Source organism: Sus scrofa, chromosome 15, assembly GCF_000003025.6.
Source record: "Sus scrofa isolate TJ Tabasco breed Duroc chromosome 15, Sscrofa11.1, whole genome shotgun sequence".
Taxonomy (NCBI): Eukaryota; Metazoa; Chordata; class Mammalia; order Artiodactyla; family Suidae; genus Sus; species Sus scrofa.
The window spans coordinates 131,081,243-131,298,358 of record NC_010457.5 but is presented as its reverse complement, the minus strand read 5'-3'; the positions used below and the strand labels follow the sequence as shown (position 1 = coordinate 131,298,358).

At 44.0% G+C, this 217,116-nt stretch overlaps 3 protein-coding genes, 2 long non-coding RNA genes and 1 pseudogene across 28 annotated transcripts; 1 reads left to right on the top strand and 5 right to left on the bottom strand.

The window, feature by feature from the left end:
• Positions 6,187-73,054, bottom strand: SP140 (SP140 nuclear body protein). 9 transcript variants are annotated; one of them, XM_021075645.1, is made up of 26 exons: positions 71,737-72,037; positions 69,706-69,837; positions 67,604-67,743; positions 61,364-61,541; positions 60,081-60,249; positions 57,422-57,505; positions 53,136-53,219; positions 44,618-44,698; positions 42,281-42,364; positions 40,316-40,399; positions 39,538-39,618; positions 36,838-36,924; positions 36,523-36,630; positions 35,398-35,451; positions 26,329-26,406; positions 24,120-24,206; positions 21,029-21,103; positions 19,383-19,487; positions 17,467-17,609; positions 15,946-15,993; positions 13,460-13,501; positions 9,326-9,441; positions 8,311-8,419; positions 7,965-8,042; positions 7,606-7,749; positions 6,459-6,644 (listed from the first exon to the last, which is right to left on the bottom strand). In XM_021075645.1, exons 3-26 carry the CDS (start codon positions 67,633-67,635, stop codon positions 6,537-6,539), a joined length of 2,259 nt encoding a protein of 752 aa, XP_020931304.1. In that variant the 5' UTR covers positions 67,636-67,743; positions 69,706-69,837; positions 71,737-72,037; the 3' UTR covers positions 6,459-6,536. The 9 variants fall into 9 exon arrangements, with proteins under 9 accessions (XP_003133754.1, XP_005657634.1, XP_005657635.1 ...); XM_021075643.1 differs by having other exon boundaries at positions 69,710-69,837; positions 71,737-71,768; XM_021075642.1 differs by having other exon boundaries at positions 69,710-69,837; positions 71,699-71,739.
• LOC110257073 lies at positions 56,357-57,392 on the bottom strand. The gene is made up of 2 exons (XR_002339248.1): positions 56,851-57,392; positions 56,357-56,579 (listed from the first exon to the last, which is right to left on the bottom strand). It is a non-coding gene; the product is annotated as an uncharacterized LOC110257073 (long non-coding RNA).
• SP110 (SP110 nuclear body protein) lies at positions 71,816-128,448 on the top strand. Of its 10 annotated transcripts, none has more exons than XM_021075647.1 (18): positions 71,816-71,945; positions 74,893-75,040; positions 86,474-86,642; positions 87,288-87,554; positions 89,383-89,466; positions 91,012-91,089; positions 93,356-93,424; positions 95,904-96,053; positions 100,406-100,489; positions 103,629-103,694; positions 116,546-116,644; positions 117,077-117,219; positions 118,032-118,076; positions 123,999-124,114; positions 125,032-125,140; positions 125,437-125,508; positions 126,348-126,488; positions 128,116-128,443. In XM_021075647.1, the coding sequence occupies exons 1-18, from the start codon at positions 71,926-71,928 to the stop codon at positions 128,203-128,205; spliced, it is 1,950 nt and encodes a 649-aa protein (XP_020931306.1). In that variant the 5' UTR covers positions 71,816-71,925; the 3' UTR covers positions 128,206-128,443. The 10 variants fall into 10 exon arrangements, with proteins under 10 accessions (XP_020931306.1, XP_020931305.1, XP_020931308.1 ...); XM_021075646.1 differs by having other exon boundaries at positions 125,032-125,149; XM_021075650.1 differs by lacking the exon at positions 71,816-71,945 and adding an exon at positions 74,056-74,756 and having other exon boundaries at positions 125,032-125,149; positions 128,116-128,448.
• LOC106508139 lies at positions 97,276-98,802 on the bottom strand (annotated as a pseudogene).
• On the bottom strand, positions 146,038-181,013 carry LOC110257072 (probable G-protein coupled receptor 148). Of its 6 annotated transcripts, none has more exons than XM_021075660.1 (4): positions 180,889-181,013; positions 177,515-177,683; positions 155,156-155,240; positions 146,038-148,091 (listed from the first exon to the last, which is right to left on the bottom strand). In XM_021075660.1, the coding sequence occupies exon 4, from the start codon at positions 148,067-148,069 to the stop codon at positions 147,155-147,157; it is 915 nt and encodes a 304-aa protein (XP_020931319.1). In that variant the 5' UTR covers positions 148,070-148,091; positions 155,156-155,240; positions 177,515-177,683; positions 180,889-181,013; the 3' UTR covers positions 146,038-147,154. The 6 variants fall into 6 exon arrangements, with proteins under 6 accessions (XP_020931319.1, XP_020931315.1, XP_020931317.1 ...); XM_021075656.1 differs by lacking the exons at positions 177,515-177,683; positions 180,889-181,013 and adding exons at positions 164,900-165,070; positions 169,713-170,011; XM_021075658.1 differs by lacking the exons at positions 177,515-177,683; positions 180,889-181,013 and adding exons at positions 165,071-165,233; positions 169,713-170,008.
• On the bottom strand, positions 199,391-206,859 carry LOC106508137. 2 transcript variants are annotated; one of them, XR_002339075.1, is made up of 3 exons: positions 206,193-206,859; positions 199,960-200,152; positions 199,391-199,585 (listed from the first exon to the last, which is right to left on the bottom strand). It is a non-coding gene; the product is annotated as an uncharacterized LOC106508137 (long non-coding RNA). The 2 variants fall into 2 exon arrangements; XR_002339074.1 differs by having other exon boundaries at positions 199,990-200,152.

Below are 217,116 nucleotides of genomic sequence, written 5' to 3'. Positions count from 1 at the left end.
ACCTCCATATGCCGCAGGTGCGGCCCTAAAAAGACCAAAAAAAAAGCAGTTTCTTTGGTCCAGGAAACATTGTCAGTCCCACTCAGATTTGGAAAAGAACAGGACCAACCAAAGAAGCAGGATGAACTTCGAAAACCCCTGCTGGAGTGACTGAAGGAAATCAGGGGGTGCCTGGGGTATTTTCTGGGGCGGCAAGAAGCTCTGACAACAGGGAGCATTTCTGCTGTGGCTGAAGGTGCCAGATGCTGGGCTGGAAACCTGCAGGGCAGGAGGGGCGGTGATGGAGGAGGGAGCTGGGGCAGGGGACCCATCAAGGCAATGGGCTTGGCAAGCTTCCTCAGGAGCTGCTTCTGTCCAGTCTTCACCAGTGGGGCTGAGTCTCCAAGCTGAGAGACGCCTGTGGGGCCATAGGTTTGTCCCTGAGTCAGAAGGGTCTGGGATCCAAGACTGAAGGACAGGAGGGAGCAGCAGTAGCTGCAATGGTGGCCACTGGGGCCAGAGGATCAAGATCCTCAGCACCTCCGCAGGTGTACAAATGGAGAGGGAGCAGGTGCCCAGAACCTGACACTCAGGCCCTGCTCCAACGATACCTTCCAGGGGGCACCACATCGCTAGACCTGGACCCCTGCCCCCACCCTCCCTGGGGAGACTCTCCCATCAAGGGTTGGGTGGAGGAGGTGAGTCTGCTCCTGGTTGGGTCTCCCTGGGCTCCTCCTGCCTGCAGAGGCCAGGGCTCTCTCCTCCAAGGTTAAGTGCAGAGGGACAGGGGCCTGGGGGCCTGTGATGGATGGGAGCTGTGTGAGACTATGGATAAGCCCAGTTCTGAGGTTCAGCTTTAGGGATCTTTTTTTGGCACACACTAGGCCATAAAACAAAGCCCAATCCTGCTTATAGTGTTTTGATTTCCATCTGTCTCACCTTTTTGCCTGTCGGTTGGTTTGGAACTCAAGATGTGGAGAGCCGAGGAGGGTTTCTACACAGAATTTAAGGATTCTCTCTGTGTCTTTCTCCCTCTTAGGATCTTTTCCTCTCTCCCCAGAAAGTCTGGTTGTCCTGGGCTTCTTCCCTGGCTCTCCTATCAACATTGAGCTCTCCCATGCCCAGCACCACTGGGGATGCTCTTGGAGCTAGGTAATAATAAACAGGAAACATTTTGTTCTAGCTGCTTCCTCCGAACTTTGACTTCCTGCTACTGTCAGTCTCCTTTTGTTCACTTTCTGGAAGACTTAGGCCACTGTTTTTTGAATATTGCCCTTCAGGATGTCTTCCCACTTGGGTTAAACAGAGACAGCTGGAGATCCCAGTTCTTTCCACCCAGATAGCAGGTGTATGCTGGGATCTGCATGGGAGGTGCTGGCTGAGGCCATTACTAAGTGACCCACGACCCCAGGAACACCCAGTCCTCCTGCAGCTCCCGGAGACATAGTCATGTTTTCCCCAGGTAAGACCACAGACAGGCTCCTTTGCAGCCCACAGCCCACATCTGCATCCAGGTCAGTGGAACTGACAAGGGTGAAAGTCTTAGTGGCCATGCTTGCCCTTGGCTGTCCAGGGCGGTGGACACTCTCCCTTCTAACATGATGACCAACTCGGCCTTCATCTCCACAGCACAGGCAATGGAACCACAGTCGACCTGTTCCATGTGATGCCAGGAAATTGCCCTCCTCCCCCCAGGCTCTGCAACCCCTTTGACTGGCATGAGACTGCCCCATCTTCCCCTTGGACATCTGGGTGCACCTCAGGGGGTCTCCGGGGTGGATTCCGCCAGCCAGCTATGTTTTCCTTGGCTGTCCAGCCTCTTCCACCCTTTTTCCAACAGACCTGAATTCCTTTGAGTGGGGACTTCTCCCCTTTGTGTGGGCAGTAGAAGGACTGTTAATCAAGACCCTGGCCCTTGAGCAAGCCAGGCCTGGGGGATTCTCTTTGAGGAGTTGGACTCTTGAGCGAAGCTTGTTAAGGAGTTAAAATACAGATGGACGGGGAGTCTGGGGTTAGCAGATGCAAACTATTACATTTAGCATGGCTAAGAAATGAGCTCCTGGAGTTCCCGTCATGGCTCAGTGATTAATGAATCCAACTAGGAACCATGAGGTTGTGGGTTCGATCCTTGGCCCTGCTCAGTGGGTTAAGGATCTGGTGTTGCTGTGGCTGTGGTGTAGGCCGGCAGCTGTAGCTCTGACTGGATTCCTAGCCTGGGAACCTCCATATGCCAAAGGTGTGGCCCTAAAAAGACAAAAAAAAAAAAAAAAAAGAAAAAAAGAAAAAGAAAAAGAAAAAAAGAAATGAGCTCCTGCTGCATAGCACAGGGAAACTATATCCAGTCTCGTGATAGAACAGGATGGAAGATAAGAAAGGGAATGTGTGTGTGTGTGTGTGTTTGACTGGGGTGTCACTTTGCTGTACAGCAGAAATTGACATAACATTGTAAATCAACTATAGCAATAATAAAAAAAACAATGGAATTGAAAAAAAAGTACAGTTGGATAATGTTCATTCCACGGCAGCTCCTTAACAAGATGGCAGATATTCCTGGGGCTCAATTCCTGGAGATGCTCTGCTTCCCATGTGCTTCTGGGGAGGTTTGCTGGCTCTGAGCCCAGCCTCCTGCCCTTCCACTGTGCATTTCATCAGTGAAGTCCCTTCCTGCGTAACCTAGGTAAACTTGGCCTTGCTGGCAAAGAGCCCTAATATGCATGCCATGGAGGCTTGTGTATAAATTTTCTTAGTTGACCATAAACTATAATGGAAACAATAAAAATCATTAACAAATAAAAATATAAAAAATAAATTTTCTTAGTTTATTTGCTTATTGCTTTCAGGGTCAGGTACTTTCTAAGTGCATAACAAATATGAACTCATTGATCCCCACAATGATCCAGCGAGCTATGTACTACTAGCATCTCCATTTTACAGGTGAAACTATGTATAGGGAGGGTAAGAGACTTGCCCACGAAGAGCTGGGTTTCCACCTACATGGTCAAACTGCAAGGTCTGCTCTTGTAGATTAGGCTCTGCTGCCTCTCAGTTCAGATTAGCACTGTTCATAATACTGAAACGAATGAATAAGGGCCACGGCAGTCAAGGCGTGACGGAAAATGAAAGCATGATAGGGATGACATGTAACTGTATTTAGTATCACGCCACAATGCCCACTGTGTGCTCTTCGGTGGAAAACATTGACCAGAACACATTTTATTATTCAGATGGTATAACTACTACACTACCTCTCCATCCTCCATCCCTGCCCACCCCCCCAACACACGCACATTACAAAGCCTAGAATCATTTTCATCAGATTGTCAACCACAGTTATTCTCCTTACCTGGACAACTCTACCAAGCATCGTGCTTCTTAGTGGTAGGACACGCAGGTGTGATAGCTTGGAGCTTTAGAGAGAATATGTTGTTATGCTGCAGACCATTGAACCGCTCAAAAACGACCTATACTTCATGTCTCAGAATCTTACAGGGTTTATTTCTCATCCTCCAGAGTGCCTGGGACTCAACCAGGCTTTCAGAACACTCAACACTTCTTCTTCTTTTTTTTGTCTTTTTTGCCATTTCTTGGGCCACTCCTGTGGCATGTGGCGTTCGCAGGTTAGGGGTCCAATCCGAGCTGTAGTCGCCGGCCTACACCACAGTCACAGCAACACGGGATCCGAGCTGTGTCTGCAACCTACACCACAGCTCATGGCAACGCCGGAGCCTTAACCCACTGAGCAAGGCCAGGGATCGAACCTGCACCCTCATGGTTCCTAGTCAGATTCGTTAACCACTGAGCCATGACGGGAACTCCAAGAACACTCAACACTTCTTGCTCATCAGGTCCAATTAACATACCCTCATGGGGATAGTTAATTTTCTGTGTCAGCCTGACTGGACAGTGGAGTTCCCAGATTATTTGAGTGTCATTCTCTCATTCCCCAGGAATATGATTTTCTTTCCACTTCCAATTTTCACCAAGGGAAACTGCAGTTTCAGGGCCTTCTGCTTGGCTTTTCCTAAGACATTCATTGCTATTTCATGGGTTAAGAAACCAGGTCAGCCAATACCATGTATGTTCTTCTTATGGTTACATTCAGAAACTGTGGTAACAACTGCTGGGTGGCTCTGTGGACTGAGTGGACTCAATGTCAGATGGACATTATCATAGTTCCATACCCTCTAACAGGAGCTATGATGTGGCTTTGGGTTCCCGGGTACTAGCATCAACTCAGATGCTGTATCAACAGTTGTTAAAAGATCTATTTTTCTTGGTCTGGCATACGGTTACTTGAATAAGTGGCCATAGGTCCTTCTGGGAAAGAACTCAGGGAATCCCTCCCTGTACACTTTCTATGAGACCTGCCCTCATGTCCACAACCTGGTCCAAGATTTGGCTCAGGTCTGGAAGTTGGGCAAGGGATCTTGACTGTTTTTTTTTTTTTAATATATATTTTTTTCTTTTTAGGGCCACACCTGCGACAGCATGTGGAAGTTCCCAGGCAAGGGGTTGAATTGGAGCTGCAGCTGCCGGCCTACACCTCAGCCACAGCAACATTGGATCTGAGCTGCATCTGCAACCTACCCCATAGCTTGCAGCAAAGCTGGATCCTTAATCCACTGAGCAAGGCCAGGGACGGAACCCACATCCTCACAGACACTATGTCAGGTTCGTAACCCACTGAGCCATGACAGGAACTCTAGGATCTTGGCTTTTTACTGGGGTAACTGATTTCAGCCATCGGTTCACCTATTTTTAATCTCTTTTGTTGATATATATGAAGCAATATCCTTGCTGGCTGCTCATCTGTCTTCCTGTAAGAGCACCATGTCCTATTATCTGTCTCCACAGACATCTATGGACCAGGGCCCCCGCTGTCATTCTAACCTTGCTGCACGATACGGAAATTACTTCGTCTTGTCTGACAGTTAAGTGCTGCCACATGGCTTCTCTGATTCTGGAATCCTATCATTTCCATTGCTGCCAGGGAATCCAGTCCTGTAAAATATTCCTCCCCTGTGGTGGCCTACAGAAGACAGCCCCTCTGAGCATCTCAAGGATGCTGGTGCCCCTCAGCAGTGAGCTCCTTATCACCTTGTTAAATTAGTGTCTCTGAGGCCCCCTGAGGAGCAAGGACACCTGGTGGCTGGGTTTTCCAGGTGTAGAGAGTAGAGCCATGCTGACCTCCCTAGGCTTTTTGATCCCCCTTTTCCACAGTCTGCCTGTGGAACTCTGCTTCCACTTCATCTAGGGTTACACTGTGGTTAATACCAAGCCTTTAAGAGCCACCTGGAGCATACTAGAATTGTCCACTTTGGCCCTTGCCAGTCTAGTTAAATATCCTGGCACAGGGAAGTGCTTCTGTATTGACAATTTTTCCTTTTCCAGTTTCATAATCCCTTTCTTGGTCCAGGATCCACCCCCAGACATAACTTCCTGGTACCTGCTGGTACATATTGGCCAATCCTACAGCTCCATTAGAGTAAATGCGCTCTTCAGCTGGCAGGACAAATGGGGACTTTCCCAGTGAGAGCATGCCGGGAGGACTTCATTCAAGCAAGATGGAAGGAGAAGGTTGGGGAGGGGGCTCTCTCTCCCAGTGAAGGGCAGGGGACTCTTTGGTAGACCCAGTGGGTTGAGGGAGACCTTGAGTTCCAGGTCCTCCTTTGTATCTACCTGGGAAGCCCAATTCTGATTCACGGTCCCTTCTTTATTGGAGCACTGACTTTGGCATAGAAGACCATCCTGAGTTTAGACTTCAGTCTTCTCTGAATTTCAGCCATTTTTAAAGTGAGAGCCTGTGTCAGGTCTCCCTTACAGTCTGCCTTCCAGCTGCAGATGTAAGGGTCTCTTGGCTTTAAGTGGTGATGAACAGATTTAAACCTGCCATGTTACTCTTTTCAATGCATTAGTGGCCCTTAGCAAAAGCCACCAAAATCTACAGTTCTTATAGTTACTATTTCTGTAAAGGCCAAATAATTTCACCCGCTGATATACCTTTTCCCCTTTATCTCATCCAGTTTCCTATAGATGAAAGTTCAGTGACAGTGCTATTACGGCACACAAGGGACCATCAATATTCCACCTGTCTGACAGATGATGATCCAGCTCTAGAGCCCATCCACCTGTCTGAGAGATGATGATCCAGCTCTAGAGCCCATCCTTAGAGCCTGGCTGATAGGGTTATAATCTTAGAGACTGAGATGAAGGCTCTTAAGTCATTTATTGTGAGTTTCTTTGGGAGAAAGGGGTGAGGGAAGAGGGACAGTGTTGTGGGAAGAGCAAAGCAAGATGTGGTCATAGCTGCAGACTAGCTCCAGCCTGATCCCTTGGGAAGCACAGAATTGCAGTACAGAGGTGGGTCCACCTTGGGACTGGAGGTCTGCCCCCAGGCCAAGGAAACATACCACCCCCCCAACCCCCTGTGAAGGTGGCTCCATGCATAGTGAATACAATGCTCTGGGGAGGGGTGGTGTCAGCAGCCAATGATCATAGCAGCTTGGGGTGAGAAATGTGCTTAAAAAGAGGTTTTTCCAGGATGCCAACACCGTCCATCATGCCGGTGAACTGCTCTCATTTGTTTCTTGGATAGCAAACACTTCCTTGATATTCTTTTCAAATTCTGCCTCCAGTCTAAGTCCCATTAGACCAAAGTCTCTGAACTGGAAAACATAAAATAAAATGAACACAAAAATTATGATCTTCATTATCAGTGTCATTGGACACCTTGCAACTGAGGATGATCAGGACTCTTGTCTTCAACACCCTAAGTTACATTAACCAGGTTATGCTTGAAAACTCATGCAGCCAAGAGTAACTTATGTTTCCTAAGAGCACGAATATTTCTTATTAACAAGACAGAAATGGGACATCATGACCACCCTTGGAGACTCTTACTTACCTGGTTAGGTTATTTATTTTTGTGAGAGTTAGAAAAGTGATCTATGTCTGCTGTACAGCACAGGGAACTGTATCTAGTCACTTGTGATGGAACATGATGGAGGATAATGTGAGAAAAAGAATATATATATGACCGGGTCACTTTGCTGTACAGCAGAAATTGACAGGACAATATTAATCATCTACAACAGAAAAAATTAAAACCTTTAAAAAACAGAAAAAAAAAGAATCTATGTTCTTTGTAATAATGCAAGTAGTACAGGATGTTTAAGTTAGGTCAGTGATTTTCCTTTTTCCTCATCACTTCTGTTCCCCTTCTGGTGGTTCCTGTTAAACTATAGGACCCAGTTATATGCAATGAAATCTGGAGTTTGGAGATTTCTGGGAGGGCAAGGAGCACGACGTGACTTTAAGACGCAAGTCTCTTCTCCCCTGGTTTGGAGCAGGCAGGGCTCTACTGTTTTCAGCGGCACCTGCTGCCTGTGGGAGGGACTGAGCTCTCAGGGGCCTGGGGTTCTGGCTGCAGGGACACTTCCTGACACACGGTTACTACACCTTGGTGAGCTTCAGTCCTGAACAGAAAAGTCACAGACTTCCAGAACCCCTTGATTGCAGGCTTTGTTGCAGGATGAGGGGAACTGTACAATTTCCCAGGCACCAGAAAATGAGGGCAGAGCGACCCGATGGGCAGAAAATGAAATGGAAGCAGGGAGAACCACTTACCTTGTAAGACGCCCTGTGGTTCTGAAAGATGAGGCGCATGTCCTGCACGAACCCCTCCACGCGACGGTACCTCCGCTCATACAGCCTCTTTTTGATTCTGTCCAACCACATGGGTTCCTTTAGGTTTTCAGAAAGCTCTTTAATCTGTGAAAAAAAAAATCAATGGGAGCATCACTGGCAGAGTTCAATGGATGCCTCCTGGGGATTCCCACCAAACCCCGTAGAAATATACTAGGCAACATTAAGAGCAGCTCCTGCTCCTGCCCCCAAGGGATTCTGATCACAAATCCCACGGGTGCCCATTTCAAGGTTGGGTAACATATGGCAGCCTGTAATCATGGTTTGTTGGTGTTACTTACATAATAATAATACGGAATCTTCGCAAAAAAGGAGCTCTCCGAATGGCAATAGACCTTCAAGAGGAGGAACTCACATTTCTGCAAAAGAAAAAATGAAAAGCAGCTTGGAGACCGTGAATTCACACCGATGTCCAGGCAGAGGCATGGCTCAAACGTCTACCTGGATGTTCCCCCAGATGTGGGCGGCTCCTGGAAACAGATGTGCAAGGGCTGCCCACGAGTTCTGGTGTGATTTCAACGTGATGGAGAGATGGCTCACCCTCTGGTTGTCCTTCTCCTGACTCCGCTCATTTGACCTCTCACGTGTGAAGGGAAGGGGAAGGCGTGGGGTTCCCACCACACTCACCAGCTGCTCCTCAGGCCACATCTGCCTGGCCAGGACCTCCGATTCTCTGAGACAGGGCTGGCTTTCTGAAATCTCCTTCATGCTGCAGAAGGTGCAACTCCACGGGGTCCTGAGAGGTCAGGCATAAGTGAGTGAGGACATGGCCCCGGGCAGCAGCCAGTCTGCCACTGTCCTCCTTTCAGGAATGTCGATGGACACAGCCAGGTGAGGAAGGGGGCACTTCCAGAGTCTCCAAGAGCCCCACCCCACTGAAGGAGGTCAGTTCATGGAGGGTGAGGAGTGGGCTCACCTTTCTCTCTTTGCTTCTGGGAGCACAAGGAATCCTGCCCACCAGGCCTGAGTGTCAAAACCCGGTCTTGGGAGTTCCCATTGTGGCTCAGCAGAGACGAATCCGACTAGGAACCATGAGGTTGCAGGTTCAATCCCTGGCCTCGCCCAGTGAGTTAAAGATCCGGCATTGCTGTGAGCTGTGGTGTAGGTCGCAAATGCGGCTTTGATTTGGCATTGCTGTGGCTGTGGTGGAGGCTGGCAGCTGTAGCTCTGATTAGACCCCTGGCCTTGGAACCTCCATATGCCGCATGTGCGGCCCTAAGAAGACAAACAAAACAAAACAAAACACAGTCTTAGCTCCTAGCAGCCTCGGGCTTCACTCAGCCCATTCAGAATGTGGCAAAATGCCGCTTCTGAATAAGCGCAGAATACAAACAAGCAGCTTCCCCCGCCTACCTCCATGAACTGAAGTCCATGTTGGAAACTCCTGGGAAAGGACAGTAGCTGTATGTGGGCAAAGACCTAGCTACTGGCCTCGGCATCCCAGAGGAGAGCAGAAAGCACAAATCTGCTGCTGCAGCATCTTTCAGCAGCTCTCTGGATCATACTACTGGACCCTGTACCTAAGGACCTGCCCTTTCCCCATCTAGATGTAGTAAGAACTCTGTAGGGACAGTGTATGGCAGAAGGAAGGGTCCCTAATAAGATCGAGGATTGGGTGGAGTGTGTGTTGCATCTCACTAACCTCTCAGTTTCCACAGGTGGGATGTGGCAGTCCTCATGGAAAGATCTCGAACAAGTATCACAGCAAAACAGCTTTCCTTCACGTCGGCATACCTCACACACATCTGAGTTTCCCAGCTAGAAGGTAAAACAACAACTCTGTCTCTGGTGAGACCCCAGAAGGCCAGCACTACGGGATCTAGAACTCCCTGCCTTTGTGTGAATCTGCATGGACACTTCCATGTTTCTCCCTGAGATATTAAAGAACAGCATGGAGTGGAGGTTTCTGAAGAAGAAATTGTGGTCTGGGAGTTCCTGCTGTGGCTCAGCAGGTGAAGAACCTGACATAGTGTCCTTGAGGATGTGGTTCAATCCTTAGTCTCACTCAGTGGGTTAAGGACCCAGCATTGCTGTGGCTGTGGCATAGGCCTGCCGCTGCAGCTCCTGGCCAAGGAACTTCCACATGCCTCAGGTGCAGCCATAAAAGGAAAAAAGAAAGAAAGAAAGGGAGAAAGAAAGAAGCAAGGAAGGGAGGAAAGAAAGAAACAGAAAGAAAAGAAAGAAAAGAAAAAGAAAGAAAGAGAGAGAGAAAGAAAGAAGCAAGGAAGGAAGGAAGGAAGGAAGGGAGGGAGGGAGGGCGGGTGGGAGGGCGGGAGGGAGAGATAGAGAGAGAGAGAGAGAGAAAGAAAGAAAGAAAGAAAGAAAGAAAGAAAGAAAGAAAGAAAGAAAGAAAGAAAAGAAGGAAGGAAGAGAGAGAGAAAGAAAGAAAAGAGAGAAAGAAAGAGAGAAAGAAAGAAAGAAAGAAAGAAAGAAAGAAAGAAAGAAAGAAAGAAAGAAAGAAAGAAAGAAAGAAAGAAAGAAAGGAAGGAAGAAAGAAAGAAAGAGAAAGAGAGAAAGAAATTATGGTCTGCAATGAAATTCAGGAGGAAAAGCCTGTGTGTCAGACATTAAAATTTTCCCCTAAAAAACCAGATATTCTAACACAGAAAGACTAGCAACAAACCAAGAAGATAATTTTACAGAAATCTGAGTGACTTCAATACCTTGCAGGTAAAACAAGATCCTGAAAAAAGTGTTAAATGCATTTGTCTACACCACAACGACTTAATGAAAGGGTGCTATATTGAGAATTTAATAAGGTGGATTAAACTTCTTAAAAGTGGAAAGTAATAAAAGATTGTTTTAACAATTACTTTGAGTCTTGTTCTGACTTTGGGGTAAAACTGCTTGCGTTGGTGAATTAGGATTCTGTCCATTTCTTTTGTTTTTGAAAATGGTCATATAGGAGGAAGTTCTAGCCCCAGGACCATCTTGCCAAGGGCTCCTATTCAATGTTCTGGAGGCTCTCAAGGGCACCCCGAACCTGAAGACTGAGACTGCTTCCGGCACGGAGTCGTGGGGCCATGTTTCTTCTCATCAGTGTAGACACTTGCAGACTACCCTCATAATTCTCCAGATGGTGAAGAACCCTCTCCCCAGAAAAACAAGGGATAACAGACATAATCAATGTGTAAGAACCTCACATTCCTATTCTTTTTGGTAGATTTTTATCTGACTCTTTGTTTCTTAGCCCAGCTGTACATTAGAATCTTTAGGGCAGAGTAGATTCTGAATCAATTTGTCCGGGTAGGGGAGAGCCGTTGGTATCCTTCTTTAAATCACAGACTGGATAATTCTGGGTCTCAGAATCATCTAGAGACTTTTAAACAATCCTAATGTCCCAGTCATAGCCTACACTGATAAATCATAATTTCCTCTAGGGTAGGAGCCAGGCAACGCTATTTTCTAAAGGTCTTAGTTGCAAACTAAGTTGAAACTTAGATCGAAGATTTTTATTAAGGCATGGGGATTTTTTTTTTTTTTTTCTTTTTAGGGCCACACCCAAGGCATATGGAAGTTCCCAGGCTAGGCGTCAAATCGGAGCTGTAGTTCCCAGGCTGGGGGTCGAATTGGAGCTGTGGGTGCCTACACTACAGCCACAGCAACACAGGATCTGAGCCATGTCTGTGACCCACACTGCAGCTCACGGTAATGCTGGATCCTTAACCCACTGAGCGAGGCCAGGGATCGGACCGCATCCTCGTGGATCCTTGTTGGATTCATTTCTGCTGGGCCACAACATGAACTCCAGGCATGGGAATTTTATAGGAAAATGTTGAATTGACCTATAAGATCAGTCCTAGGAAAGATTACTAACAGGAATGAGGACACTCTTGCTGGAACAATTGCCTTCTCCTCCCCACACACTCTTGGCTGTGGGCTGTGGGACCTGACTCTCTGTGTTTACAACCATCCCAAACAAACCACACAAACACTGGACTCCAGCCTGTTTACCTGATTGAGGACCCCTCAGTTGGCCAAGGATCAAAAACAGTGTGGATGAGATCTAAATCTTTTGGAGGGATTGCTTTGAAAGTAAAATATACGTAAAACTATTTAACTACCCTTCTTAAATTGAACATCAAGTATCAGTGTCACTGCGTAATACCCGTAATATGCAAAAGTGACTCTACTTAAAATGTCCGTCGTGTACAACATTATAAATCAACTACACTCCAGGAGTTCAGTTGTGGCTCAGTGGAAATGAATCTGACAAGCATCCATGAGGACCTACGTAGGTTTGATCCCTGGCCTCACTCAGCGGATTAAGGATCTGGTGATGCCATGAGCTGTGGTGTAGGTCGCAGACACGGCTTGGATCCCACGTTGCTGTGTCTCTGGCATAGGCCGGCAGCTACAGCTCCGATTTGACCCATAGCCTAGGAACTTCCATGTGCTGCAGGTGTGGTCCTAAAAAGACAAAAGTCAGTCAGTCAGTCAATCAATCAGTCATTCAACTATACTCCAATATAAAATAAACATTAATTTTAAAAATAAAGTGATTGAAAACTGTTCTAAAATATAAAATAAAATAAAATAAAATGAAATGAAACAAAATGCAGAATTCCAGACCTACTCACACACACACACAAAGAAAGAAACAGTAACTGTCACTTCTGGACTGGGACATCTTTTCTGGAAACATCTGAGATGATGGCTGATTTGCCAGCCTTATTCCACAAGTGAATACTATGAGCAGAGATTTCGTCTTTGCCAGCCCCTGATGCTGACTGTGAAGTATGAATGAGAAATAAACCTTTCCTATTTATAAAAGAAGTCCACCTTTTTGCATTGAAAGGAATCGAAATATAAGTTAGCTGAGAGAGTAGAGTCATCCATAATTTTCGCAGACCTCAAAGAGCCAGCCATATGGTTCCAGTTTGAGTAAAAATTGCCCTCTGGGGAGTTCCTGTCGTGCCACAGTGGAAATGAATCTGACTAGTATCCATGAGGATGCGAGTTCGATCCCTGGCCTTGCTCAGTGGGTTGGGGATCTGGCTTTGCTGTGAGTGGTGGTGTAGGTCACAGACGTGGCTTGGATCCCGTGTTGCTGTGGCTGTGGTGTAGGCCAGCAGCTATCACTCTAATTCAACCCCTAGCCTGGGAATTTCCATATGCTGTGGGTGTGGCCCTAAAAAGAAGAAAAAATGCCCTGTGATTTGCTATGTAGTGACCAGCTCAGCATCATGAAGGCTCCCTCAGGACTGGACACAGGGCTTCCATAAAGAATCCACTAGCGCTGAGTGCATGTCTCTGCTGCACTCACAACAGGCACCACACCTTGAACTTCCTAGCTTGGTCAGGGCTATTCCTCTAGCTGGTGCTTAAAACTGTCTGGCTCGACCTGCACCTTGCTATAGAGGTTTCGGATTTTCCTTTCCTTCCATATTGCCTGCTTTAAAATGCTACTATCCCCTCAAATTTGCTCCTTATCTTTCATCTGCAGGTCAGCCACACCCATTACCACTTTACTCCAGGCTCTAGAGCCCTTGTGGTCTCCAGCTTGGCCTCCCACATTCACTTTCAAGGGGAAATGAGGAAATAGGAAAATTTCCATGGAACAAATGGAGAGGATGCTTTCATGCTGAGACACCGAAGCCCGGAGCCATGTACCTGATGTGGGTAATGGGTTTGCTGTTCCCTGCTCGGCACACACAGCAACGTGCTCCACCAGCGTGTGGAGTGTGCTTCAGGGAAATGAAGGGACAACACAGAGAGTGCATTGAGGGAAAAGGCTGACATTATTCTGGGGCTACAGGTGGGAGTTAGTACTTACATAAGGGTCAACTAAGGTATTATCATGAGACTTTGGGATCATCTGCAGAAAAGAAAGAAAGATTAAATGGCAATACTGAATGTGATGCATGCAGCCATTACTTACTGAAACGTTACTCTGTTGAGGGATTTAAGGCATGGTTTACCCATTATTTCATATGGGTTTTTATGGACACATACATCTACTTGGAAAGTAAAAAGCACCACTAATACCACTGTTTGGCCCAAAGAAAGTTCCATTCCCTGGCTCTCAGATCCAAGGTGGGCTTTCATGAAGCCACACAGGAAGTTTGGTCCTGGTTTCCACAGATGGAGTTGGAGAAACTCTGCTGGTTCTCCTACTTCAAGAGGCCCATGGGCATTTCCTTCTACAATGGAAAGTGTCACCCCACCCAGAGGAGCTGCAGGGAAATTGTCAGGCTGAGGACTCAGCAGCAACAGCCCCCCAAAGTGACCACGAGGCACAGAGTCCTGGACTCCATGCAAGTGTCCCACCTTTCACAGGCCTCCTAGGGCACAGTCCTAAAGATAAAATGGTAACCGATTACCACCCACTAGCGTTACATGGCTTTTTTAAAATATTCAATAGAATGATTAGAATCCTTCTGGGATACAGGCAGCTCCAGCCTTTATCTCCAGCACATGGCCCACTGGTCATGGACAAGTATGATTCATGGGCCAGTGGCCTGAGAGGGGGAAAAAACAGATCCACAGAGAAAGGAGAGCCCACCACTCACTGCTCACCTTTCTGCGTGTCCTAAAATCCACCCCTCCTTTCCATTAGTTAGTCTTCTATGTTAAGACAATGAACTTGGAACAATCCCTGAGTTCAGGGATATTTTTTTCAATTTTCTAATGGCCATTGGGCATTTAGTATGCACTCAGTAATTACATGTTGAATGAGTTAATAGATGAGTATCATTTCACTTAGGAAAATAGATTACTTGCTATCTCTTAAGCAAATACTAGCCTACAATAAAAAATTGATCTAGAGGAATATGTTGGATTATTTTACAACACAGCAGCTGTCATCAAAAGGTGTTAGTGAGCTTTGTCAGGAGGCAGGAAGCTGTCATGGGTGGTACTGAGAGTGACACTGAAGATTCCAAAAGCCAAGGGACAAGAGATATTCTGAGTGGCACAGAGGACCCATGGAGGTAGTAATGGGTCCTGAGATCTGCTGCTCAGAGGAGCTTCTATTCTTGCTCATAGGGAGACACAAAATACAGAGGCAACTTGAGCTTGTTGCTGAAAATTGCTGCACCCATGAACAAGGGTAGATTCTGTCAGTAGGAAGTTGTCAGCTTACTTGGGTGATTTGAGTACCTCTTGGCACCCAGGGAATAGTATAGATGCTGGTCTTTAGTATACTCACTAAAGAGGGCAAATAATAGATTCCCTTCAGAAAATTCAGTGGGTGCAACATCCCAAGGACTTAGAGTTCAGAGTGTCCAGACCATCAGATAATGTAAAGGCTTGGACCTCACATTCCCAGTAGAAGATAAAGTCCCCTTGGCCAGCTATGTGTGACCTATCTTGGAAGTCTATGAATGTCTTGAATGGCCATTTCTACCTGAGATATATAAGAATGGCACTTCTCACCTTCTTCTCATTCTCAGGTTCTCATTTATAGCCAATATTGAAAAAATCATCGCTTTATCCTAAATCTACATTGCATCTTACGTATTTGTTTGTTGCCTCCATAGAGGAAGGAATCACTTTCATGGATAGAAGGGAAGTCTGCACAGCCCCTCTGGTGGAGCCAAAGGGGCAACATCAAAGTAAACAATATTCCAGGTCGGCCCCTCCTATGCAATTCATCCGTCTCCCAAGGGCTTCCTCCCTAAGAACACCACTGTCATGAAGGGCAAATGACGGCCCCTGAAAAAAGATTTCTATATGTCTGTGTACATTTTATTGGAATATGGAAGGGGATGCAAAGGATCAGGAGAGAAATATGCTTTCTGTTGTCCATATCATGAAATGATTGATGGACCAAGATTGACTCTCTTAGATTGGGAGCATCTCAATGACTGGGAACAAACTTTTGCCCCATCAGATTTCATTTAAGTTAAAAAAAATAGTAACATTGATTTAAAAAATCTGGGTTTGAGTTGGAGGTGACCACATCACCTTATCATGACATATTTGTGTGCATTCCAGAATCATGTTCGCTTTTACAACTTTGACTCATTTATGATGTCTGCATCTTTAGCTAAAGCACATCCACAAGTCTGTTCTGGGGGCTCCTTATCACCTCCATCTCAAATAATTTACAATTCAAAGAAGATCTTGCTGAAAATACAGTGTAATATTCAAAGTAGCAACACTGAATATTTTGCATGCCAAAAACATTTTAAAGGTGGGAATGGGGTATTGGAGGAAATTTAATGATAATTACCCAATTGAGAAACCCAAAAATAATACACTATGCATGTAAAAATCAGTTATATGATGAGAACTTGTAGAAAGTTATGTAACAATCACCTTTCTTTTCCTGGGATATTTCCTTGGAGGCTTGAGCAGATATCCTTTCTGAAAGACAAAAAGATCCAAGTATATGGGGGGGCCTGTGGGTTTGGCATTTCCAACCTCCTCCCACATATTTCTACCTGGATGTCCCACTGGCAGCCCAAAGTGAGAAACCATCTCCCTCTTCTCATCTCTACTTCTTCTAGAGTTCAGTCAATAGTAGCTGAAAAATTATCTTTGGAACGTTCATATTTTCCTCTTGTGCTTTTCTCCTAAGTTTTAAGAGATTTCCTTCATAATCTCTTTACTGTCTCTCACTCCTTTCTATTCCCACCAGTGTCACTCAAGCTTGAGTCCACACACTAGGGCTGGTCAATCAACACATGTTTATGCCGTGCCTACTGGACGTCAGATATTCTGGACAATCGTGGGCACGTAAGGATGGACAAACCCTAGAGGGCTCTAGTGAGAAAAACAGAGTGCACAGAAGGATAAAAATAAAACAGTATAAGAAGGGCCTTATTAGTGGACTTGGGGAGCCCAGGGAAGGGAGGACCAGGGCCAGGTCAGTCAGGGGATATTCAGAGAAGAATGATATATGAGCTGAGCCTTGCAAGTGGAGTATGGATTTCTTGGGCTGAAAGACACTGAAGTCATCTAAAGTACTATTTTAAATATGTCCTTTCACAAATATTTATGCAAAATAAGTAAGATGTGGGTATCGGAGGAAGTAGTTACATGTGAGGAGCCAACTTTTAATTGCTTTATGCTCTCAGAAATAGCTGCTCTTTATAAATAACCCATCTCAAATTATTCACATTAAACCTTGTGAAACTGCCAGTTTTGCAGGTAGAAAATCAAAGAGTAACGATTTTGAACTGTTCACCTATAGAGACTATCATCTAGACATCCATAAAATGTCATCCAATTTGAAAAAAAAATATCATTTCACATGTCAGAAGACCTCATTGATTCTTCACGGCCTGTGTTGAGTTTAAACACCTTAGCCTGGCATTCAACCCCTTCACAGACTCCCCAATACATTTTTTTTCTACTGTTCAGCATGGTGACCCAGTTACACATACAAGTATACATTCTTTTTTCTCACATTATCATGTTCCATCATGGATGGATTATGCTTAATCACACATGATACGTCCACCTCAATCCAAAGAGCCCCTTTAGTCGTGGTGCTGGCTTTCACACCATTCTTTCTCTAGAGTACATTCCTCCAACCTGTTTGATCATAAACTGTCTTCTTCTCTCAGTTCATAAAGCTTCTGCATGTGACCGAGTCAGAGTGACCTTTCCCTCCTCCCAGCTCCTGCATCCATCCTGACAGAGCCCCTTCTGCAACACTGATGTACTCTGTATACTGAGCTTAGGATGGAACACCTCTCCCCGGGTGAGGGGATAAACTCAGAAGGCATCAGGCTTTTCGCTACAGCTCAATAGATATTTGGTGAGCAAACGGTGCTCTCACTCTTAGGGTGCAACAAGAAAAGTCAAATCCCAGATCCCCTGCCATTGGAATACCTCTATCAGCCATCGTAGGTTTCTCCCACCACAGCGGATACTCAGCTTCCAGTTCTTTGCTCTAGTGTAGCCTCCGTGGACTTCAAATTCCCTGGGGGTGAACCACTCTCCATTCTTACCCTTTATACACTTCATCGAGACTCCTGTAAAATCGGGATAAGTTAATCCTCAGCCCTCTTTGTCTTCAGACTCTGGGCTCCCACCACCCTGGATCTGGACTCACCCAATTTGGGCTCAAGATTTATAACAGGAGAGTCTGGCCTCCCCTTTTAGGCTTCAGAATCCCCAAACCTAGCTTGTAAATCCCTCTAAGGGGATTTACTGCTTTGTGGCAACAGTTCTTTAACCTTTGCGCAACAACAAAAAAAGAGTGAAAATTACCATCAAAAAATCAAGAATTTGCCTTTGGGATGGATTAGCAATGAGACCCTGCTGTGTAGCACTGGGAACTCTGTCTAGTCAATTATGATGGAGCATGTAATGTGAGAAAAAAGAAAGTATACATGTATGTGTAACTGGGTCACCATGCTGTGCAGTAGAAAACAAAATATATATATAAAGAAATAAAAAAAGAAATAAAATAAATCAACCTTTTAAAAGTATTTCAAAATCACCTACAAAGGAAAAGCAAGTGATTTTTTTTTTCTTTTTATGGCTGCACTTGAAGCGTATGGAAGTTCCCAGGCTAGGGGTCGAATCAGAGCTGCAGATGCCAGATGGCAGCCTATACTGCCGCCATGGCAACACTAGAACCCAGCCACATCTGTGATGAACACTGCAGCTTGCAGCAATGATCCCTAACCCACTGAGTGAGGCCAGGGATCAAACCCACATCCTCATGGAAACTACGTCCGGTTCTTAACCTGCTGAGCCACCACTTGACTTATCCCCATGAATATTCAAAGCAGCACTTTTCATAATAGCCGAAGAGTGGAAACAATCCAAACTGATGAATGGATAAACAAAATATGGTGCATCCATACAATGGAATATTATGTTGTTCAACAATAAGAAGGAAGGAAGTTCTAATACACACTATTCCATTGGATGAACCTTGAAAACAACAACCTACATGAGAGAGCAAGTCACAAAAGGGAACATATTCTATGAGCCCATTTATGTGAAATATATAGAAGAGGTCAATTCATGGGAATAAGCCAATGCATGGAGCAGAAAATAGATTCACCCAGTTTAGGGCTGGGCAGTGGCATGAGGTGAGACCAGGCATCGACCGCTAATAGATACAGGGTTTCCTTTAGGATGGACTGACGAAAATATTCTCAAATTAGATTGTGTTGATGGCTGTACATCTTGTGACCATACAAACAAAACTCAACATTGAATTGTACACTCTGAGTGGTGAATTGCATGATATGTGAATATTATCTCAGCTAAGCTGTCTAAATATTTCATCTCAAGGTAAGTTAATTCCTCACAGCTATCCCAAGAGGCAGGTTTTTAATTATCTCTTTTGTAGACGAAAATTTTCAGGCTGAGAAAGCTCCCATTCTCTACTCATGGATCTGTCCCTCTCGGCATGGCTGAGGCTGGGACTCAGGTGGTCTGATTCTAAATGCTGTGCTGTATCCACTGCCTTGAGCACCTGCCCTGGGGATGATCACGCAGAGGGAGAGATGATATGAAGGTGGAGGCCGAGGGCCTCTTTCCTTTAATTTCTGCTTTCCTTCTCTTTGGTTTATTGAGTGTCCCCGTGGACACTTCCTTATGGGAGTGAACACCTAAGATGTATTATGATCTCTTAAAGTGTGAACGTGTCATCTTAGGAATCTCTTCCTCCCTCTCTCGAGCCAAACTTCTGCCCCAATTCCTTCAACCATGTGTAAATTGCAGGGGTCATTCCGTTACTTCCTGTGTTTCCTTCAGAGAAGAGTTGCAAAGTAGAACATAAAATCCACCTTTTTTCAGTTTCTTCTTATGTAACCTCCCCTTCACCTCACCACAGGTCACAGGAAGTATTTGAGCTTGAAAATCCACATTATTACCTCTGTACTTTCTGGACCCTGAAAGAGAAGATTCCTTCACTGTTTTGTTTCCACTTGCACACGCACCCCTTCTCCCATGCCAAGTTTGTCCCTGCGAAGGTTTGGAGGAACCTAGAAAGCTTCATTCCACAAATCTCTAGTCCAGGCTTTCTTCCAAGGGGCATTTTTGTTACATAACTACAGAATGTCTATCTCCATCTCATCCTTCAAATCTCACACAAAACAGAAGGCATTAGCAGAGAAAGCAGGCTTCAATAAAACTATCTTAACTGCGAAGCCAGTCAGCTCCATTGATTATTTCTGGTATACATATTACAAGGTGTATCACCTTCTTTTTTCATTTTTAAAAAATTCAAGTGCAGTTGATTGACAATATTGTGCCTTACAGGACAATGAAACATACAGCCACGTTATGTTATGAAGGGAGATCTGTAGCTGTACTATTTCACTGCAGTCAGGTAGCTGGAGCAAAGTGAGAGACTGTACTTGTACCTCCCTCTCTGGGCCCTGACTGAGTGAGCAGAGAGAGGATAATGATGGGGGAACCTAATGGAAGTGGTGTTTGCCTTCTTCTCTGCTTTGCTGCACTTCTCCCTCAGCTATTCTCTTTAGCTGAGAGAGGAGTTAAGGAGGCTCTAAAATAATCTTCAAGTTGCATGGGGGTGGGAAGGGATGCTGGAGACCTATTCCACAGAAGCAGGGGTGAGAGGTCTTCAAATGACCTAACTCAAGGAGGATGTGAAACTGATGCTGCTCCTCCAGCCAACATTGCAGACTTATGATGGGAAGAGAGGAGCTGTCCGTGGTCCAGTTTCTGAGAAAGGTAGATTAGTAGAACTGGGGTGGACTGAGCAGGAGTGTTGGCCTAATTCACTCTCTTGCTTTACAAATGGAGAAACAAACAAAAGTGGTCAAGTGACAGGTTGGAGCCTACACAGGAAAAGAGGATGACACAGAGTTCTGACCACCACTCCACTGCCCCTCTGGTGTAGAACCTCTGACTCTCTGTGTACCAAGAGAAGGGTCAGCTATAAATCTGTGGATTATATATGTGCCCTTATATGGCAACAGACAATTTCCAGCTTGAGAGTTATCAGTTCAGTGAAGACAGCATCACTGTAGGGTTGGGTTTAGAGCCGTCACCAAGTTACTTGTTTGTGGAATTATCTTCTTTTCCAACAGTTAGTGAAGCTACGTTAAGCAATTAGGGAAATGGGTTTATCACTAAAAACATGGAGAAAGGCAAATTTCTGCTGCGTCATTATTGAAAGTATATTCTCCTTTTTTTCTTCACACACCTCCCCCCCCTTTGTTGTTTTTAGAGCCGCAGGTACAGCATAAGGAAGTTCCCAGGCTAGGGGTTGAATTGGAGCTACAGCTGCTGGCCTACACCCACAGCCACCGCAACACCAGATCCAAGCTGAGTCTGCGACCTACACCACAGCACACAGCAGTGCCGGATCATTAACCCCCTGAGTGAGGCCAGGGATCCAACCTGCATCTGCATCATGCTACTTGGATTTGTTTCCATTGAGCCACATGAGAACTCTCTTCTTTACCTCTTTTCTTAACTCTTTTCTGTGTGGCTCTGTCACTCTGAGTAAAGTAGAGTTTAGGTCTGGCTCTTTTTTTCCCTGGGAAAATTAGAAAAACATAATCACAGTCACAGACACACAAGTTGCATTACATATAGTAGTGCTTTTCAGAATGCCCACTGAAATGTAACTCCCCAAAAAGCCTGTCGAATGCACAAGGAAAAATACATAAGCTACAAAGAATTAGATGGCTAATCTTAGATTCATATTTTACTTTTCATAGTCCCACATTAGTAAAACAAATAATTGAAATCAGTATTTTATTTATATCTCAAGCAACCATGTGTTAAGAGATGCCAATGGCACATCTACTAATTTTGGTCTTTCCCACATAAATATGAGGTCGAGGTAATGATTATGCCTATTATAGAAACCAAAATATTCAGGAGAAGTTGAGACAAAAACTGCAAAATCAAGTGAAGACATTTCAGGTTTCCTTTTGTGGCAGGACGGGGATATTTAGGAATTTCTGTGATAACCTACGGTGGGCTTCACAGGGAGACACCTGGCATCTACATAACCTGGAATGAAGTAACGTGTACATTTGTGCTGAAGATGTTAGTTAATGTGACCAAGGGTTTTGTTCATTGGGGTTTAGGCAACTATCTTGGGATCTAAGAAACTAACAAGAAGGCTGGACAGAGGAAGGGTTGGGATTGAGTCCCTCAAAATCTTGATTTCAAATAGTAATGAAAGATGACTTGGCAGCTGTTGCAGCAGAGAATGTTCTTCCATTTACAAGTTAATTGACTGTGGATACGCATCCCAACGTCTGCTCTCTTTCACATGTGCTTTGTTTTCTAAGGCAGAGAAAAATTCACTTCCTTTTTTCTGTGTTCAGTGACTCCCCATCCAGTGACCACCATCTGGTGGTGCTGGGTAGGGTCATACAGACTTCACGAAGAACTATTTTCCAGACAGCTCCTTCCTAAGTGCTGTAAACTCTAAGCAGATGGTGAGCATGTATCAGAATGCAAAGTAAAAAGGCTCTTTCCTTCAGTCAAACCCACAGTGGACTCATTCTTTGCAACATAATCTTACTTTCCGGTCATTAGACTAAACTGTTAACTGAGAAGGTTTTCATCTCTTCAAGATCGAAATGGCCCCATGGGAAAATGTTGATAATCAGACCTTATCAGAAGATCAGAAAAGTCACAGCCTTGCAAAGTATCACCCTATTATTATTTACAAGATAATGGGAGCTCAAACAAGAGGTCTGCAGAGATTTATAAACTTGTAAGAAAGTAGAGGATGCGGATGTTAATAGCCATGGGCTAAGGAGCCATATCTACCCACATATGGCTCTCTGAGGCACCCCTCACCTCTGCTCTCACCCAAGGTGCCAAAGTGGTGGAATACTCTGGAAGACAAGGATATTTCTGTCTCTTTTTCCTGTCTCCTTCCTCTTCTAAAGATGCATGCTCACAGCTCAATGAGAAGAGATCCAGGCATCTTATTCTTGCCTTTCATAGATTCCAGCTCAGCTTGGCACTAAAGCCCTAATCGCAATCTTAGATGGTCTAGCAAATACAGAGTTCTTTCTTGCTTTCTATCTGTCGCTCTCTGCTTATATCTTTCCTGGCTAGCAGGTATGTTGGATTTACCCTTCATCAAACCTGTTAGGTCTAAATATTTGTAAAGAGAAAAAGGAAATACATTGAAGTCCATTCTTGTCTTTGGAGCTTCTGATATAATGATATTTGAAGCTTGAAGCCTGTTAATTCATAATACAGCACTATTATATTTACTTTCAAAACTGATTGGCAGAACAAGGCAGGCTTTAATGATTTCTGTGTCCCTAGGCTGTCATACCCATTTAATAACACTGAAACCTCATAACAAACCCTAATCAATACTGTGGCAGTCAGATTATAATTTAAGGTTCTCTTTTTTAAAAAATTGTTGTGGTTGGTATTAACATCTAGAAGTAAATGTCACAGAATTTTAAATTTCATACTGTTTTATCAAGATCTCAGTAGTACTAAGTCCCAACAGTTGAGAACAATTCATTTAGTGCCAAGAAGGGTGACCAACTGCCCCAGTGAGTTCAGGACTAAAGAGTACCCAGGATGAAGGACTCTCAGTGGCAGAACTTGGAAAGTCTCAGGCAAACTGAGTTGAGTTGGTTGCCCTACTGCCAGACACCCCCCATCCAAAGGCAAAGCACTGAACCCATATGAACCATACAAAGTAATGGTGGAATAGGTTATGGTGGCCCTGGATCTTCACTCATAACCAGCCTATATTTCCTTCCCCCAAAAGTCAGGCTGGTTCTTCACTCTACGTCTTCCCTCACCATGGAGGTGATGAAAGCAGTGCATGGAGAAAAGAGCTAGGGATCCTGCACTGTCCTTATCCAATGTCACCTCATGGCTATGCCTGTCAGGTTAGATACCTCTACAAGCCATCTCTCCTCTTCATTCACTTCCCCAATCCCAAATGGGGTCAAACCAGCAGCTCATGAGTAGGAGTAGCGCAAAGAGAGAATAAGAGAAGAGCTGATCATGTCACCTCCCCACTGCAGGTCTTCCAGACCAAAGTTGCTCAGGTCTGCTCTGAAGGAGGGGAGCTGCTCTAAGTCAGAGAAAATACCAAAGTTTTAATGCCAGGCTGGAAAGGACTCTCAATGGAAGAAGACTCTTATTCCTGTGAAAAGGGAATAGGAAAGCTCTATCACCTGCCCAAGACAGGAAAAACCCATCTAGAAAGTAGATTTGAAAGGCAATGAGAGAATTAACTTGCTTTCTGCTTATAATTTATAAAGTCTAGCCATTTAAAAAAAAAACCAATATTGTAAGGTAAAGGAATTTTCATGAAAAACAAATAAAACTCATAGGGGAAAAAATTAGGTCCTGAGCAAATAAGAGCTATGATATAAATGCAGTTTATCATCCTGGCTCCAGATGGATTTGCTTCCAGATTTCATGGCTCTCACATTCATGGTTATGCCTGACCAGTAAAAACTTAAGGAGGATCTGTGTTCCTCAAAACATTAGTAAAATTTCTATCGACTCCCAGGGCAAAGTAAAAAACAGTGGCACAAACTTCCTCTCACCCTTAATCTTGGCAGGGTCCTCCAGATGCATTTTCACCCTCTTTCTTTTCACGACCAGCTGGCCAGCAGCAGTGCTGTTGTCGGGGTCTAGGCAGAAGGAAATAAAGAGTTTAGCAATGAGCGGCTGACATGTGAGACCAAAAGCAAGGGAGGAATTTTATGAGAGTACAATACAGTGGACAAAACACCATCTAGGAGCCAGAGCCCCAGGAAAAGCACTCTGTCCCTGTCTCTTCTTCCATAAAATAGACCTACTATTGCTCCAGCTCATCATAGGGTTGTTGTGAAGATCAAGTGCTAAAGTTTTTCAAAAATGCTTTATAAACCGTACATTACAATGTACAATACTGTACCTTATGGCTAATTGTAAAAATGCATAAAATGTATTGATATTCCAGTGAATATGCGTTGAAAATATAGAAGTCAGTTCAGAAGTATCCCCCCCAAAAGCAAGTAAAGGAATACTTGTTTGAATTCTGAATGCCGTTGCACTATATGCTCAGACAAGAAGGGAAGTTATAGCCAGGGATGTCAAGCAGGTGATCAGAGCATTCTCTACTCATGAGGGATGATGAAAATCATTTGAAAAAATTTTAAAAAATTACATACAAGATTTCATTATACTTTGGGGAAAAATGGTTTAGAACTTATCTATGGACACACAGACCTGAATAAAAATGTTACGATGGGAGTTCCTGCTTTGGCAAGGTGGGTTAAGAATCCAACTGCAGTGGCTTGGGTCTCTGCAGAGGCATGAGTTCAATCTCTGGCCCAACACAGTGGGTTAAAGTATCCAGTGTGGCATAGGTCACACAGGAACTCTTGGCCCGGGAACTTCCATATGCCATGGGTGAGGTCATAAAAAAATTTTTTTTAATTAAAAAGAAGTGTTATAATGATTAAATCCAAATGTTTGGTGTTTAGAAAAATAACCATTTTAAAATGGATGCAACCACTTTTTTTCCTTTTATAAATAAAACTGTCAACATTCACTAATAGGGCAGCAATGTAAATTGGCAAGAACATGAAATGTACAGATTGGTGAAATTAATTTTTAATTGGATTATAAAATATTATTATATAGATTTATTAATTCAAAAATGGAAGTCATGCGAAAAATGAAGTCAAGCCCTCATTGTCTAAAGGAAAAGAGTTCCTTAAACCACTACTGAAATAAACAGGACTCAGGGGTCTAATTAGAAGTAATATATGCACTTTGCTGGAAACTCAGAAAATATGCATGAAACATCACCATCTGGAGATAGCCACAATTAACTTGTTCCAAAATACCCTCCTAGGCTTTTCTTTTTGCATATTTTACTACTTTTTTTTTTTTTTTTTTTTTAGTGCCGCTTCCAAGGCATATGGAAGTCTCAAGAATAGGGGTCAAATTCGAGCTGTAACTGCAAGTTTACGCCACAGCCATAGCAATGCCAGATCCAAGCTGTGTATGCAATCTACACCACACATCACAGCAACGCCGGATCCTTAACCCACTAAGTGAGACCAGGGATCGAGCCCAAGTCCTCCTAGGTAGTAGTTGGGTTCGTTACCACTGAGCCACAATGGGAACTCTGCATATTTTACAATTTAAATAACATTTTTTCATTACAATAGTTGAACATGTTTAGTATTTGGAATATACACACATACCTTTAAAAAAACACAAGTAAAAATATAAACATCAGCTATATTCCAAAGACCAAGTACAAATTTTTTATGGCTATACTGACATTGATTTTTCTTTATTTCTATGTCTCCCTTTATATAGATCAATAAATAGGCACAAATAGAAATCCAAAGAGATACAAAACCATATCTGCACAAATATATATATGCTTATATGTATATTTTCTTTACCACATGTGTATACACACATGCACACACACAGTCTGCTTTATTCATTTAGCTTTTTTTGGAGCAACTCTTCAAATTAATAATAGTCTTTTGACCTAGGAAAGAAGCCATGTTCTGAGGATGGCTGTGTCTTCCTATCAGCCCCGTGGCATTTGGTTCTAGACTTTTACACACCTGAGATATAAACTATTCTGTGGAAGCCACTGTATTTGGGGGCCTCTTTGTTACAGTGTCTTGACCTATATCCTAACTGACATAGTAGCTAGGAAACTTTCACCGTCTTCAAGAGACTGCAAGCTGCAAGAATCCAGAAAGCAGTGCCTTATAAACACAACAGCAGGGAATGCTTCACCTCGCTGCTTCTGTTTTTGATAGCTGTTTCTCCACTTTCCCCCTTTTATTTTTGTCCAGGAATGCCTTTTCTTTTTTCCTAAAAAAAAAAAAGAGATAATAAAGTTAATTATTCAGAGTGGTAAATGTAATTCCAAAACCCTTATATACCAGTAGTTTTCAAGTATTTTTTTCAGACTTAAGTTCAGAAGAATGGGGCAAATGTCTTAACTACCAGTGTAGCAGTACAAGGTTGATTTTGAGTTATATTTTATTCTGCATAGACTTGGGAGACTATAGGAGATGACCTTCCCTTGAAAAGCAAAAAGAAAATAAACTCCCACTGGCATCCTAGACTGAATGCTAATTGTTGTGGTTATATGTCAATGTGTTCCTTTTTTGCTTTTAAGTAAATTTAAGTGTGCACATGGATGATATGCTGCGCTGACGTCGAGAGGCATTCTCTCAACTTTGATGTAGAGAGTTGCCATTAAATAATCTCTGTACTCTTACCGTTATAACACAAATCCTATTACTTATGTTTAATATAGGACCTGGAATCCCCAGAGGACTTAAAGAGTCACAGTCGGTTTTGTGTTGTGTTTCGCTTTTGCGTGAATGATACGAAAACATGTGACAGTAGGAAGACCACTGGCACTGGGCTGGTAACTCAGTCCTGACTTACAAGTCAAGAAGGGCCAAAAGGCCTTGCTCTTCAAGTGGAAATTGTATATTGAAGACTGCAGGAGCTACCAGATGATCCGGCAACCCCACTCCTGGGCATATATCCGGAAAGGATGAAAGCTCTAATTCCAAAAGACACATGGACCCCAGTGTGCACAGCAGCACTACTTATAACAGCCAAGACACGAAAGCAATCAAGAGATGAGTGGATAATGATGCGGTGTGTGTATATATATATATAACACTCCATTGTGTACACACACACACACACACACCATGGAATGTTACTCATCTATAAAAAAGAATGAAATAATGGTATTTGCAGCAACATGGATGGACCTAGAGATTATTATATCAAGTGAAGTGAAACAGACAAAGACAAACATCATCTGATGTGACCTGCATGTGGAATCTAAAAAAGTGATACAAATGAAATCAGTTTACAAAACAGAAAGAGACCTATAGACATAGAAAATAAACTTATGGTGACCAGAGGGAAAAAAGTGGGGAGGGATAAACTTGGAGTGTGGGATTAACAGATACTCACTACTGTATATGAAGTAAACAACAAGGATTTACTAGACAGCACAGGGAACAATACTTGGTATCTTGTAACAACCTTGTGATTCAGATATATGTACATATATAACTGAATCACCTTATTGTACACCCGAAACTAAAACAATATTGCAAATCACTATACTTTCATTTTATTGATTTATTTATTTTTTGTCTTTTTGCCATTTCTTGGGCCGCTCCAGCGGCATATGGAGGTTCCCAGGCTAGGGGTCTAATCGGAGCTGTAGCTGCCAGCCTACGCCAGAGCCACAGCAATGCAGGATCCGAGCTGCGTCTGTAACCTACACCACAGCTCACGGCAACGCCGGATCGTTAACCCACTGAGCAAGGGCAGGGATCAAACTGGCAACCTCATGGTTTCTAGTCCGATTCGTTAACCACTGCACCACGATGGGAACTCCTATACTTTAATTTTAAAAAGAAAAGAGAGACTTGGACCCAATGGCACTTGGCTTTCTATTCTACTTCACAGCCTAAAGCAAATATTGGCCTTGCTGGGGTCTTCAGTTCACCAAAATTCCCCCACAGACCTGCACCCCATGTCCTGATGCTTAGCTGAGACGGTCAAAGTCCACTGGGCTGCTGTGGCTGCAACTCAGAGCCTGCTTGGCAGAACCAAAAGTGGATGTGATCATGCCTCTAGTTAGCAGAAGTCAGATGACTGGGTTCTTGCACACAACTGCATGCTTGGTTTGCCACATGGAAAACCACAGACTGGCAGAGTAGGGACACCTAGCTCTGGGGCAGTGGTTGGGGAAACTATGGTGCTGATTGACCAGTCTGGGCTCCTCATGGAAATGCCCGGTCTCTACTGATGGAAGCTGACATTATGATTCTGATGCAGGGGTTATGGCTGATTGCTAGGTTCGTGACTTCTGCTAGAATCTGACCCATTTGTCCTATGTGGGGGGAGTCACATCACAAAGGGCTTTGCCTCTGCCTGGCCCTGGCACACTGACCAGGCCTTAAGCCCCTCTTGGATCTATGGGTAGTGCCTCAACGTGGTCTACTCTTCAGCTTATAGACCAGCTGACTCTGACCACACCACTGTGACCCTAGAAACTCATGGGCAGCTTGAGCCTGGCTGCCTGGACCACTGCAGTCTGACAAGGATGTATCCTTTATCAAAAAAACTCTTCACAATGCACTGACTGTCTAGCCTACATCCCTCACGTCTCCTGTCCACACACTTTTGTAAGTTTCTTTGGTCACTGAAGGCAGGTGTCCCCAGAAAGGGATCAGCTCCTTCCTGGATAATGAGCAGGACAAAAGTGGTAGGAGATTAATGGTAGTATATAGGGCAGTTCTGAAATTTCAGGATTCTGTTAGAACATTCCTGGGGATTATGCACCATCCTTTCCCCAACCTGCCTGGAGGGCACAGGCTTGGAGTCCCTAGGGGATTCAGATTTAATTCTGGCTATATCTTATGAAAATGCCTTTGCTCCCCTGGTATCTGACCCTTCTGAATGAAAAGTTTGATTGCAGCTTTTTCACATTAGCCAAAAACGAAACACTTGGGGGTATCCATCAATAGAAGAAAATATACACAAAATGTGGTACTGTCATACCTTGTACCCTCCTTAGTAAACCACATTTATTTAAAGTTTTAAAGCAAGTCAGTTAAGTTATCATGAAAAAAATAAGAATAATGGCTGCCACTGATGAGTGAAGGGTAAAGAGGTACCAGAAAGGGCATAAGGATTGTTTCCAGGGTGATGGTCACATTCTGTATCCTGATAAGAATTTGGAGAATGCATTTATTAGAACTCACCAACCATACACTTATTTGGGGAGAAGTGTACTGATATCTGCAACTTTGAAATGTTTCAAACTTGAAGATGGGTTAGTGGATATATAGAGAAATGGATAGGTGGAATGCAATAAAGCAAGTACAGGAAAATATTAATTGTGAATCTTTGTTGGACTTTATTGTAAACTTCACTCAGCTTTTCTATAAGTGTAAACTTTCCGTGACTCAGTGTTGGGAAAGAGTTTTTGGAGAGAAAGGACAGATTAATTACTGAGAAATGACAATCACAATAAAAGAGGATTTTTTTTCATCAGTCACTAAACAAATTCTAGAGGACGATGTAGTAAACACATCACTGTGCAGATAAAAAAAAAAATGTCAACCTAGAATTCTAAGCTTGCTGAAAAATTCTGTCAAAATAAAGAAAAATTTGCACATACAACACTTAAAAAGATTATCTGAGAGACCACTCACTAAAAGAACCAAAGGATTTAATTCAGCCAGATAAAAAAGCAAACTCGAAGAAACAGTGATGAGTACATAAAATTATTTTTAAATTTTTAGGTAAATATCAACTGCAAAAATCATAGTATTTTCAAACTTTGTGGTACATCTGGTCACTTGTGATGGAACATGATGGAGGATAATGTGAGAAAAAGAATGTATGTATGTGTGTGGGTGTGACTGGGTCATTCTGTTATGCAGTAGAAATTTGATAGAACACTGTAAACCAACTATAATGTAAAAAATAAAATCATAAATAAATAAATAAATGAAAATTTAAAATAAATATGAAACAACAAGGCTAAATGGTAGAGATGGATGGTCAGTATGTAGTGAATCCATGCTAAGATCTTTGTCATCTTTGGGGATTGGCAAAAGAGATTATGGAAATTTTATCTCTAATCTCCAAACCAGCAGAAAAAATAAATAGAATTGTATTTCAATCCATTCAAAAGTAGGAAAGAGACATAAAAACACAGAAAAATAAAGGCGATTAGTGATACAGAAGTTATAAGTCCACATATATCAGGAATAACAATAAATGTAAACAAATGAAATTTAACTATTACAAGATTAAGATTATCAGAGAAGATTAGAAAAAGCTAGGTGTTGTTACAAGAGGCATAAACCAGGAGTTCCTGCTGTGGCTCAATGGAATCAGCGGCATCTCTGCAGAGCCAGGATGCAGGCACAGTGGGGTAAAAGGATCCAGTGCTGCTGTAGCTGCAGTGTGGGTCACAATCCTGGCTCAGATCCAACCCCTTGGCCTGGGAACCCCAGATGCTGGAAGTGGGGGAGGAAGGGGAGGCAGCCAAGAAAGAAAAAAAAAAAGAGGCATAAAATACAGCTGCAAAAAAGGGCTTAATGTAAAGTGAGTAAAAATATCAAAAATGTAGAAGTTCACCTAACACTATCAGCACCCTGAATAAAGAGACCTTAAGGTCAAAAGCATTAATAAGGATAAAGAGGAACATTGTATTATAATAACAAAAGGAAAAAATCCACTAGGTTATGCAGTCATGGATAGCCTCAGAGTATTTACAGTAAAACAACAGAGTGAGGAATTGTGGAGGAATAGTGAGAAATTGGCAAAGACACAGTCAAGTGGGAGAACTCACCATATCTAAACCTGGTGGAAGAAATATAGCTTAATTTAAAAGACTTCAACAAGAAAGTTGTGCTTGATAAAGAATATGTATATGGGAAGAAACCAGATCCCAACAAATAGTTCAATGCATACTATCTTAAAGCAGCATAGACCACTGAAAAATATTGACCATAAATTAGGATGCAAAGAAACTTTCAAGAAATTTTAAAGAATTGATGAGGTCAATTCTTCATATTATGTTGCAGATATTCATCTTCCACTCCTAGCAGAATATCTGCACTGTTGGAGATGTCAGTGTGTCCAGACAAAATACATAGTCTATAACCCCCCTTTCAGCTGCATGGCCACCAGTTTAAGATCTGACCAGGAAGATCAAAGCAGAATATTTTTGTGCGAGGAGGGGGAGCCCTTGGAAAGCTTCTCCACAAAAAAGGATAGACCTCCAGGGAAAATATCTTTTACTCTTCACTCTTTTTCCTTCAGGTGGCCTAGAACATGGACTCATGGCTAGAGCTGAGTAGGCATTTTGGACAAAGGCATGATCTTGACAGTGGCTGAACTCAAACGTCGAAGAAGCTTCAAAGTGTAAAGCCTTAAATAGCCAAAACTATTTTTAAAAGGAAAGCAAAATTGGAAGTCTTGCACTAGCTGATTTCAGAACTTATCATAAAGCTATAGTGATTGAGATGGTGTGGTGTTGGCATAAAAATATATAGATAAAAAGAACAGAAAAGAAAGTCCAGAAACATGACTAAACTCATATGAGCAACTAACTTTAAACAAGGGTGTCAAGGACTTCCCGTGTGGCTCACGACTAAACAAGGGTGTCAAAGTAATTGATTTAATGTATAAATGATGCTGGAACAATTGGCTATCCACATGCAAAAAGAAGAAGAACCAATCCTTACCTCACACCACATGTAGAATTAACTCAAACTGATCACAGATCTAAATGTGAAAACTGAAACCGTAAAATTTCTTGAAGAAAATATAAGACCTGAATCAAAATTTCTTATATAGGATGGAAAAATTACAGATTATAAAAGAAAAACACTGATAGACTTCAAAAAACATTTAAAAAATTTTTCTTTTTGATGCTGCTAGGAAAATGAAAAGGGAAGCCACAGACTGTATGGCATATAACCAAAAAAGGAGTTGTATCCAGAATACATAAATAAATTTTACAACTAAAAAATAGACAACCCAGTTAAATAAGGACAAAAGTTTTGAACAGATACTGCATCAAATGAAATTTATGGACAGCAAATAAGTAAGGAAAGATGCTCACACCATTATCATTAGGGAAATGCAAATTAAAACTACAATGAGATACTATTATGCACCCATGAAAATGGCTAACATTAGGGAGATTAGCAATACCAAGTGTTAGTGAGTATGTAGAATAATTGGAAATTTCATGCATTGCTGGTGCAAATGTAAAAAGGTACAATTACTTAGAAAAATACTTAGGCAGATCCTTAAAATGCTGAACATGCACGTACATTCAAGTTACTCAGTAGTACCGCTCCTAGGTATTTACCTAAGAAATGTACAAGCAGCCTTATCTGAAATAGCCAAAAGCTGGAAACAGCTCAACATCTATTGGCAGGTGAGTAAATAAACAATCTGTGGTATGTCCGTATAACGGGATACTTCTCAGCAACAAAAATGGAATAACTACTGACACACACACACCAACGTGGATGTGCCTCAAAAGCATCATCCTAAATCAAAGGGGCCAGACACTACAAAACTATGGACTGTATAAATTCCTTTATATGAAATTTTATTTTTAAAAAACCTAAACTGATAAAAACCAATCCGCTGTTGTCAAGGGCTAGAAGGAGAAGAAAGGGACATAAATGGACTCTTGGGAATGACAGACATGTTCTAAGTGATGATTGTGGTGGCATTTACACGACCACAGACATTTGTTAAAACTTATCCAGTCATACCTCAATAGTGATGGATGCCATTATATGAAATTATAGCTCAATAAAGACAAGAAAAGTAAAAATGGGCAGGATCTATTTAAAAACCCTAAAACAGGAGTTCCCGTCGTGGCGCAGTGGTTAACGAATCCGACTAGGAACCATGAGGTTGCGGGTTCGGTCCCTGCCCTTGCTCAGTGGGTTAACGATCTGGCGTTGCCGTGAGCTGTGGTGTAGGTTGCAGACGTGGCTCGGATCCCGCATTGCTGTGGCTCTGGCGTAGGCCGGTGGCTACAGCTCCGATTCAACCCGTGGCCTGGGAACCTCCATATGCCGCTGGAGCGGCCCAAAGAAATAGCAAAAAGACAAAATAAATAAATAAAATTAAAAAATAAAAAAATAAATAAAAACCCTAAAACATTGCTGAAGAACATAAAAGGTGATCTGAATAAATGAGTAACTCATTCTTGTAAAGACCTCAATTCTACCCAAATTAATCTCCAAATTCAATGTATTTTCAAAGTTCCAATGGAATTAGGGACATATTGGAGGAAATTTTGATTGATTCTAAAATTCACGCACAGTGAGTAGGCTAGAATTACTGAACTTCTGGGATCTACTTTTCTGTTGCTTCTCAATATATTTTTTACTTTTTCTTGGCTAAAATATACTTATATAATGAGTAGGAATAGAAATTTTCACTTTAAAGTATGATTAAACCAGCTTGGTACCACATTAAAAATAAACAGACCAGCAGTCAGACACAGATCTGTGCATACAGAAAAAGGCACAAAAGAACTTTCAAATCATGAAGAAAAAAGTGTTGGTGCTCTACTTCAGAGTTGTGTCGGACACAGATCTGTGAATACAGAAAAAGACACAAAAGACATTCAAATCATGAAGAAAAAAAGTGCTGGCATTCACGGGCACACGAAAAGATGTTCAACACCGCTAATCATCTGAGAAATGCAAATCAAAACCCAGTGAGACATCACCTCACACCTTTGAGAATGGCTCTCATGGAGAAGAACACAAATAGCAAATTTGTGCAATATTGTGCAGAAAAGGGAACCTCACTCACTGTTGGTGTAAATGAAAGTTGGTGCAGCCACTGTGGAAAACCGTTTTGGGGGGTGGTTCTCGAAAAGCTAAAAATAGAACTACCAAATGACCCAGCAATGGCACTCCTGGGCATATATCCAAACACAAAAACACTAATTCGAAAAGACACAGGTTCCCCAATGTTCACAGCAGCAGAATTTACATGTGCAACATGAAACCAGCTGCACCTTTATCATAGTGCTTAGAAATCGCCTTAGCTATTGATCCAGAAAGTTCTGTTTCCCACATAACCGCAGGACAGAATTTCACTGAGCTTTCTGCCATTATATAATAAGGATGCTGTTTCCTTTAACTTCCAAAAACGTGTTCCTTCCTTTCTTCAGTGACACCTTTAACCTTCCTGTTTCTGCAAACACTCTTTCCACGATGCTGCCCGAATCACAAGCAGAGCCTTTAGCACCACATTTCTACTAACAAACTGCTCAAGGCAATCTAGACATTTCTACCATTCTACTTACAATTCTTGTTATTACCCAATTTTCCTTTGCCCAATTCCAAAGCCACTTCCACATTTTTAGGAATGTGCCATGGCTGCACTCCAGTTCAAATAACAGAAAATCTGGAGTCCTTGTCGTGGCGCGGCAGAAACGAATCCGACTAGGAACCATGAGGTTGCAGGTTCAATCTCTGCCCTCACTCAGGGGGTTAAGGATCTGGCGTGGCTGTGGCTGTGGTGTAGGCCAGCAGCTGCGTAGCTCCAATTAGACCCCCAGCCTGGGAACCTTCATATGCCATGGGTGCAGCCCTAAAAATACAAAACAAACAAACAAGCAAACAAACAAACAAAAAACCCAAAAACAAAAGCAAAAACAAACCCTGCAAATAACTGAAAATCTGTTTTACTCTCTTATGGCTATCATAACAAATGACCACAAGTTCAGTGGCTTAAAACAGTTCAAATTTCTCATCTTACAGTTATGCCAGAAGGCTGACAAGAGCCTCTCTGGGCTAAAATCAAGGTTTCAGTAAGGCCTTCATTCCTTCCTGGAGGTTGTGGAGGAAAATCTATTTCCTTTACTTTTCCATCTTCTACGAGTCACCCATATTCCTTGTTCCTCCTCTCCATTTCCAAAGCCAGGAGTATCGCATCTCTCTGTGACGACCTTCTACAATCATTTCTTCTTCCCTTCACAGCCAGGAAGAGTTCTCTACTTTTTAAAGCTCATTTGAATATATTAAGTGCACCAGATAATCCAGGATACTCTCCCCTTTCAAGGTCTCTGTCTTAATTGTATCTGTAAAATCCCTTTTGCATGTAAAATAACAGATTCTAGGTTCCAGAGAATAAGGTACAGGCATCTTTGTAGGGCCTTTAAATTAGTAAAACTTAATATTATAAATAATAATGATGAAACTGGAATTAAAGACTCATTTTAATATCAAAAGCAAATAAAATTGTCTGAACTCTTACTTCTTTTCCTCTTGAGTTTTCCCAAAGTGGAGGTGTTTCTACTATCCACAAGAGCTAGACAAAATAGGAGGTGAAGAAACAAAAATGAATAAATAAAAATACAAATCTTAGGATGATTCATACTGCAGAAAGCGTGAATTTATGAAGATGTTTGGATTATCACTTCTCTCTTCCTTCTGAAGGAAATAAACCCACTAAATTTGAGAAATGGGAGTTCAGGATGGGCCCTGGGTCTTCCTTCATTTCTCAGTAAGACTTTGAAAAATACTCTTAAATACCTATATACTTCAGTTTACTCAGATACTTGTCTAGTTCTGAAGAACTTTGTTAGGATTAAATCAGGTCTTATGTGCAAAGGTTTATTGGAAATCATTATATAAACATGCTGCAGAATATCTATCAAAAATATGTGCTGGAGGAGTTTCCGCTGTGGCTCAGTAATAATGAACCTGGCTAGCATCCATAAGGATGAGGGTTCAATCCCTGGCCTCCAACAGTGAGTTAAGGATCCGGTGTTGCTGTGAACTGTGGTGTAGGTCGCAGACTCAGCTTGGATCCCATGTTGCTGGGGCTGTGGTAAAGGCTGGCAGTTGCAGCTCCAACTTGACCCCTAGACTGGGAACTTCCATCTGCTACAGGGGCAGCCCTGAAAAGACCAAAAAAAAAAAAGCACTGGATTAAGAATAGTTGATCTGAAGTCCTTCCACATGACAATTAAGTGCCAGGACTAGTTATCTTCAGAGACTTTTCTAAGGTTATGACAAAATGACACTAATATCTACCAGCAGATGTCTTCTCGACTTGGGTTCCACTGAAGACTGGGTGTGGCAGGGTCAGAAAATACTGTAGATCACAAGGCTTTGTTATTAATATATGGATGTAATAAATAATATATGGCGGCCATCTTTATGAGTGTGTTTCTACTGTATCAGCCACATATAATCAACGTGGTGCACCCTGTTGAACACAATTTTATAGTGATCACTTGTTTCCCTGTTATTCTCAAAGGGTCTGGCAAATGCAGAGCTCAAGACACTAGGATGGAGTGGACCCCCTCCCACCACCTACCTGGGGCCGTGATACTAGTAGACACATCCCCGCCCCACGACCCTCAGGCAACCTTACCCATCACGCCACTAGCTTGGTTCCTTGCTTCTGGATCTACTGGCACATCTTTTGAAAAGCACATAACACAGGAACACTTCTCACTTCCATTTGCTGGTAGCTCTGCTCCTGGGCCAAAATCGTGACTTATGAAGACCTTGCATTTCCCCATCCATCCTCTTTTCTGAACCCGTGTTGATTCCCTCTTTTCTACGTCTTCCTTTTAAATCTTCCCGTGATCCTCCTACAACTGTCTCTTCCTTTCAGTCTCCAGTCTTTTCCTTTATCATCTTTTTTATCAGACCTTCATTTCATTTTTTAAAAATTTATAATTACCTTGTCCTTTAGAGGAGAGTGGGCTAGAAGCAAACTCTTCTAAATCTCCTTCTGTATTCATTTGGAAATCTTCTGGCTTGTCAGATACTAAAGAGAAACAAGAAAATTACTGTCCAGAGATCCTGAGACAGTGATTAGGGAAGAGTTCCTAGCACTCTCATACTGCACACTGATTATCTGAGCTAAGAGGAAATGCTTTCTGGAAAAAAAGCATATCTGCTCCAAAAATCACACCTGAGATCAGACAGAGCCATGTTTTCCCATCTTTTGCACCTCATTCTGCTTTTTCTACTTTTATTTTTCTACGTTTAGCCCTAAGAATAAAGTTAAAAGATCTTATCCCTTCAGGAAAAAACTACCCTCCAGAAATTGCAAAAGGTAATTAGCATAACTGATTTTAGATTCATCCCAATTGGCCAATGAGTGTTTACATCACTAACCACGTTTAAAGCTAGCTAATCTGGAGTTCCCTTTGTGGCTCAGTGTGGTAAGAACCCAACATAGCATCTTTGAGGATGTAGGTTCCATCCCTGGCCTCGCTCAGTGGGTTAAAGGTCCAGCATTGCCACAAGCTGTAGCTGATTAACAGATGGGGGTCCATTACACAGTAACCAATTTGTGCAAATATATGTGGTCACATTTTGTCCTGGGTCTTTCATCAAAACCTTCATGAGGACACTTTGCCATCTAATCAATTTGTGAAAGATAATCATTTTGCTTAATACATGACCTGTGTTCAACTGTTTTCATGTCATTGACCATAAATCTTTTTTTTTTTTTCAGTCTCTGCTTGGCAGATGAGCACAGCACTCCACTTACGTGTAAGACGCTATTCATACTCAGGACTGGATGTAGTGGCCTCTTTGCTGTTTGTCATGGGCTTATCCTGACAAAGTTGTCAAGGCTTGTCCAAAGTCACAGTTTCCCACTGGCAGAACTTCCATTTCCTCTTTGTACTCTCAGTGTGATACTAACTTTTGTACTTAGAAAGTGGCAACTTTCTACAAGAGATGTCTTTTCCCTTTTTTTTTTTTTCTTTTGTCTTTTTAGGGCTGACCTGGCAGCATATGGAGGTTCCCAGGTCAGGGGCTGAATCAGAGCAGTAACTGCTGGCCTACAACCATAGCAATGTCAGATCCAAGCAGCGTCTGAAACCTACATTGCAGCTCATGGCAACACTGGATCCTTAACCCACTGAATGAGGTCAGGATCCAACCTAGGTCCTCATGGATGCTAGTCAGATTCGCTCCCACTGAGCCACAACAGGAACTCCGTCTTCGGGTTTCAGTGGGACATCTGCTCCAAGGACCACACCTGAGAACACCTGAACCCTGTTTCTGCCTGTTTCCACCTCATTCACCTCATTCTTCTGCTCTCTGCTTTTCAGTTTCCTATTTATAGACCTGCCTGTAAACACTTCTGCTTCTGCACTAGGAGAATAATTGTGCACCTTTGATTTTGTCAGCTTTACTCCCTTGATGTTTCTTATCTTTACATTTCTTCCTCCATAAGGATCTTGATGTCTTCTTTTCTGCTACTTCTCTCCAGCTCTATTTGTCCAGGTCTCTCCAATCTCTATAGTAGGATCCATCCATTCCTTCCCTCACTGTCTCTCTGGACCTCTTTCCCTCCCTGCTGACATCCTTTATTTGAGAAGTAGAAGGCTCTCTGGTTTAGTCAGGCTCTGTTCTATTGTTCCCGGGAAACTGCAGGTCCCCTTTGGACTCCCACCATGTGGCCACACTGACCCCCCTACAAGCCTCACACAGCCACCACCTGCAATGAGATTCTCAGGACATGGGTCTCTGCCCTTCCTTCTACTTTGATTTCGGGGAAGAATGAGCATCCTTCTTGAGCACTTCCATTCCTTATCTGTAAGAAGGGATAATAACTGTTTTCTTGGCCAAGTCCTAAAGTGCTGAGAGGAAATCTAATTTGCCAAAGTATTTCAAAAAGAATAAAGCACCAGAAGAACAGAAACGGACTCACAGACTTTGAAAAAATTATGGTGACCAAAGGGTGCAGGAGGGGGGAGGGATGGGCTGGGGTTTGAGATTGGCATATGCACCCCCTGAAAACTGCAAAAGGTAATTAGCATAACTGATTTTAGATTCATTTGGCCAACAGGGACCTGCTATATAGCACAGAGAACTCTACCCAATATTCTGTGAAAATCTGTGTGGGAAAAGAATCTGAAAGACAACAGATGTGTGTACATGTATAACTGAATCACTTTGTGGTGCAGCAGAGATGACCACAACCTTGTGAATCAACTCTACTTCAATACACCTTAAAAACAGTGAAGTATAATCCACAACCTGATGAAGAATATGCAGCCAAAACTATAACGTGGGCTTTAGAGTCCACTGCTCTTTCTTTCTGACAAGGAGATCTCAAGGACCATGTTTCTTTTGAAGCCTCTCTAAGGTTATGACAGGATAAGATTATTATCAATGAACAGTAAAATAAATATTTATTTCTTTACAGAAAATAAGGGGTGTCAGAGGGCGAAAATCACAATATTGAGCCTTTGGTGTAAAGAAGCATAAAAAGTGTGAAGGAAAAACCTCTGCCTTTCTTTAGTTCTGATCGACTGCAACATGAAGTAACACATCTCTCCTCACAAGGGTCATGCTGTTCAGCTCTGAGTTCAGACACCTGACACCCTGCAGCCCAGGGCTGACAATCCTTCTTCCTTACCTGGGCCATGTCTTGGTGGGGAGTTTGAGGCCTCCTGGGGCTCTTCTTCGTTGCAGGTCTCCCAACAGGTACTGCTGTCCTCTGCAGAAAGGAACAAAATCCCTCAGAGCTCTCAGTATACAAATCATGGGGAAATCATGACAAAAGAACTCAGGAGACACAGGAAGCTCAAGTATCTCCTAGGTGGGGGGCTGTCCCTGCCCCAGACCACCTTGGTCGGCTCTTGACATCCAAATGGAGAAGGTTCTGGGATAAATCTCTTTGGGTACATATATGAATGAATTCGATGAAGGCATGCACTTGAGGTGCATTCTGTTACCTGAGAGTAGCTGAGGCTGCCAGGGAGAGCATCACCACTCTGAGTATGTTATGGGTACCACTCTCCACATGGAGCGACTTTAACTTGGACACTCACCACTGGGATGGAAGATGCTCCTGTCTGATACGCATTCCTGTGTTTCAGGGTCCCAACCGGATTTTCGCATGCTTTTAATAAAATCACTTAGGCACTTCTGCTTTGGGGCCCCAGCCTACCTTTGGCTCATCCTGTCTCCTTACGTTCTTCGTGTGGGGGGGGAGGGGTTCGCCCTACTTAACTCGGCTCATTTCTATCCTTAGTCTCTCACAGTTTTGAAAAAACAAACAAACAAACAAACAAGCAGAAAATGGACACAACTTTATTTGGATGTATGCGATTATGAAGAAGAGAATGGCAAGATGAGAGAAGGAGATTTTTCCCCCATTTATTGAGGCAAATGGAAATTTAGATCATAATTACCTACTCCCTTTGCTGGTGATAGGCTGAGCCCCTCCTTGGATTCTCCCTGGTGAGTTATTTGAGGAGCTTTGGAATCACAGGTCACTGCAGAGAAACAAGGACATGATGGACCATGGAGGGAGATCAGAAACCAACCTCAGTGCATGTGTGCCAAGCTTGACGGGAAAGTGATATGTCTGCACCAAGTGGGGCTCCCCAGGGCCACACAGTCCCCTTCTGCTTCTTTGCCATCTGCTCGCACCTCTTCCCCTTCTCTCTCCTTCCCAGTGTCTTGCCCACAGTGCCACCTCCACATAGCTCGGTTTCGCAGCTGTTCATCGCTTTGATTTTCTGGGCTTCTCTCCTCATCTCTTGTTTTCAGGTCTTGGGGGGGGTTTTGTTTGTCTGATTTTCAGGAATGATGTATCTCTTTTCTCCTATTACCCTTTCTAGCTTTCTTATTCTAGAGTGGACCCAAGCGGTTGGGTTCATTCCTATGCGCACTGTCTCTCCGTGGTTTCCCATCTCTCCCCATCAACACTAATCTTTCCCTAATTAAAGTCTTCTCTTGGGTGAGGAGAAAATGGAACCCTCCTCCACTGTTGGTGGGAACATAAGCTGGTGCAATCGCCACGAAGAACAGTATGGAGGTTCCTTAAAAAAACTAAAAAAAACCAAAAAAAAACAAATATAGAACTACTAAATGATCCAGCAATCCCACTCCTGGGCATCTATCCAGAGAAAACCACAATTCAAAAAGATACATACACCCCAATGTTCACTGCAGCACTACTTACAATAGCTAAGACATGGAAGCATCCCAAATGTCCATCAGCAGAAGATTGGATAAAGAAGATGTGAGATATATATATATATTGGAAATATTACTCAGCCATTTTATATATATGTATATATATGTATATATATATATGAAATATTACTCAGCCATAAAAAGCATAAAATAACACCATTTGCAGCAACATGGATAAACCTAGAAATTATCACACTAAGTGAAGTGACTCATACAGAGAAAGACAAATACCATATGAGATCACCAATAGGTGGAATCTAATGGAAACGATACAATGGAACTTACAAAACCAAGGCAGACTCAAAGATTTCGAAATCGAAGTTATGTTTACGCAAAAGGGAAATGTGGCAGGGGGGGATAAATTAGGGAGTTGGGATTGATATATACACACTACTGTATATAAAATACATGAGTAACACGGGCTTATTGTACAGCAGAGAGAAGTTCACTCAATACTGTGTAATAACCTACCTAGGAAAAGAATCTGAAAAGGAACGGATATATTCATGTGTTTAACTGAGCTACTTTGCTGTTTAATTAACACAGATTTGTAAGTCGATTCTATGCCAATAAAATTTTTAAATGAAAGAAAGAAAGAAAGAAAAACACTCTTCTCCGTGACCCTGCTCCCTCCCTCGGAAACCTGCAGAACTCCTTGAGCTTCCTCTTCCTTTTCCAACCACATGGCCCCACCCTGACTGCCACCTGGCTTCACACAAGAGTCACCTTCAGGGACACACCCAGGATGCTGGTGCCCACCCTTCCTTTTCTGCCTTTCTCTGCCTCATTTCCCCAACCATAAAATAGAGGTTACAACAGTGTGAACTCTTGTGTCTTGAGGTTTTGTGACGGTAAGAAGGGGGCTTGCGCCATCCGGTAGTCTGATGGAGACAATGAGAAACCGCTCACCTTGTCCCCCCCTCCTTCTTCTCTTTCTCATTCTCACCCTTTCCACACCCCTCTGCTTCTTCTTTACCTCAGTATCTCGCTGTTGGAATCTGCGAGAAAAGGTCTGTTTCTTTTCCCCTGTCTGTTTTCTCCCTCTTCCTTCCCCGACACTGAGCTTTGTCTTTTCTCTTTGTCTCTCATCCTGTTGCTTTCTAGAACTGGGGACCTCTATGTTGACAGGAAAATCGAGCTTTAACTGGATAATAGGTCATTTAAATTCTAATTACCTTCTTTATTATAAGGGAGCCACCCGAGCGTTTCTTCTGATTTTCCTCTTTTACCACGTGGTAGAGCTGCGGGGTTGCAGGACACTAAAGAGAGAAACAGGAACGTAAGACAGAGACTTGAGCTCTGTTTCCACACGACTGCACCTGCACCGTGAAGATGTGGATCTCTTTGCTCTCCCCGACGTGCACCATTTCTGTCTTTTTTCTCCTCTGCGATGTTCTTTATCCCTTTGCTCCACTATCTCCCTATTTATTCTTTTACCTCACTTCCTCCTCATCTCTCCGGTACATAGTATTTCACTAATTGTATGCAATCCTGGGAAGTAAGTTCAAAATGATCACTCTCCTTCCAAACGCCAACCCAATAGTATTTAGATTCCACATACTTTTAGATAAAATTTGGCATACTTAGGCAACTCCACTTGGTGCCGGTCTGCAGCATTTTCATTATTCTGTGTCTTTAAATTCTCTGCCCAGAAGCCCTCAGCCCCTCTTTCCCCTTGCCTCCCACACACCTGAAAAAAGTAACCAGAGGCTGAGTAGAAATATTTGTTTGGGCTTGGAGGAAGGAAAGAAAGTGTCCCTTGTCTACAGACACACAAATTTAATGAGATAATTGGTCACAAATCATAATTAGCTCCCCCATTATCTGGATGCAGTTTGAGCATCTCTTCAGAATTGTCTTTGTTCATCCTTCGAAGAGTGCTGTGCTCACCGAAAACTGAAGGGAAGCACAGAAATGACCAGACATGATGATAAGGGAACAGACCTAGGGGTGCTTGTGCTGAATTCTGGAGATCAGAGCTCAGGTGAGCTTCTTTTTGAGAAAAAGAGGCTGTGGCTCCCTGGACCTCACCTACGACCCATGGGTCTTGCTCTGCCTCTTCTCCTTCTTGTTATCCCTCCATCACTTTTATCCTCATTTTTCTGCCCCCGCACACTGTCCTCTCTGTGCGGTGGCGTGGCGGACACACGTCTCCTTGGTTCTCTGGGCTTCCCCCCCATCTTTTCTATCTTCATTGCCCTTCGGTGCACCTTATCGCTCCTGTTAGTGGCTTGGTTTTTCTTTCTAGGTCTCTTCATCTCTCATGGCATGCCCCGGTCCTGTCATCTCTTTCTCCTTTCCCCTGCTCTCACCACTGAAATATATTTGTTGGATGAGAATCTTCTTGCACAGGCTCTGATCCACTCCCCTGATGATACCTAAGGGCCTCCTGGGGTCTCCCGTTTCAACTCTGCCCAACTGACAGCCCCACAGTCACCACATGAGTCATCAAGGATGCTGGTTCTGGTGGGAGGGAGGGACTGCGGGTTTGGGACTGGCATATGCTCACTAAGGTAGGTGTAACAATTGGCCAAAGGGGATCTTCTGTGTAGCAGAGACCTCCACCCAGTATTCTGTGATAATCTATGTGGGAAAAGAATATGGGAGAGAATGGATACATATATATGTATGACTTTGGGTCACTTTGTTGTACGTCAAAGATTATGACAGCCTTGTAAATGAAATATACTTCAATAAAACTTTCAAAAAAAAAAAAAAAAAGGATGCTTCTGTCCTCAATTGTTTCACTGCTTTGACCTGGTAAAAGACCTTACATACTTCAGTGCTTCTGTTTCTTTATCTATAACATAGGAATGCATAACAGTTTTATGCTTTATACCCATAACTTCATGGAGATAAATATGACATCTTGTTTACCAAAATTCTTTGAAAATCATAGTAACATAATAAATAATAGTTGATGAAAATTGAAATTTATATTTGAGAGCAATTGATATGAAGGACCATGTTTCTTTTCAGGATTTTCCAAAGTTGGGCACAAAATAACGGCATGATAAACAAACAATAATAGGAGTTCCTGCCATGGTGCAGTGGGTTAAGAATCCAGCTGCAGTGGCTTAGGTCGCTGCAGAGATGCAGGTTTGATGTCTGCTGTGGCATAGGTCACAGCTATGGTTTGGATTCATTCCCTGGCCTGGAGACTTCTATATGCTGCCGGTGCAGCCTTAAAAAAATAAAATTAAAAAAAAGTCTTAAAAATAAAAAATAATAATACTTTTCTTCTCTAGAGAAGAAAAAGGATGGGTGGGTGTAAACTCAAGTCTGTACTATTAACAGGTGTGAAAGTTCACCTTTCTCCAGCACGTGGCTGCTAGAACGCACTTAGGAACATTTATGTTATTATTATGTTATTTACATCATTATGGACTTGGGATTCCAGGACACACCGGATCTTTTGACTGTGGAGCATGCTCAGAGGAAAAGGCATCAAGAACACCAGCTGTGAGTTCAGCTACCTGACACCCTCAGCTGGCAATTCCTCACTTCCGTACCTGGCCAATATCTTTGTGGGGATCTCAAGGTTTCCAGGGTCTGTTCTCCAGCACTGGTCTCCAACAGGGCATTGCTGACCCCTGCAGAAAAGAATGCAATCTCATAGACATCTCGGTTTATGACCAAGAAGGAATCACAGCAAGAAAACTCCAAGAAAACCAAGAAATCCTGAGAAACTGGAATGGTCCTGAGCACCCCCCAAAACCTGACTTAATGCTTAGCTTTGCTTCAGCACCTCTCACTAGAGGCTGAGAAATGCACCCATCACAGGAATATCTTCCTTTGCTTATACCACATTGTCTACTTCCTTTCCCATTTGAGTCCGCTTATTTTATTCATCTCTGCCTCTGTTTCCTTCTGCTGATGCCTCTTGGAGTTTCTTTTTCTCTTGGTGTGTTTCTCTTCTGTTCCTGCAACTTTTCCCCTTGTTTCTCTGATGCTGCTCCTTCTCTTCTAGCCTTTGTCTCTCAACTTGTTCTTTCTAGATTTCTCTAAAGAAAGCCACCCACCCCCACCCTGAGGGAGTATAGCTGACCCAGAAAGTTGTGTTAGCTGCAGGTGTGTGGCAAAGTAAATCTGTTATACATATACATATATCGCTTCCTTTTCAGATTCTTTGCCCATATAGGTTATTACACAGTATCGAGCAAATCACCCTGTGCTAAACCATAGGTCCTTATTATCTATCTATTTTGGAGCTTGACATACACACTGCTATATATAACATAGTGAGATACTACATTTTAAATAGGATTTGACTAGAGTGAGGAGGTAAAGTGGAGGGGAGTGGAATGTGAAAACCACACTGAACGAGGCAGAAAGTATATGAAAAGTTCAGATCTGAAACAGATTTGGAGAAAGACGGATCAAGAAGGAGGAGGAGTAAGACGTCACGCTTACCTTCTCCCACAAACTCATCAAAAAACCACATCTACATGTAAAACAACTCACACAGAACATCTATTGAATACTGGAGGAAGAACTTAAACCTCCAAAGAGGGCAGGAAACTCTTTTTTTTTTTTTTTTTTTTGTCTTTTTAGGGCCACACCCATGGCATATGGAGGTTTCCAGGCTAGGGGACCAATTGGAGTTACAGCCACCAGCCTACGCCACAGCTACAGCAACGCAGGATCTGAGCTGTGTCTGTGACCTACACTACTGCTCATGGCAACACCAGATCCTTAACCCACTGAGCAAGGCCAGGGATTGAACTCACATCTTCATGTATACTGGTCGGGTTCATTTACCTCTGAGCCATGACGGGAACTCTAGGCAAGAAACTCCTGACATAACTGGGTAGGACAAAAGAAAAAGAGAGAAAGAGAGAAAAGGAATCAGGACAGGACTAGCATTCCTGAGAGGGAGCTGTGAAGAGGAAAAGAAACCCATAACCCTGGGAAGCCACCTAACCAACGGGGAGATCAGCGGAGAAGGAGGGACCTCAAAGTTGCCAAGAAAAGCACAGCAGCTGGACCGAGGAGGGCAGAGTAGAGTGAGAGCCACACAGATCATCTCAGCCACTGGCCCAGACAGCACAGCCTGAGATGCTCAGGTGGGGGCTGGGGGCTGAGACTCAGGTTCTGGAGGTCAGTCCCAGGGAGAGGACTGGGGTTGGCTGTGTGGGGACAGCCTAAGGGGCTAAGGAGCACTGTGCCATGGGTGGGGGAGCAGTGTGCTATGGACTGGGGAATGGAACACCACAGTGGAGGGAACCAAGGAGAAGGTCTGGGCCTGCAGGAGAGTCAAGGCACCATTGTTGGGGAGGGCAAGAGGAGGAGGGGGCAGACCGCCATAGGAATCTCCCTGTGCACACACACGCGGGCTCTCAGAGGGCTGGGTGTCTCTGGCGCAGGCTACAGGTGGTAAGAAGCCACTTGCTCTGGCTACGGGAGACTGGGTGCTTCTTGTGCAGGCTACAGGTGGCCAGGAACCTCTTGTGTAGGCTAAGGGCAGCAGGGGGCTAAGTGTGATGTGGTGCCTCTTGTGTGATCTATAGGCAGCAGGGTTGGACCTCGGTGGTCGTCTCGGAGGCCAGAGGGAGGTGTGGCCTGCCACCACTGGGGGCCTGTGAGTGGGCTCCACCTGTGGCCCCAGTCATCTCAGGAGTTGGCTTAAAAAAAAAAAAAAAAAAAAAAAAAAAAAAAAAAAAAAAAAGGCACGGCAACCAAACACCACACGTTGTTGATCTCACCACCCTGGGAACACACCCTTCCTGCAGCTGCGACTGCCTGATGCTCTGGGCAGCGCCTAGGTGCTTGATCACTGTCCCTTCCCCAAACCCTACAATTAGGAGCAGCTGGTGTGGCACCTCCTTCATGGGCTAAGTGGGACAGGGTGCTTTTTGCGTGGTCTGCAAGTGGCGGGGGCAAACCACTGCAGTTATCTCTGACTCCAGAGGTGGGTGTGGCCCACCACCACTGGGGATACCGGAACAAAAGCCACTTGCAGCCCCAACCACCTCAGAGGGCACCACAAAGGAGGGCATTGTGACAGAACACCACCTGTTGTTGCTGTCACACCCCTGGGAGCATACCGGCCCTGTTGCTGCCAGTGCCAAACCCTCTGGGCAGTGCCCACAGGCTTGATCTCTGTCACTTCCCAGGATCCTGCAACTAGGAGCAGACTGTGCAGCACCTCCTATGTGGACTAAGTGAGACATGGTGCTTCTTGCATGGTCTGCAGGTGGAGGGGGCAAACCACTGTAATTATCGCTGACTCCAGAGGTGGGCGTGGCCTGCTACCACTAGGAGTCCCTGAACAGGCACCACTTGTGGCTCCAATCACCTCAGAGGAGAGCATCGCAATCGAACACTACCCTGGGAACTCACACATCATGCTGCTGCCAAATGCTCTGGGCACCTTGTAAATCTGCCGAGGCTCATTACCAGTTCCCAGGGCCCTGCAACTAGAAGTAGCCTGCACCACATTCCTGCAGGTCCTGTTGCAGGAATGAGCCCAGAAACCAGGTACTGACTACTAGCCATACCTGTTGCCTCCTTCTCCCTGGAAATACACTCAGCACCCTAGATATAACAGCCTGCTCACACCAAAGACAAAGACAGCAAATATTCAAACTCCCATGCCAAAAATAAGTAATAATCCCCACAAAACACAAAGGGGTGCTCTTGCTTAGAAATAGCCCTCCAAGACTATAGTTTGGCTTCCCTAAACTCACAGAAAAAGAAAAACACAAGTAAGATGCAGAAGCTCAGGAACGATCCCCAGTTAAAAGAACAGGAGAATTCACCCAAAGCAGCAAACAATGAAACAGACCTCTGCAGTCTGATAGACACTGAGTTCAAAAGGGAGGTAGTGAAAATACTAAAGGAATTAAAGCTGAATATCAAGGAATTAAGAGCAGATATGAACAATAATGCAGATTCCCTTAGAAAGGAAATAGAAAATATAAGGAGGAACATAGAAAAAATAGAAAATTCATTTGTAGAGACACAAACTGAGCTAAAGGCACTAAAGAGCAGAATGAATAATGCAGAGGAACAAATTAGTGACTTGGAAGAGAGAATAATGGAAATCACTCAATCAGGACAGTAGACAGAAAACCAAATGAAAACCATGAAAGCAATATAAGAGATCTATGGGATAATATAAAGCGGGCCAATAGGAACTGCAGAAAGAGAAGACAAACAAAAAGGGTTTGAAAATATATTTGAAGAAATTATGTCTGAAAATTTTCCAAATCTACAGGAAGCATTGCTGAATAGACTTTCTTTTTCCCATTTTATGGTCTTGCCTCCCTTGTCAAAGATTAAGTGACCATAGGTGTCAGGGTTTATTTCCGGGTTCTCTACTCTGTTCCATTGGTCTGTCTGTCTGTTTTGATATCAGTACCACACTGTTTTGATGACTGTGGCTTTGTAATATTTCTTGAAGTCTGGGAGAGTTATGCCCCTTGCTTGGTTTTTGTTTCTCAGGATTGGTCTTTTGTGGTTCCATATAAATTTTGGGATTGTTTGTTCTAGTTCTGTGAAAAATGTCATGGGTAATTTGATAGGGATTGCATTGAATCTGTAGATTGCTTTGGGTAACATGGCCATTTTTACAATATTGATTTTTCCAATCCATGAACATGGAATATCTTTCCATTTCTTTACATCTTCTTTAATTTCTTCAATTAAAGTTTTAGTTCTTAGCATATAAGTCCTTTACCTCCTTGGTCAGGTGTATTCCGAGGTATTTGATTTTTTGAGGTGCAATTTTAAAGGGATTATATTTTTGTATTCCTTTTCTAACATTTCATTGTTGGTATACAGAAATGCTACTGACTTCTGAATGTTAACCTTATATCCTGCTACTTTGCTGAATTTATTAATCAGTTCAAGGAGTTTTTGGGTTGAGTCCTTAGGGTTTTCTATGTATACTATCATGTCGTCTGCATACAGTGACAGTTTTATCTCTTCTCTTCCTATATGAGTGCCTTTTATTTCTTTTGTTTGCCTAATTGCTGTGGCTAGGACTTCTAAAACTATGTTGAATAGCTGTGGTGAGAGTGGGCATCCGTCCCCGTCTTGTTCTAGATTTGAGTGAGAAGGCTTTCAGTTTTTCCCCATTGAGTATTATATTTGCTGTGGGTTTGTCATAAATGGCTTTGATGATGTTTAGGAATGTTCCCTCTATACCCACTTTGGTGAGAGTTTTGATCATGAATGGATGTTGGACTTTGTCAAATGCCTTTTCTGCATCTATTGAGACAATCATATGGTTTTTGACTTTTCTTTTGTTAATGTGGTGTATGACATTAATTGATTTGCATATGTTGAACCATCCTTGTGAACCTGGGATGAACCCTACCTGGTCATGATGTATGATCTTTTTTATATGTTGTTGGATTCGGTTGGCTAAGATTTTGTTGAGGAATTTTGCATCTATATTCATCAAAGATATTGGCCGATAGTTTTCTTTTTTGGTGGTATCTTTGTCTGGTTTTGGAATTAGTGTGATGGTGGCCTCATAGCAAAAGTCTATTCAGCAAGCATTGCTGGGAAACCTGGACAGCTGCATCCAAAGCAATGAAATTAGAACACACCCTCACACCATGCACAATAATAAACTCAAAATGGCTCAAAAAACTTAAATGTAAGACAAGACACCATCAAACTCCTAGAAGAGAACATAGGCAAAACACTCTCTGACATCAACCTTCTGAATATTTTCTCAGGTCAGTCTCCCAAAGCAACAGAAATAAGAGCAAAAATAAACCAATGGGACCTAATCAAACAAAAAGCTTTTGCACAACAGAGGAAACCAAAAAGAACACAAAAAGACAACTTACAGAATGGGAGAAAATAGTTTCAAATGATGCAACCGACAAGGGCTTCATCTCTGGAATATATAAGCAACTTATACAACTCAACAGCAAAAAAGCCAATCACCCAATGGAAAAAATGGGCAAAAGACCTGAATAGACATTTCTGCAAGGAAGATACACAGATGGCCAGCAAACACATGAAAAAATGCTCAACATCCCTTATTATTAGAGAGATGCAAATCAAAACTACCATGAGATACCACCTCACACCAGTCAGAATGGCCATCATTAATAAGTCCACAAATAACAAGTGCTGGAGGGGGTGTAGAGAAAAGGGAACCCTCCTGCACTGCTGGTGGGAATGTAAACTGGTATAACCACTGTGGAGAACAGTTTGGAGGTACCTTAGAAATCTATACATAGAACTACCATATGACCCAGCAATCCCACTCTTGGGCATATATCTGGACAAAACTCTACTTAAAAGAGACACATGCACCCGCATGTTCATTGCAGCACTTTTCACAATAGCCAAGACATGGAAACAACCCAAATGTCCATCGACAGGCGACTGGATTAGGAAGATGTGGTATATATACACAATGGAATACTACTCAGCCATAAAAAAAGAACAGAATAATACCACTTGCAGCAACATGGATGGAACTAGAGATTCTCATACTAAGTCAGAAAGACAAAGACAAATACCATATGATATCACTCATATCTGGAATCTGATATATGGCACAAATGAATCTTTCCACAGAAAAGAAAATCATGGACATGGGGAACAGACTTGTGGTTGCCAAGGGGGAGGCAGAGGGAGTGGGATGGACTGGGAGCTTGGGGTTAATAGATGCAATCTATTGCCTTTGGAATGGATAAGCAATGAGATCCTGCTGTGTAGCACTGGGACTATATATAGTTACTTGTGATGGAGCATGATAATGTGAGAAAAAAGAATTGTATACATGTATGTGTAACTGGGTCACTTTGCTGTACAGTAGAAAATTGACAGAACACTGTAAACCAGCTACAATGGAAAAAATAAAAATCATTATAAAATTAAAAAAAACACACAAGGATTGAGAACCCAGAATAGATTCACATTAAAAAAAAAAAAAAAAGACAAGAAAAAGAAAAAGAGGAGTTCCTGTCATGGCTCAGTGGTTAACAAACCCGACTAGCATCTATGAGGACTTGGATTCAATCCCTGGCCTCATTCAGTGGGTTAAGGATATGGCGTTGCCATGAGCTCTGGTGTAGGTCACAGACACGGCTCAGATCCCGCGCTGCTGTGGCTCTGGCGTAGGCCGGCGGCTACAGCTCCGATTCAACCCCTAGCCTGGGAACCTCCATATGCCGCAGAAGCGGCCCTAGAAAAGGCAAAAAGACGACAACAACAAAACAAATTAAATTAAATTATTGCGGGGAAAACTTTATCCTGTCTTGAATTAATATTGTAGGAGGCAGGTGATAAGGCTGGGAAAACAGGCCAGGGTTCATCACATGTGACCTTAGGTGGCACTCAGAGATATATTTATTTAATCTTTAGTGTATTCAGAAGGTATAAAGGAACATAACACAATTTCATTTTCATTTTCAAATGTCCCATCCAGCTGAAATGCAAATAACACATTTGATTGGAGCAAGGTTAGAGGAGGGTCATGAACAGAACTGTTGCTTTGAGAACCGTAACAGAGACCTGGATTAGTGATCTGGATTGGAGATGTGCCAGAAGGATATTCTGGAAGAGAAATGATTATGTTGGATATAGCAGGCATGCGTTTGGGGGTAAGAGGGGTCCTGATGACTCCTAGGGCTCCAACTTTCAAAACAATGAGACAATAGTGATCCATCACTGAGACATGAGTGCAGAAGAGAAGTTAGATCTAGCTTGAGCAATGAAGATGCTACTTTCAGTTCTGAAGTGCCAAGGACAGGTATCTCATAGATCGTGGTCTTCAGGTCCATGGGTAAGTGTACTCTGAAGATAGTAGAGAGTGGAGATTTGATCTTAAGAACCACTGGAGGAGTTCCCATCATGGCGCAGCAGAAACGAATCCAGCTAGGAACCATGAGGTTGCTGGTTTGATCTCTGGCCTTGCTCAGTGGGTTAAGGATCCAGCATTGCCATGAGCTGTGGTGTAGGTTGCAGACATGGCTTGGATCCAGCGTTGCTGTGGCTGTGGTGTAGGCTGGCAGCTGTAGCTTTGATTAGACCTCTAGCCAGGGTACCTCCATGTGCCGTGAGTGCAGCCCTAAAAAAAGCAAAAAAAAAAAAAAAAAAAAAAAACCATTGAAATATTCAGGGAGAGGGTTATTGCAATCTGAGTACTATACAAGTGCCACTCTGACAGTTAAGGACAATTTAATCTGAAAACTCACAGCTAATGTGGTGGCACAAGCCAACACTTGTGCCCAAAGTTGCTTATATCCAGTGTTCTTACCACAAACCAACAATGTCCTGATGTGCTCCTTCCTCCCTTTCATCCTCTTTTTACTCTCCATCTATTTTCTATCCATTCTCCTTCAATTCTTTCGCTACATAGTTGCCTCTGTACCTCTCCCTGACTTTTCCCATCTCTTAGTATGTATTTTCCTCTCATTCTTTCTCTTTCCATTATTTTTCCCTCTCAATTTTGAGCTTTGATTCTTAGAAGATTTTTTTGTCTCTTCTCTGCTGTGTCTTACATTTGCTTCATTTCCATTTCTGTTTCTCTCCCTTTACGTTGACCTCCATGTACCAATACTATTCAACTTTTGTCTCTCTGTGTGATTTCATTCTCTGAGTTCCCCTCTCCCATCATCTCCAAACCTCTCCTCTTGGATTCTGACTATAGTACCAGGGACTTCCAACTGGCCAGCTCTCCCACAGGAACCTGACATGGCGTCATGTTCCAAATTCCTCTTAATTGCTCTGTGAAATTATTTGAAAATTATCCCCTATCCCAACCTGGAAGTGTGGGCTTTTACATTTTTTGGGAAAAGTGGATCCATCCACATACTTTGTCATATATTACACCCTATCTACCTTCTCCAATTTCTCTTTTTATATTCTCCATCAGTGATATTTTATCTACTCAGGAACTCAGATTCCTTTTCTCATTGTCTCTTTTGCATCTTTGAGAAGGTAGGAGAAGCAAGGACTAGCAGAGCCCTAGGACAGGAGACAGGAGGTAGGCTTTGCTTCCATGAAGACAAGAAAACAAAGATTTAATATGAAGTTGATAAATTAAAGGATAGTTACCTTGTCTGTCACGTGGCTGTAATCTGGGTGTATCTTCTAACCCTCTTATATTATTCATTTGGAGAGATGCACGTTCCAGGGGCACTGAAGAGAGCCAACAAGAAAATGACAGAACTAAGACAGTATCCCAAGAAGGGACCTCGGTGTACTCAAGCTGAACCCTGAGGTTCAAGTTCCAAGAACCCCACCTGAGGCCCAACAGAGACTTGCTTCCCTCTTTCTCATTTCAATGCATATGTGTAAGACAGCTGCGTGGCCACCATCACAGTCAAGAATGGGAACCTCCACCCAATGTAAGCAACCCCTGTTTTGATTTTTGTCACCATTGATGGGTCCTTCCTTCCTGGTACTCTGCTTGTCTGTAATGATGCTCATATCAGTGGGATCATACAGCACGCCCTCCTGTGACTGGCTTCTTTTGCTCAACATAAGGTTTCTGAGATTCATCCATGTTGTTACAAATACCAGTAGTTCATCCTTTTATACTGCCGAATAGTATTCCACTCTATAAATATATCACTGTTTACTTACTCTCTTATTGGTGAGAATTTGAATTGGTTTCAGGTTTTAGCTATTAGGAATAAACTTCCTTGTACAAATCTTTGTGTAAACATATGTTTTCTAGGAGTGGGGCTGGTGGGCCATGGCTTATATTTAACTTTGTAAAAGACTGCCAGACAGCTTTCCAAAGCAGTCATATCACTTTATATTCCTACCAGCAATACACATGAAGGAGTTCTAATTAATCTATAGTCTCACCAACATTTAGTGTCAGTATTTTTAATTTTAGCAATTTTAATATTTGAATGGTGGCTCATCGTGGCTTTGATTTGCACTTTCCCAGTGACTAATGAGATTATATAGTTTGCATATGTTCTTATTGGGCATTTTATATCTGTTCAAGTCTTTTGTCCATTTTTTAATTGGTGGTATTTCCTTTTATTATTCATTCCTAGGAGTCCCTTATACACTCTAGGTACAAGCCTTTATCAGATATGTGTACGGCAATATTTTCTCCCAGTCTAATACCTCACTTTTCCTTTTTGTAATAATGTCTTTGGATTAGTAGTTTTTAATTTTGATGAAGTCCAGGTTACCAAGTTGTTGTTTTTTTTATGGTCCCTGCTTTCTGTGTCCTATATAACAAATTTTTGCCAACTCTAAATTTGCAAAGATACTCTCCTGTGTTTTCTTTTAGAAGTTTTTCTTTAACTTTTAGATTTGTGATCCAGCTTGAACTATGTGTGTGGATAGTGTAAAGTAGGAGAGGAGATAAACTTTTTCCATGTCTGCTCTGCCTCTTTCTCAGTCTTTTAACAACTCACTCTGCTTCTCTCCATTTCTCACATTTCTCCTTACTGTCCTGTTCCCATCGCTGCCTCTCCTGGAGGAATGATTGCGGATCCTTAATTCTGAAGGTGTTGCTCCCCTTGGCCACTCCCATCACCTTGTGTTTCTGCCTCTTTCTTTCCCAGTGAGGCTTCTGGCTCTTGTTCCTTTGTCCCCCTAGTTTTCCCTTCTAATTATTTATACCTATGCTATTCCAGTGTCCTACCCTCTCTGTCTCTTTGTGGTGTGTGTGTGTGTGTGTGTGTGTGTGTGTGTGTGTGTGTCTTTTTTCATTATATGGCTGCACCTGCAGCATATGGAAGTTCCAAGGCCAGGGGTCAAATCTGAGCTGCAGCTGCAGCCAGCGCTACAGCCATGGCAATACTGGATCCGAGCAGCATCTGCAAACCATACTGCAGCTTGCTGCAATGCCAGATCCTTAACTCGCTGAGAGAGACCAGGGAGTGAACCCACATCCTTATGGACACTCTCTCAGGTTCTTAGCCACTGAGAAACAATAGGAACTCCAGAGCCTCTTTTCTGAATTATGAACTCATGATACCCCCCCTTACTCCCTCCCTGTATATGCTATGTCACTCAGAGTCAGTCATCCAGGCAAACGTTGCACTGTCAGTCAACCTTACTGCTTGTTCAGATTCTTGGGCATGTTCATGGGTCATTTCCTGTTTTTACTGCACCATTTGGGTCACTAGATGAATCGTCTTCCTTTATGCTCCATCACCAACATGCTCTGCGATTCTAGCTCTAGGTAGGTGTCATCTACATCCCATTAGGAAGATTAAAGAATTTGTTTCCCCTTCCCTTCCTGATGAAACTTTTGCTCTGTACTGATAACTATCATGAATCCTTCCACCACCCCATTCTCATTGTAGTAGTTAATTAATCTCTAAATATATTTTTATTTACCTTGTACTTTTTAATGGACATTTTATACCTTTAGAAATTTGTCTTTATTCAAAAGAATAAGTATGATTATTAAATATATGTTACATAAATGTGTAATACCCAAGGTATAATCCAAATCAAAGGATACAAATTAATGGCATGCTACAAAGCCATTTATATTCTTACATTGGTCATTTCCAAGGAAAAAGTCAACACTTGAAAAAATAACTAAACTTAGGAGTTCCCGTTATGGCTCAGCAGTAACAAACTCACCTAGTATCCATGAGGATGCGGGTTGGGTCCCCAGCCTCACTCAATGGGTAAAGGATCTGGCATTGCCGTGAGCTGTGGTGTAGGTTGCAGATGTGGCTCAGATCCCATGTTGCTGTGGCTGTGGTGTAGGCTGGCAGCTGCAGCTCTGATTCAACCCCTAGCCTGGGAACCTCCATATGCCATGGGTGTGGCCCTAAAAAGTAAAAACAAAAACAAAAACAAAAAAATACTGAATTTATTGTAGACCATTTGGCTTAAGAATGAAGATGTCACTTGGACTTGAAGGCTGTTTTACTCACTGAATCAGTAACTATTCCTCACATTTCAGTTTATTCTCCTGAAAAATGGAATAACAGGGAGCCCCCGACTGTGGCTCCACAGTAACGAACTCGAATAGTATCCACGAGGATTCAGGTTTGATCCTTGGCTTTGCTCAGTGCGTTAAGGATTCAGCATTGCCGTGAGCTGTGGTGCAGGTTGCAGACAAAGCTAGCTCTGGCATTGCTGTGGCTGCGGTGGAGGCTGGCAGCTGCAGTTCCCCTTTATGATCATTATGAGAATTAAGTTAGATGCCACATGTAAAGGGACATCTGGGTTATAGCAACTTAGTGAGAAATCATAATTCTCAATGTATGTCTTACATGTTAGAATTAATGATTAGTTCATTAGTAACACTATGAATGGAAGGATGATTAAAAAGCTGGAAACGGTGCTTTGGTTACAAAAGTACATCGTATTGTATTTTGCATCTCTTCTTGTTTAAGTTTTACATCTTGTATCTCTTTGGTCAGTGTTTCCTGTAAGTTATCCATCTTTGCCTCCAGTTTATTTCCAATGTCTTGTATCTTCTTCAGCATCCCTAGAAACTATCCTGCTAAGTGAAGTCAGCCATACAATGAGACACCAACATCAAATGCTTTCACTGACATGTGGAATCTGAAAAAAGGACAGACGGAACTTCTTTGCAGAACAGATGCTGACTCACAGATATTGAAAAACTTATGGTCTCCAGAGGAGACAGTTTGGGGGGTGGGGGGATGTGCTTGGGCTGTGGGATGGAAATCCTGTGAAATCAGATTGTTATGATCATTATACAACTACAGATGTGATCAATTCATTTGAGTAATAGAAAAAAAAGAAAAAAACCCCACAAAAGTACATGGTGCACATGCGAGCATTAAACAGATTGACCATGCGAAGCACTGACCTTGTGTCTGGTGGTCCGTGCAAGTCGGGTGTGGTGACTATTGCCATAAAGTCATCACTTCCTTTGTTCTCTCCTCCCCTGTTTACTCCTTCCCTTTTCCATTCTTTCTTTTCTACACAATGCCATTTCTTCCACATTCTCTTCTGCACCCAAGTACTGCTCATTCTCTTCCTTTCTGTTCCTTTATTGAGCAATATGTACAGACATGCCTTCTTTCGACACCCAAAAGGCTTCCTCTTGGATGCTGTCGCATAGGACCAAACCTCCCTCCTTCCCAGAGCCACTGAACTCCTCACTCACATTTACTGATGTCAATTCTCCCCCTTAATTCTGCCTCATGGTTGCAGTGAGAGCGTCTCTCTTGGGTTCCTGGGGCATCTTTTTAGTTGGCACAACTGCTGGAAATATTCTCGGATTCCAGATCTGATTGGCTAATTGAGCTTCACCATCTCTGGCCACCTTCCCTCCCCAGGGGACACTCTTCCCCCCCCACCCCGAGCTCAGTCCCCAATCTCTGTTCTCCTTTCCTCTTTGTGGATGAGAAAACGAGCTTCCATGGGGTCAGAGTTACCTTGTTCACGGCCCAACTGTAAGTTGATCATGTCCTTTGTCTCTCCTTCATTCGTGATTTGGTAGTTGAAGTTTTCAAGAATCACTGAGAAGAGAAAGGAAAGGCAGTCAGAGATTCCGAGGCTGCATCTCACAGTTACACGTCCAGGCACATTCTTGGCTCCCATAGTTCGGGGGGAAGCTTCCAGCCCTCAGGGGACCCTGGGCTTCAGTGTCTCACATGATCTGTGACTTGATGGTGCTCCTGGAATTTTATAGTGGTTCCACATGGAATGCCCCTCTCAAGCCATGGAAAAGAGTGGGTGGTGGAAAAGTTGTGAACAGTGGTTAACCCCCTTCACACTGATCAGAAAACAGTGAAAGTCGATTTAAAATAAACACTATACAGGGACTGTGTTTTATAAATTCTACACACATTGATCAGAAAATAGGGAAAGCCAATTTAAAATAAATAGTATACATGGAAGGTGTTTTGCAACTGGGACTGGGGAAGAAGCAGAGGGATTGCTTCAGGAAGAAGGTATAAATGTTTACAGAGAAATGGACCTCCACTGTAAAAGAAAAGCCCCAACTTTCAAAGATGGAGATTTTTAAAAGAAGGAAAAGAGGTAGCAGGAAGGAAAAAAAGATCTCAGGTGAGGGAAGATAAACTTGTTACAAGAGACGTAGCAGTGAAGAGGAACTTGTACTTCCTCGGGTGGGACGGGGGGTGGGGTAGGGAGAGACGCAGAAAACAAAGGAAAGACACTTTCTGAACGACAGATGGGAGGTGAATATTACCATAGCTGTACCAGTGACCCGGAAGGTGATAACAAGAGGCAGGAAACAAGCCCAGGGCAAGATATGAGAGAAAAACACCCAGGGAATAGAGAAAGATGTTGGCCAAGAAGGACAGGGGGCAGGAGTGCTCCTCCTGGGGGGCAATACCCACTGAGTGGTCGGGGCATTGGGGAGAAGCTTCTTCCACCCCAGAACACACTGACTTCATGCCCAGGCCAACTCTGCAGGAGTACATGGCGGGGGGGGGGGGGTGTATAACGCTGTGTGGGCAAGAGGGTTAGAGAACATAAGGAGGCCCCAAGGGCAGGTGTTTCAATGATGGGGGCAGGGAGCCTCTCAGAACCTTCTTCCTGCTTCTTGGCTCTGGGTGGCTGTCCCTCTACTCCTGTGGACAGCAGGATCTGGGAGGCGCCAGCAGCTACCTCTCCTGGGGCAGGTGGGCAGGGGCGCTGGGCAGGGCAGTGGGCAGTGCAGCCCCCCTGGGGCAGCGGTGAATCTCCGGTATAGGACAACACAGCACAGGGAGCCCTGGAAACTAACACGTGTGATGTGAGTGCTGGGTTCTTGGGAGGGAGATCTCTACAGAATAGAGAAAGGATCAGAGCCCCTGAGATGTGGGCAGTGGAAATAACCTCCATTCTCTCCCTACCTGTGGCCTGGGGACATTCTGATTCCAAATATAATATTGATCTGAAATTTGTGGCTAAGAATTTGATTGCCTTTCTTCCTTCTTCTGACTTAGACATATCGCATTGTGGAAATGAGATCGCTCGTATTATTTTACGAGATAGGGTTTTCACAATAAATACATCCCACTCTGTATACCGACTTCTTTGACTTTTTCTCTGCTTAAAAATTCTTTCCTATCTCTTTATTTTCCACAAAATAGACTTCAAATTCCTTGGTACAGGAAACTCCCCTCCAAGTCTCCTGGCCAGAACAAGCTTCCAAGAGGAGTCTACCCACCCTCTGTTTTTCAACTATGTGGTTCTGCAAGTCCACCTACAAAGTGGACTTTCCCACCTTGTAGCTTTCACATGCTTCCCACTCCCCAGTGCATGGGTATGTGATGCCTGTGACTTCTCTACTCTTTGGAGAAGTAAGTTGGCATAGGACTGTACTGAATGACCAATATTTTAGTACAAAGAACATATTTTCACCTTTGAACTTGTCTGTAGGTATCAGAAAGAGCTTCCTCCTTTCCTATAAATGAATATAATCCATGCCTTCTCTGAAAAAGTAGCGACTCAAACCCTGTGTTTCTCAGCACCAAATTCAGGCCCTGGCTGAGTGATCACTTGCGAAATTACGTGGTTAAAAGTGTGTCACCCCTGCCATGTGTAAGCTCCATGAGGACACAGGCCATATGTGTTTTCCTCACCATTGTATTCTCTTTCTGCCTGACCCATGATTGGGTCACTTTGCTGCATTGCAAAAAAATTGGCACAACACTGTAAATCAACCGTACTTTAATAAAAAATTTTTTTTTCTTTTTTTTTTTTTTTGTATTTTTAGGACTGCACCCGTGGCATACGGAGGTTCCCAGGCTAGGGGTCTAATCAGAGCTGTAGCCGCCAGCCTACACCACAGCCATAGCAATGCCAGATCCGCGCTGCGCCTGAGACCTACATCACAGCTCACGGCAACACCAGATCCTTAACCCACTGAGCGAGGCGCCAGGGATCGAACCCGCAACCTCATGACTCCTAGTTGGATTCATTTCCGCTGTGCCACAATGGGAACGCAAAAAAAAAAAATGTTTAAATAAAATAAAATAACTCTCAAATATAATGAAGAGTAAATGAATGAATCAGTGAATGAATGAATCAAGGAAAAAAGTGGACCTGCACCCCCTGAAAGCTGTTGGAAGCTCTACTTACTTTTTTTGAAGTCTCTGAAAATCTGATGTAAGTCAGGATAGGCCTTCAGGTTAATGCTGCTGAATAGAGCTTCCAGAACTGTCCGGTCAAATTTCTTCTCCAGTTCACTGAGAACATCATACATCACTCTCTCCACCGGGACTAGATTTCTGCATGCTTCCAGAAAGTGCTTAAAAATATTGAATGGAGAATGATGTAGTATGGATTATAGGAGACCCAAATTATAAATAGTCTAATTGTTCTCTTGGGAAATGTTAGAATGTTACACATATTTGGATGATTTCTTAAGTATCCTCCATCATAAAAACAGACTATTATTTTGTGAACCTGCTTCTCTGACATTGATGTCCACCTAAGAGAGCAATTTTATTTATTGGAATATAGTTGATGTACAGTGTTGTGTCAATTTCTGCTGGATAATATACTGACCTCATTATATATTGACCCATATATATATATATATATGCATTCTTTTTCTTGGGGTTGGTAAATGCAAACTATTACATTGAGAATGGATAAACAATGGGGTCCTACTGTACGGCATAAAAGAGCAATTCTGAAGAATAAAAGTGAGTTCAAGGTTGAATGTCATGCGGGGGTTTTAAAAGTATGGCCAGGATGCTTCAGGTGTGACCCAGACTGGTGTTGAGAGGCCACTTTTTTGACTGGACAGTGACCACGGCCCTCCCCCAGGACTGACCTTGCCTGAAAAGGTCCAGGAAACCAGGCAACCACTCTCCCCTGCTGTGAATATGGCCAAAGGGCAAAGAAAATCAAAAGCAAAAGGAAGATTTGTCCTCACTATTCCCAGAAAGACCCATTGCTCACCGTCACCTGCCTTCCGCATCCAGTAATGTCTAAAGAACAAGAAATGATTTGGAGAGCAGCAAGGATCTCCTTCCAAATTTACCCCAATGGGACACAACTTCTCTGACTTCAATAACCTCATGTTCAAGTGTATAAAGGAAGAGGACTTTGTGATGACATGTTGCATCTGCTTTAATTTTGTTACTGTTATTATACTGTGCAGATGCACCTAAGATGCTCTGTGTCTAAGTCCCCCTTGCATTACCAACGCTGCCACAGCCCCAGTGCCATGCCCCTCCCTCGTTTACCGCAGAGGAAGGAAGGCTGTCTGGGATTCTGCTTCTCCTGTGACCTCCTAACTTACAGGATGGGGAAGGTCCCATTCACAGGAGGCCCTTTACCCTGCTCATTGCATCCTGAAGTCTGGCGGAATGCAGCGCACAGCTGGTACTGAACAGGGAATTCCCATCACTTACTTCATACATCTGCTCAGGGATGAAGCTCCGGTCCCGGAGGCCCATAAGGAAAGGAAAGGGCTGTGTTATTACACTTGAAATGTCCACCTTATTTTCTCTGAAGAACCTGAAAATCAGCTCATTAAAAAACTGCTCATCTGAGCTCTGTTCCTCTGGGTTCTGGTAGCCTGTGAAAGTTCTGAAAAAACAAAGACACAATATCACATTCAACACGGAGTTTCCAGGAGGCCCATGGAGGCCAAAAGATTTTTATTTTATTTTACTGTATTTGCTTTTTAGACCTGAACCCTTGGTATATGGAGGTTCCCAGGCTAGGGTCGAGTCAGAGCTACAGCTGCCAGACTACACCACAGCCACAGATCTGAACCGCATCTGTGAGCTATGCCACAGTTCACGGCAACACTGGATCCTTAACCCACTGAGTGAGGCCAAGGATCAAACCCACAACTTCATGGTTACTAGTTGGATTTGTTTCTGCTGAGCCATGACAGAAACTCCAAGGCTGGAATTTTTTTTTTTTTCTTTTTGCTCTTTTTGGCCGCACCCACAGCATATGGAATTTCCCAGGCTAGGGGCCCAGTTGGAGCTGTGCCACAGCCTCAGCAATGCCAGATCCAGGCCTCTTCTGCAACCTACACCACAGCTCACAGCCACACCAGATCCTTAACCAAGGAAGCAAGGCCAGGGATCGAACCCGCAACCTCATGGTTCCTAGTTGGATTCGTTTCTGCTGCACCACGACAGGAAATCCAAGGCTGGAAGATTTTAAACATAAAAGATACTCAACAGAGAGCAATGTGTATAAAATAGTGTCTTGTGGAAGGACTGGGATGGATGGACTATTTTACTCAGGGAATAATCAGGGGTGCAAGAGAAGAATACACTGAGCTTAAAGCAGACTTGTGCATCGGAGCGAAAGAATCCATCCTATGCTAATCAAAATGGTTGTAAAAAGACTTTTACCCAAACTCTCTAGGGAAAATGTTGAATTTAAAAATGGCGAAATCTTTACAGGAATTTATATAATACTGTGACAATTAATTTTATGTGTCAATCCGGAAGGAGTTTGAGGATAAGATGAACATTTTAATTTTATTCTTTTAATTTTTATTTACTTTTTTTATGGCTGCACCTGTGGCATTTGGATGTTCCCAGGCTAGGGGTCAGATGGGGGCTGCAGACGCTGGCCTATGCCACAACCACAGCAATGCCAGATCCGAGCTGCCTCTGTGACTAATGCGGCAGCTTGTGGCAACATCAGGTTCTGACCCCACTGAGCAAGGCCAAGGATTGAACCCACATCCTCACAGAGACAACGTCAGATAGTCTTAACCTGTTGAACACCAAGGGAACTCCTTAACATTTTATTTTAAGTTGGAGAATTTGAGACAAGCAGTTTCCCCTCCATAATGTGGGTGAGCCTCATACATTCAGGTGAAGGTCTGACAAAAAAAAAAAAAAAAAAGACTGGCCTCCCTGAGTTAAGAAAGGATTCTCCAATTGACTGCTTTTAGACTGGAGCTGTACCACCAGCTCTACTGGGTCTCTAGCCTGCTGGCCCACACTGCAGATTTTGGCCTTGCCAGCCTTGATTATTGTGTGAGCCAATTCCTTATAATAAATCTAACTCCGTCTCTCCCTATATGTATAAAAATACACCGCACGCACACACACACACACACACACACACACACACACACAGCCTATTGGTTCTGTTTCTCTGAAGAAACCTGATGACAATACATTTATCAAAAAAAAAGTTACAAAGAATAAAAAACAACCAAGTCTTCTTAGTTAATAACAAAGGAAGAGGACCTGAGAAGGAATAAATTTAAGTACAATAATTTAAAATTCTTTGTGGGGGATGTCCTGTCGTGACTCAGTGGTAACGAACCCGTCTAGGAATCCATGAGGATGCAGGATCCATGAGGATGCGGGTTCACCCCCTGGTCCCACTCAGTGGGTTGAGGCTCTGGCATTGCTGTGAGCTGTGGGGGAGGTCGAAGATGCAGCTCGGATCTGGCATTACTGGGGCTGTGGTGTAGGCTGGCAGCTACAGCTCCAATACAGCTCCTACCCTGGGAACTTTATATACCTCAGGTGTGGCACTAAAATAAAATAAAAAATAATTTTTTTCTACTCTATGTTAATCTAAGAAATAGCCATTTTTTCAAAGTAATAATAGCAACTATGTGATTTACAGAAAGTGGAGAAGTGGAATGACCAACAGTAGCATTAAAAAGGACTGAAGGGAGGAATCAGTGAGATTCTGTGATACGATGTATGAACTAACCCTGAAGCATGATGTGATTTAGAATGGATGTGACTTGTTGTAACTATATAGTAAATTCAAGAGAAACCAATAAAGTATTTTAAAAGAAGTATAATTGATATACTAAGAGATATGAGAAAATGGAATCACAAAATGCTCAGTTAAAACCAAAAAGGCAGGGAGTTCCCATTGTGGCTCAGATTACAAATCTGACTAGTATCCACGAGGATGCAGGTTCAATCCCCAGCCTCACTCATTAGGTTAAAGATCCAGCGTTGCTGTGAGCTGTGGTGTAGGTTGCAGGTGCAACTTGGATCTGGTGTTGCTGTGACTGTGGTGTAGGCTGGCAGCTGTAGCTCCGATTTGACCCCTAGCCTGGAAAATTCCATATGCTGCAAGTGCGACCCTAAAAAGCCAAAAAAAAATAAAAAGAAAAGAAAAAAAAAAGAAAAGGCAGAAAAAGAAGGGAAGAAAAAATGGACAGAAAGACAAATACAATGAATAGAAAACAGTTATAAGCATTCAAACTACTTGAATAATCATTTTAAATGTGACAGGTCCAAATATGCCAATTAAAGTACAGAGATGGGAGATGTCGCAGGTGCCCCTAAAAACCAAAATAAATAAATAAATAAATACATAAAAATAAAAATAAAAGAAGGAAAATCAACTATAATAAAATTTTTTTTTAAAAAGAATGAACTAGGAGTTCCCGTAGTGGCTCAGCAGAATCGAATCTGACTAGCATCCATGAGGACACAGGTTCAATCCTTGGCCTTGCTCAGTGGGTTAAGGATCTGGCGTTGCTGTGAGCTATGGTGGAGGTCGCAGACTTGGCTTGGATCCTGCGTTGCTATGGCTGTGGTATAGGCCAGCATGCACAGCTCCGATGCTACCCCTAGCTTGGAAACCTCCATATGCCGCAGGTGCAGCCCTAAAAAGCATAAATAAATAAATAAATAAATAAATAAAATAATGAACTATAGTCAAACTGTTTTAAACATGAAAGAACTCAAAAAATAAAAATAAAAGACGGAGATGGAGAGAGTGAAAAAATAACACCTATTTAATGGAGACATACGAGGCCAACATTAATGAAAAGAAAAAAAGCCATATTAATTTAAGACAAAGCAAATTTTAGAGTGAGGAAAATTGTTAGAGACACAGAGGGGCATTATATCAAAATAAAGGGGTCCAAATTCTCTAAGAAGACTCAGCAATCCTTAATGAATACACAACTACCAAAGTAGCATCAAAGTACATGAGACAAAAATTGACAGAAATACAAGAAGAAATCGACAAATCAACTCGTGGGAGAATTCGATACCCCTCTTCTAGTAATTGATAGAACAAACAGGCAGAAATTCAGTAAGAGTACAGTTAACCTGAACAGTACCATCAATCAATCTGATTTAACTGACACTTATAGAGTGTTCCATTCTACAGCAGCAAAATATACAAATCACTCAAGTTTACATGGAATGTTATCAAAACACACCACATTCTCAGCTCTAAAACTTGTCTTAACAAATTAAAAAGAAAAGAAATTGAAAAATTATGTTCTCAGACCACAATGGAATTAGAGCAGAAATACAAAGGAAAATTCCAAAATACTTAGAAATTGAACAGTACACTTCTAGGATCAAAGAAGTCTCCAGGAAAAATCTAAAAATATCTAAGTTATGGAAGGCAGCACAAACAGTGCATAGAGAGACAAGCGCAGGATTAAAATGCATATATTAGAAGAGCAATCTAAATCAATAATTTAAGCCTCCATCTGAAAAAAACTAGAGAAAAAAGAGAAATTTAAGGTTAATTCAAGTAGAAGAAATCATAAAAATTAGAGTAATTATCAATAAAATTGAAAACAGGAAAACATTAAGAAAAAAAATCAATGAAACCAAAAGATGATTTTTTTTTAAATCAATAAAATTGATAAACCTATAGCCAGGCTAACAAAGGAAAAAGAGAGAAGACAGAAATTATCAATATCAAAAACAAAAGAGGGGTTATCTTTATCAATCCAATAGATGTTAAAAGGATTATAAGAAATAATACTGGGAATGCCCGTTGTGGTGCAGCAAAAATGAATTCAAATAGTATCCATGAGGATTTGGATTTGATCCCTGGCCTCACTCAGTGGGTCAGGGATCTGGCAATGCTGTGAACGGTGGTGCAGCTCACAGACAAGGCCAGCAGCTACAGCTCCAATTCGACCCCTAGCCTGGAAAATTCCATATGCTTTGAGTACAGCCCTAAAAAGCAAAAAAATAAAAATAAAAATACATATATATATACACACACAAGCACACACACACTATGGACTATGGACTGTGGATTACCCCATAAGTTTGAAAAAAGATAAAGTAGACAAATTCCTTAAAAGACACACTGCCCAAACTCAGAGAGAGAGATCATTTGAGTAGGCCTATAATTATTAAAGGGACTGAATCTATAATTTTTTTTGCTTTTTTTTAATTTTTTAATTTTTTTTTATTTTCCCACTGTACAGCAAGGGGGTCAGGTTATCCTTACATGTATACATTACAATTACATTTTTTCCCCCACCCTTTCTTCTGTTGCAATATGAGTATCTAGACAAAGTTCTCAATGCTATTCAGCAGGATCTCCTTGTAAATCTATTCTAAGTTGTGTCTGATAAGCCCAAGCTCCCGATCCCTCCCATAGTCCTCCCAAAAGGAAAGTACCAGGCCCAGGTGGTATCACTAGTAAATTCTATCAAACCATTCAATTACAATGTCTTCCAGAAAATAGAAGCAGAGGCAATACCCAACTCATTGTATGAGGTCAGAATTACTCTACCCTCACTTCTCAGTGCCTTTGTTTTCCTGCCTAGAGGTCAAAGGTTGGCTGGACTTTGGGTACCACTGGCTCATCTTTCCATCTCTCAGGAGCAGGTGGGGAATGGAGGCAGGATGCACTGTCAGCCTCCAGGAGAAAGGATGCTGGGCACTAGGTAGCAATGCTACTAGCTCAGAATCTTGGGTTAGAGGAGGGTTTTTTTTTTTTTTTTTTTTTTTTTTTTTGCCACACCTATAGCATACGATGGTTCCCAGGCCAGGGGGAATCAGAGCTGCCGCTGCAAGCCTACATCACAGCCACAGCTATGCTGGATCCTCAACCCAATTAGCGAGGCCAGGGATCGAACTGTCATCCTCATGGACAACAGTCGTGTTCTTCATCCTCTGAACCACAACGGGAAGTCCTAGAGGAGTTTTTAATACGCGTTTATATTGCTTTACCTTTTGTACTGACAATATGTATTGATGATTGACAATGGCTTTTATTTTTAAAAGACAATTTCCAAAAAAATAAAAACAGAAGACAATTTCCATCCTTCTTTAACCAGATGTGTAACATTTTCCAGAATAAAAAAAGCAGTAACTCCCTCTCTGCCTGTTTGTATGCCTGTGGGTTGAGCCCCAACCACTTTCAGTTCCTCCTATCAGAGGCCCTGTGAGTTGACTTTTCAGATTCAGGACCTCACAGATAGGCTGAAACTAGTCTGCAGCTACCCAGAAACTAGAAAAAGTTAGACATCAGTTAGGCATTCAATTAGGATATTAATTTTTCTAAAAAGACACTTCCTGGACAGAGTAATCTTTGGGGATGGGGTAGAAGAGGCATGGGGGGAATGAGAGATTCAGAGTCAAGATGAACCATCCCGCCTGGCATCAAGCCTCAGAGGGACAAGAGAGTTCCCGCAGCGCCAGCCCCGCAGCATAGCCGTTGCAAGAAAATAGGAAGATGACATGAGTCAGAACATCTTCAAGTTCCCCCAGGGTCTAATCCACCGCAGTTTTCAACATCTGCGTCCCTCCTTACTTACTTATTTGTAATCCCACCCTGTTGCATACGTGTAAAATGAAACTGGGTCGACAGAACTAATGGGTGTAGACGCCAACCTTAGAAAAGATGCAAGACAAGGACAGGAAACCAGGACTAACCTGCAGCTGAGGTCGCTGCCTCCACTTGCCATCTTCTCAGGCCCGCCTAAGATGGCTATTGATGAGATGTTCACTGCCTCTGTCCTTTCTGGGAACACTGACAACAAAGTCTGCCTCTATCGATCCCTCGGGTGCAGCATCTAAAAGGCAAAAGAAAAGTGAAATTGCTCAACAGCGTGACGTGCGTGGCCGCACCACCACGTCCATCTTCCCTCCACCCAATCTCGGCCCCAGGGGAGGAGAGGGCGGGTTCTCAGCGCTCCGGGAAGAGCCAGCCACTGGTTCCTGCAAAGGAGAGAGGGCCGGGAGAGTGTCTTGAACTCAAACAGATCAAGTGTGTTTTGAGGGGAAGTGGCATAGGGTTGGCAGGGAGGAAAGAAGCTCCATGTTTGCCTCTGTCCCCTTCAAGGAAAACAAAACGAAGCCAGAATTCTCAGATTTCCTTTTCGCCCCCGGGACACCGCAGGGATCCTGAACTGGATGAGTCAGAACCGGTGTTCAGACACAGAACTGGAAAGAACCGAAATGCTGGGGAGCATGTTCTTCACGTTTCTGGAAAAGAGCCAGAGGCCAGAAAATCCTCTCAACTCCTGCAACCAGAATGAGTGCTGAGTTTGGGCAGAGAAGCCGATGTGCAAGCCTGCATTTCCTTCAATATCGTGGGCAATTTACACATGCAGCCAAGTGTGCTTAGGAAAATACTCAGCTTCAACTGGTCACTGAAATCTCAAAGAGAGCGGTAGGGAAAGGGTTTGTAACTGAGACTACCTACACCTTAAAGGACAAGCCAATGACCTTAGCTAACAAGTGTGTGATATGGATGTTTGTACCTAATTTTTTCACATATACCCAGCCCTTATTTTGCAAAGGATTTGAAGCAACTTGGAAAAACACCCTGTATCAGCATAAAGTTGAAAGATAAAGAAATGGGAGGAGTTCCATTGTGGCTCAGCAGAAACGAACCCGGCTAATATCCAGGAGGACCCCGGTTCGATCCCTGGCCTCGCCCAGCGGGTTAAGGATCCAGTGTTGCCGTGAGCTACGGTCATAGACACAGCTTGGATCTGGCGTTGCTGTGGCTGTGGTGTAGGCCAGCAGCTACGCTCCAATTGGATCCCTAGCCTGGGAATTTGCACATGCTGTGGGTGTGACCCTAAAAAGCCACACCCAGATGCTGCTTCTCAAGTGATGGTGCTAAGACTAGGGCTTAAGGGTAGTCCCGTCAACTTTACAAGAAAACCTTACTTTGCAGTAGCCTGCATTAGCCCAGATAACAATGGGAACTTTAGCATCTGTTCCCCACTGTCTTTTTTTCTCTCTGTTCAGTGGAGAATTAATATCTCTGGAAGAAGATAAGGGGTGCCTGGACCAAGTCCGCTGGTAACCATCAGATAGAAGGTCCCTGGCACCTACTGGATGAATAGAGTTGTCTCCTTTTTCTCCCAAATGACCTAGGAGATAAGATTCCGACCTGCCTCCTTGCTCTGTTCTCCCACCCAAATTTAGGTCAAGGAGGTAATAATCTCTAAAGGCAAGTCAATGCCTTCCTTCTACCTGAAAGATGTTTCTCTGTTTTGCCAAGCGTGCCAAGCTCCGCCACCTAGAACAGCGGTGTGAGTTAGAGTCCTGGTCACAATCCAGTATGATAATCTGCTATTAATTTGCCAAAAGCTACGCAACTCCCATCTCTGAACACTAGTGGGGTATTGACTCCTTTCACATCCAATTAGGTCAGACTACCCATCCCAGGCTGATCACATGTCTGTGAAGACCTGTTGCCCGCAATTCACTGTCTTCTACCAACTTTTTAATAAGTTTCAGGTACACGTAACTAAAAAGGACTCTGACCAACAAGCAGAAAATGAATTTCTTAGACATATTGAGGAGCTTGAGGAATCTCTAGGAAGGCTGGAGGATTGGAGTAAGAAAATAAGGCAGGCTAGGCAGCAAGATCCCCAGTCCAGGTCATGCTATGTGAACATTGATTTGGCAACTATGTGCCTTCCATTCCGATTTAAAAAGGAGGATAAGAAATCATTTTCATTTTCACATGACAGATAAGATTATTCCTTTACAACTGTCTCCAGGTTATATTCACTCACTCGCCTTCTGTCATGATATAGTCCAAGGAGATCGGGATCACCCGGACATCCCAGAGAGCTGGACATGGATCGACTATGTTGGTGACATCATGGTGATCAGACAGGATGAGCAAGAGGTGGGCAGCACCCGTGCTAGAGAGGAATAAATTACTGGTCCTCAAAATAGTGATGCACAGCAAAAGCATTATGATGAGCAGAAGAAGTCGTACATCAAAACGTGTAGGAGTTCCCGTCGTGGCGCAGTGGTTAATGAATTGGACTAGGAACCATGAGGTTGCAGGTTTGATCCCTGGCCTTGCTCAGTGGGTTAAGGATCCAGCGTTGCCATGAGTTGTGTGCAGTCGCAGACACGGTTCGGATCCTGTGTTGCTGTGGTTCTGGCGTGGGCCGGCAGCTGCAGCTCTGATCGGACCCCTAGTCTGGGAACTTCCATATGCTGCGGGTGTGGCCCTAGAAAAAAGGCAAAAAGACAAAACAAAAACAAAAACAAAAAAATGTGTATGCTGTGTGGGAGCTCCCATCGTGGCTCAGCGGTAATATAATGAACCCGACTAGTAAGCATGAGGATGCAGGTTTGACCCCTAGCCTCATTCAGTGGGTTCAAGATCTGGAGTTGCCATGAACTGTGGTGTAGATCACAGACGCGTCTCAGGTGATCGCAGATGCGTCTCAGATCTGGCATTGCCATGGCTGTGGTAGAGGCCAGAGGCTACAGCTCTGATTCAGCCCCTAGCCAGGGAAATTCCATGTGCTGCAGGTGTGGCCCTAAAAAGACCAAAAAAAAAAAAAAAAGTGCACATTGTGCGTTACCATTTACATAGAAATTTAGTGCAGACAAAACAAATCCGTAGACATAGTGAAAGTAGATCAGTGATTGCCCAGTGCTGGGACTGAGGAGGAAACTATTGGCGAAGGGCACAAGGGGACTTTCTGGGATGATGGAAATGGCCTGTATCTTAACTGTGGTTATGATGACGTTTGTTAAATCGCATCGAAATGCACACTTAAGATGATGCATTTTTATACTCCCATCAAATTGAGCTCGTGCCCACGTATGCTAGCCTTGGTTTCAAGGTTTCTTAGACTCTAGAACTGTGTTTCCCATCTTTTTTTCTGATTTATAAGTGTCCTGTTAGGAGAGGTCCCAAGTACATTTTCAAATCATTGATTTAAGTAAGGTTAAACAGACTTCTTAGAGAAGGATTTCTCACAGTACATATTAGAAATCTTTTTTGTTTTGTTTTGTTTTTGTCTTTTTGCCTTTTCTAGGGCCGCTCCCGCCGCATATAGAGGTTCCCAGGTTAGGGGTCGAATCAGAGCCAGAGCCACAGCAACCCGGATCCGAGCCGCATCTGTGACCCACACCACAGCTCACGGCAACGCCCGATCCTTAACCTACTGAGCGAGGCCAGGAATTGAACCCCAAACCTCATGGATCCTAGCCGGATACGTTAACCACTGAGCCACGACAGGAACTCCACATATTAGCAATCTTTAATAGGATGTTTAGAGGGAGTGTTCCCTGTCTCCCTGGAGCGGCTGTTTTAGAACCTTCTCCTGGCCCCAGTTCTCTCTGGGATCTGCCCACCACTGCAGGATTTAAGTTTCTATTCAGGTTTCTTTTTAAATTTCAATTTTCTTCAGTAATAATTTTATCCTGACAAAGTATAGGCATTTCTGAGTCACCCCTCCCCTTTGTTTTTATTTTTATTTTTTTTAAGTGTGATGATTTCTAGTAAATGGATTCCTTGGTGTAACATCATCATCCCCACAATTAAGCTTAGGGACATTTTCATCACCCCAAAAAGTGTAGGAGGACGAGTCCTAAAGAAACAGAGGTAGGTACAGATGTAAATAGATAGCATAACCCCCCGCCCCAACCACGTCCTTCGGACCGCACGCCCCCTCCTCACAGTACCCTCCTCCCCAGCTGGACCACCTCTCAAACCACCAATCCCACGACCCCCAAGTCCCCTGGGAATCTCACAAGTACCGGGAGGTGCCGAGAAGCTGCGAGAAATGAGGTCTTACCTTCAGCTCTGCACAGTCCGTTCAATGCTTTCACTTTGCTTTCACTTTCCTTTCCTCGGGAAGCCTGGCCCTCACCCTGAGCCCCAAAGCACAGACTTCCTGTTTTGCCTAACCTACCTCCCTGCCCTGCTCCCAGGCTTCCAGAGCCATCCTGGGAGAGCCCCTGGACCTGGAAAGGGAAAGGAACAGATGGCAGTCTCAGTATCCAGGTGGGTTTTTTTTGCCTCGGCTGCTTTATTCAGCTTTTGGTGATTGGCTTCCCCAGGTCCTGTTCTGGCCGCAGCAGCAGGGTGAGGCTCTCTCTCTCTCTCTCTGTAAAATTCCGTTTTCCAAAGAGATAGAGAGGGTGGGTGGGACTTAATAGGAGACTGTTAAAAAGAAGACAGAAGAACCGGGGAAGCAAACACACAACTCCCCCACCCCCAAATTCTAGCCTGTTATTGCAAACGGAGCTTGAGATTTCCTCTGTACTTCCTTGTCCGTGCAGTGACCCTGCCTCTGCCCCAACCAGGCAGCTCATTCATTATTCATAGTACAAGGGACCCGAGGGAGCTGGGACACTCGTGGGAAAGAGAAAACAAGGAGAGTGCATTTAATTTCCTCTCTCACATATCAACTTCTTAATATTTTTTCCTTAAGCACATTCATGATTATTTTCTTGAAATAAATTCCCAGAGTCAGGGAGATGATCTAGAAACAAATGCAGAGGGACTTTCAGGATGCTGTTAAGCACAGCATTGTGTCAGGCAGACAGTTTGCTTTTTAAAAATGTATTTGTTATGATTACTTTTCCCATTCTTAGTGAATACGCTTTTCAAAAAAAAAAAAATTCCTAGAAGTGGAATTTAAGACTCAAGGGCATACAAATTTTAGGAGATTTGATAAGGATTACTAAATTAACCTCTAGCAGTGTCTCTGATTGTTTTCTATCTTGGCCAGTTTGGTTGGCAAACATGTTATCAGATTGTCTTTGCCCTGTTCTGACCTGACCTCTAGCAAGTTGCCGTGTTTGTCATACATTCATTGTACATTTGACTTAATTTCTTGTTTATGCCTTTCCTTTTCTTTTTCTCGCTGATATTTATCTTTACTTATTGATTTTTAAGATTCTTGTGCATAATACAAACCTGAACACTCACGTACGGGACGCAGTATCCTGCACTGGTGAGAAGAGGGGCTTTGGTCAGATGAGTCCGCTTTGCCCATGAATACCTCGGGCTAGTTAATGAACCTCTCTGTGCTTCGCCTTCATCCCTGGCAATTGTAGCAGATGAAGAGTGAGGAACACGGCAGGTGTTTTGCTCAGAACGCTGTAGTAAAATTAGTCATCCGGGGCCCCTTCCTCTTCCTAGCATGTGACCATCCTGACCTTTTCTGGCTCTGAATTGATTTTTGCCCCACATTTCCCGTGCAGATGGTAAACAGCAGACTTCTTTCCCATCTCTTCTCTGTCCTCCAGGATTTCTTCATGATTATAGACCCCCTACGTCTCTTCTTGTGGTTGCCAGTACTGTTGTGGATTATTGTTTTTGATAACATTTTTTTTTTCTGTTAAAGTGTTCAGGAATGAGGAAAAAGAGACAGGAGTGCTTAACCTGCCACTGGGATTAAGTCCCTAGAAATAGTCATGAATTATAGCTCAACTTTCTCTTTGACATCAAATGGAAAAATGGGATCTGTGTTTTATTCCATAAAAATCTCTAGGTTATTCCATTTTTTGTTAGTGCTTTCCCTTTTCTTAACCATTTGTCAATAGGGTAATAGGTATGTTCGAGTTCCCGTCGTGGCTCAGTGGTTAGCGAATCTGACCAGGAACCATGAGGTTTCAGGTTCGATCCCTGGCCTCGCTCAATGGGTGAAGAATCCGGCAGTGCCGTGAGCTGTGGTGTAGGTCGAAGATGAGGCTTGGATCTGGTGTAGGCCAGCAGCTACAGCTCTGATGAGACCCCTAGCTTGGGAACCCCCATATGCCACAGGTGTGGCCCTAGAAAAGGAAAAAGATGGGGAAAAAAATGTAATAGGTACCTTTTCTAGGAGTTCCTTTCGTGGCTCAGTGGTTAACGAACCTGACTAGGAACCATGAGGATGCAGGTTCAATCCCTGGCCTCACTCAGTGGATTAAGGAACCAGCATTGCCTGTGAGCTGTGGTGCAAGTCACAAATGAAGCTCAGATCCCACGTTGCTGTGGCTGTGATGAAGGCCAGCAACTGTAGCTCCGATTTGACCCCTAGCCTGGGAACTTCCACATGCTGCAGGTGCAGCCCTAGAAAGCAAAAAAAAAAAAAAGAATGTCATGTCATAGGTACATTTTCGGATAATTGCTTACTAATATTTTCTCATGGCCTAAAAATGGTCAATATTTATAAATGCCAGCTGGGCAAGGGAAGAGACGCTTGCCTGTTCTGAGATGTGAAATTGATACATTAAATATATCAGGCACCTCACCTTTACTAATCATGCCTTTCACATCCTTCATGTTCTTGTTTATATTAGGCCTGTTTGTAGGCAGAGATTGTAGGTGGTTTTATGAAGTTTCTAAATATTATCAGGTTTCCAACTCTCTACCCATCTTTGGGTGGTCCCTTGGCATGAGCATTGGTAATGTATATACCTTAGGCTGAGTCCCAGTCTTGGTTAGCTCAGTTCACTGTAGCCACAGCTCATGCTTATGACTGTACGCCTGGAACCAGGAAGTCGGAGTTTGTTCCTCTTTAACCACTTTCAAGTTTTGCAGTTTAGGGCAAGTTATTCAACCTCTCTATGTCTCAGTGCCCTTGGCGGTATAAATAGGTGCAATCAAAATTGAAAGCATTTTGCGAAGACCAAACAAGTATGTAAAACCCTTAGGAAAAAAGTCTGCCGCATGGGAACCAGTCAGTAGATAGTAGCTCTGTTTAATCCTGCCTTAGAGTAACCAGCAGCCCCTTTGGGATTTCAGCATTGTATTATTAGTCACTTTCAGCCTCTGTTGTTGCTGGGCACTTTCACTTCTGCCCATACCCCTGCATCGTTCCAGCAGGTACGGCTTTGCAGACTGCTAAGGGATGCCTTCGGGACCAAAATGCTGGTCTTCAGATGCCTCTGCAGCACAGAGCATGGCTCCCCAAACTCTTCAAAGTCTTTGCTTCTCTTTTTCTCTCGTGCCCCTTTCATAGGAGAATCACCATGACCAGGCCCTTAGAAGAGGCTCTTTTTCAGCACTTCATCCATCAGAAGCTGGAGATTGCTTATGCCATAAATAAGCCATTTCCCTTCTTTGAAGGACTCCGAGACAACAACTTCATCACCGATACACTATACAGGGTGAGTCACATTGATGGCTTTGCCGTGGCAGCCCCAGCCCACCAAGAATGCCTAACTATTAAGACAATGTCCCAGGCCTTCTAGAACTGGGAAGCCCAGGCTAACATAGCATCAGGGAAAAAAGGTGTCCAAGGGAGGTGACCTCAAACAAGATGGATTTTTAAAAAGAAAGGTGTTTATGCACAGTTCTGGAGGCCAGAAATATGAAATCAAGGTGTTGACAGGGTTGATTCCTTCTTGAGACTCTGAGGGACCATCCATTTGGTGACTTTCTCTGTCTCCTGGTGGTGCCAGGCATCCAATCCGAGTAATCTGGGCTCATAGAAACGTCACCTGATATGCTGTTTCGATCTCTACATTGCCTTCTCCTTTCTGTGTCTTTCCTCTTTCTCTTCTCTTACAAAGACACTTGTCATTGTGATTTAGGGCCCAGGATGATCTCATCTCAGCATGCCTAACTTTATTACCTCTTTTTCTTTTTTTAAATTACTCAATGAATTTTATTACATTTATAGTTGTACAACGATCATCACAATTTTGTAGCATTTCCATCCCAAATCCCTAGTGCATCCCCCACCCCCAAACCTGTCTCAATTGGTAACTGTAAGTTTTTCAAAGTCTGTGAGTCAGTATCTGTTCTGCAGAGAAGCTCATTGTGTCCTTTTTCTAGATTCCACATGTTAAGTGATAGCATATGATGCTGGCGTTTCACTGTCTGAATAAATTCACTTAGCATGATAATTTCTAGGTCCATCCATGTTGCTGCAAAGGCTTTTATTTCTTTCCTTTTAATGGATGAGTAATATTCCATTGTGTATCTGTACCACTTCTTCTTTTTTTTAATTTTATTTTATTTTATTTTCCCACTGTACAGCAAGGGGATCAAGTTATCCTTACATGTATACATTTTTCCCCCACCCTTTCTTCTGTTGTAACATGAGTATCTAGACATAGTTCTCAATGCTACTCAGTAGGATCTCCTTGTAAATCTATTCTAAGTTGTGTCTGATAACCCCAAGCTCCCGATCCCTCCCACTCCCTCCCTCTCCCATCAGGCAGCCACAAGTCTATTTTCCAAGACCATGATTTTCTTTTCTGAGGAGATGTTCATTTGTGCTGGATATTAGATTCCAGTTATAAGCGATATCATATGGTATTTGTCTTTGTTTTTCTGGCTCATTTCACTCAGTGTGAGAGTCTATATTTCCATCCATGTTGCTACTAATGGCATTATGTCATTCTTATTTATGGCTGAGTAGTATTCCATTGTGTATATATACCACATCTTCCTAATCCAATCATCTGTTGATGGACATTTGGGTTGTTTCCATGTCTTGGCTATTGTGAATAGGGCTGCAATGAACATGAGGGTGCATGTGTCTTTTTTAAGGAAAATTTTGTCTGGATAGATGCCCAAGAGTGGGATTGCTGGGTCATATGGAAGTTCTATGTATAGATTTCTAAGGTATCTCCAAACTGTTCTCCATAGTGGTTGTAGCAGCTTACATTCCCACCAGCAGTGCAGGAGGGTTCCCTTTTCTCCACACCCCCTCCAGCATTTGGTATTTGTGGACTTATTAATGATGGCCATTCTGACTGGTGTGAGGTGGTATCTCATGGTAGTTTTGATTTGCATTTCTCTAATAATCAGGGATGTTGAGCATTTTTTCATGTGCTTGTTGGCTATCTGTGTATCTTCCTTGGAAAAATGTCTATTCAGGTCTTTTGCCCATTTTTTCCCTTGGGTGATTGGCTTTTTTGCTGTTGAGTTGTATAAGTTGCTTATATATTCCAGAGATGAAGTCCTTGTCGGTTGCATCATTTGAAACTATTTTTCTCCCATTCTGTAAGTTGTCTTTTTGTGTTCTTTTTGGTTTCCTCTGTTGTGCAAAAGCTTTTCAGTTTGATTAGGTCCCATTGGTTTATTTTTGTTCTTATTTCTGTTACTTTGGGAGACTGACCTGAGAAAATATTCATGATGTTGATGTCAGAGAGTGTTTTGCCTATGTTCTCTTCTAGGAGTTTGATGGTGTCCTGTCTTATATTTAAGTCTTTCAGCCATTTTGAGTTTATTTTTGTGCATGGTGTGAGGGTGTGTTCTAGTTTCATTGCTTTGGATGCAGCTGTCCAGGTTTCCCAGCAATGCTTGCTGAATAGACTTTCTTTTTCCCATTTTATGTTCTTGCCTCCCTTGCCAAAGATTAATTGACCATAGGTGTCAGGGTTTATTTCTGGGTTCTCTTTTCTGTTCCATTGGTCTGTCTGTCTGTTTTGATACCAGTTCCACACTGTTTTGATGACTGTGGCTTTGTAATATTGCTTGAAGGCTGGGAGAGTTATGCCCCTTGCTTGGTTTTTGTTTCTCAGGATTGCTTTGGCAATCCTGGGTCTTTTGTGGTTCCATATAAATGTTTGGATTGTTTGTTCTAGTTCTGTGAAAAATGTCATGGGTAATTTGATAGGGATTGCATTGAATCTGTAGATTGCTTTGGGTATCATGGCCATTTTTACAATATTGATTTTTCCAATCCATGAACATGGAATATCTTTTCATTTCTTTACATCTTCTTTAATTTCTTCAATTAAAGTTTTATAGTTCTTAGCATATAAGTCCTTTACCTCCTTGGTCAGGTGTATTCCGAGGTATTTGATTTTTTGAGGTGCAATTTTAATAGGTATTGTATTTTTGTATTCCTTTTCTAATATTTCATTGCTGGTAGAAATGCTACTGACTTCTGAATGTTAACCTTATATCCTGCTACTTTGCTGAATTTATTAATCAGTTCAAGTAGTTTTTGGGTTGAGTCCTTAGAGTTTTCTATGTATAGTATCATGTCGTCTGCATACAGTGACAGTTTTATCTCTTCTCTTCCTATTTGGATGCCTTTTATTTCTTTCGTTTGCCTAATTGCTGTGGCTAGGACTTCTAAAACTGTTGAATAGCAGTGGTGAGAGTGGGCATCCCTGCCTTGTTCCAGATTTGAGTGAGAAGGCTTTCAGTTTTTCTCCACTGAGTATTATATTTGCTGTGGGTTTGTCATAAATGGCTTTGATGATGTTTAGGAATGTTCCCTCTATACCCACTTTGGTGAGAGTTTTGACCATGAATGGATGTTGGACTTTGTCAAATGCCTTTTCTGCATCTGTTGAGACAATCATATGGTTTTTGACTTTTTTTTTTGTTAATGTGGTGTATGATGCTGATTGATTTGCATATGTTGAACCATCCTTATGAACCTGGAATGAACCCTACCTGGTCATGGTGTATAATTTTTTTGGTATGTTGTTGGATTCGGTTGGCTAAGATTTTGTTGAGAATTTTTGCATCTATATTCATCAAAGATATTGGGCGATAGTTTTCTTTTTTGGTGTTATCTCTGTCTGGTTTTGGAATTAGGGTGATGGTGGCATTATAGATTGTCTTTGGGAGTATTCCTTCTTCTTCAACCTTTTGAAAGAGTTTAAGGAGGATGGGCACCAGTTCTTCTTTATATATTTGATAGAATTCACCTGTGAAGCCATCTGGTCCTGGACTTTTATTTGCAGGGAGTGTTTTTATGACATCTTCAATTTCATTTCTAGTGATCAGTCTGTTCAGTTGGTCTGTTACTTCTTGATTCAGTTTTGGCAGGCTGTAAGATTCTAGAAAATTGTCCATTTCTTCCTGATTGTCAAATTTGTTGGCATATAGTTGTTCATAGTATTCCCTTATGGTTTTTTGGATTTCTGTAGTATCTGTTGTGATTTCTCCCTTTTCATTTATAATTTTGTTTGAGTTCTTTCTCTCCTCTTTTTAGTGAGTATGGCCAGGGGTTTGTCAATTTTGTTTACCTTTTCAAAGAACCAGCTCTTAGTTTTATTAATTTTCTCTATTGTTTTTTGATGTACCGCATCTTCTTAATCCACTCCTCTGTCAATGAACATTTAGGTTGTTTCCATGTCTTGGCTATTGTATATAGTGTTGCAATGAATATTGGAGTACATGTATTTTTGGGGTCATGATTTTCTCCAGATAGATGCCCAGGAGTGGGATTGCTGGATCAAATGGGTAATTCTATTTTTAGTTTTCTGGGGAATCTCCATACTGTTTTCCACAGGGGTTGCACCAATTTACATTCCCACCAACAGTGTAATAGGGTTACCTTTTCTGCACACCCTCTCCAGCATTTATTGTTTGTAGACTTTTCGATGATGGCTCTTCTGGCTTGTGTAAGGTGGAACCTCATAATGGTTTTGATTTTCACTTCTCTAATAATTAGTGATGTTGAACATCTTTTTTCATGTGTTTTTCAGCCTCAGTATGTCCTTGTTGGTTGCATCTTTTGCAAAGATTTTCTCCCATTCTGTGGGTTGTCTTTTCATTTTGTTTAGGGTTTCCTTTGCTGGGCAGAAACTTTTAAGTTTGATTAGGTCCCATTTTATTTATTTATTTATTTTACTGTCATTACTCTAAGAGGTGGATCTGAGATGTTGCTGTCGTTTATGTCAGAGAGTGTTTGGCCTATGTTTTCCTCTAGGAGTTTGATAGTGTCTGGTCTTATATCTAGGTCTTTAATCCATTTGGAGTTTATTTTTGTGTATGGTGTTAGGAAGTGTTCTAATTTCATTCTTTTACATGTGGCTGTCCATTTTTCCCAGCACCACTTATTAAAGGGACTGTCTTCTCTCCATTGTATATTCTTGCCTTCTTGGTCATAGATTAGTTGACTGTAGGCACATGGGTTTAATTCTGGGCTCTCTAATCCTGTTGCACTAATCTATGCTTCTGTTCTTGTGCCAGTACCATACAGTTATGATGACTGTAGCTTTGTAGTATAGTCTGAAGTCAGGGAGCCTGATTCCTCCAGCTCCATTTTTCTTTCTCAGGATGGCTTTGGCTATTCTGGGTCTTTCATGCTTCCATACAAATTTTAAGATATTTTGTTCTAGTTCTGTGAAAAATGTCTTGGTAATTTGTTAGGGATTGTATTGAATCTGTAGATTGCCTTGAGTGGTATAGTCATTTTGATAATATTGGCTCTTCCAGTCCACAAGCATGGTATATCTTTCCATCTGTTTGTGTCATCTTTGATTTCTTTCATCAGCATCTTAGAATATTCAGAGTACAGGTCTTTTGTCTATTTAGGTAGATTTACTCCTAAGTGGTTGATTCTTTTTGATGTGATTGTAAATGGGATAGTTTCCCTAATTTCTCTTTCTAATTTTTCTTTGTTAGTATATAGAAATGCCATCAATTTCTGTGTATTAATTTTGTATCCTGCAACTTTGCCCAATTCATTGATGAGCTCCAACAGTTTTCTGTAGGTTCCTTAGGATTTTCTAGGTATAGTAACATGTCATCTGCAAATAGTGATAGTTTTACTTCTTCCTTTCCAATTTGGATTCCTTTTATTTCTTTTTCTTCTCTGATTGCCATGGCTAGGACTTCCAAAACTATGTTGAATAGTAGTGGCAAGAGCAGACATCCTTGTCTTGCTCCAGATCTCAGTGGGAATTCTTTCAGCTTTTCACCATTGAGAATGAAGTTAGCTGTGGGTTTGTCATATAAGGTCTTTATTATGTTGAGGTAGGTTCCCTCTATGCCCACTTTCTGAAGGGTTTTTATCAGAAATGGGTGTTGGATTTTGTCAAAGGTTTTTTTCTGCATCTATTGAGAGGATCATATGGTTTTTATTCTTCAGTTTGTTAATGTGGTGTATCACATTGATTGATTTGCATTCCTGGAGTTAATCCCACTTGATTATGATGTGTAATCCTTTTAATGTATTGTTGGATTTGGTTTGCTAGTATTTGGTTGAAGATTTTTGCATCTATGTTCATCAGTGAAATTGGCCTATAATTTTCTTTTTTTTTTATATCTTTGTCTGGTTTTAGTATCAGGATGATGGGGGCCTCGTAGAATGAGTTGGGGAGTGTTCCATCTTCTGAAATTTTTTGGAATAGTTTCAGAAGGATAAGTGTTAGCTCTTCTCTAATTGTTTGATAGAATTCGCCTGTGAAGCCATCTGGTCCTGGACTTTTGTTCGTTGGAGGTTTTTGTTGTTGTTGTTGTTGTTGTTGTTTTATTTTTTAATAGTAATTTCCCCAATACAATTTTTTTTCTACTGTACAGCATGGTGACCCAGTTATACATGCATGTACACATTCTATTTTCACACATTATCATGCTCCGTCATAAGTGACTAGACATAGTTCCAAATGCTACATGGCAAAATCTCATTGCTAATCCATTTCAAAGGCAATAGTTTGTATCTATTAACCCCAAGCTCCCCAACCACCCTACTCCCTCCCCCTCCCCCTTGATAAGCCTATTCTGCAAGTCCATGATTTTCTTTTCTCTGCAAAGATTCATTTGTGCCTTATATGAGATTCTAGACATAAGTGATATTATATGGTATTTGTCTTTCTCTTTCTGACTTACTTCACTCAGTTTGAGAGTCTCTAGGTCCATCCATGTTGCTACAAATGGCATTATTTCATTATTTTTATGGCTGAGTAGTATTCCATTGTGAATATATATAACACATCTTCCTAATCCAATCATCTGTTGATGGACATTTGGGTTGTTTCCATGTCTTGGCTATTGTGAATAGGGCTGCAATGAACATGAGGGTGCATGTGTCTTTTTTAAGGAAAGTTTTGTCTGGATAGATGCCCAAGAGTGGGATTGCTGGGTCATATTAGTAGTTCTATGTATAGATTTCTAAGGTATCTCCAAACTGTTCTCCATAGTGGTTGTAGCAGCTTACATTCCCACCAGCAGTGCAGGAGGGTTCCCTTTTCTCCACACCCCCTCCAGCATTTGGTATTTGGACTTATTAATGATGGCCATTCCGACTGGTGTGAGGTGATAGCTCATGGTAGTTTTGATTTGCATTTCTCTAATAATCAGGGATGTTGAGCATTTTTTCATGTGCTTGTTGGCTATCTGTACATCTTCCTTGGAAAAATGTCTATTCAGGTCTTTTGCCCATTTTTCCCTTGGGTGATTGGCTTTTTTGCTGTTGAGTTGTATAAGTTGCTTATATATTCCAGAGATGAAGCCCTTGTCGGTTGCATCATTTGAAACTATTTTCTCCCATTCTGTAAGTTGTCTTTTTATGTTCTTTTTGGTTTCCTTTGTTGTGCAAAAGCTTTTCAGTTTGATTAGGTCCCATTGGTTTATTTTTGTTCTTATTTCTATTGCTTTGGGAGACTGACCTGAGAAAATATTCATGATGTTGATGTCAGAGAGTGTTTTGCCTATGTTCTCTTCTAGGAGTTTGATGGTGTCCTGTCTTATATTTAAGTCTTTCAGCCATTTTGAGTTTATTTTTGTGCATGGTGTGAGGGTGTGTTCTAATTTCATTGCTTTGGATGCAGCTGTCCAGGTTTCCCAGCAATACTTGCTAAAATCACAGTTTCAATTTCAGTACTTGTGATTGATCCGTTCATCTTTTCTATTTTGTCTTGGTTTAGTCTTGAAAGATTGTACTTCCCTAAGAATTTGTCCATTTCTTCTAGTTTGTCCATTTTATTGGCATATAGTTGCATATTTTAGTCTCTTATGATCCTTTGTATTTCTGTGATGTCTCTTCTTACTTCTCCTTTTTCATCCCTAATTTTGTTGGTTTGAGTCCTCTCTCTTTTTTTCTTGATAAGTCTGGCTAAGGGTTTATCAACTTTGTTGATCTTTTCAAAGGACCATCTTTTAGTTTCATTGATCTTTTCTTCATTTCTATTTCATTGATTTCTGCTCTGATCTATATAATTTCTTTCCTTCTGCTAAATTTAGGTCTTGTCTATTCTTCTCTCTCTAGCTTCTTTAGATATAAAGTTAAGTTATTTATTTGAATTTTTTCTTGTTTCCTGAGGTAGGCTTGTATTGCTATAAACTTCCCTCTTAAACTGCTTTTGCTGCATCCCATAGGTTTTGGATTGTTGTGTATTTGTTGTCATTTGCTTTTAGGTATTTTTAAAATTCCTCTTTGATTTCTTCAGTGATCCATTGCTTGTTTAGTCTCCATGTTTTTGTGTTTTTTGCAGTTTTTTTCTTGTTGTTGATTTCCAGTCATATAGCATTGTGGTCAAAAAAGATGCTTGGTATAATTTCAATTTTCTTAAAGTTACCAAGGCTTGATTTGTGACCCGGAATGTGGTGTGCACTTGAGAAGAATGTGTATTCTGCTGCTTTTGGATGGAATGTCCTATAAATATCTGTTACGTCCATCTGGTCTAATGCTTCATTTAGGGCCTGTGTTTCCTTGTTGATTTTCTGTCTGGATGATCTGTCCATTGCTGTAAGTGGGGTGTTAAAGTCCCCCACTATTATTGTGTTATTGTCAATTTCTCTTTTTAAGGTTGTTAGCAGTTGCCTTATATATCGAGGTGATCCTATGTTGGGTGCATGTATATTTACAATTTTTATATCTTCTTCTTGGATTGATCCTTTGATCATTAGGTAATGTCCTCCTTTGTCTCTTATAATATTCTTTATATCCTATTTTGTCTGATATGAGTAATGCTGCTCCAGTTTTCTTTTGATTCCCGTTTGCATGGAATATTTTCTTCCATCCTCTCACTTTCAATTTATAAGTGTCTCTAGAAGTGAAGTAGGTCTCTTTAAGACAGCATATATATAGATCTTGTTTTTATATCCGTTCTCTTTTGGTGGGGGCATTTAGTCCATTTACATTTATGGTAATTATTGATATTTATGTTCTTATTGCCATTTTATTATTAACTGTTTTGGATTTTGTTTTGTTGCTCTTTTTCTTCCCTTCTTCCCTTGTTCTCTTCTCTTGTGGTTTGATGACTATCTTTAGTGTTGTATTTGAATTGATTTTTCTTATTTGTGTGTGTGTCTCTTGTAGATTTTTGGTTTGCAGTTACCCTGAAGTTTTGACATAGGATTGTGAATATATACATGAGATTGTTTTAAGTTGTTGGTCTCTTAATTGCAAGTGCATCTCCAGTGTCCTGCATTTGTACCTTCCTCTTCTCACAATTTCTGATTTTGGCAGCATATTTGTACATGGATAATTTCCTACCTTTACTGTATATATGCTTTTACTGGTGAGCCTTGTCACTTGCAGTATTTTTTTTTTCTAGTTGTGGCCTTTTATTTTCTGCCTAGAGACGTTCCTTTAGTATTTGTTGTAAAGCTAGTTTAGTGTTGCTGAATTCTCTTAGATTTTGCTCATCTGTAAAGCTTTTGATTTCTCCTTCCAATTTGAATGAAAACCTTGCTGGGTAGAGTAATCTTGGTTGTATGTTTTTTCTTTTCATCATTGAAGTATATGGTGCCACTCCCTTCTGCCCTGCAGAGTTTCTTCTGAAAAATCTGCCAGTTACCTTATTAGGGTTCCCTTGTGTGTTATTTGTTTCTTTTCCCCAGATGCTTTCAATATTTTCTCTTTGTCTTTAATTTTGGTCAGTTTGATTAATATGTGCCTTGGGATATTCCTCCTTGGGTTTATTTTATATGGTCACTAATCGTGCTTCCTGGATTTGAGTGAGTTTTCCTTTCCCATGTTAGGGAAGTTTACAGCTGTTATGTCTTCAAACATTTTTTCTGTTCCTTTCTCTCTCTTTTCCTTCTGGCACCCCTATAACATGGATGTTGGTGCATTTAGCATTGTCCCAGAGTTCTCTTAGACTGTCCTCATTTCTTTTAAATCTTTTTTTTTCTGTTTTCTATAATGCATCAGTGATTTCCACTAGTCTATCCTCCACACTGCTTATTCATTCTTCTTCCTCCTGTATTTTGAGTTGCTTCTAATGGATTTTTTATTTCAGTTATTGTATTTTGCATCTCTGCTTCCTTAAGCTTTAAATATTGTATTTATTTGCTCAGTGTTTGCTATAATTTATCAGTCTTTGCCTCCAGCTTATTTCCAATGTTTTCAGTCATCTTCACTATCATGGGTCTGAAGTCTTTTCCTGGAGACTGATGATCTCCAGATCACTTAGCTGTTTTTCTGGGTTTTTTTCCTTGCTCCCTTATCTGAGTTATAGTTCTCTGCTTTTTCATTTTGTATAGGTTTTTGGTGTGGTCTCCTTTTTGTAGACAATAGAGTTGTAGCCTCTCTTTCTTCTAATGTCTACCCCCACCTCTTCTGCAAAGACCCTTTTTCCACAAAATGTTACTTTCATAGGTTTCAAGGAGACATATCTTCGGATATGAGGGGGCCTCATTTAACCCACTAAGGGCACCATCCCAACCCCTAACCCACTCTTCAGGGAGGGTCCTTGGCCCACTAATCTAAATAAGACCCCCTCGTTATTCTTCCTCATGGCAATCCATGCTTTCTCTTCACAACAATTCTATCAATAGTAATTGGCATTGTAAATCAATTATACTTCAATAAAACTTTGAAAAATGAAAAAAAATAGTAATTGCGTATTTAGTTTGTGTTTGTTATTTACTGTCCAGCTTCACCCAACAGTGTTCCTCCCCCAACATGAATGACACCATGTTGGTTTTATCTGTTGCTAGGTACCCAAGGTACCTAGTTGGTGCTCAGTAAGTATTTTGCCATCAATTTCTTCCTGCTATGTTTCTCCTTCTGGTCATCCTCTCTTCACAAGCGTTTCTCTAAAATTTCCCATTTAGGCCAAGTCCAAGAGAGAGCGAAAGAGAGGGCAGAGGCTAAGAAGCAATCCCCAGAATTGCCACTTGTGACCAATGTTAGATCCACTGCTGAAGAGTCCTGCCCGTAGCTTTGCAGAATTAATTACACAGTAGCACCCTCCCTTTCGTTTTTTGGTCTTTTTAAGGCCACACCTGTGGCATATAGAAGTTCCCAGGCTAGGGGTCAAATAGGAACTCCAGCTGCTGGCCTACACCACAGCCACAGCAACATAGGATCCAAGCTATGTCTGTGATCTACACCACAGCTCACGGCAATGCCAGATCCTTAACCCACTGAGCAAGGCCAGGGATTGAATCTGCATCCTCATGGATACTGGTCAGGTTCATTACCACCGAGCCACCACAGGAACTCACAGAGTAGCAGCCTTTGATTCCCCTTTCCTTTCTTAACATTTATTTCTTCCCTCAAATATCCCAAAAATAAGGTTCACAAAAAAATGACTTATTTTTAAAGAAAACTAGGTGTTGCTTTGACTGTGGTGTAGGCCCAGAGCTACAGCTCTGATTTGACCCCTAGCCTAGAAACTTCCATATGCTCTAGGGGATGCCATAAAAAGAAAAAAAAAAAAAGACTAAATTATTTATTCCTGTGACTAACCACCCAAATACATGTGAAGCTCCAAAAGTAAACATGTGGAACTATGATTTCTCTAGGTTAGAGAATTTGAGTATACGATTTGCATTAAATTCCTTCTGCAGAGAAAATCACTTTCTTCAAGCTTGGAAAACCACAAAAGCTGAAATAAACTTCCACTCCAGTTTATAACCATTTATGATAATCCTCCATTCCATTTTTTAAGGAGTCATTGGAAGCCTGCAGAAATCTGGTCCCTGTATCCAGAGTAGTATACAACATCCTCACCAAACTGGAGAAGACCTTTAGCCTGTCCTTTCTGGAGATGCTGTTTGGCCACATCAACCTTTATGAGTACCCAAGCCTGATGGCAGTTTTCAAGAGCTTCAAAAATGGTATGAGACCTCGTGAATGAATATCTTTGGGGCTATAGAAGCATGAGATAAATGGCTATGCTTAAAGTTGGGGCTGGTTTCTCACATGAAGGTGAGATTGGCTTTGTACGCAGGGATTTCATTTTCTCTAATTTTTCTTTTGTTTGGGCTTCAGAATTTAGACAATTCTGTACCATGACATAATTTTAAATGCTGTTCCTCTTTTAAGAGAGAACCATCTCGCACATCCCTGGAGCAAATAAGAGAAACTATAAATTCCTTCATATGGGATGTTAGGTCCTCTCTCTGTTCTGATTTCTGCTCATTTCTGCAGACTCCGTGTCTGTGCCTCCTCACCTGGCACCCTGTGATCTGGCTACACAGAACTTCCCTCCCTCCTGCCCTGTACTCCAGGCCCTTTTTTTTTTTGATGTGCGAAACCACTTTGGTATTAAATCTGAGGTTGGAAGCAGTTGTGAGAGCATTAAATGTCCAAACCAAAGACAGAATTATGTGAAAGGGTCACAAAAGTGGACTATGATGATGAGTCAATTCCACGCATCTGTGAGGGACCAACTCCATGCCCCCGTCCTATTGAACATCAAATAGCATCCCCTCCCCCAAACACATCCAAGGTACTGATGTGTGTTCCTTTGTGGTTCCCAGTGGTCACCTCCCACAGAGGGTGGAGCAGAAGCGCAGCTGCCCCTCAGGAAGCCCCAGCCAGCACAGCAGAAAGGAGCTCCGTCCGGCCCTTGCTGCCATTGCCTGCCTGCCAGGGGCCCCCACCCAGCGGTCCGTCCTTGGTGCCCAGTGTCAGTGAGCCCGCAGCACCTGTCCAGCCCAGCACTGAGATTCTGCCCAAGCCACCCAGCCCTGCTGGCCTCGCCAAGACTCCCCCAGGAATCATCCAGGAAGGAAGGCTCACTCCAGGTGAGAAACAAACTTGTCCAGCACCTGTGCATCCCCAGCTTAGTGAGCCTCTGGCACTAGAGCCCCAGGCTCCCCTCTTTTCGTTGATCTGCTCCTTCCTGTGCACCCCCTATCATACACAGCCCTTTTAAGAGGGATTAAGAGCACTGTCAGGGGCATGGATAAAGCTTAGCGCCCAGAACACCTGCTTCCCACTCCTGGGACAACTCGACCTTCTGCCCTTGGCCCTTGGCACCCTGACCACCCCTGATGTTTTTACCACTCACTCTCCTCCCTGACACCCTGGCCTTGTAACCAGTGACTTTTCTTCTTGTCTTTAATGACCAATGGCAACTGAACATCCCAAGTTGTGGATGAAGTTCACAAGAGATGCCTGCCCTTCCTCTGGTCTGTGCAGGGCAATGATGCTTGGGGATGACTTGCCCTATTTGAGGTCGCTGTGAAGAGAGAATATACACCCGCAAACCATGTGGGCTGCAGCAGGGACTCCAGGGCAAAGAACGGGTGCAACAAGGAAAAAGAAATGGGGTCGGGGGGCAGACTAGCACTGGCTCGGCTCAGGACCTCTTGTCAGGCGTGCAGTCACCAGTTTGATGCTGTGCTATCCAAGAGCCCTGCTAAACCAACCCTCAAAACACACTGTTCTGAACTGACAGGTAACTTGTGCAACACACACATCCTCAGCACTTACCCATTACTCGCCCTCTGATGACAGGACCTTTCCATTCCAACCATATTCATTTTTATATGGTTTGGATTCCATACATGATGTTATTGAACTTATTAGAAAAAATACTAAAAATGTTTAAAGGTCTGCTGGACCTGATTTAGCTCCTAAAATTGTGTCATTTTTCTCCTCCAACCATCAGTATAAAGGATTCTGATTACAATGCAGCAACATGGATGCAACTAGAGGTTCTCATACTAAGGGAAGTGAGAGAGGAAGACAAATACCACATGATATCAGTTACATATAGAATCTAAAATATGGCACAAATTAACTTACCTAGAAAACAGAAATGGACTCGCAGACACAGAGAACAGACTTGTGGTTGTCAAAGGGGAAATGGGAGGGAATGGGATGAATGGGAGTTTGGGGTTAATACATGCAAACTATTACATTTACAATGGATAAGCAATGAGGTCCAGCTGTACAGTACAGGGAACTATATCCTGTCTCTTGGACTGAACATGGTGGAAGATAATATGAGAAAGAGAGTGTGTGTGTTTATATATGACTGGGTTACTTCGCTGTACAGCAGAAATTGGCACAACATTGTAAATCAAATAGACTTTAATTTATAAAATGTAACTGTAGGAGTTATCATTGTGGTGCAGCAGAAACGAATCTGACTAGGAACCATGAAATTGCGGGTTCAATCCCTGGCCATGCTCAGTGGGTTAAGGATCCAGCATTGCCGTGAGCTGTGGTGTAGGTCACAGACACGGCTCAGATCTGGCACTGCTTGTGGCTGTGGTGTTGGCCGGCAGCTGGAGATCCGATTCGACTCCTAGCCTGGGAACCTCCATGTGCTGCAGGTGCAGCCCTAAAAGAAGAAGAAAAAAATAATAACTTTAGAATATCATTGGCACTGTCAAAAATAGTACCAGGGGATCTGAGGTCTCCAATACTGAGCATAGAGAGCCCTCTTTGGTCCAAACATTTTCTCTACTCATCTAAAAAACATCACCCAAGTAAAGTTAACATAACCACAAAGCCATCACTTTTACCAGCTGGAATAGTGGAATTGATTGCTTCTCTTCCTCTTACCTCTGGTCCTTGCTTATGGGTCTTGGGATCTGAAATTCCTTGTCTTCCTCTGCTCAGTGTCCAGCGACAGCCTGATCCTCCAGACAGAAGATAAAGAAGACACCCCAGAGGTGCCCTGCACCCCCTCAGGCTCCGCACCAGGTAACCTTGTTTTGAACAACGTGGGCTCACCTTGGCTTTCGCATCTACATGAGCAGGAGCCGTGGATGTTCTAGGCACAGCGCTTTCCTCTCGGCTCTCCACGACCATCTTGGTCCAGCTGCTCTCCCTGCCCTTGGGAGCTTGGACCCTGAAGGGAGACGGCATCCCCAGGGAAGGGGAGGGGAGAGAGGCTGGGAAAGGTGGCCCAGGAGGGGCACCAAGGGAGAGGGACAGGAACCCCGTTAGTACCAGCCAGACCGAGATGCCAAACACCACTAGGGGTCTTCAAAGGGAGAGCATTCATCAGCCAGGGAGCAGGTTGGGGCAGGAACCTGGAGGAAGGGACAAGGGACCGAGTCCAGGCAGGCCACTCCCCAAGGCCACTTCAATAAGGTAAAGCTCTAAGCTGCTCCTTCCAAATGCAAAGCAAACAAAGACAGAGTGGCCCTAATTCTGAATCCGTGCCCCAGACATAGATGGGCCTCCTTCCCAGCCCCCACCCTGACACTGAGGAACTTTCACATTCAAGTCTCATCATTTTTACATCGGTTGGATTTTTAAGATATTTAAATAATTTGAAAGGCAACAAATGATTTAAAAAGTCTAATGACTGCTTTCCTGCTGCCTCAGCTGTTCCTGTGCAGGTTGGAATTTGAGACGGATCTTTACATCACTGTGTAGACAAGGAAGTGACCGCCTTCTGTCAAGTCCTTCTGTCTTTCTTAGTGCAGCAAAAACTAGCAGAACTTTGTTTATTCTTGCCTAACATTCACTAGCAAGTACAGGCTGACCCTTGCTTTCATCCGGGGCCCTTGTGTATGGACATATATAAAGTACTTAACCTCCTACACTCTTTCTCAAGATGAAATAATTATAGATTCAGAAGTTCCAAAATATCCAACCACAGGCATCTAAGCAGTAATGTGTGCTTTTGGAGTTCCCGTTGTGGTGGAATGAATCCACCAGTATCCATGAGATTGAGGGTTTGATCCCTGGCCTCGCTCAGTGGGTTAAGGATCCAGCGTTGCCATGAGCTGGGGTGTAGGTCTCAGATACGGCTTGGACCCTGTGTTGCTGTGGCTGTGGCATAGGCTGGTGGCTTCAGCTTCGATTAGACCCCTAGCCTGGGAACCTCCCTATGCCTCAAGTGTGGCCTTAAAGAGAAGAAAAAGAAAGAAAAAAAAAGTGTGCTTTTCACATAGCAAAAACGTTTCCTCTCCCTGTGGCCGTCGGAATTCAAGGTCGCCACTCAGACTAGGCTGCTGGGAGCCCTTGTGCTTTTCTTCCATTGAGGAAGGGACCCTCAATAGCTGAACCCTCTTCTGAGGGGCAGTTTTTCTCTGGTCCACTGTGATAGTCACACAGGTAACAGCAACCGTAAGTTGATCACACCCCGGCAGAGCCAGGGAGCCCTGTAGACGGGCAGGTCCCCAGACCTGAGCCCACACCTGCTCTCCATCCTTCTGGTTCCCCCACTGATCTCCCTCAGCACTTTCTCAGTCCATGCTGCCTGCACTCTGAGATGGATTCTGTTTCTTTTGTCAGCGATAAAAGATGATTCTCCCAAACCACATGACCCAGAGGAACTCCAAGAGGCACCCAGGATGCCTCCCAACAAGAAAGGTAACCATTCACGGCAACATTTTTCGGAACCATGATCACTCTAAACCATTGCTCTAAAGCCATGGTGATATTTGAAAATAAGAGAGGAAATAATGTAAGAAGAAAAAGAGTTTCAGTGGAGAGCGCACATTCAGCTTCACATGTCCTCCAAAAGCCAAGAAGGTCTAAACCCCGGCTTTTGTGCAAAGGCAGGAGATGTTTTGAGAGAAGAGAGTTCTTTCACAATGCCACAGCTCTGTTGGACTCCCGCTGCTTCCGTGTTACATGGTGTGGGGCAAGAAGGAAGTGAGTAAACCAGCCGTGGAAAGAGTAACACACTCTGTGCCCTTGAGGAGGAGGACCTGAAACTCACGGACAGATGGTTCAGTTATTCAAACAGAGAAACCGAAAGGTTTTTTGAGGGAGTTCCTGTCGTGGCTCAGCGGAAACGAATCCAACTAGTATCCATGAGGATGGGGGTTCAATCCCTGGCCTTGCTCAGTGGGTTAAGGATCCAGCGTTGCTGTGAGCTATGGTGTAGGTCACAGATGTGGCTCAGATCTGGTGTTGCTGTGGCTGTGGTGTAGGCCTGCAGCTGTAACGCCAATTTGATCTCTAGCCTGGGAACCTCCATGTGCCATGGATGTGACCCTGAAAAGCAAAAAAAAAAAAAAAAAAAAAATTCCTCCGTGATTTCTTCCTTACAACTTTTTGCCTCTGCAGCTGTCCTTCAGTCTCATTGGATGACTGGTCCCTTGGCCTTTGCTTTTTCCAAGTCATCATCTGCCTTTTTTTTTTTTCCCTGTCTTTTTGTCTTTTCTAGGACTGTACCTACGGCATATGGAGGTTCCCAGGCTAGGGGTCTAATCAGAGCTGTAGCCACCTGCCTATGCCAGAGCCACAGCAACGCCAGATTTGAGCCCTGTCTGCGACCTACACCACAGCTCACAGCAATGCCGCATCCTTAACCCACTGAGCGAGGCCAGGGATCGAACCTGCAACCTCATGGTTCTTAGTTGGATTCGTTTGTGCTGTGCCACGAGGGGAACTCCTTTTCTCACCACCCTTCTTACCGACATGGAATCCAGCATTCATCGTCTGGGGAAACTACTGCTGACAGCTTAACCACTCTGGCCTTTCTGTCTTTTCTGGAAATCTCTGGCAGGTCTTGGAAGAAACTCTCGTCTGCTTCCTGCACATGGCAGCTGCAATCAGGCACTACTGAGGTGAGGCACACAGCTGTGTGGCCTCAGGATTCCCCTGCAAACAATCCCTCCTCACCACATGACCATACCACTTCCTGTGATGAGCCTTTCAAACCTTGAGCTATTTTTTTTTTCGAACTTCTGATGCATCACTGCCTCCTTTTGGCTCAACAATGACCCTTCCTCCAACTTCACAGAAAAACATCATCTGGGAATTCCCTCACTTCCTGCTCCCACCCTGCAACTCCAGACTGCATCTGCCCCTCCTTTCCAATGCCTTCTTTCTCTCCAAGGCAATGCTGACAGCATCTACGGTTCCCTCTCTTTCCTGAGAATTAAGCACCTCCTCTCCCAAGGATCTTCATTCAGCTCACGCCCAAGCCTGTCACACAGTCAGAAAAGGAACGTTTTCTTGATCCTCGTCTCACTTCGGGGGCCTCTATAGCTCTCCCTCCACTTCACAGCCCAACTTCTAGAAATGAGTTACCTAAACTTACTGTCTCCGTTTCTTCCCATTGTGGCTCAGAGGGTTAAGAACCCGACATAATCTCTTTGAGGATGCTAGTTCGACCCCTGGCCTTTCTCAGTGATTTAAGGATCCCGTGTTGCTGCAAACTGCAGTGTAGGTGGCAGATGCAGCTCAGATCTGATGTGGCTGTGGCTGTGGCTGTGGCTGTGGCTGTGGTGTAGGGTTCAGCTGCAGCCCTGATTTGACCCCTACTAGCCTGGGAACTTCTGTTTGCTAAAGGCGTGGCCATAAAAAGGAAAAGAAAAATAAATAAAATTTCAGCATCACCCAGCAGGTTAAGGATCTGGCATTGTCAGCAGTTTGGCTCATTGTCAGCAGTTTGGCTCATTGCTGTGGCATGAGTTTGATCCTTGGCCTGGGAATTTTCACATGCCGTGGGCACAACCAAAAAAAAACTATTTTTTTAAAAATTTCAGCATCACCTAAGGTTAGCAATGACCTCGTAGCCACTGTGTTTTGAAGACCAAATATAAAAGCTAAAAATTGTTGACATACAAGGTTGGTAGATCAATGTCTGTAGTTATAAAAGATGGTCTGTAACCTTTTTCTTTAGGAAAGAAGAAAAAAAGATGTATCTGGGCAACCCCCAAAAGAAGACACAAGAAAAAATGCCTCCCAAGAGGTAAGATGAGAGGGGGCTGGAGGTAGTTCATGCTTGTCCACCAAGGTGTGGGAGGTAGGATTTTATTCTAAATGCAATGGGGAATCCCTGAAGAGATCGAATCAGGGAAGTGACATAATCCAATTTTAAACTTGGCGAGACCAATTCTGGTGCTATGTAAAGAATGAACTGGATATAGAAAACACCAGAAGCAGGGCAACCCTTTAGAGGACAGATACCTCGGGAGTTGACAGCAGCTTGGATTCAGATCGGGCAGTGGAGATGGAGAGATCTAGTCAGGATCAGTTTGCAGGTAGAGCTGACAACACTTGGTAAATTAGAAGCTGAGGATGAGAGGGAGACATTAAGGCTTGCTCTTCAATTTCTGGCTTAAGTGGCTGGTAGAATGGTGGTACCATTGGTGAAAGAGAATGCAAATATATGAGGGGGATTTTTTTTCAAATCCAATTTTTAGCCTATTCATTTCAAGATCTGTGCTAACTAACTGTGCATTTGAACCAAGTATGAGCCTTGTCTGAACTGAGAGGGTCTGGAGATGTTAACCCCCCCACCCCTTGCAGAGAGACGTTTTTTGATGTATGAATATTGCAGAAACACAAAGCACCTGGGTCAAAGAAAAGAATTCTTTATTGATAGTCACAACCAGCTCAGTATTGCAGCATTTATCCCCCACACACAGACCCCCAGGCATGAGAAAAGAACTGATGAATTCTTTCTCTATGAGTGGCGGATTTCACCCCATAGACGAAAGAGAAAGAAGGATGGATTTTCTGTTTATGTGCAGGACCGGGACAGCTATGCTCCTCCCCTCCGAAAGGAGAAAAAAAAATCTTTTGCTGCTTTGAGATAAGATTGAAAAGACCCTGGGACCTCACCCTAATGTGGGAGAATTTAAATGCTTCTTTCCCAGAGTCAGAGAAACCCCGGGTGTCTCCATCTTTTATTAAAGATATCTCCAAGTTCTGGGCTTCATCCCTTTTGAAATATAAACACCTAGGAATTCCCATTGTGGCTCAGGGGTTAATAGTCTGACTAGCATCCATGAGGATGAGGGTTCCATTCCTGGCCTTGCTCAGTGAGTTAAAGATCTGGCGTTGCCGTGAGCTGTGGTGTAGGTCGCAGACATGGCTTGGATCCCGCATTGCTGTGCCTCTGGCATCGGCAGGTGGCTATAGCTTCAATTTGACCCCTAGCCTGGGAACCTCCATATGCTGCAGCTGTGGCCTTAAAAAACCAAAAAAAAAAAAAAAGAAAAGAAAAGAAAGAAAGGAAGAAATATAAACACCTAGGGATAGAGTCTCCAGTATTCCTGGTTCTTTGGGAACTTAGCCCTGGCTGTAATTATTTGGCCGTCTCAGGAGATGAGAAATTTTATGACCTTTTAGGATTAGACAGAACTTAACTAGCCCCCGATCCAATTTCTACGGTGTAGGAAAAGTAAAATATTTCTAGGGGAAGTGAGAGCAAACATCCCCTATTTTTATACTGTATGCATTTTCATGTCTCAGGAGGCTAGGGCTGGTTACAGAAGGGCTGAGAAATCAAGGAAACTTAATTTCCCCACAGTTTGTCAATTTGGCACCCAATAAAAAATCTGGCCCAAAGATACAAATATAAAGTTTATTTGATATTTATATCCAGATCCATAGGAGAAGAGAGCCCGAAAGCTAAGCCCACACACACACCTCCCCTCACCTGCTGGTAAATCCTCTAAGGTCTCAGCCTCACTCTCCTTGCAAGGCCCCTGACTCTCAATTCTTTGGTACCTTACACTCTCCCCACTAGAGGCACCCAGGCATCCCAGATCTCCCTGCCTCCAGTACTGCACACAGGCCCTAGGGAACCTGGAAAAGTGCTCTGCAAGACTCCTCTGCTGAAACAGACCATCTGGCTGTGTTTCCTTGGATGTGGCGCCTTCTGGCAGCAGGGGTCACAAGCCAAGAATCAGGAAACAAGTCCCCCCAAATTTAGCTGGTTGATTTCTACAGGTTGCACAGAGAGTGAGAGCAGCTGGTGAATTGGGGGAAAAGAAAGGCACACACCATAACAAAATATGTCAAAAAAAAAGGAGTTCCTGTCATGGTGCAGTGGAAACAGATCCGACTAGGAACCATGAGGTTTCGGGTTCGATCCCTGGCCTTGCTCAGTGGGTTAAGGATCTGGTGTTGCTGTGAGATGTGGTGTAGGTCACAGACGTGGCTTAGATCTGGAGTTGCTGTGGCTGTGGTGTAGGCCAGCGGCTACAGCTCCGATTAGACCCCTAGCCTGGGAAACTCCATATGCCGTGGATGCAGCCCTAAAAAGACAAAAAAAAAAAAAATTGTAATGACAGAGAAGTAGCAGGAGAAAAATGTGGCACGGGGGACAGAGACCTCAAAGTGTGGGGCCTGGAGCATGAGAAGAGATGTCACTATTAGGGGAAGGAGGAGGGCCACTGGGACCGCAATTAAAACTATTTACAAATCACTGTTTGCCCCAGAGGGAGCCTTACCTGACCATGGAATCCAAGAGAAGCTCCAAGGGGTGGATCAGGAGACTCAGAGGAAGGATGACTCAACCGGGAACGCAGAGGTCATGACAACGGCCCCCAAGACAAAGCCTAAATGTGCCCGAACACTGAAACCAGAGGGTAAGGCTGGTGATGGAATTTGTCATCTGAATGCTCAGTGTGGGAGGGTTTCTCCTGCAGCCCCAAATAAACCACCTACCTGTGACCACAAACAACATATTTTTATGAAAACCAGTTTCCAAATACAAAAATTAGTTAGGGGAGGGCCTCATTTTGCATTTTTGCAAATCTCTTTAAATGTCTACCTTAATCAAAGACAGCTGGATTCTTTTCAAGAAAGATGTCTTGACTAACTTTGCAACGGGCTTCCTTAACATGTTTCTATATATCTTTATCGTATTTATCGAAATCTGAAGGGGAACGTTTTTAATAACATCAGTCTATATCCTGTGACCAATAGCTTTCTATTTTTACCGTTTCTTTTAATTTATTTTTTCTTAATTGAAATATGGCTGATGTGCAATATGAGGTGCAGTTCCGGTGTACTGCATGGTGATTTCGGCATCCGCTGTGAAATGATCACCACAATAAGTCTGGCAACAACCTGTCCCAAAACAGAGTGACTGCAGCCTTATTGACCGTATTCTTTATGCCGTATATTACACCCCGTGACTTACTTATTTCATAACCGGAGGTTTGTCCTCTTAGTCCCCGTCACCTGTTCCCCACGCCCCACCCCTAACAAGGACAGCTGGGTTCTTATCTCTGCTTCTGTATTCAGTTGTTGCCTTTGTGAAGCATCGGAAGAAAATCCAGCCTCACACCGTTCTTGAAAAGGGTGGATTCTGGAGTTCCCGTCGTGGCTCAGTGGAAACGAATTTTTGGATGCTAGCTATAGCATCCATGAGGACGTAGGTTCAATCCCTGGCCTCATTCATTGGGTTAAGGATCCAGCATTGCTGTGAGCTGTGGTGTAGGTCACAGTCGCAGCCTGGACCTGGTGTTGCTGTGGCTGTGATGCAGACCAGCGGCCACAGCTCCGATTAGACCCCTAGCCTGGGCACCTCCATATGCCATGGGTAAGGCCCTAGAAAAGACCAAAAAAAAAAAAAAGAAAGAAAGAAAGGAAAGGAAAGGGTGGAATCATTTAAGAGTCTTTTGAGATATTGGCAAATATTCATTTTTGATACTGCACCAAACTCAACAAGGGATAATTTCTTTTCTAACAAAAGACTATTATATGAACAGGTTTAATGTAACATGGAATGCAAAAGATTAGAACCATTAATAAAGTGTCTAATTCTTATTTCAACTTAAAAAATAGTTAAAATAAATAAAATTAAACAGGAGTGACCAGAATAGTAGTACCATTATAATCACATTAAATAGAAAAGCTTCCATCAACATTTTTAGACTGTAGTAAATGTTGTATGATACATTTTCAAATCTTCCACTCAATTTTGTGGAAATTTTGTGGAAAAAATTTTGTAATCTATTTTTCATAAAAAATGTTACTCAGAAGAGAGGCTTCCCACACCCATGGAAAGATGAGAAATCAGGTTAGAAATACATAATATGTCAGAATTTACTAATTTACTGTTAAAAAGTACTTCGATATTTTAAACAAATGCGTAATTGCGGTATTTCACATGGTACGAGACAGATGGTACTTTAGCTACAGTAGATTTACGTCAACTTTCAGATGTACATTTCAACTGTCACATTGTATATGTTAATTTTCATTGTACTTCTTTTAAAGGCTGAGCAGGTTGGTTGCCAGTATGATATTAAGATCGGCAAATGTTGGTCTGCACTGCATTAGTTATCATACATCCAATTTCATGTAGTATATGTGAAATGATACAGCCCTAATTGCTATTTAAATATATTTCTTTGAAACAAAAGTATTAATTTTATGAATGTGATAATAAACAGCCTTATTCATTGTATGCTTTTTTTTTTTAACAAGCAGTACAGATAGCAGACACGTAACTCCTTCCTACCTATGCTCTGACTACTAAGAAATGAAGCCAAACTTTAGAAAAACACAATGCAAGAAAAGATTGTTAAAAATAGACCCCTTTGGTTAAAAACCATCCCCTTTATAATATTCATTTGTAATCTAAACTCACAGCATGTCCCACCAGCCCAAAGTAATCTTCTTAATGTCGTTATGCGTGTGTTTTACAATATTTTTCTCAACCCAGTATTTATGGAGGTCCCTGAGTTGGCAGCAACAAAATATTTTAGACCCCAGGAAGAGTACATAGAGCCTTGTTGTACTAGCTCCTCTGACAAATGTCTTTTGTAAAAGATTTCTGCTTTAGAAACTGCCTCCATGTGTAGTTTTCTTCAGATACTGTCTATCCAAACTTTCTGTAGAAGCCAACACTCTGTGGTAGGCATTCAAGGGTAATCTTATAACAGTCCAGGTTCTTGCTTAGCAAAGTAAGGGGGGATAATAACAATTTGCCAAGCTGCTTTCCTCTGCATTCATCACTAATAGCAACATCTACTCTTCCGCTCTTCGCACAAGAATGGATGATTTATGCTCTGTCATCAGAGCTGCTGTAGCAACGCTCTGTCCTGGAGTCACATCTTCTACGACAGTAGCATCAGAGTCCCCAGATCTCTCCATGTGCTCCAAAGATTTCATAAATTGTTCCGGGTTAACAACTCCGGTCCCTGTCGGCTGACCTAGTACCTTAAAAAAACCTCTATTGAAATCAGCAGTACAAAGAAGCCTCAAAACCAGACCTTCTCCAGGATGTGTGGGGGAAGTGGCTGGAGAAAATGTAGCTGTATTCTGACTCCAGTCCACTTCTTTGAGCAGACTTGGGCCAAAGAGGGGCCTTTCATCAGGTTTCATCGTTGCAGTAAGGTCCTTAGAAGCCCGCAGTTGGCTCTCCTCTCCAGGCCTGTCGAACTCTCACCCACCCGGGTATACAGCACCGGATCCAGATCCGGCTTCAGCGCAAGCCCCGCCTCCTCTACCGCGAGCCAACAAGGGATAATTTCTTAAAGGTTCATTGTAACGTAGCGCCTGAAACCATATCAATGAGCTTTTTATACTCAGTTGCCATAGGATGTCTTATGCTATCTTGCACTTTGAATGTAGCTTCCACGACTCATGACAGATTTTATTTATTTAGTTTTTTGTCTTTTTGCCATTTCTTGAGCCGTTCCCGAGGCATATGGAGGTTCCCAGGCTAGGGGTCTAATCGGAGCTGTAGCCACCGGCCTATACCACAGCCATAGCAATGTGGGATCCGAGCTGAGTCCTCGACCTACACCACAGCTCACAGCAACGCTGGATCCTCAACCCACTGAGCAAGACCAGGGACTGAACCCGCAACCTCATGGTTCCTAGTCGGATTCGTTAACCACTGTGCCATGATGGGAACTCCTCATGCCAGATTTTAAAATATTATAAACAGTTGAAAAATATCGATGCCCTGAATTTTACGGTGAGCTTGTCCCTCAAATGCAAGTGTTGTTCTTGAGACAACCATGGTCCTTCCAGATACAGCAAACTGTTTTATATGTGCTCCCTAGGTTTTCGCATAGACCATTAAAAAGAGGTGTCCCCATGGGTAGAAATTTCATAAAACATCATTTTAACGTTCCTCCGGAACATCCTTAAATGAAACTGGCTGTGTTTGCTCACACTGGGGGAGTGGTGGTGGAGAATGCAATGCCTGCTCCTAAGGTTTGTGAACACGTCTTTGATTTGAACAGAGGCACTAGCATTTTTATCTGCCTTGGCTCTTGCTCCGCCTGTGCAAAGGTCAACATAGCGGGGGGAGAAAACAAACAAACAAACAAACACAAGGCAATGATTGTCTTATGATGAAAACAGTTTTGATCTTGAAGCTCTCCTGAAGGGGTTTTTTTTCTCTCCAGGGGTTTGTGACCTCACTTGGAACCTCAGAGTCTCAGATGACTGCCCCCACTGGACAGTCGCCTTAGCCGAGGGACCACTGCTGACCAGCTTCGCTCTGCTTCTCCCCCAGTAGCACAGCCCCCATGCTAGAAGCGTTCTCAGGAGGGCATCGTGGATGCTCCAGTCTTCAGCTCCAGAGCCTGCAGGATCCTTCATGGGTCTCTGGGAGATTCCCCAGCAGCTTTGCAGAGGGCTTCTCTCTCTGCTCTTTCTCTCTCTCTTTCTTTGTAGAGCCACGCTTGTGGCATGTGGAAGTTCCCAGGCTAGGGGTCTCATCAGAGCTACAGCTGCCGGCCTACACCCCAGCCACAGCAATGTAGGATCCGAGCTACGTCTGTGATCTACACCACGGCTCACCGCAATGTGGGGCCCTTAACCCACTGAGTGAGGCCAGGGATCGAACCCCATCCTCATGGATACTAATCGGGTTCGTAACCCACTGAGCCGCAACAGGAGCTTCCTTTCCAGGGGGCATTTAATCAGATCTGAGATGACTGGGTTTTTTTTGTTTTGTTTTGTTTTTGGTCAGAGACCACTGATGACATTCCAGAAGTGGTTGAAGAAAAGAGACCCCAGGAGCCACCCAGCAGGCCAACAAGAACCGCGAATAAAGGTGAGGAGTTGCAAGTCTCAGAGGGGAGAGCCCAACATTAGAGCAGATTTACTCGGAGTCAGAGTTTCTCAGCCATTTTTTTCCCCCATTATCACTGCCCCAGGGACCCCACTTAGCTGTTTTTCTAATCATGAGCCCCACCCCTCAGGATATTCTAACACCGCAGTATATTATATATCCATTCAAGTACTGGATAGATTTACTTGTGCTTTATGCATAAAACGAGTACGTTTTTTTCACCCCCAAGAATCAATCTGGGGGCAGCTGACCCCTGCCAAGTATTCATGCTCTAAGTATATCCGTGGTACTTCACTGCGTGCCAGGCCAGCAGGTTTTCCCCTAAGATCCCACGCTCCATGTTTCTCACAGGATCTTTCCGGGGAAAGTGAGAACAACTCTTCATAAATACAAATGTAATGCTGTGGCCAGGCATGAGCACCTGACCTGGCAGTGGGCGTGCCCTGGTCAAACACGCACATTAATTCTCTCCTCATCATCCCTATCATTGCTCGCATGGCTACCACCATCCTTGGAGCAGGAGAAAAACACGGAGTATATACACACACACACACACACACACACACACACACTCACAGATATATATATGTGTGTGTGTGTGTGTATATATATATACACACACACACACATTCTTTACATATATATATTTATCTATATACATTCTTTTTTCTGTCTTTCTGTCTTTTTAGGGCTATACCCATGGCCTATGGAGGTTCCCAGGCTAGGAGTCTAATCAGAGCTGTAGCCGCTGGCCTACACCACAGCCACAACAATGTAGGATCAGAGCCGCGTCTGCGACCTACACCACAGCTCAGAGCAGTGCAGGATCCTTAACCCACCGAGCGAAGCAAGGGATCAAACCCTCAACCTCTTGGTTCCTAGTTGGATTCATTTCCACTGCTCCATGATGGGAACTCCCTATACAGTCTGTGTGTGTGGCGGCGGGGAGGGGGGCCTCATAGTACATGGTCTAATCTATAAACATTTTTTTCTCACTGTGTCTGTGTTATCCATTATCTATTTTCCTTTTTCAATTTTTTGGTTGTATAGCACATTACTATCTGATTAACAATTTGTTTAAATAATAACCTGCTGGTGCTAAGTTGGGCTATTTCCAGTTTTTATATGAAAACAGGAATCACGTTGCCTATACTGGTATCTTTGCCCACTTGTCCAATAATGTCCTCAGAATTAATTTCTAAATGAGAGATTATGTGTTTAGAGTCTGTATATCTTAAATTTCCTGTGTTATTAAAATGTTCTCCAGAAAGTGTAATTGTTTATATTCCCTTTAATAACACACAAGCTCGTTAACTATATCCTCACCAACCCAGACATGGTAAGACTTTAAAAATTTGGGTATAGTTAAAACCAAACAATGCTTTTTTTAAAAAAATTATTGGTGTACTAGGGAGTTCCTGCTGTGGCTCAGTGATAACGAACCTGACTAGTATCCATGAGGACACAGGTTCGATTCCTGGCCTCGCTCAGTAGGTTAAGGATCTGGTGTTGCTATGGCTATGGCTGTGGCTGTGGTGTAGGCTGGCGGCTACAGCTTGGATTAGACCCCAAGCCTGGAAACTTCCATATGCCGTGGATGCAGCCCTAAAAAGACAAAAACATTTAAAAAATTAAAAAACAAAGTTCTCAGTCTTCAAAAAAAAAAATCATTGGTGATCTAAAGGTCCTTTTTAACTAAATTTGTCCTTTGTAGTTCCTTAAAACTCTCAAGTTATGCTCTTTGCCCACTCTCTTAGCGTACCATGCATCTTTCACCCTTTCTGTTAAGAATATTAACCCCCTAATTTACATGTACTTGAATTTTCCCCTTTTTTCTTTTAATGCTGTGGGGTTGTTTTTTGAAGTATAGGCATTTAAAACTTTTTTAATTTTTAGATTAAAGTATAATTGATTTACAACGTTGTGTCAATTTTTGCTGACAGCAAAGTGACTGTTATATATATAACAATGTATATATATATAAAATTTCGTGTGTATATATATTCTTTTTTAAAATATTATACTTTAAAATATATATATATAACATATATAAAACAGTGTGTTATATATATATTCTTTTTTAAAGTATTATATTTTGAAAAAATATATATATATAAAACTTAGTGTGTGTATATGTATATATTCTTTTCCATTATGGGCTATCCCAGGAGGCTGGATATAGTTCCCTGTGCTATAAAGTATGACATTGCTATTTACCTTTTCTAAATGTAATAGTTTATTTGCATCTACTAACCCCAAACTCTCAGTCCACCCCTCTCCCTCTCCTCTCCCCCTTGGCAACCGCAAGTCTGTTCTCTACATCTGTGAATCTGTTTCTGTTCTATAGATAAGTTCATTTGAGCCACATTTTAGATTCCACATATAAGTGATATCCTACGGTATTTGCCTTTCTCTTTCTGACTCACTTCACTTAGTATGATAATCTCTAGTTCCATCCATGTTGCTGCAAATGGCATGATTTCATTCTTGTTTATGGCTGAGTAGTACTCCATTGTGTGTGTGTGTGTGTGTGTGTGTGTGTGTGTGTGTGTGTGAGAGAGACATCTTCTTAATCCATTCATCTGTTGGACATTTATGTTGTTTCCATGTCTTGGCTATTGTGAATAGCGCTGCTATGAACATAAGGATGCAGGTATCTTTTTGAATCATAGTTTCGTCCATATATATACTCTGCAGTGGGATTGCTGTAACAGAGGGTAATTCTAATTTTCATTTCTCAAGAATCTCCATACTGTTTTGCATAATGGTTGCATCAACTTACATTCCCACCAGCATTCCCGCCGTGGCTCAGCAGAAACAAATCTGACTGGCATCCATGAGGGTTCGATCCCTGGCCTCATTCGGTGGGTTAAGGATCCAGTGATGGCATGAGCTGTGGTGTAGGTCGCAGACCCAGCTCGAATCCCGCATTGCTATGGCTGTGGCGTAGGCTGGCAACCACAGCTCCGATTTGACCCCTAATCAGGGAACCTCCATATGCCGTAGGTGCGGCCCTAAAAAAAAAAAAAAAAAAAAAAAAAGAGAGACAAAGAAGTATTGACAATTCAAGCTTATAGATTGATATATATAGCCATAATAGAGGATCTTCTTTTCTGTTTAGGAAAGGAAAGAAACATATATAGCTGCTCAAGTTCCAAAAAAAGACAGAAAAAAAGTCTCCCACGAGGTAAGCAAGAAGGATGAAGTCACCACTCCCTCAGCGTTCATCAGCGTCCTCACTTGGCCATCAGCACAGCCTCCTCTCCAGCCACATGGCCACCTGTGTGTCACTAGAGCACAGCCAGCCCCATCTTGACTCCTAGGCCATCCCATCAAGGACCCCTTCTCTCAGTAGGAGAACCACGTTTGTTCCAACAGGCTTCTTCTCTTGTATCTTGGGAAGGAAGGGACTGGACATGGACAGGAGACATCAGACAGTTTTGAGATTAGAGCTGTGTCCAGTTCAAGGTCCGAACTAAGAAGAAAAGACCAAGCAAACCAGAACGTGCAGGCAGGATTCGGACTCCCAGTCCCAAACTGGAGTGAGATGTGCGGTCACCAACTGAGCAGAACCACCTGAATTAATGCTTAGCATGTACTGACTCCATGCGTGAAAATAATGCTAATTTCAGTATAAGAAACAAAAGCTTCTGCAGAGAGTTAGTCTCAGCCCCAGACTGGTGAATGTTTGATTGCGTAGTGAAAAAAAAAAGAAACAAAAACTTCTGTAACTCTGCTCTCTCCTGGATCCTGCTTTGCGCCTTTCTGTCCTCATCACCTGTTCTCCAATCCTCCCTCCTCCTCTTGCCCCCTCCCTTCTCCTTCTTTGTTCTTTAGTTCAAGGTGTGCCAGTGGGTGGGGCTTCTCTGGGATTCCCCAGCCCTTATGAGGGAACGGGGCACCTGGGAGGGACTCTCAGCCAAGTATGATTCATAACACGCACTTCACTGCTCTGGACTCCCCCCACTTTTCTGCTTGCTTCCAATACCCCTCAGTTGTGAGGATGGCCCGGGAGCGAACTCAGACCCCCTCTCTCACCTGCTCCCCTTGTCACTTTCTCCCAGCCCCACTCCCTCCTTGTCATGTGCTAAGTTTTCTCTCTCCCCCCACCTTTGTTTCAGGGCCACACCCAGGGCATGTGGAAGTTCCCAGGCTAGGGGTCCAATCAGAGCTGGAGCTGCCACCCTATGCCACAGCCACAGCAATGCCAGATCCTTAACCCACTGAGCGAGGCCAGGGATTGAATCCCCATCCTCATGGATCCTAGTCAGGTTCTTAACCTGCTGAGCCACAAGGGGAACAAACCTGAGTTTCCTCTTCTGCCACTTCTGAGAAAACGACATTCAGCCCTCCAAGCTTCGCTTGTTGGTCTAGAAAGGAAATTTTTGGAAATTCCCTTTCACGCTCAACAAATTCTATGTTTCAGAATTTTGTGTAGCAGCTCCAAAACCATCTCCCAAGCAGTTTCTGTGTGGTTCTAGTCCGCATCTGCCCTTTCCCTGAAACTGATTGATTGAATAATTCGGGAAATCCTGGACGTTATAATTTGTAAGAATGAAAAATGTTTAATTCTAATATTTTCTGAAACATGCTGCCTGTGACATGTTCATTCCACAAAGATGAACTGAGTTGGCCTGTGTGCCAGGTGCATGTCCCAGGTTCAGAGGAGTTAGCAGTTGGAAAAAGAGACAGAACCCCTGCCCTCATGGAGCTGACGTTCTCATTGACACACATATAATGAATAGTCAGAAAGAGGAGTGGAAGGGGAAAAAAGAACCAGGAGTCTGGTGGGGAAAGATACGCAAGGAGAAAAGAGAGGCGTGATTATGGAGAAAGAGCAAGATAAGGTTGAGGCAGGAGTTCCCTGGTGGCTCAGTGGGTTAAGGATCTGATATTGTCACTGCAGTGGCTTGGGTCACTTCTGTGGGGGGTTCGGTCCCTGGCCCAGGAACTTCCACATGCCACAGGCATGGCCGAAAGAAAAGTGAGGCAGGGGTTACAGAGATCTCAAAGTGTGGGGACTGGGAGCATGAGAAGGTCACTAATGAGGGGAGGGGAAGGCCACTGGGACCCCAGTTAAAACTATTCACAGGGGCAGCCTTATCTGGCCATGGAATCCAAGAGGAGCTCCCAGGGGTGGGTCAGGAGGCTCAGAGAAAGGATGACTCGACCGGAAACACAAAGATCATGACAAGGGCCCCAAAGACAAGGACTGACTGTGCCCGAACGCCCACCCCAGAGGGTAATTCTGGTGATGGAATCACACTTGAATGCTCGGCGTGGGAGGTCTCTTGCGGATGAGTCAAGTCACTTACTAGTAGCAGGAGGGAGAGGTGTAGACGAGAGGGACATGGGGACAGAGCACGTTCCTGCTGGTCTGAGTGGTTGTGGGAAAAGTAGGTTGTTCCCCGGTGGGGGTCACCTCCCCTGTGCCCTGTGGACACGCATGACCGCTTCCCAGGGTCCACTCTTTCCACTGCACTCGGTAGAGTCACCGCCGCCCCACGGAGTCTGAGGGCTTCCCTCTGATTCAGGTGACCCAGTGATGGGAGTGGGGCCAGACCCCCAAGGGGACACTTTGTATGGATTATTTCCTAATTGTTTCTTTCTAGAAGTGAAGTAGACAGGTCAGTAAATCTGTCTATTTAAAATGAGCACATGGCCGAGTGCCCATTGTGGCTCAGTGGTAACGAACCCAACTAAGATCAGTGAGGACTCAGGTTCCATTCCTGGCCTCGTTCAGTGGGTTAGGGATCCAGTGTTGCCCTGAGCTGTGGTGTAGGTCGCAGATGTGGCTCGGATCTCATGTTGCTGTGGCTGTGGTGTAGGCTAGCAGCTGTAGCTCCGATTTGACCCCTAGCCTGGGAATCTCCATATGCTGCAGGTACAGCCCTCAAAAGACAAAGACAAATAAATAAAATGAGCACATGGAGTTCCCATTGGTGCTCAATGGGTTAAGAACCTGACATAGTGTCTGTGAGGATGTGGGTTCAATCCCTGGCCTCGCTCAGTGGGTTAAGGATCAGGTGTAGCTGTGGCTGTGGTGTAGGCTGGCCTCTGGGCTCTGATTCAACCCCTAGCCTGGGAACTTCCATATGCCACAGGTACTGCCCTAAAAAGAAAAAAGAGAATGAGCACATTATCAAATTGCTGCCAGTTTAGACTCCCAGGAACATAATATGGACACACGCTTTTCCTTACAGCTTCACCAACCCTAAACATAACAAGACTTTTCTGTGTGCTGAACCGGAAGGCTTTTTGTACTTCTGTAGCATCCGTTGTGACTTCTCCTTTTTCATTTCTTATTTTGTTTATTTGGGTTTGTTCTCTCCTCTTCTTGGTGAGTCTGGCCAGAGGTTGGTCAATTTCATTTACTTTTCCAAAGAACCAGCTCTTGGTTTTATTGATTTTTTTTCTATAGTTTTTTGAATCTTTATTTTATTGATTTCTTCTCTGATCTTTATGATTTCCTTCCTTCTGCTGACTTTAGGTTTTGTTTGCTCTTTTTCTAATTCATTTAGGTGGTGGGTTCAGTTGTCTATTTGAGATTTTTCTTTTTTTAAGAAGGCCTGTATTGCTGTGAACTTCCTGCTGAGCCCTGCTTTGGTGGCGTCACATAGATTATGAGTTGCGTCTTCATTATCATTTATTTCGAGGTATTTTTTAATGTCCTTCTTGATTTCCTTGTTGACCCATTGGGTTTTTAGTAGCATGTTGTTTAGTCTCCACATAGTAAGTTTTTTCTCTTTTTTTTTTCCCTGTGGTTGATTTCTAGTTTGATGCCATTGTGGTCAGAGAAAATATTTGAAATAATTTCTATACTCTTAAATTTGTTGAGGTTAGCTTTGTGCCCCAGTATGTGATCAATCCTTGAGAATGTTCCATGTGCACTTGAGAAGAATGTGTATTCTGATTGTTTTGGATGTAATGTCCTGAAAATGTCAATGAAGTCTCACTTTTCTATTGTGTCCTTTAGGATCTCTGCTGCTTTATTAATTTTCTGTCTGGAGGGTCTGTCCATTGATGTGAGTGGGGTGTTAAAGTCTCCTACTATGGTTGTATTCCCATCAAGTTCTCCTTTTATGTCTGTTAGTATTTGTTGTAGGTATCTGGGTGCTCCTATATTAGGGGCATATTGAACATAAAAGCTAAGAATGATATTTAATCAGTATTTCCCTTTGAATTGCTTTACACGCTGCTCATGGTTAAACGTGCTGTGGGGGGTGCAGGACTGCTCACCAACAGTTCAGAAGGTTAAACACCCGTGCCCTTTGGACTCAGGAATGGCCATGTGACGGGACATGAACAAAGAAATGTGGACAGAAGTGAGAGGGTCACTTCTAAGCCAAGGCTTCTTTCCAAAATGGGGGGAGGAGGGGCCGGAGTTCCCTTGTGGCTCATCAGTTTAAGGATTTGGCATTGCCACTGCAGCAGCTCGGGTTGCTGCCCCGGTGTAGTTTCCACCCCTGCCTGGGAGCTTCCTCATGCCTTGAGAGCAACAAAAGGGGTGGGGGCAATGGTCAGATAGTGACTAGTTTAGGCTTTGATGGTCATACTGTCTCTACTGCAACTACTCAGCACTGCCATTGGTTAAAAATATAAACAGACACAAAAATATGAACAAATAGTCCTGGACGTGTTCCAATAAAACATTAATTACAAAAACAGAAATTGGGTTGAGGGGTTCCCTTCATGGCTCAGCAGTTAACAAACCCAACTAGGATCCATGAGGACTCAGGTTCAGTCCCTGGCCTTGCTCAGTGGGTTGGGGACCTGGCATTGCCGTGAGCTGTGGGGTAGGTCCCAGATGTGGCTCGGATCCCGTGTGGCTGTGGTGTAGGCCAGCAGCTGCAGCTCCAATTTGACCCTAGCCTGGGAACCTCTATATGCCATGGGTGAGGCCTTGGGAAGCAAAAAAAAAAAAAAAAAGAAAGAAAGAAAAAGAAATTAGGTTGATTTATCCCTTTATCCCTTTGTTGACACTTGTAATAAACCACTGAGATTTGGGAGGGTCATAAATTACTGTGGCATTACCTAGCCTTTGTTTACTAAGATCCCTGTCTTAAAATATATTTTCCTTTAGAACTTTTTCTTTTGAAGATCACCCCTTCAAACCTGCCCATTTTTATATATGACTCTTAATTTCTTATTTAAACAATTTGAAAAAGTAACCCTTTGCTATTATCCCAATTTTCTTATTTTGTTTTTGTCTTTTAACTTACTTGAGAAGTTTTTGGCTAGGAAGACTTTTTTTTTTTTTTTTTTTTTTTTTTTTTTTGCCATACCCATGGCCTGTGGAAATTCCCAGACCAGGGATAAAACCCTCGCCAGAGCAGTGACCCAAGCCACAGCAGTGACAATGCTGGATCTTTAACCTGCTGAGCCACCAGGGAACTCCCTATGGAGTTTTTTTTTTTTTTTTATAATTTATGTAGGCACATCAGTTAATTTTTTCCAGTATGGTTTATGGGGGAGTTTCTTGACTTCTGCACTATTGGTATCTGAGGGCAGATAAGTCTTTGTTGTGGGGACTGTCCTGTGCATTGTGAGATGTTTCCAACATCCCTGGCCTGTACCCATGAGCTGCCAGTGGCACCTGCCTCCCAGTCTGACAAACAATTTCTTAACGTTGCCAAGTATCCTCTATGGGGCAAAATCACCCAACATTGAGAATCACTGCTTTATGCCCTGTATTCTTGCCTAAAAAGCCCTTTCTAGGTAATACTTATAAGGCTACATTCTTTTTTTTTTTTTTTTTTTTTTTTGGTCTTTGCCTTTTCTAGGGCCACTCCTTCGGCATATGGAGGTTCCCAGGCTAGGGGTCTAATCGGAGCTGTAGCTGCTGGCCTACGCCATAGCCACAGCAATGTGGGATCCGGGCTGCATCTGCAACCTACACCACAGCTCACAGCAACACCAGGTCCTTAACCCACTGAGCAAGACCAGGGAACGAACCCGCAACCTCATGGTTCCTAGTCGGATTCATTAACCGCTGAGCCATGGTGGGAACTCCCAAGGCTGCATTCTTTATTTACCTCTATTATTATTATTATTATTATTATTTTTTTTTTTGCTTTTTCGGGCCACACCCATGGCATATGGAAGTTCCAGGCTAGAGATTGAATCATGGCCACAGCAACATGGGAACTGAACCATGTCTGTCACCTACGACACAGCTCACGGCAACACCAGACCCTTAACCCACTGAGTGAGGCCAGGGATCGAACATTTGTCCTCATGGATCCTAAACAGATTTGTTTCCACTGAGCCACAACGGGAACTCCTTACCGCTATTATTTGTATTAAGTATATATACATATCTATGCTTAGTATATTGTTATACATGTGTATGTATTAACTTGTGAAAATTTGACTTCTGTATGTAATAGTTTTAACCTCCCTATCTATTGCCTTGGGCTTGCTGTTTATTTCTTAGTCAATGCTATGATTTTTCATTCATCAGGACTCATCTCTGTCTTTTCTCCCCAAACTAGTAAGGGAAAAAAATTACTTAAAAATAGTTGACCAAAAAGAGAAAAAAAAAAGTTGACCTATAAAGGATGTAAATCCATGTTTGCAGTTGTAAATGACTATTCATTTTTTATATATTAGAAAAGAGGGGAAAAGATGTCTGTTCAGGGAGTTCCCATCGTGGCACAGCATAAACGAATCCGACTAGGAACCCTGAGGTTTCGGGTTCGATCCCTGGCCTCGCTCAGTGGGTTAAGGATCTGGTGTTGCCATGAGCTGCGGTGTAGGTCACAGATGCAGCACTGATCCCAAGTTACTGTGGCTCTGGCATAGGCCGGTGGCTATAGCTTCCATTTGACCCCTAGCCTGGGAACCTCCATATGCTGCAAGCGAGGCCCTAAAAAGGAAAAAAAAAAAAAAAAAAAAAAAGCCAACCATGTTCCCATTTCTGGTGGGATGGGCTTTTGCTTCCTGTGTTGGTCAGGGGTGAGCCCTCCCGGCCCCCCACCCTTGCTTCTGTGCTCTGTGCTCTGGTGTGTCTTGGGTCCCCTGTCCTTGCCCCCTCCCTCCTCCTGGCATTCCTGTTCCTTCCGCTTTTATAATTTACTTCTGCATCATCTCTTGTCACTCTCCCTTCCCTCTTTAGGCACCTGCCACACTGGCCTTTTCCCCCATTAACTTATTCCTGAGCGTGAGGTGTGCTACCCAAGCTGGGGTCTACAGACTGCTGCCCACTGCAAGCCGGCTTGTTGCAGTCTGCAAAAATAAAGAGCTTGTAAATCAGCTGTGGCTCTGAGCACACTGCTTCCCTAGCGAGACAGCAGTGCTCTGATGTCCATGCGGGCTGAGCCTCACATTATGGCAGGGCAGCATCTTGAGCAGCGTGGTGGCACGTGGGGAAGAAGGCAGGCGCTTCAGTGTACGCTTGAGGAGTTAACACAAAGGAAAAGCCCACAGGTACCCAGGCCTCAGGCCAAGAAACGGAATGTAATCCACGGCCGCATTCCAATCCCCACCCACACACCCAAGGGCAGGCACCAGGCTGGTTTTTCCCAGCGTTCATCCTCCTTCTCGCTCAGGACCTGTGTCCTCTCGCTCCGGCATCGACTCCCTCCCCAAAGCCACGCTCTCATCCTTCCTCCTCCTCTGCCACACAGTCTCGGACTTCACCTTTGTCCTGCGGGCAGGGGTAGGTCTCCCTGACATGCTTTTGTCACATGTGTAATTAACTGTGTACATTCTGTTCACTCCCTGCAGTCGAATGAGGTCAGTACATGGATCTGGCTCCCTCATTACTCCTCGTCTCCTCTAGGCCCCAGAGTTTGTGCTTAAAGGGCTGTCAGATCAATACAGTATTCCTTCTTTCAAGTATGGATACCAATATTAGGACCACCGTGGACCCATACAAAGAACTTTGTAAACTAGAGGAAAAAAAAAAAATCAGCACCTTTTTCCATGCACTTGGGCTAGAGCTGGCCCCCAGAGTCTTGAAACAGGCACTTTGCTGCCCTCTGCTGGACACATATGGGAAGTGTACAAATGGATTCTGTCTCTGAGGTGACCTGCCCCAAGGCCTCCCTCCAACATCCGCCCCAGCGCCCCCCACCAGCACCTTAAAAGGGGAATTCCTTGCTCAGTGCACATCCCACACAACCAGATGCAGAGGCCCTGACAGCAATGTAAGTGTGTACATCACTTTACAGTTAGCAAGGCACGCTGTTCTTTGCTATCATTTAATCTTCAAATAGAAAAATTTCAGCCCCTTTTGCAGATTCAATTAGAGCATAAAAGACTTGCATGAGCTGGAATCAAACTAGATGTTTTAATCCCAAGTCCTTTGTTCTTGGAAGTTCCTGTCGTGGCTCAGGGGTAACCCACCCTGTTCTTTTTGTTTGTTTGTTTGTCTTTTTGTCTTTTAGGGCCGCACCCACATATGGAGTTTCCCAGGCTCGGCGTCAGGTTCAATCCCTGGCCCTGCTCCGTGGGTTCAGGATCCCTCATTGCTGTGAGCTCTGGTGTAGGTCACAGACGTGGCTCGGATCCCACATTTCTGTGGCTGTGCTGTGGGCTGGCAGCTGCTGGTCCAATTTGACCCCTAGCCCAGGAACGTCCTTTTGCCTGGGGTGTGGCCCTAAAAAGCAAAGCAAAACAAAACAAAGTCCTTTGTTCGTTACACTGAAAAAAATACCCCCTGGCCTTTTTAGAGAACACGGGTAGGAGGCAAGAGTCCAGGCAAGCGTTGGCAGCTGTCCATCACCAAACCACTTCTCCTGCTTCCTTAGCACGTGGCCCCGGCTTTGACTTCTGATTTAATGTCATGTCTCTGTGCACTTATCAGTCGTATGATGTAGTCTTGTTGAGGTGTTTCTTTTTATACGTAGGTAACATGTATTTAATACGCTGATGTGAGCTGTTTGTATATGCTGCATATTAAACCCTTTATCAGTCATATCCTTTGCAAATGTTTTCTCCCATTCAGTAGGTCATCTTCATCTTGTCCATGTTTCCTTTGCTGTGCAAAAGCTTTTAAGTTTAATTAGGTCCCATTTGTTTATTTTCGCTTTTATTTCCTTTGCCTTAGGAGATGGATTTTTTTTAAATGTTGCTACAATTTACGTCAAAGAATTTCTGCCAATTTTTTCCTCTAGGAGTTTTATACTATCCAGTCTTATGTTTAAGTCTTTAATCCACATTGAGTTTATTTTTGTATAGGGTGTTAGAGAATGTTCTAATTTCATTCTTTTATGTGTAGCTGTCCAGTTTTCCCATCCCCACTTATTGAAGAGGCTGTCTTTTCTCCATTGTATATTTTTGCCTCCTTAATTGCAGATTGACTATAAGTGCATGGATGTATTTCTGGGCTCTCTGCTCTGTGCCATTTATCTATGTGTCTGTTTTTGTGCCAGTACATTGCTGTTCTGATTTCTGTAGCTTTGTAGTATTATCTGGATTCAGGGCATGTGATTCTGTTCTTTTTGTTTGTTTGTCTTTTTGTCTTTTAGGGCCACACCCACATATGAAGTTTCCCAGGCTCAGCGTCAGTTGGGAGCTGTAGCCACCAGTCTATGCCAGAGCCACAGCAATGTGGGACCTGAGCCACATTTGTGACCTATACCATAGCTCATGGCAACACCAGATCCTTAACCCACTGAGCAAGGCAAGGGATCAAACCCACAACCTCATAGTTCCTAGTAGGATTCATTTCCACTGAGCTATGATGGGAACTCCTCCACACAAATTTTAAAATTATTTGTTCTAATTCTACAAAAACTGCCATTGGTATTTTGATAGGGATTGCATTGACTCCTTGGGTAGTGCGGCCATTTTAACAATATTAATTCTTGCGATCTGAGAACATAGTACACCTTAATGTCTGTTTGTGTCACCTTTAGTTTCTTTCATCAGTGTCATAGTTTTCTGAGTACAGGTCTTTTACCTCTTTAGGAAGGTTTAACCCTAGGTACTTTGTTCTTTTGTATATGATGGTAAATGGGATTGTTTCTTTAATTTCTCTTTCTTTCTTTTTTTTTTTTTTTTTTGTCTTTTCAGGGCCACTCCTGCAGCATATGGAGGTTCCCAGGCTAGGGGTCCAATCCGAACTGTTGCTGCGGCCCTACACCACAGCCACAGCAATGTGGGATCTGAGCTGGCTCTGTGACCTATACCACAGCTCACAGCAACGCCGGGTCCTTAACCCACTGAGCGAGGCCAGGGATTGACCCCACAACCTCATGGTTCCTAGTCAGATTCATTTCCTCTGTGCCATGACGGGAACTCCTAATTTCTCTTTCTGATAGTTTGTTTTAGTGTATAGAAATTCAGCAGATTTCTGTGTATTAATTCTGCATCCTGGGACCTTACCGAATTCACTGATGAGCTCTAGTGGTTTTCTGATAGTTGCTGAGCATTTCTGAGAGCATGGAAAAGTCGCTAAAGTCAGGACCCGCATGTCTAGATTCCAGCACCAGCTCCACCTCGTCAGTGTGGGGGCCACTGGGAATTCTGTCTCCGAATCTGCACCTGAGTCCCCCCACCTGTAAGATCATCATCATTGCCTTCCCCTTTCTTTCGCATTGTTGTGAGAATAAACAATCCAGTGTGTGCTGCTTCTCCCGTTCCTCCCGTTCCCTTAACTAGTGCTTTTCCTCCAGCAACTCTGTCTCCCCTTGGGCCCTTTGTGTACAGATCAGAGAGCTCCAGATCTTTCCCCAGGCTGTCTCTCTCCTGGCATAAATTTCACCTGGTTCCTTTTCCATATGCTCTGTAAAAATTCATGGAGTTAGTCTTCCCCATCACTAACTGGATTTTTTTTTAATTAAACTTATTTTTTGTTAGGGTATAGGTGATTCACAGTGTTGAGTCAGTTTCTGCTGTACAGCATAGTGACCAGTCATACATACAGACATACACACATATATGTACACTCTTTTTATCATATTATCTTCCATCATGTTCTGTCCTAAGAGACTGGATATAGTTCCCTGTGCTGTGCAGTAGGACCTCATTACTTATCCATTCTAAATGATGCAAACCAGCTGGGTTTTTCCCATTCCACTCTTCCTTGTCTCTAATAGGCTTTTCTTTTTATTTCCTCCACCAAGCTTTTCATCTTTTCCATAATTGCTTACTTCCTCTCGCAGGCTCCTTGTGTTTGCTCACAGTCATGGGTGGTGACCCAATAGTTTTGGGGGAGCTCCACGCAGGCTTTCCCTCCCCTCAGGCTTGTTTGCTGAGACAAGGGGTGAGATGGAGCCAAAAGCAGAATTATTGGGGAGAGATCAGAAAGCTGTCTCCCTCTCTTAGGGAAAGGGTGGAGGTTTCAGAAGTACCTGGGACATATGGTCCCTCCTGGCTGGGTGAGCTGCCTGCACCAGGTAAAAGAGGAGGTGCTGCCTGTGCCAATGACTCGGCATCCTGGCTTGCAGCCCAGAGCCCCCAAACCACCCTCTGCTGCCACAGCTGCTCATGGGCATGTTGGGGAAGCCTGTGTTCATTGACCTATACTTACGATAGGGAGTTAGGGAAGATTGTTCCATGACAGAGAACTATGGAAGGTCCCTGTTGCCATAATAATCTCCCTTGGGGTTTGTCATGGTGGTTCAGAGTTACCTGTGACTCTACCTTTTTGCCCAAGTTCGGAACCTATAGTGACAAATCCTCTACTCAACTTTGAGGACAACAGCACACACTTGTGTGACCTTGCTAGTAAGTTGCAGAGCCAGGATTACAAGCCCACCCAGTCTGGCTCCCTCTGTTGTGCTCTCATCCACTGGGTCATATTTAGGAGGCAGACTCTGGGGGCAAGTTGTGGAACCGGCCACACCAGCTAGGTGTCAGAACAGTTTTTCCCACCCCTTTCTTTCTACCTACCTCGCTACAGCCCCTGCTCCCTCAAGGCTGAGCATCCCTTGAGGCACTGCTAGAGGCAACCAACCCCCACACGTCTCATTTCTCATCTGACTCTACCCAGTTCATATCTTTCCAAAGTAACCAATGGTTTCTTTGCCATTGATGCTGCTCTGATCTTTTTCCAATGATGCTCTTGCTTTTCCACACATTTTCCTTTGGATCTTTAAGTGTTTGAGACAAGGGAGAGTGTTGGACTAGATAGTCTCCCAGCCCCGTTGCAGAGGCAACATCCTGCCTAACTCCACATAAGCTGTGGGTAGCCCTTTCCCCACACCCCCAAGAAGTAGCTCCTGCAGTCTGTCTTGAATGAATTCACTCACAATGAGGCTGGAAAAGGAGAAGCAAAAGTTGCTTTTAACCCTTTTACAACTACTTCTCCTGAATCAGAACCCCAGACCCCAATGAGGGGCTCGGAATTGCCGAATCTCTCCACAGGCGACGTGCAGACTAGTCTAGAACTCTCCGGGGTTTTCTTTTACTCGCTGAGTAAGAAACGGAAGCAATCGAATGAAGGGACAGTGAACAATGAAGACTGACACTATCCCCTTGGGGCTGCCTCACCGACCTCCACCTTGGCTTGAATCAGCCAATAAAAGCATGGCAGTCAGGCCATCTCCAGTGGCACGAATGCAAGGAAATACTCTGGGTAGGCAACTTCCATCAGCTCAGGGATAAGCAGAATGTTAATGGAATAAAGGAACATTAGGTGATAGTTGATTAGTCTGTGAATTGAAACACACTCCCTGAAGGCATGTAGTATGTTTTACTAACATATTTTATTTGACATAGTGTTGGTGGGGGTAGTTTTGTTTATTAGAAACTGCTCTGCACACATATCTAATCTGCTGCTCAAAATGGAAGCCTTCCTATAAATTAACCAGAGAATGATCCCCAATGCCGTTTACATTATTATTGTTATTACTATTATTAGAAGTCATGGAAAGGGAGTTCCCTGGTGGCACAGGAGATTAAGGATCTGTCATTGTCACTGCTGTGGCACAGGTTCGATTCCTGGCCCGGGAACTTCCCCATGCCATGGGAGCAGCCAAAAAAAAAAAAAAAAAAAAAAAAAAAAAAAAGGCATTCTTGGAAAGTAAAATTCCTGAAGGAGATAGAATGAAGTCTGAGGAACCCTAATCTGTTCTTTTCTACTTTCAGAAAAACCTAAAGACAAAACTCTGGATTTTCACTCTCTCATACTTCCTGTGACCTGTGGTGAAGCAAAAGGGATTTTGTATAAGGAGAAAATGAAACTAGGTGAGTTCCCTGATCTTCTGCTCTTGGGACGCCTGGGTGAAGGAACCACTGGAAGGAAAGAAGTAGTCACTCGTGTAATAGTTCAGCACGTGGGCCCTACCACGCTAGGCTGCAGGAAAAGCAGTGCTTGTTGAGAAGGAATTTTCAGCCCTTTCAGTGTCATGGTACACTTGTGACCAGGCCCCCCCTCTCCCTCCTGGAAGTCAGCCATGGACCCTGTGACACATGTCCTTGCCCCACAAACCGTGGACTCTCTCCCAAACCCTCAACAGGTTTAGGGGCTTCCTTCCATCTAAGAGAGGAGAGACCAGATTCCCCCGGCTGTTGCTCCCACCTCGGAGGGTGTCTCTGGACCCAGAGAGGAGTTTCATATGCAGGGGCTTGGGGTGTAGAATGGAAGTGGATCCAGAATGAGCTGTCTTTACCTTACAGGATCCTCAGAGAAGTGCATTCAGAATGAGGAGGGCGTTTGGTTCACCCCAAGAGAATTTGAAATTGAGGGAAAACAGAAACACAAAAAGTACTGGAAGCGGAGTGTGCTTTGTGGAGGGAAGACCCTAGAACATCTGATAAAGGTATGGTGATGATGAGGCACACATAGGTGACAGGTTCCATTCCTCGAAGGATGATGAGTGCAATGTCAATAACAGGAGAGTGAAGGCATTCCCATTAGGATTCCACAGCATGACTGAGAAAGAGCTAAATAGTCATAGAAAAATGCTGTGGGTGAGAAAGCTGGGGACACAGATGTGGTGCTGATGGCAGAGAGCTTTAAATGCAAGCCAAGCGTTTTGAGAGAGGAGCGACTTGAGAAGCTTAGCCTCGTGGGACTGGAGGGGGTGGGCTGGCAGAAAACTAGAGGAAGACATAGACCTTTGTGACGGTGTCCTTGTCTCCTTCACCCAATGAAAGCTCCTCAAAGGGCTCCTCTGGACCCCTCGGTGAAGCATTTCCAGACCACCTTGGCCACAGGCCGTCCCTCCTCTGTGCATCAGCAGCACGCAAATCCATCCTGAGAGCAACAAACAAGGGTACTAGGCATTGTGATCCCAGAACCCAACACAAAGCCTCTTAATAACACACAGACAAAAGATCACTGGGATAAAATCAAAAGGATGTTATCTGGAGAAGAAGAATTGGGAAGGAAAAGGAGTGCGTGGGCAAGGCTCTGGGAAAGAACCTGTCCTGGGTTTGAGTAGCAGGGGCAAAAATGAAGTCCAGAAGAAGATCCTATTGGAAGAGGGAGACAATTTTCTTTTAGACACCTTGCGTTGGAGACCCAGTGGGTTGTCCAGGTACATATATTCACTAGGAAGTGGGAACTTGGACATCTACAAAAGAAGAGCCTCCAGAACCACTTCATTCATTGATCTCTTCTCTGTTTCAGAAAGGACTTTTGATCTGTCCTCCAAAGAGAAGTCTCAAGAGAAAGGTAAATAGCAGATGAATTTCTACCACATTCTCAGTCACCATGTTGCAGACTTTTCATGTCCCAAGGCTCAAGTGCAAGTCCGTGACTTTCCCAGCCCTGAGTCACCTTCCCATTTCTGCACTGCATCTTCACGATGGCCGCTTTAGCACACTGATACTGAACGTGCCTGCATTACTTTCACAGTTCATTTAAGATGGAGGAGCAAATAACTTTTTAAAATAAGGACTAGAACAAAAGCATATGTTTTAGGGAAAGGTCTGTATATTTGGAGGATAATCAAGCAAAGGTGTCTTATACAGAGTGCTTTAGTGTGAAAAGTAAATACGGTATTGAAATAGACAAGAACAATATGAGAAGAGTAAGGTCATCCTTGATTGAACTTGAAGTACTCCTCAGTTCAGCATGCTCTTTATTGGTAGCTCCAGGATGAAATAATGTGTTTGGACTGAGCTTTGTCTCTGTAGAGCCTCCTTCCAGGTGAAAATGGCAGCCATCCGTGACTATACCCACTGCTCCTCCTCAACTATGTTAACTTGCTTAGATGCATCTTCCAGACCCAAGTCCTAATCATGAGCTTCCAGTTCGATACATGCCTCTAGCAGAGGCAATGGTGCCTCTCCCATCTTGCCCTGGAGGCTGACATGACCCTTTGTTGTATTCATTCAGAATTTATAAGGCAATGGTCCCTCAAAGCTGTTTATTGTATAAACCACCTTTTCCGTGCTGGTTTGAAATAACCTTGAAATACCTTGATATGTTTAGGGAGGCTCTTGTAATAGCAAAAAACAAAAACAAAAACAGAAAAACAGGGAAGAATACAAATGTCCCTCAGTATTACAAAATAAGCTGGTACATTGGCAGAATGGTATTTTGGGGAAAAAAAATGCATGGTTCATAGGTATAGATTCATCCTCCAGTTGATAGAAAACCACCCAAGGATTTTGAGCTCAGGAAAGCTTAGGAAGCTTAAACTGGTAATAAAATGTATGGAAGGGGCCCAGTTTTGTTTATAAGAAAACATAAGTTTATGACTGAAAAAAACTTCTGAAAGAATTGGTTATTTGGGGGATGGGATTATAGGGGACATTTGCCTTCCATATTATATATTTATGTACAGGTGAAATTTTTCTAATTACCATCTATAACTTTTGTAATGATGAAAAAATAAAGATATTTAAAATTCAGATCATTAATTAATGGCCCCAATATTATGCTTCCTTCTTATTCATAAAGCCACATGTCAGCAAATAGTAACCAGGGGCACATTTGGCCTGACCATTTGGTTCCCCCCTCCCCCGCAAAGATCCACAGTTGGATAAAGAAACTGAGGTTTAGTTCTGATTGTGAACAGACCAGTGCAGGCCGTTCCCCAGCCATGGCATCCAGCACATCACTGTTGCTCTGCAGGACGCCCGGTCTTCACTGGTGTCTGGTTCTGCTTACGTGTACTGTCAAGACCCCTGGTGCTGATACTGCACACATGTGTTTTGTAGCTGCCCCACAGGGTGCTGCTCCCAGGAGGAAAGGCCAAGTGGGAAGCTGGTGCAGAGAGTAATGGGCTCAGGGCCTCTGAGCGTCTCAGTCTGCAGAAGGGCCCAGGATCTAGTCAACAGCTGCTATGCTAATGGCATACATAGAGTGTGGGACTGACAGATTTTGCTTTTGTTTTTTGGTTTTGTTGTTGTTTTTTACCTTTTTGGACAAATTCTAGAGCCTTTTGTTGAGGGGTGGCCCCATTCAAATTGGGCTGATTTCCAACTAACAGCTTAAATGGGGATACATAAAATCTGCAATTGAGGAATCTGTTACCTTTAGAACCTTCAGAACGCCAAAGGCTGAAAGGATGCTGGGCAGCCATTGTGGGATTGAGTGTTGCCAGGGTCAATAATTGTTTCCGGACAGTGTCAGGGATGGGACAACCCTCAAATGACCAAACGATGCCCAGAACTTTGCCGAGCTGGCAGGGTCTCATCTGAGTGGGAGGTGACGACGCTCCCCTTTCCGTGAGCTCCTTCCTGAGTGACTGTATGTTCTGAATGACTGTGTCAAACGAGGAGGATGTCACCAGTGTGGTGTCACATACCGGTGCTCCTGGGAGAGGTCAGAGGCAGCTAAGGTCTGGCCTCTGAGCCTGTGCGTGATGGCCAAGCTGTTGAGGTACCCATGGTAGCCAGGTAAAGGTGTGTTGTAGCCCTCCCTGCAAAGGTGGAGGCAGGTCACAGCTGAGATGCTACTGAAATAAGCACTGAACAGAACATACTAACTAAATCCGTGACAGTAAAACATTCACCAGTTGCTAAATGGATGACGTCAGTAATTACGATAGGGATCTTAGGGGTGTGGCTCTTTTATGAGTAATTGTATCCTATTACATTAAAACATAAATGAAGTATCTGCTCTCCTTTTAGGGGAGTTACCAAACATAAAACAGAGGACACACAAGTGTGCCTCATCTTAACCATGGAAACGGTTGCCTTATCTAAATGCCCCAGGGTCATAATACCCATTGCCCTAAAATATCCAGCAGTGGGCTTGGTGCTCTGATCCAACAAATAATAAAGTCAAATTAAATTAAATCTTTGACATAATCAGTTCTACAAAATGGAACCCCAGGTCCATCCCCTCTGTTAAAAATAATGAATAGATTAGATTGTGATGATCATTGTACAACTACAAATGTAATAAATTCATTGAGTAATAAAAAAATGAAAATAAAAAAATTTTAAAAATTAAAAATAATGAAGAGAAGCAAGTATAAATTAAACGGGCACTTCAAGGATCGAAACTCATTATACAAGAGCTATTCAGAGCAGGAGTGATTAGCTCTACTTATTTTTCATTTAACCAACCAATTTGACCTGTTCTTGGAAAGGATAAACGGTGACTCTTGGTGGATGGCTGCCACCTCAGCATGCAGCAACACAACTCACAGGGTAAGGGTAAGCTGGCAGGGAGCAGAGCCAGGTAGCAAACCAAAGCAAGAGAATAAAGTCCCCCAGAGCGGGGGGTGGGGGTCCTTCCAGATCTCTGCTTGCACCCCACTGTCATGGGCTTGCATGAAGGGAAGTGAGAGCAGCCTTCCACCAAAAATTGGGTTGGGATTGAAACCAGAGAGGCAACGCATGTGTCAAGAGAGAACAAAAGGTTTATTTATTACTCACGTATTGACTTTCTGGGGAGAAGCAAAGCAGGCACCCAAGTTGATGAAAATGGCTTGAGCCAAGAGAGGGTGTACCCCAAGATTTTATTATGGTTAGGAGGGGTGCCAAGGTGAGGATTCCCTTGCTGGGCAGGTCTGTCTGGCTTGAACTTCTCACTGTGAAGGAGGGACGGAGACCATGAGCTCTCCATCACCTTGCCCAGATGTGCCAAGAGGAAAGGTTGGGCTTGAAGCCAGTTGACCGTCAGATATAAAAACCAGAGTCAGACTCTTTATTGCGGGATGTGATTGTGGGGCTGTGTGTCCTTTCTCTATCATTTTTCCTATCATATGTGTGCTGGACACTTTCATTCCAGGGCATGGAGGTGCAGGACAGGTGTTGCCAAAACTCAGCCTCTGTCCACTGGTGCCAAATAAGAACTCGAAGACAGAGTTTTGGGTGAAGGAGAAAAAGACAGCTTCATTGCTTTGCCCAGCAAAGGAGACCTCAGCAGGCTAATGCCTTAAAGGCCGGGGGAGGTGCCCCCACTTGGAAGAGATTAGGAGGTGGTTTTATAGTTTGGGGATTGGAAAATAGGGCCACAGATAAGGATCAGGGTAGAGGCAAGCTTGCATTGTCTTTTGAAGTGGGTGTCGAGTGGCCCCAGGACTGGTTCTAGTGGCCCTCCTTCTTCCCAGAATGAAGACTGCTTCAGCAAGTAGTTCTTCCATTTGTTGGGAGTTTTAGTTCTGCACAAAGGCTCAAAGATATTGTTATGTATAGTTCTGGAGGAGGAACCAGGACCCTGCCCCAAAGCTGCGCTCTTGTCTCTTGACTGCTCCTCCCTGGTCTGTGTATCCCTTCCCTTCCCCGAGGAGCAACTGCCCTTTGGAACTCAGGGAAGACCACTTGGGCTGAAGCTGAGTCCCTAAAAACAAGAAAAGGAGGACACAGAAAGGCTTGTGTGCCCATAAGCCCCACAAGGCACTAGCTCATTGCATGGGGGCCTTGGGGCTCTGGACCCAACCAGGGTCTCAAGCAGGAGGGGTGGGTAGGTCTGGGCTACCTGGGGAACTGGTGTCCAGCCAGAGGGCAAGAATGGCCATGGGGTGTCAATCCCAAGGACAGAGAAAAGCAGGCTGACAAGTTCAGGATGAGATGGCCAGAAAGATTCCTTGAACGTTGGAGTGAGAGAAGCCTTCCTTACGAGACCCTGGGGCCTAGTGAGTGGAGGGGCTGCTCAGGAAGCCTCCGCAGTGAAGAGAAATGAACACTGTCCCTGATCAGGAAGAAGTTTCACTCTGGCCAAGTGGATAGTTTTTCAAAAAAACCTTTTGCACCCCTTATGCCTCATCCAGGTCCTCATATTTATGTCATGGACGGTTGAGGGTGGTGGCATGGTTTCCCTCCTTAGATGTAACAGATGCTCAGCCCCTTCAAGCCTTTGCTCCAGATCCTGATGGTCTGTTTCCCACCTTCACCCACCATCGATCTGGGGTCCACAGTACCACGGACAGGCACAGGCAGAAGGACCTGTCTCCCAACTCCTCCCTTTGGTGTGAGAAGATGTTCCTACCGTACAGCACAGGGGACTATGGCCAATCTCTTTGGGTAAAACATGGTAGAAGAGAGTTTGAGAAAAAGAATGTATATATATATACACATGCATTCTTTTACATACGTGTATATATTCATTATACATATACACACACATTCTTTCACATACATATATGTATTCATTATATATATACACATATTTTTACATAATACATACTTTTATAATACACATACATTCTTTTACATTCATTCATTATATATACACAATTCTTTTACATACATACATATATTCATTTATATATACATTCTTTTACATACATACATTATATATACATTATTTTACATACATACATAATAGATAGATAGATACATACATATAATGACTGGGTCACCATACTGTAAGCAGAAATGGACACAACACTGTAAATCAACTATACTCTAAAAAAGAACTTCGGCTGTGGGTCCCCCCCCCAGGCCCCCCCCGTGTCTGTCTTGTGGGGCTGGGAGCTGAAGGGAGGGGGCGTTCCTGTCTGTGGGTCTCTATCCACGAGTGAAATCACTTGTAGAATTTACTAGATCACATTTTAAGGCCCTAAGAAAGGCTCCTATGGTTTCTCAGGGCCCCTAGATAACCCATGTACCAGCAGCTCTTGGTCTGTGTGTCTGTCTTTCTGTGTGTCCGCGTAACATCAGGGACTGAGCTGCCCACAGCAAGCCGGGGATGGCCACCAGCGGGAGTGAACGGTTCTGACCCAGGCACAGCCACCTGGGGCCAGCCTGGCTCAGGTACTAATTTGTTTTGACTGCAGAGAAAGCATTCCTCCTTTCCAGGCCTGTAAAAGGAGGCAGTTGCCCAAAGCTGCGTTTTTTTTCCAGTTCGGTGTCCTTACACACCACCCGACAGCCCGCTGAAATGCAGATTTCCATTCAGTAGGGCTGCGTTTCTAGCCGGCAACCAGACAACGCTGAGGCCCCAGGTCCTCGACCACACTTTGGTAGAAAGATTTAAATGCCTTTCCAGCCCCTTCCAGCCCCTTCCAGCCCCTTCCAGCGCTGACGATCTGTGGTTCAAGCGTCAGATCAAGCGGGGACGTGACGATTCGCTCGGCCCCGGCTCTTCTGCGATCCCAAGGCCGGCTGGTCCTCCATCCGGCTTCCTCTGAGCGGGCCCTGGTCCCTCAGGCTGAAAGCGTCAGGTGGATCACGCATTATCTCCCCCTCGTAGCCAGAAAATTCCAAGGAATGTGAGGTGTGCTGTGGAGGGGGTCTGCTGCTCTGCTGTGACACTTGTCCAAGGGCCTTTCATGAGAACTGTCACATCCCACCTGCGGTGGCCAAGAGGTTAGTAAGAGGCAGCCGGGTCCTGCGCGCGAACACACACGCTCCGCCCAGGCTCCGTCCCCCGCTGCTCCTCTCCAGACTGAAGAGCAGGACCAGCGAGCATCCTCCGCTTAGAGTGACCCCGCGCACCCTGGTGGGGCAGCAGCCTGGGTGGCCTCTGATCTCAGTGTCTCTGATTCTGTGGCTACGGCCACCCTGACCCGCACCGACACTGCCCCCGGAAGAGGTCCTTTCCTAGTTTTATAACCCAGACTCCTGTCCAAGGAGGGCTGGAGATGAAAAACACCGTTGTCTGTATTCTGCAATTATCCAGAAAAGGCAGAAAACGGGCTTGGTTCTCCAGTGTCCCCAGGGTCTCAACAGGCTGAGGCAGCCTTGGTGGAGGAGGGGGTTCCCATCCTGGCACAGCGGAAACGAATCCGACTAGGAACCATGAGGTTGCGGGTTCGATCCGTGGCCTCCTCAGTGGGTTAAGGATCTGGTGTTGCCTGTGAGCTGTGGTGTAAGTTGCAGATGCGGCCCAGATCTGGCGTGGCTGTGGCTGTGGTGTAGGCCGGCAGCTATAGCTCCGATTAGACCCCTCGCCTGGGAACCTCCATATGCCACGGGTGCCCCTAAAAGGACCAAAAAAAAAAAAAAAAAAAAAGACCCAGTTCAGATGCTGGAGCCTGGTGGGAGGGGCTCCTTGTGCTCCCAGCAGCTCAGAATGGGGGAAGGGGAGCCCACCCGTCGCCCCCACACCACCCATCCTGCTCTGATCCCTCTGTTCCTCCCTTGATGGGGGAGACCTCTTAGGGGTCTTGAGTCTGGGAGGCGGCCTCTTCTTCCCTGGGCTGTGCCCACCAGCCATTCCTGCCAGGAAAGTGGTGGCTGCTGTGTAGGGCCCTGTCTTCGTTCACGTACCCCTGACCCCTCAGGAGACCTTGGAGTTGCACCTTCTGCCGCATGAGGGAGGCTTCAGGAAGCCAGCGGTGTCTCAGGGGATCTGAGGGCCTGGCCAGGCAGATGCTGCCGGAGGAGCAGTTGGTGAGTCAGGTGGGAACCCCACGCCTTTCCTTTCCCCTCAAAACGGGCAAAGGGTCTGGGGAAGGGCACCCAAGGGCAGCCTTCAGTGTCTCACCTCAGAGGATGAGCTTCAGGGCTCAAAAAGAAGACAAAGAATTTGACCACCAACTCCCCCCAGCCCAAGTCCCCCCTTTGGCCAAGGCGCAGTCGGAAGGCTGCTTGTGTTTGGCTGCTCCTGTTTGTGGTACTAGGGCAAAGGCTTGGCTTCCCTCCCTCCAGACTGCTTTTCACCTTAAAGTCCTCTTTTCATTTTACAGAAATGTGAGTTTCTCCTCTTGAAAGCCTACTGTCATCCACAAAGCTCTTTCTTTGCGGAGACCCCACGCAATGTAAGTCCTATGGCTGATTCTCATCCTCTGGGCATCTGTCTTAGGGTAAACTCCTTCTAGAAATGTGGCCTGTGAGTCTTGCAGGAATGTCTGTTTGCAGAGAGCCAAAGGTTTCCCGCAGGCTCCGTAGTCGGGGCTGCCTGGTTCCTACCCCACTGCCCCCTACTGCTGGGACATGACAAGTTGCTTCAACTCCCCTGTTTCTCAATTTCTCCTCTTCCATGGGAACATCTTTCTTACAAAGAGCTTAAGGTTGAAGGCACAGGCTCAGGAGACTTGAGTGTGGGTTCAAGTCTAGTTCCACCTGTTTTTAGCTGTGCAGTCTCGGGTCGGTTACTCAACATCTCCATCCCTCAGTTTCTCATCAATAAAAGGGGTCAGTTATGGTACTAGTCCCTTAGGGTTGCTTTGGAGATCGTCTGTTAATATAGCAGCATTGCTTAGGGCAATGCCTGGCACGAAGACTTCCGGTGTTATTGTCATTGTTACCCTGGAAGTAAAGACTTGTGTTGGATCCGTTCCAGTGGTGACCCAAACAGCGCTAACATGGGAGTTCCCCGTCATGGCTCAGTGGTTAATGAACCCAACTAGTATCCATGAGGATTGGGGTTCGATCCCTGGCCTCACGCAGTGGGTTAAGGATCTGGCATTGCCATGAGCTGTGGCGTAGGTCACAGATGCAACTCAGATCTGGCATTGCTGTGGTTGTGCTGTAGGCCGGCAGCTGCAGCTCCAATTCAGCCCCTAGCCTAGGAACCTCCATATGCATTGGGTGCGGCCCCAAAAAGGGGAAAAAAAAAAAAGTGCTAACATCATCTCTGCGATGGCTTTGTCCCTAGATTCAAGATTATGGTGAGCCCTTTAAAGAAGCCATGTGGCTGGACCTGGTGAAGGAAAGGCTGACTGAGAGAGTGTACACAGTGGCCTGGTTTCTGCGAGACATGCGCCTGATCTTTCGCAACCATCAAATGTTTTACAAGGTAAAGGGCGTTTCCTGCTTCCTTTTCACGTCCTTCCTACTTTCCCCTCATCTCTAGGACGTCAGAGCTTTGCAAGAATTGTACCCAGTCTCGTCCTAGGAAGAGGGCAAAGGGACAAGGCTTATAGAAGGAGGCTGGTTACAAATGCCAGACAGAGAGAGGAGAGTGTCAGAAAGAACAGTGGGAGTTCCCGTTGTGGTTCAGTGCTAACGAACCCGACTAGGATCCATGAGAGTGTGGGTTCGATCCCTGACCTCAATCAGTGGGTTAAGGATCCAGCATTGCCATGAGCTGTGGTGCAGTCAAAGGCAGTCAGATCTGGCGCTGCTGTAGCTGTGGTGTAGGTCGGCAGCTGCTGCTCTGATGTGACCCCTAGCCTGGGAACTTCCATATGCTGCAGGTGCAGCCCTTAAAAAAAGAGGAAGAAGAAGAAGAAAGAACAGCAGGCAGGACAGGGGGAGGATCCTTGTAAATGGTACCTGGAAAAAAAAAAAAATCCACCCTCAGTTCCACAGAGAGGCAGGCTATTGCCGTGGAGAATTGTCAAATTCATCCTGCCTCCTTGATCAAACGGCGGGGACGGGGGGTGGTGGGCAAGGCAGTATATGCTTACATGATCCTTCATGTCTCAGAAACACAGAAATAAATGAATTAAATAAATCGAGTTGAAATCAATTAAACTTTTAGGATGCTCAAACTTGGATTTTTTTTTTTTTAACTCCTGAATTTTCAAATGGACTCAAATGTCCAGATTTGCCCTCAGCTGGAGTTGAATCCATCCTTTGCTAGTAGGGAGGGTCAGCTAGTTGAGCTATCTTGCAATCCAAGGCATTCTTTAGTTTGTTGAGTTTATCCTGATTTTAATTTGTACTTGTACAGATCTTTCTTGGGGGAATTCTCATCTCTGCCCAGCCTCCTTCTTTCCCTGCCTGCCATGAGTTGGCATGTCCATGAGTCACAGACTGTAAACTGGCATCCACGAATGGAGCTGGAGGGGGCAAGGGTCAATGCAGGGAACCTCCCAATGCCTGGCACAGTCTTAACCTTTCAGGATGGAAGGATCATCCTTCAGAGTGGGCTTTCAAGAAAAACTTTATCCAGAAGTTCCTGTTGTGGCTCAGGTTAAGAATATGACTAGTATCCATGAGAAGGCATGTTTGGTCCCTGGCCTCAGTCAGTGGGTTAAAGGATCCAGTATTGCCTCGAGCTACAGTGTAGGTTGCAGATGTGGCTCAGATCTGGTGTTACTATGGCTGTGGTGTAGGTCACGGCTGCAGCCCTGATTCAGCCCCTAGCCTGGGAACTTTCATATGCAGGTGCAGCCCTTAAAAAAAAAAAAAAAGAAAGGAAAGAAAAGAAAGGAAAGAAGAAAAGCTGTATCTCTTTTGCACCAAGCTCAGGCTTTGCAAGGGTCAAAATCAGGTCTTTGGTCTAGGTCACCTGTCAGGTCCAAGAGAGACTCCACCAGTTAAGCAGCAGCATCTTCCTGTCCCTTCTGCCTGTCTGCTGGGGAAGCATGATGTTAAGGAAAGGTAGGGCAGGGCTCCTGAAAAACAAAGCACCAGTGATTTGATGGTTGTAATCTTTGGTCCTTAGACCTCTGAGTGTTTTCATTTTTCTCTTTTAGGCGTCTGACTTTGGTCAGATAGGACTGGATCTAGAGGCAGAATTTGAAAAGGACCTCAAAAAAATGTTTACTGTTCACGAAGCCAGATGAGAACAGCTTCCAGGTTCCTTCTTGGTCCTGTTCTGCAAGGACTGTGGCACCCCAACTTCAAGATCCAGATGATGATTCCCTGGCCATCCTTCGATTGCCAATGAGTTATTGGCCCCCCAAATCCAGATCCTTCATGGGTTTTATCACACCCCCACCTCCTTTCATGGTTTTTCTATGTCTTACACCTCAAAAAAAATGAATATTTCCTTAATACCATTAAATACCCCATCACAGTGCACATTCTCCCTCATTGTCTCATAAATCTTTTTACAACTGATTTGTTTGAATGGGATCCAAACCACTTCCACACAGTGCATTTGGCTAGTCTGTTTCTTGAGGCTCTTTTAACCTGCAAATTCCCCACCGCCCTTTCCTCTTGCCTTCTACTCATTGTAGATAACCTGGGGTCTTTGTCCTATAAAATTTTCCATAGTCTGGATTTTCCTACATCCCTTTAGTGGCAAGTGTTTTTCTCCCTGGCATTTTTTTGTAAACTAGAAGTTAGATCTAGAGACTTGCTTAGATTTGGGCAGGGGGTGATATTTTGATTTGGCTTTTTAGTAGACAGAATTCACAGAGGGGATCTGTATATTCATTTTTATTTATTTATTTATTTATTGCCATTTCTTGGGCTGCTCCCGCGGCCTATGGATGTTCCCAGGCTAGGGGTCGAATTGGAGCTGTAGCTGCCAGCCTACACCAGAGCCAGAACAACGCAGGATCCGAGCCGCATCTGCAACCTGCACCACAGCTCAGGGCAACGCTGGATCGTTAACCCACTGAGCAAGGCCAGGGATCCAACCCGCAACCTCATGGTTCCTAGTCAGATTTGTTAACCACTGCACCACGACGGGAACTCCTGTATATTCATTTTTAAAGTTCGGATTGGCCCAGCAGTTTCAGGTGTTATCATTTATTATAATCCATTTATTATATATCCTTTCCCCTGATGACTTTAGTAGCCACTGATGCTTATTGCCTAAAGTCCTTTCATTAGGGTTTGCAAAATGATGGTATTTAGATTCTGCCATTCCTTCTGTATGTATTAGTCAGAATTCTTCTGCAATGAGCTTCCCTTTTACAATATTTGGTTTTATGGAAATATAGTTTGTATAGGAAATGCAGAATAAACACTAGATTCCTTATTCAAAGGGTTCAAGTTAGTGAATTGTTTCCCTAATAACATCTAAAGATAAGCAAGGAGATTTTTTCCTTTCAAGTATCTTGAATTCACGGATTTAAATATATTTAATGCGCTTTAAACCATTGCAGTTAGTATCTCTCTCTTTTTTTTTCTGCCCAAATTGCCCATCTTTAGTAAGCAAGAGTTTCTTCAAGTTGGCTCCTGGGTTGTTTTGAAATGACCTTGGCACTCTTTGATAGTGTATTAGCTATCTATTGCTGTGTAACAAATGATCCCAATGCTTGGTGACTTAATAAAATCACTTTATTGTTCAGTATTCTGTGGATCAGGGATTCGAACAGTGCTCCATGTGGATGCCTTATCTTTGCTCCTCATGGTATTGACTAAGGCCTTGCATGTTTGCACATTGTCATTTCTGCCACATACTATCAGTCCAAGCAAATCACAGAAGGAGGGGAAAATAGGCCGTACCTCTTGATTGGGATGAATGGCAAAGTCCTATTGCAATGGGAATGTTGCTTGGGAAGAAATGTTGCCACCATCTTCAGAAATGTTCTCCCATAGTCCTCCCTCTGATTGCAGCAATTCACATCCTTCCCACAGGCAAAGAACACTCACTCACCTACCCCAAGAAGTCTCACTCATTGCAGCCTTGGATCAAAGTCTAGCTCTCATCATCTAAATCAGGTTCAGATCAGATAAGTTTCCTTGGGTGTGGTTCATTGGATGTGGCTCCACAGGTGCACCTTGCCTGGAACCAAAGACCTGTGAACAAAGAGCCATTTAGTCTTCCCTACTTTCCACATGTAGTGGTGACACAGGGACACAATAATATTGTAGACACTTGCATTCAAACAAAGGGAAATGGGTAGCACATAGCAGTCACTGGCCCATAGCAATTCAGAAATCCAGTCAGGTGCATGTTGCCAGGTCCCTTGATCCCAGAAGAGAGAACATTTCCTGAGAAGCCCACAGTTTATAAATATTACGTCCCTCTAATTCCCACTCAACACCACAGGTTTCCTCTATGACTTCTTCCAGTCAATACTGGTGTCTCTCTACTCCCACAGTATATTCACTCATTTGCTCAGCTCTAAACTACAACAATAATAGTTTCAGAATTTCTACACTCATACCGCAATGGGGGAAAAAAAACTAAGCTGAATTCTCAATTTGTGTTTATTTATTTTTGTTTCCATTATATGTTTAATATACATTGCAGAGAGTATTTTTCAGGATTTTGCATTTGTATTTGTAAGTGAGATTGGTTGGTAAGTTTTTGTATATTTCCCTAGTCAGATTTAGAGTTATCTTAGTTTGGTAGAATAACTCATTAAACTTTATGCCTTTTTAATGTTCTGGAGTAAATTATAGCCATTTTAAATTAACCAACTCATAAAATGATATAGCCTAGAGTACTTCGGGGGGGTGATATTGATCACATACTCAACTTTTTCATGGTTATTAAACTTTTCAGACAGTCTACTGCTCTTAGAATCAATTCCATGTTTATATTTTTCTAAGGAGCCGTGATTTGCATTTGCTGTTTATAGTTGATCTTATTTCTGTCATCTTATTTTTATTCTTTCTCTTTTGGAAATATTCATTTTTTGGAGTCCTCTGGTGGCCTAGTGGTTAAAGGTTTGGCACTGTCACTGCTGTGGCTCAGGTCACTGCTGTGGTGAGGTTTCAATCCCCACCCTGGGAACTTCTGCATGTCATGGGCATGGCCAAAAAAATACATATTCATTTTTTGGTCCACATTTACTTTGTGCCCATCTTCTAGTCTTGAAAGCATTGTAATGGTAATTCTTCTAATATTTACTTGTAAGTTTTCCAAATGCATTTTTAACTTATTGTTCAAGTGTCAGAGACAAAAGTAAAATATTTTGATGTGCCGCCTATTTAAGCTCCAAGATGTTTGTCACTTTTACACCCCTTGGCTCCCTAGTTCCTATCTATCTGATAGGGATGATGGAGTAGGCACAGGTAGTTGTAGAAGTCCCAATAAAGGACCATAGTTAAAGATGGGAACTTAGGGGACACTGGGAGATCACTGTAAGTTAATAACTGCTCAAGAAAGCCATCAGCACAAGGCAGGCTTGCTTGACTAGTGGAGGCATAAAATGTGCCTCAGGTCATTGGATGGGGAATGAGATGAGGCCTGCATTCAGATTCAGACCAAGGGCAAGAGTTCGAAGGCCACCCTTCTGCTGATTTGAATACACATCTTACCAGATCCGAAGGAGGAGCTACTACGCCTACTAAGGAAGAGGCAGGCTTTTCCAACCCCCACCCCTCCTTGGATGATAAAACTGTAGCCCACCAAGATCCTTGGGGCAGAGCTTCTGTGCCTGCCCATTTGTACCCCTCACAAGTGTATATCCTAATAAATCTATTTTTTGCCTATTGCTTTGTCTCTCACTGAATTCCTTCTGTATGGAGACATGAAGAACCTGAACCTCAGTGAGTCCAGACACAGGGTGAGTGATGCTAATTTAAAACTGTGGGTTTTAAGTCCCAACCTGGGTTTAGGCCAGGTTCAAGTCCCAATCTGCACTCTGGCTAGGTTCAGGCTGATAGCACTATCAGTTTCATATCCACTGTATAATATATGGATATTCATTATTATGATTCTTTTGTCTTTTACTCTATATTAATTACTTTAATTTTATTGTGTCATTATTTTGTTATTTTATTTTATATTCTGTAAATTATGTCATGTCAAACATCATATAATTGAAAAGCAAAAATTAAAAACTTGTGTTACATGATAATCCATGATAACAATATTAATACTTTCTGTTCTCCCTATTTAATTTTACCCACTGGTTTTTTTCTTACTAGAACATCTGCCTACTTTTTTTTTTCTTCTTTTTTTTTGCTTCACCTTTTTGTTAACAGAAGTATATCTTTAAGTAATTTTAAAATAGGAATACATGGGTAGTTTTTTAAAAAAAAAGGAATACATGGGTGGTATATTTCCAGAGTCTTTATATATTTCAGAATGTCTCTTTTTGTTTCATTAATTAACAACATATCGTGCTACAATATATGTTGTATCACAACTTCTCACCTTCAAAATTGATTTGAACTGTGTTCCACTTTTTTTTTTTTTAGGGTCACACCTGTGGCATATGGAGGTTCCCAAGCTAGGGGTCAAGTTGGTACTGTAGCTGCTGGCTTATGCCACAGCCACAGCAACACCAGAATGGAGCTGCTGCATCTGTGACTTACACCACAGCCCAAGGTAATGCCAGATCCTTAACCTGCTGAGCAAGGCCAGGAATCAAAACTGTGACCTCATGGTTCCTAGTCAGATTCGTTTCCACTGCACCATGACAGGAACTCCTGTGTTCCACTGTTTTTGAGCAAATTGTCCTACTGCAGGAGAAAATGTCCTGATAAAAACGTAGAAAAGAGAGACCCTGGACATGATGACTAAGCAAAGTCTAGTCGACTGCCCCTAACCACCCCTCCCCCACACATCTGCTTCTGCAAACTTGTTTCCGCATCTACTACCTTGCCTGACATCACCCCGGTCCCACTAACCAAGCATGGACCCAGAAGATGTAGCCCATAAAAGCCTTGTGAAACCCTTCTTCGGGGCTCAGACTCCAGAGAGCGATCTCCTCTGAGCCCACCGGCATGATAAACCTGAGTTCTCCAACTCTCCGAGTGCCCGCTTGGTTTCTCGCCCAGTAAAAGAGCTGATACGCTGTGGCGCAGGGCTGCTGGGCAGCTGCCGTAACGCTACAACCCTCAAGTCTGAGTTCAGCCAGAATTCTGTTTCTTTGTTAGTGTGTGGACACACATGGAATTCTCTATTTATCTCTGTCATTATGTGTCTAGTTATTTTTGACAGGATAGGATTCAATGTAATATTCTTATCGTTGATCTTGCCTGGCACACAGAATCCTTTCAATATATATATCTGATTCTATTTTCAGCTCCATTACATCTTTCTGATCCATTTGTTCTGGGCTTACTTTCAAGAACATCTATTATCCATATGCTGGCTATCTGTTCTCTATCCTCCCTATTTATCATAAAAAAAAAAGGAAATTTCAGAAAGCAGTCATCCTCTTAGGTCATAGTATGAGGCTTAAATATATTAATTTAAAAAAATTGCAATTCTGTGGTCAATATTTTAAACCTAATGATCTTGTAGCATTTTAATGATGCTAACTGCAAAAAAGTAATAATGCTAATTTCTACCTATTAACCAAGGATATAAACTTATCATCATACTTTTCTTCTTTCAAGACAAAAATAGTCATTGCAAATTGCTAGATTGTTCTGATCTGCCTCCACCCAAGTTCTCCAGAACTGTGAGACATAAATGTCTGTTATTTAAGTCACCCAGTCTGTGTGATGTTGTTAGGCAGTACAAGCTGACTAATACAAGGAGAAACACTTATGTGAGCCCCCACCCCCTCCCCCATGGAAGATTGGGAAGAGCTCAACAGGATCTCCCAGCTTCCCAGTGAGGAACTGGGAGAAAGGGATGTTGCAATTTCCTTTTAGGTACCGACTATCATAGGCTAATAAACAAAGATCCTTTTAGTTCTTATTTCCCAGGGTTTCTGTTGCTGAAACTTAGCCTCTGTCTGCTGGTGCTGAATAGAAACACAGAGACAGAGTTTTGGGTGAAAGGAAAAAAGAGAGCTTTATTGCTTTGCAGGCAAAGGAAGGTCACAGCAGGCTAATGCCCTAAAGACTGTGCCCCCCCCCCACCCCTTAGGAGAGATTAGGAGGTGGTTTTATAGTTTGGGGAGTGGAGCAATAGGGCCACAGATAAGGATCAGGGTATTATTTCTCAAAGCTGGTGTTTAGTGGCCCCAGGACTGGTTCTGGTGGCTCTCCTGTATGGAATGAAGAAATGCTTCATCAAGCACTCATCTTCCATCGGTTGGATGTTTTAGTTCTGCAGAAGGGCCCACAGATGTTGTTATGTATATTCCTGGAGGAGGAACCTGGACCCTGCCCCAAGGTTGCCCTCTCATCTCTTGACTGCTCCTCCCTGGTCTCTGCATCCCCTCCCTTTGGAACTCAGGGAAGCAACTGCCATTTGGAACTCAGGGAAGGTCACGGAGGCTGAAGTTGATTCCCTAAAAACAAGAAATGGAGGACACAGAAAGCCTTGTGTGCCTAGAAGCCCCACAGGGCACTAGTCTATTACATTTCCACAATAGTGTGAACTGTGAAATGGACTGATTTCACCTACGATCCAGAAAAGGGTAGAGACAGTTTGAAGAAATGCATGTAGTAAAATCGAATTCCTTTTATGATATGGGAAGGTGACAAAGATGGCCACAGAGATGGCCATTCCTGTGCCATTCTGGGAGGGAACAATGGGTCCCAGAGATGATAATTCCATAGTATAAGCTTCAGATTGTCGAATCTCTGAGGGGACCACTACAGGTTTCTCTTTCTAGCAAATTCTCAATGCATTATGATAAAAGACCCTCCACCCCACTGCTTTCCCAGTGGGCAGGATTGCCGTGCTTTCAATTATCTTAAATCCATTTGTGGCACTCAGTTTCATTCTGGCACTGATAAAGGTCTCTCTCTGTCCTAGCATGGCTCCGGGTTGCTCTATTACTGGGAGGAAAAAAAAAAAATCCCTAAAGAGTCTTTTTATTTCTTTCAGGTTGAAAGTTTCAAGCACTAGCACTTTGGTTGCCATGACAACCAAGACCCCTATCCCTGAACCATCTCTCCTTTTGGCTTCCTTTTGTTCCTGCACTGCTTTCTACACACAAGAGCGGGGGTTGTTTTATTCTGCTTAGCTTAGCTGGTCCTTATCTTTGCCCAGTCCTTCTGAGCTGTAGGCTTAACCCTCCCACCCCTCGCCGGCCTTTTGGTCTCCTGTCGCCCAGGTCCATTGAGTTTCGGCACCCACCTCCTTAAACATTAAAAACTCTTAATGAAACCTGTGTCAGAGCCATCCCTGCAGACAGTGCCAATTGTGCCTCTCTAGGAGCCCCTTCTAGTCCTGTATCCCTTCCTGGTCCACCGTGGTCCCTTTCCTTCCTTTCCCCTCTGGCCAGGGGTCCTGAAAGCTCAGGTCAATTCAGGACTGCCTCCCTCAATCTGTGACATGGGAGGTCATAAATGACTCTTAAGTGGTTCTCTGAAGCTGGGCAGAGCTAAAGCTGCAAATGGGGAGTTCCTGTACTGGCACAGCAGTAACGAATCTGACTAGGAAGCACAAGGTTGTGGGTTTGATCCCTGGCCTTGCTCAGTGGGTTAAGTATCTGGCATTGCCGTGAGCTGTGGGGTAGGTAGCAAACGCAGCTCGGATCTGGCGTTGCTGTGGCTGTAGCATAGGCTGTTAGCAACAGCTCCAATTGGACCCCTAACTTGGGAAATTCCATATGCTCCTGGTGCAGCCACAAAAAAAGACAAAAGACAAAAATAAAATAATAAAAAATAAATAAAGCTGCAAAATGGAATAAAGAAAAGCTTTCTGGAGTTTCAATCGTGGCTCAGTGGAAACGAATCTGACTAGCATCCATGAGGACGAAGTTTTGATCCCTGGCCTTGCTCAGGGGGTTAAAGATCTGGCATTGCCATGAGCTGTGGTGTAGGTCACAGGCATGGCTTGGATGTGCTGGAGAATGGCTCGGATTGTCAGTGTTGGATAATGAGACACATGAACACAGGGAGAACTTGACGAGGCTCTTTGCTTCTGCAGAGGGTGCGGGTACTCAAAAAGCACACGAAGAAGAAAAGACCCTCCCTGTTTATCCCTAACGCAGGTGATGTACCTGTCCCCTTCCCATGGGTCAGGTCAGGGCACACATTCTTCTCAGTTGGCTGATTGAAACAAACTGTTGCAGGGAGAAGAGGTAAAGAGGAAGGGGTCGCAGGAGGGCATCTCTGCCGAAACCGGGGCAAAATGGAGTAACCAAGACTTCCTTTGATAGAAAAAGCATGTTAATTCTCACAGATCTGATAGGGACGGAGTAGGCACAGGGAGTTGTAGAAGTCCCAGCAGATAGAGAGGGAAATCTTGGGGATGTTGGGAGATGAGTGTAAGTTAATAATTGCTCAAGAAAACCATCAGAATGAGACGGGCTTGCTTGACTAGTGGAGGCTCAAGACATTGAGTGGGAGATGGGATGAGGCCTGCGTTCAGATTCAGACCAAGGGCAGGAGTTGAGGGCCACTCTTCTGCTGATTTGAATACCCACCTTACTGGTATTACAGCTCCTACTCCAAGAAAGAGGAAGAGGTGGTCTTTTCTGACCCCCACTCCCCTAGGATAATAAAACTGTAGCCCACCGAATCCTGGGGGCAGAGCTTCCATCCCTGCCTGCTTGAAACTCTTCCAAGTGTCCTATCCTAATAAACCTGTGTCTTGCCTAACACTTTATCTTTCGCTGAATTCCTTCTGCTCAGAGGCATGAAGAACCTGAACCTCAGTGAGTCCCGACACTGGGCGAGTGATTCTACTCTAAAACCATGGGTTTAAGTCCCCATCTGGGTTTAGGCTGGATTTGAATCCCAGCACGTGGGTTCAAGTCCAAGTCTCTGTTCTGGCTGGGTTTAGGCCATGAGTGCTGTCAGGTTCAGATCCAGCATCTCTGTGGCTGTGGCTGTGGCTGTGGCCAGTGGCTACAGCTCCGATTCGACCCCTAGCCTGGGAACTTCCATATGTTGAGGGTATGGCACTAAAAAGAAAAAGGAAAGAAAGAAAAGCTTTTTATCAGGAGCAACTGAAAGAATTATATATGAAGTTCTAGTTCCCCCTCCAGCGGATACTGGAAATTCAACTTTGTAAAATCCAATCTTAGGAGCTGAGAAGGCGTGGTCTCCTGGTCAAGTACACCTGCCCTTGGGAGAGGTAGGCTTAATTGGCTACTAGCATCTGGGCTGAGAACCTTTCTCATATGCTTTCCAAGCTTCTGCAAAGCCAAACCCTGCTGAACAAGCTCGTAGCCCACAGGTGGCTGTGGGGTCTGCCTCTGGCCAACCTGGCCAGTCCTGCTGGGGGACTTGGCCCCTCTTCTTCGCTCCCTTGAGCCTTGAGGGGCCCACCTGATTCTCTTTCCTTCTAAAGATGCTCCCTCTCCATCCCATGGGATCTTTCTCCACCTGGAATTCGGTATGTGGGCAGGATTCCCAGCTCTCCCTTCTGTCATTGTCCCTAGGAAATAAAAAAAAAAAAAAAATCAGAGTTCCCATGGTGGCACAGTGGGAACAAATCCGACTAGTATCCATAAGGATGAGGGTTCAATCCCTGGCCTCGATCACTGGGTCAGGAATCCAGTGTTGCCGTGAGCTGTGTTACAGATGGCAGACACCACTCAGATCTGGTGTTGCTGTGGCTGTGGTCTAGCCTGTCAGCTGCAGCTCTGATTCAACCCCTAGCCTGGGCTTTCATATGCCACAGATGTGGCCCTAAAAAGCAAAAAAAAAAGAAAAGAAAATCACAGACACTATTCACTTTACCACTGTGAAGCGACACTTGAAATAATGAAATCCAAGAAGCCATTGTCTTACTCATCTTTCCTCTGGTCTCAAGGGATTCCTTGATCTCAGGAGCCATCTAGAAAAGGGAACACCACTCAGTGGGGCTTTCCCAGCCTGAGTCCTCAGGCCTTGTGCCAACATGTGTCCTGGTTGGATAAAACCAGGGCTAGGATGCATTTACCCTGGGGACACCTTGCCCCATGAGCAGCCACCGGCATCTGATCATTTACAGAAAGGTTGAGCGGGAACTCTCTCCATCATCCAAATGCGACAGACATGGAGGCCAATTTGCCAGAAGAGAGCACAAGCCCACAAGCAAGGGCTCAGTGGTAAGGACAGTGACCCAAGCAAGGACACAGGGCCTGAGGATCAGAGGAAGGGGCAGCTGTGTGTCCACCACGTCAGCTGATGCCAGACCACGTCAGTGTCTGTTTAATGTGGAGTGGCGGTTTGACACACCAAATGCTGCAGCATCTAGTGGGGGAGATGAAGCAGAAATGTTCTTAGTTCACAAAGGCGACAGTGAGGTTTCCAACTTCAGGCACAGCAATGGTTCTCCAGGCTCTGCAGCCCGAGGCAGAGGCAGGCATCCAGGTCCAGGCACTGCGGTTGCAGCATCCGGATCCAGGACAGCTACGGTGCCCAGCTGTCAGGGTGCAGACAGAGAGGGCTGGCTCACCTGGCCCTATGACAGGGTTCTGGACTCGTTCATGGGCCCATGGACTTGTCCCGGAGAGCATGGGAACCTGGTCTCTCAGCCCTCAGTAGGTGGGTTCTGGCAGCCAGTGAAAGGAGCCTCAGGTCAGTGGGCGTGTGTTGGTACTTACCTACACGAAAAGCCAGAGATGCACAGCATAAGCTCACATCCTCCTAAAAAGTCAGGCAGAGGACTGGTCCTAAGAGAGGACAGGCCAATCCTTGGCACCTGCCAGGATCCATGAACCCTGCACTTTCTCAGACAGAGCCTAAGGGCAGATTTAGCCTTTTGTTTCTTTTCTTTTCTTTTTTTAGGGCCACACCTGCCGCATATGGAAGTTCCCAAGCTAGGTGTCCAATTGGAACTACAGCTGCCGACCTACGTCACAGCCACAGCAATGCCAGATCCCGAGCCGCGTCGGCAACCCACACCACAGCTCATGGCAACGCCGGATCCTTAACCCAGGGAGCAAGGCCAGGGATCGAACCTGCATCCTCATGGATCCTAATCAGGTTCTTTAACCGCTGAGCCAGGAAGGGAGCTCCAGATGTAGCTATTTCTGTATCTGGACCATGACCCTGTTTGTTTATGCAGCCAGTGCTTGAAATCAACATCATCTGTTTCCAGCTTCTCAAAGCAGTTTGCCCTGGACCCTTTAGCCCTGGTTCAGAGCTCTTTCGGGTAGAGCAGATCACAGGGAAGAGGTTTCCTACTGTCTGGATAGACTCAGAAGCCAGCTCTGAGAGGAGCAGTCACCAGGGACTTCTGCAGGTGATGGTACAATGCTGCTCCACCACCAGGGGGCAGTGTGAGCCCTCTCCACAGACACTAGGTGGTAAAACTCCTGTGGGAGCCAAGAACTGGGAAGACCTAGTGAGGGCTTTTAAAGGGGGCAAAGATGCTCTCAGAGGCTCTGGAATTGAGCATCCAGGAACAGGAAAGCCAACCAAGGACGTATGCCAGATCTTCTCCAGATTAGATGAGCTAAGAATAACCAGCTGGACAGCGGTCGTTAGACACACACTTGTGCTTCTGACATTAAATAAGGATTTCCTTGCCACGACGGGAGATGCCTTCTGTTCTTTGCCACACCCTCACAGCTAGCATAATGTAACAACGGAGGTGTGATAGGCATCTTGGTCTGGAAAGAGGGCCGTGCAGGCTAGTTTCTCATTTAAACACGCTGGGATCTGGTGGTAGGGCCACCCTGCCGATAGCCAAGGGCATCCTCAAACCTGGATTCTAGCATCTCATTTTCAAGAATGGCCCACCAGCTGGACTCTCCAGAACGCCGAAGGTCAAGGATCTGGTAAGGAAGCTGCACCAGTAAAGGGTCTTCGGCCCCAATAAAGTATGTTTGACCAGATGGTGCTGGAGAGGAGTCCCCTGCACTTCTGACCACTTCCCATAGAGGGGGTCCATGGACCACTGCTCCAGAATCCTCAGAGAGCTTGTGAGGATGCAGATTCCCAGGTCCCTGGCCCTGGAGGAGAATCTCTGTGATTGAGGCCCAGGAAGTGGTATTTTTAAGAAGTTTTCTTTTTTGGGGGGGGGTGTCCATTTATTTTTATTTTATTTTTCTTAAAGTATGGTTGATTTTGGGAGTTCCCATCATAGCTCAGTGGTTAACGAACCCAACTAGCATTCATGAGGACTGGGAAGGCAGCTATGCACACCACTATACCACCAACGCTACTTCCATGAGGACTCAGGTTCAATCCTTGGCCTTGCTCAGTGGGTTAAGGATCCAGCATTGCCATGAGCTGAGGCGTAGGTTGCAGATGTGGCTCAGGTCCAGAGTTGCTGTGGCTCTCGTCTAGGCCAGTGGCTACAGCTCTAATTCGACCCCGAGCCTGGGAACCTCCATGTGCCGCAGGTGCAGCTCTAAAAATACAATAAATAAATAAATTAATACATACATACATAAATGTAGTTGATTTACAATGTTGTGCCAATTTCTGCTATACACCAAAGTGACCCAGTCATATGTGTGTGTGTGTATATATACATATATATATATTCCTTTTCTTATATTATCTTTCATCATGGTATCCCAAAAGACTGAATATAGTTTCTTACAGTTTTGGGGTTTTTTTTTTTTTTTTTTTTTTTTTTTGCTTTTAAGGGCTGTATCCACAGCATATGGAAATTCCCAGGCTAGGGGTTAGTTCCTTATATTTTTAACAATTAAGTTTGGCATCAATTGCCCTAAGATAAGACTGGCCTTTATCTTTTGACAAAGGAACAAATCTAATGTGCCCGTGGTGCTGGCAGCAGGAGAGCCCGCAACTTAATAACAAAAGCTGGCCTAGCCCTGGGTTTCTGGTTTGGTTGATTACGTGGTTATTCTGTTTAGCTTTAATATTTTGTGGTTTATTTAAGCATTTATTTAAGTATAATCAGTTTTCAGAAACAGTAGTGAGAAAGGAATATGGCCATTTGCAGAAGGAACTATACCAGGAAGAGAAACCCATTGAGAAGAAGGGGGAAAGGGAGAAAAGCAGCCAGTAGGGTGGGAGGGGGACAATATGGGAGAGGAAAAAAGACCATTTTGAGCAGCTGTCAACAGGACTTCAGAAAGATGGGCAAGTAGATCTTTAAGCTGCTTTGCTGTGAGTCAGTCTCAAGAGACTTGAGATGAGGCTTCTCTTGGATGTTGGGCTGGTATTATACCTGATATCACCCCAAGGTGGCTACCAGGCACCTCCGTTATATTTGGGCTACAGGCAGTTGTGAAAAACAAGGGATTCAGAACATCGACAGGTCTTGGGTAGAAAGGCTTTACTGCAGTGGCTTCACAGGGAAGCAAGAAGTAAAGACAGGAGGGGACCCAGAGCTAAGAGCCAGAAGCTCCAAAGAGGCACTGAAGCAGCAACATCTTGACAGAAACACGGGATGCCCACCATGGAGGGACCAGGTGAAGAAGGGAGAGGGCTGGGAGTTGCCCCTGGTATACCACCTCTTCCTTCTTAGTGCTTCAAAGGAGCAAGTTCACTGTCAAGGCTTTTCAGGGGGTGAAGTGGGGGTGGGGAGAAGGTGAGTGGGTGATGATGCAGTTTAGGCTTCAGTTTCTGATCTGAGATACCTAAAATCAAAACGTACTTTACCCTGCAGAATTCATTTCCTACTGACACCTGCTCCTGATCCCCAGGGAGGATTCCTGGTTCTCTTTAGCTGCCAGAATCCTTCAACTTAACTTTCTTCTCTTTAGCCATTTAGCATGGTCTATTTCATTGAAGTCATTTCTCGAGAACTACTAAGCCTGGCTTGGATTTTATTCTGCTAAGAGAACACCTGCCTTCAGCTCTGGAGTATGTCAAGTTTTTTTTCACTGACGGATCATGGAGGGTGCCCAGACCCAAATTAGTCATCCCAAGTTCTCAGAAGGAAAGACATGTCATTGGACCCAACCATGTATGCAAAGTGCCTGGCACACAGGGGTGACTCAGTGAAGCTGAGTCGTTGCCATTCCCCAAGATAAGCAGCAGCTCCTTGCCCTTGACTTGCATGTCCCAGGTCCCACCTCACCATCTGCAGGGCACAACGACCAGTTTCAGTCATGCTGGCCAGACTCCATGGCCCCTGGCCCTGCTGACGTCAGGCAGGGGGCCCCGCGAAGAGAACAGTCACCCCTACCCCAGCCCAGGGGCTCACTAGACACCCAGGGAAGTAGATGATATAGTTCTAAAACTGTATATGCATATAAAGAGAAATAGAAATTTCAGAATTCCCCTTGTGTCTCAGCGGTAACGAAGGAGACTAGTATTCGTGAGGACTCGGGTTCAATCCCTGGCCTTGCTCAGTGGGGTAAGGATCTAGTGTTGCCATGAGCTCTGATGTAGGTCACAGACAAGGCTCAGATCCCGTGTTGCTGTGGCTGTGGTGTAGGCCAGTGGCTACAGCTCCGATTCAAACCCTAGCGTGGGAACTTCCAAATGTTGCAGGTGTGGCCCTAAAAAGACAGATGGATAGATAGCTAAATAAATAAATACATAAATTTCTCCCTCTCTCCACGTGTGCGTACACACACACACACACACACACATACACCAAGTATATACAGTATACTTAAACTTAGGAAATGTGTACAACCTATGTCATAGCTAGAAATGAAATTTCCTTTAAAACTAGCCTTATTTATTTATTTATTTATTTATTGTCTTTCATCCTTTTAGGGCTGCACCCACAGCATGTGGAGGTTCCCAGGCTAGGGGTCGAATCAGAGCTACAGCTGCCTGCCATACCAACACCAGATCCGAGCCGTGTCTGCGACCTACACCACAGCTCACAGCAACGCCGGATCCTTAACCCACTGAGTGAGGCCATGGATTGAACCCGCAACCTCATGGTTCCTAGTCGGATTCGTTAACCACTGAGCCATGATGGGAACTCCTTTTTTTTTTTTTTTAACTAGCTTTTAGCAAATTATGACTAATTAGCTTTTAGCAAATTATGACTAATAAATGGCTGGCCTAGTTTATAGTTAAGTGGTTAACTTTATAGTAAATAGCAGGACATGATAGGATTTGAGCAGGAAACAACTTGATTCTTTTCCCAGGGCCCATTCCAACCCCATTTGTGGATTCAACTTTACCTCCTCTTCGACAAAAACTTGCCTGCGATCTTGGATCCTATGCTTTTGCCTATTGCGCTTTTTAAAATTATATTTATAAATAATATACAAGATAAAATTTACCATAATAACCATTTTAAGTGTACAATTCATCCGTAAGTATATTCACATTGTTGTGAAACAGATTTCCAGAATTTTTCTTCTGAAAATAATTTCATCTGAAAGTCGATACGCATTAAACAACACCCATTTTCTCCTCCTTTCAGACCTTCAGAACCACCATTCTACTTTCTGTTTCCATGAATTCAAGTACTTTGATTATCTCGTATAAATGGATTCAGAGAGCGTTTATCTCTTTGTGACTGATTTATTTCACTTAGCAGGATATCCCCAAGTTCATTCATATTGTAGCCTGTGACAGAATTTCGTCCCTTCTGAAGGATGAATGCTATTCTATTGCATGCATATGCCACATTTTTTTTCCCATCCATTGATGGATTTGGGGGTTGCTTCCACCACTTGGCTTATTGCGAATAGCGCTGTGATAAACATGAATATGTGCAATTATCTTTTCTAGGCTCTGCTTTCAGTTCTTTTGGATCTGTACTCAGAAGTAGGATTGCTGGATCGTGTGATGGTTCTATTTTTAACTTTCTGAGGGACTTTTATACCGCTTTCTAGAGGGTTTGTACTATTTTACAAGCGCAGCAAGAGTGCACAGGGGTTCCAGTTTCTCCTCGTCCTTGCCAACACTTGCTTCCTGTTGTTTCTATAATAGCCATCCAAATGAGTATGAGGTGCTGTTTCCTGGCTCTTTTGATGAGCGTTTGGTCTCGTCATTCTTAAGTAGTAAAAGTCCTTTGATCATTTTCAGCTCCAAAGAACAATCTCATTTTGTAAATGTGACAGGCAGAAAAACATCCCCTACTCTGGCAAAGATGCCCTAATCGCTGGATCCTGTGGATATTTTGCTCCAGCACAAGGGTAAATTAAGGTTACAGTTGGAATTGAGGTTTCTACAGCTCTCTTAATCCCCAGGTGGCTTTTCCAGAACTAGAAGAGATGGAGGCTGGGTGGAAATGTAAGGGCCAGGAAAGACCTTTTTTTCTTTTTTTTAAGTTTTTTGGGCCACATTTGCAGCATATGGAAGTTTCCAGGCTAGTGGTCAAAGTGGAGCTGTAGCTATCAGCCTAAGCCATAGCCACAGCAATGCGGGATCCAAGCCACGTCTGCAACCTACACCACAGGTCACAGCAACACCGGATCCTTAACCCACTAAGCAAGGCCAGAGATTGAACCCACATCCTCCTGGATAGCAGTGAGGTTTGTAACCCACTGAGCCTCAGTGAGAACCCCATTCAACATTTACTTATGGTGATATTTTAGACTACTTTTCTGTCCTTGCTTTTTAAAATTGGGCCCAAGTTCATTCTTCATTAGTCAATATATGTTTATAGAGCCTGTCTACATAGAAGCCAGAAATAGTCTCATGTGGTAATAATCTGGTTGCAGTTACAGCAAAAGAAATGTTCCCCAATACTCAGGAATTTTAAGATAACTCACTTTTCTCTCCTGCCAGGAGACAGAGGTAAAAGCCCTGGTGCCTGCCCTGGAGGGGGACTTGCACAGGGAAAAGAGAAGATGGTGCTTTGAATTCTCAGCAGTGGGGTTGGAGGGAGAGCGAAGACAGACTGAAGACCTAGGGGGGCGGCAAGGAGAACTGGAAGCCACAATGGAGTCCAGACGTGACTTCGAAACCCCTAGAATCTGAAACCGAGGGCAGCCTAAGGACAGGGAGTGTAGTGAAAGCAATGGGTGAAAAGAGGCACTTTCCCACAAGCCGGCCATTCACACCTGAAGCAAAGTGGAGAATCAAGACGTCAATTTCCACAGCAAACTGGTCCTGCTCTCTGCAGTGATAAAATGATCACCCTGGGCCAAGTCTCATATACGGCAAATTTAAAGGGGAGGTCCTGTCCCCTGAGCTCCCGTAAGCCCTTTCTACACCTCAAATTTTCTCATGTGTAAATTAGAAATAATAATACCTACATTAAAAAATTGTTGGGGGAGTTCCCATCGTGGCTCAGTGGTTAATGGACCCAACTAGCATCCATGAAGACACGGGTTCGATCCCTGGCCTTGCTCAGTGGGTGAAGGATCTGGCTTTGCCACGAGGTGTGGCGTGGGTCACAGATGCGTCTCGAGTCCAGCCTTGCTGTGGCTCTGGCATAGGCCGGAGGCTACAGATCTGATTGGACCCCTAGCCTGGGAACCTCCATATGCCGCAGGTGTGGCCCTAAAAACGCAAAAAAAAAAAAAAAAAATTGTTGGGAAGACTTGACATAGTGTATGTAAAACAGCTTGCATAGCATCTGGAGTAAGAGTTGCTCAATACATGGCATCGGTTGTCTTTGTTGGTTACCTGCAAATATAACTAAATAGCATAATGGGGGATCCATGAACTAGCTCATTCAATCTTCATTTCATACTTCTTTTGGGATAGCTTCCTGTATTGCCATGTCTGTGAAACTAGGAACTACATTTCCCAGACTCCTTTGCTCTTAGCGTCTGGGTACCAGTTAGATTCTACATACTATAGCCAAGCGTGTGAGATTCAGAAGATGGAAGGAAATGGAGGCCATTTTCATGTCGCTGTTTCACTTATAAAGTCACAAAGACACAAGTGGCATGAAGCAGGGGGGCAGTGGTGGAAGCATCTGTTTGACATCCAGATCACAGCTGCAGTGGTTTGCTCTTGGCATCAATCAGTGGTGTCCCCTGATTTCCATTTCTCTAACCCTTCCAGTGACCTTGTAAGCATCTAATTCCTTTATTAAATACTTTCTGTTCAAAATACCTAGAGAGATGATTCCTAAAACTAGAACTGAACCCTGACTGATTCAGATATTGGTGTTTTATCTAAAGAAATATCATATGTAAACTTCCAGGAAATAATTTATTTCATACTACTGCCCAAAACTTACTTAGATTTAAATTATGAGTTCCCAAGTTTAAACCAGTTCAGTGATCTCCTTATTGATGCCATTCCCTTCGAAAGCTGTTGAGATAACCCAAATAAATTTTTCTGGGATCCAGAACAGATAATTCTGTATTTGTATATCAAAATAAAAGATGTACTGTGTTTTTGTGAGCATCATAACTCATCCATTGTCATTCTTTATATTTTATTTCATTGAGAGGAAATAAAATAAATAAAAATTTTGCTTGAAATAATTTTGCCTCCTAATATCCATTTTTCTTTCCTTTTCTGGTATTAATGACCCCAATTTTTAGCTGGAGACACTGCTACCCTACTAAAATTTCCTCCCACTCTCCCTTAAATCTAAGGTCATAACTACATGACTAAATTTTGGCCAGTTAGATGTAAGAAAAAGTGTTGTTTAACTTCTAGAAATTGTCTTTAGAAGGAAGGTATGGAGATTTCTTTGCCCCTTCCTCCTTCCTGTTGGCTGGAGTGCAAATGTGACAACAGGAGCACTAATAGCCATCTTGGGTCATGAGGTAGTATACTAACCACAGAGAAGAATAGAAGAGAATGAGCCTGTGGCCTGCAGAGTGGCCACATAAGCCTGGATTGTGTTATCTCTTGATTTCTTTTACATAAGAAAAAAAATCAGTCTCTAACTTTTTATACTAACTATTATTTTGTTTCTGACTTGTTATTATATGTAGCCAAATCTACTGCTAATTAATATAAGGGGAAGATCCAAACTTCTCCTCCTATCAACCATGGACTATATCTCAGTTTCTAAAAACAAGTGCATTCTCAAAAGCTGACCAACTCCTAAAACACAGTAAGGCATGCTGCCCCAAATGCTAATTTCAGTTTAAAGACATGAAATGATTTCACGGAGGCCAACTCCGTGTATACAGCAACACGGTTTCTAAGCCAGGTGAATAAGTTTGATTTGCTCATATTACTTTCAAAATCAAATTGAGGCATCAATTTTGAATAAACAGCAAATCTTCCACCTTAGCTGACGGTCCATTCATTAAGACTAGCATTATTGATTTAAAATGGCTCAATTTTGGTTTAAACTGGCCCTCTGCTGTTCATCGTGTGACCACACTGCTGTTGACAGCACATCCTATAGTATAATCTGCTTTGCAGCTCTCTATTCCAGAGTCCATAGATCAGAGGGTTAAAACACTGGGCAAACGCGAAGACTCCAAAGAGCACCAGATTTAACGCAGAGAAAAACACGCCACACTTCTTTCCCAAACCTATGAATAACAGGGTTGGTATTACATGCAAACCCAACTGCACTAAATGGATAAGGACTGTTTTCCTTGCTTTGATATTGGACCTATTAAAGTGGCCAGCCCGTTTCCCTTCTTTGTATATCAGAGAGTAACTTAGAAGAATGATAGACAGAAGGAGGAAAAGGAAAGCCATGCCGATGGCTCTGGCAGGAATGCCATTCAAGATCACCGGGCAAAGGGGTTCAGATTTTAAAAGAGCAACCCAAGTGGAGTTAGTGCCCTCTATGAGGAATAAGCAAACATTCTTCAGTATAATGATTACCCAGATCCCAGCCAGAATCCGGTATTTAACTAAATCTACAAAGGACAGAGATTTCAAAGGCCAGCAAATCACTAGGTAGGTGTGGACAGCCATCAGGGCCAGAGTGAAGAGAATCCCTTCCCCAACACTGAGCTGTGCCCCGAATACCACCCAGCACATCAGCAGGGAGCTGTTGGCCAGCATGGCCCGCATCCCCTGGAAAACCACCCCCAGGCCACAGTAGGAGGAGATGCACAGCAGATGGTGGCAAAGCAGGATGTATCGGACCTCCCTTCTCATCTTGGAGTTCTGTGACACTATGGAGACAATGATGACCGTGGTGAAGGTGGCAAAGGAGAAAGCCACCACGTATACAGAGGCCTTCACTGTTGCTTCCAGTCTCAGCCAATGCGACGTGTTGCAGTGCTCGGAAGACACGTTCATGATCTTCAGGCCACCTTGGCTCCTGCAGGAGAAAGAACGACAAAGGGTGAATCTGCGGTAAAGCCTCTCATGTGGTCTTCCAACGCTCTGACCTTGGGGACAGTCTCAAGCAACAGAGTATATGTTTTTCGTTACAGATGATGGCAACTTTAGAGAGAGTGTTGACGCGGATCAAAGAAATTATCTGGGGAGCTCCCGTCGTGGCTCAGTGGTTAACCAACCCGACTAGTATCCATGAGGATGAGGGTTTGATCCCTGGCCCCGCTCAGTGGGTTAAGGATCCAGAATTGCCACAAGCTGCAGTGTAGGTCTCAGATACAGCTTGGATCTGGCTTTGCTGTGGCAGTGGTTTAGGCTGGTAGGGCCAGCTCTGATTTGACCCCTATCCTGGCAACTTCCACATGCTGCAGGCACAGCAGCTGCATCCCTAAAAAGACAAAAAAAGAAAGAAATCATTTGGAGTCTTCATTTCAGGTGAGTGAGTACCATGATATTATGATTTATAATAAGAAACACACACACACACACACACACACACACACACACACACACACACACACACACCACACATATATATATACATACTTGGTCTTCATTTCATTTCTAGCCCAGAGCTAAAACTCTTGGAACACGCTAAGTGATGAGATTGAGGGACATTTGTTATGTTAATGAGGTGACTTTTGGAAAGTCCCTAAGTCACCTGAGAATAGGGACCCCTCAGGGGTGGGGAGGTTTGAGGAAGGGGGCCAACCATGTGATTAAAAGGTTGGAACTTTCAGTCCCACCCCTTCCCCAAACCTTCAGGGAGAGGAGAGGGGCTGGAGGTTGAATGAATCACCAGTGGCCAATGATTCAATCAATTGCGGCTGTGCAATGAAGCCTTCCCAAAAACCCAAAGGACAGGGCTGGGAAAGCTTCCATGTTGGTGAAGCTTCAGGGACAGTGACACACCAGGAGAGGGTGTGGAAGCTTTGTGGCCCCTACCCACACCTTGCCCTTCGCATCTCTTCCGTTGGCTACTTCTGAGTTACACGCTCTTGCACTAAACAGGTGATCTAGTAAGTAAAATATTCTCTTGGTTCTGTGAGCCCCTTTAAGGAAGTTAGTCCAATGCAAGAAGGTACACAGGTGACAACCTGGCCTCCCAACTGGTGTCTGAGCAGGGATGTGAGACAGTCTTATAAGACTGAGCCCTTAACCTGTGGGGTCTGGCTCTGCCTCCAGGTTTATAGTGTTGAACGGAGTTGAAATGTAGGACTCCCAGCCTATGTTGAAGAATTGCCTTGGTTGTGGTGGTAGGAGGGGTTGGGGGGGACTACCACACAGGAAATAGGATCAGAATTTTAAACATATGCTCAAATCATCTAAAAGGTGTCGGGGGGTGGGGGGAGGAATGAAAGGTGTTCTCTAAATACCCCCAGCAAGTTGCGCCAAAGCAGGTCAAAGTTTTATTCCTTAAGCCTCCTTTTCCATCTTTGTGAGAACTTTTTTCTTCAATTTGGAGGATAAACCACAACTTTGTCAAGGTCCATGATTAGCTACCAAACCCTCGTTAACATTTAATGCAGGCAAATGTCTATGGGCAAAATTAGGGCCAAAGGTGTGAGGAATGTGGGGAAGTTGTTGCTGCAAATGGATCCGGGTCCCTAAGACGGGAAAGGGAGAGCAAAATGATGATGATAATAAAAATGGTAATGAAAATGAAAATGATAATGAAAATGAAAATGATAATGAAAATGATAATGACGGCAATCATGGATGATGAAGTACTTTCTAGGGATCAAAAACTTTCCTCAGAGAATATTCCTTACTAAGTCTGGAGTATGTTTTATTTTTCACCCCATGGTTTTTGTTTGTTTGTTTGTTTTTGCTTTTTAGGGCCACACCCTCAGCGTATGGAGGTTCCCAGGCTAGCGGTCAAATCGGACCCCTAGTAGCCACTGGCCTACGCCACAGCCACAGCAACGCGGGATCCCAGCCGTGTCTTCGACCTACACCACAGCTCACGGCAATGCCGGATCCTTAACCCACGGAGCAAGGATCGAACTCGTGTCCCCATGGATGCTAGTCAGATTGGTTAATCGCAGAGCCACGACAGGAACTCCATCTACCCCATGGTTGATTATGCACTTTTCACAAGTGGGAAACCTCAGATGTAGGACAAGTAACAAGCTACTCAAGGTCGTACAGTTGTCACCTTGGTTGGGCCAGGATTTGGATTTGGAGCAAGGCCTGAGCTGACTCTCTCAGCCACGGCAAGGCCAAAGGGATGCATTCTCCCAGTGCGTCTTGGGTCAATGTCATTTGGCCAGCTGGACCCATTTGTAGGAACGCTTGTTTCTACTGCTGAGGGGCTGGAAGAGGGCATGCCCGGGAAGGTGCTGGGATCTCAGTGTTGCTGCAGGATGGGGCCCACTAAGACGGTAAGACGTGCCCAGTAGCCTGATAAAGCTTCCCAAGCATGCACAGCACACTGTGTGGCATCTTGGAAGCTCCCAAATGACAATGTCATTGCTGTCTCTGTGAAAAGTCTGCTGGAGAAATACCGACAGTTGCCTCCCCACTGCCCTGCAGCCAAGCGCCTGGGCCCCTCCGTAGCCTTGCCACCTCACTTCCTTACAACCTTCCTCAGACATCGCCTGCTCCTCCATCACAGAAGCTCGGACAGGGAGTAAACTTCTGCCTCATGGAAAAATCATTCTGCAGACTGTGCTGAGTCCATCAGGGTCTGTCTCTTAAAAATCGAACCCAAGGATTCTCAGAGAATGCAGTTCGAGCGCAATGTCATTGACCTGCCAGTCATGTTGGCGTGCAGATGAGAGGAAGAGAGAGAGACAGAGAGGGGTAGGGGAGAAGCAGAGAGAAGCAGGGACCACGAAGGCCCCGGCAAGACACAGAGCAAATGGGGGCTCCTGGACTTCCGGTTCCACCAAGAGGCCCTGCATTTTCTGTCCTTGGTTCTGAAAACATCACACACACCCCTCTACTATTTGGGCTAGCTTAGATAAGTTTCTATTCTTTTATTCTGGCTCCCAGAGATCAAAGTATATCAAATGGACCCTGAAGAGGCACAGTAAATGCTATTGATTTCCTAAAGGGCAAATCACAGTGGAGGTACAACCACTGCAAATTCCTAAGAATCTAAAATGCCAGGTTCCTTATGAAATCCTTCACTGAAGGTGTAATTTTCCCCCCTACATATTGCATTTCACCCTCTGTGGAGACTTTTCCCTATTCTGATGGATTTTTCTGCATTGTCATGCTGTTAAACTCCAGGCATTTACTCTCTCTACTCTCCAGCTCTTCAGCAAGGAACAGAAATTGTAATGATCATTGTCATTGTCAAGATTTCTTTTAGCTGCAGATTTTTGAGTCTGCAAGAACTCCTCAATAATGAACAGGAAAATGCACATCTGCCTGCAATAAATGCCTTTTCCTTAATCTCTGGCTCCCAGAGCACAGGGCTGTAGCTGCCCTCAGGGTACCACCTTCAAAATTAAGGGCTTCCTTGGGCGTTCCCCTTGTGGCTCAGTGGTAACGAACCCAACTAGTATCCAAGAGGTTGTGGGTTTGATCCCTGGCCTTGCTCAGTGGGTTAAGGATCCCATATTGCCATGAGCTGTGATGCAGGTTGCAGACATGGCTTGGATCCCACATTGCTCTGGCTGTGGTATAGGGTGGTGGCTGTAGCTTAGATCTGACCCCTAGCCTGGGAACTTTCATATACCTCAGGTGCATCCCTAAGAAGTAAAGAAAGAGAAGAAACTGAGGGCTTCCATAAAGACTGCATGAAGCCCTGGTAAGAGAGAACCCTCTACCCTCAGCTGGGGAATCATATGAACTGAGCTCTAGGCCTAGATCTGCTGCCAACAGTGAGTAAGATTTCGGATACAGAAACCCCTGTGCTTCTCTGGTCCATGTCCCCTTACCTCGTACGCAGTCATCATGGCCAAGCTCCACATCCTTTCTCTCTGTAGCTATAGTCAACCTCATGCGTATCCCCAGGGGCCAGCTCTTAACTCAGGCCTGGAGTATCTGGGCTTTTCCCTTATTCCTGAGAATAAGATTATCCCAACCTCTGCCCCAGAATGTTCTCACCTCATTCCTTGTCTCACTAACCTGAATGGAGCCCCTGGACCTCTATCTAGGACAGGGACTGACTCGTGCTTCCAGACCCCCTCTCGGGATCTGAAACCCAGCCTCTGAGCCCCAGACTTAAGGTGGTTGCTCCTGGCAGGATCCACAGTGGTGACAGCCTCCCTAACAGCCTGGCCCTCCCAACAGTGCCCACTCCTGAGCTAACTGTTGGTGGGTGACTCAGCTGATGGGTTACTTTCCTCATTATTTGGTCTTGCTCCCACCCACCCCCATTCTGCCCAGAATCCCAGTGTTGCACTAGAGCACCCCTGCTGGAGTCCTCATTCCTGCTCAGCTGGACTTACCTGCACCTGCATCCCACCTCTCCTCCCCCCCACACCTGTCTAGTTCATTTGACAGCACCTTCCCAATGGCGATGAGTAGGGCTTGACCGACTGTGTTCTAAGAGGTACAGAGCACGAGTGACTGTCATTATGTGTCTTCTAGAATAAAATTTGCAAAGCTGTTTCTGAATTACTGCAGCTGCAGCTGTAATAAAGGCTATACTACAATCCCCTCCCTCCAGAGCTGAAAAGATTTCAGGAAACTATGGTTGAGACCAGGCAAAGACTAGTTCCTTTAGTTTTCTAACATATTTGAGGCACGAATCAACATGGCACAGTGTTTCATTGCTCTACTCAACCAATCTCTACTGAGCCTGGAAATAAACCATGTATTATTCTAATCAGTCTAGCGAAAAAGTGGTAAAACACAGGCATCCGCTGCAGAAGCTCCTGGTCCAGTGGAAGATGCAGGATACATTGTAATTCACAATAACCAAAAGCATCATGTCTAGTTTTAGTCATTTAGAAAATTAAAAAAAAAAAAGCTGGATGTGCTATGGGAGGGTTGTTTAGAAATAGGAGCTCTCACTGTGGCCTGAAGCAGTCCAAGAGAACTCCCTGGCGGAGCGGAGAAATGAATCAGACCTTTCTTTTTTTTTTTTTTTTTTTTTTTTTGTCTTTTTGCCTTTTCTAGGGCTGCTCCCAAAGCATATGGAGATTCCCAGGCTAGGGTCTAATCGGAGGTGCAGCCGCTGGCCTACGCCAGAGCCACAGCAACACAGGATCCAAGCCACGTCTGCGACCTACAACACAGCTCACGACAACGCCAGATCCTTAACCCACTGATCGGGGCCAGGGATCGAACATGCAACCTCATGTTTCCTAGTCAGATTTGTTAACCACTGCACCATGAAGGGAACTCCGAATCAGACCTTTCAATGATGAAAACTAGAGCAAAGCAGGGCAAGGGTGAGGTGGGGAGGGAGAGGAGAGGTACAGATTCCAGGCAACAGAAAACAGTGGGAACCAGGGGACAATGAGCAGATAGATTACTTTTGGTGAAGGCTTGTTTAGAGGACTACAGACAAATTAAAGCCAGGATCAAATTTGTAGGGCCTTGATGCCATGCCAAGAGTTTAAATTCATTTTGTAGGCAATAAGGAGGCTTTCTTGATTAAAATTAAGAGCAGCCCATGCCCCAGGTGAAGAGCCAATAGGAGATGTCCAGCCCTGCCTGTATATGGGTATCTGATGGGAGCTGGGCAGGACAGACAACCCTCCAAGGAGAAATTTGCACAAAGAAGGCAGCACAACCATCACAAATGGCAAGGATACTTTTTATGCACATGAAATCTCCAGAAGGGTTGCAACTCCACAAAATCAAAGAGAGCAAGTATCGCTGCTTATCATTTATTTATGAGGCCCCAAGAAGATGGGTAATTTATTCAGGATCATGCAGCCAGAAAGACTCTCCCAGCCTCCACTTATATTCCTTCTTGGGGGTATATTTGCATATCAAGAGCTCTTGGCCAGCAAACCCATAGAATGAGCCCTCATCCATACCTATCACCTCTGCTGAAGAACAGTTCTTAGAGTCTTCTTTCTGGAATTCTAAAATGGGGAATAACTGTTTCCTTCTACCCAAAATGTTACCTTGGCTTCAGTTGTGAAAGAAAACACTGAAGCAAAGACAGGTCAGCAAAGAATTACAGTATGTCCACAATTGTCCCCAAAAAAATCAGAATCAGCCACCACCACTCCCTACACAAATCCCGTGAGAAGTACATGTGTGGGAGGACTGGTTGGGTACATACAAGACCAGTGAAGCACCCAGGTCTCATCCTAAGTGCCCTGCTTGGGACAAACCCCTAACGGCAGCTTACTGCTCTCGGGAGAGAGGCTGACTATACAAATGGATTTGGCCAGAACTCTCACCCATGACCTGCAGCAAACTAATGGGAAAACCAGGGTTTCATTACAGTAACCGAGCCGGTGAGGCAGCCTGTGGTAAATCAGATTTGGGTGGGGGAGGGGGCCAGGTCAGGTGGCTGTCTCTTTCTACTGATAATCCAGGAAGCCAAACAGCAACCCCTACAACAATCAGTCCAAAACAGCCAGGACTTGATGACTAGCTGACAATTTCTGTATTTTTGTCCCTGCTTCCAACTTAGGACCAACCAGAAGAAGTCAAATATGCACCCCTAACCACTCACATAAGATGCCCTGTTTCCAGCTCCACCTCCAGCTTCCCCAGGCCCACAGTCCCCCATTAGGGCCCACCTGAAACCTTCCCTTTTTTTCCATCAGAAAGCTTTCCCACACCTCTACCTGCCTGTGAGTCTCTGCCAAAATGTGGGTGATGGTGGCTGACTCCCTTATTGCAGCAAGCTCTGAATAGATAGGCTTTGCTTTTCTCCTGGGGCTGGCCTTTGTTTATGTCCACATGGGAGTGAAAAGACAGGGCTATTGGCTTTGCATGTTGAGCTGATTGATCCGTGGCAGCCCGTGCTTCCTCTCCATCCTCTGCCCCTTCCTGCCAGCACAGGGGCATAGTGGGGAGCTTGGGTCAAGTGAGGTGGATTCCCTTCGTGGAGGGCAGCTGCTACCTCAGCCTCATTATGAGCTCTGGATCACAGAGTAGGGGAAAATTTCACTTTCCTCTTACCTTTGGAGGTCCTCCAGGCAACCATTCCTGAACAGACACCACAAATCAGAGGAACACTGGATGTGTATAAATGTGGGTGATGGGCCTGGAAGAGAGCATAAGAAAATTACACTTGGTTATAACAAAGACAAGCCATAACAGCAGATAACATGTGTTGATTGCTCACTATAAGACAGTGCCCCTGGGGGCTGACTTGCTTCATCTGCACAACAAGCCCGTTAAGTAGACTATCATTATTATTCCGATTTTCAGTAAAGAAAGCTGAGGGGTAGAGGAAGAAAGTAACTCACAGGGGTTAATTAGCTCATGACATTGATACTGGAATTTGGACCAGGCAGTCCAACTCCAGAGCCCGCTCCCTAAACCACTGGGCCAGGGGTCCCCAGACAGTGAAGGCTGGTAATTAAAGAAGTAAAAGGTTCCCCTCACTTCTTCTCAGGGAGCTGCTGAGAAGACTGCCTTTAAATGCAATTCCCAGGATTTCTGGGATAATATTTTGTTGTTTGAGTTAGGAAAAAAAACAAATATATTGCGGCCATACTGATGAACCATGTTGATACTTGTGAATTGAGTTCCTGAGGAAGAAGAAGGAGGAGGAGGAAGAAGGAGAAGAAGAGGACGGAGAAGAAGAAGAAGAAGAAGGAGAAGGAGAAAGAAGAAAAGAAAATGCTGAGCAGGTGTCAAGGTCAAAACTGTGTCCCACCCCCCCCAAAAAAAATTCAAATGTCTTACCCCCCAGAACCTCAGACTGTGACTGTATTTTGTAGATAGGGTCTTTAAAGAGGTAATTAAGTTAAAATGAAGCCACTGGGGGGATTAAGATGGCAGAATCGAAGGACTGGAGCTCAACTTCTCTCCTAAAAACAACAAAATTTACAACTAAATGCTGAGCAATCTTCAAACAAATGGACCAGAAACTTTCAAAAAGATATCCTACCCCAGAAGACAAAGAGGAGGCCACATCAAGAGGCAGGAGGGGCGATTATGCGATATAAGTAACCCCATACCTCCCGGGTGGGAAGCCCCACAGACCATAGAAAAGATCAATGAAATGAAAAGCTGGTTCTTTGAAAAGATCAACAAAATTGATAAACCCTTAGCCAGATTTATCAAGAAAAAGAGAGAGGACTCAAATCAATAAAATTAGAAATGAAAAAGGAGAAGTAACAACAGATATCACAGAAATACAAGGGATCATAAGATCATAAGAGACTACCATATGCAACTATAAGCCAATAAAACAGAAAACCTAGAAGAAATGCACAAATTCTTAGAAAGGTACAATCTTCCAAGACCAAACCAAGATGAAATAGAAAAGATGAACAGACCAATCACAAGTACTGAAATTGAAACTGTGATTAAAAAATTTCCAACAAACTAAAGTCCAGGACCAGATGGCTTCACAGGCGAATTCTATCAAACATTTAGAGAAGAGTGAATACCTATCCTTCTGAAACTATTCCAAAAAAATTGCATAGAAAGAGATACTCCCAAGCTCATTCTATGAGGCCACCATCAACCTAATACCAAAACCAGACAAAGGTACCACAAAAAAGGAAAACTACAGGCCAATATCACTGATGAACATAGATGCAAAAATCCTCAACCAAATACTAGCAAACTGCATCCAACAATACCTTAAAAGGATTGTACATCATGATCAAGTGGGATTTATCCCAGGGATGCAAGTGTTCTTCAATATCTGCACATCAATCAGTGTGACAGACCACATTAACAAACTGAAGAATAAAAACCATATGATCCTCTCCATAGATGTGGAAAAAGCCTTTGAAAAATGCAACACCCATTTCTGATAAAAACCCTTCAGAAAGTGGGCATAGCGGGAACCTACCTCAACATACTAAAGGCCATATGTGACAAACCCACAGCTAACATCATTCTCAATGGTGAAAAGCTGAAAGAATTCCCTCTGAGATCTGGAACAAGACAATGATGTCCACTCTCTCCACTACTATTCAACATAGTTTTGGAAGTCCTAGCCACAGCAATCAGAGGAGTAAAAGAGATAAAAGGAATCCAAACTGGAAAGGAAGAAGTAAAACTATCACTATTTGCAGATGCCATGATACTATACCTAGATAATCCTAAAGACTCTACCAGACAACTGTTAGAGCTCATCCACGAATTTCACAAAGTTGCAGGATACAAAACTTACACACAGAAATCGATGGCATTTCTATATACTAACAATGAAAGATCAGAAAGAGAAATTAGGGAAGCGATCCTGTTCACCAACACATCCAAAAGAATAAAATACCTAGGAGTAAACCTACCTAAAGAGACAAAAGACCTGTACTCTGAAAATTCTAAGACGCTGATGAAAGAAATCAAAGATGACAAAAGTAGATGGAAAGACATACCATGCTCTTGGATTGGAAGAGTCAATGTTCTCAAATGACCATACTACCCAAGGCAATCTACAGATTCAATGCAATCCCTATCAAATTTCCAAGCACATTTTTCACAGAACTTGAACAAAATATTTTAAAGTTTGTTTGGAAGCATGAAAGGCCCAGAATAGCCAAAGACATCCTGAAAAAGAAAAATGGAGCTGGAGGAATCAAGCTCCCAGACTTCAGACTATACTAGAAAGCAACAGTCATCAAAACCGTATGGTACTGGCACAAAGAGAGACATATAGATCAGTGGAACAGGATAGAAAGCCCAGAATTCAACCCACGCACCTACAGCCAACTAATCTATGACAAAGGAGGCAAGGATATACAGTGGAGAAAAGACAGCCCTTCAATAAGTGGTGCTGGGAAAACTGGACAGCCACATGGAAAAGAATGAAATTAGAACACTCCCTAACACCATACACAAAAATAAACTCAAACCCAGATATAAGACCAGATACTATAAAACTCTTAGAGGCAAACATAGACCAAACACTCTCTGACATAAATGACAGCAACATCTTCTCAGATCCACCTCTTAGAGTAATTACAATAAAAACAAAAATAAACAAATGGGACTTAATTAAACTTCAAAGTTTCTGCACAGCAAATGAAACCCTAAAGAAAACAAAAAGACAACCCAAAGAATGGGAGAATATATTTACAAATGAATCAACTGACAAGGGATTAATCTCCAAAATTTATAAACACCTCCTACCACTCAATACCAAAAAAAAAAAAAAAAAAAAAAAATCCATCAAAAAATGGGCAGAAGATCTAAACGGACAATTCTCCAAAGAAGACATACAGATGGCCAAAAAACACATGAAAAGATGTTCAACATAACTCATTATTAGAGAAATGCAAATCAAAACCAGTATGAGGTACCACCTTACACCAGCCAGGATGGTCATCATCAAAAAGTCTGAACAATAAGTGCTGGAGAGGGTGTGGAGAAAAAGGAACACTAGTACACTGTTAGTGGGATTGTAAATTAGTGCAACCACTGTGGAAAACAGTAAGGAGATTCCTCAGAAAACTAAAAATAGAACTACCATTTGATCTAGCAATCCCACTCCTGCACACCTACCCAGAGAAAACCATGACTTGCAAAGACACATGTACTCCAATGTTCATTGCAGCACTATTTTCAATAGCCAAGACATGAAAACAACTAAATGTCCATCTACAGAGGAGTGGATCAAGAAGACGTGGTACATATACACAATGGAATATTACTCATCCATTAAAAGGAACGAAATACCAGCATTTTTAGCAACATGGATGGACTTAGAAATTATCATGCTAAGTGAAATCAGCCATACAATGAGACACCAACATCAAATGCTTTCACTGACATGTGGAATCTGAAAAAAGGATAGGATGAACTTCTTTGCAGAACAGATGCTGACTCACAGACATTGAAAAACTTAAGGTCTCCAGAGGAGACAGTTTGGTGGGTGGGGGGATGTGCTAGGGTTTTGGGATGGAAGTCCTGTGATTTTGGATTGTGATGATCATTGTACAACAATAAATGTAATAAATTCAAAATAAATAAATAAAAAAGAAAGAAAAAAAAAATGAAGCCATTAGGGAAGCAGTCATCCAATCTGACTGATGCCCTGTGTTCTTATAAGAGAGGAAATTAGGATATACAGAGTGAGACCCTGTGTGTGCTCAGAGGAAAGGCCATGTAAAGAGGTAGCAGGAGGCCAACTATCTGCAAGGCAAAGAGAGAGGCCTCAGGAAACCACCCCTGCCAGCACCTTGATCTTGGACTCCCAGCCTCCAGAACTGAGAAACTAAAAGTCTATTGTTTAAGGCACCCAGACCATGGCATTTTGTTATGGCCACCTGAGCTCTCTGGTACAGCAGGGAGAAGCAGCTATCAGCTACCACCTAACATCCAGGTAGCTGAGAATGGCTTTCCATGGCTCCAGCTAGACTCCTTCCAGAACTTGAACCTGGGAATTTCTGAAGAAGGGAAGATCTCTGATCTCTGAGATGGAGAAGAGCTTTCCTTTCCCAGGTGCTTAATGTTCATGGGGCAGTGTCTGCCATTATCTGACTCACTGCCAAAGAGAAAAACTCATCAGCCGAGAAGAAACTTTAGAAATGATTTCCAGCATTGAGTGGTTGCTGGCAGAAGGCCAATGAGAAAAAGTGGATACTTCCAGAATGGCCCTTAAAACCCTTCCCAAATAATCAGACCTTCTCCTCTCCCACAATAAACATGCCACCTTCTCTTTAAACATGTCTTTCACTTTGCTCTAATCTTGGCCTTACTTCTTTGGTACTTTAAAAATCATTCCAGTGTGTGAAGCCTCTGGGATCACCTCTGTTATTCTCTTCCAAGCAGGCAGGAAGGAAGGGAGGGAACTGGTATTTACCGAACACCAGGCACTTGACATCAAGAAGAAGCACTTGCAAAACAGTAGCTGTGATTGTTAACCATCTGGAAACAATTCCCAGAGGTGACGGGAAGAACCGGGTGAAATCACAAAGCCTCTGAAGGTGTATCCTGTGACTTCTAAAGGCAGAAAAATCACACATTTTCCTAGTGAGTGTTTTCCCAAGCATTTAACTTTTGAGTGTTAGCCTACCTTTTTTTATGAAAAGGGAAATCCTCCAGCTTCCTTCCTCAATTGTTTTCTCATCAAAACTTTGATCTACAGAAGTTCTTGTAAGCACTCCTAGGATTCCTTCATCTAGAGACCCACTACCTTGCTTTAGAAGACACTTGGCCTTTTCTAAACTACTTAATGCTCAAAAACACTTCTTAAAAAACAACATGAACCATACACCTATGATCAATTCATCTCTGACAAAGGAGGCAAGAGTATACAATGGAGAAAAGACAGTCACTTTGGCAAATGGTGTGGGGACAACTAGATGATCACATGTAAGTCAGTGAAGTTAGAAGACACCCTCATGCTATATACACAAGAATAAACTCAAAATGGCTTAAAGACTTAAATATAAGACATGATACCATAAAACTCCCAGAAAAGAACATAGGCAAAACATTCCCTAACACAAATCATAGCAATACTTTCTTAGATCAGTCTCCCAAGGCAAAAGAAATAAAAGTAAAAAAATAAACAAGTGGGACCTAATCAAATGTATAAGCTTTTACACAGCAAAAGAAACCATCAACAAAAGAAAGACCACCTATGGACTGGGAGAAAATATTTGCAAACAATGTGACCAACATGGGCTTAATTTCCAAAACAGGCAAAAAGCTCATACAGCTCAATATCAAAAACACACGCACTCTTGAGAAAAAGAATGCATATATATGTATGTTGTACAGCAGAAGTTGACACATTATAAATCAACTATAATTTTTAAAAATTTTTTAAAAAACCACGCACACTCAAATAATGGGCAGAAAAATCTAAATAGACATTTCTCCAAAGAAGACATACAGATGGCCAGCAGGCACATGAAAAGATGCTCAGCATTGCTAGTTATTTGAGAAATGCAAATCAAAACTACTATGAGGTATCACCTCATATTGGTTGGAATGATCATCATGAAAAAGTCTACATATAATAAATGCTAGAGAAGGTGTGGAGAAAAGAGAGCCCTCCCACACTGTTGGTAGGAATGCAAATTGGTACAGGCACTACACAGTTTGAGGGTTCCTTTAAAACTAAAAATAGAATTACCATATAATCCAGATATCCCACTCCTGGGTATATATACAAAGATTGAAATTCAAAAAGATACTTGTACCCCAATGATCATAGCACCACTATTTACAACAGCCAAGACATGAAAGCATCCTAAGTGTTCACTGATAGGTAAATGGATAAAGATGTGGTACATATATGCAGTGGAATACTACTCAGCCATAAAAAAGAACGAAATAATGCCATTCACAGCAACATGAAAGGACCTAAAGATTATCACACTGAGTGAAGTAAGTCATACAGAAAAACAAATACCGTATGACATCACATATGCAAAATCTAAAAAAAAGATACAAATGAACTTGTTTACACAACAGAACCAGACTCATAGATACAGGAAACAAATGTATGGTTAACAAAGGGGAAAGGGGAGAAAGATAAATTAGGTATTTGGAATTAACAGATACATACTACTATACAGAAAATAGATAAACAATAAGGATCTACTGTGTAAAACAGGGAACTACATTCAATATCTTATAATAACCGGTAATGGAAAAGAATCTGAAAAAGAATATATATATATATATACATATATATATGTATATATATATATATAAAATGCACAAATTTTTTTTTTTTTGTCCTCTTGCCTTTTTAGGGCCACTCCCACGGCACATGGAAGTTCCCGGGCTAGGGCTGTAGCCGCCAGCCTACACCAGAGTCACAGCAATGCGGGATCCGAGCCGTCTGCTATGAACACCACAGCTCACGGCAACACCAGATCCTTAATCCACTGAGCAAGGCCAGGGATCAAACCTGCAACCTCATGAATCCTAGTCATATACGTTAACCACTGAGCCGCAACGGGAACTCCTACAGATATTTATATATATGTATAAAATTGAATTACTTTGCTGTACACCTGAAACTAACACAACATTGTAAACCAACTATGCCTCATTTAATAAAAAAAAAAAAAAAAAACATGCTCATGCATCTTAATTGAACACCACAAGATTTTGAAAAAGGAGGCTGCTCATGGATGGGGCAGGATGAAACAAATCCCCAAACCTGGAATATAAGCAAATATCTGAGAAGGAAGTAATGGAAAGAAAGTAGCTCGTGAGGAATGATGATGAAACTCTTTCCTTTTAGAACTTAGATAACCATAGGTGTGTGCGATCCACATTATTACAGTAACAATAATGTCTGTATAAACAAAAAGGACACAATGTAATGACAGATTTCACTGTCCTATAAATTGCAGAAGAAATAAGGCATAAGACTCATTCCAGGATTTCAGAAAGATTGTTCACTACTAACTATAACAGTGTCTTTTGTAATAAATAACATTTTCATGCATCTTAGAAACTTAAGCAATGAATTTATAGGAAATGACGGTACGCTGGTTAAAATAATACAGTCATTCAATTTTACTTGGCTGGAGTTCTCTGCAACGACATGGGACGGACCAAGGTACAAAAGTGGCAGAGGAGGACTGTTATTCAATCAGTTGGTGAATTCCAGCGATGTGCGTGGACCTAGGAGCTGGGATAGTCAGTAACCAGTCTGAGGCAAGACTCTGATGTCAGGCAGCTTACACAATCCTGAATCTTCTGACAGTTCTCCACAGGTAGTATGCAGATGGCCTTTCTCCCTTCCTGCCTAATTCTCCGGATGACAAAGCTCAATATAATGTCTATAAACCACAAAGAGCAAACGTCAATCTATGTGTTGCTAAGAAAATGATTCTGCATCCTAATTTCCAGAATCTCAGAGAATTTTGTCTTTGGTCTATTAGTTCGTGTCAACAGGTGTTTACCTTGTAGCATTTACTTTTGAAGTATGCTAAAGTGATTTCAATGTTACATTGTTGCAGTTATTAAGCCTGTTAAAAATTAATTTACCTGCATATGATTTTAATATTATTAGAGTTTCTAAAATAACCCAAAACCACCAAGATGGCAACTTTTGTGCTTTGCTAGTAGGCAAACGTCTAACCAGAGTCAACGGTTTTCTTTCATTGCCCAGAAAAGATAGTTGACTCATCCTAAGCATCAAGACGTATCCCTCCCGTCTCAACAGGCTACGTCTGGCTTTAGCAAGAAGCTAGATGGTTTATCAGTACAATCTTGGCAAAGTTGATATCAGCAGATTCCATGAAGTGCTTTGGTTTTCTCTCCCTCACCCTGCTTTGGGAAGTATTGCAAACTTTCTGTCAGGCTCAATTCTACTTTCCCAAATTAGGGTAAAATTTAATTATAGCTATTCTTTTTTTAGGGCTACACCCAAGGCATATGGAAGCTCCCAGACTAGGGGTCTAATTGGAGCTACAGCGGCCAGCCTATGCCACAGCCACAGCAACTCAGGATCCGAGCTGAGTCTGTGAGCTGCAGCACAGCTTGTGGCAACACCAGATCCTTACCCACTGATCGAGGCCAGGATAGAACCCGCATCCTCATGGATACTGGTTGGGATTATTACTGCTAAGCCACAACAGGAACTCCCTAATCATAGCTATTCTTACTAACTTTTTAATATGCTGTGATTGGCTTTACTGATGGAAAGACGCTCCCTAAGATTTAAAATCTTACATGTAATACACCTTGCTTGGTTGAGTATTCCCACCTTTACTAGCTATCTTTGCACTTTCATAGTATACCTATCATGGAAAGTTAACTCTCTAGACCTGAAAAGTGTATGGTTTTAAAGAAATCTTGGAACTGAAAGTTAAAATTCATGGAATGCCTTGATCTTTGGCCTGTTCTGAGAACTTTTATTTAGCACATAATTGACTATTAACTTGAATTTTTGTTTATTTATTGTATATGGATTTCTCTCAATTGTCAGAATGTTTGTATTTATAAAGTTCCTTTTATAGGTATATAAACCCACCTATCACAGCAAATTCTCTGCTACCAAATAAATGGACATGCATGTTCCCACAGCAAAGTCCACTTACATCAAGTTATTAAAGTCTTGGTTGTGGAGTTCCCGTCGTGGCGCAGTGGTTAACAAATCCGACTAGGAACCATGAGGTTGCGGGTTCGGTCCCTGCCCTTGCTCAGTGGGTTAACGATCCGGCATTGCCGTGAGCCGTGGTGTAGGTTGCAGACACGGCTCGGATCCGGTGTTGCTGTGGCTCTGGCGTAGGCTGGTGGCTACAGCTCTGCTTCGACCCCTAGCCTGGGAAACTCCATATGCCGTGGGAGCGGGCCAAGAAATAGCTAAAAAGACAAAAAATAAATAAATAAATTAAAAATAAAGTCTTGGTTGTTTTCATTAGCATTTACATTTGCCTCTTAGAATTGACATAGAATTTTGAATCATGTTTATAGAGGAAATGCCTATTTCAATATTTATTCTTGTGGTTATTTTAAAATATGGCCATATGTTGATCTTCTTATTTAATGGATTTATTCTCAAATAAAAATGCTATTATTGCCATTATTGTTATTTTTGCAAACATTATCTGTAACCATATTTTGTGTTTTTCAAAAGAACTTACATTCTAAGGATTCTTGACAAAGAAAATTATTAACTTTGAAAACTCTCAGCTATACTACCATGGAACATTTTTGAGTGACCAAAAAATTTAGAATCAGAATTTTCAAATTTATGCTTATATCCCAATCTCTCCCATTTACACATTTACATCTTCATTCAAGAAACATTTATCAGGCACCTACCATGAGGATGAGTTTGCAAAAATGAGTGAGATGGGGCCTCCATCCTCAAGGAACTTACTTCGTTGATTTGCAAGTGGGAGCAAGAGTGAACACTGGGCTCATTCATGAGAGGCACGGCAAAAACATAGATAAGTTTCAAATAACTGGAGAATACATATGAAAACCACAAACCTTTAGAATAAAGAAATAAAATAAAGTGAGTTCCTTTCTCCTCGTCCCAAAGAGAAGATCTGGGGAAGGTATTCTTCCTTCTCTTGCTTGAAAAACCAGGGCAGGAGATGGCGAGATGAATCTATCGGGGCAGTACAGACATGGGGCTAGCGGGACAAGCCTCCTAGAAAAAGCAAGGGCACCAAAAACTTTGCTAAGGCTGTTTGAGAAAGATAGAAGGGGTAAAGAAGCCCTCTAGAAAACCACAACTGTGCCAAAAAAAAAAAAAAAAGCTGGCATGGTGGATAGGAAGTGAGGGCAAATCTGAAAAAGGGAAATTTGTATTTATTTTTATTATTATTTTTTTTTTAGGACCACACCTGGAGGTTCCCAGGCTAGGGGTCGAACCGGAGCTGTGGCTTCTGGCCTAAGCCACAGCCATAACAACGCGGTATCCAAGCCTTGTCAGCAACCTACACCAGAGTTTAGGGCAACGCCAGATCCCCAACCCACTGAGCGAGGCCAGGGATCAAATCCATATCCTCATGGATACTAATCGGGTTCGTTAACCACTGAGCCACAAAGGGAGCGCCAAAGGGAAACTTGTAGATGATGCCTACAGAAGGATAAACCCTCAAGAAATTATCTGATTGAAGGAAACACATGTTTCAATGGTCCAGTTAGCTAGATCTAGATACTGGTCAGCTTGGGGGTTTGCTTCAAAGAACTAAGCGGCTTCCAAAGCCATCAGGATGCTGATGCAGAGAAGCTACCCCACCAAAGAACAAAGGAGCTGCCATCCCAGGGATTCTCTGTAAACAACACAACGGGATGGATCCAAGTTGGGTGCAAGGCTCTCCTGGGAGGTGAGGGCGGACCTTCGATAAGGGAATAAACCCCAGTGAGTGACTGAGATGAACAAACCCATCAATGGGTCCCAACAGATGCACAGCTGTGCTACACTCTGGCATAGTGAGACTGGCACCAGGACATTCAAAGGACCTTCCGAGAGAACTCTCACATTCCTGCCTTCCCTTCCACCACCTCCTTGGCCACTTGAACCACCCACATCCAATCTAAAAAATAAAACAAACCAGGGACTATAACAAAAAAGAAGCAGACTCGCAGATTTCAAGTACAAACCCGTGGTTACCAGTGGGGAGAGGGGAGGGGGCAGGGGCAATAGAGGGGTAAGGGATTAAGAGGTACAAACGATTGGGTATAAAGAAAACTGCAAGGAGTTCCCACTGTGGCACAGTGGGTTAAGGATCCGGCTGCCGTGGCTCAGATCACTGCTGAGGCCTGGGTTCGATCCCCAACCCAGTGCGGTTGATCCAAGGATTCTGTGTTGCCAAAGCAGCTGCTCAGATTCCATCCCTGGCCCAAGAACTTCCATATGCCATGGGTGCAGTGCCATTCAAAATAAATAAATAAATAAAATAACAGGAGTTCCTGTCGTGGCTCAGTGGTTAGCGAATCTGACTAGGAACCATGAGGTTGCAGGTTTGATCCCTGGCCTTGCTCAGTGGGTTAAGGATCCGGCGTTGCCATGAGCTGTGGTGTAGGTTGCAGACTCGCCTCAGATCCCACGTTGCTGTGGCTCTGGCGTAGGCCGGCGGCTACAGCTCCGATTTGACCCCTAGCCTGGGAATATCCATATGCCGCAGGAGCAGCCCAAGAAATAGCAAAAAGACAAAAAAAAATAAAAATAAAAATAAAAATAACAAAGCTACGAGACATATTATATAACATGGAGAAACTTTAAAAATTGTGAACCGGAGTTCCCATTGTGGCTCAGTGGTTAACGAATCCGACTAGGAACCATGAGGTTGCGGGTTCGATCCCTGCCCTTGCTCAGTGGGTTAACAGTCCGGCGTTGCCGTGAGCTGTGGTGTAGGTTGCAGATGCGGCTTGGATCCTGCGTTGCTGTGGCTCTGGCGTAGGCCAGGGGCTACAGCTCCAATTCGCCCCCTAGCCTGGGAACCTCCATATGCCGCAGGAGCGGCCCAAAGAAATAGCAAAAAAAAAAAGACAAAAAAAAAAAATTGTGAACCACTATATTATACACCTATAATTTGAATAATACTATATACCAATTATACTTCAATTTTAAAAGAACCCTGGTGGTCCCATCGTGGCTCAGTGGTTAATGAACCCGACTAGCATCTGTGAGGACGTGGGTTCAATTCCAGGCCCCGCTTGAGAATCTGCTTTGTTCAGACTTTCAACCTGCCCTGATCTCAAATGTGTGTTTGCCACGTCATTTAGGTCTTGACTTGCTAAGTGTCTATTTTCAAAACCCTGAATATTCTGATGATCCAGGATTGGTGGCCACACACGGCCATTTGCTTTTTTCAGAGTTGTCACAGAGTGTGACAAGTCCCCGCCTGGACCCCAAGGAAACGTGACCTGGTCACAAGGCAACTGTACCTACAGGAGGAAAGGCAGTCTCTAGACAGGGAACCATAGGTGATAAAAGAGATGAGCCAGGAGTTCCCATCTCGGCTCAGGGGTAACGAATCTGATTAGTATCGATGAGGACTGGGGTTCGATCCCTGGCCCCCCTCAGTGGGTTAAGGATCTGATGTTGCTATGAGCTATGTGGCTGTGGTGCAGGCCGGCGGCTGAAGCTAAGATTCCACTTCTAGCCTGGGAATTCCATATGCTGCAGGTGTGGCCCTAAAATGAAAAAAAAAAAAAAGAGTAAAAAAAAAAAGGAAAGAAAAGAAAGAAAGAAAAAGAAAGGAAAGAAAGTGAGTGGGGACCAGACTGGGGACTTCAGTTTGTATGACCAGAGCTGTAAGAATCTGCATAACCCCAAAAGGATGTGACATTTTTCAGGTGGCCCTCCCAGAAAGAATGCATCCAACCTTAGACTTGGAGATGGGGAGTTCCCTTCGTGGCTCAGAGGTTAACCTGACTAGTATCCATGCGGATATGGGTTCCATCCGTGGCCTCACTCATTGGGTTAAGGATCCAGTGTTGCCGTGAGCTGTGGTGTAGGTTCCAGATGCAGCTTGGATCCCGAGTTGCTGTGGCTGTGGGGTAGGTCAGCAGCTCCAGCTGCAACTCGACCTCTAGCCTGGGAACCTCCACGTGTAGCCCTAAAAAAACAAACAAAAAAAGACTTGGAGATGGTTTACTGATAAGCTTACGGTGCCTCTTTGTACAACATCAGGAGGTGACTAATTCAGTCCTGGAAATGTGATCCATGGAAACCATTCAGTGTCATTGTAGGTGCAACAGAGAGGATATTGTAATAAAAGATAAAAATAGGAGGACACTTGTTCCCTTGGAAGCAATGAAAAGCCAAGACCACTGAAGAAGCAAAGGGGCCTTGAGGAATGTAGGATCCTGATCCACTTAACAAGTACATCTCTTAAGCTGGGCTCTTCATTATTATTATTATTATTATTATTATTATTATTATTATTATTTTCTTTTTTTCGGAGGGGGGGATTTCTTGGGCCACTCCCACAGCATATGGAGGTTCCCAGGCTAGTGGTCCAATCAGAGCTGCAGCCTCCAGCCTACGCCAGAGCCACAGCAACGCAGGATCCAAGCTGCAGCTGCAACCTACAACACAGCTCACGGCAATGCCGGATCCTTAACCCACTGAGCAAGGCCAGGGATCGAACCCAAAACCTCATGGTTCCTAGTTGGATTCGTTAACCACTGTGCCATGACAGGAACTCCCATTATTATTTTCAATGAGTACCTCCCATGTGCCAGAGTGCTATGAAAAGTGTCTATAGTTGATTAAGTGAAAAAATAAGGCAGAACCCCTACATTTACAGAGCTTACAGACTTTTAGGGAAGATAGACATGTAAGCAAATAATTTCAATACTGAGTTAAGTGCTTTCATTCAAACTGTCAGAGGAGGAAGTTGAATCAGCCCAGAAATTTCAGGGAGAACTCATAGGCAGTGTCTAGAAAATAATAAGGATTTGGAGTTTCTGTTGTGGCTCAGCAGTAACGAACCCAACTAGTACCCATAAGCACAGGAGTCCGGTCTCTGGCCTCCCTCGGTGGGTTAAGGACCCGGCGCTGCCATGAGCTGTGGTATAGATCACAGACACAGCCTGGAACTGGTGTTGCTGTGGCTGTGGCGTAATCAGGCAGCTACAGCTCTGATTTCACCCTACCCTGGGAACTTGCTTATGCAGCCCTAAAAAGACAAAAAAAAAAAAAAAAGAAGAAGAAGAGAAGATAATAAGGATTATCTTATTCATTCATTTATTTATCATGTAGGTGCTGGGTACCTCTGATTGGTCTGGAGGCTGTGCGTACAACCTTCGGCGAAACAAACACGGTCCCTCCCTGAGTGAAGTTTACATTCTGGTGGGGGAGTGGATGACATTACCAGGAGAAACACAGAATGGTTCCTTAAAACCATCCAATATCCACCGTCTGGCCTCATTTCCTCTCCCATTTGTATTTTCCTCCTGAGCCCAGAGTGCCTTGACCCCTCAAACTGGAGCATTTTGATCCTTTGGGTCAGTACAGCTCTCATGGCAAAACTGAAGTGCCAGTTTCTTGCTTACCATCCCAATGGGATCATTTCAGAAGCGCAGGATCAGATAAAGGCAGAGCTGAGAATCAATTTCAAGCAGAAATAAAAGTGAGCAATGCGATGCCCAGACTGCCATGAGAACTTCTTACCTTCCTTCACCAGCGGAGGTCTTTTCTGCCAGTGGAACAAGTTCTCCTTTCTGGGAAAAAGTATGTGGAAGAGCAGCAGGAGTTTCTTTATGAATCCTGCAAAGAACTCCCAAACCCAGCATCTAACAGATGTGGACCCAGGGAAAAGCCTGACTCTGACTTCTCCCAGAACCCTGAGTCCTCAGACCTGGGACCCCTTCTGGGTGACTTTAGCCAGTGTCACACGATGATTTCCGGTGCAGAGAAAGCCAGGGACTCTCTAGGGTGCCCACTTCCTGAAACAACACTCGGCACCCTCTGTCTGAGAAGGAAGTGGAGCAAGAGCCCAGAGCTTCCCCTTCTGCACACAGGGATCCCTCTGCAAAGTGATGCATGCTCTCTGTACCCCTTGTGGGTTGGGACCCACTTCATTGTGTTTTAAAGTGTCAGGGAAAATGTCTCCGGAGAAGGCTAAAGCTGTTTCCACCCTAAAGTTAGGGGAAAATTCTAGCCACTGGAACCAGTGGTTTTAAATCAGATTAGCCTTCAAAGATCTCAGATTATGCCTTTAGAAATGACCACAGTTTCATAAAGAGGCAAGAGAAAGGCAGTTAATAACTTTTTCAAGACATGGTTGGTACCACGCTGAAAAGTCATATTTCCTGTTTGCCCACATGTCTGGGTTTTGGGGGGTTTTTTCGGTCATGCGCTAGGCATGTGAAAGTTCCAGGCTCAGGGTCAAACATGAGCTACAACAGTAACCAGAGCCCCAGAAGTGACAACGCCAGATCCTTAACCCTCTGAGCCACAAGGGAACTTCCTCAACATGTCTGCTTTTTTCTTTTTTCTTTTTTGTCTTTTTGCCTTTTCTAGGGCCGCTCCCACGGCATATGGAGGTTCCCAGGCTAGGGGTCCAATCGGAGCTGTAGCCACTGGCCTACACCAGAGCCACAGCAATGCAGGATCCAAGCCGCGTCTACAACCTACACCACAGCTCACAGCATTGCCAGATCCTTAATCCACTGAGCAAGGCCAGGGATCGAACCCGCAACCTCATGGTTCCTAGTCAGATTCGTTAACCACAGAGCAATGACGGAAACTCCAATGTCTGCTTTAAATCTCTCAAGATTACATCGCAAGTGTTAGCCACCAGCTTTTCCTTATATGTATAGCTTTTATTTTTTAAAGTTATTCAAGTAACACATTTGTTGTTAAAAGGGAACAATACAGACAAACATAAAAAGGAATTTTTTTTTTTTTTTTTCCTTTTTAGGGGGCTGAACCCACAGCATATGGAAGTTTCCAGGCTAGGGGCTGAATCAGAGCTACAGCTGCCAGCTTACACCACAGCCACAGCAATGCAGGATCCAAACCGCATCCACGACCTACACCAGAGCTCACAGCAACACCAGATCCCCGACCCACTGAGCAAGGCCAGGGATCAAACCTTCATCCTCACGGATACTATCGGATTCATTTTCACTGCGCCACAATGGGAACTCCTAAAAAGGAAAATTTTGAATTTCTCCTGGTTCCACCACTTGAAGATAACCACTGCTGACGTTGCTGTAATCCTTCCAGCCTATTTTCTGGGATTAGGTGGATCTTAGGAGGAGCTTCTCAACACCCATTCCACCCGACACCATTGTGGGGCATCCATGCAGTTTTGTTGGGATTTATCCCATGTTTGAGCACCTGTACAGATCTTGATTTGGCCAAATTAAATTACAATAATCTCATGGTCTTGCCACAGTGTTTGCTTTGAGGACTAGCACCTAATGCAGATCTGAGCTAATCAATACAAAGCAGCTCCCTGGCCACCAGGAAAGGCACAGGATCAAGATGGTCCATTCAGGGAGTTCCCGTTGTGGCCCAGCAGAAACAGACCTGATTAGGATCCATGAGGATTTGGGTGTGAGCCCTGGCCTCACTCAGTGGATTAAGGATCCGGTATTGCCATGAGCTGCGGTGTAGATTGCAGATGTAGCTCCCATCCTGAGTTGCTCTGTCTGTTGTGTAGGCTGGCAGCTATAGCTCTCATTTGACCCCTAGCCTGGGAACTTCCATACGCTGCAAGTGTGCCCCCCCCCCAACAAAAAAAGATGGTCCAGTCAGAGGGAAGCCCAGAACTCCTGCTAAAGGGAGGAGGTGGGAGACACACACTCACTCCTCTGATTTTGGGCTTGGAGCCCTGGGGGCTATTGGCAGCCTTCTTGCCACCACACAAGACAAACCAGCTCTCAGGTAAGGCAGATACTTCAGAGGCAAGAAAAGAGATATGAGAAGAAATTCAATTTTCAAAGAGCTGGCTGAGTTGCTAAAATAAGCTAACTCCAAAATCGATCTTCCTTCTGGAGTTGCTAGTTAGGTGAACCAATAAATTTGCTTCTTGAAATCAGTTCAGATTGAGTTTTCTATGACTTGTTACTTGCTGGATCATATGGTAACTCTATTTTTAGTTTTTAAAGGGACTTCCATGCTGTTCTTCATAGGGGCTGCACCAATTTCCATTCCCACCAACAGTGTAGGAGGTGTTCCCTGACTTTTTCTATCTTTGTACTGATCAGTTTTGTGTTGTTTGTACTTTTACAATAAGGCTGAATTCATATATTGAGTTCATAATTTTGAAAAACAATACAAAAGTTTTAAATAAGAGTAGGTAAGACTCCAGAGGTGGGCACAGCATGCCACCACTAAAGGTCTTGTGAACAGGCATCGCCTGTGGTCCCAGTCTCCTCAGGGGTCACTGCTGAGAAGGGCCTGGCAACCAAGTGCCACCCATTGCCCTCACCCCCGAAGAATGCACACACGTTGCCATTGCCACTGCCGAGGGCTCTGGGCACCCCCACCAGAGTCCTGTAATCAGAAGCAGCCTGTGCCCCCACTTCTTCATGGCTCCTTGTCACTGCCAAGGACCTGGCAACTAGACACCGGCTACAGGCACTGCCCATTGCCCCCAGCCCCTATAAGCACATGCAGGCTGAACACCTGCACACCTATCAAGGGGATAATGGTCTACACACACTGAGGAAAGAGACAGCAAGCATCCAAACAAAAGCAGCCCCCAAATACACACACAGAAGCAAGCCCTTACACGCTACCCAGGACCGCCCCTGCATACAAATAGCCCTCAAAGACTACAATGGATAATTGTTTTCCCAAACTAAGAAAACGAAAAGCACAATGAAGAAGCATAGGAACCATTCTCAGTTAAAAGGACAGGAGAACTCCCCTGAAAGAGCAAACAAAGAAGCAGACCTCTGCAGTCTAACAGACACTGAATTCAAAAAAGGAGGTAATGAAAATACTGGAGGAATTAAGAATGAATATCAACAGTAACACAGATTACCTCAAAAGTGAACTAGAAACTATAAAGAGGAGTCCAGAAAAATTAGAAAATTCATTTGCAGAGACAAAAGCTGAGTTAAAGGCATTAAATAGCAGAATGAATAATGCAGAGGAATGAATAAGTGACTTAGAAGATAGAATAATGGAAATCACCCAATCAGGGCAACAGACAGAAAACAAAATGAAAGAGAAAAAAAGAAAGCAGTATGTGAGATCTATGGGATAATATAAAATGTGCCGATCTATGCATTATAGGGATTCCAGAAGGAGAAGATAAAGAAAAGGGAATTGAAAGTATATTTAAAGAAACGATGGCTGAAAACCTTCCAAACCTAAAGAAGGAAACAAATTTGACAACTGAAAGAACTGTGGATTGAAAGAAATGGACAACTTCCTAGAGACATATAGCCCACCAAAACTGAATGAAGAAGAAATAGATCATTTAAACAGACCCATCACTAGATATGAAATAGAATATGTAACAAAAATACTCCCTACAAACAAAAGAGGACTTCACAGGTGAATTCTACCACACAAAGAACTTATACCCATCCTTCTTATACTTTTCCAAAAGATTGAAGAAGAAGGAACACTTCCAAAGACATTCTATGAAGTCACTGTTACCCAATACCAAAACCAAAGATACTACCAAAAATGAAAAGTATAGACCAATATCTTTGATGAACATAGATGCAAAATTCTCAACAAAACTTTAGCCAACCAAATGCAACAAATACATGAAAAAGGTCATATACCATGAGCAAGCGGGATTCATCCCAAGTTCACAAGGATGGTTCAGCATACTCAAATCCATCAATGTCATATACCATATTAACAAAAGAAAACTCAAAAACCACATGATCATCTCAACAGATGCAGAAAAAGCATTTGACAAAATCCAACACCTGTTCATGATAAAAACTCTTACCAAAGTGGGTATAGAGGGAACATATATCAACATAGTAAAAGCCACTTATGACAAACCCACAGTCAATATAATACTCAACTGAGAAAAGCTGAAAGCCTTCCTGTTAAAATCTGGAACGAGACAAGGATGCCCACTCTCGCCGCTTTTATTCAACATAGTATTGGAAGTCCTAGCCACAGCAATGAGACAAACAAAAGAAATAAAAGGTATCTGGATTGAAAGAGAAGAGGTAAAATTGTCACCATATGCAGATGGCATGATATTATATGTAGAAAACCCTAAAGACTCCACACAAAAACTACCTGAACTGATCAATGAAATCAGCAAAGTAGCAGGACACAAGATTAACATTCAGAAATCAGTTGCATTTCTGTATACTGGCAATGGAATATTTAAATATATATATACCTTTTAAAATCACACTTCCAGGAAGTTCCTGTTGTCACTCAGTGGTAATTACCCTGAGTAGTATCCATGAGGAGGCATGTTCAATCCCTGGCCTCACTCAGTGGATTAAGGATCCAGCAAGGCATAGGTTGCAGATGTGGCTCAGATCCTGTGTACAGTGGCTGGGACCTAGGCTGGCAGCCCTAGCTTCAACCCCTAGCCTGGGAATGGGCATATGCCACAGGCACAGCCCTAAAAAGCAATAATAGTAGTAATAATAATAAAAATAATCTCACCCCCAAAAATAAAATACCTAGGAAAAATCCTAACCAAGGAGGTAAAAAACTTGTACACTTGAGAACTATAATGCATTGAGCCGGGAAATTAAAGAGGATTCAAAGAAATGGAAAGACATTCTATGCTCCTGGACTGGAAGAATTAATATTGTTAAAATGGCCATACTACCCAAAGCAATCTACAGATTAATGTGATTCCTTTCAAATTATCCATGATATTTTTCACAAAATTAGAACAAAGAATTCAAAAATTTATATGTAATTGTAAAAGACCCAGAATTGCCAAAACAATTGTGAGGGGCGGGGAGTGTGGGGTGGGGGGAGTTCCCATTGTGGTGCAGCAGAAATGAATCTGACTACTATCCATGAGGTTAAGGATTCGATCCTTGGCCTCACTCAGTAGGTCAGGGATCTGGCATTGCTATAAGCAGTGGTGTAAGTCGCAGACGCATGTTGGATCCCAAGTTGCTGTGGCTGTGGTATAGGCCAGCATCTGTAGATCCAATTCAACCCCTAACCTGGGAACTTCCATATGCCACACATGTAGCCCTAAAAAAGAAAAAAAAGAAAAAAAAAAAACCCTAAAATACCTAAGTCTCCCAGGCTTCAGACAATATTACAAAGCTACAGTAATCAAGACTGTGTGGTACTGGTACGAAAACAGACTTATGGATCAATGGAGCAGAATAGAGAGCCCAGAAACAAACCCACACACCTACAGTCAATTAATCTTTGACAAAGAAGGCAAGAATATAAAATGGAAAAAAGACAAGTCTCTTCAGCAAGTGGTGCTGGGAAAACTGGACAGGTGCATGTAAATTGATGAAATTAGAACACAATCTCACACCACACACAAAAATAAACTCAAAATGGCTTAAAGACTTAAACATAAGACATGACACCATAAAACTCCTAGAAGAGAATATAGGCTTCTCTGGCATGAATCATACAAATGTTTTCTTAGGTCAGTTTCCCAAGGCAATAGAAATAAAAATAAGAATAAACAAATGAGACCTAATCCAACTTACATGCTTTTGCACAGCAGAGGAAACCATAAAAAAAAAAAAAAAAGACACCCTATGGAGAAAATAGTGGCAAATGATGCAACCGACAAAGGCTTAATCTCCAAAATATACAAACAACTCATACAACTCAACAACAAATAACCCAATTGAAAAATGGGCAGAAGACCTAAATAGACATTTCTCCAAAGAAGATATATGGGTGGCCAGGAGGTGCATGAAAAAAATGTTCAACATCACTAATTATCAGAGAAATGCAAATCAAAACTACAATGAGGTATCACCTCACACCAGTCAGAGTGGCCATTATTAGTAAGTCTACAAACAACAAATGCTAGAGAGGGTGTGGAGAAAAGGTAATCTGCACACATTGTTGCTGGGAATGTAAATCGGTACAACCACTGTGGAAAACAGTATGGAGGTACCTCAGAAAACTAAATATTGAACTACCATATGATCCAGCAATCCCACTCCTAGGCATATATCTGGACAAAACTTTCATTGAAAAATATACATGCACCCCCTATGTTCATTGCAGCATTATTCACAATAGCCAAGACACAGAAACAACCTAAATGTCCAACAAGAGATGAATGGATTAAGAAGATGTGGTACATATACACAATGGAATACTACTCAGCCATAAAAAAGGATGGAATAATGCCATTCACAGCAACATGGATGCAACTAGATTATCATACTAAGTGAGGTAAGTCAGAAATAGAAGGACAGGAGTTCCTGTCATGGCATAGCAGGAACAAATCTGACTAGGAACCATGAGGTTGTGGGTTCAATCCCTGGCCTGGCTCAGTGGGTTAAGGATCTGAGCTGTTGTGTAGTTCAAAGACGTGGTTTGGATCCTGTGTTGCTGTAGCAATGGAGTAGGCTGGCAGCTGCAGCTCTGATTTGACCCTCACCTGGGAATCTCCATATGCCATGGGTGTGGCCCTAAAAAGCAAAAAAAGAAAGAGAAGGACAAATACCATATGGTATCACTTATACATGAAATCTAAAATATGGCGCACAAATGAACCTATCTGTAAAACAGAAACAGGAAGTTCCCATTGTGGCTCAGCAGTAATGAGCCCAATTAGTATCCATGAGGATGCAGGTTCGATGCCTGGCCTCTCTCAGTGGGTTAAAGGATCCAGCATTGCTGCATGCTGTGGTGTAGGTCGCAGACTCACCTGGGATCCTGTGTTGTTGTAGCCACGGCATAGGCTGGCAGCTGTAGCTCCAATGTGACCTCTAGCCCGGGAACTTCCATATACCACAGGTGCAGCCCTAAAAAAAAACCAAAAAAACAAAAAAACAGAAACAGACTCACAGACATAGAGAACAGACTTGTGGTTGCCAGTAGGGGAAGGGGGAGGGAGTGGGATGGACATGGAGTTTGGGGTTAGTAGATGCAAACTATTCCATTGAGAATGGATAAGCAATGAGGTCTTACTGTATAGCACAGGGAACTATATCTAGTCTCTCGGGATAGATCATGATGGAAGATAATATAAGAAAGGGAATGTTTATATATGTATGACTGGGTCACTTTGCTGTACAGCAGAAATTGGTGCAACATTGTAAATCAATCATATGGTAATTTTAATTTTTTTAGAGTAAAAAGGAATGAACTACCAAAAAAAAAAAGAATAGGAAAAATAACAAAATATATTCTTTAAATAAAAAAGTCTTTAACTTGTGACTTTCCAGGGTTGTGTCTTAGCTATGGGATGTGTTTAAACTGTTTTATAAAAATGGGTATCTTAGATACAATGATTTCCACTGCTTATCACAGAAAACCCCATTGCACATAGATTTGTCCTGCAGTGAAGATTTTTTTCTCACCTAGTAAGGAAATGCCGTGTTGGCTCCAAAGTTGGTTGGAGCCTGTCTCAGTGTGGTCTTCAGGATCCAGGGTCCTTCTGTCTTTTTCTTTATCATCTTCTGCGTGTTGGGGTTTGCCCTCACTCTGGTTCCCCTCACGTGATGACCACAGCGATTCCTGGCATCATATCTAGACATGACAACATCCGGAGAAAGAAAGGGGCCTCTCTTTGTGTGTCTTCTTAAGACAGAGACCCAGTTCCCAGAACTCCCAGAACTGATTTCCCTCTGGCCTTACTGCCCAGAACCGAGTCACAAGCCCTTTCCTGAACCCACCCTTGCAAGAGGAGGGGAATGGCCACTTTGACTTAGATTCATCCTCAACCACGAGAGGGAAACATATGGGAAGTGGGCAAAGCAAGGGGCTTTCCTGAGAATTATCTGTTCATGGACATGGTCACAGATCAGAAAACTCAACGCTGTTCAATTCTCCCCAGATTGATCCATATGTTCAATGCAATTCTACACAAAACCCTAGCCGTCTTTATTTTTTAAATAGAAATTGACAAGTTGATTCTAGAGTCTAGAAAAAGACTCATAATTTGCCAATTGATTATCAATAAAGATGTCCAGGTAAATCAGAAGTAAGTGGAATCTAGGGAGTTCCCATTGTGGCTCAGCAGATATGAATCTGATTAGTATCCATGAGGACAAGGGTTCAATCCCTGCCCCCGCTCAGTGGGTTAAGGATCTGGTGTTTCCATGAACTGTTGTGTAGATTGCAGACTTGGCTGTGATCCTGAGGTGCTGTGGCTGTGGTGGAGGCCAGAAGCTGCAGCTCTGATTTGACTCCTAGCCTGGGAACTTCCACAAGCTGTGGGTGCAGCCAAAAAGGAAAAAAAAAAAAAAAAGAGTGGAGAATGTTTTCAATACCATTGTAATTTATTTGCTTATTTTCTTTCTTTCTTTCTTTCTTTTTTTTTTTTTTTTTTTGTCTTTTTGCCTTTTTCTAGGGCCGCACCCGTGGCATATGGAGATTCCCAGGCTAGGCGACAAATTAAGCTGTAGCTGCTGGCCTACGCCAGAGCCACAGCAACCCTCTGAGGAGTTCCCCTCATGGCTCAGCAGAAACAAATCCGACTAGTATCTGTGAGGATGCGGGTTGGATCCCTGGCCTTATTCGGTGGGTTAATGATCTGGCGTTGCCTTGAGCTGTGGTGTAGGTCACAGATGTGGCTCAGATCTGGCATCGCTGTGGCTGTTGTGCAGGCCAACAGCTACAGCTCTGATTTGCCCCCTAGCCCGGGAACCTCTGTATGCCTTGGGTGCGGCCCTTAAAAAAAGACAAAAAAAAAAATTTTTTTTAAGAAAGTGAGACAATATTAACTCAGGTAGTCAGTGTAGGAACATAGGCTCTGATGCTTTTTTTTTTTTTTTTTTTTTGTCTTTTATCTTTTGTCTTTTTGAGGGCCGCACCCAAGACATATGGAATTTCCAGGCTCGGGGTCTCATTGGAGCTGTTGCTGCCAGCCTAACGCCAGAGCCACAACAACGTGGGATCCAAGCCGTGTCTGTGACCTACACCACAGCTCACGGCAACACCAGACCCTTAACCCACTGAACAAGGCCAGGGATCCAACCTGCAACCTCATGCTTCCTAGTCTCATTAACCCCTGAGCCACAAGGGGAACTCCCTCTGATACATTCTTTTTTTTTGTCTTTTTTGCTATTTCTTTGGGCCGCTCCCGTGGCATATGGAGGTTCCCAGGCTAGGGGGCGAATTGGAGCTGTACCCCCGGGCCTACACCAGAGCCACAGCAACGCAGGATCTGAGCCGTGTCTGCAACCTACACCACAGCTCACGGCAATGCCGGATCGTTAACCCACTGAGCGAGGGCAGGGACCGAACCCGCAACCTCATGGTTCCTAGTCGGATTCGTTAACCACTGCGCCACTACGGGAACTCATGATACATTCTTTTGATAAGGATATTGATTAACATTTGTGGCTTAAGGGCTCTAGGGAGTAACACCTCCACAGGCCTGGCTTTGTTATAGGAAATGCGCATTCCCCAGAGACTTTACTATAGGAAATGCGAGTCTCTAGCTCACTCCTATAATGATAAAAAAGGAATGAGAGGAATGGTGACTTAATGAAGGAAAGAAAAGGACAAAGATACCTTAGAACCTACACTGACATTTCCAAGCCCAAAAACCCTATTGGACAAGGACTGAAATAGGCAATTGAGCAAGGCCAATGGGAGAAGGCCACATCTTTCTGGACCCCACGTTGGTGCCCCTCCCCACCTTTAAGAGAGAAAAATCCCTATAGGACAATAAAGAAGGGGGCTCTTCTCCCCCTCCCAGCAGCCCTGGGAGCTATTTGCTTTTCTTTAATAAAGACTTTGCTTGCATGCTGCCTGTATGTTTCCGAAGCTCATTCTTCGACTGCCCTGAACAGGAACCCGGATTCTGGTATCAAAAGTTCATGCAGTTACCCCATGATCTAGCCATCTTACGCCTTGATATTTGCCCAAGAGAAATGAAAACACGTGTTTTACCCAAAAACCTGCACACAAATGTTCACAGCGCAATTTGCCTAATAGCCAAAAGTGGACACAATACACATATCCATTGGCTGGTGAATGGATAAACAATTCTTGGTACATTCGTACCAAGAATATACCTCCGCAATAAAAAGGAATATGTACGCTATCTACACACTGACACACACGATATGAGCAAATCTCAAAAGCATCATGCCAAGTAAAAGAAACAAGACACAGAAGCGACCCCGTGCATAATTCCATCGTAAGATATTCAGGAAAAGCCAAAACCAATTCCTGTAGAGACAGAAATCAGACGGATGATTGCTAAGAGTTAGGGCTGGAGGAAAGGATGGCTGCACAGGGGCAGAAGGAAACTTTTTTGTTTTGATGAAATTGTGCTGCTGTTTGTGCTGGTGATTATGCAATGGTAAACAGTTGTTAAACTTCAGAGAATTGTTATGTTTCAAAGGGTGGTTTTTTTACTGAAGGTAAAAAAAATCCAATTAAAGAAAAAAACTAACAATATTATCTTAATCCACCTCCTCTCTCTAAAAAAAAATTCATTAAAAAATCATCTTGAAATTTTAAAATATTTTTTCTGTTAAATAATTTTTATTATAATTGATTTACAGTGTACTGTCAATTTCTGCTGTACGGGCAAGTGACCCAGTTATACATATGAAATTTATTTGTTTTTAATGGGAGGAGATTCCCAGAAAGAGAAAGGAATTGCCAGGAAGACTGACATTCTCAAAAACCTAAATTCTTCATTTTCTAAAACACCACATCTTTCCTTAAGCACCCACATCACCAGCTTTGTAAAAATTCTTAGCAATAGACTACTTACTTTTTTGAGAAAGAAATTAGCCTTGCTAAGACTGTCTCTCCCTGTACCTCCAACCAGGTCACACTTGCCTCAAGGCTGACAGCCTGGCTGTTAGCGGGGAGGACGTTTTGTTTCAAGTGTTTTCACTTCCTCTCGGAGGAGGTTACCGGGGGCAATAGGGGATAACATCAGGAGAGATAAAATTGGATCCAATCTGCTCCTCTGGGAGGTGTGGCAGGCAGAAACGGCTCTGCCCATGCTCTCTTCAATCTCTTTCCTAGTTAGATGTTTTCCTTCCCAGCATCTGCTCCTTGGTTGCAGGACCACCCTCAGGCTGCCTGCTGCCCTTGGTAAAAACAGACACTCTTGAGAAGAATTCACTTCCCCTTGGGCAGCCCCTTACTGGGACTGGCAGAAACGGGAACTCCTTTGCCCCTGATGAAGACAACCCCAACATATATCTTACACCAGTGCTTCTCACACTTTTATGCTCATGGGAATTGGCTGGGGATTGAATTCAAATGCAGATTCTGGTGCAGGAAGTCTTTGAGTCTCCAGGTCCAATAAGCTCCCAGGTGATGCCAAGGCCGCCATCCACAGATGTGAGCAGCAAGGGTCTCTTTTCAGAGCTCTGTCGCGGAGATGGCCAAAGACGACAGGTGTCTACGCTTGGTCTACCTGAGCAAGAACAAATACCCAGGGACCAAATGGGGATAAGACGGATAAAATGTGGTTCTACAGGCAGCCTACAGAAAGACTCACCTCCAGAAGTTTCTAAAGCACCAAGGATTTAGGAATTTAGCAGGGTTCTTGAGACAAAGGGATATTTGTGGGCTGAAAAGCATACGAAATTCCTGCCCCATCTCCCACTACTGAGGGGCAATGATCGGCAAGCTATTTTTGAGCTGTGGGGGAGGGGCTGCAGGGAAGGAAGTTTGGGAACCAGGACGGCACAGGTGAGTTTGTGAAGGATACGGCTGTGGCTGACCACAGGGAGCCAAGGTGCATTTTAAGACCATTTCAAAAAGGAAAAAAAAGGATTCTGGTGGTGGCAACTAGCAACGGATGAGGGTTGGCAGGAAGACTGGTGTGTCTTTAGGCTTTGTCAGGAAATTACTTTGTTAGGCTACGTCACAGAGCACATAAGGGCCACTCATCAATCTAGTCCATATGTCAGTTCCAGGAAGCCATTACCTGATAAAGTATCAGGGTAATGAGGCTAGAAAAGTCCTTTCTTCTGTGCTCCCATGACACGCTTCCAAACTACAGCTGGAACACTTACTTCTGCCCTGCATTGTCATTCAACGAATATTCACAGAGGGCCAACATGTGCCAGACACTATTTTAGGCACTGAGGATTTGAAGATAATCAACACTGCAAAGTTTTTACAAAACCGGTAACTGGAAAAGATAAATAATAAGCACACCCACCAATACATAGGAAATATATGAAGGAGTTCCCGCAGATGGTCAGTGGAAATGAATCTGACTAGTAGCCATGAGGATGCAGGTTCGATCCCTGGCCTCACTCAGTGGGTTAAGGATCCGGCATTGCTGTGAGCTGTGGTGTAGGTTGCAGATGCGGCTCAGATCTGGTATTGCTGCGGCTGTGGTGTAGACCAGCAGCTACAGCTCTGATTCAACCCCTAGCCTGGGAACTTCCATATGCCAAGACTGCGGCCCTTAAAAAAAAAAAGAGAAATATATTAAATAACAACTATGAAGAGAATTTAAAAGAGATGGAATCACAGCAAAGGATTATTTAGAATGAGTGGTGAGAGAATGTCTTAGTCCATTCAGGTTACTAAAACAAAATACCACAGCTTATAAACAACAGCATTTATAACTTTTTTTTTTTTTATGGCTTTTGTCTTTTTAGGGCTGCACCCATGGCATATGGAGGTTCCCAGGCTAGAGATCTAATCGGAGCTGTTGCTATCAGTCTACACCAAAACCACAGCAACACCAGATCCAAGCCATCACAGCTCAGGGCAACGCTGGATCCTTAACCCACTGAGCGAGGCCAGGGAGCAAACCTGCAACCTCAAGGTTCCTAGTCAGATTCGTTTCCAATGCGCCACAGCAGGAACTCCTAAACAACAGCAATTTATTTCTCACAGTTCTGGAAGCTGGGAAGTCCAAGATCAAGCTCTGGCAGATTCAGTGTCTGAAGAAAGCCAGCCTGCTGCTTCATAGGTGGCCATCTTCTTGCTTGTCCTCACATGGCTAGAAGACGTTAGGTGTTGCCTCTTGCAGCGCCTGGTGGCTGCTGGCATTCCTTGGCTTGTGGCTGCATCACTACACTCTTCCTTGGCCATCCCACTGCCTTCTCGTCTGCATGTGTCAAAGCTCCCTCTGCCTCCCTCTTGAAAAGACACTTGAGATTGCTTTTAGGGCCTACCCTGACAACTCGCAATGGTCTGCCTGTCCCGAGATGCTTGACATAATCACAGCTGCAAAGACCCTTTTCCTAAATAAGGTTAACATTTAAAGTTTCCCCTCAAAAGAACCTGATATCTCTGGGGGGACGTTATTTGGCGGACTACATGGGCCCAGAGCAGAACTGAGGAGACCATTGGCAGCCATCGCCCATGTCCAGGCAAGAGATGTCTAACGTCATGGACCAGGATGGTCATAATGAAGAAGGAGATGGGGAGAGGGGCAGGGAACGGGATGCACCGAGAGTTTGGGGTGAGTAAATGCACATACCACATTTGGAGTGGATAAGCAATGAGGTCCTACCTTATAGCACAGGGACCTCCATTCTATCTCTTGGCATAGAACATGATGAAAGCTAATATGAGAAAAAGAATATATATATAGAATAACTATATACATAGAATAAAGAGTATTCATATATAGGGAGTTCCCTTTGCGGCGCAGTGGTTAACAAATCCGACTAGGAACCATGAGGTTGCGGGTTCAACCCCTGGCCTCCCTCAGTGGGTTAAGGATCTGGTGTTGCCGTGAGCTGTAGTGTAGGTCCCAGATGCGGCTCAGATCCTTCGTTGCTGTGGCTCTGGTGTAGGCTGGAGGCTACAGCTCCAATTGGACCCCTAGCCTGGGAACCTCCATATGCTGCGGGAGCAGCCTCAGAAATGGCAAAAAGACAAAAACAAAAACAAAAGCAAAAGCATACATATATATAATGAATGACTGGGTCACTTTGCTGTACAGCAGAAATTGACACAACACTATAAATCAACTATACTTAAAAAATTAAAAAATAGGACTTCCCGTTGTGGCTCAGCAGAAACAAGTCTGACTAGCATCCATGAGGACACAGGTTCTATCCCCGACCTGGCTCAGTGGGTTAAGGATCCGGCGTTGCTGTGAGCTGTGGTGTAGATTGCAGACACGGCTTGGATCTGGTGTGGCTGTGGCTGTGGCGTAGGCTAGCCGCTACAGCTCCAATTCGACCCCTAGGTTGGGAACCTCCATATGCCGCGGGTGCAGCCCTAAAAACACAAAAATAAACAAACAAACAAACAATAAAAAGAAAGGAGCAGTGGACAGATTCCTCTTAAGATTTGGAGCTCCCTCTGTAGATGGGCTGGGAGGAGGTGGGGTGTGGGAGGCGTTAAAGAAATCAAAGGCGCCCCAGGGTCTGTCTGGGACCAAGCTAATCTCCACTAACTGGACTGTCACCTCCTGGAGATCCCAGGGCTTTTCATTCTCTCATCCTCTCCGGTACCCAGCCTGGGGATTTTCTATGTTAGGTCTACACCATTGTTTAACTACCTTGGATTATGGGGTTCAGCGCATCAGTTAGCATCTTTGCCAGAGCGTAGCGATGTGCCGTAATGTCAGAAACGCTCTGTTTGGATTGTTCCTCTCTGAATGCCAGTGACTCAAGCAGAAATTTGTTCTCAAATTAGGGTTCCAGAATCTGCCTGTCTTTTGACCTGGGTGGCTGCAGTAGGAGCCAGAGAAGTCTCTGAAAAGGTATTTTACTCTCGAGCAAATGCAATTTGTGTATTTTCGAAGACGCCTTCAGTACTGTTATCAAGTTTTCTGATTTTTTTAGAACCAACATCTAATAGGCTGGGGAAAGCACTGAAAAGCAACTCATTTCCTGATAACTTTACCTTTAGTATAAATGTGACTCAGGGCCTCATTTGTTTTCATACCTTGAACAAAGTCTAAGACACACACACACACACACACACACACACAAAGTCTGTAAAGTCAGCAAAAGCAGTGCTTGGCCACAGCCCTATTCTGTGCAAGAACAGATGTCAAACACATTTCACTCACTTTATCCTAATGGGAATGAATCAAACTTTGAAAGGACTGCTGGTTATCAGAAGTCAATCCTGTGTCAACTGGTGTTGTTTGCTTTCCTAGCACTTATTAAAACAACCATAAAGAAAGAAATGAGGAGTTCCCATGTGGCTCAGCCAGTTATAAACCTGACTGGTATCGTGAGGATGCAGGATCGATCCCAGGCCTCACTCAGTGGGTTAAGGATCTGGCGATGCTGCAAGCTGTGGCGTAGGTTGCGGACGCCGCTAGGATCTGGTGTTGCCGTGGCTGTGGTGTAGACCAGCAGCTGCAGCTCCGATTCAACCTCAAGCCCAGGAACTTCCATATGCCGCAGGTGCGGCTCTAAAAAGACAAAAAGAATAAAGGAAGGAAGGGAGAGAGGGGGAAGGACCTAATTACCTACTTACTCATTTCCAATATGGAAACCAAAGAGTTTTGCTCCATTCTACACAAACCTCTCTCTCCCCAGCTCTTTCTGGCTGGGAAATCTGATCTTCCTTCCCAACCCTTCCTTCCACACAAGCACAGGTCTCCTGTTGGCCCTGCAAAGCCTGGTGGGCCACAGGACCTCAGAGGGATATCTTGGCTGCTCCCAGCCTCAGGCAAAGTCTGGCTTGCAGGTCAGGCACCGAGCCTCCTGAAGCACTTTCACCCAACTGGCAAATGCAGGACCGAGGTAATCAAATCGCCACCGTGGACACGTCCTCTGCGGATTCGCACAGCCTCACTGTGTGCTCTTCCGGCTGTGCCTACGCCTCCCTACTCTCCCCATCCTGGTTCTTCATCTCAGCCCCTGAAACTCTGCCCTGACCCCTCCTGGCTCTGAAGATCCACTGTGGAGTCTCCCTCCATAGGCATCAGGCGTGCTCCCTGGACCCAATTCAGGCATTGTCTTTCCAAGTCCAGGACTGGGAGGCTCTGGTTAGAGATACTTGGGGTTTCCATTGGGTCTCAGCGTGGCTCCCTACCTGGGGCAGTGACTGGGGAGCAGAGGGAACAGAAATTAGACATTAATTAAGCGTTCAACAAATGCTGAAGGAGACCACGTGCCTGACCATGTCCAACACACTGGGGATGCAGAAGGGAACTGGCCATAATCTCTACCCTCAAAGAGTGTCCAGTCCAGTAACGATGTGGAGGGATGGGGTACAATGGAGCAGTGATTTCAATCAAGTGTGACGGGTACCAGAACAGAGGGACCCATGTGTCGCTCTGGGAGCACGGGTGATGGGCACAAAGTTCAATATCAGGAACGGAGAAACTATGGGAGTCAGGGATAGGCTTACCAGGTTTAGCGAGCAGAACCCCAGGATGTGCTGTTAAATTTGCCTTTTGGATAAAGAATGTGATTGTTTCCTGTAAGTATGTCCCATGCGATATCTGAGGCATACTTGAAAGTATTCCTTGTTTATGTGAAATTCTAATTTCACTTGGCATCCTATGTTTTTATTTGCTAAATCTGGCATCTCTACACTGGGAGGAGGGTCCTGGGGAGAGCGATGCCTTCAGCCCTTCAGATGGAGCTGGCAGGAGGCCCTCCTTGGAAGTCAGCCCTTGGTTACCCCTGCTTATCTTCCCCACTTCATCCTGCTTCTCTGTTTGCTGTCTAGGTCCCCTGACATTCCTTATCTGCCCTCGTTTGTGGGGAGACCTCAGTTCCAACACTCTTTTAATTACCCACCTGCTCCTATGTGACCATCCTCTTAAGTCAGGGCCTCCTGGGATGAACTTGGCCCTCTCTCTCATGAGATGCTGGTCTTCGTAAACCCTCCTAATCCCACCCTCAAAGTGGAGCCCATGGGCCAGTGACATCGGAATAACCCGAGGGTATGTGAGGAAGGCAGAAACTCCAGTCCCTGCCAGACCTCATGAACTGGACTCTGCCACTTACCAAGATCCCGGGGGATTCACAAGCACATGAAATTTCCAGGGGCCACTGAGATTTTTGCTAATACAAGCCTAGTTTCCCCCTTTGAACTCAGAAAGTGGAAGGAACTTCTCACTCTCAGGCGTGGGAAAAGTGAGCTCTGCCTCCTCCAGCTTCCTTAGGTGTGCCCCTGAAATGGCTGGTTTGGCTGCGGTCATTTCAGAGATGGCACACGTCCCTTTCAGCAAGAAGATGGAGAGAGGAGGGAGAGACGGGCTTCTTTGACAGACTGCTTATTTTAGATCATTTCCACCTTCAGGCTAAGAAATCAGCATCATGCTCAACTACAAGAAGACAAAAGGAGGCAGTTTATAGTTTTGCCCCTCAGGTCTCTCTCTTTCTCTCTCTCTCTCTCTCTCTCTCTTTCTCTCTCTCTCTCTCTCTCTCTCTCTCTCTCTCTCTCTCTCTCACACACACACACACACACACACACATACACACAAGACATAACCCAGCAGAAAGTAAGTACCTCGCTTGAGGGTCAATGTAGCAGAAGGTGAAAAAACTGAAATGGGCAAAATGATTTGCAAAGTGGGGTCTGCTGTTGATGGTAAATGATTCCTGACCCCACCCTAGACATAGACTCTTCAGGGATGGGGCTCAGGAAGCTGTGTCTTAATAAAAAAACTGCAGTGATTTTAGTCCAAATAAAGCGTGGGTGCCTTTGTAGTAAGAAAATGACTCTTCAATTCTAAGATGAAAAAATTAGAAACTGGGCAGGATGGGCCCCCACTTATATTTTCTACCTGCTGCCCAGGTCATCTGAACACTGGCAAGGACGAGCACACAGTTGCGAGAGAAGGTGCACCACTGGATGAAAAGCAAGTAGAAGTGGTGTAGGTAATGTAGCAACACACATAACGCACCGCAAGTTCCAGACAGTGATGGGGTGGAAACTATTCAGCTCACGGATTGGGTGTGCATAAATTACACACACACACTTACTTAATACCTTCCTAAAATGCTGGTAATTTTATTTCCTTTTGGGGTCCTTTGATAAAGACTTGAATTACATCAAGTTACAAAATAGTTTAGTCATAGACAAGTGATAACTAAGACACTTAGTGGTAATAATCCACTTTTTCTCCCACGAGCTCTTACCTTCTCCTAAACAGCTTGCCAGTTACTCAAATGGCTGGTACCTTTTAGGAATATTCAAATGCGATGACTTCTGTATTTATATATTTCAAGTCATAAGGTTTTTTTTTTTTTTTTTCTCAAAGCAACTACTCAAAAACTCTCTGAACCAGCAGGGTATTTGTTGGCCAAAGAAAAGGAAGAGAGAGCAGGAAAAGCCGGTGTGGCTCATGGCCTGTATCAGGGGCCAGGCAGAACAAGATTCCATGCCAGAGTTCCCAGGGTCACTTGGCTTCCCTGAAGCAGACAGAGAATTTCCTATAGAAGCCAGGGAAGAGGTGGAAAATGGGTCCTCTCACCCCGCTGGAAATTTTCCAGGAGACCTTCCAGAAAATGATCCCATACCCTCTATTGTCATTCAACCTTGACCTAGCATCAGGAAAACAAAGCTATTAAGCACCATGCAACAGAGAAAATGATGGTGCACTGCCATAGATTGAGTATCAGAGCACCTTTAGAACCAAATGACGTGGCCGTTGATGTCCACATCAAAATCAATCCAGAGCAGGCCAGAGAATTCATCCGCATTGTGGTTGTGCAGAGGCTGGGACGCAACTGGGGGGCAGCGGGGCGGTGGCCAGGGGCAGGGAACAGGGCTAAGGAATAGAAAACGGAGAAAACTTTCTAACGCTCCTCCCTCGTGGGTCCTCTTTTGGATGTGGCTCTAAAAGAAGCAGGGGATTCAACTTCAGGGCAATATCCATGGCAGACTGGGTTTTCCAAAGATGGTTACAACAATACCTTCCACCCCCTGCTCCTTCGCAGTGTGACTTTGCCACTCCTGCCCTTGAGAAGTGGAGTCCATGTCCCTTCCCCCTCAAGTCAGGGTGGGCCTGTGACTGCTTCACCTGACAGAGAAACTTCTGAATGTTCTGGAAGCCCTGTACTCAGAGCCCTGCAGCTAAGCCAGGGCTGCCGCACTGGAGAGGCCAAGTGAAAGCACTCCTATCAGGGTCCCTGCTGAGCATTGGGTGTCAGCATGGTGACAGCCCAGGGGTCAGCGGAGGGACAGAGCCATCGTGTGCGTTCAGCCAACTGACTGTGTCCACATGAGGAGCCTCAAACCGGAACTGCCTGGTGGAGCCCTTGCCTGGTTTCAGACCTACTAAATCACCAGCAAAATTAAATAGCTATTTTAAGCCATTACGTCTGGGGATATTTATTACACAGCAATAGTAAAAATAATAGTATTTATTACACAGCAATAGTAAAGTATATGGAAGTGAAATCCTGAAATTGCAGTATCTCAGGCTCTTTTCTTCCCTGGAATAATTGTTTCTCTTTTGTTATTTCATACCCTGTGTGTGTGGCTCACAGACCATGTCATGAGCTGACCACCTTCGGGAGCTAAGAAGGGAATATTGCTACGAGGTTAACTCCACCTCCAAAGTTAGGCTGATTTGGCTCAGCCTGAAATAAGACTGAATGTCCAGATTTTCTTTTTTCTTTTTTCTTTTTTTTTTTTTTTTAAGCTACACCTGTGGTTCCTGGGCCAGAGGTCGAATCAGAGCTGCATCTGCAGGCCTATGCCACAGCCACAGCCACACTAGATCCGAGCTGCCTCTGCAACATATTCCAAAGCTTGTGGCAACGCCGGATCCTTAACCCACTGAGGGAGGACAGGGAGGGAACCTACATCCTCAAAGAGACAAGGTTCCTAACCCATTGGGGCACAATGGGAACTCCCTGAACGCCCAGATTTTCGAAGGTGGACCTTGTAAATGAGCAGAAAAGAGGAAAATGCCTATGTTCTGCTATTTGAAAAGTAGTTACCTCTAAAGCCTCTCTCCTTCTCCCCAACTGTCTCATCCACTAAACTGTATGTGTTTGTAACCCAATCAGAAATTAGCTTGGCGGGGTTGACTTTTTAGTTTTGCAGTAAAGTGGTAGAAAAAAAGAATACCAAAAAATCTAATGCAGATTAACATAGGAAGAACCTTCTAGAATTAAAGCGCTGGTGGGTATTAGGAAATGAGCTCTTTGTCACACACAAGATGTTTAAGAACTGATCACTTACATGGAATGTAATCAGGGTTAAGTTGATTTAGGAATCAGCAAACTTCATCTGTAAAGTATAGGAAATATTTTTGCCTGTGTGGGTCATATGATTTCTTGTCACCACTGCTCAGCTCTGCTGGTGTTGCTGTTTTGTAGTGCACATGCGTGCGCGTGCACACACACACACACACACACTCACTCACAATGTATAAATTAATGGTGTTTGTTTCCCTTTTCTTTTCTTTTTTTTGGGGGGGGGGCTGCACCCAAGGCATATGGAGGTTCGCAGGCTAAGGGTCGAATCTGAGCGGTAGCCACTGGTGTATGCCACAGCCACAGCAACGCTGGATCTGAGTCACGTCTGGGACCTACACCACAGCTCACCGCAACACCGGATCCTTAACCCACTGGTCAAGACCAGGGATGGAACCTACTTCCTCTTGGATGCTGGGCAGTTTCACTTCCACTGAGCCGCGAAGGGAACTCCAAATGGGTGTCATTTTCTAACAAAACTTGGTTTCCCCAAAATCAGTGTCAAGCTGGACTTGGCCCAATTTGCTGACCCCTGGCTTAGATTAATCTCCAAATTTTTTTCAACCCTCCCAGTGTCCGGTACATTAACTTTCAAAATGCCAGCATCAGAGTTCCCGTGGTGGCTCAGCAGGTTAGCTATCTAACTAGTATCCATGAGGATGTGGCCTCGCTCAGCAGGTTAAGGATCCAGTGTTGCCCCAAGCTTCGGCGTAGATTGCAGATGCAGCTCGGATCTGGCGTTGCTGTGGCTGTGGCCTAGACTGGCAGCTATAGCTCCAATGTGATCCCTAGCCTGGGAACCTCCATATGCTGCAGGTGCGGCCCTAAAAAAAAAAAAGGCAAAAATAAAGAATAATAATGTTCCTTTAAAAATAATATCTTTTGGGAGTTCCCATTATGGCTCAGCAGTAACGAACCCAACTAGTATCCATGAGGATTAAAGTTCGATCCCTGGCCTGACTCCGTGGGTTAAAGATCTGGTGTTGCTGTGAGCTGTGGCATGAATCACAGACATGGCTCAGATCTGGTGTTACTGTAGCTGTGGCAAAGTCGGCAGATGAAGCTCCAATTCAACCCCTAGCCTAGGAACTTCCATATGCCTCTGGTGCTGCCCATAAAAAAAAAAAAAAGCCAGCTAGCTTCCTCAGTGGTGTTCTCTCAACAGTTTGAACTTGACCCTGGAATCAGTTTGTGATCTAGGCCCACAAGGATGGAGGTGAGTGGGGCCCAGGGATGGCCAGGGAGAGGTCGGTGTGCAGAGAAGGAAAAGTGTTGAGGAAAACTGGTCCTGCTTGACCCTCGGAGCACAGAGGACTTAAAATCAGAGTGGGTCCCTACGTGACCAGCTTCTGTTGGAGCCCACCTCCCCATCACGCAACAGATGGCAGTTGGGGACAAGGAGAGGCCACTGGCTTCGACCACTCACATGGCGAAATGAGTGACATCGCTGCCCGCTCATAGCAAGGGCAGAGGAAAGGCCAGTTTCATCACCCCAATGGTGAGCGAAAGTTGAAAGCCGAAGCCCAGTCCCTCGAGTCGGGCCTCCATTCAACCCTAAGGATCCGCTCTTTAAGGCGACCCAAGGTGGAAGAGTAAACGAGCCCTCCGAGGGTTGATGACAAGCCAAAACCGGAAGAGAATTTCAGCATCTTTCCCTTTGCCTTTTTTTATTCTTTCCATCTACGGCCTTCTCTTATGCCATTCTGCAACCAAGTACATTTCCGAGAAATGACCCAAGGAGAACTCGTGCATTTCAAGAAGAATAGAGCACTGAGGACAGAGGGGAGTCGTAACGGCAAGGACATTACTCGCTTGTTGGAACCCGGAGAGAAAATCTTGTGCCCAAGTGCCCAGGTGTCAGGAGGCTCTTCCTGAGTTGCGAGGGCCCCTTTTCTGCTGCCACGTCAAGCGCCACCACCGTGTAGATGCCACCACGCAGCCACGGACCCCCAGAGCCTCCGGCATTACTCAGATGCCGAGAAATGCCCCCTCAGGGGCTCTCCCATGGGTTATCTCCTTTGATGGTTTTATTTTTCCACTGCAGGGGCTCTGGACCTCCAGATCTCCAGATGGCAGAACCGCCCAGTATCTGCTCCCTGAGCTGATTGCCTCATGGTTCTGTGGGACCAGAGTCCGACATGGGGCCCCGACAGGAGAGGGCAGAGAAGGGAGCTTGGTTATTGATACAGGCTTGGTTATCAGGGCATTCATGCTGCATTGTCCCCCTTCCAGTTTCTCCTTGCCACAGGACTTAGAGGCTGAGGCACGCAAGCAGCCAGGCTTTGGGGGGTGCCGTGTGTCCATGTGGAGGTGCATGGGCTTCTCCAGCCTCATCTAGTCCAGCCAGCAGATTTCACCAGGACCTTTCTACATAGCTGACACTCAAAAATTCTGGATTTGGGCATTCCCGTGGTGGCTCAGCAGAAACTCAGCATTGTCTCTGTGAGGATGTGGGTTTGATCCCTGGTCTCACTCAGTGGATTGAGGATCAGCGTTGTTGCAAGGATCACTGTAGGTTGAAGATGGGGCTCGAATCCGGTGTTGTCAGGGCTGTGGTGTAGACCACACCTGCAGCTGTGATTCGACCCCTAGCCAGGGAATTTCATATGCTGTGGGTACAGCTGTTAAAAAAAAAAATGTGGATTTGTAGCAAATGGTTTAACTCAGTACTTTAAAATATCTAAATGCAAGATAATAAGTAATAGGTCATTTGTGCACCAATCTTAGGTATCACAGGAGTGCTTTTCAAACTATTTCAAAGCTGGTAAGACCAGGTGACCTGCCTTGTGAGGGGCAGGGTAGGGCTGTGTGGCAGTGTGGGGCCAGGAAGCAGCTGTTTTCCTATTTGCCAACCATGATAGAAATGTGTCAACGTTTTAATGCCCTAGATGGCCACAGTGGGAATACTAGCTGAATTCTAGCCTTGCAGGCCCCCAAATGGACTGGAAAACAGTTTGGGACAGATGTGATCCCAAGACTCATTTTTTTTTTGTTTGTTTGTTTTTTGGAAGGCTGCACCTGTAGCCTAAGGAAGTTCCCAGGCTAGGGGTCAAATTGGAGCTGCAGCTGCAGGCCTACACCACAGCCAGAGCAATACAGGATCCAAGCTGCATTTGTGACCTACACTGCAGCTCGCAGCCATGCCATATCCTCAACCCATGGGAACTGACGTTTGGCACTTGGCCATCTGCCTCTATATAGAGTAAAATATGAGCCACTGCAGCTGCCAAATCTCAATACCCCCTGAGCAGAGCTCAGGATGGAGACCAGGAGGCACTCTTTGGAAAAGTGGAAGGACAGGTGTCTTCAAATAGATAGGTTTTAGAGAAGATTTTATGTGCCTGATTCTTTTTTTTTTTTTTTTTTTTTTGTCTTTTTGCGTTTTCTAGGGCAGCACCCATGGCACATGGAGGTTCCCAGGCTAGGGGTCTAATTGGAGCTGTAGCTGCCGGCCTATGCCACAGCCATAGCAACGAGGGATCCGAGCCACGTCTGCAACCCACACCACAGTTCATGGCAATGCCAGATCCTTAACCCACTGAGCAAGGCCAGGGATTGAACCCACAACCTCATGGTTCCCAGCTGGATTCGTTAACCACTGAGCCACGACGGGAACTCCCATGAGCCTGATTCTTGCATCTCTTCATATCTAGAAAAACACTAAAATCCTTCAGTGATGGCTGACGTCTGCGACTAGTAGTAACTGTCACGAGACCAGCAGCCAACGTCCATAAAATGTGTGCTTGGCTGCAGGCCCCTCCCCGGCTTTACCTTCATGACATATCTTAACTTTTCCCCTTTCCCATTGGGACTTAAAAAAAATTACAACCTGAAAGTTGAGACTTAAGTTTTATTTGGGGTGAAATTAGGACTTAACGCATCTCAGGTAGCCCTAAGAAACCGCTCTCAGGAGGTGAGGGCTGAAGCTAGGATGTATGAGTTTTTGCAACGAAGGGAAGGTAGTAGGAATAAAAAGATTTACAGAGAACCAGATTTACAGAAGATTTCTAGAAAACCAGTTTCTGTGGGAAGATGTCAGGGTCTGGGCTTCCCGGCATCACTTCCTGGATGTGCCCTGCAGCTGTGGACCAGTCTTCTTTGCATCTTTCCTAGTTCCCTCAAGGCTCACTGGCCCACCCTCGGGAGTGGCTGTTCTCACAGATACTGTGACACCTTTATTTTGTCCACTTAATAGCCCTGGAATACTGCCCCCAAGAGGCGAGGCGGACTGTCCCAATCCAAGTCACAAAGGGGAAGGGGGAGAGGCCTGCAGCCAGACACACATTTTACGGAAATTTGCTCCTGGTCTACTGGTCACAGGCATCAGTCGTCACTGAAGGATTTTAGCGTTTTTCTAGATATGAGAAGATGCAAGAATTGGGCTCATAAAATCTCCAGGAGTTCCCATCATGGCGCACTGGAAACGAATCGGACTAGGAACCACGAGGTTGCAGGTTTGATCCCTGGTCTTGCTCAGTGGGTTAAGGATTCAGCATGGCCGTGAGCTGTGAGGTAGGTGGCAAATGTGGCTCAGATCCCAAGTTGCTTTGGCCATGGTGTAGGCTGGCAGCTGTAGCTCCAATTAGACCTCTAGCCTAGGAAGCTCCATATGCCTTGGGTGTGGCCCTAAGAAGCAGAAAAAAAAAAAAAAAAGACTGCTCCAAAAAACCTATCTATCTGAAGACACCTGTTCTTCCAGTTTTCCCGAAGCACTTCCCAAGGGTGCCTCAGCCTGGTCTCCACCCTGAGCTCCACTCAGGGTATTGTGAGTCAGCAGCTGCAGTGGCTCATGTTTTACTCCATGTAGGTGCTGATGGCAAGTGCCAAACTCCAGCTGACATGGGGAACCTGAAACATGAGATTAATGGCTGTACCACCAGCAGGAGTGTGACAGAGGCCAGGAGAAGGCACAGACTAGGATGTGAGTTAGATCAAGGGTAGGCAGAACATCCCTGCGGAGTGACAGCCTAGAGGCTAAGTGCCCTTGAGGTCCAGGGAAGGCTGATGGGAAAAGATGGAAGAGAAAGGCATTCCAGGGGAAGGGAATTATATGACAAAACCCACAGAGGTAGAAAACTGTTTGAAGGCCGTTTTCAGAGACTGGTGTGAGTAAGGCAGGGAGGAGCCCAGGATGTGCCAACACCCTAGGACTAAATGGTGGGCGCTGAGGCTGGGAGGGAGGAGGAGGGGAGGCGAGGGTGCTTTGGTGCTTTGAGTGGAAGGGGCTGATTCCACAGGGTGTAAAGAGGCAGAATACTAACTCAGGGAGTCAGTGTAGCAACGTGGGCTTGATGTATTCTTTTTTTTTTTTTTTTTTTTTTTTTGTCTTTTGTCCTTTTTTAGGGCCACACCCACAGCATATGGAGGTTCCCAGGCTAGGGGTCTAATCGGAGCTACAGCCGCTGGCCTACACCACAGCCACAGCAATGCAGGATCCGAGCCGCATCTGCAACCTACACCACTCTAGGGAGTGAACCTGTGCCCAGATAGATGGACACTAATCCCTAATCCCCTGTGACTCAGTTTATGGGAAGAAAGGGGCAAAGAAACTATGAGACTTACCGGACATTTCCACTCCTAAGGTGGACAAGGACTGATATAGGTAATTGAGCAAGGCCAGTGGGAGAAGACCACATCTCTCTGGACCCCCACGTTGGTACCCCACATCTTTAAGGGATAAAACTCTGATAGGTCAATAGAGAGTGGGGGCTCTTCTCTCTGCTCCCAGAGGCTCTGGTAGCTATTTGCTTTCCCATAATAAAGACTTAGGGAATTCCCGTCGTGGCGCAGTGGTTAACAAATCCGACTAGGAACCATAAGGTTGTGGATTTGATCCCTGGCCTTGCTCAGTGGGTTAGTGACCCAGCATTGCCGTGAGCTGTGGTATGGGTTGCAGACGTGGCTCAGATCCCCGCATTGCTATGGCTCTGGCATAGGCCGGCAGCTACAGCTCCAATTAGACTGCTAGCCTGGAAACCTCCATGTGCAGCGGGAAGCAGCCCTGGAAAAGGCAAAAAGACCAAAAAAAAAAAAAAAAAAAAGACTTTGCTTGCTTGCTACCTGTGTGTTCTCAGAGTTCATTCTTCGACTGCTGCATGAACAAGAACCCAGATTCTGGTAACATCTTTCTGGCATCAGTAACATGATCTGAGACTTAGTTTGAAAATCCATCAATTCTAGCTCAGTAGCCAAGAATAAGTGTCACTGAGACACTGGGGACTTGGGCAGCCAGGCTAGAGGATGAGGAATGGGATTTCTTTTGCTTTTTTTTTTTTTTTTTTTTAGGGCCATATCCATGGCATATGGAGGTTCCCAATCTAGGGGTCCAATTGGAGCTACAGCTGCCAGCCTGCATCACAGCTCACGGCAACACCAGATCCTTAGCCCACTGAGCAAGGCCAGAGATCAAACCATGTCCTCATGGATACTAGTCAGGTTCATTACTGCTGAGCCATGACTGGAACTTGGAGGAATGGGATTTCTTTTCTTTTGCTTTTTTTTTTTTTTTTTGCTTTTTAGTGCTGCACCTACGGCATATGGAGGTTCCCAGGCTAGGGGTCAAATCAGAGCTATACCACTGGCCTACACCACAGCCACAGCAACTCAAGATCCAAGTCACATCTTTTACCTACACCACAGCTCACAGCAATGCCTGATCCATAACCCACTGAATGAAGCCAGGGATCAAACCCACAACCTCGTGGTTCCTAGTCGGCATCATTTCTGCTGCACCATGATGGGAGCTCCAGGAATGGGATTTCTAACCATCTAAGATAAAGGATTTGGGAGAGCCAGCTGGACATAGAGGACCAGCTGACCTCAGAGGCTTAAAGGACAAGAGGCCACCTGAAGGGGAAAGCGGAGGGGAGCGATGAGCCTTTGATGAGCCTCTGAGTTGGGAAACCGGGTTGGGCTCCAAAGACATTGAATTTGCTTGGTAACTTTGCCTTCGACTCTCCCTGTTCGCAGGTGTCATTTAAACTCTGAAGACCAACATTTCTGCTGAGATTTACTTTCCTTCTCTGCAGTTTAAGAAACTGCTCCCCCCAAAATCTCATCCTTTTCATGCTTCTCATGCCTTTGGGTTTTTGGTTAAATTTTTTTTTTTTTTTTAATTTTCCCACTGTACAGCAAGGGGGTCAGGTTATCCTTACATGTATACATTGCAATTACAGTTTTTCCCCCACCCTTTAATTTAAACAAAACACCAGAGTGCCTTCTGCTGCCCTGTGATGCTGTTTCAATTGCCCTGAGGCAGACTTCTCGCAGGGAACACACCCTTCTTAATCCCCAAGGTGGAGTTTTCATATAAAAAAAGGGAGCAGATAAGCCAGGATTCTGGACTGAATGAGTGAAGAGATGAAGAGACGTTTTCCTACAGCAATTGTTTTGTTTGTGGTTGGCAATTAGAGAAAGTTTGACTTCCAGAGAAGACAGGAGCAGCAAACCAAGAGGATGTCCCCAAGGCCCCTAGGGACAGAGCAGGCACCCTCTTAGAAAGGCCCACTCCGTGCCTGGGCCACCAGGGATCAATCATGCAGGAGAACCACAGGATCAATTAGCAGGGCACCCAGACCACGTACGATTCAGGATCCTCAAACTGGCAACGGATGAATCTCAACTGGGTGGTTCACGTAACGTGAAAACAGGAGAAAGCATGGCTTGTCACTCCCCTGCCCTAAGCTTCCACAGGAAGCAACATTTTCCCCAAGCCGTGTGAGGCTTGGGTTCTACTGTTGCCAAATAGAAACTCAGAAACAGAGTTTGGGGTGAAGGAGAAAAAGATAGCTTTGCTGTTTTTCCCGGCATAGGGGGCCACAGCCGGCTAATGCCTTAAAGGCTGGGCCCCCCTAGGGATTAGGAGGTGGTTTATTAGTTTGGGGGGTGGAAAATAGGACCACAGATAAGGATCAGGGTAAAGACAAGCTTGCATTGTCTTTCAAAGCTGGAGTTTAGTGGCCCTAGGACTGGTGCTGGTGGCCCTCCTTCTTCTCAGAAGAAAGATCAGCTTCAGCTTCATCAAGTAGTTCTTGCATGTGTTGGGAGTTTTAATTCTGCAGAAAGGCTCAAAGTTCCCCAAGGCTGCACTGTTGTCTCCTGATGACTCCTACCTGGTCTCTGCATTCCTCCCCCCCTCCACTTCCCTGATAAGCAAATGCCCTTGGAACTCGAGGAAGGTCACGGAGGCTGAGGCTTATTCCCTAAAAACAAGCAATGGAGGACACAGATAGGCTTGTGTGCCCAGGAGCCCTACAGGGCCCTGCTCAGTTACACTACCAGCTTACTGAGTCCAGTAGGGAAGGACTCTTTCTCAACAATTAGAGCCAAAGTGTTGGGATTGGGTGTGATTGGCACAGTTTGAGTCTGTGAACTGAAGTTTGGCACTTGCCATCAGCCTCTACGGCAGCTGCTGACCCCAGCATCCCCTGAACAGAACTCAGGATGGAGACCAGGTGTGAGGCCCTCTGTGCTCTGGGAAAACTGGAAGAACAGACCTTCAGATTGTCAGGTATTTTCAGGAGAAGATTTTAGGAGCCCAATTCTTGCATCTCCTCATATCTAGAAAAACACTAAAATCCTTCCATGATGACTAATGTCTGGGACTAGTGGCACCTTCGCGAAACCAGCCGCAAACTTCTGCAAAGTGTGAGCTTGGCTGCAGGCGCCTCCCCCTTCCCCTTCAGGACTTAGATCCGGATGGTTCCCCCCTTGCCTCTTTGGGGCATATTTCAGGGCTACCTGAAATACTGCCTCCTGCGCTGTAGTTAGTGGACAAAACAAAAGATGTCATGGTCACCAGTGAGAACAGCCACTCCCAGGGCCAGCGAGCCCTGAGGGAACCTAGGAAAGACACAAAGAAGACTGGTCCACAGCTGCAGGGCACATCCAAGAAGTGGTTCCAAGAAGCCAAGACCCTGGCATCTTCCCATAGAAACTGGTTTTCTAGAAATCTTCTGTAAATTCGGTTTTCTGTAAATCTTTTGTTCCTACCACCCTCCCTTTGTTGCAAAAACTCATATATCCTAGCATCCTCCCTCGCCTCTCGGAGCGTTTCTCAAGGCTTCCTGAGATGCTGTCTCCCAGGCTTAAGTCCTAATTTCACCCCAAATAAAACTTAAATCTCACCCCCAATAAAACTAAACTCTCAACTTTCAGGTTGTATTTTATTTTTTTAGTTGACAAGTCTCAAGGTCATTCCTAAATCAGTTTCTGCAGTGAGAGAGCAAGAATGGTGGCAGAAAAAGGGAGGGACTATGCTGGGCAGGTGGAAACAGCAGAGACGCTCTCCAGAGCACCAGAGGTACACAGATCCCATGGGCATACTGAGCAGGTCCTGGTGACTTTGACCTGAAGGAGCTAGAGTGGAGTCAGAAAAACAACATAAATGATTAAAAGGGATGCTGTTAGTGGACCATTGACTGAAACCACCCATCCTGCCCTGGCACGATAATAGATAAGAGCCACTTGCACGTGTTTTCTCGCAGCAGGAGGCCCTGATAAGGAACATGATGGTGCCCTGAAGACTAACTGGGAGGATATGGGAGGGGCCAATGGGGGGGAGACGACCAACTTCCCCAAACCGCTGACCCTGGAATCCATCTTGACTGAGAGGTTTGTGTGCCACCAAGAAGGACCCTGAGCAAAACCAAATATGGGCTGAGAGAAGACCACTGGCCAGAGACAACCTGGAAACTAATCCCATTCCTGCAAAACCAGAGATTGTGAGCCACCTGCAGAGCTATTCTCCTGGGTTCCCTCACCTGCTGCTCTCTGGCCCGGTGCCCCTTCCCAAGAAAGTCTCTTGCTTTGTCAGCGCATGTGTCTCCTCGGACGGTTCATTTCCAAGTGTTAAAGGCGCATTCTCAGACCATGGAAGGGGTCCCCTCTCCTGCAACGATTCCAGGCCAAGGAAGGAAAAAGCACCTGGAGACACAAAGGCATGAATTAAAGAAAATCCACTTTGCCTGGAACACTCACGACACAGAGATGTAGCAGGAGATGACACCAGAAAAGTGAGGCGGGTGGGGCCAAGGAGGTCTTTAAACAGCTGGTCAGGGAGATTGGGATGTCTGTTTTTTGGGTTTAGGTGTTTTTTTTTTTTTTTTTTTTGCTTTTTAGGGCCACACCCATGGCACATGGAGGTTCCCAGGCCAGGGATCAAATCAGAGCTGTAGCTTCTGGCTAACGCCACAGCCACAGCAACGCAGGATCTGAGCCACGTCTGTAACTTACGCCACAGCTCACAACAATGCCAGATCCTTAACCCATGGAGCGAGGCCAGGCATTGAATCTGTGTCCTTATAGATGCTCGTCGGGTTTGTTAACTGCTGAGCCACCACAGGAGCTCCCAGGACGTCTATTTCTTTAAGGCAAGTGTAGCCTATAGAAAACAGGGGGTGTTTGGAAAGGAAGGAAGGAAGGAAGGAAGAAAAAAGGAAAGGAAGAAGAAAATAAAGAAAGGAAGGAAGGGAGAGAGAGAAAGAGAGAGGGAAAGAGAGAGGAAGGAAGGACAAAAGAGAGAGAGAGAAAGAGAGAAAGAAAGAAAGGAGGGAGGGAGGGAGGGAGGGAAGGAAGGAAGGAAGGAAATAAAGGAAGGAAGGGAGAGAGAAAAAGAGAGGGCGAGAAAGAGAGAGGGAGAGAGAGAGGAAGGAAGGACAAAAGAAAGAGAAAGAAAGAAAGAAGGAGAGAAAAAGAGAGAGAGAGAGAGAGAAAACAGATACACATATTTAGAAAGAGAGAGAGAGTCTAGAAATTCATGCCCAACTGGAGGCAGCGTGATGCTGGTGACGTGTAGGAACTTTGGTGCCAAACTGCCTTGATCCAAATCCCAGCTCGCAAGTTTCTTCACCTGCGTGTGCCTCTGCTTACTCACCTGTAAATGAGGAACTAACAGCCTCTTCCTCGCAGAGGTGTTGCAAGCATTGAGCAAAACAGATAAAGATCTGAGCCTAGTGCCAGGCACACTGTAGTTACTGTGATTGCCCTGAGAGCCAGCACACGGCAATGGCGGACCAGTTGAGTGGCACCAACCACCAGTAACACAGCACCAGCCTAGCGGTAACATGACTGCCTGCTTGATTCACTACAGGACCATCGCTCCAAACGACTGTTGTGGCCAACGTTTTTAAAAAATTAGTTAATTATTTTTATTGAAGTTTAGTTGATTTACTGTGCTGGGTGGTTTCAGGTAGACAACAAAGTGATTTGGTTGTACATACATTTTTTTTTTCAGATTCTTTTCCCTTATAAGTTGTTACAAAATACTGAGTATAGTTCCCTGTGCTATCCCGTAGGACCTCGTTGATTATCTATTTTATATGTTGTGGAGTAGTTATATTAATCCCAAACTTTTTTTTTATTTTTGTTATACCAATTTTATTTTGACTTACTAAATGATAGATGAAAATGCATTTATCTGGTCTGATGGGTGTGGTACTATGCAAAGTGTAGGATGCTCCTTGATTTCTTTTTTTTTTTTTTCCCACTGTACAGCAAGGGGATCAAGTTATCCTTACATGTATACATTGCAATTACATTTTTTTTCCCACCCTTTGTTCTGCTGCAACATGAGTATCTAGACAAAGTTCTCAATGCTACTCAGCAGGATCTAATCCCAAACTTCTAATTTATCCCTTCCCCACATTGGTAATCATAAGTTTGTTTTCTATGTCTGTAGGTCTATTTCCGTTTTGTGCATAAGTTCATTTGCATCATTTTTTTAGATTCTACGTATAAGTGATATATGATTTTTGTCCTTCTCTGGCTAATTTAGTATGATAATCTCTAGGTCCATCCATGCTGCTGCAAAGAGCGTTATTTCATTCTTTTTTATAGTTGAGTAATATTCCATTGTATAAATATACCACACCTTTGTTATCCATTCATCTGTCCGTAGACGTTTAGGTTGCTGCCACGTCTTGGATGTTATAAATAGTGCTGCAGTGAACACTGGTATGACCAGCTTCTTAAAACTCAATTAACTGTGTGTAGATCTGGGACTTCCTTCTTGCAGCCCTTGGGCAGAAAGCTGATTAGAAACTGTTCGGGGAGTTCCCGTCCTGGCTCAGAGGTTAGCGAATCTGACTAGCATCCATGAGGACACAGGTTCCATTCTTGGCCTTGCTCAGTGGTTAAGCCTCCTGTGTTGCTGTGAGCAGTGGTGAAGGTTGCAAACACAGCTCAGATCCTGCACTGATAGGTCTGTGGCATAGGCCAGCAGCTACAAGTCCAATTCGACCCCTAGCCTGGGAAGCTCCATATGCTGTGGGTGCAGCCCTAAAAAGCAAAAAAAAAAAAAAAAAAAAAAAGAGAAACTTAGAAACTGTGATTCTGGGCAGGGAAGGGTATGCCAAAGGGTGTGTTTTACTGGTTATGTTTGAGTAGGAAGCCAATTTCTTCAGCGGGTACCCCAAACATCATTATTTGCAAATTATTCTCCTTGGTCCCACGCAATTTCTCCAAAGAAGGTTTGTCCAGCCTCTGTGTGGGGTACACAATTCAGACTGGTGTCTGGGGAGCATGGGAGGTGAAGGGTGCTGCTGGTGGTTGTTGGGGGGTGTCTCACCATTCAGTGGGCTGGCTTCACCCCCCTCTTCCAGCTCTCTGTCTGGACCCCCACCTCCATCCTGCCTGCTATCTGAGTCTGCATCCACTTCTACTTCCATTTCTCCAGAAAATGACCCACTGTGCAATGCTCGGCCACTTGTCTGATACATTTAGCCTGGAGAGCGTTTTGACCATCGGGAATTTTTTAAAACTCCCAGGTGATTCTAACGCTCAGCCAATGCTTGAAACCACTGCCTTAAAGTAACTGTTAGGTTTGCTGAGAGAGGAACACACAAGGCCAAGTCAAGAAAGTAAGCGAGATTGATCAGGGCATCCAAAGCACATGGCCTGAGCTCAGGGTGGCATCAGCTGCGATTTGAGGAGGTATTCTGCTTATAAAGGGCTGGTGGTGGGAACGACGTGGCAGGGCGGGATGTGGCAAAGAAGTACCCGTCTCCTCTCCATGTCTCATATCTGGGGAGCATTGCAACCACCCTGTAAGGGCAGGGATTGATGTAAGCAGGCAGGATAGTCAATCCTTGGTCAGCGACTTTCCACATGTTCTTGTCCCGTGTTGCTCAGCCCACACAGTCACGTCCGCTCTCCCCCTAGGAACTGCTCATAACGTGTCCCAAATGTCAATTATTTGCCTACCACCTTGCTGAACAATTTTCTATTTATAACTCTTTTTAAATGAATTTGGCTTTCAACTTAAATTTTATTTCCAAAGGATGTGTCTTATCATTGGTATAAATGGAAAACAAGACCCCTTGCCAAGACCAACCTAAATGGATAGAAGAACAAAACATCCCTCTCCTCACTCCCCTCAGCCTCCTTTGTTTTATTATTATTATTATTATTATTTTGTCTTTTTAGGGCCACACCCAAAGCATATGGGGGCTCCCAGGCTAGGGGCCTAATCGGAGCTGTAGCCACGAGCCTACGCCAGAGCCACAGCAACGTGGAATCCGAGCCAAGTCTGCCACCTACACCACAGCTCACTGCACCGCCATATCCTTAACCCACTGAGCAAGGCCAGGGATTGAACCTGCGTCCACATGGATGCTAGTCAGGTTCGTTAACCACCGAGCCACGACGGGAATTCCAATCCTTTGTTTTACTTTATAACACGTGTCACCACCTGAAATACTGCATATTTTATTCTTCCCTAGAACACAGGGTCCTTGAGCACAGAGGCTCCTGTCAGCTTTGCCAGGGCAGTCTGGCACATCACCTGAAACAAACCTGGCACGTGGTAGGGAAGCTCTCAATACCTATGGTTAAATAAGCAAATGAATAAAGGAAGTCATAAATAAGTAAATGAAAATAAACAAGGTTATTAATTCCAGCTACATGGGTACTACCAGACGACTACTAAGCCTACAGTCTGCTTTCACCTTTTTTTTTTTTTTTTGTCTTTTTAAGGCCGCACCAGCAGCATAGGGAGGTTCCCAGGCCAGGGGTCGAATGGGAGCTATAGCCACTGGCCTACACCACAGCCACAGCCACACGGGATCTGAGCCACATCTGCAACCTACACAGCTCACGGCAACTCCAGATCCTTAAACCACTGAGCAAGGCCGGGGATCGAACCTGCAACCTCATGGTTCCTAGTCAGATTCGTTAGCCACTGAGCCACGATGGGAACTCCCTGCTTTCACTTTTAATACATTAGAGACAGGCATGAAAGACCTTTCAATTCCTAACCAAGACTTTCTCCTTGGCTATTCAAAGGACTTAACAAGAATCGGACATGCACGTATTTATTACTGATTTGTCAACCCCTAGAAAGAGTGTCCAGCACCTTGTAGGAGCTTAATCATATTTTGCAATGCATGAAGGAGGCAGTGTCAGCCAGTGCACAGTTGAAAATCACTGGCGTTCCCATCTCAGTCTCTGGAAGATATTGCCTTCCATCATTCTGGCAGATGGTCCTGCCACCCAAGAAACACATCCTCCTGTTTTTGCAGCCAACACAACTTCTAGGAGCAATGTCTCCCTCACTCTTCTCAGGTATATCCAAATAATAATTATAATTATCATGATTATTATTATTGCCTTTTTGGGCCACCCCTGCACCATATGGAAATTTCCAGACTAGGGGTTGAATCGGAGCTACAGCTGCTGTCCTATGCCACAGCCACAGCAATGAGGATCTGAGCCTCGTCTGCAACCTACAGCATAGCTCACAGCAACGCCACATCCACGGCCTGAGCCACAGTGGGAACTCCAGGTATATCCAAATTGAGTCGGGCCAAACCACTTTTTTTTAAGCCTCCCCATTGACAGTCCTGCCTCCATGGAGGTGTAAAACCACACGAAGCATGTTTGATTGTGGGTGGGGTTTTCTTTGTTTTTTATCCCATGTATCCTAAAGACCTCACTGTGGTTCAAGCGGGCAGGACCCCAGGCTATTGACACACCCATATACAATGCTGACCTCAACCACAGTGAAGCCCATTTCACTGTGTTTCATGTAGGAGCAGCTAAGTAACCCCCCATCATTCAATCTATCACCACAAGGTAAAAGTCCTCGAGGGCTGGGTTCAGGATTGAACCATCCATTCTTGACAAGGGTTTTGAAAGACCGCTCCCTTGTCTAGCTGCCTTGGTCCCCATGGAGCTACTCACATAAAGATTGGGAACCAGCACATGGCTTAGATGGACATCTTTTTTCACGGCTGAATACAGGTTTATTGTGGCAAGATGGACATCTTTATTTTAACACCTTCTCCCCCATGTTCCACCTGCTTATCTCACCTATCAAGGGGAAAGGGGACCATAGTCAGGCATTTAAAGAGCATCTCTTGGGGGGACAGTCTTCTTTGCAAACATTCATTTCTCTCCGCTGAGCAGCTCTCTTAGTGCCAAGAAGCAGGGTTGCTCTGCTGGGACCGATGCATCTGATCCACCCCCACCTGGTCTAGGGACCACAGGTGGGCTCACCTTCCACAATCCAAATGCACAATGAGGCTCCTAAAAGGGGCATAGAGGGAGGTAGAGAGGGTGGGATGAACCCAGAGGAACTAAGAGATCATCTATCTGAGCAAAGGAAGCTCCTTGCAGCTTTTCTGTATTTTCTAGGACTGCTTAAGCTCCCCAACCATAGGCTGGGAAACAGGAAGAGAAAAAGCAGTGAGATTAGCCAGTTTCCTGCAACATTGTTAGTGAAGGTCACAGGAGCACGGTTTGATACTATATAGAATTCAGCACTGAAAAACTTCAGTGAGAAAATAACAGCAAACACTCATGTCCTGCTCCGTGCCAGGCATTGTTCTAAGGACTTTACATACTTTCTAAATTCTTCTTTGCTCCTAAATACTTCGGGGAGCATTTCCAAAGAACAAGGACATTCTCTTACATAATCACAGTAAATGTTTCAAAATCAAAAATTTAACAAAGTTTGTAATACGATTACCTGATTTCCAGCCCCGAGTCAGATGTGGCCCAGTTGGTTAAAGCCATCCAAGCATCACACGCTGCATTTAGTTGTCACGTCTCCTTGATCTGGACCATTTCTGAACCTTCATTTATCTTGCATGATGCTGACCTGCTTGAGGAGTACAGCCCAGTTATTGTTTAGCCTGTCCTTTAATTCGGGTTCGTCTGATGTGTCCTTACAATTAGAGAGAGTTAGGTATTTTTGTCAAGAGTCTCACAGAAAGGATGCACTTTAGGACATGTGGGTTGACTTCATAGACCCTAAGTCACCGACACTTCGCCACAATCCAAGGGGTAGAGCCCTTCCTCCTCCTTCTCCTCCTCTTCTTTTTTTCTTCTTCCTCTGGTCCCCATTTTACAGACGATGGCACTGAGATGCAAAGATGCTAAGTAACCTCATTAAAAGGTCACGTAAGTGGTGAAAGTTGAGATTTGAATCCAGGCAATGAAGCTCCACGGTGTATACTCTTCACCATTCATTTTTGCTGCCTCTTCAAAGGCCTCTTCTGGAAGCCATTTTTTTCTCCAGGGTGACATGGGTTTCAATGACACCATCATAACTACATTAGAATCAAGTCCCAGGAGTTCCTGCCGTGGTGCAGTGGAAACAAATCTGACTAGGAACCATGAGGTTGCAGGTTCGATCCCTGGCCTCACTCAGTGGGTTAAGGATCCAGCGTTGCTGTGAGCTGTGGTGTAGGTTGAAGATGCGACTCCGATCTGGCATTGCTGTGGCTTTGGTGTAGGTCGGCAGCTGTAGCTCCGATTAGACCCCTAGCCTGGGAACCTCCATATGCTGCGGGTGCAGCCCTAAAAAAAAAGACAATTTTTTTTGTCAAGTCCCCTAACAATTTGCCAAGCACTGTGATACCACCGTGTTTTACCTGGATTATCTTTTGTTTTGTTTTGTTTTTTTGGCTGCTCCCATGGCATACAGAAATTCTCAGGCCAGGCGTCACACCACAGCCGTGACCCAGGACAGTCACTGCTTGGTGACTGTGACTGGTTCTTAAAAGCAGTGACAATGACAGGTCCTTAACCACTAGGCCACCAGGGAATTCCTACATCCATTATCTTATATAACGCTTTCACCGTCCCTTCGATGTAGTTCTGTCATCCTACGGGCTCCAGGGCGAATGCACAGACTCCACAGAGCAGAGCGGAGGAGCAGGCTTCCAGCTCAGGTCTGACCTCATCCAGGACGCCTAAGCATTATACATTCTTGGCTTCTGCCACGCATGCTCGGCTGCTTCACAACCAGGGAGAGAACAGCGCCTGGCTATTCATAATCACTGCTTACACAGTCCTAAGGGTTTCCCAGTGCTGGCCTTTGGCCTTCACAGTGCATTGAAGTCCTCTGACCCTTCCTTGCAGAGGAGCCAGGGCCCAGCTGGGGAAAGAGCACTTGAAGGCCGATCTGTCCTCAAGGTGGGGTGAAAACTGGGGACTTGAGACACAAGGGCAAGTCAGCAGGAGCAAGGATCAGGAGGAAGTCGAAGGTCAAGGGTAGAACAGAGCAAAGAGGTCCAAGAACATTGCTACAAAAGAGCTGGAGAGCTGCAGCCCATTCTGATAAATCTCTGGCTCATGGGTTTCCTACGTTTGTCTGTCCTGCTTAAGGGTACAGGGTAGAAAGAGTTCCCACTGCGACTCCATATTATCGGTGGCATCTCTGCAGCACCAGGACATAGGTTCGATCCTCAGCCTGGCATGGTGGGTTAAAGGATCTGGTGCTGTGTAAGTCACAGCTGCGGCTTGGATCTGATCCCTGGCCCAGGAACCCCATGTGCTGTGTGGTGGCCAAAAAAGAAAAAAAAAGTTACAGGTAGACATGTAAAAAAATTCACCAAAGGGAATTCCCTGGTGGTCTAATGGTTAGGACTTGGTGCTTTCACCACTGCAGCCTGGGTTCAATTCCTGGTCTGGGAACTGAGATCCCACATCAAGCATGCAGCAGAAAAAAAAAAAAAAATCACCACAAATGATCATAGAAAGAGAATCAGAAAAGAGAACCATCTTCCTCTATGCAGAGTAAAAGAACCTGCCAAGTGATACTCCCTAACTCATCCATACATTGTTCTTCAATAGCCTGTATTAATTCTACCAGATAACGCACTTGTCCCACAAGGAAAGAATGGTTCAAGTACTTCCACCCAAACTCCTTTCCTCTTAAATTTAGGGCATCCACAGCTCATATCTTCAACTGGTGTCATCAGAACCACTTGCCCGTGCAAAAAAAAAAAAAAAAAAAAAGAGCTTATTGTAGATGTGACTGACAAGAAAAAATGCTAGCTAGATCTTTGTCATCCATATTCAGGACTTTAAAATTTATTTATTTATTTATTTATTTATTTATTTTTGGTCTTTTCAGGGCTGCACCAGAGGCCTATGGAGGTTCCCAGGCTAAGTGTCAAATCGGAGCTGTAGCCACTGGCCCACACCACAGCCACAACAATATCAAATGCGAGCCACGTCTGCAACCTACACCACAGCTCACGGCAATGCTGGATCCTTTACCCACTGAGCAAGAGCTCACGGCAATGCTGGATCCTTTACCCACTGAGCAAGGCCAGGGATTGTACCTGTGTCCTCATGGATACAGGTCAGATTTGTTTCCGATGAGCCATGATGGGAAATGCCTTTTTTTTTTTTTTTTTAATTTTTGGCCATACCCAGGATATGCAGAAGTTCCCGGTCCAGGGGCCGAACCTGCAACACAGCAGCAACCTGAGCCATAGCAGTGACTATGCCAGATCCTTAACCCAGGGAACTTCAGACTTAGTGCTCTTTATTGATGTACCTTCTCAAAGATTATGATGTGGAGTTGACTTTTGAATGTTAAGCATGCATGTTTAATGCCAATGATTCATTTTTGGACACTCAAAATATTTTCAAAATAGTATGTTACAAGTGTGCTCTGTTTTATGGGAAATAAATTTAAATCCATATCTATTAAGGAGTTCCCACTGTGACACAGTGAATTAAGGATCGACTGCCGCAGCTCAGGTCACTACAGAGGTTCAGGTTCTATCCCCAGCCCAGGGCAGATCCTTAAAAAGGATCCAGCCATTGCCACAGCTGTGATGCGGCAGCTCAGTTTCAATCCCTGGCCCAGGAACTTCCATATGCCATGGGTATGGCCATTAAAAAAAAAAAAATCCATACCCATTAAATAGATCAGTTGACATATGAAGATATCAACATGTGAGGATTCTTCCAGCCTCAGAAGGATTCACCAGGCATTTCCATTAGTAAATTCCCTGAAAGAATTTAAAATAAGATTTGATCAATTATGATGAGTGTATAAAATTTTTTTTGAGCATATGAAATCTTGATTTAAAAAATGAAAATTTGGGAGTTCCCCTGGTGGTGCAGCAGAAACAAATCTGACTAGGAACCATGAGGTTGTGGGTTCGATCCCTGGCCTTGCTCAGTTGGTTAAGGATCTGGTGTTGCCATGAGCTGTGGTGTAGGTCACAGACACAGCTCAGATCCCGAGTTGCTGTGGCTGTGGCGTAAGCTGGCAGCTACAGCTCCGATTAGACCCCTAGCCTGGGAATCTCCATATGCCACCAATGTGGCCCTAAAAGACAAAAAGACACACACACACAAAATGAAAACTCATAAAAGCCAGACTACATTCAATATCTTGTAATAACCTATTATGGAAGAGAATGTTAAAAAAGAATACATATATGTATTCATGTATAAAACTGAATCACTTTACTGTACACCTGAAACTAACACAACATTGTAAAGCTAGTATATTTCAATAAAAATTTTTTAAAACTATTAAAAATTTTAAAAAAATAAGATTTGATCTACATGAAACTTTTCAGGGAAATAGGTGTTAAATAAAAGAAAAACCTATAGATGCAAGAGAAAGCCATAATCATTTGCTACCTAGCATCATTGATTTCATTAAAAACTTTGAAATCAGGAGTTCCCATTGTGGCTCAGTGGAAACGAATCCGACTAGCATCCATGAGGACACAGGTTCAGTCCCTGGCCTCACTCAGTGGGTTAAGGATCCAGCATGGCCATGAGCTGTGGTGTAGGTTGCAGACGCGGCTTGGATCTGGTGTTGCTGTGGCTGTGGTGTGGGCCAGTGGCTACAGCTCCGATTTGACAGCTAGCCTGGAAATCATATGCCACGTGTGCTGCCCTAAAAAGACAAAAAAAAAAAAAAAATTGAAAATAATTTATATTATCCAACAATACAACTCTGATGAACCAAGCATTCCTTTTTTTAAAGACAGGTGTGAGAAAATGTTTGATTTCCAAGTTAGTGGTAGAACTGGCGTTTTAGAGCTTCCACACTTATGAAAGTATATGCCACTACAGGAGGATATTGGTTACCTTTATCAGAGAGAAAACTGTAACAACCTTGGAAGACTAATGTTAAAACAGGAACATGCTGCTCATTCTTCACTCTTGACTGTTCTTTGAATTGGAAGCCAAGGTAAACATAAGCTTGCAACTCCCTCGGGGTGGGGCAGAATAAGTTTTGTAGGATAAAGTCTGGGGAAGTCCTAGACCAGGAAGAAAATCCTGAAGTGCTTGGGATTTCTTTTGCATATTGCTTGTTAAAAAAGCACGCAGTGGGAAAAGCAAATGGCCTTCTCAGGCCAACACATGAACTTGACCTGCAGGGAAACACCAGGGCTTTGTTGCGACGTGTCTGTCTGACAGAGATGTATGGACTGGGAGACAAAGGAGGAGGCTGTAAGAACCACCAAGCAGAACACAGGCCCATGAACTCACAAATAATGAGGTTTTCTATTGCTATGCATTAAACAAATGTGTAACTGGAACATCACAACCGTGATTTCATGGATATTATTACTTAAGATGATGCTAAGGAAGATCTTTATTTTTTTTTTTTTTTTTTTTTTTTGTCTTTTTTTTTGTTGTTGTTGTTGTTGTTGCTATTTCTTGGGCCGCTCCCGCGGCATATGGAGGTTCCCAGGCTAGGGGTTGAATCGGAGCTGTAGTCACCGGCCTACGCCAGAGCCACAGCAACGCGGGATCCGAGCCGCGTCTGCAACCTACACCACAGCTCACGGCAACGCCGGATCGTTAACCCACTGAGCAAGGGCAGGGACCGAACCCGCAACCTCATGGTTCCTAGTCGGATTCGTTAACCAGGAAGATCTTTATTTTTAATCATAAAATATTGGCTGTATTCTCTGTGCTATACAATATCTCTTTGCAGTTTATTTATTTTCTACCTAGTAGTTTGTACCTCTTATTCCCCTACCCCTATTTTATGTATCCCTCCCCTTTCCTTCTCCCCACGGGTAACTACTAATTTGTTCTCGAGTCTGTTTCTGTCTTGTTATATTCATTCATTTGTTTTATGTTTAGATTCCACATATAAGTGATAACACAGTATTTTTTTTTTTGTCTTTTTTCCATTTCTTGGGCCTATCCCTCAGCACATGGAGGTTCCCAGGCTAGGGGTCGAATTGGAGCTTTAGCCACTGGCCTACGCCAGAGCCACAGCAACTCGGGATCCGAGCCACGTCTGCAATCTGCACCACAGCTCACTGCAACCCCGGATCCTTAATCCACTGAGCAAGGCCAGGGACCGAACCTGCAACCTCATGGTTCCTAGTCAGATTCCTTAACCACTGAGCCACGACGGGAACTCCAACATACAGTATTTTTGTCTGATTTATTTCATTTAAGTGCAATACTCTCCAAGTTCATTCATGCTGCTGCAAATGGCAAATCACTTTTTTTTTTATGCCTGAGTAGTATTATATTGCATATATGTATACCACACCTTCTTGATCTGTTCATCTGTTGGTAGACACTTGGGTTACTTCATATACTGGCTTTTCTAAATAAAAGCTGCTATGAACACTGGGGCATATGCATCTTTTAGAACCAGTGTTTTCATTTTCTTCAGCGATATAGCCAGGAGTGGAATTGCTAGACCTTATGATAGTTCTAGTTTTAGTTTTCTGAGGCCCCTCCCTACTGTTTTCCACAGTAGCTGCACCAATTTACATGCCCACCTACAGCAGACAAGGATTCCCCTTCCCCCACATCCTCGCCAGCCTCTGTCATTGGTGTTCTTTTTGATGATAGCTGTGCTGACAGGTGTGAGGTGATACTGCAGGGTGGGTTTGATTGCATTTCTCTAATGATTAACAATGTTGACCATCTTTTCATGTGCCTGTTGGTCATCCCTATGTCAGCCTGGGTAAACTGTCTATTCATGTCTTCTGCCCATTTTTGAGTTGTTTGTTTTTTTGCTTCTGAGTTGTCTGAGCTGTTTATGTATTTTGGATGTCAACGCTTTATCAGTCATATCATTTGCAAAGATTCCCTCCCCAAATGAAAAGACAACAAAGTAGGTTGTCTTTTCATTTTGTCCATCCTTTCCTTTGCCGTGCAAAAGCTTTTAAATTTAAATAAGTGAAAGGTGCTTAAATTAAAGTGCAGCGTTAATCAGTCCACCGTGTCTTGACTTCCTGGACGTAGAAGTGGATTCATTATAATCCATTCTCAGCACGGGCTCTCACATGGTGCAGATGAGCTATCTTGGTGAAGGCAGGCAGAGGTCAGGGAGGTTGCCATTCATTAGTTTTTCATAGACTTAGATGACCACCACCAAAATCACTTCCAGGACACTCCATCACCCCAGACAAGCCCTGCATCCATTAAAAGTCACTCTCCATTTCCCCCCAACATCCCTAGCGTGGGCATCACTAATCTACTTCCAGTCCCCATGTACCTATTCTTGACATTTCCTATTATTTATTTATTTATTTATTTATTTATTTTTGTCTTTTTGGGCCACACCCACAACATATGGAGGTTCCCAGGCTAGGGGTCCAATCAGAGCTACAGCTGCCAGCCTATGCCACAGCCACAGCCATGCCAGATCCGAGCCGTGTCTGCAACATACACCACAGCTCATGGCAATGCCAGATCCTTAACCCACTGAGCGAGGCCAGGGATTGAACCTGTGTCCTCATGGATACTAGTCAGGTTCATTACCACTGAGCCACGATGGGAACTCCCAAAATTAGTATCTTGAAAAGATACCTGCACTCCTGTGTGCATTGCAGCCTTATTTACAATAGCCAAAATATGGAAAACAACCTAAATATCCATGGATGGATACATGAAGAAATGTGATATATATACTACGGAATATTACGCAGCAACAATAAAAGAAAGCAATCTGCTCCTTGTGACACTGTGGATGAACCCGGAGGACATTACGGTAAGAAAATAAGCCAGAAAGAGAAAGACAAATAATGCAGGAACATATGTAGACTCTTAAAAGAGAAAAAAAAAAAAAGTGAATTCACAGAAACAGAGAGTAGAATGGTAGTTGCCAAGGTCTAGAAGGTGGGAAAAAACAGGGAGATGTTGGTCAAACTTTCAATTATAAGATGAATTACGTTCTGGAAGATCTAATGCATAGCATGGTGACTACAGTTGACAATACGGTAACAATAACAATACTGCAATGTACACTTGAAATCAGCTGAGAGAGATCTTAACCCTTCTCATCACCCAAAAAAGGCAACTACATGAAGTGATAAATGCGTTAGCTTGTGATGTGACAGTCATTTCATCATGCATATGTGTATCAAATCACGTTGTACATTTAAAATGCATACGATTTTAGGGAGTTCCCGTCATGGCACAGCGTTAATGAACCTGACTAGGAACCATGAGGTTGCAGGTTTGATCCCTGGCCTTGCTTAGTGGGTTAGGGATCCGGTGTTGCTGTGAGCTGTAGTGTAGGTGGCAGACGCGGCTCGGATCTGGCGTTGCTGTGGCTGTGGTGTAGGCCGGCAGCTGTAGCTTCGATTGGACCCCTAGCCTGGGAACCTCCATATGCCACGGGTGTGGCCCTAAAATAAAATAAAATAAAACATATACAATTGTATTTGTCAATATATCTCAATAAAACTGGAGGGGGGATAAAAGAAGATAAAAAGCTTCCAAGGTACTGGGCATTCTAGATGCCAAGTATCCATGGGTCAGAGAGAATCTTTTCAGAGAACAGTCAAGAGATTGCCTGGGATTGTGGGAGCCTGTGAGAATTGGATTTCAAAGGGCACCAGAAAATTTGGGAGTTATTTAATTGAGGTGATGGTTCCACAGACTTAATTTCTTTCTCTCTCTTTTTTCTTTTTTGGACATCCCTGAGGCATATGGAGTTCCCAGGACAGGGGTCAGATCTGAGCCACAGTTTCAACTCATGCCGAAGCTTCAGCAACACAAGATCCTTAACCCGCTGTTCTTGGCCAGGGATCAAACCTGTGTCCCAGTGCTTCAGAGAAACCACCCATCATGTTGTACCACAGTGGGAATTCCAGTTCTACAAACTTATGCTAAAACTCAGCAAACTGTATGTTTAAATATATATAGTTCTAGGAGTTCCCGTTGGGTGCAGTGGAAATGAATCCAAATAGTATCCATGAGGATTTGGGCTCAATCCCTGGCCTTGCTCAGTGGCCTTGCTCAGTAGGTCGGGGATCCCATGTTGCTGTGGCTGTGGCGTAGGCCGGCAGCTGTAGCTCCAATTCACCCCCAGCCTGGTAATTTCCATATGCCACGTGTGTATATATGCACAGTTCATAATACATCAATTACATCTCAATAATTCTAAAAGGTTTCAGAGGGGGAAAAAAAAGACTTTAAACATCTTAGAGACCTCTTTTCAAACGAGATAGATTATCTATACTTGAGGTATTTGCCAGGAACCCCATCTTAATTTACTGCCAAAAGCCTGGTTGAAATGAGCTGAGAAGGTTGGCCCAAGGGAATACTAACCATCCTTTTGCTCCTGTTCTGATCAACAAAAGTAAAACATGTGGACCACACAGGCCTGGGGCCACATCAAAATGTCCTCGCTTGACCCCAATTTCTCATAATGTTCTCAATGATTTTTTTTTTTTTTTTTAGGACCGTACCTGTGGCATATGGAGGTTCCCAGGCTAGAGGTGTAATCAGAGCTACAGCTGCTGGCCTATGCCACAGCCACAGAAATGTGGGATCCGAGCCAAGTCTGTGACCTACACCACAGCTCACGGCAATGCTGGATCCTTAATCCACTGAACAAGGCCAGGGATCCAACCTGCATTTTCATGGATCCTGGTCAGGTTCATTAACAGCTGCGCCACGAAGGGAACTCCCTCTCAATGATTTTTTTTTAAATCAAGATTTGATATATAAGAAGTGACTATGTATCTCTGGAGAAGAAATAGATCTCATAGTAAATAAGTACATAATCCACCATGAAGGGGGTCATTTGACATCATTCTTGGAATGCTGAAGTCTTCTTAGAACTGATTCTGATTTCCTCTCCATCAAAGAATTTATGATAATTATAATTAAATAATGCAACTGTACAATTAAATAATACAGTTCTACAATTGTATTATTAATAACCATTTCTCTCCATGGTACGATGTAAGGTCTATAATGTCTCGTTTATCACATCACCTAGAATGGTGTAATGCCTTTATTGATCAATAAGATGCAACAAATTGTGAGGACATATTTATATAGTTACACTGTTTTTTAACCAATTTATGTATTTTATATTTTACTTATTTTCAGAGGGTGTATTATTTTTGTTATTCTTACCAGTTAAGTTATTCTTTTTATTATGCTATATAAAATATTTAATGGTATGTGAGGCTTTTTCTTTACATATTTTAGTTGCACAATATACACAATTTTAATATAGTGCTAATTTTTAAAGAAAAATTGAAATGTAATAGATAATACTAAATAGTAAAGATGAAAGCCATACAAAATGGGATAAAGCAGAGAATAAATTTCCTATTTGTCTCAGCATATTTTCCATTCCACTTCTCCAGAGGGAGACACTTAATCTGTTTCTTAAGATCCATGATATAATAATCTGTCTGAATGTCATTGTGTTTAAATATATGTATTTTATTCTGTAGAAAAAAATATTCTGTGATAATCTATGTGGGAAAAGAATGTGAAAGAGAATGGATGGGTGTACATGCATAACTGAATCTCTGTTGCACAGGAGACATGATCTCAACCTTCTAAATCAACTAGACTTCAATAAATTTTTTTTAAAAATGAAAAAAAAAAGAAGTGACTATGTGAAATGCATGTGCATCTTATTTTTTTGCAAAAAAATAAAATAAGAAAGGAAGGGTAAAAGAAGGAAGAAGGAATTTCATGGTAGATAGAATAATGGCCCCTCAAAGATGTGTCCACATCCTAATCCCTGGACCCTAAGAAGATGTTACCTCACACGGCAAAGGGAATTAAGGCTGCAGGTGGCATTCATTAATTAATTTTGTTAATCAGCTGGCCTTAAAACGAGGCGATTAGATGGATTAGCCAAGAATCCAATTACCCCGGGTAGGCCCAATGAAATCCCCCCAGCCCTTAAAAGGGGAAGAGGTAGGCAGAATTGAAGAGACGGAGGGAGATGGGGCTACACAGAAAGACCCAGAGTGACACAAGTTGCTGGCTTTGAGGACAGGAAGTGGCCTGGAGCCCAGGAATGTGAACACCCCCTAGAAGCACGAGCTCTTCCCTAGAGCTTCCAGAAGGAACACAACCCCGCCATTTCACTGATTTTAGCCCAGGAAGACCCATCTCCGACTTCCGGCCTCCAGAACTCTAAGATAATAACTTTGTGTTGTTTTCAATCACACCTTTGTGAGACTATGGTACAACAGCAACACAGCCTATGTCCAAAACCCTTCAGGTGAGGTAAAATAGGCTATTTTACATTCTCTTAACAAATACTGGACACTTTCCACGGGGTCCAAGCCTGTAGTGGGTGCCTCGTTGGGAACAGAGTAGATACACTTAGAAATGAAATTTGTACCTGGCACTCATCAATGCAGGTAGCAGGCTACAGTCAGATAGTGGAG

What these genes read in the sequence shown, in the direction of transcription:
- SP140 (XM_021075644.1), bottom strand. Translation starts at nt 67,635, where the DNA reads ATGGCAAGTGGAGGCAGCGACCTCAGCTGCAG. An exon ending in TTTCAGAGACTTCAAAAAAA is followed by an intron (nt 57,506 to 60,080) that starts GTAAGTAGAGCT and finishes TTCTCTTCTCAG; the next exon opens with TGATTCTTGAAAACTTCAAC. An exon ending in CCACCTGTGGAAACTGAGAG is followed by an intron (nt 8,420 to 9,325) that starts GTTAGTGAGATG and finishes CTGACCTCTCAG; the next exon opens with GACCCCGTGGAGTTGCACCT.
- SP110 (XM_021075646.1), top strand. Translation starts at nt 71,926, where the DNA reads ATGGCAGTCTCAGTATCCAG. An exon ending in ATGGCAGTCTCAGTATCCAG is followed by an intron (nt 71,946 to 74,892) that starts GTGGGTTTTTTT and finishes CCCCTTTCATAG; the next exon opens with GAGAATCACCATGACCAGGC. An exon ending in GATGCCTCCCAACAAGAAAG is followed by an intron (nt 91,090 to 93,355) that starts GTAACCATTCAC and finishes CTTTTTCTTTAG; the next exon opens with GAAAGAAGAAAAAAAGATGT.
- LOC110257072 (XM_021075656.1), bottom strand. Translation starts at nt 165,005, where the DNA reads ATGAATGAGCCCAGTGTTCACTCTTGCTCCCACTTGCAAATCAACGAA. An exon ending in TTTGCAAACTCATCCTCATG is followed by an intron (nt 155,241 to 164,899) that starts GTAGGTGCCTGA and finishes GCTCTCTTCCAG; the next exon opens with GCCCATCACCCACATTTATA. An exon ending in TGCCTGGAGGACCTCCAAAG is followed by an intron (nt 148,092 to 155,155) that starts GTAAGAGGAAAG and finishes TTTCTCCTGCAG; the next exon opens with GAGCCAAGGTGGCCTGAAGA.